This window comes from Hermetia illucens, chromosome 2 (genome assembly GCF_905115235.1).
Source record: "Hermetia illucens chromosome 2, iHerIll2.2.curated.20191125, whole genome shotgun sequence".
In the NCBI taxonomy this organism is placed as follows: domain Eukaryota; kingdom Metazoa; phylum Arthropoda; class Insecta; order Diptera; family Stratiomyidae; genus Hermetia; species Hermetia illucens.
Window position 1 is genome coordinate 172895511 of NC_051850.1, and position 223146 is coordinate 173118656.

A 223146-nucleotide genomic window follows, 5' to 3' on the forward strand; every position below is an offset into this window, starting at 1 on the left:
AGCAGAAGCCCTCCAACGCTTTGAAAGGACGATACTCAGGAAATGCACGGCCAAATACAGAAGGCCAAACCTAAAATTCTACCAAAACTCTCTTCAGTACGACCTTTCCGGGGTTTGCCCCATAATTCCGCACATGATCAAGCTGTCGCGAGTCAGACTGAAAAAGTGGCTGTCCTACCCTAACCCGCTGATAAAAAATCTCGCTAAACGCAATGCACACTACGCGAACACCAATTTAGCCCCACAATACATGCCCCGCAATCCCACAGCCCTTTTCATCCCTCCCCCCTTGGGTCACTGTCCTCGCACAGGCCCAAAACGAGTAAAAGGTAGCCCTTTCTCAGAATGCTAACACCATTGAGAAAGGGCTGCGCTTTACTCCAATTCCGTTAATCAATCCTGTCCACCGGTCCTAAAAACTCCCTTTCTCCCGTTTCCCAGTACGGAGTACTATTTTGTGTTATGAATATTTGAGCTAAATAATTTTTCGATATTTGTAGTCGTTCGGAAATTACAGCGTTAAACAGGTAAAGTGTCGTATGTTAGATTTATGTCCACCGCCGTAATGAAGTCCGAATTTATCGGTTCCAACGATATTCGAATGACTCCGCTAAAAGAGCAAAAATTAAAGCCATATAAAGCCTTGGTGTTTTTTAGAGAAACCGAATGTTTATTGACTTGGTCAGTTAAAATTTTACATTTAAAAATCCCATGACATGGAAAGAGCAACCGAATCGGGTGGTAATTTGAATATTTTATTGGAGGGTCTTTCTCTTTCCACAATGGAACCGTTGCGCTTTCTCGTCAGTTAGATTGTATTGTATAACTCACTTAGCCACATTTTTGGGTCCTAGTGCTTTGTTTTCCAGCGCTCAGTTCCGATATCGTCAGGTCCTGTTTATGATAGGTCAAAGTTGTCGCTTCAGTGCAAATATTAAAATATTAAATGTCAATAGCAATGCATTGCAATAGCTTGTCAATACTCGACAGGGGAAGGAAACGGAGAAACCTATAGATTCAGGGTAAGACAAAGTCCTAACCCTTGTCAATCGGTTAAGTTGTGGAAGCACAAACTCTTCAGACGAATCTATGGATGGACGTCTGAAACACGGCAACTAACCGGAGGAGAAATAATTCGATAGAACAGGCGACTGCATAGGCGATGAAGGAATCGTCCTTCCCGAAGACGGGAGCTGGTAACCAAACTCAAATAACTCACTCACCTCAAGAGTCCTGGTTAGAACTTGCGTAAATCAGCTGGTTAACTATTGACTACAGGGCAGGACACCGTTTGTCAACCGTTGAGATGGCGCCCTTTTGGCAGCTGGTAAAGCCAGCGAGGTAGTCCGGTCACTCAAATTTCTCGATGAATTGATGACTCAGAATGTAGGTCTCATAAGGAAGCAGTGGAATTTAGTCGATTCGAAACGCACGGGCGACGGGATAAGCCTGGTACTACGAGTCAATGACGAAGGCTTGTAGACGATGGAAAATGGGATTGGGAAGGTTATTTTGACTTGTCATAGCTAGATAAAATGCTGAAGGTAATCCAGTATTGCAACGCTGTGAGTGGAGCACGATAATGCACTAATGCTATCGGCGTACATTGTTACTAGTGCAGAGTTAAAAAGTAGCGCACGTTTGGTATCAATAAGTCTTCTTATTGCACGCTCGTGCCGTATTAAGAATAGGTCAGTCATACCTAGAAGGTTTTGCCTACGAACTTGGTTTACTGGGGTTAAATCATGATTTGGTATAGTCGATACTGTTCGGTCCGCTAACATTGTTCGTTATACTGGCCATGGTCTGGATAATCCAACATATTTCTACTAGAATTCTCTTCTAGTTATTGCTTTTTTCTCGATCGATAGGGAGCCTGAATCAGCTAGATCGAGTTCGCCAGTTTCTTCAGTCGTAAGTTTGGTCCTGCTAGAGCTGAGAGTCTCTTAAATCTCCATCTATCCTCTCAAGCCATCGATATTTCGGTTGCCTTTTAAGTAATTCCTCATCGATTTCGATGTTCAGGGCTATCTTCGGTAGTGGGTTCATCATCGAGAATTATGGTATTATGGTGACATCGAAAACGCACGCGACCTGAAAATGGAAGTTGATGGAAAACGACCCATCGGCCAATGGAAACAACCATGACTGGTTGGTAGGAACTTTAGATTTGCTCGCTCCATTCGGACCAAGCCTTTGACCGAGAACAGTAACGAACTGAAATTTACGAACGAACGGGACAAAAACTAAAGAAACTTCTTTGGAGACCAGTCAAATACTCTGAACCAAAGATTAAGTTACTTCACACGGTAGCTTCAGCCGTCCGTTTTAATAAAGGAAGGGGCTGATTAATTAATTTCCGAATTAAATTGCTGTTGGATAATGTGATGCTCGACAAGTGATGGAAAAACTGTTGGAATATGGTCATTAGTTGCACTATCTTTTAATCGACTTTAAGGCCACCTATGATAGCATAGCTAGGGCCAACCTATACGTAGCATTGAAAGAATTCGGTATCCCAAACGTAACTGGTAAGACAGACTAGGCTAACACTGACCAATGTGTGAGGTCAGATCACTCGAGACCATTCAACATCAACAACGGCTTAAGATAAGTAGTCATGCATCCTCTTTACCCTGGCGCTGGAAAAAGTCATCCGTGATGCTGAGCCTATGTTGACAATATCAACATTATAGTCTACCTTCATCTAGATCGAGCTGGCGACACGAGATATTGGCTGCGTATTAATGAAGGCAAGACAAAATATATGGTGACAACCCCGGCACCAAAAATGAACCAACCAACATCATCAAACAGCGCTGGTCAACCAAGAAGAATAAAGATAGGAGACTTCAAAATCAAGACCGCTAAAAATTTCTTCTATCTAGGGTCGAAAATTACAACCGATAACAGCTATGACGACGGCTGTTGGCAGCCAACAGAGCTTATTTCAGCTTACAAAAACTGTTCCGCTTGAAACGTCTCACCATAGGGTCAAAGTTCTTACTGTACAAGACAATGATTTTGCCAGTCCTTATGTATTTCTCGGAGACCTGGGTTCTAAGCAAGAAAAATTGAGAACTATTGGTCGCGTTCGAGAGAAGAATCCTCCGAAGAATTTTTCGCACCCTACATGAGGATGGACGATTCCGTAGCCTACACAATGACGAAATCTATGAGCGATACCACGGCTGTCTGGTTTTGGATGAAATTCGGCTCAATAGGTTACGATGGGCGGGTCACTTAATCTGTATGGATAACATAATCTAGCCCGAAATGTCTATAAGGGCAATATCTATGGTAGAAAAAGAAGGCGAGGTAGACCCTGCCTGAGATGGAACGATGTCGTAGGCCAGGACGCCAGGCAGCCCAGGGATATCGAATTGCTGGACCTCGACGCAAAACGGGGGTGTCTGGAGTTCCTTATTGAGGCTGGCCTAGACCGGATACAGGTTATTGCGCCGTTGATGATGATGATGAAGCATCTGGAAGGAAGTTTGTTTGGTGAAAAATAGAACAATTAATTCTGACTGTCCGCCATTTCTTGAAAAATGCATACTTTGTCCTTAAATCAAACATTAAATTTAACAATTATTTAACTAAATCCATTTGAAAGTTGTCCAATGAATATACAGGGTGTGGCAGCATAACTTCCTTTTTTCAAAACTCAATAAAAACTATTGTATGGATCGGAAAATATTTATTTATTTTTTATAATGTAGGTACATGTCTACAGTTTTTATTTACATTGTTTTGAAGATCAAATCTGTTAGGTGACGTCCCCCATTCTCCATACATTGCGTAAACCGATTTCTGGCGTTTGTCATGACTCTTGTTAGCATAGCAGGTGTTATGTTGTCAATTTCTTCTTGGATGTGGGTCTTCAAATCGGACGGACAAATTGGATGGTTCACATAAACACGGGATTTCAAAAAACCCCATAGAAAAAAATCACAAGGGGACAGATAGGGAGAGCGTGCCGGCCATTCCAAATCGCCTCTAATTGAGATAAGGCGCTCTGGAAAGTGTTCCCTTAAAACAGCCATCGATGCTCTTGAAGTGTGTGCTGTTGCACCGTCTTGTTGGAACCAAGTGTCCCCCAAATTCAAATTTTCTAGCCGTGGGAAAAAACAAAAATGTAGCATGTTTACATACCGGTCCGAATTCACTGTCACTGTAACCTCATTTTCCTCAAAAAACCAGGGACCAATAATTCCAGCTGTGGAAATTGCACACCACACTGTGACTTTGGGTGAATGCAAAGGCTTTTGATGCAATTCTCGAGGGTTGGTGTCAGCCCAGTAGCGCATGTTTTGTTTGATAACCGACCCACACAAATGAAAATGGGCTTCATCGCTAAAAAAACAATAGTACCCTCGGGAACGACATCAAGAAGCTCACACGCGTTCATCCGAGAATTGAAGTCACGTTCTGAAAGTTCCTGCACTATCGCCATCTTATAGGGATGAAAATGACGATCATCACGAAGAATTCTTCTCACAGAACGATCGGATAGTCCACGGGCAGATGCGTGTTTGCGCGCAGAACGCCGTGGCGATCGCAACATTGACGCTCTCACTGCTTCAATGTTCTCAGGTGATCTAACGGGCCGATGGACTCCAGTTCTTCCTTTTGTCGCACTTGCAGTTTGTCTGAATGTAGTGACCCATGTAACAATTGATTTGCGGTCTGGGACGGGAGCCAACGGGGCTAAATTAAAGCGATTCTGAAATGCACGCTGTGTTGCAATAACCGAACATCCGCTTGAAAAGTAAACCTCAACGGCAAGGGCACGCTCCTCACTATTCCGACGCATGATGGCGACTGAACCGTGTCGGGACAAAACTTTACAGTATCCCCTCTTGAACGAGACCACTAGCGCTCCGCTAGGACATCAACTAACTGAGTGGCGCGCATTTTAAAAAAGGAAGTTATGCTGCCGCACCCTGTATTTGGGAAGCAAAGGATGGCTAATATGGAAATTGTGCCGATTTCACATACTGCATCACGTTTAAGCTGCAGTTTTCCACAATTGGCAGATGGAATGGTTGAATATGTTAGGAGAGTAGTTCCATGACTGCTATTGCCAATACCCTAACTTGTGTATTCCGTCAGGTTTCCGAAGTTCTGGATTAAATGGCTGGTTGTGATAAATAAATAGTGTCAGTTGATTAAAACTAGACTTATTTTCAACTCAATAGATTTTTTCTTACTTTTAAGTAAACATAATTAGATTCTAATAAAACTAAAGTGGTTAATCTAATGGGTCATCGTCCTTTTCCCATATAGGTACAATATCTATTGCGTCAAACAATTATTTTACATCGATAACTGATGTAAAAACGTAAAGCTAAATCCGGGTTCTTCGTCTTCATCAAATCTGGAACCGTAGGAGCAGTATAATCCAGCTCTAATGTTTTTTCTTTGCTGTTATATGGGGGCAGCACATGTCATGCGGTTATCACACACAAGCTTCAATCTTTCATTGGATATTTTTTTATAATTCATAATATTTGAGGTACCAGAAAAAGTTATCTACGTTTTTATGCTTCTTAAATTTGAATAAATATTTGCAAGTCACTTTGAGGTTTTTTAATAAAGATATCTGCAGTTGCTTGAAAAAATACCTCTAATTGTTAAGATAATTTAAGGTGATTTACAGAAAAATAATTCAAGCTTGAGTTGTGAGTGCTTTAAACTTGATTCGACTCTTTGCGATAAATGCTTTTTTTGGTATTACTATTTTAATTTTAATAATAATGATACCCTGGGTGGCGAGTCCTCTCGACTCAACCTTGAGGATCGAGGAAAATGGCGCAATCGATTGAGATGAGCCGACCCCGGTACTGGGCAGGGCAAAGGTTAAAGAAAAAAAGAAGAAGAGTAGAGCTCCAAAATTCGTCCGTGTAAAAAAAGCGACATGTTGAAAAAAGGATTAGATAACCCGAACTAGATATTTAGAATCAAAGGTGCCAGTAGAGTTCCCATGGTTTTGTCATATCAGACGTCATCCTCCATATGATAACGTTTCTCAAAATTTGAGACTTCAATTTCAGTATATGCAGACAAAAGTTTAAAAATTCCACCTTAAAAATTAACAACTGGTTAATTTTATTCCTTTCCCTAGTTCCGGTCTCAACCTGTATTAGTAAGCAGCTTCACCAATTCGTTATCCCAGAAAACTGTCTGGTGCCCTGGCAGACCCAGAGATGACTTATCAGGCAAGGTCTGCCACCACTTATTTTTCAACCAGTGATGTTGTCCTTATAGGTTTGAGCAATGCTATTTGATGTTGTTGTTCATTTCGTTTTTAGTTCTGATGTTATCACCATGTATTTCGGCCCGCGATCTGGAGGAAGCCACTTTGTACTTCTCGGGTTGTTCTTCTCATCACGACAAAATTGTTAGCATACGTCAGTAGTTGGCAAGATTTGATGAGGATGGTGTTCATCCCATTTACATCAGCATCACGGATCACTTTTTCCAAAGCCAAGTTAAAAATCATCATTTTGTTTTAGACCGTTGTTAGATAATAAAAGCTTTCAATAGTGGTTCTCCTGCTGCATTGGTCAGAGTCAGTCTAGTCAATCTTATCAATTTTCAATTCATAGATGGTACTCAGTATCTTCCTCTTCTCAAAATGAGGCATTATACTGGTACTCAGTATAATGCCTCATTTTGAGCCACCAACCGCTTGGTCGTCTCCATATTTAACCAGCTGATCTGTAGTTTATCGACTCCTGATCAAAATACTCCTCTTATCGCGCTAATATGTCCCCTTTGTTTTGACAGGATGCGCATTAAGGCATTCTTCCTGTTTGGTAGCACTTCTACGCCTGGTGCGGTTGGTCTCTGTACTTCTCGTGTCCACAGACTTGCTGGTTCTCCCAGACCCCCTTTTTCTGTCTGTAAAGTATCTTCTCTGCTGAACGGTTTTTGTGGTAAGCTTCTGAGAACTCTCTTAGCTCTTTTTTTCGATTGAAGCCAAATATAACATATGTATGACCCTACCAATGATAGCGTTTTCGAGATTCTGGTGAAGGTTAGTCGTCGATGGTTCATCTCCAGGCCATCTGTTAGCTGCGCTTATTCGGACATCCATTTTCCCAAACATGGAGGACCAGTTAGTGTAGCCCTTTTCATTCTGCAGTGTTTCGTCAAAAATAAATCCCAACGATCGCCTCGTGAAGGTAAAGATAGGATTTGAAGGCAATGTTTGTGGTGTTGATTCGGGAGGTTTTGCTCTCAATCTTAAATGCCAACACACTCTTTCACCCTCGATTATGGCTAACTTTTTTCCTAATCTATTTCATTAGCTTTTTTAGGTTTTTTTTTTAACAAATAATCGATTTGATTGTAACGAGAACATAAAACTTTATTGATTTTTTCGTCAGTTATCGTAGAGGACGAATAAAGGGATAGAAATTTGTGGGCTAGCAATCTGCGATCCTATCGAAAACAGTTTATGGTTGGATCCTGCAATGCGTACAAGGTCCCCGACAACAATATTGAGAATTCCAGCAGTACAAGCTGGACATTTTTGGCCTAAGCGACATGAATGCAAGGCGGCTTCCTTAATTTCAAGATTCCAGTACAGTACACGTTAAAGACCATTCCATTTGTGTAGTGATACATATCAACGGAAACTTCCGCAGTTTAGGAGATGCTTCCTAAAGGTGACAGTGGGATAGTGATGAAGGATCTGAAAGCAACGGCGAGTCCTGACAGCACCTTACTTGGGTATGTCATGGGGAGGCATGGTCTTGATGACCCTAACAATAACAGTTTATAGACTTCTATAGACCAAATGTAGAGCAACTTACTCTCACTTTTTTGGTCCACTGATCCCTCCTTTGGGGCATGGCACCCAAGCATTTAAAGGAATATAGGGAAAAATGGTTTCGTCCAGGGCAGAGGCAACTCGTCGTTAAATGCTTGGGTGCCATGCCCAAAACGAGGGATCCGTGGACCAAAAAAAGTGAGAGTAAGTTGCTCTGCATTTGGTCCGGTCCAACATCAAGGGGATGTGGACTTAGGATCCCTCACTTACCCTAAACAATGGTTCTAGGTGTTATAGTTGGGTGGCGACAACAACTGGTCCTCCAGGTTGGGGGTTGCGTAGGGTTGACAGCCCCGTACGGAAAACAATTTGTTACGAAGCCATGGAAGGAACCTCGGACTGAACTGACAATGTAACAACGGACCCGGCAACGACAAAAGAATATCGATTTGCACATTTTCTCATGGAACGTGTGCTCCCTGTACAGAGATGGAGCTGGCAAGCAGCTTGCCGTTACCTTGTCCCAATATAGGACTTATGTAACAGCGTTATAGGAGATGCGTTGGATAAGGACCGGCTTCTTGGAGAAGAGTCGCTACACCATATATTATAGTGGCCATCCAGTAAATCATGTGGTCGGAGTAGGTTTCTTAGTCAGCGAAAAAATGAAACCAGCTATTATCAGCTTTGAAAACAGAAGCGAACAGCTATGCACTCTGGGCTTGCGAGGCAAATTTAGAAATATAAAATCCATTAACGTTCACACCACTCCAGAAGAGACTGTGGAATCGGAGAAGGGTACCTACTACGAGGCAATAGAAAGAATCCTCGAAGCCTGCCCCAGACGGGGGGGACGGAGCCTCCATTCAGGCGATACGTTTGCTCCCACAACGGACTGCGGAATATGCAATTAGTAGTGTCAGCCGAAATGGTTGTTGGAAGTACCTGATTTGTGCGGAAAGCTTTCCACAAATAAACGTAAGCCTCTCCAAACTGGACTACTTTCAACCAAATTGATCACATGTTGATCGAACGCGGCCACCTCTCAGGCTTGATGAATGCCAGAACAGATAGGGGGGGGGGGGGGGGCAATATAGACTCGGATCACTATCTCGTTGGCATGGTGCTCCGAGCTCGAATAACAACACCGCCCAGAATACCCTCTGACAATCAGGTGAGAGTTAACACTGAAGCCATCCACAGCGCAATAACTGCAGTCAATAGAGATCCTGGAGATGAGACATAAACAAATGATCTTCATAACCACCTGAAGAACGTTATCATAAATACGGCCAGAAACATACTTGGCCCCAACTGCAAAAAGAGTCGGAACGGCTGGTTCGACGATGAATGTAAACTAGCAACGAAACGGAAGAAGGTTGTATACCTAGTAATGTTACATTTTCAAAGGACACGGGCACGCGCGGAGGCTTATCATCAACTCCGTAAAACGGAGAAGCGACTTCATAGTCGGAAGAAGGAGGCAGGTCTGTGACCTCGAAAAGTAAAGGGAGCAACCGCACCAGGTGCGGAAGTTTTACCAATAAGTCAACAGGATGAAGCCTTACATACTTCGATGTTCATCCTACCGAGACAAAGAGGGAAATCTGATTTTCGACTCAATGGGCATATTGGAGCAATAGATTGAGTATTTTGATGAATTGCTCAACAACCAGAATATCGGTGAGTTGGAGGTGCCGCCAACTGAAGACGACGGACAAAAAATGCCATCACCAAGTATAAAAGAGACAGTCCACGCAATTCATCGGGTTAAAAGTCATAAGTCACCAGAAGCTGATGGAATTACAGCCGAATTGGTTAAATATGGACGCGACCAATTACACCAAGCGGTTCATGAACTTATGATCACGGTGTGGGATAGCGAACCAATGCCTGACGACTGACAATGAGCCATTATCTATCCCATACATAAAGAGGGAAATATCACGAAGTGCAGCAATTACAGAGATATCATGTTGCTGAGTACGACCTATAAGATAGCACATCATTTGTCCATACCAAAGAGGCTTCTCTCCAGGCAAATCAGCAACAGATCAGATTTTCTCTCTGCGGCAAGCGATGGCAACACTGTTGGAATATGGACATCAATTGCATCATCGTTTCATTGACTTCGTTGCACCATCGTTTCGGCGTGCCTATGATAGAATAGCTAGGATAAAACTTTACACGGCCATGAGAGAATGCGGTATCCCGACGAAATTGATAAGACTAGCCAAGCTGACCCCGATCAATGTGGGAGGCCGGATAAAAGCAGCAGGATCACTTTCGAGACTATTCGACATCAACAACGGTCTACCACAAAGGGATGCCTTATCATGCGTCCTCTTTAACCTGGCCTTGGAAAAGGTGATCCGTGATGCTGAGATAAATGCGAGCGGCACGATTTTCATTAAGTCCACCCAAATATTGGCCTATGCTGACGACATCGACATCCTGGGAAGAACCCGAGACGTACAAACTGCCGTCATTCAGGTCGAGCAGGCGGCGCGAGATGTTGGGCTGCACATCAATTAAGGCAAGACAAAGTATATGGTGGCAACGTCAGCACCGAAAACCAACCAACCAACAGCATCAAACCGCACTGGTCAAATAGGAAGAATAAGGATAGCAGAATACAACTTTGAGACCGTTGACAATTTCTCCTACCTAGGGTCGAAAATCACAACCGATAACAGCTAAGATGATGAAATCCACGCACGGTTGTTGGCAGGCAACAGAGCCTATTTCAGCTTACAAAAACTGTTCCGTTCAAAACCTCTCACCATAGGGTCAAAGCTCGTACTGTACAAGACAATGATCTTGCCAGTCCTAATGTATTCCTCGGAAACTTGGGTTCTTAGCAAGAAAAATTGCCAACACTTGGTCGTATTCGAGAGAAGAATCCTCTGAAGAATTTTTGGCCCCCTAAATGAGGATGGACGATTCCCTAGCCTACATAACGACGAAATCTCTGAGGTTGTGGATAAAATCCGGCTCAATATGTTGTGGTGGGTGGGTCACTTAATCCGTATGGAAAAGGATGATCCAACCCGGAAAGTCTACATGGGCAATATCTATAGCAGAAAAAGAAAACGAGGCAAACCCTGCCTGAGATGGAGCAATGGCCAGCCAGGTTCTAGAGATATCGAATTGGCGACAGCTGATTTTCGATGTATCTTGAAGTGTCAGCATCTGCCCATCAATCATTACATAGTCCCCTTTGAATTTTACGCAATAAGTTTATTTTTGATTACGCTGAAAATGTCGACTCTCGTTCCAAATAAGCACCATTTAAGCGAAGTTGTGACTTTCTGTACCGCAAGGAAATTAGATTGCATACGGGCTGAAACATAGATACATAGAATGACGATTTTGTAAGTCCGAAATGTTGCCTGGACGGTATAAAAGAAAGTTGTTTTTGCATCGAATCATAACCGGAAACGAAAAATGGGCTCAGTATGACGAAACGAAAAAGGTCGTGTATAAAGTCCGGCAAAACGAGGAAATCAACGCCGAAGCGGAATATTCAATTTGGTGCGATTAAAAGGGTTGTGATTAACTATGAACTTCTTAAGCCTGGTCAAACCGCCACGGGAGATTCTTACATGCAACAATTAATCTATTTAAAGATAGCTACGGCCGAGAAACATCCAGAATATGAGACCAGACACGAGTCCATAAAACTTTACCAGTACAAATGTTCGGCCTAATGTTCGGGTTAAAAACAACTCCTATTTAGAAAATAACCGATGGGAAGTTCTGGCTCACTCGCGTCACTACTTCCGATTCCTGTTTCTATTTTCGGCAGATTGAAATATTTATAAGACCGCTCGTATATATTAGGCCGGGGTCAAGCAGTGTACTGCAGGATAGACTGATGCGGAACATAGCTCCCTGAGGCCAACCTATCTTTGTCTAAGGATGAGTTGTCTCTCCTCTGGGACGGTGTGTGCCTTTTCAGGGGCCAAGCCTCTCGTCTACCAAGACCGTTAGTGAGTGGTGATAGCCACACCCTGTACGAGGTGACCCTACTATTAACAAAACGCTACGGATCTAGACTGGGGAGTCGAAAAACACCTCCCCCAATCCAGGGTGTCATGCGAACCGTGCCCATTGGATAGTTTGCAGTCGGGGGTAACTGACTGTATTCGAACGGAGCCTCACTGATACCTGGTCGCCTCAGTGAGTAAGTTAGATCTTACCGTGCTACGGGGGGCTATGGCACGGCGGACCTCTTAACCCCCATACTCGTGGGAATCAAATGAGTACTAAATTGGAAAAAAAAACAAAAACCAAAAAAGCGGGGCCCCGTACCGCACCAAAACTGGTTAATCAGGTGGAGGCACGTCTCCGAATTACTGAAAGCCAGGTGACTACACCCAAGAAGGGAGAAGTTGGGACGTCAAGCAGTGGATCCAAGGTGACCATTGGTATACTGCATGGACTACAGCCAACGAACACCACTGCTCAAAGAGCAGGGACCAGCAAAAGCACGTCTGAGATAAACATAACAGACGTCAGGAAGGAGACAGGTCTCAGTGGCGCCGGGGTTAAATGGTACCTGCGCTATCTGAAGGAAGGCCTGAAACCAGAAGAGGCCCTTAAGAAGGCTCAGGACAGACCTAAGCCATCTCTACCGGAGCCGAGAAAGCGGGGAGCAGCAGAGATCAGCCCGCATGAAGGGAATGCCCCCAAAAAACCCAGACCTGAACCCACGGGAGGAGAAAACCCGGGCAGGTCAGGAGTGAAGGCAGGACCCAGGAAGCCCGGCATTAGCTATGCTAGTGCGGTCAAGGGCATTCGGCTGGCCATACTGCCAAAAAGGTTTCCCGAGCAAATACTCACTCGGGAGGAACAGGAAACCATTGAAGAACTGGTCGTCAAGCAGATGATCAAGGGATGGACGTCGAAACTGGTGTTCACCGGGATACGCTTTCGACCAGGCCTTATACTGGTGGACTGCGCGACGGAAGGTACCGCAGAATGGGTCAGAACCATAATTCCTAGATTGCCAGGCTGGGAAGGGGTGGAACTGTCAACATGTGCTGGAGATGATATACCAGGAGCCCACATGGTGACAGTTTTTCTCCCAAAGGCCGCGGCAATAGTAACAGAAGACCTCATGAGACTCCTAATTGCTCAGAACGAAGATCTCCATACTCGACTATGGAGAGTCTTCAGAAGCAAGGTGGAGGGAAAGGGTAAACTCCTCACGATCGGGGTAGATGACCGATCCCTAGAGGCAATTAAACGTCGGAGTTGTCATATCAACTACCGATTTGGCAACATACCCGTGCATGTGCACAAGGAAAAGCCAAGGAAAGAAACCTCGGAGGAGGCATCGGGTGGAAAACTTACCGAGGTCCCTGAAGAAGTCGCGGAAGCCATAGAGGCGGAAAGAACGGGATCAACCAGGGAAATAGACCTGCTGCCCAGTGAAGAACAGAAGCTGGACGACCTAGACCTAGGACTGCTAGGGCTCGGGGTGGACAGCGACGCGCAGGAAAGCGCCATGTCGGAGGAGGAGGGTGACACTCCGACAGTGGAGAAGAGCTCCAAACAATAACGGAGCCAATGGCCAGCACTAGGATAGCCCAGATAAACCTCCACCATGCGAGAGCTGCATCTGCAGTGATTGCAAGGGCAAATTCCAAGGAGAACATTGGAATAGTGCTGGCTCAGGAGCCCTGGGTGTACCGGGGGCAGATTCGCGGTCTGCAAGGAGGAGACATGCAGGTAATTTGGGACTCGTCTTGTGAAAAACCAAGAGCTTGCATAATTCTCAAACGTAATCTAAAATACATATGTCTTTCAGAGTTCTTAACCGGGGACCTTGTGGCTATCCAAGTCTCATTGGAAGCCGGGAGGAGCACTCGAAAGGTAGTGGTAGCATCGGGATACTTCCCAGGAGACGAGAGCCGGGCTCCACCGGAACAAGTCGCAAAGCTGACGGAGTATTGCGAGGAGAGGGCGTTACCACTTCTTCTCGGCTGCGATGCCAACGCCCACCACGTAGTGTGGGGAAGCAGTGACACTAATCGTAGAGGTGAGTACCTTCTCGAATTTATTCTTAGTAATAAGTTAGAAATATACAACGTAGGGAACACTCCAACATTTGTGACCAGCACCAGACAAGAGGTACTAGATATAACTCTAGGAAATACCCTAATGAACGGGATGGTCAGGAATTGGAGGGTGTCGGATGAACCCTCAATGTCTGATCACAGGATAATCAGATTCGACATTGAGGGTAACTCCGAAATAAAAAGAATAATAAGGAATCCCAAGAGAACGGATTGGGAATCCTACACAATGCACCTGAGCAACAACATTGCCCACCTTCAAGGGAGCGGTGACATCAGGAGCGAATTAGAATTAGAAACGGTGGTGGAAGACCTCAACACAATCGTCATTGACGCATATGAGGCCAGCTGTCCGGCCAAGACAGTCAAGTCATCAAGGGATGTACCATGGTGGAACAGAAACTTAGCCAGAATGAGAACGGAGGTACGAAAACTCTTTAACCGGGCAAAACGAACCGGGGACTGGCGGAGGTATAAAAATGCACTGACTGCGTATAGCAACGCCATCAGGGAAGTGAAACGGAACAGCTTTAGGGAATTCTGTGAAGGGATTGAACAGATCACAGAAGCAACTAGGCTGTACAAGGCTGTAGCCAAAGACGGGAGAATATCCTCTGTCTGCTTGAAAAAGGAAGATGGGACATTCACCGAGAATGAGGAGGACAGGGTACACCTGCTTCTCAGAACTCATTTCCCGGGGTCCTACCCCTCGGCGGCAGGCGACAATAATCTGCCTGACACCCCAACAACGAATAAAAGGGGAAGGAAAGAGAGCTGGAAACTAGCAAAAGAGGTATGCTCGGAAGCTAGGCTAAGATGGGCAGTGGGAACCTTTCAACCAATGAAATCTCCCGGAGCAGATGGCATTTTCCCTGCACTTATCCAGAGGGGCCTAGGAATTATCCTAGAGTCTCTTCTGAGGGTGGTAAGGGGGAGCATAGCACTGGGTTACATACCAAGGGCATGGAGACGGGCAAAAGTGGTCTTTATTCCGAAGGCGGGTAAAAAGGATCCTTTTCACCCTAAATCTTTCAGACCAATCTGCCTAACATCGTTCGTACTCAAAACGGTGGAGAAGGTCATAGACAACTATATTAGAACTAACGTTCTAAAGCGTAATCCCTTACATCACTGTCAACACGCTTACCGGGCAGGAAGGTCAACTGAAACTGCTCTGTATCAGCTGACAGAGGTACTACGGGACGCCATTGAAACAAAAGAAATTGCACTGTGCGCGTTTTTGGATATCGAAGGAGCATTCGACAACACATCGCACACAGAGATACAGGATGCCCTGAGCCGCAAAGGAGTGGGAAACACCCTGGCACTCTGGATGGGCAAAATGCTAGAAAGCAGACAAATAGAGGTACAAACAGGTACAAATTCTATTATCATGAACACCACTCAAGGCTGTCCACAGGGCGGAGTACTATCGCCGCTGATGTGGAGCATGGTAGTGGATGAACTCCTGGACGTGTTAACTAATACTGGAATACAAGTCCAGGGCTACGCGGACGACATTGTTCTAATCTGTAGGGGCAAATATGAAGATACCCTATGTGATAGAATCCAAACTGGATTAAGGGTTACTAGTGCCTGGTGCAGGAAGGTGGGACTGCGGATCAACCCAACCAAAACCACCATAGTACCATTCACTAGGAGGCGTAAGCTGGATCACCTGAAAGCCATAACATTACATGATATGGAGGTGAAACGAGAAACAGAGGTCAAATACTTGGGAATCACGCTAGACCAAAAATTACTCTGGAAGACACATGTCGGAAACACTTGTCGGAAAGCCACGAGGGCTCTGATGACTTGCAGATCCATAGCAGGAAAAAAATGGGGTTGTAGCCCGAAGATACTACTTTGGATATATACTGCAATAGTAAGACCAATGATTACCTATGGAGCGGTAATCTGGGCAGAAAGAACCCAACTCAGCACACAAGCCAGGGAATTACATAAGCTCCAAAGGCTGGCTTGCGTGTGTATCAGTGGGGCAATGAGGACATGCCCAACGGCATCCCTGGAGGTCCTTCTGGGATTAACCCCTCTCCATCTGCACACACAGATGCAGGCAAGGAGATCAATATTCAGGATGGCCGGTAGCATGAGTGAGGCGGGGAGCTGCCTAAATCGAAGGAAGATTGATATCCTTTCTAGGCGGTATCCCGAATTACTGATACCGAGGGACAACATGACAACGAGGTTTCGCTTCGATAAGAAGTTTGAAACACGTTGGAGTAACAAGACAAACTGGGAAAGCGTGGCTGTGACATACGGCTTAAACCAGCAACTGATTACTTGGTACACTGACGGATCCCTCCCAGCAGAGGGAGCGGGTGCCGGTGTCATTGGTCCAAGGAAAATGTACTTTGAGCCAATGGGCAGGTACACTAGCATATTCCAGGCGGAAATTTACGCCATAGACAAATGTGCCTCCTTTAATCTGCAAAGGAACTACAGGGGGCAGAACATAGCTATTCTCACCGATAGCCAAGCAGCGATCAAGGCACTTAGGTCCAACCAGGTGAACTCTAAACTGGTATGGGAATGCCTTGAGAGACTGAATACACTCGGCTCGTCCAACAAGGTCTGGATACTTTGGGTTCCAGGCCATGCTGGGCTGGAAGGCAATGAGGCAGCGGATGAACTAGCCAAGAAGGGAGCAGGGATGCCTTTATACGGGCCAGAACCCTTCTGTGGAATCGGAAACGGTTTCATGGCTATGAATCTAAGAAACGAAGAAAAACGGTTGAGGGAACTATATTGGGCGGGCCTACCAGGGATGGAGCAGTCCAGGGTGCTTATTGGGGGATACGAACCCATGCGCACAAAGGATTGCTTAAACCTCACCAAAAAGAACCTCCGAATCATAGTGGGAATTCTCACTGGTCATTGTCGGCTGAACTACCACCTAGGGAAGCTAGGGATATCTACGGACACTGCCTGCAGGTTCTGTGAGGAGGAGGACGAAACCTCTATGCACGTCCTGGGACAGTGTCCAGCACTTGTGCAAAGCAGGTCGATACATCTGGGAGAACACTTAATACCAGATGCAAAGCTGAAACTTCTGGAAGTGGGGAACATACTAAAGTTCCTAACGGTTACTGGCCTGCTTGAGATACTATGATCAACAGGTACACTATAACCAGTAAAAGGGGCACAATAGTTCTTCAAGGACGCGGTGCGACTTTCCCTTAACAAAATAATAATAATAATATATTAGGCCTACAAATAAGTTCTGTCGGTTTTCACAATAGATGGCGTAGCTTGTTTTTTATTCCATTGATCCACATTTCCAAACATTCATCGGAAAGCTACTGTCAATAGGCACAAACGTCAGTATAAATTATTTAATTGAAGTGTAAACAACAATACTTTTTTCATCAACGAATATGGCCAATTTTGTACCAAATAATGTGTTTTTGCGGAGAGTTCTACTTCATTATTTCAATATGAAGAAAAAAGCAACCGAAAGTCATCGCATTTTGGTGGAAATTTATGGTGACCATGCTCTATCTGAACGAACGTGTCAGAGGTGGTTTGGACGGTTTAAAAGTGGCAATTTTGACTTGGAAGACCCTATCAAGAGCGCGCCGGACGGCCAACAATTTTTGAAGATGAAGAATTAGAGACATTGCTCGACCAAAATTCATCGCAAACGGAAGAAGAACTTGGAAAAACACTTGGAGTCACTCAGCAAACCATTTCCAACCGTTTAAAAGCAACGGGAATGATCCGAAAGGTCGGAAGTTGGGTTCCGTATGAACTGAAGCCAAGAGACGTCGAACGCCGTTTTTTCACGTGCGAACATCTACTCCAACGACAAGAAAGGAAGGGTTTTCTGCATCGAATAGTTACTGGCGATGAAAAGTGGATCCATTACGATAATCCCAAGCGTCGGGCAACGTGGGGATACCCCGGCCATGCCTCATCATCGACGGCCAAAGCGAATATTCATGGTGAGAAGATCATGCCGTGTATATGGTGGGACCAGCTGGGTGTGGTATACTATGAGCTGCTAAAACCGAACGAAACGGTCACGGGCAAACTCTACCGATGTCAAGCAGGCCAATTTTTGGCGCGATGGTATCTATGAATTGTCTGAAAGATGGAAGAAAGTTGTGGCTAGCGATGGGCAATACTTTGAACAATGAATGTATAACCAATTTTTCACAAGAAAGCTTCAAATTTAAAGAAAAAACCGACAGAACTTATTTGTAGGCCCTATAATATACGAAATGGCTTTTCATATTTTCAACTTTTTCTAGTTTCACACGTTTGTAGATCATGGATGAATAAAATTCGAGATAAACTTAAATGTTAATTTAAATTGCTTCGAAATCACAGGATGGACGAATACTCACCAATGATGAAAAAGAGTTTAATAATCCAGACAAAGGTTATTTGCATTGCTTTCTAAAAATATTTTTATTGTTTTTTTCTTCTATACAATCATTTATATAACTTATAACAATAATTATAAATTGAATACAATGACAATATCGCTATTTATTGGATGATGTAGAATAGAGTTGCCAAAAATAATATACATATCTGCGTTATAATTTTTGTCTAAAATTCGCTGTACGTGCACACAATAACAATTGCTGTTGTCTCCATCATGTATATTTTCCACTAATTTTCTAATTTTTGAACATCATTATACTTTTTTCGTAAAGTTTACATTTTCATACTTGTACATAAAACACTTTGATTAAGTATCATTTCTACTAAAAACGCATTATTGAAGATACAGTTAACATACATAAAAAGGACGGGGTGCTAATTTTTTTCATAGTTTCGAGTAATTTGGCTCCTGTAGCTCACTAAAGGCTCCATGTTGAATGGTAGAAAATTGATTTGATGATTGCAGTCAAGGTCGTAAGCTAGGATGAACTTATTCACGGTTTGTTGATATTTAATTACCAGTTCAGTGTGTTTATACATATCTATCATTATTGAGCCCTGTTTCGTGGTACATATGTTCTTGAATGATGATGTACTCGTATCAAGGCTAAATGATATGTCAGCGGCTGTTGCTTTAAACATTCAAAACAGAATGTTTGCGGTTTGTTGTTGGCGTAGATACCCCGATCACAGCCAGTCTGCCATCTCGTAACGGAGCAAGGATGTGAGTATTATTAGGTGTTACAACCACTGTCTGGATTGGTACATGCAAGGGAATGTCGTAGACGGGTTTCAGGCTGAATTTTAAAGGAAAGAAAATTTAAGAAAATTGTTCAATTATTTATTGCTGAAAAATCCATTTACCCATATAATCGACTCATTGTGATATCACCGGCATCATCAGCAACAACAAGGAAATCACCAGCCGTAGTTAGACCAGTTACCCGACCTGAAACATATTTGGAACCTAGATTTGTCCCATTAACGCTGTAGACGTGAACCGAGTGAGATGTATCGTCAAGCGCACTGAATGCAATATGGCCTGTGAAATGAATTTATTTGGATATATTTATTTATTTATTTAATTAACGGACAACAAACAGAGAGAATTCCAATTAATTATTGTCCTCAGGAGGAGGAGGAGAAAGCAAAAAACTTATCCTACGTTTAAAACAACTTAAAGTAGAGAAGTTAAAAGGACCAAGCTGTTCTTCGTTGTAATTTCGGCAAAGCCTAGGAATCGGGGAATGAAAGAAGACTTCGAGCTCTGCGAAGGGCACGTTGGAAGTGACTCCGCTACGTGTGTTATAAGACGCAGGACGGCAGGTGATTTCGTCAGCGGCGGAGCAGCCCATCAGACCCGAGGAAAGTTTAAAGAATGTGCATAGATTCAGATAGGATCTACGCTGTTGTAGGAAGGGAAGGTTTAGAAAGCGAAGGCGGGAGGGGTAATCCACACGAGAGAAGTTTTTCTTAAAGAAGAGGGAACGGGTGAATTTACGTTGCTCATTTTCAAGGGCAAGACAATCACAGTTACGGGAGGGTGACCAGATCACGAAGCAATACTCGAGGGTATTCCTTACGAGAGAATTGAAGAGAGCTAAGGAGGGTTGGATGGAGTCAAAATCAGAGGAGGAGCGAAGAATAAAGCCTGACAATTTTGCTGCTCGATTGATGTCAAAGCGGAGCTTATTGTCGAAAGTGACTCCGAGATCTTGAGTGAAATTTAAGCAGGATAAGGAATGTCCGTCAAGCGAGTAGGAGAAAGAAGTAGGTGAGGATTTTAGGGAGTAGCACATAGAGTGACACTTTCTGACGTTTAGCGCTAAACCATTAGGTTATTCTGAAGGGAAACACAGTCCATAGGCGACGATATAGCGGAAAGCAGCTTAAGGTCATCGGCATAGAGCAAACAGGGACAAGTAAGGAGGAGAGGAAGGTCGTTAATAAAAAATAAAAATAGCAAAGGACCCAGAATAGACCCCTGTGGGACGCCAGAAGAGGGGGAGAAGGAGCGGGAAGTACAGTCGTCAAAAGAGACGCGGCAGGATCGGTTGGAAAGGTAAGAGGCAAGCCATAAAACAAGTGGCATGGAAACGTTTAGAGACGGGAGTTTGGATAGAAGTATCTTGTGATTTACCGTGTGAAAGGGTTTAGTGAAATCAGTGTAAATGGTATGCACTTCTGGTCGTGAATTAAGACTTTGGGCGACAAAGTTGATAAAGTCAAGCAGGTTGGAGGCAGTGGACCTACGTTTAACGAAGCCGTGTTGTTCTTTCACTATGTGTTGGCCAAAGTGGGCGGACAACCAGTCGCTGACATATCTTTCCAGGATTTTGGAACAGGAGGACAGAAGGGATGGGACGGTAATTCTCGGCAAGCGAACGATCGCCACTTTTGTGAATGGGGATAATGAGAGCCTCTCTCCACAAGCTCGGAGGCTTTTGTTGAAAATAAGAGATAGGGAAAGGGAGATGGACTTACCGGTTTTGAGCAAAAAGAGGTTTGGAAGACAATCGTAGCCAGGTCCGATATTGGCATCAAGTTCGCCAATGAGGTATTCGACAAGGATAGGGGTAAGAAGGGGAATGGTAGGCGATACGGGGCGGCTACATCTACTATCGGGAGGGATTCGGATGAAGGGGGAGGAACATAGACTGACGAAAAGTAGCGGCAGAGTAAATCACAAGATAGTTATGAGGAGTTAGCTGAGAAGCCAGAGAATTTAATGGACGGAGGGGATAACTGGGCAGGGCAGCGGGAATTGCAAATGTGGGACCAGAAAGGTTTCAGATTTCCGCGCTTTAGTGAGTCTTCCACGCTGGACAAATATTCGTGTCTGGACTTACGTATTTAGGATTTGACCGAGGAACGAAGGGATTTGAAAAAAACTAAGTCAGCAACGTTTCTAGAAGACAGGAACTTCTTTCTCGCAGTCTTACGAGCGACAGGAGAGTGGAGTCGGGATATCTGAACATCGAACTCGAGAGCAGGATGATGGGCGTCAAGGGCAACGTAAGACGGAGCATGAAGGGATTGGGAAAGACAATGCACAGGAACGTTAGAGAGGACAATGTCAAGAGTGCGATCTAAGTGGTTTCTAGAAAGGTTAAACTGGAGGGCGCCACAGGTGTATATGAAAGTGGATAGAAGAAGGGAAGGGTGGGTCGAGTTATTAAGGAGGGAGGAAAGACCAGGAGTAATGGGCCAAGAGAGCATAGGACGATTAAAGTCGCCACAGAGGATGAAAGGAAGTGAGGGAAACAAAACGATTAGGACCTCTGATAATCTGTCGAAGAAATCCTCGTACAGAGAAGGTGGGCTTAGGCAGGGAAAATATACACACGATATGATAAAGAGACATACGTTTGGCGGAAGGATACCAATGATTTCGGCACGGAGATGGGACTTAACACCTATTAGGGCACCTCCGCCAGTTTAACTGACATCAAAATGGAAAATATTGGGGCTACTTATCAAAGTGTTATAGAAACAAAGATGGAGTCAAAACTTTTACACTATTTTTAAGATTGATATTCATAGCTTTATATGGAAGAAAGTACATTTTTTCCTAAATATACATAAGCTTGTGCTACCTCGCATAGGATGTGCATACATTCGGATTTAGCAAACTGATATATCAAAGTATCTCTGAATCACTGCAGTATATGCAATTTCACGACAAGTGAATCACTTTTGGTTCTCTATAGCCTTGTACCGATCTATGGGAAACCGTTCATTTAATTGTTCACAGCACTTTCCTTTTTCCTGTCACATAGCAGTTCTTATCCTTTTCATGATTTCCTTTCAAATCCCCTGTACCCCTTCCCAATTCCCGCATTTTAAAAATTAACGACCTTAACGACTCTTCAAATACTTCAATATGTTTACCCGAAACCATTTAATATTAAAAATTTTCAAATCACTGTGAACATTGAAAACAAAGCGATCATTAACCCACGCCCTCAGGGGTCGTTAGCGACCTTTGACGGGTCGCTTACGATACGGGGTGTGACGTCCCCGAGGTGTCCGAGTAAGTAGTTCTGACCCCCTAGCTGGCAGTATACCTGCGTCCTAGGTAGTAGCCTCGAGAAAGCTTCTCGGTGAGCAGTGAACCGCGAATGACCGGTACACGTCCGAACCCACTGGGAATCTCCGGAACCGTCGACAACTCTCTGTCGACGGGGTGATTTGAACGTAGCTCTGCCAAGGTGGTAGTTTTGACGTGTATTAGTAGCCAGCTCCTTCGGGACCCTGGTCGCGTATCAGATAAGCGTAGGTCAGGCCTCAGGGAACTGGGGTAGGGGATGTGTCCCCGAGGGTACATCCGTTCCTGACTATTGCGATCCGTTACTTTGCACACGATGCGCTGGTTAGTTTTTCATGGAGAATAAACATAAATTAATAAAAAATCGACGAAACATCAGAGAAGGAGGATGAGCTGAGTGCGTTTGGGCGGAGCACAAAAATGTGTCGAGCGAAAGAGGCAGCGAGGGCTGACTTACCCGATGTGACACCGGGGCGCCCAAATAAAGAGGAAGCTTTATCATGTGGCGCGACTGATCGTGCGGAGATGTTAACTTCAATACTTTGTAGTGCCCCTGTTCCGCAAGAAAGTTCAGTCAGAATCGCTAGTCCTGTGGTCGGCAACGTTCCTCCAGAGGAACGTCAGCAAAGGCGGCTGATGGAACTGGAGGAACTATTGGATCGCATCTCCTTCTATAGCCGAACATGGAAAGCAGCGGAAGATGATTGGAAAGCAGAAACAGCCGCACTCTCCGCTGAGAACGCTGGTTGCGTCAAACGGACGGCAGATAGCCCACTACAAAGTGAACTGGAGAAAAAGCGGAAAAATGATGAGGTGCCTGAAGGAGACTTTATCGAAGTAGTTTCCAGAGTTCAAAAAAAGGATGCGAAGATGGAAAAAAAAAGAAACAACTGCCGCCACGTCTGTCCAAAGACAAGGAGGCTGCCAACCAAAAGCCAGGAGCAGAAAAGACGGGGAAACGAAGAAGGACTAGACCGTCGGCTCTGCTCATTAAGTCGACGGAAGGCAAGACATTTGCGGAAGTCCTTAGTGAAATTTTCCACAGGATGAAACGAGGAGTGGCGGAGTTCTCGTCGACCTGGGCCCAAAGACGACTAACAAGAGTACGTTCTGCGAAGCGGTCAAGGGGTTATTGAGGGAGAAGGCTCTTGTTTCCAGCCTAGATCCCATGTGCTCTCTAGAAATCCGGGATCTTGACTGCCTCACAGAAAAGGTCGAAGTAGAAGAGGCGGTAAAGCGTGAATGTCCAGAGGTAACCAATGGCCGGGTAGGTATCACCTCTGTAAATGCTCGAGGCCAAAAACTCCTAAGCAGCGGGAGAATCAAAATCGAATGGGTAGTATGCAAGATGCGAATGCGGATAGTCCCCACCAAGTGCTACAGGTGTCTGAACTATGGACACACCTCAGCAGCTTGCAAGAGATCCGACAGGAGGACAGCATGCCGGAGATGCGGCCAAGTGGGTCATCAAACGAAAACCTGCAATGAAAACGAGAGTTGCGTTCTCTGCAGGGATCGTGTCGCGTCTGGTGAGAGCGCCGCACACACTGCGGGCAAGGGACGGTGTCCGATCTTCAGGGCGGAATTGAAGAGAGCTAGGGTGCGAACAGCATGATCCGCATTTTACAAATTAACATGCATCGCAGTGCAAACTATGCTAGTTTCAGAAGCAAACTTGCTTTTTGTGCCGAATACTTTCAAAAATAAATTTTTTGAAATTCTCTTGAATCCCAACACACAGGACTCACACAAGACATCTGTTTGCTCTCTCATCGACTCAGATAAGATAAGTAGTATCAGACGAACAAAACCAAGATTCTCAGTCTAACAAGTCATCGCACTCTTCCTATCTGCATAAGTGGGCAGTGGAGGAGAAGGGCAAACGTTTTGGAAAGTCCTGGGGTGAACTGAATCGCATTTCGGTAAACCTCATACACCGCATATATAATTTTACTGATAATAGTACGATTTCCATGAAACTTTCCCGGTGCCCGGAGTTTTATTGGGGGCCTGGAATATAATTATAATAAATTTCAATGAAAAAAAAGGTGTAACATTGGAGCTTGCATAACTTTCATAACTTGTATAGTCTTCACCCTGGACCCCGTTTTCCTACATTGCTTTCACCCTGGGCCCGTTTTTTTTCTACGGCTGAACATACAGTGAAGCCCATAGTGTTTTACGTAGGCACCTGTCGTGAGACTTAATCCTACGGTCCTCTTCAGACACGGATTGATTTTGTGACCACAATCAGAGCCCCGCTGAGACAAGCAACAACAGTACCAGTCTATACCAAGTGCATGGCTTAGCATTCACACTGGTGGATGCAAGAATCACCTAAATCTCTACCGAACTATGGAGTACGGCACCCGTGTTGATACGCAACACCACCTCGAGGCCCGAAGGTCTCTTCTCGCTTGAGCACAACCACAACCATCATGAAACTCCACTAGGGGGGGGCAACCGCAAATAAGCGAGCTGTCTTCACATACAACAAAAGTTCACCCGAAGTATGTGAGTCCAGGGGCTTTCCCGGTTCCCATGGTACCAGTATACCCCTGGTGAGGTTTCGTGACCAATTTGCCACTTCAGATGAGTCCCCGTGCAGACTCGGGTCTGATTAGGCCTTTGGAGCATTCGCCTACTGAATTACGGCCGGCAAACCAAAGTGATTACAGCGTCTTCCGGTGCCACCACTACGGAGGTTCTCCACGGCCACTTGGTTTTGGTTTGGGCGATAGGTTTGCCATCCCATCTTCCTCGTCGCCACCTCTGAGCACCGGCCCAACATACAATTAAACTTCAATCACTGTGAGGCTGCACAAGATCTTTAATTAAGTTAGCGAAAGGGCGGAAATTGACGATACCGTCATTACTGAGCCATGCACAGCAGTCTGGTCTACAAACTAAGCCGGTAAGCCGGACCTGAATTAGAGGGCAGTGGCTTTTCGGAACAGCACAACTAGTGAGTATAAAATAATGAAGTTGGTTGGAATTCATGAATCAAACACCAATCATTAATCCCGTGAAGTAACGAATCGCATTGGACAAATATTGCTGGATGCACTGGAGCTATTCCACATTTCGCTTTTAAACGCAGGAAATTCCCTTACCTTTCGCAAGTCCAGAACGTCTAATGGTGGACCTCACCTTTATCAGCAATAACCTTGCACGTGGATTATTTTGGCATGTGATTGAACATTTTAGGTTCAGCGATTACCAGACGATTACTTCCAAGGTTGAATGGATTAACAAGGAGGCCCAGAGTCGTCGCAATTAACAAGCTGACGACCCTTATAAGAAATATCATGGAAGGGGCAAGGTAGTGGTGCTGTCACCGCACAAGGCAGAGAGAGTACTTATTAGCAGGTGAATGGAAAACGAAGTCCACATAATCAAAGTAAAAGAATGTCTTCAATAAAATATGATTGGATAGTGACAGACGAAAGGCTTGAAGTCAAAATCCCCCTCCTAGTGGTGAACCAAAAGGCAGGAGAGATAATGTCCGCACTAAAGCAACTGAGGAAGTTACTGTTGTATAAAGTGGTAATCTCGATATTATTGTATACTGGAGCTGCCTGGAACAAACAGTATTGAAGCCTTTTCGCAGAAGACTTTTGGCATATCATCGGAGTGCTGGCGTTCAACCATCTCGACTACTGCACCTGTCAACGGGAATCGTAATAAATCATCAATCATCCAAGAAACAGGGATAATGCCAATAGTATGGCTAAAGTACATGGACCTTATCTAAATCATCATTAACGGCGCAACAACCAGTATTAGGTCCAGGCCTGTCTTAGTAAGGAACTCCAGACATACCGGTATTACCCTGGAGCTGGAAAAGGAAGAAGTTGACGAAATTTTGGCTAACATCTACAGTGTCCAAACTAACAGACAATTCACCGACGGAAGAGTAAGATTTAGCGACGATGAACGACCCATCTCTCGATTATCGGTAGTGGTGCATGTAAGCGGTTTTAGAGAGCTCAAATCCAAACAGGACAACACATGTCATAAACTCATGAGCGCTCTGAAGGCGCCACCCTGAAAACCTTGTGGCAGTTCCGAGGAAGATAAACAACCCTATAGAGAGAGGATGTGTTTTAGTCGGTAGCCATAGCTGGAGTCCGACTACGGTCTAGCGGTTAGTGCGTCACGTACCTCACTTAGAAAAAAAATCCCAGTTGACAGTGCTTTATTTTACATTATGTTGGCGCAGTACTGATCTTATCTAACACAACTTTATAGATTCATTTCTAAATAATTTAAAAAAGAACTCCCCAAACTAACCATAATCGCAAATGTTTAGTTAATTACTCATTACAAACTACAGTCCCAGGGTAACCCGGTTAATCGATTTCACTTAGACAACACATTTTCGAACTTTATAAAAGGTTAACGTAGAGTTCGAAGTCGACGGTTATCATTGTAGTCATTCAACCTAAAAATAATTTTTAAATAGATCGTGTAACTAGTCGAATATATTGTACGATGTATAATTGTATTAATTCGGTTCAGTGATTTTTATAGGCGGTCACGTTTCTTTTATTCGTCTCTTTGAAGGTGAAAGTCTCGAATCCTTATCAAAAATGGTCTTATTAAAGCCAACTGAGCATTTCTTTGCAAGCCGTCTTGGCTGGCTCTCCAGAGATGATAGATGTCGTGCTGCCGTTAAGTGATTCGAGCGCAAAAAAAAATAATTCAATTACTTAAATCCGGTCATAAATAGATAGGATGAGTTTATATAATGAATTGCTAATAATTTTTTGTAAGAAATAACTTTAATTAATTGAAAATGTGATAAGGAACGGATGATACTTTTTTACTTATAGTAAAATATTAGATTTGCAGCATTGAATTTTTTTTAGTGGAACAAATTAAAATGAATTGGTAATAAATTGGCGTCACTCCAATTGAACTTGTTCTAATCACGTAGTCGTTGTTAGTTCATTAGCTAACATTTATGCATCTTTTCTGTGGTAGACGTTAATAATCCCGATCAGGCGGAAAATTTATTTTGTTGCTGGAATTTTTAGATTATCTTTTAGACATGTTTTTCAGTGAAAGTTATAATGATAATACAGTTAAATGATATTTCATTTTTCAAAGATCCCAGCGAGCAAAATTTAACCGCGATTGAGGCTCGAAAATAATCTCTAAAATTTCTTCATTGATTCTCCTTTTCATGGAAACTCAAGATTATAATAAACAAACTGCCATCTACGAGCGTGATCCAAACGTCACCAAATATCACAACATTACTTAGCATCACCATCCAGCTGAGAAGTGATGGTGATATCACTTTTGCGATAAATAATTTTTTGTGATGTTGATGCCGATATGCTATCACATTACAACCGTACACTGTCGAGTGCCAATGCCTGCTTACGAAACCGTCAGTGTTATGATCCCCTAATCTCTTGCCTGGTCTGTATGATAATTTTTAACGATAAACGTCTTTTGCTTAGATGCATTGCTGAGCAAGGTAATAGAAAATGCATATACCTCTGAGTGATAAGTAATACTTGTTCGGGAGAATCATGATTCTTTGATCTTTTGCACGTGGAATGTCAGGTTCACTATTTGGTAATAGCGGCTGTCGAGTGTAATATGTGATGTTGGTGATATCGCATGTATTGTCAGAGTACTGAAAGTTGATTTTTGTGATACTACTTTGTAATATCATCATCATGATGTATAATAGTTTGCAATATCACTTTTTTCAAAAAGTAATATGATACATTCCCTACAATATCGCTACATACAATGAAAATGTAGCCATTGTCGCTTCGTTTCCTCATTTTCAAATTATTTTTCCTGTTTCTGTATATTTCAACGTAATGGCTCTATCACAACTCCTGGAAGTTCGCCGGAAAGAAGATAAAGTAAAAACAAGTAGTAAGCATAGTTCGCGGCTGCAAAAAGCGCGGTGGTATCAGGATGAACAGGCAACCGATAAAAGAAGACGAGGGGAACTGAAGAGTTCTGTCACCAATGTCTTACCAGTCAAATGGTCCAAGCACCGTAAAAAATATGAAAATTAAACAATAAAGGAGCATCAGCTGAATAATAAGAGTAATGATTTAACCAAAGTAAAGTTGAAGTCAACTGTAAACTAGCAAAAATACAGATGGGATAAACGATCGATGAAATATCTTCCGACCAAGTTCTTTAACCAATTCCCACCAATGCTAAGCCAAAAGACACTGCGTTGGATCTACCTTTAAAACAAAAAATCTAGACTGTTACGCGGACAATGTAAAGAGGAACTAGGCGAAGCAATTGAAAGTGACAAGCCAGATGGGTTTACTCTCATAGTAGATGTTAAGTCAACGTCCCCGACAAAATAGCGAAATAATTTCTCGATTATCGTGAAGAAAATCGCGTGTCTGTAGGAGATGAAAAAGGGCGATTCTGGCTTTCCATTTCAAAAAGATACTGCCTTGCAGGGTCGCAAGAATACTGTGCTCTTTCCGCAAAGAATAATCCCCCCTCCTGCATACAATGAACACAATGGGGCAGATTGTATAAGTGCCCCTTAGCGAAGAGCATCGAGCTAAAGGCTCACCATCGCATCATATGATTACGTTAGGCATCTGTGAAATCTGAGTTCGAGGGTGAAACGATCACGGAGGAGAATGAGTGGGACTAACATTTTTCAGCATTTACCTCACACCAAACGAGTCAATGCCTGCTTTTAGGAAAAATCCTGGGACTTTGAAGGATGGGAGAACCTAGTTAGGGGAGACTTCAACGCTGGAGCCCTGGAGTAGCATTCGGTTTGAATTAGTCTTTCGTAGAATGGTCACTAGTACGAGATTCATTGTTCTGAATATTCGTAACATTCCGGCGCTGTAGTTGAGAAAGCACCACCACCGATGTGACCTTTGCAATGAAGTCCTTAGCGCCAATTGCGGAACAGTGGAGGATATTGAAGGATTACATGCCCAGTGATCACCATTATATTTTGTTCCACGTAAGAAGAAACAGGTCGAATGTCGGAAAAATTATCATAGATAAATCTCCTTAAAGGAGCTAGGACTGAATTATAGGCAATTATAGGAAACTAAAATTTGTTCTTTACAAAGGAAGTGCCTCGGGGTTCGGCGGATGGTATAGACTATAAGGGACCAAAATGAATTCACCTTAAAATCCGCCGGATACAGAACCGCAAACGAGAAATTGACAGCGCGATGTTCGAGGCAGTAGAGCAGCAGCCTCTCAATTGTGTTACACTCGATCCCTGAACCAAACCAATGGTGAAACACGTAATCCAATCCAAGGTAGGTTCAAGTTGATTATTGCCAATTTTATCTACTATTCCTGGTTGCACAAAATCGGGACTTGATGTACTGCAAGAGGCTGGTCGACGATGTCTGCCACACGTTCTTTTGTAAAAGGAGGGAATGCCATCGTCAATTATTTACCGAAAGTGGGTATTTTTCAAACGAAAAAGATAGAGATGAACAGGTGAGACCTCAAAGTAGCTGAGGTTCCGTGAATTACGGAATCTGCGCTTTTGAACTAATGGATAGGCCTATTCGCATGTAATGTGATTCCAGGTTAGTTCCGAAGAAACAAACAGGTGTTCGCCACTGTCTGTAAATGCATTTCATGTCGGTATCTTAAAAAAAAGCTGCAGCATTTTAAGGACTCACAATAACACCATTGAGATCGAAACTGCATAGTCAGGCCTGACGATAGAGGAGAAACAAGTCGGGAAGGCGGAAATTGGAGGCTTCAAGGATGAAAGGTTTTGTGTATTTCTTTTATAAAGACATTTGGGTGTCCATTTGTCCCGTTAGTACGTAGCACGTAATATATGCCTATATTATGTAAGAATATCCACTTTCGGGTGATATTGACATTCAAAGTCTTGAATTTGCAAAGAAGTGACAAATTTGACGTATTATAACTTTGTTAGTAATAGTGCGAATTTCCACCAAACCTAGTAAGAAGTAGAAGAACTTAACTTAGTAAGAAGAAGAGTTTAAGGGGATTCCGCAACCAATTACTGAAATTTATAATAATATACTATTACTAACTTTATTTGAACAGATATCAGTGTAATACCCTATTACGGAGCTTAGGCACCATGTAGTGGCAGCCTCTTGATTTTTTCCAGAGATTGGTTGGGTAGTTTCTGAGAATGAGTTCGTGAAAGAAATGAACACTTTCGACCCCGCACTCCCCACCTTTCCAACAAATGTCAAAATTAAGACCGAATTCGAAAAGTACTAGATGGGACATGCTTCATCAGATCATTTGATATCCAACATGACTATATTTGGTGGAACAAAAATTTACTACTTTACCCCCCTCTTAAATTCGTCGCAAAAGGATGTAACCCACTGTATGCGCGAGCGCTCACAGTTCCCACCTTTCCACCAAATTTGGCGTCAATTACTACCAAGAGAAAATGCGTGTGACAGACAGACAGAAGAACAGACAGTAAACAGATTTTAGGAAGGTTTTGTGTAAAACAAAACCTTAAAAAGGGGTTATGCTGGTCCCAGATTCGATAGATCACGTCCAGTTTCAGCAACATGCTTTTTAAGGGTCCGAATCTTAACAAAAGCTTTAGAAGAAAAAGACTGTTAAGAATTAATTTTGGTTGCTCCGGAAACAGATAGTCCCCGGCTATTTTCTTGAAAATTTTTACCATTATGTCCCTTTCACTACGAGGACTTATGCAAAGATCAGGTCGCTTGTAATCAAATCGTGGTCGTGTTGAAACATTACGGAGCCTCAGATTGTCATACGAGTTTCCTGTGACATGCCTCGTTTGAGGGTGCATATTTTCAGTGTCTTCAAATAAGGACCCGTACTTGTATATTTCAAACTTATCCTTTCAGAGAATGAAATCTACTCCACGGAGCAGATGAAGTAATTTCGCCGAAGACTCGTGTTCTACGATTAGGGATATGGAGGAAACCAGGGCCTTGAGTGCAAATTATACGACCCCTTAAAATTGGCGGTGTTCAGATAGTTTCAGTGGTTAGAATACTAGACTGTCATATGGAAGGTCGCGATGCAAATTTCATTGGTACTAGTGAGATTTTCATCATAACTCGATGTCGGATTCAGCTGTGAATGAGTACCTGACTCAAATTAAGATAATAATCGCGGACGAGCGCAATGCTGATTACATTGCCTCCTACAGGGTACTGTAATCCTGTATCGTTTTGGCCTTGAGTAAAGTGCTCTGACACACTTGAAGGTCCTGATCCAATTGGGCTATCGGACCAACGATTATTATTATTATTCACCTCCGTTCTCGGTGCCCCTCTGGATAGGTCTAATCGATTTTCTTCCTCAGAACGACACTGAGGATCAATTAATGTTTTATATAAATAATAAATGTGTTATACTTATCCCAAAGTTTCTATATTTGGGTGACCTTGTTTTTTTCGTCTGCTACATAGCTCAGTTTTCTTATCCCAAGAGAGCAAGTGAACTAAAGGCTTAATACCACAATTTTCATTTGCAAAGTACTTTCTTGCAATTGTTCCCTTCTTATTTGCAGATATCAATATTTCGGGAGCCAGTTGCTCCCTTCTTCAGTGCTTACAATCTGTAAGATTGCAACTGGCTTCCGAAATATCGAAATTTGCAAATAAATACAAAAGGGTTATCCCTAATCAAAAAATAATCCTTTTGTTTCATTGAAACACTGATGACTACCAAAAGTTCAACGCTACAAACCACAATGTAAATGAGTTTTAAGTTTTCATCTTTCCCTCAATGGGAATGTAATACAATGTATTGAAGTTAAGGATGGCTCTAAATGAACACTTCATAGGTTCTGCGCATTCTATGTCTAAGACGATCAATTAACTAATAAATCGTAAGCGAAGGGGGAGTTGAAGCACATTGCCGAATCGACAGCATTGGTATGTAGGTGTGGTTGATGTGCCATGCCCTACATAGGACAGCGAAGTCATCGAAAGGTAATGATAAAGGGATACTTCCAATGACCATAAAAAATCTGCATATTTGTGTCCGCCCATAACTCGCTGCATCTATTCATCTGCAGAAGTCGAAAATATTGAGAGTGAAAGAACATAAATAAGATCTGACACCAAATTCTGGTGATTTAAAAAAAAATGTCTGACTTGGTGTAAAAATAAGCAAACTCTGTTTTTAGTGTGAGGAAGAGTCAAGACGACTGTATACAGGAGATTCAGCTTCCATCGCACTATTAGAAACACAGTGTAGGCCATTTAATGTGGGTCCATCTGGAAACCCTGTAAATTTTGGCAGGAATGTCAGATTGACTAATGACATATCGCGTCAATCCAAGACAATTTATAGCATGGAGCAGTACACTCCGAAAGAACTCGCTGAATTAATTCAGCTTTACATTCAAAATAAGTTTTCAATTGTGTTAACTCAACGTGCATTTCGTAAAAAAAATAAAGTGAGAAGTGCTCTATCTAAAAGCACTTTGCAGTGTTTATACGCGAAATTTCTTAACTACGGTAGCCTCAGCAATACCAATCACGGATCCAAACAACATACAAGACGTTCCGATGAAAATATTGAAGCCGTACTAACCAGTATTGAGGAGACTCCGAGAACATTGAGTTAGCGCTGTTGCCAGTAGTTAGGGATTGCAAGAACCAGGCGCATAATTCATATCGATTTAAAAATGTTTCCGTACAAAATTCAATTGGCACACAAATTAAAACTAGCTGATTATCCGAAACGCCTTGATTATGCCAAATGGGCCGTCGAAATTGTTCGCAAGGAACCAGGCTTTTGGCGAAAAATCATCATGTCAGACGAGGCCCATTTTCAGTTAAATGGAGATGTAAATAAGCAAAACTGTCATTTCTACGCTACCGAAAATCCTTCATTAATTGAAGAACACCCTCTCTTCGATCAAGAAGGGACTGTGTGGTGCGGTGTCTATGAGGAAAAGGTCATCGGACCGTTCTTTTTCGAAAATTACGAAGGAGCCTCTGTTACCGTCAATGGCGAGCGTTATCGGGCCATGATTCGTAATTTTGTCATGCTAATCATCGAAGAAAATGACATGGAAGGCTTCTGGTTTCAGCAGGACGTAGCAACTTGCCACACTTCTCGCGCTACAATCGATTTTTAGAACCCATTGTTCCCCGGAAGGTTGATATTTAAAAATAGTGATTTTCCATGGCCACCAAGATCCCCAGATTTGACGCCACCAGACTTTTTTCTGTGTGGCTATCTCAAATCCAAGGTATACATTAATAATCCAAGGACTCTAGCTCAACTCAAAAACAACATTCGACGCGAAATAGTCGACATATCGGCCGAAATATTGGCCAAAACGATGGAAATCCCTAAAAAAAAGCACATTACGCCATCAAGGCCGAAGGCAAACATTTGAAAGATAACATTTTCAAAAAATAGCTGGAACCAATCTTCTTGAACTAAAATAAATAAATAACAAAAAAATAAATGTTTTTTTTCCAGAGAAAAATTGGGCCCACACTAAATGGCCTACTCTGTATTATAGTAGAGAAAAATTATTGCACACGTTCGACCACGACGGTAATTGCGGAAGAAAAATTCCGCGCAAAACGTTTGGTGTTAGTGCCGTGTAGGTGATGCAATGCATTGTTGTGCGTCCACGTAGTTGCGGGCATGTAGCATTGTGCAGCTGTTCATGGCTTCTTTTATGGAGTGGGGAAACACGTGAGAAAAACCGGACCGGTCAGGATTAAATGTTGTTCTGGTTCGTGACCATGGATGACCCCATCTGGGTCACTTTGACCTAGAGACCAACCCACACTCAATGGTTTTGGGGGAGGGTTGTGGTATTAACTTTTCGGGAGCCATCACAAAGGAATTTAATTTTTAAATGGTGTCGAAATTCATAGATCGATATTTGTGAATCTGCATTTATCTTCTTCTTCTTTTTCTTCAGCCTTTATCCCGTTCACAAGCGGGGTCGGCTCGTCGTGATCGGCTTCGCCATTTGGCTCTATCGAATGCCTGATCTGGGTGCAATCTCGAGGCTTTCAAATCCCCATCCAGCGTATCAAGCCACCGTTGCTTAGGTCTGCTTTTTGGTCGTTTACCATCGACTTCGATGTTCAGACCAATCTTTGCAAGTGAATTCTCGTTTGCACGAATTGCGTGATCATACCATCGAAGACGTCTCTCCCGCAACTTTTCCACGATCGGTGCAACCCCATAACGATTGCGGATATCCTCATTTCGGATGTGATCTAAACGTGTGACGCCACTAATCCAACGTAGCATTTTCGTCTCCATTACCGCAAGACGCCGTTCATTGTCTTTTATGGTCGGCCAACACTCAGAACCATAGAGAGCGACTGGACGGACGACATTGCGGTAAATTTTAGATTTGGACGTTCGTTGATACGTCGATCACAAAGGACACCAGTTGTGGAACGCCACTTCATCCAGGTTGCGTTAATGCGTGAAGCAATTTCATAACGCAGTTCTCCATTGGCTGATAGCGTTGACCCCGAGGTATTTAAATCGCTCAGTTCTGGGCAGATCACTGCCGCTGACAGTGATTGTGCCTGTTTCATGGGGATCGGTCGTCAAAAATTCAGTTTTGTTTAAATTCAATCTGAGACCGTTTTGCAAGAGGCGATCATTCCATTTTTGAACAAGTTGCTCGAGATCATTTTTGCTATCAGATGCTAGGAAAACATCATCTGCATAAAGCAGTGTGCAGGGCGCTGGACGTTGGATATCCCGTGTGACGGTGTCCATAACAAGGACAAAGAGGAGTGGTGAGAGGGCACTTCCTTGATGAACTCCAACAGAGACACGAAGCGGTTTTGATACACGCGCCATACTTCGAACTTTACTTTTCGGGTCGTGGTAGAGCAATTGAACCCAGCGCACGAGTTCTTCTGGCACGAAGTGTTGTCGTAAAGCATACCAGATGAGTTCGTGTGGTACACGGTCAAATGCTTTCTCTAGATCCAGAAAGGCAATGTAAAGAGGGCGATGCTTCTCACGGTGTTTCTCCATGAGTAACCGCGCAGCGTGTATTGCGTCAGTAGTTCCGCAGTTCTTGACAAATCCGGCTTGATTCACGGTTATTTCAACGATTTCGCGAATACGGTTATCAAGAATGCGTTCAAAAATCTTCATGGTATGCGAAAGTAACCGGATCGGACGGTAATTTGAACATTCTGCTGGACTACCTTTCTTTTTCCATATTGGAACAGTGGTACTTTCTTGCCAGTCAGATGGCGTTCTTCCTTCCTGAATAACCCGGTTAAAGAATTCACTGAGCCACAGTGTTGGGTCCCAGCTCTTCGCTTTCCAGAGCTCAGATGCGATGTCGTCAGGTCCTGTTGCTTTCCCCGATTTCATTTGTTTTATTGCCTCCTCGACTTCAGTTGCACTGACTGGTGACCGCTTTCTTTGCTTCCCGGTTGGCATTCTTATAAATTTGCCAATTAGCAGGCGTTTTATCGTCGAGAAATTTGTGGTAGAGGCGTTTCTTTTCACGGACCTTCATTTCAACATCATCATTCCAAAGCCAAGTATCTCGGTTGATGTACCGTTTACCCGGCTTAGTGACCCCGAGGGTTGCAGAGGCCGCTTTGTGGATCGTGTCTTTCATTTGGTTCCATGATTCTTCCACATTCGTAATGGTTGGCAATCGTATGAGTGAGACCGTTTCTTCATTCTTCTCACCAAATCGCCACCATTTAATGCGCGGCGGGCCAGTGCGTTCCTCACGCCGTTTTATCGGTGGCTTAATTCGCAGGACAGCAATCAACGGCCGATGCTGAGGTGCGATGGTCTCATAGGGAACGACTTTGCAATGAGTGACAGTGGTAAAATGTTGGCGTCTTATGAGAATATGGTCGATTTGCGTTTTATTGCTCCCACTATAAAATGTGGGAAGATGAGACAATCGTTTGATGAACCATGTATTCGTAAGTACAAGGTCATGGGTGTCCGCAAAATCGATTATACGCTCGCCAGCTTCATTGCGCGCTCCGAACCCCTTTCCCCCATGGCACCGGTTACCGTCTGCCTTTTCACCCACATGACCATTAAGGTCGCCGGCAATGATTATGTAATCGTCAGCAGGCACGTGACAAGTCTTTTCATCGAGAAGTTGCCAGAAGGCATCTTTCTCGGCATCAGGTCGGCCTGTCTGTGGTGCATACGCGGTGAAGAAGTGAATAGTGCGATCAGCTGATATAATGGTGAGCTTCATCAGCCGATCATCAAATCGTTCGACTTCTTTAATGGCATCACGGAAACCCTCTGAGATGGCAATGCCAACACCATATTGAGTGTGTGGGTTACCAAAATAGAGAAGTTTGTAGCCATTTTTACCGCGTTCGCGTTCAATGTCGCAGCTTTTGGAACCAGACCATCGGGTTTCTTGCAGAGCGCAGATGTCAATGCACCTTCTCCGAAGGGCTCTTGCGAGTTCCTCGGTCTTTCCAGTTAGGGTACCAACATTTAGCGTGCAGACACGTATTTGGTTTGTTCGTTGTGTGCGGACTAATTTGCTTACGTCCTGACGCCGTCCATGCGTGAAGAACCCTTGCCCATTTCTCGACAGGACCGGGGCCCGTCCTGCCGCGTCGACTGAGGTGGACGCCCTAGCATTTCTCCGAGGCCTGTGACTTAATCCGATCATCATGTTTGTAACGACATTCTATGCATTTTCTTGGTCGACCTGTCGCGGGGCCTGTCACCAAGAGAGATCAGGTAGGATTTAGCATAGTAGAATAACTCCAACTATACTCTATTTATCTCTTTCCCTGATCTCAGCATTTTATTTTTGTTTTACTGAGGATAGTACAGAGTACGTTGCCTCAAACCCTCCTCCTTTACCTGGGCTTGGGACCAGCATACTACATTTATGTTAACTTCAAATGAAGTACTTCATCTAAAGATTCAAGGAAAACCAAATACCCAAGTTTGCTGAAGAAGTTGCTGTAAGAAGTGTGTACAGTACCGGAGGCAAAAATCCTTAGTTGCACCTTCAAAGCTTGGGAATCTGCTATCCCCAAATAAAATTCAACAAATTCAAAACAGTTCCACTGAATCCTTCAGCGAATTTACAGCTAAGATAATCTTGTTGTGTGTCTGTTCTCAGACAATATTTTCCGTGAAAAGACTTATGTTTGCTTAGAAATCAATCTTAGATACAATTCCAGGAATTTAAGATGAAGATGCATACATGTATATTTATATGTATGTTCACTTCTTTGAATAGCTTTGGTGACCTTCTATGTCCCACTGTGGCATCCGAATACCTCATTAAGCCAACTTTATTCTGAGAGTATAGCACTCCCGCTGTTATTATTAAACAATTCAGCAAGAAAATTTGAAATTGCGTACCACGAATTGTTGATTTCACCGGCGGATATCAATAGATACCGAAATTACGACCGGAATAGCAAATTAGACCGCCACGAGTATCGGTGAAACAATTACCAGCATTTGTGGGTTGATCAAAATTCGTCACATTGAATTGAAATTGGGATCAGAAATTCTTTACTTGGAATTTGTAATGCAAGAGAAACAATTCAAAGAGTTAACGCTTAGCAACTTTGGAATTAAGATTTAGACAAAGTTGTTGGAGGTGACTGACTTGCTTGGGGGGAAACTTTTTTGGCATACGGACGTTGAAGATTCTGGGTGAAAGGATGGAAAGCACTTTAAAATTCGAAAGGCTTCTTGATGACGAAAACGTTGATTCACCGCTTATATTTGCATGCATATGAGGTTCGTAGGAGACTGGAATTGACGCGCAAATGATTAATAATGTTGGCATGGTATTTGGTTATTCCACGTGTAAAAGGGCTCTTTCACGGTCGAAACGATCTCCAAACCTGTTCCTGACCTTGGTTGACAATTTTAGTAGTATTTGGAGAATTATTGCAGATTTTAATTTTGAGACTACCTTTGGAACCGGAAAAATTCATACGTGTATGGGCACTTGTTTGATCGAAGTTGAAACCATTTGGTTTCAAATTCGATCCAAAGTTTCGACAGTGCCGACCAAGTAATTCTTAAGTTAAATTCGGCCGATGTTTCCATTGAACACGTACAAACATTACCTCTTTCAGGTATTGATTTTAGAACTATGAACCTCCGTGTTCCGATGAACTTCACGGTGACGTTAAAGGGAATTCCCCATATAAGCGAAATATATCTCCAAATATACCCAAATGGGGGTATCAGTGCAAGCGAGTGCCCATTCTCAGACAGTTAAATTGAAAAATTTGAAAACAATCACGTATGACATTTAGTCTCATCTATTCTAATATACATACATGAAAAAGGCAGTAATTTTTTGTAACATCTTGAATAGGTTTTAGTCTTTTTAAGGTTTTGTGTAAACACAAAAAAATCGGTTTACTGTCTGTTTGTCTGCCCGTCTGTCTGTCCCTCACACGCATTTTCTTCGGAGACGGTTATAGCGATCGACACCAAATTTGGTAGAAAGCTGGGAACTGTGAACGCTCACGCATACAGTGAGTTACATCCTTTTACGACGAATTTAAGGGGGCCCCATACATGCAAAAGGGGGGTGTACATTTTTTTCCCAAATATAGTCATCAAATTAAGGGTCTCGGTTAGTACTTTTCGACGTCGGTCTTAGTTTTGACATTTGTTAGAAAGGTGGGGAGTACGAGGGGTTGAAAGTGATCATTCCTTTAAGGGGGCCATTCTCAGAAACTACTCAATCGAAAAATTTGAAAAAAATCAGGAGGCTGCCACTATATGGTGCCTGGGCTTCGAAATACCTTCCATACTGATATCTGTACAAATAAAGTTAATAATACTATATTACTATAATTTTTGGTAATTGGCTATAAAATCCCCCTTAAGTTCATGCTAGCACCACAATATAGGGTATAACATAGAGCATCTCACCAAGTTTGGTGGAAATCGTACTATTACTAACAAAGTTATAATACGTCAAAGTTGTCACTTCTTTGCAAATTCAAGACTATTAATGTCAATATCATCCGAAAGTGGATATTCTCACATAATATATGCATATATTACGTGCTACGTACTAAGAAATACATAAAACCTTTCCTACCTGAAGCGTCCAGCTTCCGGTTTCCTGACTTGTTTACTGCTTCACATCTCCGCGGAATAGATTCAACTAAGTACCCCCTGCTTTCTACTATAGTCTATATTGTTGTAACTCTAGGAAAAACTTAAGGTTTTATAGTCAATTTCCTCAAAAAACATAGTGATATAGTATTATTAACTTAATTGGAGTCGATATCGAAATGGAAAGTATTTTGAGGCCTGGACACATAGAAGCAGTTTCATGATTTTTTTCAGATTTTTGGGTTGGGTAGTTTCTGAGAATGGATCCCCCCGCACACCCCGTCTTTGCAACAAATGACAAAACTAAGAATGTGTCATGATACATAATAATAATAATAATAATTTACAAACCATAAATTGTTAACAAAATATGAATTCACAGTACAATTGTACAAATAAAATGTACTATAGCAATGCACAATGATCTGTGCACTTGCAACTTATGACATCGACCCAATATTTTGTAAACTAGGAATAATAATTTAGGCAGGTAAGAAATTAGTCCTGTAAGAATTTCAAATTGTATAAAAGGCGAGAATTTACAAATAAAATTCATTCCATATCTAACTGAGCTTCAGCAGTTTTCTTGCTGCTCAAAAGTATAGCTTTTCAGCTTCTCCTAGATTGGGATAAGGAGGATAGCTTCCTAGCTTCTCCATCTTCCCCACGGGTCAGGCCAGTGCTACAGCACCCACGCTGCACTGGAAGCCGAGTTAAAGCTATTTAGCTGCTCGCCCCTGATCCCGTATTTACCACCGCACCTGGCTAGAGCTATAGCGCCTCACGCTGCTCTAACCCGTAAATCGGAGTCATCTAGCTGCTAGCTGCGGCAAGGATTCCATAACAAATGGCTCCGCAAAGTACTAATTGGAACCTTTCATTTGACCCCCAACATGACTACATTTTGTGAAAAAAAAATTGTACACTCCCTTTTGCATATATGAAGACTCCCCCCCCCCCCTGAAACTCAATGTAGGAAGATGTAACAAACTGCACATCTGGGCGTTCACAGTTCTCGCCTTCTTACGAAATTTCATGTCAATAGGTATGATCGTTTCTGAGAAAAATGCTTATGACAGACAGACAGATATTGACCCGATTTTAACAAGATTTTGTTTTACAAACTAAACTTTCAAAAACACTAGCACAGAACACAACTTGTTGAGGTAAGTGCGCTTCCATATTTTAGACAAGGCATTTTTTCTGCAAGAGGAGGAACCTCACCAGACGTGAAACAGTTAAGGACAGTGGTGAAGTGTTATTTCCACCTCTTGAATTTCTTGACATCGTGGATGAGAAGTCGACCGATGACGTCCTTCACAGGACCATCGGACCTGGCGACACCATGGAAGCACTTTTGTGATTAAATTCTCTGTTGTCACGGTGAACACCAAGCTGAACTTCTTGGGATTTGGCATGGTATCGAAGTTCGAGCGCGTCACGCCCGCTATCACCCGCAGCCATCAATAGAGCCTTCAACGCCTTTCGGTCACCGATCCGCTTCTACGATTCCGCAGTCAACCAGATCTTGGGACGTCCCTTCGGGACTTGGCCGACGACCTATGTAGCACCCGTTCTTCGGTATTCTTAGGCGTTTAGTCAGACATACGATTAGCCAGATAGCTCTCCCACTGTCGAGTGATAGCTTGGGCATGCTATTGGTCGATGGTGAACTTGGGGGTCCCAGCTCCCCAAACTTGTGAGACACGCAAACAAAGGTAAGAGTTGGTAATCCCTTTCGAGGCCGATGGCAGCACTTCTTTTGTTACGCACATCCATGAGACAACTTCTAAACCTACTGCTGATCACAAAGTGGTTGATCCAATTGCTCGTACGGTGTCGGTCAGCTGAAATTCAACTGATCTTATACCAGGCTCTGTGCTCGGACAATGTGCCATCAATATCGGAGCAGTGGAAGTTCTAGAAATCCACGAACCTCTCTCCATTATCGTTACAGTCGCTTAGAGTGTGCTTGCCTATCATATGTCCGAGTTAGGCGTTGTCAGAGCCCACCTTCGCATTCAGATCACCCATTAGAATCGCAATTTAACTTTTACCAGCCCATTCCTGAACTGCATGTAATTTTTCGTAGAAAGAATCCTTCCCCACTATATCGGCAGTATCCATTGTTGCATAATACTGTACAATTGTGATGATCCTTTACCTGGACTGAAGTCTTCCAGTCAGAAGTCTGTTAGAAACCGAATCCCAAGGGAAGAGAGCGTGCCTTGTGGTGGTCATCAGAAAATGCGCGTCTGTTACCGGTTGGTTTTCCACAGTACAAAAGCACATTGCCGGAAAAGGGAGAGGAGTACTCTCCAAGGCTCCACCATCTTACTTCGCTTAAGCCCAGAATTTCCAGTTCATATAGCTGGAATTCCCGCTCGAATTGGAGGAAGTGAATATTCTGAGGTCTCTCGATAGAATTTTCGAGGAGCGTGCGCTTATTCTAGAAACCAATAATAGTTCGTTTTCGACAGTCAAAGGTCGTTGCCATGAGGTCAGCCCCTATCTGAGCTGGTGTTGACGTTTCGGTAGTAATAAAGTTTGAAAATTTCCAGGTGGCTAGCCCACAAATTTCTATCCCGTATAGTTGCCTTTTGGGACAAGCAGGGAAGATTGAATTATTCTTAAACCCTAACTTACAGCAGGTACGGTCATGTAATTCGAGCTAACAAGAACATACCAGTTAAGATTGTCTTGAGTATCGCTCTCGATAAGGAACAACGATGGCCTTATAGGGTAAACTCGACTCCACCCGGACCAAGCCTATGACTGAGAAAAGTGGCACAATTGATCCAGACAAGATGAGTCTGCTACTGAGTGGGATAAAGGCGAAAGAAGAAAAATATCAACTAAACTCCAATCGAATTAAATAAAAAATAAACACAATAAACAAAAAAACAATCTAGTAGTATTTTTCTTTCATTCAGTTCCTCCAATTAAACTAAAATAAATACGATTGTCTATTTGTTTGATTTCAATGCCAGTCCAATGCAATTCAATCACTTTAATGACCTACATTTGAATCCCAAGCCCGACCTATTCCAATTTCTCTAAAATCAATTATAACATATTAATATGTGTAGCTTTTCCTTTTCTAGCTTTGTATTCAATGAATGAATGGGTAGTCTGTATGTCCGTTTCGTTCAGACGAATGGAATGGGTGCTGCTTAAGGATTCACAGAAACTTTGAGGTTGCCTAGGTTCGATAAACTGTGCACCAAAAGAAAAGATGAATACAAGGTGCAATGCCGTTGATTTTCTTGAGGTAATAAGATAAATAAAAAATTTGGGGATTGGGGGTTGGCATTGAAAAAAAGGAGGACGAGTTATGTGGATAACGTTTTGCGGAATATGAAGGTTGAAGTAAGTATTCTAAAAAGTGTAACCAAATTATGAAAACGGAAGAACGATATCGAACTCAATGGACGTCAGGGGAACAAAGTTGGACAAGGAAGAACTGCTCAGCGAGGAAAACCGTGGACTGCGGAATATCAATAAATATCCTCATGATAAACATTTATTAACAAAGAAGGGGGAAAATCGTTTAATTACAGCGAAGTAAACTTGTCTCGGAATTTATGGGTAACAAAAAAAGCAGGGATTCATTTGGAATTGATGTTTTTTCCCTTTTACAGTGGTACATAACACTGCAGCTACTATAGGGTTTTCCATTAAGAACGCCCCCTTTTAAGGTTTTGTGTAAAACAAAACTTTATTAAATTCGATTCACTGTCTGTCTGCTACATGCACTTTTCTCCAAGACGGCTAAACCGATCCGAACGAAATTTGGTGGTTGGTCTCGGTTAGCACTTTCCGAAATTGACATTAGTTCTGTGAATTGTAAAGTACGCGAGTAAGGAATCAAAATGTATACCCTTAAAGTGAGACAGGACTCATTTTCGGAAACTACCCAACCCAAAACTTCGAAAAAAAAATCAGGGTTGTGCACTTAGATGAAATCTAGGCCTCAAAATATATGCCATTCTGATATCTGTTCAAATAAACTTACTATCAACTTTTAGAAACTGACTGAAAAACACTCTTTAAGTTTATCCTAGAAATACCAAATTGTGCAACAGCATAGAGGACAATATCTTACATACACATGCCAAATTTCATGGAAATCTGGCGCCAAAGTTATAGCAGTTCAAATTTAGCAATTTCGCGCCAATTTACTGCTTCTAAAGTCATGCAAATAAGATGCTGACGTCTTAATTAACGAGAATAATTAACATTCTCGTGAAAGCCGCCAGTCCTTTTTAAGATTTCGTGGAAAACACTTATGTGAAATCTAAGCCTCGAAAGATGTCTCATTTTGATATCTACGCAAAAAAAACTTACTAATAGGATATTACCAACTTTTAGAAATTGCCTGAAAACCCCCTCTTAAGTTCCTCTACTAAATTTTGCGTAGGCTTAGAGGACAGTATCGGGCATACGTATGCCAAGTTTCATGGAAAGCTGGCTATTAGCGTCAAAGTTATAGCAGTTCAAACTTATCAATTTCGTGCGAATTTACCGCATTCTAAGCCATACATCTTATTTGTATGGCTTAGAATGCTGACGTTATAATTAACGAGAATAATTGTCATTCGAGTCTTCTTCTTTTTCTTCAGCCTTTGTCCCGTTCACAAGCGGGGCCAGCTGAAGTATTAAAATTTCATTAATGAAGAATCTACTTTTCCCCGGTCCTTTTTAAGGGTTTGTGTACACACAAACGACGATCACTTCTTTCGCATTCTGTTTGGGGGCTTCACATTCAAATTGTAAACTAACACTCAAACTTTTCTACAATACGAACAATGGTCTTCTCATCTAGACGATTGTCGCGACAGTAAATTCCGCGCAATTCGCGTAAACATTTCGTAACCGACTCGTTGTTTTTATTATAAATTTTGATAATTTGGAGTCGTTCTTGTGGCGCGTACTTGACATGGTTAAACGGCAGACCTTGACTGTCAAAACGCGCGCTGGAATTCCAGCCATATAAACCGGAAATTCTAGGCTTAAGCGAAGTAAGATGGTGAAGCCCTGGAGAGTACTCCTCTCCCTTTTCCGGCAATGTGCTTTTATACTGTGGAAAGCCAACCGGTAACAGACGCGCACACGGTATCGGTTGTTTCTGATGGCTACCACAAGGCACGCTTACTTGACATGGTTAAACGGCAGACCTTGACTGTCAAAACGCGTTTTGGCACTTCAAGATAACTTCACGCGTTTGTTTATAATGACGTGTCAAACAAGCCGGGAGACCGGAAGCTGGACGCTTCAGGAACGAAAGGTTTGGTATATTTCTTATATAAAGACATTTGAGTGTACATTGGTCCCATTAGTACGTAGCACGTAATATATGCATTTATTATGTGAGAGTATCCACTTTCGAATGATATTGACATTGATAGTCTTGAATTTGCAAAGAAGCGACACCTTTGACCTATTATAACTTAGTTAGTAAAAGTGCGATTTCTACCAAACTTGGTAGGATCATGCCTTATGTTATAACCTATATCATCGTGCTAAGATGAACTTAAAGGGGGTTTTACAGCCAATTACTAAAAATTATAGTAATATATAATACTATTATTAACTTTATTTGAACAGATATCGGTGTGGAAGATATTTCGGAGCCCAGGCACCATATAATGGCAGCATCCTGATTTTTTCAGATTTTTGGGTTGGGTAGTTTCGAGAATGGGTCCGTTAAAGAAATCATCACTTTCGATCCCCCGTACTCCCCGCCTTTCCAACAAATGTCAAAACTAAGACCGGTTTCGGAAAGTATTAATCGAGACTTTCATTTGATACCCCACATGACTATATTTGGAGAAAAACATTTACACCACCGTTTTGCACGCATTAGGACCTCTCCTTAAATTCGACGTAACATGAACTGAATGCCTGAGCGTTCACAGTTCCCACCTATCCAGCAAATTTGATGTTAATCGCTGCAACAGTCTCCGAGAAAAATGCGTGTAACGGACAGACAGCCAGACAGACAGAGTTCTACCTTGTTGTATGCAGCACCCAGCGCACGTATTCTTTTAATGTCCCAGATTCGCGCAAGAAAGGAGGAACCTAGAGGAAACTCTAAGTGAAGTGCTATCACAGGAAAATTTTGTCCGGACAATGGTAGCTTGGTTGGGAGGAGGGTTGAGATGCGATTAATTCCATGATCGCAGTAATTCAGGATAAACTGTGGAAAGCAGAAGAAGTAAGGAAGGCGCAGTTACAAATCCCGCGCGTAGACGGAAGAAGACCTAGCTAAAGTAAGCTAACTCCCCCCACGGGGTAGATAGGGAGTCGGGGGCGGTTTTAGTGGGTAAAAATCCCCTACTCTGACGTGCCCAGCCCAGAGTCTTTTGAAGATTTCCACCTCCTTGAAAAAAAAACACAGACAGACAGACGGACAGTAAACCGATTTTAATAATCTAAATCTAAAATCATCCTTCCACATTCCCGACCCTTCTAGGATAAAGGCGGACAAGTGTCTGCCAATGAGATACTTCAGCGGAGTTGTATGTAGGGTTTGGCGGATAGAAAATTGGTGCGAAACAAGATTTAAGGCTGGTGTAAAGATATCTGAATATTTAGATTTACGACGAAATAGTGGAGCTTGCTCCAGAAGAGTCTACGGAATTTCTCCATGCCTTCCGATTAGAAGAAGGAATCGTATTGGTACCAGAATGCAATCTTATCAGAGAGTGCGTTGGACTTTAAATTCTTTCCAGATTTTACCCCGATTAAGCTGAGTTGTGATAAAAGATGCGGATCGCGAATATCGATCATGGATTCGAACTTTGATTAACTAATGAGGACATTAAAATATTTAAATTTCAATAGGCGCCTAGACTGGGAAGCCTAGATCCAATAACCCCTATACAGAGATTTTAAAATCATCAGCAGTTAAAAATCATCAATATTGCATTGCTTATTGCATCTGTGTTTAAAGTTAATGAATTCTTTTATGGCGCCATTGAGGAAGTCGTGAATGAATACTGTTACTGATAAGATACTACATTCGATGACTTAGCATAGGATCGCTACTCACGATCTGCTTCTTGATAAGAATCATTATCAAATCGTTTATTTCCTCAAGAGGCTACATAAGGAAAACCCAGCATTGACTATACCGAATAAGCTAAACACTAGCCCTACACGTTGAAAAAATAAACATTTCCGTAAATTCTTTCGGAACGAAAATTTACTTTGTAATCATGATAAGGTAAGCACACATTATATTTGATTGTATCAAATGAGACGGTTTTTAATGGAGTGATCAAACTAAAGCGTATGAATTGTACATTTAAAGTATGAATGTGAATGCAACAGATCACTCCATTACGTAATAGGATTCAAACTTCAAGAGGACTTGAAAAATTGGAGAAAACGAATATAAGTATACCGAATCTTTAAAAATAAGGAATTTTACTAATCATTTTTAGATTGGTAAATCCCGTGAATAGGCGGACTTCAGCTAGGGATAAAACTATGGTTTTGACGCTCATTGGTGACAATAAAAATTCCTAGAACAAATTCAAAAACCCCCTTAATTGGAATTTTAGCAGCGCTATATTTTCTGCCAACTATTCATTTTCAGGCGTTGTCAATGAACATTATACTCCAATGTGCCAAACACGAGACTTATAACGTAAAACCTTTAGGAAATTGCGTCATACAATCAAGTCGCAAGCCGCCTATTGTAAACAGTAAGCAAAAAGTTCATGTGAAAATCGATCTATGCACAAAAAATAGGAAATGGGGAAGTCATGACCACTATATAATTGAAGGTATCATGATGCAACAGCGATGAGCTACTGAGTGAGATTGTAGACTAATACTTAGTCATTGTGAAAGCCTACATATATATTTTATGAGTAACGGACAAGGTGTAATGCTATCTGGTGGATATTATATGTCCTAAGTGCATTCACTGAATGGATTGATTTTCCAATCAAGCTGCTTCAATCCATTCAAGATAAGAAAATGCATAGAAACGGGCTCCTAAATCAGCATTTTTAACACCCTCGAAAGTTTGCTGTTAGACCACTTTATGATACGTGATACTTTCATAAATTGACTTTTTAAGTTGAATAACCTTCTTTTATGCGATTTGTGTCTTATGTCGTGGATATGTACACATGCATACATTGTAGAACCCTTTTCTTATAATCTTGGTGATAACGCTTTATTCGATTTGAATTTCTTTCAGGATTTAGATTCAACTTCCTATGACAAGTTTCATTTCTATAGAAGTAATGGAGTTTACCCCACTTAGATTTAAAACATCCTATCAAATAGCCTCATTTGGAATATTAACTATTTTTCTATGATAAGTACGTTGTGACCTAGCCAACCATAAGCCGGGAACAAAATTAAATAGCGGCCATTGTCGAGTTACTTCGCGCCGGAAATCTTAAAGGTATATTAAGGATATTAATAACATATATTGAGCAGTTTGGATGCAAACGACAGAAATTTTTGGGAGGATGAAAACATAAATAAATTGCCTCCTCACTCATGACCCTCGGAGTCGTAAGTCACGAAGGAGATGTAATGCAGTTCCATTAGGACAGATATCTACATTCACAACATGGAGACTGTAGTGGTGCTCTAGATCTTTGAGAGGCCGTAAAAGACAGCAGGATTCAGCCTTACTTACTATGCGAGGTAAAGACAGACTTTAGCCTCACAACAACCTGCTCTTTCACTGACTTCCAGGTTTTTGCCATTGTCTAATTTAGGTTGTAGTATACTATCTAAAAGTTCCCAATTGAAGCAAGGGTGAATGCAAAACCCCATAATATCAAGGATAGCCTGAAGGACATTTCCGGACAAATGAACAATATGAGTGAGGAGCTAAAAAGCGTATGTAGGCAATTTGGGCCGAGACTTGATCGGGTATACGATATTCCAGGAAGCGTAAGATACGAAGAAGGGATCAGATGATTCCCGAAAGATTGTATCTGTATTAAAATAATTAGAGCGAAAAACTAACAAACATTACATCATATCCAATAATGAAAAAACTGCGCCTCTTCAGTGTTGTAATAGTTATTATGATTGTACTCTTTAGTTTCCTTGCCTTAAGGGGGGGAAAAGGGTTTGCTTTTAAGAAAAAATGCCTTTTCTGGTATGCATTTTTTCTTAAAAACAATTTTTACAAAGTATCAACGAACGTCACAAATCTAAAATTTACCGCAATGTTGTCCGTCCTGTCGCCCTCTATGGTTCTGATTGTTGGCCAACTATAAAAGACAATGAACGGCACCTTGCGGTAATGGAGACGAAGATGTTACGTTGGACTAGTGGCGTGACATGATTTGATCACATCCGAAAAGAGGATATCCGCGATCGTTATGGGATTGCACCGATCGTGGAAAAGTTGCGGGAGAGGCGTCTTCGATGGTATGGTCCCGCAATTCGTGCTAACGAGAATTCACCTGCCAAGATTGGTCTGAACATCGACGTCGATGGTAAACGACCAAAAGCCAGGCCTAAACAACGGTGGCTTGATACGCTTGATGGTGATTTAAAAGCCTCGGGATTGCACCCAGATCAGGCATTCGGTAGAGCCAAATGGCGAAACCGATCACGACGAGTCGACCCCGCTTGTGAACGGGACAAAGGCTGAAGAAAAAGAAGAAGATCTTATTTATTATTGTTTTTTTTTTAACTTGTCTACATTGTTAAGCATTTTTTCAGAATCTAATGCAGAAAATATTGAGAATTAAGCCAGTGGTAATGATGAGAACCATATAAAAAAAAGTTTGCATCCAGTAGTCAGGATAATTCATGATTGCTTCTTCCAAAATTCGAAAACCAAAAAGATACTTTAAGTACGTAAGCTTATCCTGGATTTAAAATAAGGAATTAACAAAATATTCATTTTTGAATTCTTGGTAAGGTTCTACTAAAAAAATCTCTCTTCAAAAAAATAAGTTGTAATTGGAAAAAAATAGATCCTCTGTTGAGAATCGGGTATTTAATATGTAAAGTAAGTGTGCAAAATTTAAGTGAAATCGGTTCAGAGATTTTCGAGTAATTTTGACTACGAACTTAAAAAAAGCTTTGAAAAGAAACGCATGGAAAAGTCAATTCTAGCTTCATAAAACAACTCGTCTGCAGCTGCTGCATGCTTCAAAGCATCCTTCTACTTCATCCTCCGACGAATTCTCTGCGTTGTGCTTTCCGTAGAGATTCAATTGTGTATAACTCGAAAAGTTTTGCTCATAATGACAATACATTTTCTGACAATATTTCTTACAAGCTGCAATATGAGAAAAAACTTTCCAAACCTTTTCCCCGCTTACGGGGTTATTCCAGTGCTAAACACGTAAAAAAGGAAAACTTCTATAAAAAATAAACATAAAAACCAACCAATCCGCTACCAACAAGTAGGGGAACAACTCAGGTCGGTGAGTTTCGCTTCGTGTTGAATTACGCCACTCTGGTGCGGGGCTCAGACGAATCTACGCTAACCGGCTCCACACTGCAGCGCCGCCACACGGTCTCGGGAAAAGGGGGTGCACGGCGCGTGACATTCGATCTGCGCCCTTTCAGTGTCCGACGCCAGTGTTCCAGCATTTCGTTGGATTGCGGGTGGTACGCAGTCGCCCAATGGCGTTTAAAGTCGAGGAATTCGCTCAACTCCGAGAACAGGGTAGACTCAAACTGCATTCCTTGGTCAGTAATGACCTCGGCCGGAACTTCAAAGCTTGGGATCCCTTCTCGACAAAAGGCCTCAGCGTACAATTATGCGGAAATGACGGCCAAAGGTATTGCTCCATTCCACCACAATACATCAAGCCATACGAATCTCGCAAGGGGCCAATAATGTCGATGTAGATTGTGTGAAAACGCTTTGTAGGCCGAGGTAATGAGCTTACTTCCTTCTGTATGCGTTTGGTGACTTTACACTTCTGGCACGCGATGCCTGGCACAGGAGTTAACATTTTTATTTATTGAACCGGAAATATTTAAAATAATAAAAACTTGTTTTTCCTATTCGCTAGTGTTGATTTATATTTTTTTTCAAATACCGATATTTCGGGAACCACTTGTTATCTTCATCAATACTAACAAATCCTAAATATTTGTTAATGACAAGCCCATTCGTTGTCCAAATGCCGGGATGCGCAAGATCATGTACTGCATGGAATATTTCCTTGCGAAAAGCGGTCGGAATATATATTTAGGTCCCTCTTCAGAGGTATCGCAGAGTATTTGGGAAGTTGAGACGAAAAGTGGAAACTCCCGAAATTTGTATTTGGAGTTGTCCCTGAGGCTTTGAAGTACCGCATCATTCTTCTGTGCTTCCGAGCTTCCGATCGCCGAAAAATCGACCGTGGCAGGGATTTTAACCTCAGAAACGCGTGACAAAGCGTTTGAAACTACATTATCCTTGCCGGACATGTGCTGGATGTCCGAAGTAAATTAGCTTATGAAGCTCAGATGCCGGAGTTTGCGAGGGGACGCTTTGTCGGGTTTTGGCCTAAAAGCGAAGGTAAGAGGTATGTGGTGCGTGAACACTGTGAACGGCTTGGCACTACTTTATTGCCATGCACGCGTGAGTTTTTGGTCTTAGGTCCAGACAAGTAGGCATTGAGGATAGCTTGATGTTGTCCGGCTTTGTGCAAGAAACGACGATAGAAGTTTTAGCTTGTCGGAAGTCTGTGATGGCCTGGCCCTGATCTGGATCTAGTTGAATTCCCTCAGGGGAATCGTATGGCTTAAAAACTTCACCTGCCATAGAAGGAATTTTCACTTTTCAACGTTAAATATAAAACCGGCCTCAAGAAGACGTTAAAAAATGTATTCGAGCTGTTCTAAATGCTCAGACTCAGAGGAGGAAGCAACTAAAACATCATCCAAGTACACAAAACAAAAGTTAAGGTTTCGCAGGACCGAGTGGATGAACCTCTGAAAAGTTTGCGCCGCATTGCACAGACCAAAAGGTATCCGTGTGAACCCGTCCGAAGGGTGTACATATCGCCGTTTTCGGAATATCTTCGGGAACTACAGGGATTTGATGGTGCGCTTTGACTAAGTCCAACGTCGTGAATACACGGTGCGAGGTTATGCGCAAAGTCGTGTATGAGCAGTATAGGGTAGCGGTCTGGAATGGTTTGAACATTCAGACGTCTGTATTCGCAGACGTCTCCATTCGCCGTTGGACTTTGGGATCGTGTGTACTGGACCAGAGGACATTTGATGGTCTGAAAATACCCTGCTTTCTTAGCAACAGTGAGCTTCTGGGGTGATAATGGTCGTACCTTAGAAAAGAGCAGATAACCAGTAGTGTGGATGTGATGCTGTACATCATGCTTAGCTGGCTGTGAGAGACAACTTTCGGTAGTTATGTTGCTGAATTTTTGAAGAAGTGGGCGAATGCAAGGATCGGTAATTTCTTCAAAAATGATTGAAGGACTGATAGTAGCGTAGGTGGCAAGTTTTTCTGAAGACCTGAGCGGAGTGGAGTTACGGGATCTATAAGGGAAGTATTCAGTAGATCCACTACCAATCCATAGTCGCCTAGAAAGTCTACGCCTAATGTGGGGCTGCTGATGTCCATAACAACAACAAACCATGAGAATGTTCGTTGAAGTCCCAGACTTACATCCAGTTGCCTGTAGCCGTAAGTGTATATGGTTGAAAAGTTTGCCGCCGCTAGTTTGAGTTGATGCGGAATCAGTTTGTGATTCCGCGATGCTGGGAGAACTGAGAGGTATATGTTGGTACGCGGCGTGTAGCTGCGTTCTGGGTAGCCGCCGCTGGAGCCTCTAACGAGTTCAGTTTTTTGCTAAATTTATTTTTCACCGAGTATAGTCATGTGGGATAGGGGGGAGGTCTTGGTTAGTAATTTCGGAAACCGACATTAGTGTTGACATTGGTTGCAAATGGGAGGAGTGCGGTGTCCGAAAAAGGTCAGTTACTTCAAGACCCCCTCTCAATCTAAATATCTGAAAAGAAATATACTGGTCCATACACATGGTCTCTGGGCTTCAAAACACAATCCATATTGATACCTGTTTAAAGAAAGTTATAATATACTATAGAGTCAAATTTGGTGCAAATCACAGCATAACTTGCACAGTTATAATAGTTCAAAGTTATCAGTTTTGTACAAATTTCTTGTATTCGAGGACTTTGATTGTCAGTATCATACTAAAGCGGATGGTCTCACAAACTAAATGCATAAACATTACAAGCTAGATATAAAAGGGGGAAATGGGGACTTAAATATTCTTACATAAGCTTATATAAGAAATACACAAAACCTTTCATACCTGAAGCGTTCGGCTTCCAATTTCCGGATATATTATTTACAAATTTAGGACAAACGATAAGTTTAACATCAGAATGTGGAGGAATAATTTCACGATCTCATTGATACACACTGAATGGATTGAAAGTGGTATTGGGAAAAAGTTAGGTAATTAAGTTTATGGTTGCCATAAACTCCATGTGGGTCAAAGAACCTCAACCCGCTAGCAGATTTGGCGTTCTTAGTGTTTAGACATCAAGTCCAGTCCTTCATTCTTTGGAAAGGCGACAGATTCCGAGGATTTACGAATAATTGGAAGTACCAGTCAAAATCTACAGGGCCCAGAAGAAAGAGTTCCGAAGGAGACAATCGATGGCCTTACGGCCACTTGCATGCTATTTCAACCAGCGGCTTCTGTTTTTCTTCACCAATGCCTTTTTCATGGTGCATTTTGTACCATGACGTACTCAACTTACGCTCCCCCGTTTGACCATTTACGTTACGACTCTCCTCTGCGTTTTAGAAGTCAGCTGGGCCTTTTGGGATGACTGCCAAACATTCATCAATATTCCTTCTCTCTTTGCGCAACAAAAAAGTTTTTCTACCGCTAAAACAGAAGATGTGATTAGATATGAATCCCGGCGCCAGAGACACGATTGGTTTGAAAATAAATGCCAGGAAGCGCTTGACAAGAAAAATGAGGCATACAGACAACCTATAGAGCGAAACACAAGGAAAAAGAGAGAAATCTGCTCGTATGAGCTAATCAATTATTAAGGCAAAAGAAACGAAACATTTTGACGAGGAATTGAAGAAAAGTCACGCCAGTACTGCGAGAGACAACACAAGACAAGCCTACAAAATAATGAAAAGCCTGAGGCGCGGATATCAATCCGAAACCACCCATCATAAAAGCAATAATTCGGGAAACTCGAAGCTGGACCCTTCAGGTATGATAGGTTTTGTGTATTTGTTTTATAAAAACATTTGAGTAGATATTTGTCCCATTAGTACCTAGCACGTAATGTATGTACATATATTAGGTGAGAATATCCACTTAATGTGTAGCTTATCCATTGTTAATTTCGCGTTTATTGATGATGACGCGGCTGGTGCCGTAAGCGATACAAAATTGTTGGCATCAACCTGACAACATGAATATCTTTTCGTTTTTGTTTTCATATGCCTACATAATTTATATCGTAACTTTTCTAACTCTAACATTAGCCAGGAGATAGATATAAAACATGTTTACTATTGATGAAATTAAAAATCAGAAATCAAAGCTAAATGTGTTACTTACCTTGATAGGAGATTGTTATGAACGAAATCTGGACGTACGGTTCCGTGCAGCCTACTGGCTTGAGAGATCTGACAAATTGTCCATCTTTTATTGTATAAACATTCACCGTTCCATCCTGAAATGACGCCAAGTTAAACCTGAATTCCAATGGTACTATGCTAGCATTACCAATGATCCTGAAACAACGAGATCGAGCTCCGTGTAAATGGCAACACATGATATTGAATCATCATGTCCATAAAGCGTCGTGATGGGTTTCGGGGTAACACTATTATTTGTGTTCAATTGTGGCACATTATTACTGCTTGGTTGATTGGCTGTTCCCGGTATTGAACCATTGGCACCACTCAAACTCCACACAATGCAAGTGCAATCTTTCGAACCCGTCACTAAATACGAACCGCAGTTGTCTAGAGCTAAGCAAGTTATCAAGCCTAAATGTCTTGTAACTGAGGCTATAGTTTTGCCCTTATGTAAACTATAGACGCGTAGTGAATTGTCCCATATTCCGGCCGCATAAAGATATTTACCATCAATGCTAACGTCGAACATGTGGGAGCTGAGGTTAAGTGAGGGATGGATCGGGCCGAATATTCGCTTCCGATTTCTGAAAGAAATTGTTTAAATAGAAAATATATTTGTTGCATTATAAGTTTGTGAATAATGTAGCGTTGGTTTGATGAAAGTTGCAACAATTCATCCCCTACTTCCTCTACTAAGGAGGTAATTTATTTATTTATTCAATTTAACGGACAACAAACAGAACTCCAATTAATTATTGTCCTCAAGAGGAGGAGAAAGCAAAAATCTTATCCTACGTTTAAAACTACTTAAAGTAGAGAAGTTAAAAGGACCAAGTGGTTCTGCGTTGTAATTTCGGCAAAGCCTAGGAATCGGGGAATGAAAGTAGACTTCGAGCTCCACGAAGGGCACGTTGGAAGTGTCTGCGCTACGTGTGTTATAAGACGCAGGACAGCAGGTGATGTCGTCAGGGGCGGAGAAGTCCATCAGACCTGAGGAAAGTTTAAAAAATGTGCATAGATCCAGATAGGACCTACGCTGTTGTAGGAAGGGAAGGTTCAGAAAGCGGAGGCGGGAGGGGTAGTCCACACGAGGGAAGCTTTTCTTAAAGAAGAGGGAACGGGTGAATTTACGTTGCTCATTTTCAAGCGCAAGACAATCATAGGTACGGGAGGCTGACCAGATCACGGAGCAATACTCGAGGGTATTCCTCACGAGGGAATTGAAGAGAGCTAAGGAGGGTTGGATGGAGTTAAAATCAGAGGAGGAGCGAAGTATAAAGCCTGACAATTTTGCTGCTCGATTGATGACATCGAGGCAATGGGTGTCAAAGCGGAGCTTATTGTCAAAAGTGACTCCGAGATCTTGAGTGGAATTTAAGCAGGATAAGGAATGTCCGTTAAGAGAGCAGGAGAAAGAAGTCGGTGAGGATTTTAGTCGAGCACCAACGAACCAGAGTGTCCAGGTTAGATTGAAGGGAAACACAGTCCATAGGCGACGATATAGCGGAAAATTGCTTAAGGTCGTTTGAATAGAGCAAACAGGGACAAGTAAGGAGGGGAGGAAGGTCGTTAATAAAAAATAACAAAGGACCCTGAATAAATCCCTGTGGGACGCCAGAAGAGGAGGAGAAGGAGCGGGAAGTACAGTCGTCGAAAGAGACGCGGCAGGATCGGTTGGAAAGGTAAGAGGCAAGCCATAAAACAAGTGGTATGGAAACGTTCAGAGACGGGATTTTGGATAAAAGTATCTTGTGATTTACAGTGTGAAAGGGTTTAGCGAAGTCAGTGTAAATGGTATGCACTTCTGGTCGTGAATTAAGATATTGGGCGACAAAGTTGGTAAAGTCAAGCAGGTTGGAGGCAGTGGACCTACATTTAACAAAACCGTGTTGCTCTTTCACTATGTGTTGGCCAAAATAGGCGGACAACCAGTCGTTGACATATCTTTCCAGGATTTTGGAACAGGAGGAGATGAGGGAAATGGGACGGTAATTCTCGATAAGCGTACGATCGCTACTTTTGAGAATGGGGATGATGAGAGCCTCTTTCCACAAGCCGGGAAATGATTCTCTTCGAGGCTTTTGTTGAAAACAAGTGGTAGGGGACAGACTTACCAGTTTTTAGCAAAAAGAGGTTTGGAAGACCATCGTAGCCAGGTCCGACCTTGGCATCAAGTTTTGGTACTCGGCAAGGATAGGGGTAAGAAGAGGAATGGTAGGTGATGCGGGGCAGGCTACATCCACTATCGGAAGGGATTCGGAGGAAGGAGGGGGGACATAGACTGACGAAAAGTAGCGCAGAGTAAATAACAAGATAGTTGGGGGAGTTAGCTGAGAAGCCAGAGAATTTAATGGACGGAGTGGATAACTGGGCAGGGCAGCGGGAGCTGCGAATGTGGGACCAGAAATGTTTCAGGTTTCCGCACTTTAGTGAGTCTTCCACACTGGACAAATATTCGTTTCTGGACTTACATATTAAGGATTTGACCGAGGAACGAAGAGATTTGAAAACAAGTCGGGAAACCGGAAGCTGGACGCTTCAGTTACGAAAGGTTTTGTGCATTTCTTAGTACGTAGCATGTAATATATGCATATACAATATTATGTGAGAATATCCACTTTCGGATGATATTGACATTTATAGCCTTGAATTTGCAAAGAAGCGACAACTTTGACGTATTATAACTTTGTTAGCAATAGTGCGATTTCCACGAAACTTGGTAACATCATGCTCTATGTTACACCCTATATTGTTGCGAAATTTCGTCGTCCTAGCATGAACTTAAGGGGGGTTTTGCAGCGAATTACTAAAAATTATAGTAATATACTATTATTAACTTTATTTGTGCAGATATCAGTGTGGAAGGTATTTCGGAGCCCAGGCACCATATAGTGGCAGCTTCTTGATTTTTTTCAGATTTTTCGGTTGGGTAGTTTCTGAGAATGGCCCCCGTAAAGGAATGGTCACTTTCAACCCCCCGCACTCCCCACCTTTCCAACAAATGTCAAAACTAACTTCGAAAAGTACTAACCGAGACCTTTAATTTGATACCCCACATAACTATATTTGATGAAAAAAAAAATTACACCCCCCTTTTGCATGTATGGGGACCCCCCCTTAAATTCAACGTAAAAGGATGTAACTCACTGTATGCGTGAGCGTTCACAGTTCCCACCTTTCTACCAAATTTGGTGTCAATCGCTGTAACCGTTTCCGAGAAAAATGCGTGTGACGGACAGACAGACAGACAGACAGACGGACAGACAGACAGACAGACAGACAGACAGACAGACAGACAGACGGTAAACCGATTTTAATAAGGTTTTGTGTTTACACAAAACCTTAAAAAGTAAGTCAGCATCGTTTCTAGAAGGCAGGAACTACTTCCTGGCAGTCTGTTTTTGACGTAGTTTTTTGTGAATTTCAGTGGTGAACTAGACAGAGTAAGATCGTAAGCGCTTAGAAGAGGAGGGAACGTAACAAGGAAGAAGATCAGATAAAATGGTATAGAAAGTGTTGAGTGCTTGGCCGCACGTAAATGGAGAGAGGAGGGGGACCCAGTTGATTGATGCCAGGGCTGAATTCAGACCTTCGAAGGTCACCTTACGAAAGTTGAACTTGGTAGGCTTGCGAGCGACAGGAGAGTGGTGTCGGGGTATCTGAACATCGAACTCGAGAGCAGGATGATGGGCGTCAGGGGCAACGTAAGACGGAGCATGAAGGGATTGGGATAGACAACGCACAGGAAGGTTAGAGAGGACAATGTTAAGAGTGTGATCTAAGTGGTTTCTAGAAAGGTTAAACTGGAGGGCGCCACAGGTGTACATGAAAGTGGATAGAGGACGGGAAGGGTGGGTCGAGTTATTAAGGAGGGAGGGAAGGCCAGGAGTAATGGGCCAGGAGAGCATAGGACGATTAAGGTCGCCACAGAGGATGAAAGGAAGTGAGGGAAACAAAATGATTAGGACCTCTGATAATCTGTCGAAGAAATCCTCGTACAGATCCTTAGGCAGGGAAAATACACACGATATGATAAAGGGAGATACGTTTGGCAGAAGGACACATATGGTGACAGAATCGTAGGAGGAGGAGGAAAAGATGATTTTGGCATGGAGAGGGGACTTAACAGCTATTAGGGCTCCTCCGCCAGTTGCCTTGCCAAGCGCAGCGCAGTCTCTGTCACAACGAAAGACAGAGTAACCTTCGAGGAGCTCAGAATCTAAAATCCTGTCATCCAGCCAGGTTTCAGAAATGCAGATGACAAGATGTTGGAATGCTAAGGCATACAGTTTCAAATCCGACAACTTGGTCCTTAAACTCCTTACATTTTAATAAAATAGCATATAGTTGTCAGAATCATTCAAGGCAGGCGGGCCGGCCGGAAATTTTCACGAAGCTGACCCCCTGTGGCCAAAAGGAAGATTGGACGATACCATCGAAGTCGTGGGGATATGTCACTTTGAAGGAAACTATCACTCGGTCAGAAGAGTCGTCCTTCGTCAGCTTCACACATCAAAGAGGTGACAAAGTTGAGTTGGTTTTGCTTCTGATAAAGGGCAGAATTTCGTCGGATGTGGTGGAGTACGCTAGCCTTGACACGAACAGCTGTTTCGACGGCGAGGCGACGTTCAATTGAGGGTCGTTTGGGCGACATGAGGTTGGAAAGGCCTGCGGTACAGCGGTGGTGGGCGTCGATGATACACAGGAGGAAGCTTGTGGTGGTGCTAATGCAGCGACTGTAGGATAATCGCCAGAAGTGCGTAGCGCGTCCGATGCTGAGTAGGGAACATGTCCCTCGGATGGGAGATATTCCAAAAAAGATGAGATTTATTTACAAATCGTTGCACTTGTAACAATTAAAGGACCGGGAAACATTAATTACAAAGTTGGATGCAAAATATTGTTGCCGGAACAAAATTGTAAGTCTGAGAAAGCACACAAGAAGCGCGTTTCACTTGCGCGAGGTATTGACACAACGCACAGCACCAGGTTACTCAGGGAAAGGCTCAAAGAACAAGGTAAAGGGAAACTGCAGAATATTCGCGATAAAAGTCCGTGTAACACGTCCGTTCGACTCGAAGTTCACTCGCAATGTGGTAAGTTGGTCGCATACCCCGAAAAACAAATATTCAAAATCTACTAAAAATCAAATAGAATTATTGTTAATTATTCGATGCTTACTTCAAGTTAGTTGTTGTGGCATCTATCTCCAGAAGAAATCCTTTATCTTTGTCAAATGAAATCCATGAATTGCATCCCAAAATTCTTGATTTTGAGATACTAACAAGAACATCCGGACTGATTTGTAGGAATGATCGAGGCGGACTCCTGGGAACACTTAGGAAGATAATCGGGTCTTTCTGTACTGAGAATTCACAATGTGTTGGAACTATTCTATCGAAGAATTGACTTATGTCTGGACGTTTAAGTTCTAAACGAAGCAGCTTCATCACTGTTTCTTCTTGAGTTAACCGTTTGGGATGAGGATCACGTAACAGTTGAGATGGTGTTTGTCCAAAGTTATTTATCATACCTTTTTCGATGGGAGTGAAATGCAATTAATATTTAGATACTTGGAAAACAATGTTTAGTATTTTTACCTTCGACTGCTTCCCTTTCAACGGGATTTTTGATTTTGTCTAAATCGACAGCTCCTTCATATGAACAATAATAGAATACATTTAGGGCTCCCACCGCTTTAGGACCTTTTTGTTTGTAGCTAAATTTTAAACAAGAATAGAGTTTCATTATTGATGAGATAAAATGATGACAATAGAGATTGATTAGTAAACATTTTGTTTTTTCACGTTAGACATGACATGGTAACCTACCCAAAAATTAGATCTATCCAATGGTGTAAGTTCTGCGAAACATATTCTGATTCTAGGGCCCTACGATGAATTTCAATAAACTCTTCAGGGGAGCTTGCCCATGGTGGTAAGATAACATCGTCAACCTTTTCTTTTGTAATTTGAAGTTGTCCCAAATTAAATCTAGAGGAATAGAATTAGTCATGTTAAGTTAATGTAATTTAATGGCAGATCACCCACTTGTTCATGTTCTTTAAAAATTCAGGAAAATAGAAAAATTCTGGAATGAGCTCCTTAACATCGTTTGGATTGTCCATTAAAAGCTTCCACGTTTGAGGTATTGAATGGAACTGCCTGTCTGCTACGTCAAATCTAGAATGATCAGTTTTAGAGATTAAGATAAAAAAGCTGGAAAAATTACTGACCTCCCACTTTGTAGGTCGACATGTAATGAGGTAAACGGTTCAACTCTAATTAAGTAATGTAGTACTCCCGCCGAATTGGAGTAATGAGTGCCATAATGAAACTTTGGAATAGTTCCCGAAGGATCCTCAAACCCTTCATATTTAGCTCGGACCTCAGCTTCGTTTTTAGGGTTGATCTTTGGACAAACAAAATGAAATGGTGTTGAAAAATAAAACTTCATCATATTTACCACTCCAATAGGTTTCGATAAATCCCTGAATGATTTCGGATCCGTTAAATCTAATACTTCACTTGTGTAATCTGCTAAAATCCAGGGAAATACTGGATATTGACTTAGATCATTGTACGATCGCCCTGGGGAAGTATTCCGAGATTATCGAAAAATCAATTAATTACGCAAATCGAAACACTATTACCTGCTATTGTGTTTAAGTACATCAAATATTCAAAATTTGAAATCTCTCTATTGACCCATTTCTGTGTTAGGCCAGATGCTCTTAAGAGTTCTGGTGGTGATCGTCCAGAGCCGTAAAGTATATTAGGTGGTTGAAGACTTAGTATTTTCGTGAAGATTTTATTACGAGTCTGAAACGAACATAACTCGTAGGCATAGCTGTTTTGATTGAATTAATTCCAGTAATTACCTTGGTGGTAAAATTCAGAAAATAACTGGTTTGGTCAATAAGAAATATTTCCAGAGCACTTCTCCGAAGATTGTATTTTCGTAAGTGGAGTTCACGAATTTTTGTGATTGGAAATCTGCGAAGATGAATCAAACAAGTTTCAAATGTTTCATATTAAATACTCCAAGAATATACCTGAAGTCCATCTTTTCTTTTCCTTCTCCAGGTGGACTCAAATCAACAAAAGTAAATAGAGTTGCATTTACTTCCAAGCGTCCCTTTACTTTTGTCATGAGAGTTATCAATTCACATTCCTGAGATATAACGGCTTTCTCTAGTGGTACATCTTGATGTTGTGGTTCAACACTTAAACGCATCTCCTCCTCTAACCATAGATTTTCATCCTCAGATAGAAAATCTCGAACAACGGCAGATTTTATGGAAGAGTTGAAGTCCGCCGATATTGGTCTAGGATTGGTAGTTATTAAATTTATGCCAGAAAAGAATTTGTGAATTGGCTGACTTACTTGGTTTCGTTTGTGTTCACCGCATTGTCACGCAGTCTTGCAGCATTTTCGTGATTATCTGGATATAATTGTGGTTCAAGCTTCAACCTCATTCGAGCCACATTTTCATGATTTGATAGTTTCCAAAATTCTTCTTTTGGTTCACTGAAATAAGAAAACAAAGGTTTGATAAATTATTTATAAAAAAATTGGGGGCAGCAGATATTTTTTAGCTATAAATGGTAGAAATCAACGGAAGAGATTTTCCGATGTCTTGGCATTTTGCAATATGGAGAAAAGTGGTGTAACCATAGACAAGAGAACTCTAGCGAAGCTTCGAAAAAGAGACTCAGTATCAGCTAAGCTATACTTCTTAACGTAAGAACTATCCCCAAGAAGGAAATCAATAAATGCATATCGATAACAAATAATAAGAGCTCATAACTATGGTGACATATCAGATCACTGGATTCACTTTTTGGGATATTTCCATCACTTTGTACGATTAAGGGAGATTCCTTCGAGCGCTGCTGGGTAGAATAGGTAGGTAAGCGTCGGGGTCCATAATTTTAATGCCATAGTTACCAAGACCGTGGCCATTGCGTGAGGCAAGGAAAGTGGAATTCGATGGGTTCTGAATTTTAGAGCTACCTTGTAGAGTTCACCAAAGATGCCAAACCCCTCACTCTACATTTCTTTGAGATCACCAAAGAACGTCTGAAGTAGTATCGATTGCCTGATTTTAGTTAGACTTGGTCAATCAGAAAGTGGGTACACGAAGACCGGCCACCTTTTTCGTAGCTTTAAAAGTGCATATCATAAGATATGAGACTGGAGGCATACTCCCTTATTGACTTGCCTTGACTAACTGACAAGTAGGTTAGGTAGATTCCGTTTCCCATCGCTGCTAGCAGGAAATGGAGCGATGGCGTAGGTCAGGACGCCATACAGCCTTTAGGGATATCAAATTGGTGGACCTCGGCGCAAAAGCGGGTTGTCTAGAGTTCCTTACTAAGGCAGGCCTAGACCGGATACCGGTTGTTGCGCCGTTGATGATGATTATTGTTTATTTACAACAAAGGCAAACCTTTGTTGGGCTATGCGGCCAACTTGAGCGAGAATCCTCCTAAGGTCAGTAAGATGGTGAAATTTTGTAGAATTTCTATTGCGGTGCTATGCTTTTGTACTCTAGAAAGCTCAGTGGTGGCATGAGTGGTGGCTACCATAAAGTACAACAGGATTTTGCCTGCTAAAACGTTCAGTGTACCGTTACGGTCTTGATTGAAGTGCTCTAACACACTTCAAGGCCCTGATCCATTATGGATTGTTGCGCCAATGATTATTATTATTATTAAAACGTTCAGGGGCGAAAAGTCCCGTTGGTTGCTCATGTTCTATGTTAGAGCCTACATTTCTGCAAAATTTCGTGATTCTAGGATGAATTTAAGGTGGATTTTGCGGTTAATTAGTAAAATTTCCAGTAATATATTTCTATTATCAACCTTATTTGAACAGATGTCGGTATGGAAGGTATTTCGGAGCCGGGATGCCATATCGTGGCAGCTTCTTGATTTTTTTCGGATTTTTGGGTTGGATAGTTTCTGAGAATGGATCCGTGTCCACCTTTCCAACAAATGTCGAAACTGAGACCTGCTTCGGAAAGTACTAATTGAGATCTTTCATTTGATACCCCCCATAACTATATTTGGTGAAACTAAATTTGCACCAGATAGAGACCTGGGCTGTGGAATTGTCGCCTCTCATTAATGAGTGATCTATTCATTGCCACTTCCGCTTTCTAATCAACTATTTCACGGGGAACTGGCCTGTGCACCGACGAAGTTCTTTTTTCGAAATAGTATCAGGCCAGCGTATCCCGATACGACTTCATAGACAAGTGTTCACGAAGGCTTGAAGCTTTTGGGTAACATTGGGCGTTACCTTTCATGTTCTACGCTACAGTTCAACTTGGTCTTGGTGTTGAGATAACTACACTTCCAGATTTTAGAAAGCGAAGGTGGAACTAGAGTTTTTAATGTGTCTGGTGACATTTAGTTCAGTGCCAACATTGGCAGAAACGACGTTGCCTAGATATATAAATCGATTGAGGCCTTCGATGCTCTGTTCATTAATGCAGATAGGGAGAGCACGATGACCCGACTGAGGACCTTGGTGAGAGACCAAAAAGATGTCATCAGCGTAGTCGAGGTGTTTAAGGAAAGATGTTATCATCCATCCAATCAACTGTTTCGAACAAGGCACCGTGAACATCACCAGAAGAAATAACATCAGTGATAAGAAGCAACCCTGATGGACTCCATTTTGGGTCTCAAAATGCTCTTAAATTTTACCATGATGGAGCAAGTGGCATATGTCGTTTTGAGACCGTTGATAACTTCTCTTATCTAGGGTCGAAAATCACAACCAATAACAACAACGAAGATGAAGTCCGTGCACGGTTGTTGGCCGCACAACCGGTTGTTGTGCCGTTGATGTTATAATGATGATATGTCGGTTTGATAATAGCTATTAGTTTCTTCGGAATGCTCCTTCCATGTAGAGCACTCCAGATACACTCCCTGTTCAGGCTTTCCTAAAACTATCTCGAAATCGATGAAGAGCAAGTGAAGCGAAAATCTAAACTCCGCGCACTGTTCCAAAATTATCCGTGGAGTGTTGATATGGTCAATGCTAGAGGATCCAGAGAGGAACTATGTGCACGCAGATATCCCTCCAGTTGCCACACTCATCCACTTTTTCGACTCACTAGGTAAAGTCTCTGGTTTCCAAAATTGTCGTAGAGAGGGAGTAGCACATTTATAGAAACTGCCGGGGCAACAATGATTAGCTCTGCGGGGGGAGCGTCTAGCCTAGCCGATTTGATCCATCTGAGTGCATTGATGGCCGATAAGATTTCTTTTCTGTTTGAAAGAGCAGTCCGTATCCGCATGTTACCATGACTAGTCATTTCATCCGCAAGAGGGGAAACTTCTACGGGTATGATATGGTTGAGGACAGTGGTGAAATCAGTTTTTGTGTCGACCTTTCGGAGCGTAGCCGATGATCTAAGTAGCACCCGAGAAGAAAGCATTTTTGATGGCGGCTCAAAGCTCGTCGATGTTCTCAGGGTATCTTCCTTCGAAATAGCTTTCCCAGTGTCGAGAAACAGCTGGATCATACAAGCGGTCTATATTGAACTTAGGGGTCGCAGTTCTCTAACCTTGGGAGAAGTGGAGGACGCAACATCTAAACGAAGGTAAGCGACCATCCGATGGTGATGCTTCCCAAGGCCGATGTCAGTGCTTCTTTTGTTATGCACATTTAGAAAATAACCCCTATATCGACTGTTGATCGTAAAGTGCTGAATCTGACTGCTCGTATGATGTCGGTTAGTTGAAACCCAACTGACCTTATGTCAAGCTTTGTGCTCGAACAATGTACCACTAATGACGAGGTGGTGGAAGCTGCAACCTCTTACCGTTATCCTTACGGTCGCTACGTTAGAACGCCTATATTGCAATAGCAGAAGGCTACAAAGGTAGTGCGTCAATTTTTTCACACCGGATTACAGAGGTTTATTTTCTTGGAAACGAAAACCGGATAACGGAAAATTAATACGAAGTGAAACGTTCTACTTGTTCGCGGTTACTTATTAATGGGATTAATTTGCGATATTTGCAGCGCATGACACATGTTTAGTTGCATCCAGTGAGGGATAAGACCTGGTCAGGTTGGACGAGGGAGGAAGGTGGGGAATTTTTCCCGGATTCGGAGTAAACAGAGATTTCAATGGAAAAAAACAATAATCCGGGACCCGCGTTATGTTTACCACGTGCCCGGATTTTCTCTCTGCGGTTGTGGACCTATTACGCCAAAAATGTGGTTTATAGTTCTTCTAGTTATCACATCTAAGTGAATTTGCGCCATATCAAGGCCTTGTTTTCTCCCGTTTAATGCGTAATATTCCTAAATTTTCCATAATTAAACCCATCATTTTTACATGTCATGTGAATGCAAACATAATGAGGCAACTTTTGTCAACTTTGCAGGTTTGCAAGTTTAAAGTACCGGTAAAATAAGACATATCGAAATTTAGATCAAAAATTGATTTTGAAATTTCTTTAAAGTTTGAGCAGCTATCTCTTAGAAGGGATGATGACCCTAGTTTCCAAAAATGGTATTAAATCTGAGATTAAATGATTTCCACTCGAAAATTGCGATTTTTTTGGGAAGGTCAAGCTTTCTGACGCTACCCACGAAAAGCGCTATAACTCTGCAATCGTAAAAGATAGAGTATCTATTCCCTGGACCAATTTTCAAGTGGTACTATCCACCATCAAAATTTCTACCATCGTGAACACCTTGTATAATAAGTTTTCACGTCTCGTTATTTTTTTCGAATGGTGGGAAAAAGATGCAATACTGCTATGAAGAAGGTCATCTAAAAGTAAACGGATTTTCGTTTATTTTCTGAACTTTATCAACTAAAGTCGATCTATGTAAAAAAATCCCATCCTAATCCCTACCTGGTTGAACCATTTTTTTAGATTTTTGTATATCCTACGTGAGATGTTTTCAACGTGAGAGAGTGAGGTAGTCCAATAAGAGGTGGGTGGATGTTTCACCCTCTGCGTTGTATATGCAGATCCCCATTGTGCGCAGATGCTTTCTTCGAGGCAATATCCGTTTATTGCACCTACCAGTGTCTCCAGTCTCAGTTTACTTAGTTTCAGTTTTTAAGCTGTTTTAATCCGCCATGCATCCTTCAGTATTTGACTTGCTTATAGCCTACCAATATCTCAAAACGATGGGATTCAGCTTCCAGTCTCGTATAGTTCTTAAAACTGTGTCCTTGCTGATTTCAAGTGCATGTTTTGGGTTCTGGTGTCGTTAACTGGTTTTTGGCAGCCAGATGACTATTATTTTGATGATTCCAATTCTCCCTGTGACGAAAAATCATTATATATCTCCAGGGCTGGATTTGTAATTGCGTTAACAATTCTGCGGTGCTCATATGCGAAAGACATCCACATTCAGTTCAACGAACGCTACGAGTTCCAAGGGTGGCAATTCTAGCAGCGTCTCTAGTGCAAGGGTGAATGTGCTCTTCATGACACCTGCCTTGCCGCGGTCGGTGTGCCTTTGAAATGGAGACAATTTCTTGGCAGCGTGCCTCTGCTGCTCATCCCCCCTCTCCCCTCTGTGGCCGCCATACTAGTGCTTCATAGATAAGCTTCATGGGATGGAAATTTGAGTTCGGCTAACATCCTCTTCTTGTTTTAGGTAAACACCAGGAGAGTGATCTTGTTAGGGTTCATTGTGAGATTCTCCCATTTATACCACCTTTTTTTTAGACTTAGAGTTTGTTGCTCCAGTAGAGGTGGTAGCACTTCCCCTTGGGCAGTCTGTGCAAATGAGGGCGAACAAATATGATTGAGTTAGCCTGCGTTCCAGCATCGATTGTATATATGAAGTGCCTTCTATACCGTGACTCCTGGCAGCTAGAACCATTAATACAAAGGGGGCGTTATTTAGGGTACCTATTATATCCATCAGGGCTATGATAGCCTTCTCTTCTTTGATAGTTGCGCACTCAACTTCCGATACCAGTTGATGTAGTGAGGCTTGTAAGCTTGACAATTGTATGAAAATAGGAAAGAAGGATGGGCTGTGGCTTTGACCACTTAACTTTATATCCGAATGTAAAAAACGATTTTTTATAATACTTGTAAGAGCATGTATTTTGTAGAGTGTGTATAAATGAAAAAAATGACGAGAAAAATTTACATTGACAATGAAGTGACAAATTTACAATGGATGTGACGCTTAAAATTGCAATACTAATTTTCGATCTAAATGAAAATGGCAGGATAAGGTCGCGATGATGAGATGAAAAATTTCAGTACTAGATTTTTCACAGTAGTTGACGAGCGCGCAGGTACACAGACTATATATCTCTTTCTATCCGTTGGACGGTTTAGACAAGGACAGATCGGGCAGCTACGACTGGGGCAGCAACAGCCTTAGCGGCTACAACTGGAGCAGCAACAGCGGCAACTGGAACATCCTTTTGGACGACTGCGTTGAAACCGTTGATTGGATCAGCATAGTAGTTGACAGTGCGTCGGCTACCGTCGGGTTCGATGAGAGAGTAGGATCCCTTGACGATGTCTCCATCACGGGTTTCTTCTTGGGTCTTTGAGTCTCCGGTGAGAGCGTCTTGTACATCGTAGGCGTATGTGTATTGTGGGTGGGCATCTACGACTTCAGCGCGAGCGGCAACGACTGGAGCAGCAGCAACAACTGGGGCAGCACGAGCAGCTACAATTGGGGCAGCACGGGCGGCAAATACAGGGGCAGCAGCGGCAACTGGAGCAGCGACCAAAGGAGCGGCACGAGCGGCAACAATTGGGGCGGGAGCGGCTAACAATGGGGCGGCGCGGGCAGCTAAGACTGGAGCACTGTATGCCAATGGAGCAGCTCGTGCTGCCACAAGAGGAGTAGAGTATGCTAGTGGTGCTGGGTGGAGTAATCCTGCGTTGACAGATAGAGCCAAGCTGGCTACAACTGCAATCTGAAATCCAGAGAGTGTACGTTGTGCGTTGTAATTATCCAAATATCGTTTGTTGAATCAGAGAGGATATCCGTATAAAGGACTATATCCCAATGACTGGTAATTAACAATCGGCGAAAACGGTATAGATGCGCTTCTCAGCAATCAGCTAAGTGAGTGGAAGTTGACTTCCATCATAACTCCACAATGTCAAGTTGAAACTACTGCAAGGTGATACCCTTTTAAGTAGATCAACTATCGACATGGCGAATGATTTAGCAAAGCCGCGGAAGCACCACTAATACACGATCTTGCCGAAACGTTATCCACAGTCATTGAGGAAGATGTCCTTAAGTACACGAATAGAGGATCACAATGGTCTCCTCGAGGATTACTTACAATAAGCGGACTCATTGTAGGCTTAGGTTGATTGTTTTCACTGTCTGATGAACGAAAATGAACTGATGTGCTTACTACCATTGCGTTTGCCTATTTATAGTTGGAGAAATTTTCAATGCATTTTGTCCATTGTCCACTTGCCTACCCATAATCCAATTCACTTTGTCCAACGCCTCGTCTTCGCATTCATTTCCAATAAAATTTGCTTCATTTACCAGGCGTCACTTTGAGCAATACTTGGGTCATTCAAAACCGAATCACGTATATCGGGTAATACTGTGGCAATTGTCGTTTTAATATTCAACGCATGTCCGTGATGATTCGAAAAAATAAAATTCTTTTTGTTGTTGCTTTGAAGCGTCAAAACTAATGCTTGTAACAGTTTTTGGGGAATGAATAATCGAATACGATTTGGTTTTTACAGTTGATCATATGTAATGAGTTCGAACAGAAGATTGTCTTAAAATTAATGGTTTTTTGAAGGATTGATTGGGATATCTAAAGTCCAACTCAAATCTTAAATGTCGTTGATATTCCTTAATTTGGTAATGATTGTATGGTTATCGCAATCCTTTTAGTTTATTGGACTTAATCAATCTTTTCTCGTGACTTCTTATTGTTATTTTATAAATTTAATGCGGCTACGTGTTAACTCCTTATGGATGCGTACATGGTGTATGAGGAGGAAAACAAGGAATTCCTTTTTTTTTATTCGGGATTATCATTTTTCCATTATAGATAGTCATTTACAGACAAGTGTTACAGCCAGTTTAAACATTTGAATGATTGACTATTACTCTGTTCTCATAAATAATCCATGCTAGTAGTATATTGGCAGAAAGTCTATTTTGAAGTCATATCGATTATCCTTGGTACTTTGTATCAAGCAGGGAAATGGTATTTGTAGGGAACGTAAAAAGTAGCTCTGGATGCGGACAAAAGAGGCCTGGATTACACTTTTCAATAATAGCTCTGATACTTCATCAAGGTATTCTGGACTAGAAAATGAAAATTAATGTTAATATCCAGGTCAGATACAGAGGATAGACTACATAATGGGAGGATAATGATGTTGGTTGCCACTTTATGCAGGGAAACAGGTTTTTATATTATCTTGGACATACTGTTGGATTGAAAAATCCGGCCAGAAGATAATTGTATATTTTCACGGGGCTACCCCATTTATTAAGTAAAAATTCATATAATTCTTTGCATAAATGGATTCTAAATGGATTAGTCTAGTCGTCCGAGCTCCACACCAAAGTATCGCAACTCACCACGACTTCAAACTCACCCGCCTCTGTGGCTCGCCTACCTGTCTGTACCAAGTTGACAGCCACGGGGAAGGCAGAGCAACCTGGCGGAAAGGGTCTGCCGTCAACAGGAAAAATAAAAAGAACGGAGAGCCGTCAACCAAAAAAAAAATAAATAAACATAATAAATTTATGAATTAAAAAATAACTTAAAATAAATATTAATGAATTAACAAAATAAAATAAAATGAATTAACCAAATCATAAATAAAAAAAAATACTCATCATCATCATCAACGGCGCAACAACCGGTATCCGGTCTAGGCCTGCCTTAATAAGGAACTCCAGACATCCCGGTTTTGCGCCGAGGTCCACCAATTCGATATCCCTAAAAGCTGTCTGGCGTCCTGACCCACGCCATCGCTCCATCTTAGGCAGGGTCTGCCTCGTCTTCTTTTTCTACCATACATATTGCCCTTAGAGACTTTCCGGGTGGGATCATCCTCATCCATACGGATTAAGTGATCCGGCCACCGTAACCTATTGAGCCGGATTTTATCCACAACCGGACGGTCATGGTATCGCTCATAGATTTCGTCATTGTGTAGGCTACGGAATCGTCATTCCTCATGTAGGGGGCCAAAAATTCTTCGGAGGATTCTTCTCTCGAACGCGGCCAAGAGTTCGCAATTTTTCGTGCTAAGAACCCAAGTTTCCGAGGAATACATGAGGACTGGCAAGATCATAGTCTTGTACAGTAAGAGCTTTGACCCTATGGTGAGACGTTTTGAGCGGAACAGTCTTTGTAAGCTGAAATAGGCTCTGTTGGCTGACAACAACCGTGCGCGGATTTCATCATCGTAGTTGTTGTCGGTTGTGATTTTCGACCCTAAATAGGAGAAATTATCAACGGTCTCAAAGTTGTATTCTCCTAATCTTATTCTTCTTCGTGTTTGACCAGTGCGGTTTTATGTTGTTGGTTGATTCGTCTTCGGTGCTGTCGTTGCTACCATATATTGTCTTGCCTTCATTGATGTGCAGCCCAAGATCTCGCGCCGCCTGCTCGATCTGGATGAAGGCAGTTTGTACGTCTCGGGTGCTTCTTCCCATGATGTCGATATCGTCAGCATAGGCCAGTAATTGGGTGGACTTGAAGAGGATCGTACCTCTTTATTTACCTCAGCATCACGGATCACTTTCTCAAGGGCCAGGTTAAAGACGCATGATAGGGCATCCCCTTATCTTACATCGTTGTTGATGTCGAATGGTCTTGAGAGTGATCCTGCTGCTTTTATCTGGCCTCGCACATTGGTCAGGGTCAGCCTAGTCAGTCTTATTAATTTTGTCGGGATACCGAATTCTCTCATGGCCGTGTACAGTTTTACCCTGGCTATGCTATCATAGGCGGCTTTAAAGTCGATGAATAGATGGTGCAACTGTTGTCCATACTCCAACAGTTTTTCCATCGCTTGCCGCAGAGAGAAAATCTGATTTGTTGCTGATTTGCGTGGTGTAGTCTCTTTGGTACGGGTCAATGATGTTCTGGGCGTATGGGGTTATCCGGCCTAGCAAGATAGTGGAGAATATCTTATAGATGGTACTCAGCAACGTGATACCTCTATAATTGCTGCACTGTGTGATATCTCCCTTTTTATGTATGAGACAGATAATGCCTCGTTGCCAATCGTCAGGCATTGATTCGCTGTCCCATACCTTGAGTGCAAGTTGATGAACCACTTGATGTAACTGGTCGCCTCCATATTTAACCAATTCGGCTGTAATTCCATCGGCTCTTGGCGACTTATGATTTTTTAGAGGGTGAATTGCACGGACTGTTTCTCCTAAACTTGGTGGTGGCAGTATTTGTCCGTCGTCTTCAGTTGGCGGGACCTCCAACTCGCCGATGTTCTGGTTGTTCAGTAGCTCATCAAAGTACTCAACCCATCGCTCTAATATGCCCATTCTGTCGGAAATCAGATTTCCCTCTTTGTCTCGGCAGGATGAGCATCGAGGTGTATAAGGCTTCATCCTGCTAACTTGTTGGTAAAACTTCCGCGCCTGGTGCGGTTGCTCCCTGTATTTTTCTAGTTCACAGACTTGTTGGTTCTGCCAGACTTCCTTTTTCCATCTGTGAAGTCGCTTCTCCGCTCGACGGAGTTCATGATAAGTCTCTGCGCGGCCCGCGTTCTTTGAGAATGCAACATTACTCGGTATGCGGCATTCTTCCGTTCCGCTGCTAGCTTACATTCACCGTCAAACCAGCCGTTCCGACTCCTTTTGCGGCTGGGGCCAAGTATACTTGTGGTCGGCCAAGTATACTTGTGATAACGTTCTTCAGATGATTGTGAAGATCATTTGTTGATGCTTCATCTCCAGGTCCTCTGTTGACTGCGGTTATTGCGGCATCCATTTCCCTCTTATAGGTGTCGCGGAGGGTTTTGTTGTGGATGGCTTCAGTGTTCACTTTCATTTGATTGTCAGAGGGGATTCTAGGTGGTATTGTTATTCGAGCTCGGAGCACCATGCCAACGAGATAGTGATCCGAGTCTATATTGGCCCCCCTATATGTTCTGATATTCATCAAGGCTGAGAGGTGGCGGCGTTCGATCAACACGTGGTCAATTTGGTTGAAAGTAGTCCCGTCTGGAGAGGCCCACGTATGTTTGTGGACCGCTTTCCGCGCAAACCAGGTACTTCCAACAACCATTTCGTGTGACCCTGCTAATTGAATAGTCCGCAGTCCGTCATTTGTTTTTTCGTGTAAGCTATGGAAGCCAATGTATCGCCTGAATACTGACTCCTTCCCTACTTGGCTGTTAAAATCCCCAAGTATGATTTTGATATCATATCTGGGACAGGCTTCGAGGGTTCGTTCTACTGCCTCGTAGAAGGTATCCTCTGTAGGGGCGTGAACGTTTATGAGGCTTATATTTCCAACCTCGCCAGCGCAGAGTGCATAGCCGTTCGCTTATATTTTCAAAGCCGATAACAGCAGGTTTCATTTTTTGGCTGACTAAGAAACCTAAAATACTACAGAACTTTAAATAGAAAAACTAATTTTTCTTCAAAATCCTTTTAATTTAATAGGTACAGTGGAGGTTGAAACCTCGAAAGAAAATCAAATCAAAAATCAAATACAAGAGAACTCTACGGCAGAGATTACGGTGAAGTAGATAAACCACGCGACATATGCGTGATCCAAGTATTGAATTTGAAGTCAATGCTGCCATGATTTTCCCTAAATCCAAAACATCCTCTATGCAGGATACCAGTCAAACTGGATTTTTTCAACATCTTCTTCTTTAAACGAACTTACTGGTTCTACATCGCAACTTAACTTTGCCAAATTTAAAACGATCACGCCGTACTTAATAGCCGGTACGGCGAATATAAAACAAGTCGGGAAACCGGAAGCTTGACGCTTCAGGTATAAAAGGTTTTGTGTTTCTCTCTGTGAGGAGCATAACGTTGGCTGATAGCATTGAACCGAGATATGTAAATCGCTCAGTTCTGGGCAGGTTTCTGCCATCGCCAGAACTGAGAGAATTAAATATCTCGAGGGGCAGGTTGCTGCCATTGCCAGAACTCAGCGATTTAAATATATCGAGTCAATGCTATCAGCCAATGGAGAACTGCTTAAAGAAATTGCTTCACGTATCAACACAATCTAGATGAGGTGGCATTCCACAACTGGTGGGTCACATAATTCACGCTAAGGAGAATTCACTTACCAATATTGGTCTGAACATCGAAGTCAATCATCAGTCATCGAATAAGCAACCAAAAAGCCGGTCGAAACGACGGTGGCTTGATACGCTGGATGGGGAGTTAAAGGCCTCACGATTACATCCTGATCAGGCATTTGATAAAAAAAAAGTGACGAAACCCATCACGACGAGCCGACCTCGCTTGTGAACGGAACAAAGGCTGAAGAAAAAGATGTGAGGAGCGACGAGTGTACGATATCTCCGTGTCACATAGCTAAAAATTTCATTGCCCTCTATTTTTTAGAAAGCGATTTAAATAAATCATTTGATGGAAAGTTATGTATTAATAATATAATAGTCAACCTCATATGCTTCACACTCTGAGTTAAATGACAAGAATGTAACCTAAATCAAATTTAAAAAAAAAGGCTGGGGAGAATTAGATTGTTCTAAAATGGAATTTTAATATTTCACTCGAATATCAATTATTCTCGTTAATTATGACGTCAGTATCTTATTTGTATGGCTTAGGATGCTGTTTATTCGCACGAAATTGATAAGTTTGAACTGCTATAACTTTGACACTAATAGTTAGATTTTCATGAAACTTAGCATGTGTATGCACTTAAGGGTAGTTTTTTAGGCAATTTCTAAACGCACCACAATGATTTTTTTTCAGATTTTTCCTTTCCTTTCGCATCTCAACCTTTGCAAATATCTTCGAACAGGAGTTATCGATGAACATCTTGATAGGAAAGACACTATCCACTAGCCAAACAGATCATTTGGTTAGTTCTGAAACACTACGATTCAATAGTATCTTTCACTCGCACCTAAATTTCTCCATGTTAATCGCTAGCTTTCTAGATGAGCGGGAATACCAACGGAAAAGTCAATAATAGCTGTTCTCTCCATATAACAGCCTGGCTGGAATCCAACAAAGCTTCGTTTTCATCGCAACCCTATTGTCGCTGTTCACAGCCAATGTTCCTAAACTCACCTGCGAACTTAATCCGGTCAAAATTTTTGCGCGGATACATAGTACGTGGTGTAACTAGCTTGAACTCATATTTAGGTAAACTCTATCAATATTTTATCAAGTGGAAATGAGCCCTAATCACACGAAAATGCTAAGCATTGGTCTTTAGAGAAAAATGAAGATAAAAGCGAAAGTCGTTTCTGAACTTAGAAACCTATCGCTGAGAACACATACCACTGCCATTTCAACAACGAAACAGATCATACCTTGAAATAATAAAACTTGTTTTTTCTATTCGCTAGTGTTGACTTTTATTTTGCAAATACTGATATTTCGGGAAGCACTTGTTCCCTTCATCAGTGTTAACAAGTCTGCTTATCAGTGGGTTTATTAGCTATATTTATACTAATCTAATCGCTGTGATCATCTTGAATAAAAAATGTAAACGGTATTTCAACGTGCGGACTTAACCACAATCCGCCAACTAGGATTATTAAAAAAATATTGAAAGCTAAATTTTTGGTGCCTTGATAAACTTTTCTTTGCAAATTTTGGTGTTTTTCTCAAAGCTGAATGTTGAAAATCTGCTTTTCACGACTTATTCAGAACATATTTCTACGGTCCGCAAACTAGGATAATTGCGATTCATTCGGTAGTTTTTTTTATTCATTAATGACGCCTCGAAAAAACACCAAAATTCACAAAAAAAGTTTAACAAGGCAACAAAAATTTTGTTTTCGATATTCAATATTTTTTAAGAATCCTAGGTTGCGAACAGTGGTTAAGTCTGCACATTACAATTCCGTTTACATTTTTGCTTTAAGATGATCACAGCACCCGCTACGCATGCTCAAGATGTTAATAAATATATGGTGAAAAATTCATATTTGTATCTTTATCCAGTTCTTCACAAAAAATTTCTAAAAAAAACGAAGGAAGTTGCAATATCCTCTTCAGAAATATCTACTTGTCTGACATTACGGCGAAAGTCCGTTTATCTTTTTCTGTAGTATCTATATTATTTTAGCATATTTCAGCTAAAGAGATAGGTATTATGTAACAATTTTAGGATCAATTCTCTGTCACGAAAAAATAATGTTTTCTATAATTATACACGAAGTATGTATATCATACGAATAGATAGTTCAAGCACTTTAATACTAAACCATAATCAGTAGAATAAGATACGCGATACAAGTTGTAAGTCATCACTATCAAAAATTGGCAATCAATCAATATTCTATCATGTTTGAGCTAGCAATCTTTCAGTCTTCTTTGCGTACATTACGTATACAACCCCACATTGTGAACTTAATACGAAAAAATCGAGAGGCATGTGACAATTGGAATCCATCTAATATCGAATTCAAATTGAACTGAAAGGAGGACACGGTCCCTACGTGATTCAAAAATTAATTATTCGCTACGCAAAACTTTTAAAACCGTTGAATCGGATTGAGACATTGTGGTTGCTGAATGCATTTTCGTATGCTCTACATTGAGGGAGTTTCTTTGCGCTTGAAATACATAATGTATGAAAATTCAAAGATCACACATAGCAGTAGTTTTATAATACATAAAACATAATATATGATAGTACCAAATATTACAGTATTAACTATATTAAGAGAATATTTATATTCGAAAAGATTTAGCAGTTCTGTTTATAGCTTAGTTTCGAGGATGTATCTAAGCTAGTGTATGATAATGTAATGTATCAGATACCAGATCCGGTAGATTTACATTTTCTTTTTTTGTTGCCATTGCCGAAAAAGCCAAGCAATTTTGAAATAGTCGAACAAATGGGAGTTAGAATGTAGACATTAGAGAATATTGAGTAGGCAAATGGCAAGTATGCAACGTGTTAATCCGATCGTTCCGAAGTTTGAATGACCATGATGATGATCCTGATGTCATTAAAAGGTAGTATTTATGATATATAAGTATTTATTGCCCCAATTTATCTCATTGAAATTATGCTATTCGAAAATTAGTAAGCGTTTTATGATGTATCGCTAAGGTGTCTTCACAAACTGCATTTCTTAGGAAATGCCTTAATTACTTCAGAAAACTGCTATAAAAGGTTTTATGGTTTTCTTATATGAGAAAATTGGTTGTAGGACTTTCAATTTGTAATGTGACTTTGATAATATATGATTGGTTAGGATACAGTAAAATTTCATAATCAATTAAATTTTGACCTACTATAACTTTGTTAATAATAATAGGATTTCCATCAAACTTTTCAATATTGTGCACCGTGTGATGGTATATATCCTGCAGAATTTTCACTTTTCAAAGCGGGTTTATCAATAAATTAACATAGTAAAATAATTTACTATCATTATCATCAACGGTGTAACAACCAGTATAACGTCTAGACCTGACATCCCGGCTTTTTCATCAAAGTTCACCAGATCTAATTCGATATTCCAAGCAAGTGTACTTCCGAGGTACGATCTGCGACGCACTTTTTTTCTACCACAGAAATTGCCTATACCGAATTTCCAGGCTGGAAGAGCCTTACCGCTACGGGCTAGGTGTCGCGGTGAGTAGGACAAAGATGGGTGGGAAAAATCTTCGCTACAGAAAAAACCCCGCTGCTATGTTACCAAACCCTATCTCCTCGAAATTGGTTGCATCACGTAACTGTTGCGAGATTCTTTGAAGAGGATTCTTGAGAGGAAGAGGCTGCTGGACGAAAGCCCTAGTTTTTATGTGGATATACTAAAAAACTCTTCAATCATAACGAATACAAAAGAAGAAAGTTGAATTTGGGGTAGGAATATACATATATTTCAAAGTTGGCACGTGCCATGACCCCGGTGGGCTTTGCACTAACTACAGTGATAGTGAGGAGTGTGTCGAACTTCAACATAAATTATCCTTTTAGGAGAGTTGCTAAGATAGTTGGATTATCGACAGCAAAGTTCGCTGATGGTCACAAATTATCCAAACTACTTCGATGAAGAAGCAAGAATTGACCCTCACCGAACTTGGAGCAAAAATCTTATGGAATGTGTTAACGCTGTTTAATTGCGTGTGTACAGATTGTGAAGAATACAATTCAGGACTAGGTCCATGTCATTAAATTTATCTAGTTGCTATTGAGGACTGCACTGGGAACTGTGAGCGCAGAAAGTGCCTACTATGTGGGAAAAACTTCCTCAAGGCCGGAGACAGGAGTTGCTCGAAATGGGTTCAATTAATTAAAAATGTAGAGATTGCTTCGATCAAAAACATAACGATTGAAGAAGCTGCTCGGGTGTCTAAAAACTACTATAGCCCTTTGCTGAGTTCGGGTAGCTATGATTGTATGTTCCCTTCTCTTCCTAGTACCTTGGTACCGAGAGTACCACTCTGGACTTAAATACGCTCAGCCAGATTTAGCAATGTCGTGCAAAGGAAAAGCCCGAACGTTAGCTAGCAGAATGCCCAAGCTTTCAAACCAACCACTCCGGTTTATGAGAACCTTCTGTATGCGGTGGTATCAAAGTACCAGAAGGAAATCACCAAAATATTGTGAATCCTGAATGAAACTGCTATATAACTTCAGAGTAAAGTTGCTGGCATAGTGAAGCACTTAATCAGACCTATTTAGAAAGTGATCGCCTAAACTCTCGCTGTAGCATAGGTGAAAATACTGCAATATAACGTTTAAAGCTTTATGGCAAATAAATTAAACATAGAATATTATGCTAATGACAACTGCTTCTATATTATTGCGCGGGTAGAAACCTACACTTTCAACTCCCTTTCTAAATTCATCTTTGGATTTAACCTTATAGCTAAGTTTAGGGAGGACAGGTATGATGGTGTCCTTTTGGGTTGCCTTAAATCCATTCGCTTCCACCGAGTCAGCTATGTTTCAGACTATGATATTGGCATAGGGGAAACGTTCAACCTCTCTTCCAGTTTTGTAACTGTTTTGGTTTATCTCCCTCCCAGTATCTCCAACAGGGATTTCAACACAGCTGTTAGGAGGTTCCTACTTTTTGTGAAAAATATAACAAACTCATCACGGGGGATCTGAATGGATGATTACCTCAGCAATGGCAATTGTAGATGTCTCAAGGTTGCGATCCTCAATTCCTCATTTATCTTTTTTAATAATGGTATGCCCACTTTTAACAACCCACGGTCAATGTCTAACCAATTCGGCTCGGTCCTTGACATTGCTTTTGCAAATTCTGTCAGTCAGTGTTGGCAGTGGAATCCGATTACGGCCAAAATATCTAATAGTCACCACACTCCCATTTGTATCTCAACGCAGGTGCTCAATGTCCCTCCTAAATTCAAGACTGATTCGAGAAGGTTAAAGGCGTGCGTCAGCAACTTAGCGCCGCAGAGGGATCTTCCCGCTCGAACGAACCTTTTGAAAAAGGAAATTGATGACACAACTAGATTTTACACTAACCACACTCGCGCCAGCCAAAAATGTGATGTAACCTACAGCTTAAGTTCTACTTTAAAAGGAAACAAATTGCTTTTAGGCGTTTTAGGGCTAGGTCGAACACTACAATTTTTTTTCTTTTTGAGGAGGCCAACCGACGGTTGTGACCGCGAAGCGGAACCGTTGGCGTAAAATTTAGTTTGATTCATCTGAGACAAAAGATGTTATATCTCTTTTGAAATCCATGAAGGAATTTCGTGGCTATCTTAGTGACAGGCCCCCAACTTGGAATATGTTGATTATCTAGCTGGGCAGTAGAGCCGTCCTTCTCCCTTTCTTCTTGATGTCCTCAGATATCCCACAATGCCTCTGCCTTTCTATCTAGAAGAGCTTACTGCCATTTTGTTTAAATTTAAGCGTGCTTCTGCCCCTGGTGCTGACAATATCACTTTTCAATATGTACGCTAATTGACGCCTGAAGCCCTCCCGGCTTTGCTACATGGGCTTAACCTCATCTGGTGCAATTTGATCCCACCTTAGGATTGGTCCATTATTCGGGTGGTACCCATCCCCAGAGCTCTTAAGGACCCTGAACTTTTGAAGAGTTATCGCCCTCATTAATGTGTTTGCCAAACTATTAAATTCGAAGATCAAGGTTTGTGTCAATAATTTAGTTGATGACTGCAAAGTCCTGCCGCCCAATTGTTACGCTTATTCTGCAGGCAAATCTACGTCTGCTTGAATTAATGATGTTCTGTAGTATATCTAGATAGTTAAGGGAAGGGGTCGGCAGGTTTTGGCGGCGGTACTGGATGTAAAGAATGTCTATGACAAGATGGATCTTGCAACTTCCGTTTTACTGCTGAAATTGTTCTATGGCTGTCAAGGATAATGCACAATCGAGGCCTTCAACAAATCCAGGACAGCATTCAAGTTGGCAATGACAACCCTCAAGGATGCGTTTTAAGTCCAATGTTGCTCACCCTTTATACAGAAATCCTGCACAATAAATGTTCTGATAGTCTTGAAATCTTCCAATATACGGACAATTTCCTTATTTCCTTATCCTATCAATCAACACAACCAAATCCCAATCTATATCCGTTAAGAGAAGCAGGGTCACACTCCTGCTCATTAAAGTTAGTAATCACGCCCTTGCTCATGTCAAGTCCATCACGTTCTTAGGAAGGGAAATAACTAGGTTTTGTTCGGCCAGAGATCATTTGAACTCTATTATCCCGAAAATCTTAAAGGTCGGCAGGCTGATTAATTTTGCAATATATATAGATCGGTGGTAAGGCTTATTATAGAGTATGCAGCTAGGTCCACCATGAATCCGCCGGGATACTTTGAAAACAATCTTAACTCTATATCTACTTGAAGTTTGAGAAGATGCCTAGGGCTGACCAGAACCACCCTCTTGCACCATATCTTTGCTTTGGCTAAGGAGCTGCCGCTCCGTTTCAGAAGGCCCCTTTTGGCGGTCAAAGAACTTTTTAAACTAAAGGAAAGGAATCTCGAAACCTATAATTTGGTGGTACGAAATCCAGATGCTGACAATGGTCTGTCCTTGATCTATAGGTCGTTCTGGAGCCTGTTTGACACTGTAGCTTTGAATGAAGTTCCCGTGATTTCAAATAAGGTTCAGGTCGTCTCGCCTTATGATTTGGGATGAAACTGTGGCAGGGTCTACGTGGCCGTTGCTTGTGGTATGTCGGCCGATAGCCTTAAATATACAGGTTTTTTGGTCCTGGCGTCAGAAGCTGTTTTCAGGCGTGATGGTTCGGCTTGCGTGGTGATTGGTGACTCTCATACTTCGGGTGAACTCCGGTTGTATGTTGCGGTTGGTCCCCCAGTGGAAGCTTCATGGGGGTTGTTGGTTATGCTGAAGCGCGAAGAGACATTCGGATCTCGGCGTGGCGTTGCGTTTCAACACGGATGTCGTACTTGGAATACACTGGCGAATCTCCGAAGACCGTATGACTCGGTCACACTATGCGTATCCGAGAAAATCCCTACACTGACTCCGCAGATCATCTCTGATCCAACACTGTCATCTCATGCCACTGGTTGGAGAATTCGTCTCAGAGCTAGGCTTGCATGTGTCGTAGTCCGCTGGGAATGCTTAGAGTTCCTGAGGAACTCAGCCTAGTATGTTATTATGGCCGTAGAACTTCGCTGCCCAATATCCGGGTTCACGCAGATCACTGATGTAGTATGCTTTATCCACAAGTCTCCAAACTATCAGTAGTGCTCAGCCCAACATCGCATGGGAAACTTCGATACACTGTTATTCGTTGTAAGCTAGTTTGACTAAAAGTCCTTGTCAGAGTTATAGTGTACTTGGTAAAGCATTTCATAGAAAGTGAATTGAAAACGGATTGGGACTAGAAATGGGTCAGGCGAAATTAGGCTGGAAACTGCAAAAACTGTAATTTCTAGAAATCAAATGAAGAAATTATGATCAGTTACCACGAATCAAAAATCAGGATTCATTCAGCTCTGGGTAAGTTGACGGCCAAGTGTGAACAAAAACGAATACAATTCGCAATAACAGTGTTCATTCCAGCATTTCTAATCAAGATATTTGTATAGATACAATATTAAAATGTGGTATTGTTTTTCGCGACCTAGACAAGGCTAACTCAACGACAAACGAATTGCGAAGATGCGCCACAAATTACAATGATTGATTTTTCGGACAATGAATCACATGTGCTGTACTTGGCACTCACTACCTTGCCACGGGTGTAATTGAATGATGCGGTTTGTGTTATATAAATTAAGAAAGCTGCTACCTGAATTGCCAGTAAGTTGGTGTACGCGTGAGCATGCGGAATTGAAGAGCCTCAAAGTGTGGGACCCAAGGCGTGACAATATCCAAGAAAGCTTCTCTTCGCATTTTAGAGGTGTGAAAGTGACCTGTCTAGATCTAAATATTTATAATCCCCAAATGAGGAAGTTAGAGGATTAGTTGAGATGAAGTGGGTATCTAACTGTGGATACGGAACTCAAGAAAAGATGCAGATGTTTAGAGCGCTCACAAAATTATTTCAATAAATTGAATCTAATATTGGTATCTTCGATATCAAGGGTAGAAATTGCGGTGACTGGCTAAGGACTAGATTTTCAAACTTGCCGAGTCTAAAACCAAAAATTTAGTATTTCGTTTCCGGTTTCATTTTAATGATAAATTGTCACCATAGTTGTGGGTTTGATTTGGGCTTGAATTGTATATCCAAATGCTCGCAGTACGCACATCTAGATACCATATTTGCATGACTAAGTTGGCAGAGATAGTATAGGCAAAATTATGTAACTGGACTAGATAAGAGCATAAGGTTGCATATGAGCTAGTAAAAGCAAGTCAGTCACTAATGTTGCACGTTGGATTTCCATATCTTGTGCCAATATTTGGCTTGTTTAACATTTAGAATTGAAAAAACTTGCAATTGTGAGTATGCGATGGACTACATGAAAGTTTCAGTATACGTGATTTTCATAGCAAAATGTTGAGAATGACCTTGCGTTGTAATACAGTCGTAGTCATGCATTTGCGAATAGTGCAGATTATCTGGTATAGGGGCATAAGTTGCGTTGTTGTTCTATTGAAAGAAATGTTTGCATAATTATTAAAAGTGTGGTTAATATCTATTAAGCAATGTGTGTCAGAAATAACATCCAGGGTTATCAGATCATATTTAATTTTCCTTTTTCAAAGTTCCTACTGTACTGTATCTCGGAGACTCAGAGCAAGATTAATTACAAAATCTTAACCGCATTTGAGAGAACAATCCTCTGAAGGATTCTTGGTTCTTTTCAGGATGATGTATGCTTCTGTATCTTTCGATTCTGTTATAAAAGTGAATTTCAATCTAATTTCAGAGAAAATTAGTTATTAGGGAACATTTTCGTTAGTTAATTCGTCTACATACTATTCCCCAATTTCCTAAAACAACATTGGGGCCCGCATAATTTTCATCCCGGGTTCAATTTTCTCGTATAATTTTCACGCCAGGCTCAGATTTCCTGCTAATAAAATAAGATTATCTAAGCGTCATTAACGTTAGGAAAATTGCCACGCACTTGCTAACTTTAAAAAATAGAAATTGAATTGAATAAAAGTGAGTGGAGCCTGCTTTCGATTTTCCCCGAACCACCTCGCTCGTAGCACACAAGAACTTGACGAAATAGGTTCATCTTCTTGATACGGTAGGCTTTGCATTCTGCAAGATGAAGTTTGATATGTAGAAGGACAGGTCCTTGTTAGAAGATATTCCAAAAAAACCTTTAAACCTGGCATGATATAGTTTGGTGCTAGTGGAATGCAATTATCTCCGCATTGGCCGTGAGTGGTTGCCGGATAGGAGCGAAAAACCTAAGAGAATAGGCAGTGGCTTTTCGGGGGAACTTAAAACTAATGCGCTTGAAACATTGGGAAGGTCGACGTAGGCAGATTTGTGGATGCTTTTCTTAAGATTCAAATGAAAAGATTGCCGCTTAAGGGGTTTTATCTGTTTATATATATTTACCACCTGGTGGGGTATAGTACGTCAACCACACTTACACGCAATCACTCACGGTTACCTAAAATGCGTTTCAGCTCTCCCACGATTTCTCGAGATGGCCGCACTCTTCTCTGCTGTTCTGCACCGAGCGTCCTTGGGACGATCTATTCGCCGACTATCTTGGTTCTACTGCATGCCGAAGCCAGCAATGCAAAAGTCACCCCTGTGAGTCACCTATCCACTGCCACTTCCGCCTTCGGATCGCATGGCGGACGAGTAAGTGACCTGTATATATTTGTGCACACGCTACCACGACAAAATTAGCATCTAGAATAATCCTAGAATACATCAAAGAAGCACTTCGTCAGCATATGGGCCAAATAACCAAAGTCGTGTTGAGCAAAAGGCAGAAGTGACAGTGGGTAGATCATACATTAAGGAAGGACGACAAATTTATTGCGGCTTACGTCATGCAATGGAATCTATTATTACAGGATAGGCGACGAATGGGCTACCCCAAAAAGACATGGCGAAGAACGATAGAGAAATAGTGCAAGTTTCTCGAAAAATCCGGGAGGGAGTCAAAACACATTTAAGGCGATCAGCGACGATGCTGCTTAGAAATGGTTAACCATGACTCATTAGATTCTCGCCATACTATATCGTTGGCTGATGTCGTCATTAAATCGCTCGGTGCGTGTCCCAAGCCATCATAGCCTCGAAACAATCGCAGTGTTGTAGCCAAGTGCGGAAAATAACTGAAGTTTACGTGTTCTGGCGAATGTAGAATTACGTATGTTTTCCAGCAGATTCATGTGCCTGCTCAAACAGGTGATTTGGAACAAAATTGGTTGTCGGACAACATTCGAAAGAATTCTAGCCTCCAAATGGTCCAGGTTTAAATCCTTTGAACTGTTATATATGGTGAGTAGTTGAAAGGGCCATATGTTATGCGCGGTGTTCCAAACAATGTGATTATAAAAAGGTAAAAACATTTTCATTTGCCTTTACCTACCACAAAATTGGAGAAAAATTAGATGAAATTGTTCCCGATCTAAGAACTAACCGTTCCCTAAAACGCTTAACTTCGATAAATACTAGCCGGGTTCGTCCAATTATAGCTTCTTTAGAAATTGTTTATGGATATAAAATATGATATAAGGCATAAGGTCACTATTAGACGCCTGAATCAAAACAAATGAACAAAGAGTGGTGGCTAAGACAAAAAGTTCCACCAATAGAGACGAAAATGGAATTGTCTGCAGGGAAAATATTTGCCAACGTGCTTTGGTAATCCAAGGGCATTATTGTGTTATTGAAGTTGATTTCCCCCACGAACGCCGAATAATAAAATCTGTTTATTACTGTGAACTCCTGGACAAAACTAAAGCAGAATTTTGGAACAAAAGGTGAAGCTTCTAATCAGAAGCGTCATTCTCCTTCATTACAATCCAAGACCTCACACGGCGTGCATAGCTGAAAGAAAATTGGAGAAAATTCAGTGCGGTCAACTAAAGTATTCACAATATAGCCCAGATTTGCCGCCGTGTGACTACAATCGGTTTGGTCCATTGAAGGAGGTCCTTGGACGTCAAAGGTTCAAATTCGATGAAGAGGTTGATCATGCTCCATGTTATAGCCTACATTGCTGCAAAATTTCGAGAGTCTAGGATTAACTTAAGGGGGTTCTGCGGTCAATTACTAAAAGATATATGATAGTAATATACTATTATTAACTTTATTTGCACAAATATCGATATGGAAGGTATTTTGGAGCCTAGTCACCATATAGCGGAAGCCTCCTGATTTTTTCAGATTTTTCGGTTGACTAGTTTCTGAGAATCTGTCCGTGAAAGAAATTATCACTTTCGACCCAATACCATTGGCAAACTATTTTAACGAGTAATATACAAAAGACTGCTCGCTATTGCGGAAAAGGAAGGAGCCCTATCCGACAAGCAATTTTGGTTCCGTAAGAGGAGATCAACCGTGGATGCAATCAACATGGTATTTGGTGTGACCCGCGCTGCAATACAAAATGAGTAATGCTACGCAGTGTTGACACTCAACATAAAAAATGCATTCAACACCGCAAAGTGGCCGAAAATCGTAGAGGCTCTAGCCAAACTACAGGCTTTAGAGTACATTGTATGAATCGTTGTTGGATATCTTCTTGGGAGAAGATTGTACTGCGACTCGGACGATTGACTCAAATTATTCTCGATAATTTGCGGGGTGTTACAGCGTTCTGTCTTAGGTCCCTTATATTGGAGTAACAGTAGTTGCAAAACGCTGAGACGATATCGAAATCTACGCAAATGAAGCGATATGACAGATCAATTCCTGGTTGAAAAATTCCGGCCTATCACTTGCCGAGCATCAAATGGAATTAGTACTAGCCAGCAAAAGAGGGGAGGACACACTCCCAACAGTCGCTTAAATACTTGGGAGTAATGATTGACAAAAGGTTCAACTTTAAAAAACACATTGAGTGCGCCGCAACTAAAGCGTCTTCCATTGCTGTAACTATGTCGAGGATACTACCGAACATTGGTGGACCAACACAAAGTCAACGTCATCCTATTTCAAGGGTAGTTAGTTCCGTGCTACTCTACGCAGCTCCAGTTTGGGCAACTGTTCTGAGAAAAAGACATCTTGGCGAATGAAGCTCGGCGTCTCTACCACAAAATGTATATAATCGCTTAACACCAGAAAATATAGTGGAGTTCATGTTGGAGTCAACGAAGGCTTGGAATTAAGTTGTAATTGAGTTGAAAACGATTCCAAGGTATGAAGAACTACGAAGAAAAAAGAATGAACAGACCAATAAACCCTGAAGAGAAAAAAGAGATCAACTCCTAAAAAAACGAACCATATGCGGAGGACGGCTGAAGCTGTCTGCGATTCTCGGAAAAGAGATGTGGAAGTCTGGAGAAAGGTGGCATCATCTCCAAGCGAGGTGAAAGGCCATACACTGACATTCTCAGTAGTCTGAAGGCGAACTTTGACCACAGCAATTTTCGAAAAAGTCAGCCGCATTAGACGGTCCTAAAACTCTGTTCTTATGTCGAAGCTGAAAAAAATCCAAGGATTTAACCACGGAAAAATTCTTGAGTCAAATTGGATTGCAAGGATATAGATAAGATCAGCATGAAGGAGGAGGCTTATGAGGCCTTGGGAAAGCATTTCGAGCTTATCAGACTACCAGAGACAGCGGTGTAAGAAAAGCTTACAGATGAATACAAACCGCCATCATCGGTACTACTCAAAACCTTGACAGCAATCAGAGTAAAAACGGGTCAAATTATATGTTGGTTTAAGGAGCAGGTGGGACGGAAGCGATGCTCTGACTTCGGCCACATTGTGAAGACATGCACCAGTTCAAATGAGAGGTCGAAGCAATGTGATTGTGAAACTGGTCGAATTTGCTTACTGTGCAAAGGGAAGGAGGGTGTGGGCCATCAACGCATTGCAGGCAGCAGCAGGTGCCTGGAATACAGGGGAGCCCTCAGCAAAAATCGCAAATGAGGTTGATACAAATCAACCCCAACCACTGCCAGGCGGCGAAGTACCTACTCTCGTAAACTATCCGTAAGGAAAACATTGATGTGGTTACCATATAATTAGAGAGTCAAAAATCAAACGGAAGAAGCAGGGCAATGGGGAGCTTCATTCCAGGAAATAATGGAACATCCGTAGGATGGAATCATCAAAGCAAAAGTGAAAATATATAGCTACTACTATCTGACCACATCAATTTACGAAAAAGTTAGCTGCATTAGGAGGTCCCAAAAGAGATTTTATGTTGGAGAAAGCCAAGGATGTAACCATGTACTATAGGATGTAAGAGGAAGTTCGCGAAAATCATAGCAGGCAATTTTAACGTAGGCTCTTGAATGGAACAACTGGATAACGAATGTGAGAGGACGTATTCTGCTCAATGCATTCGTGGAGCTAGACGTGGTACCTACGCATACCGGGCCTCATACACTATCAGAGGAAGGGGTCTGGGGCTTACGCGGACTCAGGTGGAGGGCGAAAGCTTTTGAAAAAGCAAGGTTTTCGCGGCGCTCAAGCCCGACATATCCTTGAATGATACGATAAGAGAAAAAATAACCCGAACCACCTGATGGGTGACGGAAGCATGCGATGCTACAATGCCCACAAGGCGACTGCTTCCCAATAGGCAACCCAGCTACTGGTGAAACAACGTTCCCGAGCAGGGAGGCTTTAACAGAAGCTTATGGGAAAGCCTGGTAGCGACCATCGAGAAGATACAGGCAGCCAACTGCATGACCGTTTTAAAAGAAGCCATTCGGAGGAGTAGAAAAAACTGCTTCAAACAGTTGTGCGGCCATACCGATGCTCTCGGGGTGGAACCTACAGCGTGGTAATGAAAAGGCAGCGAAGATCGGTTCAGGTGAGCGGCTTCCTGGAGAAAGTAAAAGTTGATTTTGCTTCCCGAACCCGATAAGCTACCTGAAGATCCAGCATTAGTCAATGGGGAAGACGATGAAGACAATCATCTAGAAAAGACTACTACCCAAAGTTGAAAGCGGTAATGGCTTGTCAGAGCATCAGTATGGTTTTCAGCGATGTAATGAGCATGGTGGTGAATCTGGCAAGATGCAGTGGTGCAGCTCTTGTGTCGTGTTGTCAAAAATGTGATTTTAAAGCCTGATATAAGCGTTCCCGAATATTTACCGACTTGAAACAGAAGGATACATCGTTACAACGGGGGTACAATAGGGTTCGGTAGCGGGACCCTTGGAATATCATGTATAATGGGGTGCTTGCTCTTTCCCTCCCTGAAGAGGCTCCGATTGGCAGCTTTGCTGATCACCAGGCTGTAGTTATTACAAGAAAGCGCTCAGAGAATGTGAAGATCTACGCTAAAGCCTTGGCTAGAAAGAGCTGGGCTGACTTTAGTGGATGAAAAAACGAAAGCGATCTTAATAACTAACCATAGAAAGATGACCGCTGTGAAAGGGGAAGACGGTGGACATACGTCGTGGTCGTCTGAAAGAAGGCTATCAAATACCTGGGGGTGAAAATTATGCCTGTCAGAAAGCAGCTAGTACCACTGCGACACTTGCAAAAATGTTGCCGAATCTTGGCGGGTTGAAACACTGTCGGAGGTTGCTTTTAGCTTGTTGTACCAGAAAACAGGAATGCGACAAGGTCGGAGTTGAATGATCTCTTCGAACGCAGATGGCACGAGTCTACGAAGCACTATTGAAGACAAACACTCATTTCGCACTGTTAGGATGTGACTTTAGCGGTAGCATGGTGATTGCTACAGGAAGTATCTGCATCGCTTTGGGTTGGATGAATCACCGAATTGTCCTATATGCGGTGGCATACCGGAGATTCGAGAGCATGTGATGATTCACTGCCCCACGTTCAAAATAAAGAGGTAATATCTAAATGGTGGTCGGTCGGGGCTAGGGCTGGAGAAACTGAAGGTGGTTTTTGGTGGGTGGCTCTAACTCCGACGTTCGCGCGGATGAGCTAGAGGAGACGGGTCTTTCTAAGACTTTTCACTCTGATGGCGCTTGAAGGATGAATATTAACATGTTTGGGTTTTTATGGGATACATTTTTAAGACCCAGCTCTGAAAAGCACTAGCCAAGCGTTTTGACATGAAAGGTTTTGTTTTACACTGTATCACGAAAACTGCCTGCAATGCCAAGCGGGAATTTTCCTTCAATCTTTTTTTGTAAGGATGTATCTATAAATTGTCTTACGTGAAGTGCTGAAGTTTCGGTTGCTTGCTTGTTTAACGTGTTCTGTGCTAGATTGTAACCGTTGCTAATTAGCTATTACTCATTAAATATTCTTCTGGAAACATTAACAATGTCAACGATCCCAATTAGCAATTAAGCATTTGCTTTTTTGTAAATTTTTTCAATTTTTTTCGTATCACAAATGTAGGCAAGTGTAACTTATGCGTATTTTTTCTCTTCGGAATTCATTATAGCCTGAATAGGTGTATAACGTAGAACTAGCTCAAATCGAAAACCTTAAATGAATCCGCATTTTCTTGATCACCAAGAGATTGGAAATGTATCAAACTATGTTGCATTTGCTACCAGTTACTGTCGTCGCATTAGATTAGGAAACGTTTGGAAAATAGAGAAAAAATAGATAAAACGGTTTAACTGTGATGTCGGGTTTATGTTTGGACGGTACTTTTTGCCAACATGATCTTTATTTATTTTGTTTTTTTTTGCCATTTTCTATAGAGGCGAGTTCAATATGATGAAATGTTGCCTTTCAATCCATATTTAGTATCTCGATATAAACTTAGGATGCATTATAAAAGTACACTATCGTTGCAGAGATCGTCAAACCAAAGTTGTATTCTTAGTAGTGAAGATCGATATGTTCACGCAGGTAAGCAAAAACAGGACTTACAGTGAAAAATTTTGCTCTACTTTGTTAAAGTCGATAGTGAAGTCATAATTAGTGCATTTTTTTTTGAAACAGTGTATCTTTGGGATATTTGCATATCTGTGTTGGAATCAAATAGCTTGCTGGGACCGCGTGCATTTTCACTGAATGATTATTTTCCTTTTCAGGCAATTCTATTCATCTGCCTTGCAACCCTTTCACAAGCAAAGCCAGGAGGACTATATGGAGGATATCATGCAAGTCCAGTATCATACACTTACGCTGCGGCTTCACCGGTAGTGAAATCTCTTAGTTACTCAGCCGCTCCAATCTATCATCCTCCAGCAGCCCCTGCAGTCATATCTGCTCCTGCTCCAGTTTACGCTCAGGCCGCACCAATTATACAAGCTGCTCCGGCACCAGCCGTTGTCGCTGCCCCTGCCCCGACCTATGTAGCAGCCCCTGCTCCTGCTCCAGTTGCTTATGCTGCTCCTGCTCGAATTGCGTATGCTGCTCCAGCTCCGGCGCCTGTCGCTATTGCAGCACCTGCACCTGCTCCAATAGCTATCGCTGCTCCTGCACCTGCTCCAATAGCTTACGCTGCTCCTGCACCAGTAGCTGTAGCGGCCCCGGCACCAATAGCAGTTGCAGCTCCAGCACCGATAGCCGTGGCAGCACCCAAATATTATGCCGCACCTGCTCCGGCACCCGTTGTTATCCAAACTCCAGCACCGGTCGTTCAAGCTGCACCTATTGTGAAACAAGTAGTTGCCGCAGCACCAGTCGTGAAAGCTATTGTCCCGGAACCTTATGACCCCAATCCTCAGTACAGTTTCAGTTACGGTGTCACCGACCCCCATACTGGAGACTCTAAGCATGCCACTGAATCATTGGTCAATGGAGTTGTGCACGGCAGCTATTCTGTTGCCGAACCTGACGGATCAATCAGAAAGGTTACTTACACTGCTGACAAAATTAACGGCTTCAACGCGATTGTTGAAAAGCAAGGTGGGGCAATTGCCGTCAAAGCTGTAGCTCCAGCTGCAATCGTCAAAGCAGCCCCCGTGGCAGTAGTTAAGGCAGCTCCTGTTGCGGTTGCAGCTCCTGTCCAACCCATCTATCATGCCGCACCTGTTGCCCACATAGCACCTGCCATATCATCATATGTGAAAGCTTATTCTCCATCTATAGGCTATCATCATTAGAATACACTAGTATAATGTTGCATTAATGGAAGTTCGAACGCATAACGAATTATTTATTGAATCATATCTACATAAATGTGTGCAAAAATCATTATCTTAGTTTTTACCTATTTACATGTGCAATTTACTGAATAAAATGACTTCAGTACGAATATCTTTGTTTGTTCTTGCGTTCATTTGCTGACCTTCGTGAAGAAGGCGTTCATTACTGAACAAGTCGGGATACCAGAAGAAGGTTTCTGGGTAAATTTCTACAGTAATCTGCTATTCCTAACTTTATTTGAACATTGGAATGGGATGTATTTTGAGGCCTATTACCATTGTGTTTTTTTTTTAGATTTTCCGGCAGGATAGGTTGTGAGAACGAGACTTGCCTCATTTTGAGACCTCACTCCCCTATGTCTAACCTAATATTAGAAATAAGATCAGTTTCGAAGAGTACAAATCAAGCCCTTTCATTTGATATCCCACATGACCATATTCGATGAAAAAAGTTACACCCCCCTTTCGTATGTATGGGGAGCCCCCTTTAGACTCAATAGAAAATGGCGCCACTTGCCATATGTGAAGGGGTTTACAGACCGCACATTCTTACCAAATTTCGATTTCGATTGATTCCGCCATCTCCAAGTAAATCGGGTGTGAAGGCGGGGGAAAACACCTACCCGTAAGTAAAAATGGCTTTGAGAAGGATACCCAGAACAGGAAACTAAAAGCCGTTGGTATTTGACGAGGGGTTGGCAGCCTGGGACGCCCAGGCACATGCTCACGGACCAGTTACTGACTGGTAGAGTCTTGTATGCGGACTTCCCACCTGCACGTGTCAGTGGGACGCCCATGTTCCTCATCGGAGGGGCGATACGGCGACCCGGGTAGGGCTATGACTGGTCGGTTGAGGTGAACGTTTCTTGCGGGTTTTGGGAATCCAACACGCCACTTTGCCACAACCCCGGAACCGGGGAACCGCGATTTACTGGAGGTAGCACGTCCTAAATTAGTGAAAACACCTGATTTAGTCCAGCTAACTCAGGAGGTATGCGGGGGGCACTATTACTGAAATCCTACTTTCTGCAGCTGTCTACTGTTTTGTAGGTGGGCAGTTCAAAGAGCGGAAAGGACGAGCGGTTGAATAGGACCTCCTATGGAGCACAGGGGTAGTGGGAGGCAAAAAGCTGGCGACTGCCACGGCTGTGGCCCGTGAACGTGAGCCTCTGCGAGAATTTGGGGAAAATATCTGAACAAAAATATGGAAATATGGACGAAGGAAATAAAATACCATTAATATTGAAGGACAAAGGGGATATTGACGCCATTGTTGTTGATTATAGGGTTATCGAAGTAGATACTGCAATAAGTGATAATAACCCAGTTCCTCACGGGACACGGTGGTTGCTACAGGCAGTATCTGCACCGCTTTGGGTTGGATGATTTTCCGAACTGTCCCAGATGCGATGGCATACCGGAGGATCCAGAGCATGTGATGTTTCACTGCCCACGATTTGCGATGGAGAGAAGGAGCTTAAACCAGGTGCTGGGCAGGAGCGGGACCCCGGAGAGCTTAGTTAATGAGATGCTGGAGTCCGAGGAGAAGTGGCTTGCGGTTAGCTCCGCAATCATCCAAATGCAGGAGGAGTTGCTGAAAGAACAAAGAAGGAGGAAAGCTGCAAATAGGAGAAGGATGAGTGCCTAAGAGCAAACCTACCCCGCGAAGTAATACCTCAATGGTGGTCCCGCGGGGCTGGGGCTGGAGAGACCGGGGGTGGTTTTTAGTGGGTGTGAATCCCACACGCGCCCGCTGTTGTTCCGCCGTTCGGGCGGCGGAGCTGCGGCGGACGTGTCTTTCTAAGATTTTCCACCTCCGTGTACGCACAAAAAAAAAAAAAAAAAAAAAAAAGTGATAAGGAGGAGGTAATGAACCTGGATCCCTTTAAGTGAACTGGAAAAATGCTACGCTTTTCATCCAGGTCCGTGACAAAGGCTGTACTGGGATGCATGCCAACGACTAGAGAATTGATGCAGTGCTAGCAAAAGTACCCAGGGTGAAAAACTGTCTGAAGGAGCTGGATAATACCCTGAATACGCTCTACGAATTCGTCGGGTCGAAGCATAATGTCCATCGCTATATTAAGGTGGTTCGAAAAGTCCATGGGTGAGTTAGGTTCGACAAACCAATGTACAGTGTATACAGGACTGTTACAAACCCCTACGGTGACTCCATTGCGGAAGGTACCTATTGCTACCAAAAGGATGGAACGAGCCACTCAAATACGTCCAAAGTAGAAAGTTGTAGAGGACGTAAAGAGGAGTAGAGAAAGCATGGACGAGGGTTCAAAGAACCAGTTACGGAGGGAGGGCAACCTGTGGATCTCAAATCGGCTCCACAAATGAAACCCAGTAAATAGGAGCAAATGGTTGGACAACTGTGAAGCCAAGGAAGCAGGAAAAAGAAGGAAGCCTCGTCCGGATGCAATTGTCATTGAAAGCAGAGGTGACCTCTCTTATGGTGAGATTCTGCGGAAGGCCAAGGCATATTCGACGCTAAGCGGTCTGGGAGACAATGTCACACGGATCAGAAGAACGCAGAAGGGAAAACTGCTCCTGGAGCTTCAGAAGACCCACGACAAAAGGATACTTCAGCGCAGAACTTGGTTGGTAGATCTTTAGGTGAAGAAGTTACGGCGAGGCAGTTAACGCATGATATAACTGCGGAGTGCCTTCAAATTGCAATTTCAAATTCTAGACGACAATGTTGACGCAATAAAGTATTTGCGGAAAGCATACGGTGGCACGCAAACGGTAACCATCAACTTGTCAGCTATTCGGGCAAACAAGTTGCTGGAAGCTGGCAAAGTCAAGATCGGATGGGTTATTTGTAGGATTCGGGAGAAAATATCTCCCGGTAAGTGTCTTAAATGCTTGGAGTACGGTCACGGTAGGTCTGACCGGTGTAGGCGGTGTGGTGAAAAAGGAGATCTGGCATGAAATTGGGAGAAAGACCCTGAATGCATGTTGTTTAAAGAATTTGGTGGTAAGAGCCACGACGCAGGAAGCGGAAAATGCCTGTTGTCTAGGAGGGAACCAAAAGCAAAGAACAAATGAGAAATTCAGATAAATCTGAATCATTGTGAGACCACCAAGTGCAAGAACCGTGGAATATGAACGAAGTTACATGAACTGGCGTTAGACGCAAGTGTACGATCCCCTATTGTCATCGTGAGGAACTTTAATGTGTGGTCTACCCAGTGGGGAAACAAGGTTTCTAACAACAAGGGGCTCATATTCCTGGAAGCTTTTTCTTCACTGGACATTGTTCTTGCTAATATCGGAAGTACCTATATCTTTCGGAAAGGGAGGATAGGTTCAGTGGTAGATATTACCTTCGTAAGCAGTGCGTTGATGAGGGATATTACCTGCGAGATAGTGAATACTACACACATGGCGACCATCAAGATATACCTGTTTAGTGTAATTTAGAGAAAGAGAATGGAGCACTCGAAGGACAGAAAGTCATGCCGGACGAAGCAGTGGAGTTTAAAGATATTTAAGGATAGTTCCACAGCAACAAGTACAGCGAGTGAAAAATCTGAGCAAATTGTCAGAAACATGGTCACAGCCTGTGATGCCTCTATGTCAAGGCACAGAAATAACGCTCGCAGATTACTGAAACCATGGTGGAATGACGAAATCAGACGACTGCACGTCATAGGTCTGCAAGCGAGAAGAAATTACCAACGCGCAAACGAAGAGCAGGAAATTGCACAGAGAAAGGCGAGGTACAAAACTAGGCGAAGAAAGCTACGGAAGGCGATCCGTGAAAATAAAGGGAATTCCTTTAAAGAACTCTGCGAAAAGGCCGACATCAACTTGTAGGGAGGAGCCTATAGAGCGGTAATGGGTAGCAGATTAAGTGCCCACTTTTATTGCGAAGAATAGTGACCACTCTATTCCCTCAGCAAAGCAAATGCACTATTGCAGTCGAAAGAGATCATCTCACAAAGGATATCCCAAGTATAACAGAGGATGAGCTTACCATTGCCTGGTAGTGGCTAAAAAAACACCCGGGCTGTACGGAATACCAAACGTGGCTTTGAAGGCGGCGATAAAAGCAAGACCGGAGTGGTTCATTTCCACTTTTACAACTGCTTAGAAGAGGGCATCTTCCCGACTCAGTAGAAAAGCAGATGCTGGTGTTGCTACCAAGAGGGCCAACGAGGTAACGTCCCATTTGTTTGCTAACCAGGAGGGGGGGGGGGAGTTATTGGATCGCATTATATGCAACAGGCTGCTCCCAATTGTAGAGGAAGCAGGAGACATGTCCACATAACAATATGGTTTTCGCACCGATCGGTCAACGGTGGATGCTATCAACCCAGTAGTCAATCTGGCAGAGGAAGGAATTTAAGGTGTAAGGTGGCAGGGTGGTTCCAAAAAATACTGTGCCATTATCATCCTCGACGTGAAGAATGCTTTGAACTCAGTGCAATGGCAGCATATAATAAGATCCTTAAGCCAGCTGAATGTGCCCAACTATATTCAACTAATCATCAGGAATTATTTCGTGGATACAAAGCTCCTCTATGACCGACGAAGGCCCAGTTGAATATTTGATAACCGGCCTAGTGCTCTGGAGCGTGATGTATCACCATATGTTGCGCATCTACCCCCGCGGCAAGCTACCATTATCGGCTATGCAGACGACATCGCAATTGCTATAATATACAAACACCTGGAGGATGTTATCTGGGCATGTGAGACATCAATTAGGCTGATCAAGGATTGGTTGGTATCACATGGATTAGAGTTGACGGAACACAAAACTGAGGCTGTATTGGTCAGCAACCGTAAACTGAAAAGAATTCTACGATTTCGTGTGGGATAGGATGAGATAGAGTCCAAGCCTTTCATCAAAACCTCGGCGTTATTTTTGATCATCGATTGACCTTCAAGGAACACTTAAGCTACGCGGGCGAGAAAGTAACCAAAGTTGTAGCTGCGTTAACTCACATGATGTCCAATATTGGAGGGCCAAAACCACTGAGGAGGCTGTTGTTAGCCAGAGTGTGTTCATCCATTTTACTATATGCAGCATCAGTCTAGACAAAATCCCTTAATGTTCAGGCGTATAGGAGAAAATTATCTTCAGTATATCGCCTGAGTGCATTAAGAATGTCAGATGAAGCAGCTTTCGTAGTCGCGGGAATAGGGCTGCTAGATTTTGAAGGAGATGAGAGCACTATACTAGTAGAAACAACGCGGTGATCATAATGTTGAAGATCGACGACGAGAAGGGAGAGCGTGCGTAATCAGGGTGTGGCAGGAACGTTGGGATAATTCTCACATGAGGAGGTTGACGCACAGGCTGATACCAAAAATCCAGCTTTCGATTATGCGCAGCCATGAAGATGTCCACTATTACTTGACTGAGTTTATTTAGGTATTTACATCGCTTTCGACATAACGATTCTCCCATCTGTCCTGAGTGTATAAAAGAATAAGAGGACCTGGAGCACATATTCCTCGTATGCCCGAGATTTGCACTACTACTACTTCTCTTAACAAGACCTTTCAAGTGGAGACGATCATTCCACAAATGCTCGAATCCCAAGAAGTGTGAAATACAGTTAGTGGCACCATCAGAAGAAGCTTCGAAGGTTAGAACACTTACGAAAAAGCGGCAAGGAGGGGACAATTCTCACCGTAGGAGTAAGCCGGTAGAGCTTTAGCCCGCCCCACGATGTAATGCCTCTAGATAGTTCCGTGGGGCATAGCGGGTGAGGAGACGTGGTTTTAATGGGTTAAAGTCCCTCATTGTGGCTCCAACTCTATGAAAAACAAAAAAACAGACAGACAAACATTTAATGGAATTGGAAATTTAGGTTACCATACATACAAGCTCATTTATTTCGACCCCAAAATTAAACAACTGAAATAAATGTTACTAATTATTTCAGCCGCCAATCTTTTTCCATTGCATAATGAATATTGGATTTTTAATATTTTTATTCCAAAATTACCAGAAACCTCTTTACGTCAGCAAATCTCAACTTCGCTTGCTGCACTTTGAGCTTTATTGAAACATTCCATTTCTCTTGAAGATAATCTTCATCGAATAAAATATTGCGCTTAAAAGTGAAATTGATACTCATTCATGTAATTGAAGTGAATATAAGACGTTAATAAAGTAACAATTCCAATGGAGCTCAGTAATCTATCCACCTATATTTCCGTATCAGCTTCATTTAGGTTATTGTTGATTTTGGAAGGCATTATGTAAAAGTATCCGAAAAGCATCCGAAAATAAAACTTAGACTAAGACTTAGGCGTATTCGAACCATGGTTATCTTTCATTTCGACTGTAAGAAGCTTCCGAACGTCTGAATGGAGATACATTTGGATACATCGATACATGGAATTGAAGTACTTCTAATTATACCGATAAAGTTGGGGGAATTATCTATTTCATCTGCGTTCTGCTGATTTATCGCATTCAATTTACATAAATTGAAAATATCTAAATCAGAATCGGTGGAAGGTCATTTGTTGCTCATTGGATTACTTTTGGTTTGATTAAAATGAACATTTATTTTTGCCTTCTACGGAAGGTCAACAATTTGACAATGAATTTTGTTAGAATGGAGTGGTATGAACCTCTGGAATGGCTTTGCATGCAGATCAAGCTTAAGTCACTGAACTGAATGCGTCGACCACAATAAGTTTTGACTTATGCGCATTCAGTTCACATTCAACATTCAATGACATCTTTTTTAGGACCTACATACCAATATAAGAAAAAACTGGATTGCGTTCGTAGAGAAAACCATATTTAACTTCTCCGTGCCAGGTTGATCCCCACTACACGGGGTGAAGGAATAGACGTGCACATCGGATGAATTGCAGTAACGTTGCCGTGATGAAGATGCACATAAAATGCTCGATTACTGTATAAACAGCCTGTGCGTGACGACCGTCGCAGGGCGCATCAATTAACGCACGCACCGGTTTGTCTTATCTCTTTTCCATCTGGCCGAATGGTTTTTCATTCGATCACCGGCCACCTGAACAGTCCAACTGCATTTCACCCACGTTACGCTCGTAGTTGACAGGCTGAACTGATTGTGGATGGCGACCTTAAGGATTGGGTAGGGTAGGTAGGGATCAGTTACCGCTCCAGAGCGCTGTAGTGTGCCATTTGGATGCCACAAACTCCTAACACCAAGTAAGGGGTCAGAATCTAGCCGGTTCAGATCTTCAGGAGCAGGACGTAGCATTCACGAAGGATAACACCTCTCCCACTGTAGAACTAGGGATCTTCTTGAGGTCGTCAAACAATAATTTACCTAGTGTCCGTAACCAGGCTTTAGCTGGAGCTGGGCAATCGCGGAAGAAGTCTCACCGGGTTTCTCTCTTCTACGCAGTTTCGGCAATGCGAATTATAGGGAATGTCGAGTTTCGCGGTATTTTTCCCTATAAACCAGTGCTCTGTATAGGCCGCCGTAATCTTATATGCGTTTACACGCTTCTCACGCAGAAGCTATTACGATCGGGTCTTGTTATAGAGGGGCCAAATTTTCGTTGACTTGGCACAGGTGGTGAGCCTTCCTCATTTGAAGTCAGTGGCTGTTAAGTAGTGCCAGCAGAGGCCGCTCCTGACAGTGGCCAGCCAGTCAACCCGTTTATTCACCCTCTATGTTCCTATGAAAGGGAGCTCAAATATATAATACTTATATTTGCATCATTTACAAGGTTTTCACTTCAGTTGCCCACGTGAATTGTGTAAAGCAGATTGTCCAAATTAACTCAGCATATACAAGAAAACACCGCGCTCTTTGCGATTCTTTGGCAAAATAACATAAAGTTTATAGATCTTCAAGGTATCGAAGTGAAATTTTTTGCATAACAACAATGGTGAATAATGGAATCCAAAGACGAGCAGAAATTCAAAAGTTGCATTGGCCGGCAAATTTGAAGACAAGACGAAAAATTGTCGGCCGTCAGCACTCTTCACAGAAAGCAAAAAGACCATTGGCCAAAAATAAGCCAGAAGTGGGCACGCGAACTGTGACGAATCTGCTGAACTGGTCTGCTTGGTTGGGTACACAAGCGCCGAGAAGATATACATCGTGTGAAATCTTCACATTCCGAAGAGTGTGTGCGACAGCCCTCACTAAGCCAGAAGCTCCAAAGAATTGTGTTTGCTAATGATAACGTCAATGGTCGCTATTGGCGCACAAACATCCTATTTAACGACAACTCGTGGATATAACTGCATCTAATGCCCGACTGACAGAATAGTGCTGAGTGTGTGGAGAAGCTTCTGAGCACTCAGGCCGAGTTTGCCCAATGTACTCGCCACCTCCATCTAACGGAATATTCCGGATTCGTTAACGTATCGTAGGATTTCCGTTCGTGGGTGTGATGCTACCCGTCGCAACTAGAGAACATCAGCACCGAAGATCTGATGCTTGATGCGTCCATAGGCGGAGCACTCACATAGGAAATGCTCCCTGGATTCCGCTTCTTCGTACAGGAGGGACACGCATCATGTTAAATAATTACTATTCTGAACACATGCCCAGCTAATGAATTATGGCCTGTGAGAATGCCTGCAATACTTCTGGAAGTCCTCCTGCTTTTCGTCAGGATAAACTTTGCGGTATGGATGTTCGGTTCTGGTAGGAAAAGTTTGGTATGTCTAGAAACATTTAGGCTCTGCCACCTGCCATTGTGGGAAGCTTGTTCCCAGTTTTTGCAGACAGCCTTAGCCAATGCTATTGGTCCTCTAATTGCTGGCTTCGGTCCCGGCTAAAGCATCCGCGATTTCATTTCACTCCACGCCCTTAGGATCGCATAAAAGCCAACTTCTCGTTTTTATTTGACAGGTAGACTCCGGCTCCAGAACCCTCTTCTGTTTTTGAGCTTATACCAAACATATGCGTGGTGACACGAGGATCGAAAGGCATTGTAAGAACTGGATTCAGTACTCCCCAGTAACTCTTCCAATGCTCTGTGCCCCTTGCATCCATTGTTTCCCCTTAGATCCAATCGAATTAGTCATGAGCTGCTCTCATTTAATGCTTTAAATAAATATATCCAGGGGCTTTTTTATCTAGAGTGACGGATATTTCACTTCTTCGAAGAGTTGTAGGGTAGCACCCCTCATCTCAGGGAGGCAAACTACATCCGGTTTTCTCCTTTTTGCGAATAATACGATTGTGATTTTATTTGGGTTAACTGAAAGACCATGTCTGAGGTACCAACTGTCTATCAGACCTACGGCACGTTGTATATTTCTAGACACCGCTCCAAGATCCCCATCGACATGTATTGGCAAATTTTGCAGTTCGCGTAGTAGTATGTCGATCAGTATACTCCACAGAAGTGGCGAAAGTGCACCTCCTTAGGGTCAGCATTTCGCTACTTCTGCTGTTAGATAGCGATCGACACCCACTTCAGCAATCTCTGCGTGAGCATAGCATGGATCCACTTAATTAAAGCATCATCAACACCATGCGCTCTGGCGGCATCACAAAGTTTTTGAAAAGTGGCACAGTCAAACGCCCCTCAATGTCCACGAACACCCCTATCGCTTATTCACCATTCAGAGTTGCATGGACTTTCCATGCTGGTAAGCATGTTGGTTTTCATTAAGTGAGTGGCACGAATGTGACCCTCAACAGGTCTCTTCAAACTCTCAAACTCAAGCTCTCTTCAGCAAGAATGAAGAACAGAACAGTGCTAGTATTCCTAAAATACAGTTCTGGAATTCCACGTAAAGCTTATGGTAGCTACCTCTGGCAGCTGCCGAAGTGAGCAGTCGCGGGAAAGCCTGCACGTTGCCGAGGATGAAGTTCGCACTAATGGAAAATACACTTGTTATTCCATATGATGTAACCCAATATGCACATGTACTTTATAAGGAAATGCTAAAAACTAAATTTACTCTTTCCATTATAATATCATACAAAAAAACAGAAGGTCTAGTCCCTTTTTCGCCAACTTTTAATTTTTTTTTTCTGAATTCAGTAATACGAAGAATCAAATGCAGTGATCACCGCAATCCTGTCATCAAATCTGATCATTTCACCAAAACAATCTGCAGAAGGAGAAAGGGCGACAAAAAGTCCTGCCAAACTGGTCCGCCAGGTTTGTGTAAGTTGACGGGCTAACAATTCGTCTTCAGTAAGATAGGACCTCCCCTTAAATCAGACGTAAAAGGATTTAATTCACTGTATACGTTAGCGTTTACAGTTCCCACCTTTTCGGCAAATTTGGCGTCAATCGCTGCTACAGTCTCTGAGAAAATGCGTGTGACGGACAACAGATAGTAAACCGATTTTAATGAGGTTTTGTTTTACACAAAACCTTAAAAAAGGAACAAAAAGGGATGACCGTTTGAAATATAAGTAGGGAAAGCCACTTCCCAAAAAGATCGGACAGTGAGAGATTTCCACAGATTTTTAAAAAGGCAATCACATTTAGCACCAAAGAATCTCAAGGTCAAATTTTAAGACAAAGACGTTAACCTTTTGCGATACGCTACGAAGGAAAGGGAAGGAAAACTAAACAAGATAGGATAGGAACGAGACAAAGAAACTTACGCTGCACGAAACAAAGTTGAAAGACTGGTAAGAAATCTAACTAGCAAATCAACATGAAGTTTTGGGTGTTACATCGGATACCAATGACGCGGCGGATTTCGAGATCGTAGAAATCGATATCCATCCACCTGAAAAAGCATCTTAATTGGTTGTTGGTTACAATGCTGATCTCTACCTCTGCGCAACGTCATTAGAGTTAGTTGGGTAGTCCAATAGATATGCGGAAAATACATGACTTGATCGACTTTGGCATAACGAAAAATATTAAGCAAAACGCAATCAGCGAAGTATCCTCATAAAAAGATTAGCATTGTCACAAGTTGACATCTACACCAATTGTCCAATTGCCGCCTGAGAAAATGCATGCATGGCATTCACAATCGATTTGAAAGGCGCTGTTCAGCCTAACCCCCGGGAAAACCGATTCGATTGAGATTAATACAGATGGATCGCATAGAGGTTTTTCAGGTGATATATCCTCATATGACCTCGACAACTAACTAAGAGCACATCGCACACAGTCACCTGTGAAATAATGTAAAGAACGTTCCAATATCATGTTCTATATGGTGGCCTATAATTGATAGACCAGTAGCTTACTCTGTGAAGAGGAGACCATCCAGCACATAACATCTGCGTGCAGGATGTTGAGCGGTACCGAGTACACCAATCGTCATAACTCCGTCTGCAAGATTCTCCATCAAAACCTTGCGTTGAAGTATAACTTAGTTACCATCCTTACTATAAGTATACTCCGCAGAGAATCTTGGAAAATGATCGGGTCAAACTACTGTGGGATCACACTATTGCCACCGACCACAGTGTTAATCATAACAGACCCGATCTAGTTCTGCTTCTGAAGGAAGAACGAGCGTGCTTTATAATCGATGTAGCCGTACCGTTGGACCGGAACACTGTTGAAAAACAGCACGAAAAAATCCGGAACTACGGCCCCTTGGCAGACGATATGAAGCAGACTTGGAGACTACAAAAGATCCAAGTAATCCCAGTAATAATTTCAGCGACGGGATTAGTCCCGCAGAACTTACATAAAGCGCTGAAAACGCTCGATCTTAGGGCTGAACTATACATGGAGATGCAAAAAGCAGTTATCCTTGCAACCTGTGCTATAGTCCGAAGAGTCCTGTCCGGTAATAATCTGACCTAATGGGTTTCAGTCTTGATCCGCACTGGCTTCAATATAAGATCGATGTCTCTGTAGTGTAGAACCTCCGCGTCATTGGCTGAAGTGTTTGCGACAATCGGGATGTAGTAATACATTTTCGCATGGTCGCACACACTTTGCGTTAAAACGCATCATCGCTGTGATGCGGGCCTTTGGATGTTGCCTTCAGCCCATCCTTAGGTCGGTCGCCCCTCGGTCCGGTTGGACGGGAAGAGGGTCCGTGGGCTTTTTGAACTATATAGAGAGCAACTTACTCCCTTCATCAGTACAAAGCCTATGTTATCACAAAATATATATTGTGAATCTTTCTAGTCAGTTTAAAAAGACATCGGTGTGGAGGGTATTCTGAGACTTAGGTGTCATAAAGAAACACGGTAATGATTTTTTCGGATTGGGTGACAATGGCCGCTTAAAATAAGGGAGCCCTTTGCAACCTCTATGCTTCCCCCATCTACAACTGACGTGGAAACTGGCGCTTGTTTTGGAAAGTACTAATCGAGGCCTTTCGTTTGATACGCCACACGGCACATTTTGAGCACTCACTCCCCTAGATTGCACCCATTAAAGAAAAAATAGGACATTTCAAAAAGTACTAATTGAGCCCTTTGATTTGATACCCCACATTGCCTCCTTTCGCATGTGTGGAGAGCCCCCCTTAAACTCGACAGAAAATGACGCCACTATATGTAAAGGAATTCACAGACCAGATGTTCTCATCAAATTTCTGGTTTCCGAGTAAATCAGATGTGACAGACAGACAGACATTAGACCGATTTTGATAAGATCTTGTTTCACACAAACCCTTAAAAATAACCCCGAGAAGTAAGGCTGCTCTATTACATCGTTCCAGAGTATTGGAAACTTCAGAAGCTGCCTGTCTTCTAGACGATATAGCCGACATAAACGGGACACAAATCAAACATTCACATTTGTCCAAAATTATCTTCAAACATGTCCTTAAAAGAAAGTTTTAATTAGCAGAAAATTGCAGTAATTTTCCAGTCACGTGAGACAGAAATTACCCGTTTGCATCTTCTCTAAGCCAAACTACAATTTTAGCAGAAACTAGATTAATTCGATCGTGCTCCTTCGAAGATTGGGAAATTATCTTTTTCTTCTATGTATTTAAAGATTGCCTCTAAAAACATCTAGTTTAGTCTGGTTTGCTGTGATTGCTCAATGCAATTTCATTGCGATTAAGCGACATTCCATGTTGGGGACGGGACGCGTAAGTCATTCATGTACTACTAAAGATACCTTCGAAACGCGTATTCCACCGTTTCGCGGACTTTAATGAATATACCGGAGCAGCTACACATATGGCAGCATGGAATTTCTGAATGATATTTGATTGGTTTGAAACTGTGAATTGCAGCCATAATTAAAACTGTATTTTGTAATACTGTATAGTCGCAAACATGTAATTTAAATATTTGCAACGAATGTCATTAACAACGCAATCGGATGATGGTTGCTTGTAAAGATTGATCGACGGTTAATTGATTACATGAGACGAGTCATGTGGGATTTAGAGAAAAATTCTTCTTTACAGGGTGTTGGAAAATGATCGATAAATGTGGGATGGACGGAAATCGATCTGAAAAGAAGATTGATTCAGTAAGAACTGCTATTTATGCAAAATTCAGAATGGGATTTCTAAGCAGAAATAAGGTTTTCTTAATGTGAGTCAAGGAAAATTGCTAATGGACTAAAATCAATCTTTTGGCGTGGGAATATCGATCGTATTGATCGCACTGAATCTTCGCAAAAATAGATCTCTATACATTACAACCAATACAGAGGTAGACACAAATGTTCTATAACAAATTTTAAGATAATGGCGAAATCTTTCTGAGCTTTGAGAATTTATCACTAAATTAGTACACAATCTCGAGAGTATTTTATTCCTGGCAGCAGCCGTATCCAAATCTAAGGGATTACAGAAGACTCCTCGGGATCGAGAGTCGGATCCATTTAGGAGAGGCCCAACGATTTTCGATATCCAAGGCAGTAAGAGGCTTATGTCAAAGGATCTCCTTAAACATCCCGAAATCTGCAGAAACGGGAACGGAGGTCACTGTGAAGCAAAAAGCCTGCAAAGCAGAAGTCTGACTTAAGAAAATCATTCTTCATTTTGTTTGGAGCCAAAATTGTTCAATCTAGCATATAATAAGAGCCATCAGGGTCTAGCGCAATACATCGCGGGAAGATGCAAAAGAATCGAATATTCCTTCGATGGTAACTTGGTCAAAGCAAATGACACCCAACTGTATACTCTGAGATAGGCGGAGAAAGAAGAGGAAACATGAAAAGGAGAAGGAGCACCCAGGAAATCAGTTCCTAAAAGACAACAAGGCGTGTCGCCCACTTTGAAGAAGGGGCCTAAAACCGCGGTAGGTTGAAAACAGTACCCGAAACGTGAAAGTTGGACTAAGGTTGAGCGAAAAAAGCCAAAGGGACGAAGCAGAAAATCGAGATTCGCCCCGAGGTTATCATCAAAAGGAAGATCTCATGTTGGAGCTGAGAAAGTCCGTCGAGAGCAAAGCTCAAGACATGGTTATGGGAAGGATGATGTCAGATGTGGGAGGCCTGCGATACATCACTGTTTAATCAGCGTCAGCTTGGGGATAAATGTGATTATATGAGGACCACCTGAAGGATGTGCTGTGGCTTTGCAACCGTCTCAGAAAAAGCGGCCGAGGTAGCAGAAGTTACGATACGATAGATTGATTGCCAGCTCCAAGATTTGGACCCGGTTTCCCCAGATGGTGGGGCGAATTCACTGTTGGAGAGAGGCAGAGCAAGCGAGAAAGACGCGGTTGGAATGCAATCGATTTGGATGGGAGCGGTTAGAGCCAAGTTTACCCCAGGATGAAATACTTAGCAATTGTTCCGCGGGGAATAGGGGAGGAGTTAGGGGTTTTTGGTGGGTAATACATTGGAATGTATATACTAGGTCTTTTGAAGGTTTCCACTTCCGAAAAAAAGTCTGAGGTTTAATCCAACATCACTGATTCTCCAGAGACAGAGTGAGTGAAGCGAGTAGGTTGCTAATCGGCTCCGAGACAATTTCGTCGGTTAGAAACGATAATATATCAAATTAAGGCATCGAAAACCAGGCACTGCAAGATCTCCCATTCAGAAAATCATTTCTTAAACATTTATTTCTAAAATATCCTACAATTAAGCAGAAGAAGAAGGAAAACAACGACAAGTACAACAACAAAAACTCTGTTTCAAGAGGCCGCTTAGAATCATTAAACAAGGAAATCATAATATATGACATTGTGAGCGCCCCCAGTTGTACAACGACGCTGTCTTTTCCAGACACGTGTTGGATGTCAGAAGTAAACTGGTTGATGAAGCTCAGTTGTCGAAGTTTGGCGAGGAGACGTATTGTCGGGCTTTTGTTGTGGGGCTTGTGGTCCGTGAACACGGTGAATGGTCTGCCCTCAAGAGGGAGTAGCTCACGATCGTAGGCGGCTGTAGTTACTTTGAGCTGGGTTGAGTTGTTTCGAAAAGAAGCTTAACGGTTATCAAGTTTGATTCACCGGTTGGTGAAGAGCGCCGCCTACCACTGTGTCTGAGGCATGGATGAACACAGCTAGGGCTGCATCTGACCGACGAAATACCTGTAGTGTAGCATCAATAAGATGTTCTTTGATTGTTTCTAACACCTGTACGCCCTCAGTAGACCACGCAACCTCACGGAAGTCTTTAGTTTTGGGCCCAGACAAGTAAGCGTTGAGGATCGTTTGGTGATGAGGAAGAAACGATGATAGAAGTTTAACATGCCTAAGAGCCTTTGCAGATCCATCATCGTGGTTGGCAGGGGAAAGTTTCTAATCGCTTCACCCTTATTTGGGTCTGATTGAATTCCGTCAGGGGTAATCATGTGGCCCAGAAATTTTACCTGGTTCTGTATGAATTTGCATTTTTCAACGTTTATTCCCCTTTGAAAAATGCACTCGAAATGGTCCAAATGCTTAGATTCGGAGGAAGAGGCGACTAAAACATTATCCATGTATACGAAATAGAAGTCTAAGTTTCGTAGGACAGAGTGGATGAATCTCTGGAATGTCTGCACAGCGTTGCACAAGTCAACAGTTATCCTAGTGAACTGGAAGAGTCAGAAAGGTGTGCAGATAGCCGTTTTCGGTATGTCTTTGGGGGCAACAGGGATTTGGTGATACGCTTTGACTAGATCCAAGGTCGTGAAAATACGGCAGTTTGTCGGCGAATGCACGAAGTGATGGGTGAATGGAATACGATACTGGTCGGGAATTGTCTGATCATTCAGACGCCTGTAATCTCCGCAAGGCTCCGCTGTTTGGCTTAGAAACCAAATGAAGTGAAGATGACCAACAGCTATTGGAAGGTCTGCAAATGCCCTGTTTCATAATATCATGAAACTCTTTCCTAGGAACAGCTAGCTTCTGGAGTGTTAGAGGACACCCCTTTGAGAAGATCAGGGAACCGAGTGTTGATGTGGCGCTGCAAATCGTGCACAACTGGTTGGGAGACACTACTTTCAGTAGTGATGTGGCAATATTTTCTGAGAAGTGCGCGACTGCGATACTCAGCGGCGTCCTCGAAAACAATGAAAAGATTGTCGTTTTCGCAGATGGAATCAATCAATGAGACCTGTAGAGAGAAAGGTTCTGCGTAGTTTTAGATATTAAAAGATTCGAGACGGGTAGGATAGTGCATATCGTACAAGAGAATTGAAGAATGTTAACGAGGATTTGAAAAAGTCAAAACCAGAAGAGTGACGCAATATGAATTTTGACATCAGCTTAGTGTTTCTGGAGGCGGAGTTTGTCATTTAAACTTACACCGAGGTCCTGGATGAAGTTCCGGAGGTGGCCGCTACGAAAATAGGAGAGAATTTAAGAGAACATCACATCGAGTGGCATTTACTGACGTTTAGTGCCAATTCACTGACAGACCACTAGGGAATCAGAGTACGTTAAACTGTACAGACACATTTGATGGAGAAGCTACATAGAGAAAGAACTTAAAGCTATCACCGTAAAGCAAGGGAAGGTAAGTGAAATGTAAGGTAATTGGTGGAGAGTAGTAGTGGACCTAGAGTGGATCCTTGTGGTACATTAGAGTTGGGGGAAAAAATGGGGTATGCAACCGTGAGAAGAAATACTGCAGGAACCATAAAAGAGGTAGGAGGCAAGGCATATAATGAGTGGTAGGCAAATGTATAGTGAGTGCGAATTTGGACACAAGTATCCGGCGACTAACTGAGCCAAAGATTTTAGGGAATTTCGTGTAGATAGCACAGATTTGGCAAAGTCTAGTCCATAGGTCGCTAGGTAGATTGACATTACAAAAAAAAGCCGTGTTGCTCTATGGCTATAAAGTGGCCAATGAGAGGCGATCGACCAATTCACATATCTCTTGGGACAGAAGTAATATATTTGTGGTATCTTCTATGAAGAACCTTGCTTACAGACCGGGTACTTTTGAATTTGAATAATTTGTCATTGAGTACACCACTAGAAAGTTTTGATTTATATAAAGATCTCATTCTAAGATGTTACCTATCCGAAAAATCTCAAAAAACGACGATAAACCCTGAATATGATATATGTGTAGGTCATAATATACTTCCCCCCCCCCCCTGTCTTCTTAAATAAACTATTATTTACATATTGGAAATTTACAGCAAATGCGGGTTTGTTAAGTTCATCAAAAATGCAATAATGTAGTTTATAGTATGGGGCATCATTTTGGAAAGTTTGTTGAAAATCCCATTGTCATTAGCAACGTAATAATCGCTCAAATTTGACAATGTCAGTATTATATTCGAGTGAATACTATTATGGTATGGTATGCCCAAATATTCTAAAACATTCACAAAGGTTTTCACATCTCAAGCGCTGAGTTTCCAATTTTTCACTTGTTTTCTTTGTATTTGTAGTATTTTCTAAAGCCATTCGAAAATTACGACTGAGAAATCATTAGATATCCTAGTGAGCCATAATTTTGAATGACGATTTGTGTTGACGTCCAGATTAGATACATGTATATCATTAGATTTGCCAACCGAAGGAGGATTTCACGTCTGAGCTAGTCACAACAGTTTACACCAACATTACACAGAATAAGAAGAATGCTTAGTGTGGGTTATGGATTATGCATAAAAGTAGGCATAGTAAGAGGTTTATTATAATTTAAAATAGGTGAACGCAAAGGAATTATATTTCGAAACTGCTTATCTCTCTTTACTATAATAGTTTTTTCCTATGGGCCTAGAAGGCATAAGTAATATAATCTCGGAAAAACCTCGATAGATTACCCTTGAGACAACGTCGAATATACTTTCTGCAACTGGAAAATGTCTAAACATATTTTGAAAACACAATAAAATTCGTAATCAAAACGGATGTATTAGATATATGTCAAATAAATAAGCACTTTATGTTATAAAAAAACTGGTCGTTTAAAAAAATCTTAAATAATTCTTGCAGCATGTGCAAAACCAGCTGGGAGCGGTACAACTGGCTTGACAGGGACTGCAGGTCCTCTTTGGACAACTGCATTAAATCCGTTGATCGGATCTGCAGTGTAAATGACAGTTCTTACTGTACCGTCGGGTTCAACTACGGAGTATGATCCTAAAAGAAAATATTTTTTAAAATCGCAAACCCAAGTTTAGTCTCTAGAGATCCGGACCTTTAACAACATCACCATCTCGTGACTCCTGTTGACTCTTGCTATCTCCAGTTAGAGAGTCCTGGATATCGTATGCGAAAGTGTATTGCGGGGCAGGATCATATTGAGTGTCAACCGCTAAAGGAACAGCGGGAACAGCAGCGGCATGCGGGGCGATCAAGCCTGAATGTACGAATCCAAAGAGGAGGAAGCTCAAAACGAATAAAGTTGTTGCCTGTAGGGATGGAATACTGTATACCAGGGCTCAAATCTGATAGGATTTCACTTTACCTTGAAACTATTCATTTTGTTGTTTATTGAGATTAATTAAACGACACTGTTCACTAAACTTTGTTTGACAGTTTGTTGAGGAGTTCGAGGTTACACCCGCTTTTAAACTATCTAAAAATTTAAACCCTACCATTGTGATAAATTTTCAAAATTTCCAAATGTATACTACAAGCAATTATCTATCAAAATAATGACAACGGAAGTGGAGTGTAAGTCATTATTTATGCAAATTATAAGGTAAGTCGACCAGCAATCGGACATATTGTCATTGTTCATTGGTTTTGACAGTATATGGAACAAATTTATTGATTGATGTAGAAAACATTTATAGATTGTATAACAGCAATCTGATAGGAACAAACTACACTATAACATCATATTAATAAAGTATACGCAGCATATGGAAATCTATAATTTTTACTGCCTTAAATATAATGAATAAAAATCCGAAAATCGGCCACTTTACTCTTTTGTATTATAGAAGAATACATAATATATCTTTAGTATACTTTCGATCGAAAGTGAAATTGAATTGTTATTGGAAACTAATTGAAAATTCAGAACACGCGAAAAATGTTTCTGTATTTGAATTGCGATGAATACGGCTATGTATTTCAGTAGTTTATGCAGCAAAAGATTGCGATAACGGCACCCACATTGGGAAAATACGAGCTATAAAAATAAAGTCGCCTCAGATCTGATTAGGGTATACATGGGTTAACTACTGTACGATATTATGCATAAGATGGTAGCCATATTCATTGTGTAACTATCTTTCCGAATTAAAAGTATATTTGTCTACCATACGTTGTACTTTCCAACAAAATATGACTATGACTAATGTAAAGCGGATCAAAAACGTTGCATATTGCCAACATAAACACTTACTGAGGTTTCCTACTTGCAAAATTCAACCTTAAAAAGGTTCTTAGATTCAAGTTCAGTTCAAAAAATCTGTGAAAACCAGAAAATTTGAAATAATAAAAACTTGTTCCTTTTACGTTGGTGCGAATATTTATTCTTGCAAAAACCGATATTTCGGGAACCACTTGTGGTACGAGGTGTCCTCGAAAAGTAACGACAACTGACATATTACCAGAATTTAGCTCCGAAGGTCAATATTGCTAAGCTCATTCAATGCCTGTGCCTTCGAAATGCCGTTATCATCCCGAGGGAATGGACAGTCACTAAAGAGGAGTATCATTTGCATTCATGAGGAGTGCCAGAGAGCACTGAGAAAGGCGAACTGTAAGACGATAGCCTTATCTTCTTTGACAACTTAAATGACTTGTTGGAAGGGTTGACAATTATAGAGGATGTCCCGGCGAGAATTTCAACTTTCCAGCCGAAACATGTGCCGCCGAGGGCATGCATATTAAGCTTCACTACTTGGTTGCGCTCCAACCAACCTGATGGTCTTTCTCCCGGAAGAGAATATCAACATAGCCTTCATTTAAAAGTCCTGCGTGAAGAAGGCAATCATTAAAGAGCTTCAGGACAAACATTTTAATGTATTATTAAGTCGTCCCAGCAAGAAAGAGTTCTCTGCGTCCCGATGATTTATGCACCGAACGTAGTCAAGGTAGACTCCGACCTGAGGTAACCTTGTCGTCACAGGAAAGAGCAGTACCACCCAAGGAACTCCAACACTCCTGTACTCGCAGGAGGGGCATCAACCTTTTGGTACCACCAAACAAAGCTGTACACTATGCGCTCCGAAAATAACGTTCTAGGTAAGTTTCTTTTCAATTTTATCAAAACTACTATCTCTCTAGTTTGTAACAAAGGTGGAATCCCGACATTCATCTTTTAAAGTTCCGATAGATATAATAGTTAAGAAAGGGCAACTGGACAATTTGCTTCTTGATATGAACCTTAAAATGGAGATTCCAAAACTTTTCAGTAGCTCCTGGAGCATCTACTAAGTTAGCAAGAACAACAAAATAATAGACATTCTAGTAAAACTAGATTGAAAGGAAAAGTCTTTAGAGAAGGCTATACAAACTGTTATTATTATTATTCTGTTAAGGGAAAGTCGCACCGCGTCCTTGAAGAACTATTGTGCCCCTTTTACTGGTTATAGTGTACCTATTGATCATAGTATCTCAAGCAGGCCTGTAACCGTTAGGACCTTTAGTATGTTCCCTACTTCCAGATCTTTCAGCTTTGCATCTGGTATTAAGTGTTCTCCCAGATGTCTCGACCTACTTTGTACAAGTGCCAGACACTGTCCCAGGACGTGTATAGAGGTTTCGTCCTCTTCCTCACAAAACCTGCAGGCAGTGTCCGTAGATATCCCTAGCTTCCTTAGGTGGTAGTTCAGCCGACAATGACCAGTGAGAATTCCCACTATGATTCGGAGGTTTAAGCAATCCTTTGTGCGCATGGGTTCGTATCCCCCAATAAGCACCCTGGACTGCTCCATCCCTGGTAGACCCGCCCAGTATAGTTCCCTCAATCGTTTCTCTTCATTTCTTAGATTCATAGCCAGGAAACCGTTTCCGATTCCACAGAAGGAATCTGGCCTGTGTAAAGGCGTCCCTGCTCCCTTCTTGGCTAGTTCGTCCGATGCCTCGTTGCCTTCCATACAGACTGTTTATAAGGCCCGTTCTCCAACAAAAACAGCGAGTAGACCTTACAACGTGATGGACTGAATACATCACTAATTTCCGAAAATATTCAACTATTGCTAGAAGCACAAATTCTGATAATTTTATAATGACTGCATTAAAATCTATAAGAAGCCCATTAAGATTGGTGGGACCTCTGCCAATCCATTAAAAATATTAAGAACATGATAAGAGTCTATTAAAAACATTAGGAATATGGTAAGATACTTTGTCCGGGATGAAATGGGCTGTCAAAAGCTTGAATATGGGAGGAGCCTGTAAGGAATTTCCAGATCTCCTAACACGCTCGACCCCAGGTGGTGGATAGGGGCATAGCTATTGATGTGTAAATATGTATCTCATGTACTTTCTTTTTAGACTTTGGACAAAAATGGGTTTGAACAAACACAGACCAAAATTGTTATGGAAGGATACCCAGAACATAGGCCCCACATGGAAGATAAAAGAAGGAGCAAGCTTACGGTATATTAGTTCGGAATCACAGTACTGACGATTTTGAGAGTGAGGAAGCAAGCTCGTGGCCGTGGATATTCATCGAACACAGCATCTCGGTGAGGAGGTATTCAGGATCTTACCAAGAACACCAATAGCGGAGACGAAAATGATAGGCTGAAAGAAATCCGCGGCCGATTTTCAATACCCACCACACTTCCTCAAGAGCGATGACCACAGGAAGTCAAGATCAAGAAATTTGACCTCATTAGGAGGAGCCGCCTTCCATGCAGCCAGCCGGCAGTGAAAATAGTTAAGCTGTCCGAGTTTGTCAAAGAGAAGCACAACGTACACCAAATAATCTAAAACATGAGAGCCATTAGGGTCCCTTATAATAGGTTGCAGGAGGAGGAAAGAGGTTTCAAGTAAAATTCGAAACCCGCCGTCCTAACAATGTCACAGGTGACCCAAGTGACAACTAAATGTAGGGTCATCGATTTGCTACCAAGCAGAGGAGTGGGAGAAAAAGATGGGCATACAAAATAGGAAAGAAGACAGACAAGCAATTCTGAAAAAAGAAACTAAAGGTACGGAAGGGAGAAAGTCTTTGCCTATGAAACGAAATCCAAGAAGAACGAAAATGGTGAATGAACCGAGGTCGTTAGCAAAAAAAAAAACGCAAAGAAGAAATCAAAGGTGCGAATTTGACCAAATAGAACTGTGATCTACAGCAACGGCAATCTGCTCTTGAATCTAGACGGAAAAGTTAGCAAGATCCCAAGTATCCAGGAAGACGACGTCCTGTTTGAGCTGGAAAATCTAGCTAGGACAAAGCTGACAGCTCTCGTAAGCAAGTTAAGAACTCACTTGGGAAGAATAAATAGTTTGAGCCCAAAAACATGAGTAGACAGTGGAAGGATATCAACGAAGTGATATCTAGAGGAGAAGAACAATTTAATTTGGGGGAACTGAGCCTGTGGTAGAACTCAAACGTCCATAATGAGATTACCAGTGGAGGCAGTCCAGAAATTGTTCCCGGCCGTCTGAGAGAGCAGGCATGTTACGACACTTCGCAAAGGCAGGCATCAGTGGGATGGCATGTCGCTCCGATCTATGCAGAAGCTATTGCCGAAGAGTGCAATAGAACCCCAAATGCCTATTATACGAAAGAAAGGAAGAAAGTAATACTTGGCATATTGCTGGAAGTAGTAAACGCCCGGACTTTAGGAAGGCGTTGACAGCAATGAAAAAAATACGTTTATTAATCAGAGTGAAATTATGCGGTGTTTCCAACGATTAATTAATTGAAATAATAAAACTTGTTGTGTCTTTTTCGTTGGTGTGGGTATTTATTCTTGCAAATACCGATATTTCGGGAACCACTTGTTCCCTTCATCAGTGCAAACAACTTGTTGGTGGAAGAGATGACAAATATATTCAATGTGAAGTCAATATCTTCTTTATCTCAGACGCAGTTTCTCACGCAGAGAATATTGCCAGTACCGCTGTAGGTTTAATTACCTAATTGGGTCCCGGAGGACCCAGAGCAGGGGCTCTTCCATTTTCCAAGATTCGTGGAAGAAAAAAGGAATCTAGAGGAAACTCTAGTAGAAATGCTAGTGCCGAAAAATTAGGTGCGGAGAATGGAAGCGTCTCAGGAAGATTGGAGTGCGATTAACTCCATAATCAGATCAAAAACGAACTGCGAAAAGCAGAGGAGACCAGGAATGTGGGGTTACGAATGTTGCGTATAGAAAGAAAAAGATGCCTGTGTTATAATACCTTATCGTGGTTCCACGGGGCAAGGGCAATTGGGAGTGGTTTTATTGGGTAAAAACACCACACAGTGGCGTGTCTAGGCCTATCTTTTGATGATTTTCACTTCCCCAATAAAAAAGACATAGAAGGAGATTTCAATAATTTGAATAACGACGCTAGGCTTTTCAGAAGATTTAGAAAAGAATTGTCTCACTCAAAGCATAGTATCTATATCAAGAGAGACTGTTGACTTATCAATAGAGTCAGCCGAGGAAGACTATAGAGGAAATTCTGAAAAAAAATCTGTAGAAAATCGAGGTTAGAGGTGTACCACCGTATCATACTCATAGACGTGGTATAAGTTTTAGAATTGGTCGTCTCCGCCAGAAATGAAGTCATGGAGAATAACCTGGATGAGATAAGCTCATGAATTGTAAACTATAGTCACAATGTAAACCCAAGTAAAACGAAAATTATACCTAGCTTGACTTTAAGGCTTGATGTTGACATTGTTTGTTAGTTCGAAATATTATGACGTAATGTTGGATACTAAACTGCACTGAACTAAGTACCTGCCGTGAAGGCATAATCCCACGGTCCTCTTCGGACACGGATTGATTTTGGGACCACAATCAGAGCCCTGCCATGACTAGCACAGCGGTACTGGTTTATACTGAGTGCAGGCTCATCATTCATACCAGTGGATGCGAGGCCTATCTAACACCTCTGCCGCAACTAAGGAGTACGGCACCCGAGTTGTACAGCGCAACTCCACGCTTGACCTCCGAGGAGCTCTGCCCGCCATGTAGGCATAACCACAACCCCATGAAACTCCCACTAATGGGCCAACCGCAAATAATCGGGCCGAGAACACATCATCCAGGAATTCTCCTGGAGCATATGCTCTCAGAGGGCTATCCCAGTTCCAATGGTACCAGATAACCTCCGGTGAGGCTTCGTGATAGAGCCACTTCAGATAAGTCCCTTGCAGAGTCGGGTCTGATCGCCCTCCTCGAGTACTTGGGGACGGAACTCCCCAACGGATTAACTGGTATATAGGAAACTTATTTTAACAGAAAATTAAGGCTGTAATCAATGATCTAGATGTACAGAGCCGAAATACATACAGTTTCTATTTGGGGCCCGGTTATGAAGTGGTTTGCACTGAGAACAGGCTACAATATGACAAAGCCTAAAAGATTAGAGAAAGCAGCTGGTACCAATACCATAAGTGCTTTGTGATCATGTGCTACAGAGGCTCTCTACATCTACATCCGATTCCCGTCGATAAGCATATTAAATATGTGGTACTGTCCGATGGCGCAAATACGAGTGCGATACAGTCAGGCATTTTGAACCTAGCCAATTGGCTAGAGAAGTAGGAACCACTCATATTTTAGCGTCTAAGTTAGGGCTACGGTGTCACACTGAGCGACCTATGTGTTTTGTTCAGTGTATTCATTATTTGGGTTTTCAGTCAGCTAACCACATAGGGTTGACCGGAGCAAAAGATGATTGTTGGGTATGTCAAAATCCAGTTAAGTTCCTTCTCCGTCATAAAATTTACAAAAAACAAAGAGCTTACTATACCTGTCACATAGAATTAAGTATTGAATATCGACTGTATGTCTGTACGGGGTATTGGCCCATTGGGACCAGGCTGGAAAAGTGGGGTTACCTCACAACACACATTTGCTTCAGCCAACCAACGGACCCGGACCTTTCTGGAAAATCTCAGAGACTCTTTTGAAAATAAGATCACGGAACTTTTATATTACTTTAACCATTATCAATGTGTTTTAAAAATCGAAACCCGGGGAGTGCCTTGTATAGATTTCGAGTCAAAACATTATATTACAGACTTAGGTCAAATGAAATCATGGTTTTCAAGCGGCCCAACTGGGTTAATTTAGTCTATTTCATTGTTTTCTAAATTATTATTTCTACCTAAGAAACGAAAATGGAAAGTTTACCAAGAATTAGGAGAATAGGGAATAGATATTTTTCATGTCTCATTCCCTGGGGTGCCACTCCGCAGTGAAATATATTACCTTTTAGTCTGACACCCCCACAACAGATAGAAAGAGAAACAGTGCACGCTTGAGAATGATGAAAAAGTATATTCGAGAGCGAGAGTAAGATGGGCAATAAAAAACTTGAAACTATGAAAATCACCCGAGGAGGAGGAAATATGAGGCGGGGAAGTGAGGTATCAATGGTCGCTCCGAGGAGCAGAATCCAGCCAGCTCAGATTTTCAGAGCCAATCCTGTGCGATGAAATCCAACTGGGGCTAAAATTTACCGCAGTGTCGTCTGCCTTGTCGTTCTCTGTGGTTCTGATTGTTGGCAGACTATAAAAGACAATGAACGGCGCCTCGCGATAATGGGGACAGAGATGTTGCGTTGAAATGAATAAATGAGGATATCCGTGATAGATAAGGGGCACTAACGAGTTTCGAACGGGACAAAAGCATAAGAAAAGAAGAAAGAAAATGAGTGGGGTCATTGATACCGGAAAAAAAACTTCGAAACTTTGACCTTTCCACTGTGGCATTCGTATTTGTGCTATTTTTTCCCAAACTTAACTTGCAATCTATGCTTATCACTTTTGCAGATCTCTCGTTGCTTTTGGACTTCCAAATCCATATTGTTGGGAGCTCCAAACACAACCGAAACTCACACACCTGGAATTATTGCAAATAACGTGTAAGGTTTTTCAGATTTTGGGATAGTTCTGTTCTCATTGGAGGAGTCATTCAGATTAGCGAACCTGGGACGATGTTACTTTGAAGAAGATACATATATCATGGTTGTAATAACTTATCACGTATTATCAGATTATTCACCTTCACAGTATCGTAGTTTCCACTTTATTATGTAAAGTTGCATCATAGCTAGAATGCATGGGTTATGTGGATCAAAGTGAGATTTAAAACCAGATTTGAATCGTTGCCATCGTCATGAGACTTGAACCTCAAGCCTATTATGTCACAAATGTAGTCTGAGCTGTTGGCTTGCTGCTTGTTTTGTTTTCTCAAAATGATCAGTAAAGCGAGCAACCATTTGAACGTGGCTTCAAAAGGATGTGTATAGTGGATCAAACTATCGGAACTTCGATAAGAAGGGCTTTCTGAAACCTTGATGGAGATATGAAAATGTTAGATCTCTTCACTGAATTAAGCTCATATCTACGCTCTGCAAGGATGATCTATGATTGGTGGTAAGGACTTCCACAGAATCAATTTCTTCAGTAAGGATAATGACATGGTACGGAATTACAGAGGATGGTTATTTTTTTTTGTAAATTTTGAGGTAAAAGTGTTTCACAATGCCAATCTTCGACTGAAACAATTTCGAAAAGATCGAATTGTAAAATACCAGAAACCTAACCCTTCCATTCTGCATTTGTTGGACATTTGTATCCAAGATACTTATCTGAAAAGTATAACAGCGACGGAACTTAGGTCTTATGTTAGATCTTTTCAATTGACACCAATTTTATGTTGTACACCTTCCCAAAGGCCATATATGATCAAGGCGTGGTAGAAGTGATTTAAATTCTTCCAAATGAAGCCAGAAAAACGCTTTTACTGGAGAAACTGAATTACATTTTGGTGAGGAGATTGAAAAACAAGTGCTTCGATATCTACAAGAAATAGTGGAAAATCAAAATGAGCCCATAAGAATGAAAGTTGTTCAAAGAAATATCAACGGTTTAGAGGATAAAATTGATAAGCCATTTAAGTGCGATTGGGCTGTTTAATTGCCTTTAGCAACATAGGTTAGTATTTCAGTATAAATTTCAAAAGAAGACAATAAGACAATAGAAATACCATTTTTTAACCTTTGTTTTTATGGTCTATACGCCATGAAAATATAGGCTTGTATCTCACTGAGAGAATGTTAAAAAAATTTCACTGAAATTAATTAAGCCTATAATTTATATTTACACCAAAAATTTAACACATTTGCTCAGGTAATCGCTGGAGTCGTAATTTAATTATCCGTGACCGCTAACATTTTCATTCTTCCCCAACCGCATCTCAATTAAAATTCTCACTTCACTGTTGAAGTAAATGGGGATAAGTTCCGAAAAAAAGCTTTGAGTCCATAAATATCTATTTAAAATTTGCTTATTAAACCTAATAACTATAAAATAGGTGCATCAGACATGTACAAATTAACTATGAACTCTAAACTGCATTTCTTGTTGATGCACTGATTGATAAATTCATTAAAGTTTATTAGGAGAAAGTATCTGTGTACATTTTGGTATTGTGGTGCATTCAATGGTACAACAAAAATTTGAACAAATGCAGAGATGCTGAGATGTGTTTTCATATGGTTTCATGTGCGCTGATGCATCCTGAGTTCGGCCGAAACACATCCGTCACTTATAATTAATTAAAATTCAGTTTTTATATGATTTGTGAGTGATCATCTCATTATAAAGTTTATTAATCTACCGTTACTGACTTTGACGTTGGAATACATAAATAATTATTGGGTGATTTATACCAGTTATTTATAGATTTGAATATCTTAAATTTTCAATCTTTAATTTAAAACTTAAACTTCGGAAGTTGCCTATTCTGGATATGTATGCTTTACCATTTTCGACCTCTTTTCCAGCAGAGTATAAATAACACGTTATGGCATAAGTGATAAGATGGCATTAATTAACTTATTCCATACACTCGATCGGAGGAAACATAGCTTCATAAATAGAAGATACAATATTTTGAAAATATAATATACAGAAGGCACTTATAGTTCTTAGTCGTCTCAGTGAGTAAAGTTGACCTTATCCGTTGTCCAGTGGCTATGGCACGATGGACTCCTCCTAATCACCATACTCATGGGAATCATATAAGTATGCCTACAAAAAACACTTAAAAACAATAATAAGCAAGTGAGACTCTGTACCGGCCACACACTGGCCGAACAGGCGGATGTACATTTTTGAGAAATTTAGACACCGAAAAAGGGAGAAGTTAGCAAATCAAGCAGTGAAGGTAAGGTCAACATTGGCTTACTGTTAAGATCATCATCATCATCAACGGCGCAACAACCGGTATCCGGTCTAGGTCTGCCTTAATAAGGAACTCCAGACATCCCGGTTTTGCGCCGAGGTCCACCAATTCGATATCCCTAAAAGCTGTCTGGCGTCCTGGCCCACGCCATCGCTCCATCTTAGGCAGGGTCTGCCTCGTCTTCTTTTCCTACCATAGATATTGCCCTTATAGACTTTCCGGGTGGGATCATCTTCATCCATACGGATTAAGTGACCCGCCCACCGTAACCTATTGAGCCGGATTTTATCCACAACCGTACGGTCATGGTATCGCTCATAGATTTCGTCATTGTGTAGGCTACGGAATCGTCCATCCTCATGTAGGGGGCCAAAAATTCTTCGGAGGATTCTTCTCTCGAACGCGGCCAAGAGTTCGCAATTTTTCTTGCTAAGAACCCAAGTTTCCGAGGAATACATGAGGACTGGCAAGATCATAGTCTTGTACAGTAAGAGCTTTGACCCTATGGTGAGACGTTTCGAGCGGAACAGTCTTTGTAAGCTGAAGTAGGCTCTGTTGGCTGACAACAACCGTGCGCGGATTTCCTCATCGTAGTTGTTATCGGTTGTGATTTTCGACCCTAGATAGGAGAAATTGTCAACGGTCTCAAAGTTGTATTCCCCTATCCTTATTCTTGTTCGTGCTTGTGTTTGACCAGTGCGGTTTGATGTTGTTGGTTGATTCGTCTTCGGTGCTGACGTTGCCACCATGTATTTTGTCTTGCCTTCATTGATGTGCAGCCCAAGATCTCGCGCCGCCTGCTCGATCTGGATGAAGGCAGTTTGAACGTCTCGGGTGGTTCTTCCCATGATGTCGATATCGTCAGCATAGGCCAGTAGTTGGGTGGACTTGAAGAGGATCGTACCTCTTGCATTCACCTCAGCATCACGGATCACCTTCTCGAGGGCCAGGTTAAAGAGGACGCATGATAGCGCATCCCCTTGTCGTAGACCGTTGTTGATGTCGAATGGTCTTGAGAGTGATCCTGCTGCTTTTATCTGGCCTCGCACATTGGTCAGGGTCAGCCTAGTCAGTCTTATTAATTTCGTCGGGATACCGAATTCCCTCATGGCCGTGTACAGTTTTACCCTGGCTATGCTATCATAGGCGGCTTTAAAGTCGATGAACAGATGGTGCAACTGTTGTCCATATTCCAACAGTTTTTCCATCGCTTGCCGCAGAGAGAAAATCTGATCTGTTGCTGATTTGCCTGGAGTGAAGCCTCTTTGGTATCGGCCAATGATGTTCTGGGCGTATGGGGCTATCCGGCCTAGCAAGATAGTGGAGAATATCTTATAGATGGTACTCAGCAACGTGATACCTCTATAATTGCTGCACTGTGTGATATCTCCCTTTTTATGTATGAGACAGATTATGCCTCGCTGCCAATCGTCAGGCATTGATTCGCTGTCCCATACCTTGAGCACAAGTTGATGAACCACTTGGTGTAACTGGTCGCCTCCATATTTAACCAATTCGGCTGTAATTCCATCGGCTCCTGGCGACTTATGATTTTTTAGCCGATGAATTGCACGGACTGTTTCTCCTAAACTTGGTGGTGGCAGTATTTGTCCGTCGTCTTCAGTTGGCGGGACCTCCAACTCGCCGATGTTCTGGTTGTTCAGTAGCTCATCAAAGTACTCAACCCATCGCTCTAATATGCCCATTCTGTCGGAAATCAGATTTCCCTCTTTGTCTCGGCAGGATGAGCATCGAGGTGTATAAGGCTTCATCCTGCTGACTTGTTGGTAAAACTTCCGCGCCTGGTGCGGTTGCTCCCTGTACTTTTCTAGTTCACAGACTTGTTGGTTCTCCCAGGCTTCCTTTTTCCGTCTGTGAAGTCGCTTCTCCGCTCGACGGAGTTCGTGATAAGTCTCTGCGCGTGCCCGCGTTCTTTGAGAATGCAACATTACTCGGTATGCGGCATTCTTCCGTTCCGTTGCTAGCTTACATTCATCGTCAAACCAGCCGTTCCGACTCCTTTTGCGGCTGGGGCCAAGTATATTTGTGGCCGTATCCATGATAACGTTCTTCAGGTGGTTGTGAAGATCATTAGTTGATGCTTCATCTCCAGGTCCTCTATTGACTGCGGTTATTGCGGCATCCATTTCCCTCTTATAGGTGTCGCGGAGGGTTGTGTTGTGGATGGCTTCAGTGTTCACTCTCACCTGATTGTCAGAGGGGATTCTAGGTGGTATTGTTATTCGAGCTCGGAGCACCATGCCAACGAGATAGTGATCCGAGTCTATATTGGCCCCACTATATGTTCTGACATTCATCAAGGCTGAGAGGTGGCGGCGTTCGATCAACACGTGGTCAATTTGGTTGAAAGTGGTCCCGTCTGGAGAGGCCCACGTATGTTTGTGGACCGCTTTCCGCGCAAACCAGGTACTTCCAACAACCATTTCGTGTGACCCTGCTAATTGAATAGTCCGCAGTCCGTTATCATTTGTTTTTTCGTGTAAGCTATGGGAGCCAACGTATCGCCTGAATACGGGCTCCTTCCCTACTTGGCTGTTGAAATCCCCAAGTATGATTTTGATATCATATCTGGGACAGGCTTCGAGGGCTCTTTCTACTGCCTCGTAGAAGGTATCCTTCTCCGACTCTGCAGTCTCCTCTGTAGGGGCGTGAACGTTTATGAGGCTTATATTTCTAAACTTGCCTCGCAAGCGCAGAGTGCATAGCCGTTCGCTTATACTTTCAAAGCCGATAACAGCAGGTTTCATTTTTTGGCTGACTAAGAAACCTACTCCGAGCACATGGTTTACTGGATGGCCGCTATAATATATGGTGTAGTGGCTCTTCTCCAGGAAACCGGTCCCTGTCCATCGCATCTCTTGCAACGCTGTTACATCAGCCCTATATTGGGACAGGGTATCGGCTAGCTGCTTATCAGCTTCATCTCTGTACAGGGAGCGCACGTTCCATGAGAAAATGCGCAAATCGTTGTTCCTTTGTCGTTGCCGGGTCCGTCGTTTTAATATCCGTCCTATCCGAGGCTCCTGTTGTGGCTTCGTAACGGTTGTTTTCCGTGTAGGGTTGTCAGCCCTACCCAACCCCCAACCTGGAGGACCAGTTGGTACAATTTGTCCCGTTTTTAGGCGTTTTACTGTTAAGATCGCAACCAACAAAGGTCACTACTCAAAAAGCGGGGACCAGCGAAAGTACGTTTCAGATCAGTATATCAGACGCCAGGAGGGAGGCAGACCTCAGTGCCACAGGTACTAAATGGTATCTGCGCTATCTGAAGTAAGCCTGACATCAGAAGATATCTTTAAGAAGGCTCAGGAAAGACTTACGCCTTCAACATCGAAACCAAGAAAGCGGAGAGCAGTGAAGCTCAGTCCACAAGAGGGTGATACTCCCAAAAAACCCAAGCCCGAACCCAAGAGAAAGGAAATCCCGGGTAGGTCAGGAGTGAAGGCAGAAGCTAGGAAACTCGACATTAGCTATGATAGTGCGGTCAAACGAATTCGATTGGGCACTCTGCCAATGACACTCAGACAGTGGAGAAGGGCTCCAAATGGTAATAGAGACAGTGGCCAGCACTAGGATTGCTCACCTTAACCACCCAAGTTGCAAGGGCAATCCAGGGGCAACATTGGAATGGTGTGTATACTGGGTGCAAATTCGTGAACTGCAAAGGGAAAGTATGCAAGACATTTGGAACTCCTCTTGCGAAAAACTATCATAAGAGCTTGCATCATTCTTAAACTCAACTTAGAATATATGCTTTCTAGAGTTCCTAACTGGAAGCCTTGTGGTTGTCAAAGTTTCACTGAAAAGCGGAGGAAGGAGAACTCAGGAAGCAGGCATGACATCGGGCTACTTCGCCGGAGACGAGATCCGGATTCCACTGGAACTGGTTGCCACACTGGTGAAGTTCTGCGAGAAGAAGGTGTTACCATTTCTCCTCGGCTGTGATGCCAATGCCCATCGCGAAGTCTGGAGAAGCAGCGAAATTAATCCAAGAGATGATTGTCTTCTTGAATTTATTCTTAATAATAAGTTAGTAATACACAACACAGGGAATACTCCAACATTAGTGATCAGCACTAGACAAGACGTACTAGACATAACTCTAGGGAATACTCTGATGAACGGGCTGGTCGAGAATTGGAGGTCGTTGGATGAGCCCTCTACAGTCTGTTACATAAGAGCGTGGTCACTGTTACATGTAGATAAAAAATCAGAGCATTCTGTTTCTTTTTCTATAACCTAGAGGGCACCTAAGTCCTTCATGCTTTTTGTAAAAAGTCAGCTCTCTGTCAAATTTAGTCTTCAATTGAGTGGTTTTTCGAAATGAGTGCTGCATGAAAAAGGACCCAAATTAACGCAAACTGCTGCTGCGAAATATATGGGAAAGTCGAAGCAATTCGTTAGCAAGTGGATAAGTCGCTATAAAAAGGTTCTGTAACGTTGATGATTTTCCTGATCGTCTCAAAAAAGGACGAAAAAAAGATGCTCGCATTGTTCTCGAAAGATCCAACTTTGACTTTACGTGGAGCTGTTGTGAAATTGAAAGCAAAAGGTGTTGACATATTTTACGGAACGATTCGCAGGCACTTGCTTGCCAATAAACTGAAATATCGCAGTACTTTGGAAAAACCAATGTTAAGTGCAAAACACGTTGAAAAACGAGTGGAATGGGCGAAAGAAAACTTGGACCGCGATTGGAGCAACGTAATTTTTTCTGATGAATCCTCCTTCTGGGCATTTCCGAGCATCAAACACGCCTGGACAACCTTCACCAGTAGGATGCTTCAACGCACTGTTAAACACCACGTCAAAGTCCATGTTTGGGGGTGCTTCTCAAACAAAGGTTTCGGTACTTTGTTCTTATTTACCGAGAATTTAAATGCCGAAAAAATGAATAAAATATATCGAAAGGCTTTGTTACCATCTGCTAAGCAATGGTATATCAAGAAAAATGAAAGCTGAATCCTTCAACGATCCGATCCGATCCGAAACACCGGAGTCGAGCGTGTAGCGAGTGGAAGGCGCAAAACGGAGTTGTCACTTTAGATTGGCCATCTCAATCACCGGATGCAAATCTCATGGAAAATGTGTGGGCTCTGATGAAAATGCAGCTTCGCAAACGCAAGCCATGTAATTTAGATCAACTTTGGAACTTTGGAAGAAAGGAGATTGGACATTCACCGAGAATAAGGAGCACAGAGTACAATTGCTTCAAGAAAATCATTTTCCTAGTTCCTACCCCACGGCGGTAGGCGATAGCATTCTATCTGGTACCCGACAGCGGATATCAAATGGAATTGAATCGATGTAGCCGTTCTAGATAAAAGTGCGTGTGACAGATAGACAGACAGGCAGTGGATCGATGCTAATAAGGTTTCGTTTTACTCAGACCCTAAAAAGGAGAAATGAGAACCTTTAATCTACGGAAATCATCCGGAGTAGATGGTATCTTCCTAGCACAACTCCAGAGAGGCCTAGAAATCATCTAAGGGTCACTTCTAAGAAAGGTGCAGGCAGCATAGCCTTGGGATGTACACCAAAAGCAGGATCCAGTGCCATTTTGCCTAACATGCTTTGTACTCAAAACGCTGGAGAAGATCATAGACAACTATAATAGAAAAACGTTCTAATGCGCAATCCCTTACATCAGTGTCAACACGCTTACCGGGCAGGAGGGTCAAATAAAACCGAAAAAATTAAACGGTTTCTGCTTTTTCGGTAGTGTTTTTATTTTATTTGCATATACCGTACAGTTTCCCCTTCATCAGTGCTACACGTCTAACACTGATGAAGGGAACAAGTGGTTGCCTACGAATAAAATAAGAGAGACCTCTAGGGTCTTCAACAGGAAAGAGGTGAAGCTGATTAGTCGCAAGTCCTCCGCGGAATTATCACCACGCCTGCCCACTTTCTGTATAAAAATTACGCGCGCGCATGTTCATTGCTGTGGTATGTATCCCAAATACCATTCCGGTAAATCTCGACAAACTACGGCACAACCCTGTCTTGCTGCTTCTGTAGCATGACTGACATTATGCGGAGAAGTTTTTTATAGCCCACCCGATTTCATCCTCGGTAATTACCGATTTGAAAGTCTCACACGACTGAGTTTGCATATCCTCCAGGAAGGCTTTTACTCGGTCCTCCTCACTGGCGGGAAAGTGCATCTGAACCAGCAGCTCCAGGGTTTCACGAGATCGGTCCAGAAGCCATCCGACTTTTTAAGAAAGGATGGGTTTCTATGTTCCTTGAACAGAATCTTACTGAGTTTAGTAGATTCGCTGGCACTGTCTCTTGGCAATCTTCATGGCCGACTTGTACTTCTTCAGACAACCCTTCTATAGCTGCCAATATTTATGCCCGAAGCAGATGTTGAAGATCTCCCTGGTCAACTTTCTGACAGATCTTCATTCCACCACGGTGGCAATGTCTTCTTGCTGTATTTGTTAGGGCACGAGACTTGAAAGGCGATTTTGATTGCCTTTTCGAGAGCCCCACCTTTAACTCCAGTTCCTCTGTTATGCCAATCTTACCAAATTGCGCATCGGAGAATTTGTCCTTGATAACTTGACCACCCTTTTTCCAGTCGATCTTCCTCAGGTTTTTGAAAAGGTTGAAGACCTCTGCAGCGGGATCTAGACTGAAAAGTATCCAATTGCGATCAGAGAAGGATTTTTGGTCAAGCGCTCTGCTGTTCTCCACCCTAAGAATTCCATTGTCAGTTAGAATGGTGATATCAAAGACTTCTTGGGAAAATGGAAGTTTGATGCATTGCCCCTTTTACACGCCAATATACTTGTGTCAATAATGATCTCAAAGAATGACTCGATCCCGGATTTCCGAGCTGCCCCAAAGCGTGTCTTGGATTAGCGTCGCAGCCTACCCACAGGTTGGCCTTCTTTGCCGCAATGGCGAACGTCAAATGTTTGGATCTCGAGAAGGAGGTGTTCAAGCGAAGTACGACCTTACCGAGAACACCGGTAACAAGACCAAACAAAGATGCACTGAAGGCAGATGCGTGACAGCAGGACCAAGAAAGGGACCCATTCAAAAGAAGTTCGTTAATTATGAGATCTCCACCAATGTCAAAGACGGTAAAGGAAAAGGTACAGGCAGGTCAATAAACGCCATAAGTGAGGGAGCATACAAAAGGAGTAACCCTGTCGGGGCTTATAGAGAGCAGAGTCCCGATCCGGAGAATTACCCTTCACCCTTGGGGCTTGGGGCAAAAATAGTTGAGCTGCGCCAAGCCATAAAGAATATGGTGAAGGTTAGAGAGTCCTTTATAATAGACTACAAATGGAGGAAAAGAATACTAAGGATACGCTGAACCCTGCTGTGCCAACAGTGTCACAAGCGAACCAAGTGACGCCTAACCGTACAACCAACAAATCACAGCGAAATAAACCAGTACACGAAAAAGAGCGGGATCTCTAAATAATCAGCAGTCGCCTAAGAGGAAAAAGTCGGATAGGCAATCCTGAAAATCAGCACTAATAGTTTAGCAGGAGGAAAGCATACAGCGAATGTAGGCAAGTCGGTCGGCGTTGCGAAGCCCAAGACGAACGAAAACGATAGATGGATTAAAGTTGCCAGCAAACCAGCGAAAGGAGAAGCAAAAGTGCGAACTCGTCCAGATGAGATTGTTATCTTTAGTAAGGACAATCTGTCCTACGTGGAGATATTCAGAAAGGTCAAAGCTGATCCCAACCTAAAAGATTTGTGCGGAAAAGTGAACAGAATCCGAAGAACCCAGAAAGGGGATCTCAGGGTTCGAGCTGAAAAGATCCAGTGTAGGCAAAAATAATGACTTTCGCACTCAAGTCAAAAACTCACTTGGGGAGAGTGCCGCAGTGCGCGCCCCAAAACATGAGATCTACATACAATGTAAGGATCTCGATAAAGTGACATCGAAAGAAGATCTTCGTACTGCTTTCAAGTTGAAAGAACTTGCCGAGGATTCTGTTGTGGGTCTGCGAAAAGCCTACAGCGGTACTCAAACACTACGAAAGTTCGGATTGCATGAGTTGTCTGCCGTTTAAGAGAACAAACTACACTAAAGAGATACTTTGAATGCCTCTTGGCCTCCGTCAAGAGGCCGCCAAGAGGATCCATAGTTAACGAGCTTCAGAAACTTCACTAAAGAGGTGCTTTAAATGCCTCATTGCGGGAGACGCAATTAGTTAGAAGCTTTTGTGCAGATGGACATAGTTTTGGCTAACGAAGGTGCTGTAAACACTTTTCAGAAAGGGGGGCCAAGTTCGGTTGTAGACCTGATATTTGTTAGCCCTGCGCTAGCGCGTGGTATGTCCTGGCGCATCAGCGAATGTTACACCCACGGCGATCACCCTGCAATCTTTTTTGAGACATGTGTCGAACCGCAGAGAAAAGTCCCATCATGCCCCAAATCAACCAAGATTTTAGGTCTGTTCATCTCAAGCTTTTGCAGACCAAAAGCTTTGGATAGACAGACCTTCATAGAGGTGTGGTTAGATCAGCCTGACAAAGTAGTCGCCCCTACGGAAAGAGCCATCCATGGGGCCAATGCATCGCTAAGCATGTGACGCGTAGATGCCTAGGAGGAGCTCATTCCCCAGTATGAGACCAAACTATTGGTGGAACGGTGAACTGGCCAGCCTTCGACCCGCCTGCCACCGAGCCAGAAGAGCGGCTCAGAGGGCGGTAGGTATAGTCGACCAGGGGTAAAAAGAGTGCGCCTGTAAGGCAGCCCGCCAACCCTCAAGCTGGCCATGCAGCGAAGCAAAAGGAAATGCTTAAAATAACTCTGCTCAGAAGCGGACGTAAACCCATGGGTTTATTTCATTCATTTCTGCAGATCACATGTCGTACCCTCTTGCTGAAAATCACTCAGGGGTTATTCCCCCAGCAAGAGGAAGGCACCGATATATTTCAACCTCTGGCAATTCCGCCAGTCCCCAGAGACGAGCTGCCGGAGATCTACGATAGAATAGTGTATGTCGGGTCTGGACTGAGTACCGAATAAGGTCCTTAAGCTTGGGTTGTCCGGATAACTGAGTGGTTAGAGCACAAAGCTGCCGTATGGAAGGTCGCAGTTCAAATCTCACTGATGACAGTGGAATTTGTATAGTGATTTGATGTTGGATACCAGTCGACTCAGCTATGAATGAGAACCTGAATCAAATCAGGGTAATACTCTCTCACATTGTCTCCTACAGGGTACTTTAATCCTTTAGTGTACCGTTACAGTCTTGACTGAAGCGCTCGAACACACTTCAAGGCCCTGATCCAATTGGATTGTTGCGCCAACGATTATTATTATCAAGCTTGGGTTGAAATCCAGACCGGCCATGCTCGCTGAGTTGTTCGAAGAGTCGATAATCTATAATAGATTACTCTCTGTTGTTGAACCAAGGGGGCCTTTTAGATCGGCAGTATAGGTTCCGCAATGCCAAATCAACTTTTGATACCTTCGAATTGGTTACTGGCTTGTCCGAAGATGCATTTCAGGAAAAGGGTAGTACCAGCAAATATTGCGTGGTCGTAACCCTGGACGTGAAGAATGCATGCAATTCGGCCAATTGGGATCTAATCTGGAAATCTCTAGCGAAGGTTGCTATTCCCGCCTATCTCGTTGCTGTCATCGATAGTTATTTAGTTAGTATGACACCGATGAAGGACCCTACGAGTATGTTGTTTCTGCGGGTGGACCGCAGGGAGTAGGCTCACTACTGTGGAACATTTCAACATACAACGATGTATTTAACAATGCCGATTGTTATCGAAAATTTCCTCGATGATGCTCAGTTACATTCAGGCAAGGCAATCAGTGCTGTTAAAAGTTGGATAGACAGCTCTCGTCTGACACTTCTGGAGGCAAAAACGAAAGCGGTTCTCACCACTAAGCGCCGGAAGAGAAATTACGTTTGTATTAGAATCGGGAATCATATCGCTTCCAAGCCGACCATCAAATGCTTGGGGGTGGTGATAGACAGAAAGCTCAGTTATAGGCAGCACGTGCAGTATGTTTGCGACAAATCATCCATTGCAAGTATGGCCCTAATAAGGATGATGAAGATCGTGGAAGGATCACGGTACACCTCTACGTTGCTTATAACCAGGGTGGTGAACTCAATCATGTTCTATGCGACCTCAGTTTGGAGGAAGGCGTTGCGGATTTCAGTTAACGCTAACAAACTGAATGCAGTCTACAGAATATGCTCTGCCTTTAGGACTGTCTTAAATGATGCAGTATTCATCATCTCTGGTATAATGCCGATTGACATCTTGGCAGATGAGATAGCGAACATATACAATACGAAGCCAATCTCTCCCTTATCGCACACGAAGAACGCTGAGACGGAGAGATCCATAAATAGATGGCAAGGGCGTTGGGAATGCTCGGGAAAGGGTCGGTGGACTCAGAGGCTCATTCCTGGCACTAAGGAGTGATTGGAGAGACAGCACGGTGGGATTAATTATAATCTCATCCAGTTTTCCACGGGGCACGGAGTATATCGCCAATACTTGCGCAAGTTTAAATTGGGGACCTCACCCGACTGTCCTGTGATGAAGTCCTAAAGGACCCAGAGCATGTATTCTTCCGCTAACCGAGATTTGTGGAAGAAAGGAGGGATCTAGAGGCGACTCCAGGAGAAGTGCTGGTACCAGAAATTCTGTTGCCGAAAATGGTAGCATGTTTTACACAAAACCTTAAAAAGTTAGGGCATCTTGACTGAGCTAAAGAAAAATATCCATTGTTAGGGGGGTCTAGTAGAAATTAAATCCAAGGCTCAAAAAAGGAAATCATGGCGTATTGACCTTCATCTGTTTAAAAAAAATGTTATAGGGCTCCATGAAGTAGAATATACTAAAACCCTTTGTCGGCCAGCACAGATACTTTCAATTCGATCAGAAAAAAGTCTACGAACAAAATTAATAAAAATCCCAGTCAAGGTTTAAATTGTTGTCTTTTTGCGTATAGAAATCAAATACCGCGACAACATTCGCGAAAAAGTTGAAATGCTGACATGTTGCCGCCCTGATAATTAGCCTTCGGCATAGATAATGTTCAAGTTAGGCCTAGCATGTCTAGGCCTAGAAAGCCTACATTATATCTGCACCTACGAAATCTTGGTTATCTGCTTACAATGCCGGTGTTGCTTGTAAAAGTTTGATTTTTCGTTTCTTAAAGTAATGCTCGAAAATATTTCGTTGTTCATGTGCCTAGTTTAGATATTTTGATGAAATGGAGAACGTAATTGTCCTGACTTCCCACCTGAACAACAAAGTTATGTGTATTGTCTTTCATGTTTGCTTTCAAGATGCAGATACTATTCTTAGTTGTGAAAGATCGGAAATGAATGCAATGAAGTCGGAAACATTATACTGGGAGCCAAGATAGAAGTGACGGTAAGACCCATTCTAAATTGGAAGTAGTTTTGCAAATTTTGACCAAATTGGATGAGCTCGGAAATTAAGCAAGACTGTAAGATATGTGAAGGTATCTTAAGCCCAGTAAAAGATCAGGAAAGTATGGAGTCGTGGCTTCTGCCCCTTGAACCAAAATTAATTATGGGTAAAGATTTTTGCGCGGTACTAACTATGAATACAGAGTGCGTGCATATTGGTTCATAATTTGCGATCGGCGACGCCATATAGGATGCAGTACAGTGCAACACCAACGCTAAGGCTGCGTCGAATGTAGGCCGCCTATAAACTGTGATTCAATAGAAAAGTAACGAATAAGTTAAATTCTATAATGCCCTGTTTCTCTATTACTCACTGTAAAGAGTACGAGATTGATACGATTAATTAAATCACTCGCAAAAGATTTTGTCATGTTGCTTAGCCTTTAAGTTTCAGATACATGCGTGTTTTTTACATACGTTTACATATTGCCGTAAGGGTATAGTATGTCGGGTGAACCCGCGAACTTGCAAACGCGTTTCTGAGATGCATTTGGGATGTATTGTATGTTTGTCTCGAGTGTGCAGACTAAATATATGAACCCATGCAATTTTGGATGAACGGGCGGTATTGATGTTGGAATGAAATTGTGTTTTAATATTAGATAAATTCTATATTCAATACAGTACTCGATCGGGGTATATAAGGCTCAGGCTGCGCAATTTTTAGACAATGAATACAGATCAGTCTTACAGAACAGACATGGCACTTAAGGTAAGCCTCTAGGATTATCTAAAATGCTTTGCCGTTCTGTAATATGACAAAAAGGATAATATTGTCATGTTTTGAGGAACTGATCTGTTCAAATTAAATATCTATTATCTGTTTAGACCTAATGATAACACATTTAGATAATTTAATGATTTTTTCCAATAGATTTGCATATTGGCTGCCATCGTAGCAGTTAGTCAAGCAGTGGTTGTACCAGCACCCCTAGCCTACGGACATGGACCAGTATTAGCCCCAGCGTATGGACCAGCCATTGCCAAAGTAGCAGCACCAGTTGTCGCCAAAGTTGCTGATGACTATGATCCAAACCCACAATACAGCTACAGCTACGATATTCATGTAAGTCCGAAATTGGAAGAAGATACTTCACAATTGACTTGGCAGACCCTGTATCTAAATATTGTTAATAATCACATATTACCATTCACAGGATGCTATCACTGGGGATGCCAAGAGTCAATCAGAAACTCGTTCCGGAGATGTTGTACAAGGAGCATATTCACTAGTTGAACCAGACGGCACACGACGAGTTGTGGAATATACCGCCGATCCCGTCAATGGATTCAATGCTGTCGTCCATAAGGAACCAGTCGCTACAAAAGTAGTTGCACCAATAGCTCCAATTGCCAAGATTGCTGCTCCATTCGGTATTGCCCCTGTAGCCAAGATTGCTGCACCAGCATATCCTGCCTACTATCACGGTTAGATCATTGGAACATAAAACGGTAGAAGATATTGTCAATCTTAAGGAATTGTTTAAAGATCAACCAACATCCACCTCATTATAAAAAGAATTTCATATTGACATACACTCGTAAGAATTATATTGTTGACCTGAACTCTCACGCGCTTGCCTAAATGGATTATCGAGTCCGTCTTTGCGTCATGTTGTATTATAAATGATGAGAAAATATTTTTATACTATTTTCAAATCATTGACTATATTTATAATTGTATAATTGCATATATAATTGTTAAGGCTGTTTGACCGCGATAAATGTAATACATATTATAATGTGTGCAAATTAAAATCCATGTGTTTTTCATTTAATTTATCATAGATATTGCAAAAAGATACTTTCAGGGCAATGGTCGGTCAAGGTAATTATCCAACCCTACCATGAGAATTTGTGGTTGATTGATCATTGTCTGTTCTACATTTAACTAATGACAAACAGATTATCTGTGAACTATTTCCATGTTTTTACGGAATATCTGGGCAAAGTCACACCAGGTTTCTCAACTTTTTCCTTAACAAGATACCTCCCGACAGGCACATTTTTTAGCCTTTACCTTCGTATGTGCGAGAAATGCTTTCTCAAAAATCAATTGAAATTGCGGAATTATATTTTCCTAAGAATAGTTCTAAAAGAAGCTACTTTATTTGTTGTTCTAATCTAGTTATCTTTATGTATTCCCAAGCAAATGACGGACAGAAATGCTCAATATAATTTTGTAAATGATAGTAGGACCTCCCCAAACGTTAACCAATGTTATAGACATATTTCATGATTGACTAAAAAAGAAAACAAGTCAATCAATGCAATCTCGTGACATGCAAATAATCTGGGTTTGTATATTCCTTCCGAATTCAAGGATTCATTTGATTGTGCACAACCTTTCCGTTTCTCCAACTACATATTATGTCCATTATACCAATTCTAATTTCCTATATTCCATCCCAACGTCAAAATATTAAGAAAATTAAGGGTCCTCAATTTTTCATTCAAAATCCAGTAACCTTAAAATTTTCCTACCCCTAAATCCTATTTTTTAATTATACAATTTAATACATTTAATTTTTAATTTTTTTTTCAAATTATACAATTTAATACATTTGGAATAATAATTATCGGCCTATTTATATTAGCATTGCAATGCTAAGTATATGCCTATGCTAGCGTTTAATTCAATGCTTTTTTGCTATCAGGTCGGTTCAGGCGGTTGAACATTTTTTATGTGTATACATAGTATAGCCATAAGTTCTGTCAGTCAAACAAATCTTTATTTCTCACAAAGAAATAAACTAAATCAATCGAAAAGTACTACCCGCAAAGTTCATTAGCACGCATATATTATGATATATACCTACATACACACATGTCTGGTTGATAAATAAAACTAAAGCATAATAATTCTCTGGGACCCAATTCATAAGAACTCATTTCGTTGTGGTATTGACGAATTGATATGTGATGATGACGTCATGCAGGTTGTAGAGTGCACGAAATTCACAAAAAAATGTAAAATTTCACCCCCCATAACTTTGTTAATAATAGTTATGCTCTTCATTACACGCATGCCAAATTTTGTACTTCTGGGATGAACACAAGGGGGGGGGGGGAAATGTGGAAAATGTGGAAATATACTATTATTAACTTTATTTGCGCAGATATCGGAACCGGATATATCTTGAGGCCTAGATTTCGTAGAGATGCATTACTGTGATTTTTTTCAGATTTTTCGATTGGATACGTTCTGAGAACGAGACCTGTTACACTTTTTGGGGGTCATATTTTGAGCCCTCACTCCCCTATGTTTCACCCAATATCAAATATTGGCGGCCCCGCAGAAATGAGTATCAGCTACTCCGTGATATGAGACGCCCCACCATACCATGACAGAAGTCGGATGGTGCCGAGGTTGGACTCGTGGAGCATTTTCTTTGGCTTCATAACTATTGTGAGTATATACTCGATCATTTTGTCGGTTGAATTTTTCTTCGATGGTAAAAATTTTGTCATCAGAAAATAAAATTCTGTGATATTTTTTAACCGGGAAATCGTGGCAGAACAGGAGCACACCGAGTTCGCCGTATTTCCTTCAATTTTGGCTTGAACATTTGGCTAACGCATCGCCGCTACGCATCGAAACCAAGATCTCCTCGTAAAATACGACTCATACATCGAGTTGAAACACCCATTTCCACCGACATTCGTTCCTGCATACGGAGGGGATTGCAACGAACATGCTCACGCACAGCATGCACGACATTCCCCTCCCGCGGCATGTCAACCACATCAGCTGTTTCGCGAGATGGAGTTAAGGGGGTCATCCCGTGTGTCGGGTTGGAGAAATCGATTTTTTTTTTGCATGAATTGTATCTATATATATAGTGGAGAATATATGGGCAAAGGGATTTTCCGATATTCCGAGCCCTTCAGAAATTACAGGGTTAAACAGGTAAGGAGTTTGCAGCCACGGCTAGAGTACTCGATGAGAAAGAGCATCGAATCTTTTTTTACCTGTTAGTTTTTTACCTGAGCCTTATAAATTTGAACACAGGTATAAATATAAAAAGATGGAAAACCAATCAATTGTCTAAACTTAGTTGCTGTTTGGAATAAAAAGGATAATCCAGTCTAGAGTGAGCACTGAAAGGCTTTCAAGCTATACTCAGTTATATTTTGTTGTAAGTATTGTGCTGTTTGTGTGTTCAGTGATTTTTTTAAATGGATCGTACGAAGGGAGATCGCTTTAAGGTTCAACGTCATGCTCGCACTAAAAAACGAGTATTTCATGGGAATCGATAGTTATCAGCGAAGAAAAAGGACCTCGCATCAACATCAGCGAAGAAACTTTTAGCAAGCATGAGATCGATGTTCCAATTGCGACAAGTTTTGTATATTGTATATTGGATTTTGCTGGAGTTTTCTCCGGTATTTCTGCAAATTTCTGCAAATAATAAAATATAAGTAGTTGTAAAAAAGGAATATGTAGGACATGTCGAGAAAAGAATGGGAACTCGGCTTAGAAATGCAAAGAAGAATCACAAAGGCATTGGTGGAAAGGGGGCTGGAAAACTTACTGATAAGGACCTCACTACATTTTCTGGGCTAGCTATTCGTCGACACGCAAATTCGATAGAAGGAATGAAGCAAGAAATTTGGGAAACTTTCTTCCATAAATGTTCTACAGACGAAAATCCTCAGCATCAAAATTGTCCAGCAGGCGAGGACAGTTGGTGCAAATGGCGGAAAGCGCAAGCTAAAGGAGAACTGGATAGTTTTCACCACGAGAAGGCACCTTGACTGAAGAAGTTCAAACAGTCATCAAACCAATCTACGAAGATTTGTCACGAGATAATCTCTTGAACAGATGTTTAGGAGCAGAGACCCAGAATAACAATGAGTCGTTAAGTGCATTGATCTGAACTTTCCCTCCTAAACACCTTCATTCTGGGGCCAAGGTCGTGGAAATAGCCACTTTTCTGGCTGTAATTATTTTCCATGAAGGATTCAATGGCATTCTCAAAATTCTGTCAGGTTTATGCCGACCGCCGTAATGAAGCGCGAATTTGGCGGTCCGAACGACCATCGACTGACCTCGCTAAAAGAGCCACAATTGACACCAGAGAGCAACAATCGGCCTTACAAGACTTTTCTGAAGAAACGGAGGGTGCTCTCTATGGACCAGGTATAGCAGATTAATGGTGAGCTAAAATTTTACTGTTGATAATCACATTTAAATTTTCAAATGCGTTTTTCTCGAAACTGCATCTTGAAAATCGGCTGCCACCATAGCTCAAAATCTATCCAACCAAATTCTTTGAAATTTTCACGGCTTCTTTAGTACATATCTCTACGGTCCGCAAACTAGGATAATTGCAATCGAACGGGTCGTTTTTTTTATTCATAAAAAAAACCGTAAAAAAACACCAAAATCCAAAAAATTAAGTTTAAAAGCCCACCAAAAATTTACCTTTTAATATTTTCTAATTATCCTAGTTTGCGGACCGTGGAATATTGTCCAGATTAAAATGCCGTTTAGTTTTTTTCCCTCAGATGAACACAGTGCCCTCCAGCGTGGCAGCAGAAAAACACCTTTTTTTGGAGATGTGTGCATAAATTGACACGTATTCTAAAAACTAGCTACGAAATCAAGCTGAAGAATTTATCACATATACTAGAGATATCAATAAACATATGGTGAAAAAATCACGTTTCTCTCTTCACCCAGTCCTTCAAAATAATTTTTCAAAAAAAGGCAAAAAAACGGCCTTCATACGGGATGACCCCCTTAATGTCCTAAAAACTAATCGTTCGTTTACCGGCACATCAGCTGTTTCGCGAGATCGAGTTAATGTAAAAGATGACATTTTCAATTCATTCTTCGAGAGAAGGAACCGGTTTTTACGGTTTTGTTTGTAAAACAAAACCTTATTAAAATCGGTTTACTGTCTGTCTGTCTGTCCGTCACACGCATTTTTCTCGAAGACGGTTGTAGCGATTGGCACCAAATTTGGTAGAAAGGTGGGAACTGTGAACGCTCACGCATATAGTGAGTTACATCCTTTTACGACGAATTTAAGGGGGGGGGGGGGTCCCCATACATGCAAAGGGAGGGTGTAAATTTTTTTTCATCAAATATAGTCATGTGGGGTATCAAATTAAAGGTCTCGAAGCCAGTCTTAGTTTTGACATTTGTTGAAAAGGTGGGGGGTGCGGGGGGTTCAAAGTGGTCATTTTTTTAATGAACCCATTCTCAGAAACTACCAAACCGAAAAATCTGAAAAAAATCAGGGGGCTGTCACTATATGGTGCCTAGGCTCCGAAATACCTTCCATACCGATACCTGTTTAAATAAAGTTAATAATAGTACATTACTATAATTTTTAGTAATTGACAGGAAAACCCCCCTTAAGTTCACTCAAGAATCACAAAATTTTGCAACAATATAGGCTACGGCATAGAGCATGATCCTGCCAAATTTGGTGAAAATCGCACTATTACTAACAAAGTAATGCTAGGTCAAAGCTGTCGCTTCTCTGCAAATTCGAGACTATGAATGTCAATATCACTTGAAAGTGGCTATTTTCAGATAATATATGCATATTTTACGTGCTACATGCTAATGGGACAAATGCACACCCAAATCTCTTTATAAAAGAAATACACAAAACCTTTCATACCTGAAGCGCCTAGCTTCCGGTTTCCCGACTTATTAGTTTTACCTCCGGATGGGACCGGTCGACGCCGACGGTCCGACTGATCAGAGAAGAGAGTTTTTATACTTAAATGCATTGGAAGTTAGGAAATCATCAAAGTCGATTAAATAAACCTTGAAAAATTCCGGGACGTTTTTGGAAAATTGGGCGTTAAATTGATTTTATGACAACATAGTTGTTAAATGCTCTCCTGGTCAGCTAATGTGAATTCGTGTAGGTGAATTATTTGGCATTCCAAAAGTTTCTGCCCAAATAGGGACCTTTTTCTTTTTCTTCAGCCTTTGTCCCATTCACAAGCGGAATCGGCTCGTCGTGATCGGTTTCACCATTTGGCTCTATCAAATGCCTGATCTGAATGGAATCTCGAGGCTTTTAAATCTCCATCCAGCGTATCCAGCCACCGTTGCTTTGGACTGCCTTTTGGTCGTTTACCATCTAATTCGATGTTCAGACCAATCTTGGCAAGGTTTTCCACGATCCGTGATCCGCGTTTTACTATTGGTTTTCTATACAGGATGAGGCAACTGAACCAACTTTGATGATTGAATGAAATCCTCGTCGCAGTGACAGAGAAATAGCTGCTGAACTTAACATATCCGCTCGAAGAATATTGCAAAATGAGCTTGAATTGAAACCTTTGAAGTTCCAGAAAACACACGATCTTACACAGCAACAGAAAAAAGTTAGAGTGGAACGAGCCAAGGAATTGCTTCGTCGTGGTGAATTGCCGAATTTGTTTTTTTTTTCCGAAGAAGTCCCATTTACGATTGAGCAGTTTGTGAACAAACAAAATGATCGAGTTTACTTGCCAGAAAGATATTTCGAAAATGTACACCTTCCGACGGCCACCAGAAAGCAAGCAGCACTGATGGTGATGGTGTCGGCTGCCATAACCGCCGATGGACGCTCTCCGCTTGTATTTTTGGACCGTGGCGTCATGATAAATGCAACTATCTATCGCGAAACTATCTTGGAGGCAGCATTAAAGCCCTGTTCAAACAAACATTTCAACAAGACACGGTAGCGTCTCACAAAGCACGCGTCAACCAGAAATGGTTAAAAAACAACGTTCCACACTTCATTTCCAACACAGAAGGTTGGCAAACTCTCCGGATGAAAATCCGTTGGACTTTCTGTCTGGAATATTTCGAAGGATAAGGTTGGTACTAAAAGATACACAAGCATCGATCATCCCAAGCAAGCGCTTCCTCGGGAATGGACCAAAATACCACAGAATCACTTGCGGGCAGCATTTGATGCCCTCTCAAAGCTATTATTCGCACCAAAGATGGCCATATCGAAAATTACTAATGCATTGTTAAATTCCAAGTAATTCTGAACGTTTTTTGCTTTGGCACGGTAAAATTGATTAAAAAAATAAAATAATTATAGCGTTTTTAATAGTTGCAGTTCAATTACCTTACCCGGTGGACAGGGATTTGAAAGCCTGACGATTGCATCTAGATTTTTGATAGAAAAAAATGGCGCGATTGACGACCCGATCCTGCTTGTGAAAGGGACAAAGGCTAAAGAAAAAGATGTTCCTCACATACCAGAGCAGAATGCAAGCGCGTGCCGATGGGACACTTCAATATTTGCCAGAAGACCTTTACGATCAATTTCGCCATTCTTTTAGGTTTTTAGCTAAACGGGAGGAGGGACAAAAACCAGTCAGCAAGCAGCGATACCTTAATGGACTACGACGGCGAAGTAAAAGCTTGCGGTCTAATAAAGAAAAACTTTTTTTTGTAGATTTTTTCATTTTATTTTTCGTGATCTTCATGAAAACTTATACATTTTTTCATAACGGGCTCATATGCAGTGATACCGTTTGTATAGTGCGAATCGTTAACTTTCTGAAAATACTCAAAATCTAGTGATATCAAAGCCTCGCGACAGATCAGACCTTTGACAGGACAAAATGGCGCAAGTGATCAAAAGGAGCCGACTTCTGAACGGGACAAAGGCTGAAGAAGATGAAGAACAATTCAAATTTCAACTGGTTAGTTTTAGTGATTATAACCATCGTTGTATGGACGGGTGCGTTGTCATGGAGAAACCAGAGTTTTTTCTTCACCAGATGGGGTCGGTTTCTTGCACTTCTATAATTCTTTTTGCGTCACAAAAAAAAAATAATTTTGCATCTACCGAGCAGAGGAATTCTTCAAGCAAAAATGTTCATGTATGTTAAAATATTGCGGGCATGTTCAAATGACAATTGCCTCGGCTTCACTTACTTCCAATCTGCATCCTCACCACGATTTTACTAACTATTTCAATCATTTCAACAGTTGTGACCCCAACGAGACGTCCCCCGATATGTAATCCTAAGCAAAGAAAATAACTAAAACAAATTCAATACTAAAATTGTACCGTACCCTCCAGAAAGCAAACCTGTCCTTTCTCTTTGTACAGAACCGCCAAATAAGAAAGTAAAAATTCCGGTGCTTCTAAAAATCTGCAAAAACAAGGGCCTCAAGGTGGCATGTAAAATGAATCTATTCGCTGTTATCTGCCGGAAAGTGCTGATCCAATTCTAGGGGTTCATTCCCTCAGTATCCCAGGCAGTCACAGGGAAACGAATACTAACTAACTAGAAACAGGGCTTGGCCGTTAATTTTGTAACGAACAAGGACACAAGGAAAATTTTTGTGTTCATAATAAAATCACAGTCGGAGTGGCTTGCTTTCACTTTTGAGCCCTATCAGAATATCAGTGAGGTATTCAGAGTGAAGTATATACCAGAACATTACTACTTACAGACTCAGGGTATTGATCTAGCGCAATGTTAATTCCCAGAATTTCCGGCACAGTACTCACAACTGTTCCCACCGTACACAAATGCATTAAGAACATGAAAAGCCATCCTAGTACGGAATCAAAACAAGTGTAATATCACATTACCATCACCGAGCGTGATTCAAACATCACCAAATATAACAATTTCACCCAAAATCATCGCATTACCAAAGTAATGTTGATATTATTTCTGTGATAGTTGAAATTGTAATGTGATATCACATTATCAAACAACACTTAACATCACTGCTTTTCGTAGTGCAAATGGCGACGGCAGTTCTCGAGAGTAGGGCCGATTCCGACGTGGAGAATCGCTTGCAAATCTATTGTTGATATGATGTTCTGTCCTTTGGGCTAGCTTCGGATTAGCTTTGGGCTGTTTTTGGACTAGAAAATGATTTCGAGTGCATATGCTTTTCTTTCACGATGCTAACCAGCTAAAGGAGTGGAAGAAGTACTTCTCCTTGATTCTCAATCGTATAATATTCGGTAGCTCCACTATTTGTTGATGATATAGTATTCCTATTTACATTAACAGGCAGAACACTGAAGTGGTCAAATAAATTGCATACCTAATAATCGTTGTTTTTGAGCGAGCTTGATATCACTAGACAACGAGGGGTCCATGGACCATTAAACGTGAGTGTAGGTCGCTCTCTGTTAGGTTCGGTCCAACATCATGTGAATGTAGACTTAGGATTCCCCATATCCCAAAAAAATAACCTAGTTTTAGCCTAGCTCAGGCTCAAACTATTGGCGGTTTAACTTGAATATAATTCGCAACTTTGTCGTGTTTTTGCGATTATATAAAGGGGCTTTTTTCCATCTGTTACCACTTTGGGTCACGCTGCTCCCAGGGCGTCTGAAGAATTGCCATTGCTCTGAACGAAACCGTTAGTCTTTGTTGTTTTTTTGAAAGTTAAAGAAGGTGAAACCTTATGTGATTTCATGCATTCTAAAATGTGTATGAGGTCATCATAATATATCAATTTGTCAATACTACAACAAAGTTAGCTCATATGAATGAGGGTCGCAGGGAAACATTTCGTTTTAGTTTTTTAGTCATTTGTATATCAATATCAATCACTTGAGACGCTTTGGGGTAGTGCTAATTCAAATAGATATATTTCACAAACTGCTAAGATCGTGACTGTTGTTATGGGAGCAGGGAGGCAGAGTTCAGCCGGCTCGGATCTTCAGAGTCAGCCCGTAGCATTCACGAAGGAAAACAGCTCTCCCACCCTGCGGCTAGAAATCTCTCTGAGGTACCCAAAGAATGGTTTACCCAGTGTCCGTAGCCTGACTCTAGCCAGAGCTGGGCAATCGTAGAGAAAGTGCATGAGGGTTTCCCTTCCTTCTCCGCAACTTCGGCAATGCGAGTTGTAAGATATGCCGAGCCTAGCAGCATGGTCCGCTATGGGCTAGTTCCCCGTGCAGACCGCCGTAATCTTGAACGCATTTGCACGTGTCTGGCACAGGAGCTCTCGTGACCGCGTTATGATATAAGCGTGCCAAATTCTCCTTGACTTGGCACAGCTTGTAAGCCTTCGTCATCTATGTCTGTAATATGTGTGTTTATTTTGTAATTTGAAAAAAAATATGAAGGAATATTTTAGATTTTTAGCCACATACGAATGGGAAAATGGGCGCAGAAAGTTTTTCACATAAGATGAACACAAAACCGCTATACCTGAGGCACTAGCTTCCGGTATTCCGACTTGTTTTCGTTTTTCGCAGATGTGCGTGTTGATTTTCATTTATATCACCCTTCCTCCTGATGATATTTTGAACTAGTCTCAAGCGAGTCGAACATACATTGAGAGTGATCATATCTAGTTTTGCATATAGAGCCTTTGTAACAAGGCCCACCTCTGGATGTCCTTTGAGTGTTCTGCGTTCAGTAATGCCGATGACATTATTATGGTGTGGCTCTTTGGAGGTACATCAAACCTAATGCATCTCCTTAGAAATTTATTAATCATTGATACGTCCCGTCGCTTTCTTGTACTTTACAAGGAAGGAAGGAAGGAAAATTAAACTTATTTCCAGAGCGTAACTCGTCAGCAGAACTTTAGTTTCAAAGCTTTTATAAAATATGCATGAGCATTATTCGATCTCGATCCTTTCAGTACCAAATATCTTCTTCTTTTTCTTCAGCCTTTGTCCCGTTCACAAGCGGGGTCGGCTCGTCGTGATCGGCTTCGCCATTTGGCTCTATCGAATGCCTGATCTGGGTGTAATCTCGAGGCTTTCAAATCCCCATCCAGCGTATCAAGCCACCGTTGCTTAGGTCTGCCTTTTGGTCGTTTACCATCGACTTCGATGTTCAGACCAATCTTTGCAAGTGAATTCTCGTTTGTACGAATTGCGTGACCATACCATCGAAGACGCCTCTCTCGCAACTTTTCCACGATCGGTGCAACCCCATAACGATCGCGGATATCCTCATTTCGGATGCGATCTAAACGTGTGACGCCACTAGTCCAACGTAGCATCTTCGTCTCCATTACCGCAAGACGCCGTTCATTATCTTTTATGGTCGGCCAACACTCAGAACCATAGAGAGCGACTGGACGGACGACATTGTGATAAATTTTAGATTTGAGACGTTCGTTGATACGTCGATCACCAAGAACACCAGTTGTGGAGCGCCACTTCATCCAGGTTGCGTTAATGCGTCAAGCAATTTCATGACGCAGTTCTCTATTGGCTGATAGCGTTGACCCGAAGTATTTAAATCGCTCAGTTCTGGACAGATCACTGCCGCTGTCAGTGATTGTGCCTGTTTCATGGGGATCGGTCGTCAAAAATTCAGTTTTTTTTAAATTCAATCTGAGACCGTGTTGCATGAGGCGATCATTCCATTTTTGAACAAGTTGCTCGAGATCATTTTTGCTATCAGATGTTAGGAAAACATCATCTGCATAAAGCAGTGTGTAGGGCGCTGGACGTTGGATATCCCGTGTGACGGTGTCCATAACAAGGACAAAGAGGAGTGATGAGAGGGCACTTCCTTGATGAACACCAACAGAGACACGAAGCGGCGTTGATACACCCGCCATACTTCGAACTTTACTTTTCGGATCGTGGTAGAGCAATTGAACCCAGCGCACGAGTTCTTCTGGCACGAAGTGTTGTAAAGCATACCAGATGAGTTCGTGTGGTACACGGTCAAACGCTTTCTCTAGATCCAGAAAGGCAATGTAAAGAGGGCGATGCTTCTCACGGTGTTTCTCCATGAGTAACCGCGCAGCGTGTATTGCGTCAGTAGTTCCGCAGTTCTTGACAAATCCGGCTTGATTCACGGTTATTTCAACGATTTCGCGAATACGGTTGTCAAGAATGCGTTCAAAAATCTTCATGGTATGGGAAAGTAACCGGATCGGACGGTAATTTGAACATTGTTGTGTGCGGACTAACTTGCTTACGTCCTGACGCCGTCCATGCGTCAAGAACCCTTGCCCATTTCTCGACAGGACCGGGGCCCGTCTTGACGCGTCGACTAAGGTGGACGCCCTAGCATTTCTCCGAGGCCTGTGACTTAATCCGATCATCATGTTTGTAACGACATTCTATGCATTTTCTTGGTCGACCTGTCGCGGGGCCTGTCACCAAGAGAGATCAGGTAGGATTTAGCATAGTAGAATAACTCCAACTATACTCTATTTATCTCTTTCCCTGATCTCAGCATTTTATTTTTGTTTTACTGAGGATAGTACAGAGTACGTTGCCTCAAAACCTCCTCCTTTACCTGGGCTTGCGACCAGCATACTATGTTAATAGCAAATATGAGTTTTGTGTGAAGCAAAACCTTATTAGAATCGAGTCAATGTCTGTCTGTCTGTCACACCCGATTTATTCGGAAATGGTGGGAATGATTATCACGAAATTCAGTGAAAACGTGTGATCTGTACATCCTTTAACATATAACAAGTGGCACCATTTTGTGTTGAGTTTAAGAGAGGGCTCTCCATACATGCGGAAGGAGGGTGCAACATTTTTTTCCACAGAATATGGTCGTGTGGAGTATCAAATAAAAGGGCTCGATTAGTATTTTTCAAAACTGGTCCCATATTTGACATGACGGGTGAAGCCTAGGGGCGTGGGAGCTCAAAATATGACCCCCTAAAAGTTGAACAGATCTTGTTCTCAGAACCTATCCAACCGAAAAATCTGAAAAAAATCACAGTGGTGTATCGAAAGGAAATCTAGGCCTCAAAATCCATCCGGTTCCGATATCTAATAATAGTATATTTATTCATTTTAGAAATTTACGCAACAAAACCCCCTTTAAGTTCAATTCCGGTATTCCGACTTGTTTTCATTACGAGGAATTTGAGTGTGATGATGAACTTCATTTCCTAAGGTAGATCTATATATTTTCCTCTTTTCTAGATATCACTTTTTTAACAATTCAATTCACCTCAATAATGTCTGTATCTAAAAAGCATACAACATTTCTTAGTATCTAAAATAACGTAAACCTGTTACGGTTGATGAGGAAATGCAACAGAAAATCTGCACAATTGCACGCTGAAAGCATTGATCGAATTGAAAGGCACTTTTGATAACATTGCTTTCTTGCTTTCACGAGTGCGCTATTATCCAAAAACTAATTTAATTTCTTTTAAGTCTTTTGAAATTTAGCAAAGGGGAATTAATGCATTAGTTTTTTTCATTAATTGCCTGCTTTCCGCTTTCCGCATATCAAAATTCAGTAGCAACTGGTAATAGTTGACCAGCCAAATTATTGATCTTCATGATGATTGATGGCCTCGATCGGAAGTAATTACAGATATATGTATGCCTTACGAATACAAAGAATAAAATATGTGGAAATATCAAAAACTAGCTCCACCAATATTGAAGGAATGTTTTTTTTCGATGTTTCCAATATTTCGTTGGATGACTATACGCAAAGTGATACTTATTAACTAAAATTCAGTAATAATGATGCGTTGTATAAACTTAGATTGCATAATTTTGAGTAATCGTGTTTTTAGCAAATCGTGTATTCCCTCAACAACGTAACATTTACACGAGTAAATTACTATCTGAACATGGACTTTATATCTTTTACGTTATGATAAGAGATGACTTGTGCGAAAAAAACTTTTGAAGGTGCAAAATTATATCAATTTTTTCTTTCTTTTGGTTCCGTCATGTAAACTAAATGGATAGTGGTCCCTATATCAACCAAAATATCTAAAGTTCACTAAAAGTCGATCATCATTCATTCAGGTAATCGGTAATTTTGATTTACTTATCATTGGACTCTCATAGATCGATGATGAACATATCAGTAAAAAAGAAAAATAATTAGTTGCATTAAAGAGATTGAGAGGGCACGTGCAGCTGAGATCCATACAGGTCTAAGACGATCTGACTAATTTAGCCACAGTCACTAATAAATAAAGATTCCTTCACTTTTCGATTTCACCTAAAGCATATATCTTTTTTTCCATGGATTCACGCTCTAAATTATTTGTCAGTACACGAAATATTAGGCGGTTTTTTTTCCGAGCACATTGAAGACAAATGACTTTAATTATGTGATAAATTTCACCTAAACATCACTTAAAGTTATCTAGTTACATTTTTAAAAGAAAAACGCGGAAGAAATTATACTGGGATCAGTGCTGTAACTACTAAAGGAATGTTTTGTTAATTCAAGTAGTTTACCTGTAGCTCTAAGCATTCATGATCATTTGTTTCGCATGGTTGCGGAAAGATAAACACTTCTTGTGTGATTTTAGGAAGTACGACTGAATTATATGTTACTTTCGTTGTGCCATTGTCGTAGTAGTTACATAATAAGTACTATTTATTGCGCATGATATTTACTAAATTGAAATAAGGTACTTACCCATTGTACCATGGCCCTCGAGGTCCATAAAGGAATCTCTTGGCACTCTTCCACTTCCTCTTAATTGTGCTGTCCTTAGTTCGAGCATGAACTGCAGCGGTATTAAATCGTGTCATTTCCTCTACCTGTCGGACTCGCCATGGCATGATGATTTTTTGCTGTGAAGAGAGATTAAGAAATCGATAAGAAATTCCATGTTATATGCAAAGAATGTTGATAAAATTTATGGGTTTTTTCCTCAGATTTATGTAACTTTCTTAATGTTGCTGCCGGTAATGATGTATATAATCAATTTCGAAAAACAAGTTTTATTTATAAATAGAAAGTAGAGAATTACCTCGACTAAGAACATTAATTGGTACATAGCGCGTCAACCATAATTACGGGAAATCCTTGACAGTTTTCAAAAACAAAAACCCCGACAGGACTTCCCAAGAAGGTGGCACTCCTCCTTCACTGTTCTGCGCCATATGTTACTGACGCGACCCACCTTTGACCATCTTGTAATGGATTTTATGGAGTGGAATTGTCACCCATTTTCAATAAGTGACCTATCCTCTGGCCCGTGCGCCGACGATGTTCATCGATCGCAATTGCATCAGGCCCGAATACCCCGATTAGAAGTATTGACGAAGACGTGAAGCTTTCGAGGAACAGTGGAGGTCACCTTCCATGTGTTAATCCAATATAACAGCAGAGAAAGAACATTTGCAAGCAGCAATCTCAACTTGATGTTGGAGCCTTTCCAGATTTTGAACAAGCAGCAAAGGTGGACCTAGCGCGACTAATGCATTCAAAAACATCAAGTTCCGTGCCATCGCCGGCAGATTAACCCCTTCGATGGCCCATGAGGGCAGATTTGGAGGGTGCGAGGGTGCGAGGGCCCGTCAGGCTAAGAACTTTGGCTTTGTTGGTGTCTATCTTCAGTTTGACTGTACTTGCTTGCCTTTCCAAATCCAGAATCAGCAACACTAAATGTAATTTTGGCAGACTCCGCTCTTGATTTCACTTGTTAGTGCAGAACACACATTCCATTCCCTGTTGGCGTTTTAGAAAGCACCTTGAAGTCGGTGAAGAGCAGGCAGAGATCCAACTAGTGCAGGTAGATCTAGAGAATACCATCCTGCTGAAACAAACAAGGGGTTCCAGGATTACTGCAGCTATTATCTTCGCGACGGCATGACACATGCAAACCCTCGTCCCATTGTCACACTCAAGGTCTTGAATTCCGCCTGTGCAGGTATGCCTGTCCAGGAGTAGCAATTAATAATTCTGCTGGAAGACAACTAAATCCAGTGGCTTTAATCCGTTTGAAACATTGATGCTGATTTCAATTCTATTTGGATGAAGAGCCCCTACGACGACTTACCATTTCATCTACAAGAGGCGGAATTTCACCAAATGCTGAGAACCGTAGTAAAGAGCTCCATCCATCTTTTCAGCTGCTCATCATCGTTAATGAGGCCGAATCATCGAAAAATTTGTGACCACCTGCAAAGCCTTTCGTGATACAGTACACGGTTCTAAGATCACACACATCAACACAACTTCTGTTTTCCTGGCCAGGGTAGTAATCAATTTTCTTATGTCACGGTACACACAACGCTGCACTTGTCGGGAGGTCAATCACTCAACATCATAAGTTTGCCGAACAGCTTTCATATTGTCACAATCAGCCAGATCTTATCTTATCTGTTCGAGACGTGGCCAACCACCTGAGTAGTCCCAGAAAAACAAGCCAGTTAAATGGCGGCCTAACGCTCATCAATATTCAGAGGTAAGGCAGCGTCTGATTAATTGCTACTGCCCTGAACAAAATTTTCAAAATACTTGGGTACTAAGCCCAAAAAGAGTGATCCTTGAATTAAAAACAGTGGGAGCAAGTTGCTTTCTGGTTAGTCCGATCCGATATCAAATGGATGCGAAATTAGGATCCCTCAACGCTTAACCATTACACAAATCGGAAGTTGGACGCTTCAGATATGAAAGGTTTTGAGTATTTCTTTTATAAAGATATTTGAATGTGAAGACCGAAGACGAATCAACCAACAACATCAAACCGCACTGGTCAAACACAAACACGAAGAAGAATAAGGATAGGCGAATACAACTTTGAGACCGTTGACAATTTCTCCTATCTAGGGTCGAAAATCACAATCGATAACAACTACGATGATGAAATCCGCGCACGGTTGTTGTCAGCCAACAGAGCCTATTTCAGCTTACAAAGACTGTTCCGCTCGAAACGTCTCACCATAGGGTCGAAGCTCTTACTGTACAAGACTATGATCTTGCCAGTCCTCATGTATTCCTCGGAAACTTGGGTTCTTAGCAAGAAAAATTGCGAACTCTTGGCCGCGTTCGAGAGAAGAATCCTCCGAAGAATTTTTGGCCCCCTACATGAGGATGGACGATTCCGTAGCCTACACAATGACGAAATCTATGAGCGATACCATGACCATCCGGTTGTGGATAAAATCTGGCTTAATAGGTTACGGTGGGCGGGTCACTTAATCCGTATGGATGAGGATGAGCCCACCCGGAAAGTCTATAAGGGCAATATCTATGGTAGAAAAAGAAGACGAGGCAGACCCTGCCTAAGATGGAGCGATGGCGTGGGTCAGGACGCCAGACAGCTTTTAGGGATATCGAATTGGCGGACCTCGGCGCAAAACCGGGATGTCTGGAGTTCCTTATTAAGGTAGGCCTAGACCGGATACCGGTTGTTGCGCCGTTGATGATGATGATTTGAATGTGTATTTCACCCATTGGTACGTAGCACGTAATATATGCATATATTATGTGAAAATATTCATATTCAGTATAGACTTCTCAAAGAAGCGATAACTTTGACCTATTGGAACTTTCTTAGTAATAGTCGACTTCCACCAAATTTGGTAGGATCATGCTCTATGTTATACGCTACATTGTTGCAAAATTCGTGGTGCTAGAATGAATTTAATGGGGGTTTTGCTTAAAACTTCTTTAATTCTTGGCTCCTCAAGGCTTCGTGTTAAGGTTAAGATTGTTATTCAGCAAGTCCTCACACGACCTCTACGTGGTGCCGCTGGAAACCTGCCTGAGATGAAACGATGACGTAGGCCAGGACGCCAGATAGCTTTTAGGGATATCGAATTGGAGGATCTCGGCGCAAAACCGGGATGTCTGGAGTTCTTTATTAAGGCAGGCCTAGACCAGACACCGTTTGTTGCGCCGTTGTTGATCATGATGCAATGCACAAAAAGTGTGCAAACCTTGTATGTACAATGGGGCAGTTTCATTCAACGCATTCATTTGAATGATTTTTGATTTAAAATTTTGAAGATGCAATTATCTGATCATAATCTCGTCGATTGCTCGTAGATAAAACATTATCGACTGCAAACGTTGCCGCTATTAAATCACCGCTAGTGGTGCCGCTTATTAATTATTAGGAAGACAGAGTCAATGCTGCGGAAGGCACAAAGTGAGCACCGTTTTGTTGTAATGATCCCGAGTTTTGGCTTGCAATAGTGGGAGCGGCACTGGTCGTGTAATTCGGTAAACACCACCGGGAATTGGTAAAGGTGGAAAATGACCTTGTGTCATCGGTTTCATGCCGCCTATTTATGTTCGGCAAAAATACGAAAATCCGATTCCTTATAAACACAGGTACGTATATATTGCGTTTGTCCTCGCTCCACATTTTACGGACCATGTAAAAAGCCAAGATTCGAGTTTTCGGCAGCCAATAATGCAACTATTGTCACATATGGAATCGCCAACCTCACACTCAACCCAGGTCTTTGACGAAATTTCACTTGGAGATAGTGGACTTTTTTAAACCCATGCTTGCAGTAGATTTCATAGTTCATAACGCACACCATCCAAATTTTCGAAATTCAACAACTCACCTTATCTATCAAAAATAAATGGCAGGAATCCCGTATCATATATCATATCCTACAGAAGTTTCCAGAAATGACTCGCTCAAACGGAACCGAAAAAATGGTTTGTTGCCTACCGAACTAAGCATCAAGTTGAAAGTCATGAAAAAGAAATTCAATGGGATTATCCAGCTAGCGTCCATCAAATATTGCGTGTGCCGCACCCTTGCATATGGAGAGAGAGCGAGTGGAGATCGTACGGAGATTATCACGCACTCAACAGCCGAACTCACGTCGACGTCACACCATTTCGCACAAGCACTCTATGGTGTCTTTTCTAAAATAAACCTGGTAAGAGCATATAACCAGGTCCCGGTAGCTGAAGAAGACAAACCGAAAACTGTCATCACAACAGTGTTGGGTCTTTACGAGTTTCCGTTTATGACGCAGTGTAAACGTTCCGTCGAGTTTTTGACTTGTGCTATGCCTACATTGATGACATATTGGTTAGTCCCTTCATTTGCCTTCACTTCAGAACTCTGTTCCAAAGGTTGAAACAATATGGAGTAGCGGTGAAAAATGTGTGGTCAGCAAAAAATCAGTTTCTTAGCATACCTGGTTATCTGGAGGGGGTACTTTCCTTGCTAATCAAAGTCAAACCGATGCAGTCATACCGGCAACCAACCAACCATGAAACAAAGCATTTTAGGCATGTAAAATTTTTACAGAAGATTCATAGACAGAGCAGCAATAGTACAGGCACCAAACAACGAAATTCTTCACGGCAAAATTAAAGCAAATTCACCAATCAATTGAACCTGTGAATCTACCGCAGCTTTTGAAGCCTTCAAAAAGACACTGGAACAGTCCCTTTGGCCATTTTATACATCTGACTTCGCGATTGAAGCAGTCCTTCAACAACGGAAAAACTGGAGTTAGGACGTAAATGCGCACAACCGGGAACGACTAGCTATGTTACTAACGGTAAAACACTTCCTGCATGTGATTAAGGCAAGAGAGTCATCTTTACGGATCATAAGTCGCTGACCTTCGCCTTCCATAAACAAGTCGGGAAACCAGAAGTTAGATGTTTCAGGTATAAGTTATATATTTTTTTTTTGTGCGTATATGGAGGTGGAAAATCTTAGAAAGACACGTCCGCCGCAGCTCCGCCGCCTGAACGGCGGAACTACAGCGGGCGCGTGTGGGATTCACACCCACTAAAACCATCCCCGGTCTCTCCAGTCCCAGCCCCGCGGGACCACCATTGAGGTATTACTTCGCGGGGTAGGTTTGCTCTTAGGCACTCATCCTTCTCCTATTTCCGGCTTTCCTCCTTCTTTGTTCCTTCAGCAACTCCTCCTGCATTTGGATGATTGCGGAGCCAACCGCAAGCCACTTCTCCTCGGACTCCAGCATCTCAGTAACCAAGCTATCCGGGGTCCCGCTCCTGCCCAGCACCTGGTTTAAGCTCCTTCTCTCCATCGCAAATCGTGGGCAGTGAAACATCACATGCTCTGGATCCTCTGGTATGCCATCGCATCTGGGACAGTTCGGAGAATCATCCAACCCAAAGCGGCGCAGATACTGCCTGTAGCAACCACCGTGTCCCGTGAGGAACTGGGTAATGTGGTAGTTAGTCTCCCCATGTTTTCGCTCAAGCCACACCCTAATGTTGGGAATGAGCCTGTGCGTCCACCGACCTTTCGTAGACTCGTCCCATCTGCGTTGCCAGAGATCAAGCGACTCTGACCTTGCCGCATTTCTACGCTGTGCATGCCCCTCCATATGTCTTGCATTGTACAGGACACTCATTTCTTTGGCCAGAATGTCAACCGGGATCATGCCTGCCACCACCAATACTACTAAAAGCACTGCAAACCCTCAAAGCCATCCGCCGGTAAACCGAATTCACCTGCTTCCGTGCCTGAGAGTTTGCAAGCGCCTCTGCCCACACAGGCGACGAGTAGAGCAGGATGGAGCGCACCACTCCGGCTACCACCAACCTCCGGCAATGTTTCGGTCCACCAATATTTGGCAACATTTTTGCAAGCGCCGTGGTGGCACTGGCTGCCTTTTGGCATGCATACTCTAGGTGTTCCCTAAAACTCACTTTGGTATCAATTATTACCCCCAGGTATTTGATAGCCGGCTTTGATACGACCGTATGTCCACCGACCTCCACTTTCGTTATTAAGACCGCTTCCGTTTTCGCGTCCGCCTTTTCTAGCCAGGACTTTACCGCTCTCACTGTTTCCGTGCGTAAACCTCCACATCTAATATGTACTTAATATTTATGCATTAAGTTTGTCACAGCATTTGCTTTCTATGTATGTAGTATGATACTGACATTTAAAGGCTTAGAATGCAAGAAATTTGCATAAAAGTGACAACTTTGACCTAGTAATAGTGCGATTTCCACGAAACTTGGTAGTATTGTCCTCCATAGTATATCTGTTATTACTGCAAAAGTAATTCAAGGATAAACTTAAGGGAAGTTCTCAGTCAATTTTTAAAAAATATACTTACAATGAATATGGTAACATACTAATATAAACTTTATTTAAACCGGTATCGGTATGGAGAGCATTTTGAGACCTAGATACCATGTCTTTCTCAGACAGTTGGGTTGAGTAGTTTCTGAAAATGGATCACTGAAGTAACTGACCCTTTTCGCCCCTGTTTCCTTACCTTTGTAAGCAATGACAAAGCTAATATCGGCTTCGGGAAGTACTAATCGAGATCCTTCCCCCCCCCCCCCCCCCCCCCCCTTCAACTCAACGTGCAGTCGGTTTCACAGATCCAATCTTTCTACCAAATTTCGTATCAATAGGATTAACCATTTTTAAGGTGGACAAACAGGCAGTAAACCGATTTTAATAAGGTTTTGTTTTAAACAAAACCCTTAAAAAGGACGGGGAAGAAGTAGATTCTTCATGAATGGAATTTTATTATTTCACTCGAATGTGAATTATTCTCCTTAATTATGACGCATGGCTTACGATGCAGTAAATTCGCGAAATTTGAACTACTATAACTTTGCCAGTCGGATTTCTATGAAACTTGGCAAGCGTATGCGCGATGACCTTAAGGGGATTTTTCAGTCAATTTCCAAAAGTTGGTAATATACTATTAGTAAGTTTATTTGAGCAAATATCGGAATGGGATATATTTTGAGGCCCTGATTTCATATAAGCGCACCATTCTTTTCAGATTTTTGGGTTGGATACTTTCGGAAAATGAGTCCTGTCTCTCTTTAATGTGCACATTTTGACTCCTTACTCGCGCACTTTACAATTTGAAAGTAATATCGGATCCTCTTTAAACTCCACGTAAATTTATGTCACTCATTGTATGCGTGGGATTTCATAGTTCCCATCTGTTTACTGAATTTTGTTCGGATCGGTTTAGCCGGTTTGGAGAAACATCCGTGTGGTAGACAGCAGACAGTGAATCGATTTTAATAAAAACGAGTTACTACCGAATCCAACACGTATCCGGTTGCAATAATATTGTCGTGGATGCATTATCACACGTTCAGGAGCTTCACGCGATTACGTTAAACTTCCAGGTTGTCAGTCCGCTTACGAAGAGCTCAAAATGCTGCAACAAGGAAACATAGACCTTCAAATAAAGCAATTGCAAATTCCGGGGCCATCTGCAAGTTATATGTGATGTCTCTACTGTTTCCATCTGACCTTACATAACTCATCCATTTTGAAAAACTCTTTTCAATAGTTTAGACCACCTGTCCCACCCCGAAACGAACGACACCGTTAAACTGGTAACACAGAGGTATGTTTGGCGATCGGTCAAAACCGATTAAAGGCATTGGACGCGTGTTTACAATAATTGCCAGCGCATTTAGATTCGAGCATATGCACCGACAAATGGATCTCCAGATTCAGAATACTATTTCAGATTACCTCAAATGACGGAAGGCAGTATGAATATTTCAAGAACACAGCAGCCTGACCGGTGCAAGCTACGTCAGATCTACAACAGAAGATCCTGCAGCTACTGGTAAGGGCGACAGTTTTCATCGTCAGCCCAGAGTAGCAATATGCACATGTCAGAATAGCTGCTGGACGGAGATATTACCTGGCGTACTACTAGGCATTCACACAGTTTAGTATTTGGTCAGTATTTAGGCCTCCGAGGCAAATTGCTTAACTAACACTCCAACAACGAGTATATAAGTCTAACTTCGCCAACGAGTTAAGATAGCGATTCCAAATGTTACGTGCAATAAATGAAAGTTGACCTATCAACAAAATAGTCTTCATATTCAATGACCTGGTGATAACAAGCCATTCGTAACGACGGTCCGAAGAATACACTCCAATGTCCGTACCATATAGGGTGATCAGTAGAACGCATAAACTCTTTAAAATTGAAGTTGCCTGTCGTATTGTCACAGTATTCAGGGATCGAATTAAGCCTTACTATGATTACACGAGCATCATGGAGACGCTTTTGCGAAGAGACTGATTCTCTTGAGGCAACCTCAAACCTGAAGCGGATTCTGGTTAAAGAATGTAGCCAGAAACTGGGTTATTTACTTTTACAGAACAGGAGGTACACAGAAAACGATGAAGAAACTGCAAACCAATTGCTTGAAGTGCACTTCCCAGGCAGCATCCAAAATCTAATCTCGGGGCCAACAGGTGCATGCAGCCCTCAACCGAGAGACTGGAGTTTGGCACGCAAAGTAGTATCACTGGAGCGAATAAAATGAGCATTTAACTCGTTCCATAGATACAAGTCTGCAGGTTCGGCTGGCATCATTCCAGTGCTAGTAATAGAGGGAATGGATGCCCTGGGTCTACATATTCAGAATATATATAGCGCATGCCTAGCACACGCTTATATTCCAATTAAGTGGCGTGATGTGAAGATGTTATTCATTCCCAAACCAGGGAAACCCACCTACACAGAGGCAAAAAGCTTCCGACCGATTAGTCTAACGTCCTTTCTACTAAAAGGACTAGAAAGACTAGTAGATCGGTTCATAACGGATACAGACATTCCCAAGTGGCCACTTCACCATAGGTAACACGCCTAGAAAGGCGAATCCACGGAGACAGTACGCCATGAACTTACGGGAAAAATTGAAAAGGCGATGTTCGAAAAAGAATACGCCTTAGGCGCATTCATGGACATCGAAGGTGCCTTCAATTATGCCTCATTCGCGGCAATTTGTGATGCGGCAAGACAGCATGGAATCGAACCGCTGCTAATCAGTTGGATCCTTCACATGCTAGAGTGGAGAAAAATCCACATATCGGTCGGCCAGAAGTCTATTGAAGCAGGATGTCTTAGGGGCTGCCCACAGGGAGGGGTTCTCTCCCCACTGTTGTAGCTCTTGGTAATTGATACCCTGCTGTGGCTTCTGAAGGACAAACAAGTTTTCGCGTAAGCGTTTGCGGACGACCTAGCCCTAATAATTACCGGCAAGTTTGCGGACACAGTATGAACCGCTTGAATGCAACTCTGCATGAAATCCACAGTTGGTGCCCCCGTAATGGACTTACGGTGAACGCTAGGAAGACTGGACTAGTTATTTTCCCTAGGAACGTCAGGTGGGGCAGCTATACGCTACCTATCTTAGCAAGGGCTGAAATCCAGCTGGCACAAACAGTCAAGTATTTAGGAATACATTTCGACTCGAAGTTAACGTGGAAGCACCCTATCCGGAAACAATATTAGAAATCGTGCAGATTGCTCTGGTGCTGTAGGAATGCGATAGGTAAGACCTGGGGACTTTCACCAAAACGGATATACTGGATGTATACATCCATAATAAAACCTATTTTGATGTATACATGCATCGCCTGGTGGCCGAGACTGAACTCTGCTAACAACAAGAAGCTGCTAACGCACATTCAGAGGCTTAGTTGCCTAAGTATTACTGGAGCAATGAGTACTACGCCGACTACGGCACTTGAAGCTATCCTAAATTTACCCCCATTCCCTTGGAAGTGAAACGGAAAGCAGCCAATTACGCATATAGACTCGATACCATTGGAGGGTGGAAAGGCAACGAATCACACGGTCATGCGTCTATATGGAAATTCCTTGACAAACATCCAGTTGCTCTGATGCCGACCGATCATACGGTTTCCAGATTTGTTTTTGAAAAGACATACACTGTCGAAATCACCGAAAGAGAAGAATGGTCGACAAATGGCCATGAGTCTTTTCAGATTACAGACTTAATAATCTTCACCGACGGGTTAGTCATGAAAGGTGGTTTGGGCGCAGGGATGTTCACGGGGAATCCGATTATAGAACTGGCCCGGCCCATCGTAGAAATGACGACCATATTCCAGGCGGAGATATATGCCATTTCATTGGCATCAGAAGAATGTCTGCGACAAAAATGGAAGGGTCGCACCATTTGAATCTGTTCCGACAGTCGCGCGGCATTATCAGCACTAAATGGCAACGACATATCAAGCCAGTTGGTGTGGAGTTGTCATCAGGTGCTGCTGAAACTTGGCCGACTGAACGAAACATTCCTGATGTGGGTGCCGGAGCACTCTAACATCGCCGGTAATAAGGAGGCTGACAGACTGGTTCGCCGAGGGTCTGGATCCACAATGGTGGGGCCAGAACCAGCTCTTGGAATCCGACCATCTGTCAAGTCTACTCTGAAGGGTGAAATTGCAAGGATTCACGCAACCGAGTGGAGAAATTTGGACTCTTGCCGGCAAGCGAAAATCCTTGTAAAAGAGCCTGGGGCCACTTGAGCGGCATTTTTGCTGTCTCTTAAGAAGTGGGACATGAAAACCCTAGTAGGGCTTTTGACGGGACACTGCTCCTTAAACTACCATATGGAAAAGATTGGGGTAGTTGTTTCGGCTATGTGCAGCCAATGTGAGGAGGAGGAGGAGACGGCCCTGCACTTTTTATGCAGCTGCCCGGCCTCCTCATATCTTAGACGAAGACACCTTGGCAAGGTTTTCTTCAATGAAGAATCTGCACACTCTCTGCCTCTGGAGAATGTGCTCAGATTCGCTAAAGCCTGCGGACGCCGTAGGCGGGAAGCCATTGAATAGGTGATTTACGGGGATAGTACAATGGACATAACAATGGCCTGAGTGCTCGGAGCTGCGGCTCTCTCCAGTAAACTAAACTAAACTAAGCCTTACTATGATGTATAATGATACCGAAAAAAATGGGTCAAGCTCCCGCTCGACCGCCTGCAGTGGCGAAATCAACGAAATCTGAAAGACGGGTTAGATTTTCTGATAGTTTCCAGCAATTCGTCCAAAGAGGAGCAATGAACAGGGAACGGGAGGCAACCACTTAGTTTGCTTTTAGCGAGACTCTCACCTAGTTACCCCGAATGAACGGATTTATTTTGGAACTCCAAAGTTTCCATGCGTTGATTCTGGCCATTCGCAAAGTTCAAGTGCAGAATATAATCGGTCAGGTGAAAAGGCAATGCTCTGCGTATAATAGGGCCATGTATACGTATGTTATAAAGTTTTAAGATTAATTATGCAATTACAAATAAAGTTAGCTTGAGCGGGAAGATGGAAATGCAACACGAACCCTTTTCCCATATTCTATATCAATTGCAACTTATTCCTTTATTTTTTAGGGACAAACACAGCCACATCTTATAATTATCCAAAAAAAATTTTGGCAGCGAAATTTCAATTATAAGATAACATGCACGTTCCATGTTTTGAGCAAAATATATCAAGTAATGTGAATATAAGAAAAATAATTAACCTGAAATCGGCGACGACTTTCCAATTGCAATGCGGCTCGTTTTTGCGAGGCAGTCTTACAGGCCTCATAGCATTCAGCCCAAAACATGTTTAAAGGCTCCCAAAGTGTTGTTGCAATCTCATTTTGATACGAATCATGCAATGGTTTAATCTGTGAAAGAAAGAAAAGAAAACTTATTAAAATTGTGTTCATTGTAAGATGTTTTTATCTAAACTAAAAAACCAAGAGGTAAACCAAATTCTTCTTTTCAGGAAGAAATCTCTAATAAGATAATGCTGATTACACAATAATGTTGATATCAGAAATTTTCCATGCGTTTAAAGAGTTAACTTTATTGATGGGAAAGCTATTGAAATATTAGCGTTAACAATTGATTTGAAACGCCTAAGGTGTGTGTTGGTTAGTAGAGTTACCACATCTGTATCTTAGAAAAAATCTTAAAAAATGTTGGATTATTTCGAGGTTTTACAGAGGTTTTCCAGTTAATTTAAATATACTGAAGAAAGGGGTAATCGGTTGTCTACTTTCAATAGTAACTAAGGAATAGTTACACAAATTTCTTGAGGAACTCGAAGAAGGTTTTGGTAGACATATTTTCCTTTTGATGAAACCAAACATAAATTGTTTAGTATCTAAACTTTCTCTATTCTTTGAACTGTAGTTCATTCAGCCAGTAGTGCCTAAATTTGATCTCATGGAGGCAACACTATCAAGTCATCATTAACGCAGAAGAGTGCGCACGGCCGCTGGAAGATCTGCGATCAGTAAGACCCCGGTAAGCTTCTTATTGTAATGAAGCTTATCTCTTTCCCAAGAGCTGCAATTCAGAGGCTGCCTTTACTATACTGGATAATACAAAAATTATATCGACGAAGAATCGACTGAAATAACTATTACCATGATTAGTTTTTTATTTTTGAAGCTTTTTGGAATATATCTTTAGTGAGCCTACTTAGCAGTTTTCGTTTTTATTGGGTTTAATGTAGATCTTTTTTCGGAAGTTTTTTTTTTTTCAGATACGATTATGAAATAGTATAATTTTATGCTAGGATCATATACCGCCCTTTATGTCCCCTGATCTCGAGCTGAAAGAAATGCTCTCCCCGCTCGAGGACACAGTACGGGCCTTCGTATGGACCCTGAAGCGGCTTCTGGACAGCATCCGTCCTGACCAGGATGTGCGTGCACGTGTCCAGCTCCTTGGGAGTGCAGGCAGATACGGATGTGTGTCGGGTGGTACTTTTAAGGCGGTGGAGATTGTCTTTCAGCAAGCGCAGCAATCCCGAATCTGTGAGACCCGATCTCTTGTCGAAGACCGGATCACTTGGGAGCCTTGGGTTCTCCCCGTATACTAGCTCCGTAGGGCCGGTAGCAAGTTCCTCTCGGCGGGTTGTTCGGAGGCAAAGTAAGACGAGAGGCAAGACCTGAGTCCAGGACAGATCGTCGCGGACACTAATGGCGGCTTTCAGGGTCCGATGCCAACGCTTTAGCATCCCATTGAATTGCGGGTGGTATACCGTAGTCCGCTGGCGTTTGAATCCCAGGAGTTTGCCTAACTCCGAGAAAAGGATGGACACAAATTGCATTCCTTGGTCATTGATGATCACTGCAGGGACACCAAAGCGAGGGATCCATTCTCGACAGAGGGCTTCGGCACAAGATTGCACTGTAATGTCCTTCAGAGGTATTACCTCAGGCTACCGCGTAAACCTGTTGATGATTGTGAGGTAATACCTAAAACCGTGCGAGTCTCGCAAAGGGCCCACTATGTCGAGGTGTGTGGTTGGAATCCGATTGCCTCTTTTCGCGAAGCAATTGGCTGGGAGTTCGATAGCGCAACGTCAAACCTGCCAGCAAGTGATTCAGCTTAACTGACTCACTTACCGACAGGCGCTTGATCAACTCCGTTTTCAATACGGTGTAGGCGGAGGATGGACTCCTCATCCAGGCCCACAATTGCATAATTGAATTTAGTCGCGTCCGCTGTGATTCCGGACATCTGGAATTCCGCCTCCAGATGGACGAACCACAGCTCCGGATACCTCCGCCAAAAGGGAGGGACGCGTACAGCGAGGGTGGTCACCTGCGGGTCCGATGGGACTGCCGCGTCTTTATTGTCAATCGACATAACAAAAGCTAAGTTAACGACGCGAGTTTTTTCGAAGACGCGGCTGTACTGAATTTTGAAAGGCCTTTTTTTGACTACGGCAGACCGCACTCACAAATGCCCGTATGACAGAAAAAAAGACACCATCGTCCCACCCCGGAGCAGGCGCTTGACGCGCAGACCAAAATAAAAACTCGCCAAAAGAGCGGAACTCGAACGGTGAATTTCCAAAAGAGTATCGATGCCGTCTCTTGCGGCGGTTTTATGATGATTATTAAGATTAGTTTTTTTTACAATATGTTAACAATTCTAACAAGTTCTTTTTATTTCTCCGGTGATTTTGGGGATTGACGAAGAGGAACCATTTGCCAACGTCGTCGACAGCGGCCCAACTAAATTTCCAATCAGCACCACTGATTGCTGCGGATGAGTTGAGGGCTGTTTTTGCATCTGTGACCGCGAACGATGCTGTGGTGGCTGTTCAAATGAAATCAATTGTGGCCTCATTTGATTTTGAGGCCGCGGTTGCCAGATAATCGTTCGTTGCCTAGGTTGCTGCTGCGAATGTTGAAAGGTGGTCGCGCTCGTTGGACTTTTGATGCGTCGGCTCTCCGAGTGGGTCTGGATACATGGTAAATGATGGGTTCGCTGCCGCGAGTCAGAATTGTAACAACGGTGGCGAAGTTTTCTGACAGTGCGAATAGCCGACACTTTCAATTTTCTCGTTCGCCACTTGTTGAGCGGCCTCAGTCACTGCAAACGAACTGCTCTCAGTCACAGTTCCGTCACCACGTACTCGAGGAGGGCGATCAGACCCGAGTCTGCAAGGGACTCATCTGAAGTGGCTCTGCCATGAAGCCTCACCGGAGGTTATCTGGTACCATGGAAACCGGGATGGCCTTCTGAGAGCATATGTTCCAGGAGAATTCCTAGAGGATGTGTTCTCGGCCCGGCTATTTGCAGTTGGCCCCTAGTGGGAGTTTAATGGTAGTTGTGGTTATGCCTACATCGCGGGCAGAGCTCCTCGGAGCTCAAGCATGGAGTTGCGCTGTACAACTCGGGTACCGTACCCCTTAGTTGCGACAGAGGTGTTAGATAGGCCTCACATCCACTGGTATGAATGCTGAGCCTGCACTCAGTATAAACCAGTACCGCTGTGCTAGTCATGGCAGGGCTCTGATTGTGGTCCCAAAATCAATCCGTGTCCGAAGAGGACCGTGTGATTATGCCTACACGGCAGGTACCCACGTTAAACCCCCAGGACTTTCATGCTCTCAGTCACACAAGTAATGAGATCTGAAAATTTGTTTTTTCCTTCATGGACAAATTCTTGCACAGGAACTAACGTGGAATATTTTTTCCTGGATCAATCCAGAGAATGTCAACGTGGTCCAACTAGGAGTCACAAAAGATTTCACTCCGAAGATCGAACCTTCGGCAATGTTTTTTTTTAATTTTTAGAGCCGTTACTCCAACTTTTTGTTTCGGGGTCACCACTTTAGTCTTGGTACGACTTGATTGTAAGATTCTTCTAGATATTAGATATGAATATCGCTAGTAACTGCTTTCCATTCAGAGCTTTCTAACTTCAATTATTTTTTTACATTTCAAAAATCAAGACCTACTCCGCCACGGAGAACGCCGGTGCTGGCATCCGTCAGTCGAATTAACAACATTCGAAATAAAGTTCGAATGTTGTTAACTCTGCTGCGCCACAAATTCAATTCAACTTAATAAAAAGAAAAACTGATTAAAAAGGGACTGAAGTTGTTTTTTTGGCAAATTGTTCTAAAAATTCTGAAGATTGCGATTACATTCATGAATCCTTTTGAGATAGAGCCATCGATACATCGATAAGTGTATCTCAAGTGGTCAACCTTTACCTCCATATAACCAAGCAAAAAAATTGCATAAAGTCCGATCACTTGTTACACTTTGCCTTAGTTTTTCCAAATCAAGTTCAAGATCGCACGTTGGGAAATGGATTTTCTTTCTTCTCATAAAGAGTAGGGAGAAATTTTGCGGAGAAAATTTTATTTACATTTATAATAATTCCACACCTTCATATGTGGAATAACTTTTTAATTGCCTTTTGGCAGAAGAAGTAGTAAATAATATACAGCGGGTGCATTATCTGTATGACCCCAGTTCATCGGTTAATGGAGGAAAAGTCATATGACTGGAAAAATGAAAATTACATTGGTTGCATCCGTAGAGAAAGGAAAGATACGTAGAAGCGGAAAAGAGGGGTCGTTGTTCGTTGTGAACGCACCATGAAAAATATCATCAGCATTTCTCCATGGTATCTTTGGAGAAGTCTTCAGATGGATATTAGTTGCTTGATGGCTGTTTACTTATAAATTTTATAAAAGATGTTACCTTTCATGACTAGTGATTAGTTGGGAAGTGTATACCGACGCGAGCGGGATTTATACAATATTAAATTTCTTTCAAAGTGTAGTTATTATTTTCTACTTTTATTGTTTGTGCGTCTAACTGATAACCGAAGAAATATGAAAACGATTCCGTTGTATTTTCTCGTAAGTGAATTATTTTTATGGTTCCCAAATGCTCTAGGGCATGGTTAACGAAATTCAGTTTTATATGATTATAACATTTATAGTGACGGTTGAATGTGAATGCTATTGCATGCTGTAAATATTAGACATCTGTAAACCAAATTATGTGGTGATTTGTGATGAAAACAGTGTCGTTACATAAGTGTTACTTGATGATGATACGAAATTTATTCTATTTTCGATATATACTGATCTTGCCTGTGAATGTGAAAGCCATAAGTGTATAAAAAGCACCTGACGTACACTGACGAAGTGCAAAAACTAGATAAAATTGACAAACCTATTATGAAGTGATGAAATCAAGTTAAAAATTTAGGGACTCAATGATTAAAAACATGGAAGTAACGAAAAGAAGGAGAGACAGCATTTTTGAACAGTGCTTTTGTCCTGCGCTTACTTCAGGACGTTATTATCAAATTCATTATTTGACCCCCCTTAAAAATTAATCGTTTGAAGTAAAATCAAATCCCCTTAAAAAATCCAGAAACTCTACTTAAAATAACAAATTAACAACGAAGAAAAACTTCATTTGGTTCTGGAAAATGAAAATCTTGTTCAAAAACGTGCAAGGAAGATCGAATAAATCTTAGGTTTTATAAGGCTTTCAAATTGAATATAATTAATCACCTGTGTGTGTGTGTGTATGTTTGAGGTGGGAGAGAGGCAAAGCCTCTGAGCACTCAAACCTTAGTGGTCCATTGAACCCGACTCTCCCGTCTAATGGAATATCCCGGATTAGTTTATGTATCGCAGGATTTCCGTCAATGGATATGATGCTACTCGCTGCATTAGCACAAAAAATCTGATGCTTCCATAGGCAGGGCACTCACGTAGAAAATATTCCGGGGCTTCCGCTTCCTCATTACAGGATAGACACGTATCATCTTGGATAATTCCTGTTCTGAACATATGCCCAGCTAGTGAATTATGGCCTGTCAAAATGCCTATAATACTTCTGCAAGTCTTCCTGCTTTTCTACAGGAGAAACAGTATGGTTGTTTGGTTCTGACAGGAAATGTTTGGTGTGTCTAGCAGTATTAAGGCTTCGCCTCCTGTCAAAGCTTGCTCCCAGTTTTTGATAGCAGAATCAGCCAATGCTACTGACACCCTAATTGCTGGTTCCGGTCCAGGCATGGGGAAATTAAAGCCCCTTTTGCTAAGGCACCCGAGATTTTATTTCCCTCTACACCACAATGACCCAGAGTAATTCCTCCGTATTGAATCTAGAAACAGAATTCAATCGATTTCTACATTCCATTGCAGCTCAATGCAACTTGACTATCGCTACAGATTGCGATGCGCCTGCCCTTCAACCGCTAGTCAATCATCCATGAAAGACTAGTATCAGATAGCTGCTGAGTAGCATTCGGTCTTATGGCTTCCGGCTGCCGGGTTTATGGCTTCGTAATGTCGGTTTTCCATGTAGGGTTGTCAGCCCTACCCAAACCCCAACCTGGAGAATCAGTTGGTATAATTTGTCCGTTTTTAGGTGCGAGAAATTCGCCTTCATCCTTCTCCGTTTGCAGTTTTTCATTTTAGAAAGAACTCCCAACGATCACCAGGTGGAAGTGGAGATAGGGTTTGGTAGTAGTTGTAGTAGCTGTTGGTTCAGCAGGCGTTTCCCAGGTTTTATGCTCCATCGTGGGTATCAATCTACGTTTCACCTTGAGACCTATACTCCGCTTTGGCCGTAATATCTTACGAGGATAAAATCCTTTTCTGGATATCGATGGATCATTGAATCCCACAAGTGAGAAAAAATTAATTGCTCCCAAACTATACCGTCTTTTTCATGACATCTAAATTCTAAATCGAAAATAAAAAAACTACCTCCGTAGTTGCAGCTGGAATTGATTTCAAAGCCTCCTGTAGGACCTTATCAATATCCGCTGATGATTGTCCTCTTCTTTCCCCAGAATTAAAAAACCTAAATTGTGGCGGCGTTAAGTACTTTCAGACATTTGTGCACGGCAAGAAATTCGACAACTCCCTTAACTACTTTAAATTCGTTACTTTCCTACAGAAGCGATCTTCCCTCTAAGAATTGGCGCACAGAGAGAGAGAGCGTTACTCGTTCAGAATTCTGAATTCTTTATTTGTGCTTTCTTATCTACCTACCTGATTCTCAATGCTCTATTAAAACAAATAATGAAACAAAATTGGTGGGCTGATTAGATTTTTTTCAAAAAAACCTAGCTCCATATTTTCTCAGTAGTAAAAAGTAGAAATAAAACTCCACACAAACACAACAAATTCTGAAATTGAAATGGAAAATTTTGACTTTGAAATGGAAAAGTTTGAATTTGAAATGGAAAATTCTGAATTTCAAATGAAAAATTCTGATATTGATTTGGAAAATTCTGACATTAATTTGGCTATTTCCGAAAGTAGTTCGGAAGTTTCCGAATTTGGTATGGAAGAATCTGAATTTGATTTGCACAACCAACCACTACTATTTTTTTATTGCTCCTTTGTGATCGGTTTGGATAGCTGAACACTCATCGTTGAACTTTTATGGAGCGTTGTCCGACCAAAAAAGCAAGTAAAGTAAAATTTGTCGAATGGAGATGGATTCATTGAAAATCGAACTTAAAGGCTCACCAAACAGAAAGCGGATTGCCCGTGGCGCACTCTGTATTATGAAATATTGCATCATCCTAGTCCAATAGCAAGCGGTTCACCGCAGCGGACCAGTCTTGTCCGCGGCAAACTGCGGACATGTTATGAAAAATGCAGAGTTCGCGACGGATAGGAAAAATGGATACCGAAAAAAAGTACTTCTTCTTCATCGGACATCATCTTGGAAACGAAATTTGCAGCGGCGTACATTTAACGACTTTTTGAATAACAGTCCGCGTCCTGTTTGACATGACCCGTCCGTGACAGACTACGGCACGGACAGTTCGCGCGGACAGTCCGCTTTATGTTTGGAACATGGCAATCCACCTTAGAGTGTTTTTGTAGTAAAGATGGTTTGTTGAATGCTCCGAAGTGAAATAAGTGACCATTTGATCCATTCCAAGTGTGGAAAGTATATCAAAACCAGTTCATGTCTCTGTCATTGTTCATAAGGAAACGCCCCGTCCACATCCCTTTTTGTACTTGTTACATATACAGCCACACGGAACATTCAACGTTCAGTGCCCTACACACAGCCCTATAAAGATGATGCTTTCCTAGCGTCTCAAAACAAGGCCGATCTCGAGAAACTTGCCCAGGAGTAGAATGATCACCGCGTTTTCTGGAAAAGGAAAATTTACCATAAAAGGCTGATGCTGATACCTAAAAAGGCTTTATTGTGTCGCATAAGCGCTGATGGGGTCAACTCTATACAGAGCTTTCGAAAACTGAGCAAGATCACCAAAAAATTGTTCCATCTTATTGCTCTGCTTATTCTTGTATAAAGGGTTAACAATTCAGAGAAGAACGAAAGTCCTCAAGATCTTAAATTTTTAACTGTTGATATTTATACTGCAATATTTTTATTATATATCTTCTTCTTTTTCTTTAGCCTTTGTCCCGTTCACAAGCGGAATCGGCTCGTCGTGATCGGTTTCGCCATTTGGTTCTATCAAAAGTCCCCATCCAGCGTATCAAGCAACCGTTGTTTCGGTCGCTTACCATCAGCTTAGATGTTCAGACCAATCTTAGCAAGTGAATTCTTCTTATTAGGGCGAATTACGTGGCCATGCCATCGAAGACGGCTCTCTCCACGATCGATGCATATCGATCGCGTATATCCTCATTTCGGATGTGATCTAAGCGTGTCACGCCACTAATCCAACGCAGCATCTTCGTCGCCATTACCGAAAGACGTCGTTGATTGTCTTTTATAGTCGGCCAACACTCGGAATCATAGAGAACGACAGAATGGACGACATTGCGGTAAATTTTAGATTTGAGACGTTCGTTGATACGTCGATCACAAACAACACCGCTTGTGGAACGCCACTTCATCCGGGTAGAGCAATTGGCGCTAAGTTTTGTCAAAGAGCATAGCACATGAGTTTGTCTGGCACACGATCAAATGCTTTCTCTAAATCCAAAAATGCAATATAAAGAGAGCGATGATTCTCACGGTGTTTCTCCATGAGTAACCGCGCAGGATGTATTGCGACTCGACGATCGGTTAAAAAAGTCCAATTCTTGTCATTAACGTAATAAAGATTTTGGATATCCTTTGTGCGCTCGTGTCGGCTTTTGGCAAGTCGGTACAGATCTCTCTTGCCATCCCGGGTGTCTAGTTTATCCTAAAAATCGTCGGTTGGGTGACAGTGGCTTTTGGGAGTATACAAGACTCCCGGCTGTCGATATCCCTCGACCGCAGTGTTTCGGTGGTGGACAACTTGACAACCGTGGCATCTAATACTGCAAGTGATTTAGAGTTGGAGAAGGAGGTGTTCAAGCGAAGCAAGACTTTGCCAAGAACACCAGTTACGAAGGCAAACAATGATGGACGATGAAATGATGATGGGTTGAAAGGAGATCGCTACCCAACTAAGACGGTTTCGACAACCACCGAGAACAGAGCCTTGACCCGGAGTAACTACCTTTCAAGCCGCTTGGAACTGGAGCTGTCCGAATCCATCAAGGATAATCACAACGTGCACCAAACTATTAAAAACATGGTGAGAGCCATTTGGGTCCTCTATAATAGGTCGCAGATGGAGAAATGCGCTCCCAACCAAAAGCCGAAACCTCTCATTCCAACAGTGTCACAGGCGACCTAAGTGACACCGAACCATGTGCGTTAGCGACCTGCCAGGAAAGAAAAATGTCCGGAAGAAAGACATTGACGTCTTATAGGGAATCAGCAGGCGCCTAAAAGGAAAAAAGTACACAAACAGTTTCGAAGAACGGAATTAAAAGCACGGGAAGTAAAAAGCCAGGTGTCCCAAGTGCAGGCGTCAGCAATCGCAGGAAAACATAGGGGGAACGACAATGGTGGATGGACGAAGGTCGTTAATAAAAAGGCGAAGAACAAAGCAAAAGTGCGAACTCGCTTAGATACAATCGTTATCTCCAGTAAGGGCAATTTGTCGTACGTGGAGATTCTAAAAAAGATGCATTCTGACCCCGGCTTAAGAGATCTAGGTGGAAATGTCAGCAAGATCCCAAAGACCTGGAAAGGCGATCTCAGGTTTGAGCTAAAAAAAATTCAACTTGGTTAAAACCGGCTTTCACACCTAAGTGAAGAACTCGCACAGTTTGGGCCCAAAAGCATGGAATCTACATATAGTGTAAAGATCTTGACGAAGTGACATCCAGAGAAGAAATATGCATTGCATTAAAATAACAATTCAAGTTGAAGGAGCGTAAGGAAAAATCCATAGGAAGCTTGAGAAAAGCCAATGATAATACTCAAACGGCCACAATACGACTGTCAGTGGAGGCTGCGCAGAAGTTATTGTCGGCCGGAAATTCAAATTCAAATTGGATGGGTGCCGCCTCATTAAAGAGGTGCTTGAAGTGGCTCATGTTTGCACACTTGCGGAGGCATGCATCAGCGGCATTGATCGGTCAGAAGGTGTGGAGAAATAGGACATATTGCCAAAGAGTGCAATAGGGACCCCAAATGCCTATTGTGCGAAGGAAATGATCACCGGCATATTGCCGGAAGTGGCAAATGCTCAGAATTCAAGAAGGCGTTGACTGCAATGAAATTATTAGGTTTATTCAAATAAACCTCAATCATTGCAGGGTCTTTCAGGACTTACCTGAGCAGACTACATATGAATCTCAGATGGAAATTGTCATTATAAGTGAACCCTCCAGAAACCGTGACGGTGGTGTTTGGGTCACAGACTCGACTGGTGGAGCGGCATCTCACATTATCTGAATTTGAAGAAATGTTAGAAAACCTTGCTCTCGATGCAAGGGAACGAAGTCAAAAGGTAATTGCCGGTGACTTCAACGCTTGGGCCCTTGAATGGGCAAGCATTTAGTTTTGGCCAATAACGGCCATGAAGGCACCTTTGGGAAAGGGGGGCCTTCCTCAATCGGAGATCTGACCTTTGTCAGCGCTGCACTGGTCCGTGGTATGTCCTGGTACGTTAGCGAGAACTACACCGGTAGCGATCACGAGGCAACCATTTTTGAACTGACGAGGGAGTGACAGGCCAGGGAAACAGGATACTTAAAGTCGAGAAGGGCATCATGCTGGTACCAAAAAGCATTGAACGAGGGAAACTTCTTGGAAGTATGGCTAAACTAACCTACTAAGGCAGGCGGTCCAACGGAGAGAGCTCTCCATCCATGTCTAGGAGGTATTCATTCCCCAGTAGAAGACCCAACTACTGGTGGAGTGAATTGGCCAGCCTTCGATCAGCCTGCTATCGAACAAGACGAACGGGCGGTGGGGAGAAGTGATCAGGGGCAAAAGGAACATGCTTACAATGTATCCCGCAAAAACCTCAAGCTTGCCATTCAGCGGAGCAAGAGGGAATGCTTTAAGGAGCCTATAGAATTGTAATGAGACGGTTGAGAGGACGATCATTCCAACAGATCACGTGCCCTACTCTCTTGTTGACAATCATTCAAGGGTTATTTCCTCAGCAAGAAATGGGCACTGACACATTTCAGAGATCTATGAATATAGCGGCAATTACTGCAGTGACCACGGACGAGCTGCAGCAGAATAGAGTGATAACAAAGCTCCGGGCCTGGACGGCATACCGAACAGAGGTCTTAAGCTCGCCATAAAATCCAGACCGGGCGTGTTCGCTGAATTGTCCGAAGGGATACTTCCTACAGCATGCTTAGGGGCGGCAGAACCTGATACTACTGCCTAAGGTTGGTAAACCTCGAGGTGAATACTCCTCTTATAAACCCTTACGTTTTCTAGACACTATTGGGAAAATGTTGGAGCGGGCAATTCACAACAAATTACTTCCGATCATCAACATCCAGGGAGGCCTTTCAGATCGGCAGTATGGGTTCCGTAAAGCCAGATCAACCATTGATGCCATCAAAATGGCTACTGGCTTGGCCGAAAATGCAATTCACAGAATGGGCAGTACCAACTAATATTGCGTGATGGTGACCCTGGGCGTGAAGAATGCTTTTAATTCGGCTAATTGGAACCTTATACAAAAGTGTCTGGCCACGATTGGTTTTTCCACCTATCTACCAGCTATTGTCAATAGCTACTTGCGAGAACGAACGCTCCGGTATGATGATGGATGCAATGAGTACGATGTTTCCGCGGGTCTCCCACAGGGCTCTGTACTTGGCCCGCCACTGTGGAATATCATGTACAATTATGTACTTGATATTGCAGTTCCGGAGGCCACGGTGGTGGATTATGCCGATGATATAGCATTGATTTTAGTCGCAAAGCATCTGGAAGATGCTGAGTTATACTCTTGCGAAGCAATCAGTGCTGTTAAGGGCTGGTTAGAGAGCGCTGGACTGGCATTTCGCAGGGAAAAACGGAAGTGATCCTTATTACAAAGCACCGCAAGCGAAATTACGCCCGAATTAGAATCGACAATCATATCGTCACTATCCATGATTGATACGAAGTTAAATTTTAGACAACACGTGCAATATGCTTGTGACAATTGATTCATGACGAGTATGGCCCTGGCAAGGATAATTCCGAACTTGGAAGGGTCAAGGTATACTTGCAGGCTACGCATTGCCATGGTGGTGGGCTCGATCTTGCTTTATGCCATCCCTATTTGGGGAAAGGCATTTTGCATATCATATAATGCTCATAAATTGAGTGGAGGACAGCCCTAGGAGTGTGTTCTGCCCCCAGAACGGTCTAAGATGAGGCTGCATTCGTCATCTTCGGAATGATGCCGATTGACATTTTGGCAGATGAGTTGACGAGTATATATTATACAATCTGAAGTCAGTCTCTCCTTTGTCATAGACGAAGAACGCCGGAAGGGAGAGATCTGTAAATAGATGGTAGGAGCACTGGGACCACTGGCGAAAGGGCCGGTGGAGACACAGTCTGATTCCTACCATCAAGGAGTGGCAAGGGAGACAACATGGGGTGATTAATTATACTCACACTCAGTTTCTGACGAGGCGTGGGAGATATCGCTATTACCTCTATAGGTTCAAATTGGACAATTCGGCCAACTGTTCAAACTGTGTGGGAATCATCGATGACCCAGAGTATATATTCTTCCACTGTCCGAGATTCAGGGACGGGAGGAAAAATCTAGAGGAAACTTTAGGTGGAGCACTGTTACTGGAAAACCTGGTGAGGAGGATGCTAACATCGCAGGAGGATTGGGGCCAGGGCAAACTGCAAAAAGCAGAAGAGGTGAGGAAGGCACGGTTACGAACGTCCTGCATAGAAGAGTGGAGAAATAGCTAAAGTTAACTAACTCCGTCTGTGATGTAATACCTTATGGTGGTTCCGCGGGGCATTTTTACCCGCTAAACCCACCTCCACTACCCATATTTTCCCAATGACACCAATCAGACATTTGTATTTTGTATTCGATACTACGTGGGTTTCTCTTGAAGTTATCATGTTATGTAGATTTAAAAATTAACAATTAAAACTTATGATAATAAAATAATATGAGAAACATCTCCATGACAATAAAAATTTTCCGAAGTTATATTGTCTACAAGAAGAAGAGGAGACTGGGTAACTTTCATATTCTCTGCATTTAAAGTAAACATCTCATACCTAGTGTAGGCAATTAACTTGGAAATTACTTTAATTTTACACCTTTGGCATGTTATATTCACTTCCTTCCGATTATCAAGCGTATTATGGAATTAAAGGCGTCAAGCAAATCATGTTTACTGAGTTGCGTTAAGTAATTTATATCTTTATTTAATTCTCATAGCACCAAGAGAGAAATTTAATTGTAGTTTTATTCATATCATCGATGAATAAAATGCTATTGCATTCCTTCTGAGCTGGTTTATATACACAATATAAAGTGAGTACTTAATAAGTGTTTTTCACATATTACACTGTAAACCGACATTGAAAAGTTGTAATAAAATTTCACTTTACAACAGATCAAAAGCCGGAAAGAGAATTTTTATCACTACCTTTGCATGGTTTGCATTTCAAAGAGTTATTGACCGGGACGACGAAGTCTAATTTTATTTTTCCTTTTTGTCCAGTTGAGTTGTGTCTCTTTATTCAGTTGAATATGGTGGAAAAGTTTTAATGGAAATTCGAAAGTGTGGTTAACCTGAAGCCTGTTTCGCAATGTACGTATATGAAAACCTGCCCAATATACATATTATTTGCACACTTGATTGTGGGTGGCAGACTAGCAACCAGACTTTCATGTAAAAATGAATTAGGAGAAAGAAAATTGTATTAAACAATGGTAGTACCGTTCGATAATTGATAAAAGATAGTTTTGATCGTTTCTTACGAGTTTGGATTCAATTTGGATAGGATGATAATTTTCAGTTTATTAGAGCGCGGGTGGCATCAAATATAATGAGGGATGAGTATTAAAACGGACGAATATGCAGGCGAATTTAATAACAAAACACTTCCTTATTCTATAAGAAAAATGATATAGGAGTTTGCAACAGAAAAAAAACACTTAGTAAACAAACGCTATGTAACATACTTCAAAGTACACCACAAAATTGTGATATTCAATTTGGTAACGCCTAATATTGAGAAATTCGATGAAACCTGGATAACTGCGGTCCCAAGAGGCCTAAGCTCTTTTTATCAATTAAAAAAAAATTAATTTACTCAGTTTCTCAACCAGTCACAGATATAGTACAATGGAAATTATCTTATTTACAGACGGTCCCACTAAGGATAATGAACCTCTATTATACCATATTTATTCTTTTTGCGAATTTAAACATTTGCAATTTTCAATCTTATGATTTGAAAAACTCTGTTAACTAAGTAGTCCTATTTGCTGTAAGGCATCCCTGACTTAAATAAATTGTATCATAGATGTCTGTTATCATTTTTGATGATTATATATATGTATATAGTTGCCCTTCACCCTTGGTGGGGTATAGTGCGTCAACAACACTTACGCACCATCGCACACGGTTACCTGAAATGCGCTTCAGTTCTCCCCCACGACTTCCTGAGACACTCGCACCGGTTTTCTAGTGTTTTGCACCAAATGTCCTTGGGGCAACCTACTCGTCAGCCATTTTGAGAGAGTCGACTCCACTGCATTCCGTAGCCCGCAATAAAATTGTCGTCCCTCTTTAATGTGTGACCTATCAGCTTCCACTTCGGTCTTCCTATCATATCGCATACGAATACAAAGCCTGTGCGTCGACCAAGTTTTTCATTTGAGATAGTGCCAGGCCAACGTACTACGATGATATGATGCAGACAGGTATTGATGAAAGCTTTTGAGTAACAGTGGAGTTTACTTTCCAGGCGCTACTCCCATATAGCAACACAGAAAGAGCACTAGCACTGAATAGTTTCAACTTGACCTTTATGTTGAGATAACTGCATTTCCAGATTTTAGACAGGCAGCGAAAGTGGGTCTAGCGCTGCTAATGCGTCGGGCAACATCTACTTATACTGTTCCCCAATTTTAAAAACACGTAGCACGTTTTTCGGGAGGTGCTTACTCCCTTCTTCAGAGCTTTACCTATAAAAAGCGAATAAAAATTTTGTAGAAGGAAAAGCTATGAGTTTTTCTTATGTGAGGATAGCAATATTTGATATCTCAAAATACTTATATAAAGCCTTTAATGCCTTTTCGGCGTTATGCTTTGACACTCTTTCTAAAAACTCTTCATAACTTTCATCTTTGCAACGAGAAAAGATTTCGTCGTCAAAATCGCACACAATCCTCGAAAGTTAGCTGCTGGTCATTTTCATTGTTTCTAATAATGTGGTCTTATTCTTCAGGTGTTCTCTTCCTCGTTTCGAATTCCTTCACATTTAAAGTTTCTAGAATTTCTCAACGTGGATTGGTACCCACGATCGAGAACAAAACCTGGGAAACGCCTGCTGAACCAACACCAACATCTCTACTACCAAACCCTACCTCCAACACCACGTGATAATTGCTGGGAGTTCTTTCTTAAAGAAAAACTGTACGAGGAGAAGGATGAAGGCGAGCCCCCCGCGCTTAAAATCGGGACAAATTGTACCAACTGGTCCTCCAGGTTAGGAATTGGGTAGGGCTGATAACCTTACACGGAAAACCGATGTTACGAAGTCACAGAAAGAGCCTCGGAGAGGATTGACTACAAAACGACCAGTCCCGCAACGAAAACGGAATAACGATTTGCGCATTTCTCCATAGAGCGTGCGCTCCATGTACAGACCGAATGCTGCTCTGCAGCTAGCCGATACCCTGTCTCAACATAAGGCTGGTGTAACAGCGCTGCAAGAGATGCGTTGGACAGGGACCGGTTTCCTGGAGAAGAGCAACTACACCATATATTATATTGGTCATCCGGTAAACCAGCCAAAAAATGAAACCTCTTGTTATTGGTTTTGAAAATATAAGCGAAAAGCTATGCATTCTGGGTTTGCGAAGCAAGTTTAGAAATATAAGCCCCATAAACGTTCACGCCTGTATAGAGGTGACTTCAGAGTCGGAGAAAGATACCTTCTACGAGGCTGTTGAGCGGATCCTCGAAGCCTGTCCCAAGTATGATATTAAAATCATACTTGGAGATTAGAACAGCCAAGTAGGGACGGAATACGGACGGGAAGAATAAATATAGGAGGCTACAACTTTGAGACCGTTGATAATTTCTCCTATTTAGGGTCGAAAATCACAACCGATAACAGCTACGATGATGAAATCCGCGCACGGTTGTTGGCAGCCAACAGAGCCTATTTCAGCTTACAAAAACCGAAACGTCTCAATATAGGGTCAAAGTTCCTACTGTACAAGACTATGATCTTGCCAGTCCTCATGTATTCCTCGGAGACTTGGGTTCTTAACAAGAAAAATTGCGAACTCTTGGCCGCGTTCGAGAGAAGAATCCTCCGACGAATTTTTGGCCCCCTACATGAGGATGGACGATTCCGTACCCTAAATAACGACGAAACCTATGAGCGATATCATGACGGTCAGGTTATGGATAAAATCCGGCTCAATAGGTTACGGTGGGCGAGTCACTTAATCCGTATGGATGAAGATGATCCCATACCATAGATATTGCCCTCTATAAGGGCAATATTTATGGTAGAAAAAGAAGACGAAGCAGACCCTGCCTGAGATGGAGCGGTGTTGCGCTGTTGATGATGATGAGCAGCCTCTTTGGGGCGTCCACCACGTACATCGTCCTCGGTGCTCGTTTCGCCTCGTTTAAACTTAGCAAACTACTTTTCAATAGTTGATTTTCCTGGTGAAAAGTCCGAATAATGTTTATCAAGCCAAGCCTTGGCTTCAACAGTATTTTTTTGCACCAAAAAGCAATTCTTTATTAACAGACAAAATTCCATTATATCCATTTATTTCAAACTATCGAAAGTTGCTTTACTGAAAATGCTCCATCCCACAAACAACTTCTCCGACAGCTTTCAACTGTGAACATGTGTCTTTCGAAAGTTAGGATTAACTAAAAATCACATGGCTTTAATTGTAGTAACACCATCTGTGTATTAGCCTACGAACTTTTCAGCCTTTTCAGCTCTATAAGCTGTTATCAGAGCGATATATACCGGCGCCCAAGTCACGTGCTGCATCAAGATGAAAGTTTTAAGAAATTTTGAGCTCAAAACTGAAACCTTGCACGGAGGGCTTCAATGAACGATGGCATTTTTTCTCAAATACCTCAACTACGCGGATGGCATCTGCTTGCTCTATGAAAACTCGCCAGCTCATGAAACTAACGAAATGGCTGGTTTCGAAACTAAGTATAACAGTTTGGAGTTCAAAAGCAAATACGCGGTGAAAGACAGGGAAGAGCTCATCGAACGGATCCTAGAACACCTCAAGAAAATAGCAAATGACGAAATCTTAGTATCCTTCGATGTGAAAGTTCTGTTCCCTAGCATCCCCGTAAAAGAGAGATTCTGTTACCTGGAAGAAGACCTCCTGAGAGGGAAAGTTCACGTGAGTGGACGAAAAAGGTTCGCCAATAAATAAACTGACCTCCCTATGTATGAGCGAAACCTATTTCACCTTAAGGGGTAGATTCTACCATCAACCTTAAGAATTGCAATGGGTAAGTTGGAAAAAAAAGAGAATAGTCCCTTCTTTTTGGGTAAGATAGATAGATAGAGACAAGACCAAACCTCCGTGCTGGCAAGTTTCAACATCATTCACAAAAACATTACCTTCACAATGGAGACGGAAGTGGACCACAGCCTATTTTTTTGGATGTCAAAATAATAGACGAGAGACAGGAAGATGGGGTTTGACATCCACAGAAAAATCACCCACACCCAACGAACTATCCTACAAGCAGGAAACAACAGCTAAAACAAAAACTGGGTTCCCCAAAAGACTGCCTGCAAAAAAATGAGAGGAATGGGATCTACAAAATCGATTGTTCGGAATGCGACTAGATCTACGTTGGGCACACTCAAAGGCTGACGGCGACTAGGATCAGAGAACATATAGGGAAAGGACGGGTTGCATCGAAGAAAGGACGAGCAGAGAGCGAAATAAAATCGTCAATAACTAAGCATAAAGTAAGCACAAACCATAACATCAACATAAATAACTACGATATGCTGCATACGGTAAGGGGAACACGATCATTGGACATCCTAGAAAGTCTACAAATCTCCAGAATACCGGAGGAAAATAAGGCGAAAAAGGATCTTGGGAAAATAAGATAAAAAAGTATCTTGGGAAAATAAGACGAAAAAGGATCTTGATCAAACTCAATTTCCTGTGATATCATATATCCATGCTTCTATAGGTTTTGGAACTCTAATTCAGAACCTTTCAAACCAAATTCAAAATTTTCTAAGCTAATTTCAGACCTTTCCAAACTAACTTCAGATTGTTCCAAACTAATTTCAAGATTTTTCATTTTAAATTCAGAGTTTTCCATTCCAAAATCAGAATTCTTCATTTCGAATTCAGAATTTTTTTCAATGTTTTACTATAGTTGTATATCAATTTTTTGCTACTGAATTTCGAGGCGATTCTTTGAAAAAAGGTCGTGCAGTCTATCCATTTTCTATCATTGTTTGTTGTAATGGACCGTTTTATTTGACCTGGAAAAAAATGTTATCTCCGCAATCTTTACTGTTTTTAGGGTCGAATCCGAAAGAACACATTGCAGTTTCAAAAAGTATGAAACAGCTAATAGCGCTCTAGAGGAAACCATTGGACCATTATATTCCCAGACCAGAAAAGATTTATTTTAAAAGAATCCCAGCCCCATCCAATCACAATAAAATATTGTAAACAATTTGAATTTGAAATGGAAAATTCTGATTTTGAAATGGAAAAGTTTGAACTTGAAATCGGAAATTATGAAATTGGTTTGGAAAAGTCTGGCATTAATTTGGAAAGGTCTGAAATTAGTTTGGAAAATTTTGAATTAGACTTGTAAAACCGATATGTACAAGAACAAGTTTACTTCGAACATACGAGGTTTTGAATGGCTTCAAAGAAGAAACAAAAAATATCCTACTTTACTTTTGATTAATTATTGTCTATCGGGAATTTATAAAGTTCGAAACTTTGCTGAATTATTCCTAAGTAGACTTATCAATTAAAAGGCAAGGAGAACTATTGCCAGTTCTCAGTAGTATTAAATAAAATTACAGCGAAAATCCATTAACTTATATTTGGATTTAGATGTTTTTATTTAATTGAAATTTATTAGTCTGGTCAACTGGTATTCAGTTCTCCTCTAAGAAATCTAAACCTCATAGAAAACTTCATTTAACAAAAAGTAACAGCCATATTACAAGCTTGGATACATATATTAGATAATCGCACAAAAATTTGGATTGACTTTACTATTATCGAGACTCCGCACAAGCCTCGAGTGGTGCCACGAGAAAAACTTGTTGGCTCATTCGCTATATGTATCGCCCTAAGCTAGAGGGAACGCATGCAACCTTATCAGTCTTCATTATAGATACTAACCAGTTTCCAATATCGGAAGATTGAAAATTGAAAACACACTCGTTCAGTTCGTATAGTATTATATCTATAAATGAATCAACGACAAAATGTTAACTTTCTCCAGTTAATTTACTGGTTGTTTGCAAATTTTTAAAGCAATTTGAAAGATTCGTTTTAAACTTTGTCTTTTCCACAAAGAAGGATTAAAATTTCAATTTTCTCAAATAATAAATTTAATTAGTGAACACTGAAAAGTGAATTCAAAACTATAAAAATATAATTATTATCAGGATACATAAATATCTTTCCTTCTTTCAGATTATCTATGGATTCAAATTCGTGAGAAATGAAGATACAGCGGATATCACAACTACTACGGAGCTTCCCGCATTGTCCTTAGCTAGTAATGATACAGATATTGCCGTGAACGGAACAAAAGAGGACAAACCGATTGCACTTGCATTACAAAGGCTCAGACGGGAGCCCCCGATAACTATATATAAGCATCGAGTACGAGTTTCCAGGCGTCGGCCGAAACCTCGACGTCGCAATAAAAGTCATCGACCAGTTTACGGACCACCGAAATATTCTCCCCCCGCTCCTATCAGTTATTATAAAGTACCTCATACAGCATCAGATGAATCACCAAGTGGAGGATACTCCTACAACCCACCCCATGATACGGGAAGCTCGAAAGATAGCATCTCACACAGCGTATTGGATGTATCATCTGACTTTAATATTCAGTCCATTCCAGTGTCCGACTATGGTAGCAGTAAGGAGTCCTATGAAACCAGTTATGGTGAAACACATGAAGAAGAAATAATTCCATTTGAGCCAGATACCTATAGTTATCCAAAGCCAATTGAGAAGAAAAAACCTAAGAAGCATCATCACGAAGAGCCGATACAAGGAGGACATAGTATCTCAGATAGCTCTCATTATTCTTATGATCCCCCAGCGAACCCAATTGAACACAATATACCCACATATGATGACAACGGCCCAGGTTATTCATATGAACCCAAAGGAAAACCTCACGATACTAATCCAGGTTCATCCGGCTATTCTTACGAACCTCCAGCCGGAAACCATGCAAGTTCTGGACCAGGTTATTCTTACGAGCCTCGTTCAAAAACACCGGAAATATCGGCACCAAGCTATTCTTATGATCCTCCGAAAAATTCGTTTGTAGCGTCAGCACCAAGTTACTCCTACGATCCTCCGAAGGATTCTCATGTACCATCATCACCAAGTTATTCTTATGATCCTCCAAAAAAATCACACGTACCTTCAACACCAGGTTATTCTTATGATGCTCCAGCAAAACCAGATGCAAAACCGCCACCAAGTTATTCGTACGAACCTCCTATAAAACCACATGACACTCCAGAGCAAGGATATTCCTACGACTCACCAGCAAAGTCGCATGAAATTTCAGGACCTAGCTACTCTTATGACCCTCCATCTACATCCCATGGCTCTTCAGGACCTAGTTATAGCTATGAACCACCAGCACAGAGTCACGGAAAAACAGAGCCAGGTTATTCATATGAAAGCGCTGGAAAATCTGTTGGTGGTCATCAAGAAGGTTCGAGCTACTCGTATCCACCCCCAAAAAATCATCAAGATGGACCGGGCTACTCTTATGAACCAGCCGCTCCGTCGCATCCAAAGGAAGAACCTACAGGTGGCTATTCATATCCAACTCCATCGATTCCTTTTAAACCTCACGAAATTTATGGGGTTCCTCCTCAGCCACCCTCCTCATCATATGGATACCCTATTCTGCCGAACCAGACACCCTCTATTGAAAATAAACCCAGCATTCTCAGTGGGCCTTCCCATGAATTTGGTTCATCTTCACATGATTTATCACCGCCGGGATCTTTATATGATTTACCTTCACCAAGCAGCAATGTCTACCAGACCGAGCCTTTCGGAAAGAGTCCTTCAGCCCCACTGGATTCAACTTATTCTTTTACAACGAATTCAAATTCTTACAATTCCCTACCGACAACTGGTACAAAAGCCGTGGGTGGTCATTTCGCAGAGCCACCTCCCAATCATAGACCTAACTTTCCTGATTCGAAATTAACTACATCTCATTTGCCTCTCGATCACGATCACCTGTCGTCTACGTATGGTTCATTGAAAACCAGTTATGAGGTGCCAATTTATGATGCGGTCCCATTCACTTCGTCGCCACAAGATTCTTATCCACCGAATCTTCCGACATCTTACAATCAAAATAATTTCCAGACTATTGCAAGAGGGACTAACAAAGTAGAAGTATTTGCACCACCGAATGGAATTCAAAAGCACCAAGATACAACCGCACAGCAAACACAGAGGTTCAATTCTGCCCAAGTCAATATTGTACCGAGCCTTGGCATACCATTAGAAGAGTTAACTGAACCTCCATCAAACTATTTGGATGGAGAATCTCGTAGGAAAAGCAAAAAGAAGCATAGGTCCAAACAAACTAGGGGTGTCAACCGGTACATTTCCGACCACACTGACCTTCACGGTGCTTTCAGTGCAGCGCAAGAAGTCACAGCTGCTCCTGAGGGATCTAGTCCCATATTTACTCCAGTAACGATATCTGCAGTGCTAAATAATACATCCAATTTACAGTGGAGACCTATAAGTGGAAAGGGCAGATCCCAGAGAGGATCATCGCATCAAACAGAAGGAGCTTCTTACTCAAGAGGTCATCATATTGGACCAGGTTTGCCTGAAGCAGCCTCAAGCAAGCGTTCACAGCCAACTTACTTCAATTCTAGACAAGATATAAGCGAGATAAGTATACAATCGCCGGAAATTTTTGTTTCCAACAAAAAAGCATCCTCTTCTGATGTGACGAGGAAAGGATCGGTGTTTGATGAGACTCTGAGCTATTGGGAGAAGCATTCGCTCCCGCGAAATCATAAAATCCACTGACATGTATTGAGACAATTAATTAATTTGTCAAGTATTTTATTTAGATGTAGTGATATTTATAGATATGTTTTAATTATCCTATTTATGTTTATTTTCATTGAATTGTGTTTTTGTTTGCTTGTTAATAAATATATAAGTTTTTTTTTATTTATACCTTTTTATATTTGAAACTGAATACACGAGGCACACAGGCTTGACAAGAGGGGAGTGGAAAGGGAGAGGGGTATTCCTCCCGGAGCCGAAATTTCCTCGATGCCCCGGAGTAGAAATTTCCACGAGAAAAGGGGTAAAAGGAGGTCCCGCATACTTTTCGCAACGAGCTCCGTATAGTTGTCACTCTGGGCATCATTTTTGGGGTTTAGTGTAAAACTGTAATCGGTTTACTATTTGTCTCTCCGTCTGTGTTTTTTTTGAGGAGGTGGAAATCTTCAAAAGAGACTGATCTGGACAGACCAATGTGTGGGATTTTTACCCAGTAAAACCACCCCCGACTCCCTCCCTGCCCCGCGGAATCACCATAAGATATTGCATCACGGGGCGGAGTCAGTTCACTCTAGCTCAGTCACCTTGCTTCTATAGCGACTTACATGACCGCGCTTTTTTCCTCTCCTCTGCCTTCCGCAGCTTGGTTTGGATAGATGCGATCATGGAATGGTCCGCATCCCAATTCTCGTGATGTGCTTCTTCGGCACCAGATTTTCTGATACCAGCACCTCTCCTAGAGTTTCATCTAGATTCCTCCTTTCTTCCACAAATCTCAGACAGTGGAAGAATACATGCTCTGGGTCCTCTGTGACTCCATCGCAATTTGGACAGTCGGGTGATGTCTCCAATTTAAACCTGTGCAGGTATTGGCGATATCCTTCATGCCCCGTGAGAAACTGGGTGAGATTATAATTAATTTCACCGTGTCGTCTCTACGACCACTCCTTGATGGCAGGAATGAGCCTGTGAGTCCCGGGCGTTCCCACCGCTCTTGCCATCTATTTATCGATCTCTCCGTCTCAGTGTTCTTCGTCTGTGATAAGGAAGAAATTGGCTTCGCAATGTATATGTTCGCCATCTCATCTGCCAAGATGTCAATCGGCATCATCCCGAGATGACGAATGCTGCGTCATCTGAGACAGTCCTAAAGGCAAGGCATACCATCGGGGCTATCCTCCTGTAGACTGCACTCACTTTGTTAGCGTCAATATACATCCGACTCCGCCCCCCTCCAAACTGGGGTCGCATAGAGCATTATTGAGGTCACCACCCTGGCTATAAGCAACCTAGAGGTATACCGTGAACCTCCCACGTTCGCCATCATCCTTCCCAGAACCATACTTGCAGCGGATGATTTGTCGCAAACATACTGCACATGTTGCCTATAACTGAGGTTCCTGTCTATCACCACCCTCAAGTATTTGATGGTCGGCTTGCAAGTTATGATCTGATTTTTATTTATTCTTCTCTTCACCCTCTGATGAGGACCGTTTCCGTTTTTTTCTTCGCAAGTGTCAGACTAGAGCTCTCTAGCCAACTTTGAACAGCACTGATTGCCTCGCCTGTGTATTACTCAGCATCTTCGAAATGCTTTGCACCAACAACCAACGCTATGTCAACAACGTAACCGTGGCTTCCCCCGGAAGCGGAAGATTAAGTACATCGCTGTACATGAGTTCCACAGTAGTGGGCACAATATGGACACCTGCGGAAACAACATACTCCTGGGGTCCGTCTTCGGTGTCATACCAGAGCCTCCTTTCAGTTGTGAGCTCCTTCCAACTATCGACGATAGCAGCGAGATAGGCGAGAATATCTACCTTCACTAGGGATTTGTATATTAGACTCCAGTAATTTGATGGACTGGCGGAATTACCGTCACATTCAGAGGTAGCTGGAATGTGTCGGTGCCCTCCTCTTGCCGGGAGAACAACCCCTGGATAATAAAAGGAGGGTGGGGCAAGTGATCTACGATGAACGGCCTCTGAATCGTCCCATCACGATTCTATGAGCACTTCCCCATTGGTTTACGTCCGCTTCCGAATAGAGCTCCTGAAAGCATTCCCTCTCGCTCCGTTGGATGGCGAGCCTGAAGGTTTTGCTGGCTGCCTTATAGGCGCACTCCTTTTGCCCCTGATCGACTCTACCTACCGCCCTCTGAGCCGCTTTTCTGGCTGGCCAGTTCACCAGTTTGGTCTTCCACTGGAGAATGAGCATCCCCTAGGCATGGACGCCTTTTCCATTGAGGCGCCTGCTTTATCAGGTTGATCTAACCACACATCTATGAAGGTATGCCCACCCAAAGCTTTCGCAAACCATCCTGAAATCTTTCTCGGTTTCGGGCATGATGGGTATTTACCCTGTGGCTCGACACATGTCCCAAAGAAGATTGCTTGGTGATCGCTGTGGGTGTAGCGTTCGCTGACGCACCAGGACATACCACGCGCCAGCACAGGGCTGACAAAAGTCAGGTCTACAACCGAACCTGAACCCCCGTTCTGAAAAGTGTTTACAGCACCTTCGTTATCCAAAACTATGTCCATCAGCGCAGAAGCTTCTAATAAACTGCGCCCCCTGGGATTTGATTCTCTGTAACCCCACTCAAGAGCCCAAGCGTTGAAATCACCAGCAATTACCTTTGAACTTCGCTCCCTTGCGTCGGAATTCCTCGAATTCAGACAGTCTCTGTCTGTCTGTCCGTCACACGCATTTTTCTCGGAGACGGTTGTAGCGATTGACACTAAATTTGGTGGAAAGGAAGGAACTGTGAACGGTCACGCATACGGTGAATTACATCCTTTTACGTCGAATTTAAGGGGAGTCCCCACACATGTAAAATAATAATAATAATCGTTGGCGCAACAATCCAGTAACACCGTAGGAGTCAATGTGGTCAGCATTGCGCTCGATACATGCAAAAGGGGGTGTAAATTTCTGTTCACCAAATATAGTCATGTGGGTATCAAATCAAAAGTCTCGATTAGTTTTGTTGGAGTCGGTCTTAGTTTTGACATTTGTTGAAATGGTTGGGAATGCGGAGAGTTGAAAATGATCATCTCTTTAACGGACCCATTTTCAGAAACTACCCAACCCAAAAAATCTGAAAAAAATCAGGAGTCTGTCACTGCCTAGGCTCTGAAATACCCCTCATGCCGATATCCTATTTTTAGTAATTGGCTGCAAAACCCCCCTGAAATTCATCCTAGTACCACGACATTTTGCAGTAACGTGGGCTAATACATAATAATAATCGTTGGCGCAACAATCCAATTGGATCAGGGCCTTGAAGTGTGTTAGAGCACTTCATTCAAGACCGTAACGGTGCACTACAGTACACTGTAGGAGGAAATGTGGTCAGCATTGCGCTCACCCGAGATTATTACCCTGATTTCACTCAGGTACGGATTCACAGCTGAGTCGACTGGTATCCGACGTTAAATCACGATACATATTCCACTACCACCAGTGAGATTTGAACCGAGACCTTCCGTACGACAACTTTGTGCTCTAACCACTCAGCTAAGCGGAAATGGCTAACAACAAACATATTTGGATATAATCTTGCATCTCAAGCCAATTTGGAGACTGAACATAGAACTGCGGGTTAAGAGAGCCTGGATAGCCTTCTATATCTGCAAAAGGACTTTTGCAAAGAAATGGAGTCTCCGGCCGAGGATTCTTCTCTAGATATACATACCCGTGGCACGTCCCAATCTAACATACGGTTCAGCTGTATGGTGGCAGGCGCTAAGCAAGAAGTACAATTAAACGAAGCTTAATAGGATTCAAAAACCGCGTATGCAGAATGCAGATACTACCGGTGTTCTGCAGTCCTACCAGGCAGATGCTTTCAATGTACTCCTACACTTCCTCCCCTTAGACCTCCACATCAGATACGTTGTAGCATGCAGTGTTTTCAGATTACGTGAATCCTAAACGAAGTACCTAGAACTTCACGAATAACTTTGCTGTGGACTTTCCAACAAGGGCAGAGCGGAAGACCGACACGGCGGCGCATTGCAAGGCTATCGCACATTAATTTTTACTGACGGGTCAAAGATGGTCTGCGGAATCGGTATACGAGTCGTACGGTCTGCCAGGATTCGCCAGTGTATTCCAAGCGAAAGTACTGGCAATATTGGAAGCCTGTCAAAGGCTGGAACATGATCCGAGTCCCAAGCGTAACATAACCATTCTGACTGACAGCCAAGTGGACATTAAGGCCTTGTAATCAGTGGTGACATCCTCCAGGCTGGTGGTCTAAGGGGCACGCTCAAGGGACCCTCTTCTGCATTCCCGGTCATAGAAACTTAGAGGAAAATCAGTGGGCTCACCGACTGGCCAGGCGGGGCTCTACTCTTGGCCGTCCTTCGGTGGGCAAGGCTGGAATCTGGAGGTTTGGGCCCGCCTATAACAAAATCCGATCACGAGAGGTCTTGTACCAGACGCGTGCAAATGCATAAAAGATTACGTCTGCACGAGAGCCGGCCTATAAGGGACCATTCTGCCAGACTCGGTATACCCTACAATTCGTATTGCCGGAGCTGCGGAGAAAAGGGAGCTCTAGTTAAAGCCAGGCTATGGACACTAGGTAAACCATTCTTTGAGGACCTTAGAAGGATCTCTAGTTGCAAGGTGGGAGAACTGCTTTCCTTCGTGGATGCTACGGATTGGCTCTGAAGATCTGAGCTGGTTGGACTCTTACTCCTTCTTTTTATAGGCTCTAAGCGGGCTATAAACTGCAACTAAAGATAATCCGATACTCATATCCTATCAAACCTGATCGAATAGTAGGTCGTGGCTTTGCTAACTCTGGATCCGTCAAAGCGTTGTTGCCTCTTAATATTTATAATGCCAGAAAAATAAAAGTTTTCTTTACAGGCTGGGCTAGTAAAGCCATTGTTTGCTTGAGAAAGTTGAGGTTCATAGCACCTGGCGAGAAACCTACGGGTGGGTAGCTTTCCTCTGCAGATTTGGGTGTACAATTGGAGAATGTTGTTAATAAAACGTCGGGCAAAACAAGGCTCGATTGAGGTAATGGAGAATCCAACGAAATAATAGAATCCTTTTGTCAGTTTTCGTCCACGTCACACACATTTTTTTTGTCCGTTGCCAACAAACTGCTGGTGCTTCAGTTGTTACTTTGCTTGAAGATTTAGTTACACAAGCATAACACAGCAGACCACTGACAAAACGCCATATCGCCATGTAATGTATTTGCTACACGATCTGTTCTTTGTCTTTGCTATCTCGACTAACAGTTTAAATGGAGTTCACGTCTTACGAATCTCTCACTAAGATTTTCGACGAACTATGGCACCCAAAGTTTTGAAGACCAGAAGAGCCGAGAACTTTACCTCGCCTGCTTCTCTTGCGCGAAGCGTTCCGTTAGCCACGTGTCCAAAGTTTCTCAATTCCGGAGTCACCACTATAGGATCTAAGCGCGCTATAAACTGTAACTGAAGATATTCCGTGAAACTAGCCGCCAACACAATCCTATCAAACCTGATGGAATAGTAGGTCGTGACTTGATTGACTCTGGATGTGTCCTATATCCGTCGAAGCGCTGTTGCCTTTTGATATCAATATTGCCAGAAAAATAAAAGTTTTCTTTACAAGCCAAAGCACGCCCGCTTGCGCCGGCTTTTCGATCGAAAGGGTAGTTCGCGCACTGGCCCCGTACAGTGTATTGGCGGAGGCGAATTCACCATGGCAATGCAGTCGTGGTTCATGCTTCCGATGTGCCGCCACATAACTTCGCCTCCAGCTGAAATTGCGCGGATCCAGGAACCCGTCAACGTGATCCCACCACTGGGGTTACCGGGCGAACCTGACGCTTCGCGGGAGTTTTTGAAGGGTCCCCTGATTCAGCGAAAGCTTTTCGTCTCGTCAAAGGAGACCCATTTGGGTCAGCCCGAACGTAGAGTTTGAAGGAGTGCTCCCGTCGCCCCAGGACGTTGAAGGGGCCCGCACCGAACGCCGAGCTTGAAGGAGTGCTCCGGTCACTACAGGCCTTTAAAGGGACCCTAGTATGGTGGGTCCAGCGGCCTCCGAGGAGCGTCCATCCTAATGAGGACTTGTGAGCATATCTCGAGATCCCTGTGGGTGTTGACCTGCGGCGTCATGAGTTGGGAAGGTGGCGACTGAGAAGGATGAATTTGCTTTTACTCCGCAAGTTTTCTATTGTTGGATGATTTGTGATAGCTGCTGCAATTGCTGCGGTTGCAAGTGATGCGTTGCCGGATGCAAATTCATCACGGCAATACAGTCGTTGTTCATACCTCCGATGTGCCGCCACACTCTTGTCACAGGAATCATGGTCTTGGGAGTTTGTGGCATTAAAACGGCGCACCACAGCGCTAATTGGAGTCCTCATAGCGGCCACTGATACCTTCCTGGCCTAAGGGGGTTGCACGCTCAATGAGGGATGTGATGTGTAGATCAACTGGCAACCCACAGTAGCGTATGAAGTCTGTGTCTGACATGGGAGTGCTGACATCCGCGATCGACCCCGAATCAACGAGGAATTCGATGGTCCGGAATTGAGCGATGATTCCGGGATTCGGGAAGAACCGAGACTTTAGGGCCTGTATCCATCAGGGAAGCGGATCTATGCTGTGATCCAGTACTACTTCCCGAACGTGAATCACCGACCATCTCTGCCAATTTAGAAACGGTCGCTGTTAGTGCTGCCACTGTCTGCTGCAACTGAGCCGCCTGATTTCTTGTGTCACAAGACAACCACGACTTACGAGTAGACCTCGTGGATTTTGTCGGCGTGACGGCTGAGCTGTCCTTGATCCCCGAATCCGCATATGCCAGGATGGCTTGTATGATCTCTGGAGATCTCTACAGGCACAAAGACTGTAGCAGCTCGATGCCGACTTTGTCACCACCCAATCAAGAGAAAACAGAGTGGAAGGAAAGAACAGAGGAAAAGATTCCTACGCGGTCTTCCGGCGTTTTTTTTTCAACTTTATAAAATTCACAAGATAGATTTTGCAAATGTAACTATTATATCATCATTAAGAAGAAGTTTGACTTATTGCTTCGTCCGCTGACTACACTTGAGTTGGTGTTGACACCCGTCCAAAGACTTCCCTTTCCGTGGGCACTTTGCACGTCTGAGGAACACATCACCATCAGAGATTATGTTTCATTCTTTGCATGGAGGTTCACTTGTCTACTTGCCTGATCGGATGGTCGGTTACTCACTTGGTACCACGGCAGACAGCGGTTGCCACACACACAAATTTGTACGGGATTATGACCTTTTTAAGTTCGTTTTGGACGGTGCTGCTAACCCTGCTCTACCCTTTTCTGGAGCCCCATTGGGGGGATCTTTATTGTTTTAAGTTTATTATTTCGTGGCATGGGACACAATTAATGCCATAATTGCTTATCCACGTAGTATCTCATCATAAAATGTTCACAAACTTCTTCCTCAATTTATTTACCATTCAGAAAATACTTTAGTTATATAATGCAAGTGGACATTTTCAATTTCAATTCTCTTATTTATTGGTATTAGATATAAAAGATAACAAAAACTTTGACTTACCTTTTTTTCTATAAAATTCCGCCACTTTTTACTGGTACTATACATCTGAAAATCGTTGAAGAACACAGGGCCAGAAGTTGTTGGGGGTAAGTCTGGCATATTAGCATCAAGATTGAAAATAAATCGACATTTATCCAGAAGAGCTTTCATAACTGGCATCAAGAACGAGTACTGCTCCGAATGTCCGACTAAAGAGAAAACACATTCTTGTCATTCAGTAAGTTACAAATTAAATTAAATTTTATCACCTTCAATGGCAGAGTCAAGAGCTTTATTTATACTGTAAAGTAAATAGGCCATTTCAGTAGGTTCTTCAGAGTTCCGGGTTTGTAATATGCCATGTAGCTTAGCCGTTGCCATCGCAACAATTCCAGGGTTCGGGTGATGTGAACACTTTAACAATAGGCCAAGACATAGTCGTATCATATCAGACCAGTCGTCAGAGGCAACTTGTTGAAATACCATAAGAGCATCTAGATTTAAGATTGTAGAAAAAGTCTTGTCATTATTTTGTCTTCAGGACTTTTCAGAAAGAATTGTAAATTGTCGAACAAAGTGTTCAATTATTAGCATATGATGAATCAATATATTATGCCCATCAAACGTTACCTAGTAAGGCCAACACTCCATCTAAAAGTTTGGTTGAACACTTTTTTGAGTCATCTTCATTGGGATCGAGGACCACCAAGTCGTATACCATACGAAGGATTTGCGCTGCATTCTGCTAAGAAGATAAATCAGATAAGAAGGGAAAAATGATCATGTTGCTACCTCTTGATTAATCACGGTTTGATTTCCATGCTCTGATAGATCAAGTAGCGATGCTTGAACCCCCATTTCAAGCAGTCGTAGTCTCAACGTTAAGTGTGAAGCAATCAGTTCATTGTTCAATCCCAACAAATTAATACAAGCTAATACCTGACCGCGTTCCTGTAAAAAAAAGTCAATTTTCTTTCAGTAATGTGACTGAAGCCTTTCAATGCCACACTGATTTACCTTCCATGAGTTAGAAGAATCGTTACTGACTCCTCGCCAAAGAATTGTGAACAATATATTTGTCACAAGATAGACCAACTGCTCTTCAACATCAACATCAATATCCTGCGCAAAGTCAAAAACGGACATTGTCTGCTTAGAAAAAATATAATAGTTTATTGAACTGAGATCATACGTTATGAGATCTCACCTCAGTGTCATGCCTTTGGACGGCTTTTGGGGTCGATTGAACAGAACTAGGTTCGTCCGAACTATTCGATGATGTCCTATTACGTGACGAGGCCTGAAAATTGATTCCAAGATAATTTTGCAGAAGACTTAAACTTATTTCTGCTTACAGTGTCATTATCCGTAGATACTCCCATGGCTAATGATTCGAAAGTATCTTGGATTTCTGAAGTTCGTTGTCGGATTACAGAGTAGACGTTGGCGAAATTTTCTGCAACCGCTCCAGATACTGATCCCGCCAATTCTGCACAATTATATGTTATAAAGAACAGTTCAGATTTGACATTTTCACTGGCACTTTACCTTTTATTTCATTCTCGATCACATTGGCTGCTTCTGTAACACTGGCTTGAATTTCATTTAAAATAACATTACTGTCTTTCGGGTCATTTTCCATATCCATTTCTATTGACTGCTCAACAAAACTAATCAAGTCGGACTGCGCAAGCATTTCTGGAGTATCTTCTAGGAGAACGTCATTTAAATTTACACCGAAACTTTTTTGACTTGCTTCAGGCTTCACGTCCGTGAATGGTTTTCGGATAAGAAGTCGCGATATTGACTCCTGCCAACCAACCTAAGTGGAGAGCAAACCAAGCAAAATTATTTATTGCTTCGCGTTTTCTTTTCTAAATTAAAATTAAAAAAAAAAATATTTATATTTTTAAGCGAATACACAGTTTCCTCCGCGCAGCTTCCAGAGATCCAACAAAATTCCCTTTTGTAAAATTCAGACGACTTGGATGAGAAGAAATCCGCAAACCTGGTTTTTGGAGCGCCTTTGTCACAAATTCTTTTCCTTTCAACTAATTGTAAAAAGAGCGATACTAATAAAAGTTTTCTCTGATAGAGTTCAGCAGTGTGAGGCCTGAGCGGAGTAATAACAGTTCCCAGTGAATAATCCTTTAAATATTCCACCAAATACCCAATAAGATCTTATCATGCTCTTGATGTCGATGAAACGTTTTATTTTTCTTGCAAACGGTTCTTCTGAGATTATTATTTTTGTAGAGAACCCTTTGCTTATCTCTAGTGACCAAACAGGAAAGAAAACCTTTCGAATTTTGTCTATTCAGGTGTAAACAGCAATTGTTTAGGCTGTATTCTTTCTTTCTGAGGGGTAACTCATGGGGAACCTCACCAACAATTCAAAATGCTCGCTCCCTTCAACTTGAGCTCTTTTAAGGCACTATGCAAGGCACTACACTCTGGAAAATCAAGTGGTAGTAGACACGAACTCGGTGTCGGATAAGTACTGGCGATTGTCGCATGGCGTTTTGTATTGAGCAAGCCAGTTTCTGACAGGATATTGACTGCAAGATTTTGGTCCAGGTTAAGCAGCATTACAATTGTGCCGTACTTCACGCCAACAAATATTTCAGATAGAGGAAAAAGAATGCTTTCTACGAGCTTAGGAGAAACTTCTTAAAGGTTGCATTGCGAATTCCAACGTGGGCTCTGAGAACACTTTCTTCGGGCATATGATGTGGAATTATGGTTATGGTTACCGTAACAACAACGCTGAAAGGTTTGTAGGTTCGTGGCACTTTCAACACCTCGTCATCAGCAGTGTGGCGTCACGTTCTTCGAGCACACGGCCCACCACAAGTCAACTACGAATATCTAGTCAGATCGCCTACATCGTAAGCAGTAGTTGTCTTCTGAATGTGCATAAAAAAATGTTGCGTTTGAGAAAAGTGGAAGCTGCCTCAGATAGCAACGATTTCGCCACCGTACCCCGCTTCACGAAAGGAGTTGCGTGTGGTCTAAATTCACGGCAAGAAGTACATACCATTTACACTGATTTCGCTAAAATCTTTGACACTGTAAATCACAAGTCACACGTCTCTAAGCGTTCCCATACCACTTGTTTTATGGCTTGCCTCTTACCTTTTCAACCGATCTTGCCGTGTCTTTTTTGACGGCTGTACTTCCCGTTCCTTCTTCCCCTCCTCTGGCGTCCCACAGGGATCCTTTCTGGACCCTTTGTTACTTTTATTTTTTATCAACGACCTTCTCCCCCTCCTTACTTGTCCCTGTTTGCTCTATGCAGACGACCTTAAGCTGTTTTCCGCTATATCGCCGCCTATGGACTGTGTTTCCCTTCAATCTAACCTAGACACTATGGTTCGTTTGTGATCGACTAATGGTTTAGTGCTAAACGTCAGAAAGTGTCACTTCTTTCTTCTACTCTCTTAACGGGCATTCCTTATCCTGTTTAACTTCTACCTCGCAGTCACTTTCGAAAATAAGCTCCGCTTTGACACCCATTGCCTTGAAGTCACCAATTGAGCAGCAAAATTGTCAGGCTTTATATTTCGCTCCTCCCCTGATTTTGATTCCATCCAACCCTCCTTAGCTCTCTTCAATTCCCTCGTGAGGAATACCCTCGAGTATTGCTCCGTGATCTGGTCATCCTCCCGTAACTGTGATTGTCTTGCCCTTGAAAATGTGCAACGTAAATTCACCCGTTCCCTCTTCTTTAAGAAAAGCTTCCCTGTAACGCAGACATGTTCAACGTACCCTTCGCAGAGCTCGAAGTCTACTTCCATTCCTACGCTTTGCCGAAATTGCAGACACAACAGCTTGGTTCTTTTAACTTCTCTACTTTAAGTAGTTTTAAGCATAGGATAAGATCATTGCTTTCTCCTTCTCCTGAGGACAATAAGTAATTGGAGTTTATTCTGCTTGTTGTCCGTTAAATTAAATAAATAAATTAAATGAGCACCTAGACAGGTGGAAAGAATTCTTCGCTATGATCCTTAATCGTATAAGATCTGATGAAATTCCATTTCTTGTGGATGATATGGCAAGTGGCCATAGGGACTGATCCTTCAAAGAGAGAGAAGGGAAATTATCTTTGCCAGTAAGGTACTGAAAGGGATTTAAGCCGCCGGCCTCGACGATCTACCTAAGGAAGTTTTTGTACAGTCCCTGCCTTCTCTGAGAATCTAAGACATTTATTAATACATAGAAGAAAGGGAAATTAACACCGTTTGGATCATTACTGATTTCAAGAAAGCTTTTGATAGCATGAAGGAGTATATCTGGAATGCTCTAGGCAACTAAAGCAGTTGCGTACCTGTGGATGATCGTGGGTACCTGTCTCGGGGACCTCATCCCACGGCCTTCTTAAGAGACGGATTGATTTTGTGACCACAATCAAAGCCCCGCTGTGACAAGCTACAGAGGTACCAGTCTATACCGAGTGCATGGCTCAGCATTCATACTGGTGGATGCAAGACCTACCTAAATGTCTACCGAACTATGAGTATGGCACCTGGGTTAAAACGCAACAACACGTTTAAAGCCCGAAGATTTGAATGTACATACAGAAGGAATTCCCCCGAAATATGTGGATTCAGGGGCTATCCCGGTTCCCATAGTACGAGTATACCCATGAAAAGATTCCATGACCTACTGCCACTTCAGATGAGTCTCCGTGCAGACTCGGGTCTGATCGCCCTAATTAGGCCTTTGGACCATTCGCCTACTGCATCATAGCCGGCAAACCAATGCGATACAACATCTCTCGGTGCAACAACTATGGAGGTTCTCCTCGGCCACTTGATTTTCGCGCGGCCGACAGGGTTGCCGCCCCGTCTTCGTCACCGCCACCTCTGAGCACCAGTAAGATGATAGCACAAAGGGTCACTTGCTGCATCGGAGTAAAATCCTAGAGTAATTTCAGGTCCAAAGCGGGGTAAGCCGAGGCTGCATCTTGGCACCGAACTATTTTTCTCGTTGTCGGTGATGTTCTTCATGGTTCTGGATTTGCAAAAGGAGCAGGGTCGGACTAAAAATGAATACCAACAAAACAAGATTTTGAGTCTGATTGGTCATTGCACTCTTCCTATGTACTTTAATGGAGTGAAAGTTCAAGATGTCGAATAATTTGTATATCTAGAATACATTTTTTCTGCCGACCGTAGTTTGAACAACAACTACTCGCCTTGGACTCACGTGAGATGGAAGCAATACTGGATCAGAAAAACGGTAACGACAGGCAAAAATTAACAGCACCTTCGACCCAAAGCTTCTGGCAATTTATAGCGATATCAAGCATTTAAACACATGCTTAAACCTCGTAAATTTACAGCGTTCACCAACCACAAGCTGTTAACTTTCGCCATCAAGCTTAAGCACGAGAACGCCTCGCCTCGCCAAGCTCGGTATCTGGAATGCCTAGGCCACTTCACGAAGGATATCCAACTCGTGGCTGGCAGAGGCAACATCGTTCCCGACGCACTTTGACGCGTTGGTCCCAATGGACTATGAGGCACTCGCGGAAGCACAACACACCGACTCTGAAGTGCAGCAATTCCTGTAGGATGAATTTGGCCCTCGGTGGAAGGTGGAACTCAAGAAAATTGAACCATTGCGACATTTCCCCCGGTTCTCGTTCAAGCACGAACTGTCACATACGGGAGTACGCTGCACCATCAAGAACACTATGGAACGGTTCTTCTGGCATAACACCAATGCAAATTGTAGGGCATGGGCCCAAGCGCCCAACCGACACGTACGATCAATGTCCTAAGTCCACCCACCAAAAAAAGGACTGATGAAATGCAGATGGACTGACGTTTACACTAAATAAACAAGCCGACAAAATCCATCCCTTCGGATTTCATATTTCTATTAACGACACAGTAATAACTGCAATACAGCTATCATAAGTCCACTCAGACTGACAGATTTTATTCGAAAATTTAAATTTTCATCAGTCCATTAATTATTGCCATAAAAATGCCTTAGACGCGCAGCTTGCCATAATTTCATCATTCTGACTGACGCCAGACTGATGAAGGACTGATCGTGTAAGGTCAGCTTACATATGTGGAGGCTTTTCCCATGGTTGATCATGAACTCGAAACGGTGTTTCGTGTTTTTTTACCGCTTTGGCAGCCTACTACCTATTACCACTGATCAGGGCCGCCAATTCTAATCATATCAGATTTAAGCACTTAACCGCTTGACAGGTCCGAAATACCAGCATAGGGCTCCTTACCATCCGCAGGTGAACGATTTAGCCGAGCGACCAAAACAATTCGTGGAACCGAATATTACCAACAGTGTTCCTGGGCACCCCAGCAGCCTGGCGTGAGGATCTGTCAGAAACTTCAGCCGAGCTCGTGTACGGCACACCACTCCCATTTTCCGAAGAATTTCTTGTTCAGAGCTCCAACGGCTCAATCGAGCAAGCTGCTTGGGTGTTGTGACGAGCACCGACGATACGACATAGTCAGCGCAGGACATTTGCCTTCAAAGATATGAAAACGGCCACGCGCGTTTTTGCCCCGGACAACGCGATGAAAAACACGTTGAAAATGCTCTACGACGGCCCGTATGAGGTCATCAGTAGGACCGTCAAGACGTTTCTGTTAAAAATACGAGATGGAGAGGTAACGATTTCAGTCGACAGGCTCAAGCTCGCGTCCTATTTCAGCGGAGGCCACGAAGAGTGAACAGACACCAGGAGTCAGCGAGCAGAAGCCAGTTGCACCTCTTGAAGATCTGGAATAAGAAAAGCATCGATCTAATACGACATGGATCTTTCCTATCGATCACCGCACTCGGATCTGGAGTTTTAGGACTCCACGCTTGTGTGTTTTTTCCGCTAGGTTTGTGTGGTAGTCCCACATTTGCTTGTTTTTCAGGTTCCGAAGCATACCCATGCACCGGGTTAAGGACATGTATAGGCGCATGTCGGCGGGACACTTCAATGGGGCTTCCATATTTTTGGGCAGATAATTTTGTCATATTTTTAGGTTTTTGGGAAATCTCTCCCCCTGGATCATCTCTACGCACATAGAATGGTGTTCAGACCATGCCTCAATCCAACACGGGCCTGAAACAATAACTAATTAAGAACAGTGTCGGTGTAGGAACCAGATACAAGTGAACCAGAAAACGGAACTGACAATGAATAGGTCCCACATTAAGGAAGACCAACAACGGCATTGCGGGTTATGCCCTGCAATGGAACCGGCTATCCCCGATCATAACGTCGATCTAAAACTACATTGCCGTAAAATTGTGAGAGTGAAAGCGACGTGTAAGTATGGGTGACAGCAGTATATAATATAATTTTTGGATAAATTATAATAAGTAAAAGAAGAATTATACTACTTACTTGTTTCGCAATAAGCAGAGGTGAGTGCTGCTTAGTGAACGTCGTTGTAAGCAACTTTTTGGCTACTTCCAATTTGATGGGAACTTCGCTTAAACTCACATGATGAACCAAGAATAGAAGCCCGCAATAGTCTTCGTCTACTTTAAACAAGATTTATTTGACACCAAATGAAGTCGAAATGATCAAAAATTCATAGCAAGTATGTTACCTTGTAGCAAAAAGTGATCGATCATGATTGATATGATTGTCGGGCTCAGCGTCAGAGGAACAATGTGGGAAAAAAATCCTGGGAATAATGTCTGGCATTGAATTGTCGAGTCCTGAAGCCGCAAAGTCTGTTTATATCTCGTGTTCACTCGCGAAGTTGAAAGAAGGCATTCAATTAGCTAAAAAACTCCATGGTTAATTTAAGATTCAGATCAGTGGAAAACAAGGTAGTACTTTTATGACTTCTTCCTGTAATGCAACTGAGTAGGCTTTATCTACGAAAAAATTGTAAAGCAAATCAGCTGTTTGTGGTTCGTGTAGCAACAGAAACATTTGATCTTTGCAGTTCTTTCCATTCAGATGCGATCGAAGCATCTCGACAACTTCTATGGTTACATGTTCATGTTTAACTGATGCCAAGAAGGAGATGATCACTCCAATTTCTTTAATGCTGACTTCTTTCTGGATATAATATTTTATTATGTTCAGTATTGCGGACCGAATAGTTACTGCATCATCCAAGCTAATATTATCTGGTGTTGAATAATATTGTCTTATAATATCTAGGAAGAATTGAATCCCGAATTTTTTCCGAAAGTATTTTCGGTCGTCTTTTATCATCGTACTCAAATATTGAACATGTCCGAGGGTTATTTGAAACTGCATACGAGACCAAATATTGAAATTGAATACTATTTCGCTGTACAGGACATCCAGAAGATCCATATTGGCAGAAGGCTTTTGATTTTGCATTGATTCAATGAACAAATGCGTTGCCATCAGAGCGTGCACATCGAATAGTTTCGGACTGCATTTGGCCAACATTGATCCGGTTATAGACAAGCTATCAGTGTTGATGAGATTTTCCTGATTCTTATCATGGTCATGAGCTAAATAACGTAAAAAGCAAAGGTATCCCGCTAGTGGATGTTGAATCATTTTCCATTCCGCATATGAGCTAGACGAAAGAATTTCCCAATCAGAAAATTCTTCCATTGTTGGTGTTTTGAGATTATCCTCGAGGTCAGTAACGTCTGATGTCAGTTCGAATTCACCTTTTTTCTTGGTCAGATTTTTTAAAATCGGTAAAATGGCTTGAATGCCACCTATACTATTGATTGTATCTTGAATTTTTACAGTTTTACAATGGTGGGCTAATACAGAGCCATTAAATCGTCCACTTGGCACCAAATCAATGCAGATTCCACCACTGCAAGCAGTTGCTGAGTAACAAAACACAAACTTTGAAGTCAGCTCTAAAATCTCGTTGTCTTGTGAGAATATCGACGCAAAGTTTGCCCCTGGAAGGTGTACTTGATGCTAATACCAATTTCGAAAATTCAAAGAGACCACAATCCTACCTGCGTCGAAAATAACTTTCATATTAGTCGTGGGTTCTGCCAATAGAATAGCTCCTATCTGGCCCTTTAAGCAAATTTGTTCACCAAAAATGTTATCCTGCATCCCGACTGGAAAGTTTTTAACATTCGGGTCGAACGAGCCAGTATTCCTCAGTGGTAGCGTAAAATAATTAGGGACCTACAGATAATATTATATCCTTGGTTGCATTTTCTAACAAACTTCAAACTTACATGAGATGCTATTTGCGGGAAGAATGTCCTTTCGATAAGATTCGGCAACATGCTTTTTGATGCACTATCATGGGACGTTGCATGATGATGTCTATCGGAAGAGGAGGGCCTTGGATTTTGAAATGCTGAACCAATTGCACAATAAGTGAATGGCTGCCATTAAAACAAAATTTATGAGATATTTTTTAGATATTGAAGAAGAAAAATAGAAAAATCTACCTCATTAAATGGTTGAGCTTTCAATGTTGCGCTTAATTTTTGTATAAAATCCACATAAACATTTATTTGACTATACGAGAAAGGGCGCTTTGGTGGTGTTATTGAGATAGTAACAAAATGCCATCTAAGAATACAACATATATAGTGAGACAAGTGCTTACAAGTCACCTTTCAATACGAAAACCTACCTCCCATCTAGCAATGTCTTCGATAGAACAGATGACGTCAAGTACTCGCGCTTCGTAATAGCAGCTACAACTAGGGTTCCATTTTGTTGGATGAATATTTCAAAACCTGTATCGTGATATGTCATCAGTCTGCAATGTATTGAAATATAAAGCTTGGATATCCGTTAATTAAAAAAAATCCTAAATGTGCAATTCACTCAGCTTTAAATGAAAATATCTCTTACGTGAACAGCATTCTCCTTTTGGATTTGTTGCCGCTATCAGTATGTTCGTCATCATCGACGTGTTTATCCAGTCTAAGTAAAGCATGAAATATGAAACCATACGATCCAGACATAGTCCAATTTCGAATATCTGGCACAATTATACCCTCTTCGGGGTTTTGGATATCCAGGAATTCAGTGCAGGCATTTCCTGAATTTAAGTTGTGTAAAGAAATTGTAACAATTGTCTGAAATAGGTAAGATAAAATGTTGAAAAACAAAGTTTACGAAGAAATCCTTTAAAACCCCAAACCTGAAATAACTGTTTGCTTTGCGGGAAATCTGCTTTTTCGCGAAGTAACCAAAAAATAAGCTTCAACTCGACAGGTGTTATGCTATGTTTCGCTAGTTCCTCGATTAGTTTTATCAAATTTTGTATACAAATTTGTGATAGTTTATTAAATTCAAGTAGACGTTGGCATATAACTTTTATGATACGTTCTTCACATGCAACAGATTTGCTGTAATTAAAAAGATCAAATTAATATCCATTGTATACCTGACGCAGTATTGGAAGAGCCTGCAAGCTACTCAGATCGTAGGATCATTAGAAAGTAGAATTTCACAATTATAGTGATTTAACTTAAATTAAAAACGCTGTTGTTTCGCGGAAGTTGTTTATTTATTTATTGAAAAAGAACAATGCACAGAACCCTTTGAATTGGAGGCTTAAAAACACACTCAAAGTTTTCCCTGCTTGTCGTAAGAGGCGACTAAAAGGGATAGAAATTTGTGGGCAACTGCAAATTTTGAAACTTTGCTGCTACGGAAAAGGAGAGGGACTGACGTCACGTTGACGACCTTTTACTATAGAAAACGGACTCTGACTGGTCTCTGGAATGTGGGTACGGTCCTCGACAACGATAGCAAGGGTCCTCAGAATGTTCCCTTTCCCCATCACAAGCGGGAATTTCAACATTATAAGCCGGACATTCTGGGTCTAAACGAGGCGAGATGGTGGGATTCTGGAGCGCAATCCGCTCCCTCTTATGGCAATGTGCTTTTGTACTCCGGAAAGCTAAGTGATAACAGACGCGAATCTGATGTCAAGTTGTTTGTGATTGCTATTACAAACCGTGCTCCCTTGACTTTCGTTGGTTTCTGACGTCTAATTCCGATTGAGATAAGGGGGCATAATTTCTCCATCGCCTCGCCATTGGCGGCATACATAAGGTCAGTTCGACCGACACCGTACGAACAATCAGATTGTCCCCTTTACGATCAGCAGTAGATTTAAGAGTTGTCTCCTGGATGGTTATAATGAAAGGATCACCATCTAATAGTCGCTTACGTGTTGCGTTTGTCACTTCTCGCAGAGTTCGAAAGCTGCACTGCCTTGATGAACGCCACACTTGGGACTTTAGACTACTTTTCGGATCGTGGTAGAGCAATTGAACTCAGGAGTTCTTCTGGCAGTAAGTGTTGTCGTAGAGAATGCCAGATGAGGCAACCGTATTGAAACGCAACACCACGCCGAGGACCAAAGGTCTCTGTTCGGAAGCTCCCACTAGGGGGCCAACCGCATCAACGGAGCTGAACGCACATACAACAGGAATTCTCCTGAAGTAAGTGAATTCAGGGGCTATCCCGGTTCCCATGTTACCAGTATACCCCTGGTAAGTTGTCGTGACCTATTGCCACGTCAGATGAGTCCCAGTGCAGACTCGAGTCTGATCGCCCTGGAGCATTCGCCTACTAGTCACAGCCGACAAACCAATGTGATACAGCGTCTCCCAGTGCCACCACTACGGACCGACCGGGTTACCGCTCCTCACCGAAACCTCTGAGCCCCAGTTGCGTTGACAGGTGGAACTGCTCCAAATGTTGGCAATGATTACGGAAATGGAGAATGAACAGATTCTTCAATTGAAATCTGCTCAAAATATTCTCACCATCTAACCGTCGCGGCTCGACAATCGTTAAGCAAAGTATTGTTCTTATCATTAACGCAACAGTTTATCGTAAAGATTTTTGTAATGGACGGCTCGGGTGACAGCGATCGCTTTCTTTGCTTTGGCCAGCGTTTTATCGTCTTGTGACGATGTGGTAGAGGCGTCCCTTTTCACGAAACTTCTTTCAACATCGTCATTCCAACTTACCTAGTTTGATGATACCGAGGGTTGTAGAGGCCGCTTTCTGGATCGTGTCTTTAATTTGGTTCGACGATTCTTCCACATTCGTAGTGGTTGGTAATCGTGTAAATGAGAACATTTCTTCTTTCTTTTCACGACATCGCCACTATTTAATGCGCGGCGGACCAGTGCAATTCTCACGCTGTTTTATTGTTGGCTTGATTCGAAGGACGGCAATGAACGGCCAATGTTGAGATGCAATTGTCTCATAGCATTATAATAATAATCGTTGGCGCAACAATCCATATTGGATCAATGCCTTGAAGTGTGTTCGAGCACTTCATTCATGTAGGAGGCAATGTGGTCACCATTGCGCTCGCTCGAGATTATTACCCTGACTTGATTCAGTTACTCATTCACAGCTGAGTCGATTGGTATCCGACATCCAGTCACAATAATGAATCCCTCTGCCACTAGTGAGATTTGAACCGCGACCTTCCGCTAAGACAGCCCAACGCTCTAACCACTTGACCCATCCGGACACTCAATGAGCATTCACCATCATCATCAACGCAACAACCGATATCCGGTCTAGGCCTGCCCTAATAAGGAACTCCAGACATCCCGGTTTTGTGCGGAGGTACACCAATTCGATATTCCTAAAAGCCGTCTGGATGCCATCAGGACCTGGCGCCTTTTTGTTTTTCATAGTAAGAACCACTTTTTCGAGTTCTTTCATTGTGAAAAGGGGGCAATTCTCGATGCTTTCCGCGCTATTGACATCAATCCGCACAGGATGTCTGGGGAACAATGCCCGCACAATGCGGTCCATCTGGTCGGTACTTAGTATGCAGGGCCTTCGCAGAGCCCCCATTTTTCGGGTGACAAGCTTATAGCCAAGTCCCCACGGGTCCTCATTTACCTCGCTGACAAGGTTCTGCCACCCGCGAGCTTTGCTTTTATTTATAGAGCTGCGGAGTCTCCTTTTTGCTGATCTATACTGTGCCTTTATGGCGTATGCCTCCCCGTTGGTGTGTAAACGGTGTTCCAAATAGCGGACCTTATGACACTCCCTCCGAAGGCCGGCAATTTCTGCCGTCCACCAGTGCATAGAAGGCTTGTCGCGCCTGGGGCTCCTCCGGGGCATGGGAGCCTCACACGCCGTCGTTTTCAGGTTCATCACTGAATTTACGACGGTGGCAGCTGTGACACTACCACCCCCGGACCACTCTACCTGCTCCAAGAGCTTCGACAAACCTCCCGATGTCCACCCTCGCGGCATTTCACAGGCAGTGCGGGGGGAGCGTGCACATTGGTGCTCGCTGGCAAGTAGCTTCAACCACTTCGAACGCCATCTACTGGTGATCATTTGCCGAAAATTCTTCCAGGACTCGCCACCCATCCACCGATGATGCAAAAGATTCCGACGCAAAAGTGATGTCAGGAATGCTTCGCTCACAGCCTGGGCGCCGAAACGTTGTTCAAAACTACGACCCCGATTCTCCCCGTCATTTCCAGAATCCATTTCCCTCAGGAGTCTGAGTGAGGTATGCCCCATTCAAGGGACCTGGCATTAAAATTATCGCCTACCAGGATTCGTTCCTCAGTGCTCGAAACGGTGTCCTCCAGAGCATCAAGCTGGCGCCGAAAGTCCAGTATCGTCCCGTTCCGCCTGAGGTAAACGCTAAAAAACGTTATCCCTAAACACCGGATCCAAACAAACCCGTTCCCTCGGCCTTCGGCAAGAATACGAAGTCAAACATCGTCCCGAATCCAGATGGCAGCGGTGCCCAATAAGTCGAGATGCAATGAGGACGGGTCCTTGTTTCGGTATTGCTCGCTAATTAGCAGTAGATCTGCATTTATTTCCGCAGCGAACAGTGCTAGCAACTGATGAGCGGTTGCACTCCGGTGCATGGTAATTTATACCACCGGGTCATGGACCTTGGCCAAATAGCTCTGGATTTGGAAAGAGAGACAAGTAGAATTGGACCAAAGATAAACACCAACAAAATTAAGGTTTTTAATCTTGCCGGACACATTAACAGCGCTAGATCCGCTATCGCTGCCCTGTATAAAATCTGGAAATGCAGTTATCTGACCAGTAAGATTAAGTTGAGAATGTAGTGTTCTTTCTGTTTTGCATTATTCGAGTAGCACATGGAGCTCCACTGTTAATCGAACCAAGTTTTCATCAATACCTGTGTACGTCATATCATCGGAGTACGCTGGCCTGATACTATCTCAAAAGAACGAACAACTTGGTCAGGGCACACGGGCTTGGCACTCGTACGCGATATGATGGGAAGACAGAATTGGCAGTGGATAAATCACACATTAAGGAGGGGCGACAATTGCATTGCGGGTTATGCCATGCATTGGAATCCACTCTCTCAAGATGGCCGACGGGTGGGGCGACCCCAAGGGCAGTTGGCGCAGAACAGTAGAGGACAGATGCTAGCACCTCCGGAAGTCGCGAAGGAGCTGAATCGCATTTCAGATAACCGCGAACGATGGCGCGTAGGTATGCTTGACGCGATATACCCCACCAAGGGGTGAAGGGCAACCATATACTTCCTGGCAAAGCCGCGTGCATCAAGGCAAAGAGATTTGGAAAAAAAATACTCTATGGGATATTATCATACATTTCTAAATAAAATTTCATCAATTTTAACTACTCACCAAACATAATTACAAGCACAGCCTTTCAAAAGTGTAGCACTCAAATAGTTCTGTTCTTTAGCATTCATTTCGGGAATCCATTCAACCAACTTCGTCAAAACTTCAGGTATCAAAATTCTATCAATATTATTATCAAAAGCTAAATCAAAACATATTTTCAATAATTTTTCAGTTGGCTTTCCGAATGATTTCAGTCCATCGAAAATTCGGTCCATTTTTTCGGGTGCTTTTAGAATTTGCACGACTTTCTTCGATATGCGACTAATGGCACAAAGAGTGCTGATGATACTAAAGCCAAGATTTTGATGATCAATTGACCAGTCCTAGTTGAGAAAATTAAAGGAAACAATTATCGGTTGCTTTCGTAGGGTTAAGGGTAGCAGATTCTGGTCTCCAGTCAATAAATCAATCTTACCTTTGTATTATTAGGAATTGTAATAAATATCTCAATTATATTAGTTTCGATCAGTGCATTGGAAATATGATGACGGCTTTCTGGTTCTGAAATAAAATCACGAACAGTGTCGACGGTTGCAATGAGTCCGTTCACATCAATTGGAAATTCAGCAGAATCGCTGGCAATTTCAAATGGCTCTCTCTTCGTTTCTTGACGACAAAAATGGGTCGTTTTCATTAATTCTATTATGGCATCACAGTATTGTTGGATAATTGTAACAAGTTCTATTTGGCGCTGTAGATACATGATTAGGGTTTTGGATATGCTCTTTTAAACAGTTATTTTGAATTGAATAGAACTTACTTCTTCTGGACTAGACCTTTGCAAGACTATCATCATGAGGCAGCAACATTTCAGCGCTGCGTGTCTTACATCACTGTTACATTCCCATTTTGATATAAGTTTAATAATCACGGAAACTGTAGCAGGACATATTGCACGCATTCCATTCCGCTAGATAATCATATTTATATTAGCATTAAAAAATAGTTAACATTCCTAGATTCTAAGTGCGTCGGGGATGGATTGTGCGGTTTAAATTAACACACGATGCAAGCAAATTTCAAAATATCGTTAACATCCAAACAATAATGTTTCGGCAATGAAGTTGAGTATATGCAAAGTTTGCCTTAACTTTTTAAGATATTATATAGTAAATTTGAAGTTTCATGCGAAGGAAAGGGTATCATTTCAATATGTTGAATTCATGACTAACCACCTATCTAGTAATTAAACATCGCATTGTTCACTATTGATTATCGTGCAAACTAAATATAAACTGTATAAATTTGAATATATTCTTTCTAAGCATTGGAAAAGTTACTGATATCCTAATATTTGTTACATTATTGTAGATAAATCCTTCAGAAAAACGAATTAATTCAAATCACAAACATAACTCACTGCACCCTGCATGCACCCTCAAGACGGAGTCCAAAGTAAAAATGTTTCCGATTTTGTATTGTGAATTATTTTCGATGATCTATTATGATACAGCAATACCCCAATATACGATGTAAACTAACTGAACGGGCAGCAAACGTCCCTAGTCTAATGTTCGCGAGAGATTATGAAAGATTGTAACCAAATGAAAAAGTCAGCAATCTTAACGGAAGTCCTAAATAGTAATTAAATCCTAATAACTTCAGTTGTAAATGTGCATTAATGGTAAATGTGCTTTAATGGGAACAAGGATCTTATTTAACCAACCATGTGTGCTAGATTCATAGAGTACATTTGAAAAAAAAAGTTCATAAGTCTAACCTCGTTCTCTGGCAGTTTAGAGACTATAATCGCGCGACCGCGGGTGGGTATAGTAATAGCTCTCCTCCTTACCTTCCTAAAAAGTGTCATATAAGCGGTGAATAGCGTTCTACATTTCCAATAGAAAAATTAATCCGGTTTGTAAGAGCCACCACAGTATCATCGCCATCCATAATTTGAACTGACGCGATCAAGATGGTGATTTCATTGCCAATAACCGCCTTGGAACAGCTTTGCAGACGACTAGTCCTGAAGCGAAATTCAGTAAATCACCTCGACCATTTAAGGGTACATCAACAAATACAAATGTCGATTGAAAAGGCTCTTACCCGGGGTGGCTGCACCTGCAGCACAACCTTTTATTCAAGACAAAACCAGAAGCCTATAAATTGTTCAGATCTAGCAGTTTCACTGAGGAAGGGTCGCTCCAGAAATGCGCAATAATAGTTACTCGTTTCTCTTCGAGGTGGTTTTGTTGAGCATTTTTGGATGCTACTGCTGCCGATAAGTTGTATATCTACAGGCTCCAGGCCAACAAACTCATGTGGGAAAGAAGTTCGCCTCCATATCGCAACAGAGAAAAGTCACGGGAGATACGCTCTAATAGTAACTTGTGACATCAAAAACGCTTATGGAATGTGTGGATTACAACGAAAACAACTCTCACTAATAGCTCAACATAGGCGATTATTTTTTTTTTGTAACTTAAAGCGTTATCCCTGTCTAACAGTGAAACAGTGAAAACCCCTAGCCCTGTTCAATCTATACCAGCCCTCGGTCCATTAAGTATCAAAGTTTATTTACATGAAAAGTTCCATCCTCAGCAGATGATCTACTGATCGAGCCTTTCTTCAAGGTTTTTTTTCCAGGTGGTATGTTTCCACCGCGATTCATCATTATAGATTCCTATCATAAAAAATCGTGGCCAGCTATTGGTTTGGTCTGTTTTATTTCACATCAACCTCGCTGTTTTCCAGATGTGCTAATTGTTTGAGTTCCCGGTCTTGCATGGTTTTCATACCTGCAGCTTTCCTGCTTCCAAGCGTGGATTCCAGGGGCGAAAACAGTCTTTAAGGTTCTTTTTGAAGGTTTTGTGTATACATATGATCCCACCAAATTTGGTGAAAATCGTACTATTACTAACAATATAATAGGTCAAAGTTGTCGCTTCTGTGCAAATTCAAGACTGAATGTCAATATCACTTGAAAGTGGAGATTTTCACCTAATATGGAACAAATGCACACTCAAATCCCTTCAAAAAAAGAAATACACAAAACCTTTCATACCTGAAGCGTCTAGCTTCCGATTTTCCGACTTGTTAAGAGTTTACACGCTCCTACATTGTTATCAACGCATTTGCCCCTTTGTTTTAACGTTATCTTGGCACCAAAGTGTTGAGTTTTTGCTTCCATACCAGCTATCTGGTTTGGGATCAAGCGATAGCAACGCTGCCTGACTGTTAGAGAAAATATAGTTCTTAGCACATTTGTATGTCTTTCGTAGATTTTTCCTGACACGTAAGTTTATTGCATATACTTCCGCCTGAAAAGCAGTAGTATGTTGACCTAGGAGTTGGGACATTTAGTTCGTTGGGTTCACTCAATATCCTCCAACTCCAGTCCCGTCTTCTCTCTTAGATTCATTTATGTACCCCAGTATGTGATTCCTCAGATGGTTATCACTCTAACGATTTGAATCCCCCTTAACTATCGTGGTCTCGACTTTGGAATCAAGAGACGCAAAATCACGGTTAATTTGCAGGACTGTGTTTGTCATTTCCCGGTGTTATTATGCCCGTATGCCACGAGGGTCTAAATTACATTTAGCTGAAGCCTCACCACCCGGTTTGTACAGTTTGCAAGGGTAGCAATTGCAGCAATGTCTCCAAGCAAGGATTGATTAGAGGGAGCAATACATTTTTTTTAGCGGTTTCCGTCGGATCCACCTTAAACCAACATGCTTGCTTCAGCAGGACTTGATATATCCAGTATATCATGTGCGGTTTCAATCCCATATTTTAAGACTTACACTAGATCGCCGATACGTAACTCATTTAACCACAATCACCTTCCTAGGAAAAACCATTACATAGAACACGTGAAATCACGGATCACGTGATTCCTCCACGCCGAAGCTACGGTTGCAGCTATAACTATAAATAGAATGTTTGAATACAGTCCAACATCATGTGTCCAAAAGCTCAGACGCCTAGGAAGAGTTAAGATCATTCCCAGAAACTGTCAGTAGTGCCGTATAGATGTGGTTAACGCACTATGCGAATACCTAATTCAAGCCAACCATATATATAAAACTAGCTATTCTAAAAATAAAAAAAATCCATACAACAGGCTCGAACTCACTGCGGAGCTCACAGCCATTCTTAATATTGTCCAATTGGATTGAGAGCTAGGAACTGTGATTATTATGAATTCTCTCTTTCCCTGGACACCTTTTAACGAAGCAAGGACTCTCATTAGAGCCACAATAATCCATGAAATCCTGCGAAATTCATAAATCGTGATATGTCATCTATTATACTGCCTGCCCATTCAGCTGATTTCCTCAAAAATGAGGAAGGTGACCCTATGTTGGGTGCTGTCATGTTTGCTGCAAGATGGATTGAATCACATGAACCGACTCATACATAATGATGAACTGAACTTCGAATATGTTTTACAAAATGGCGAGATTGGGGTTCTGAACTGGACACCAGCGAGTTCAGCCACTGCTAATGGAAAACCTGTCCACCTACACCCAAGACTGGAGACAAGGAAACTGCAAGTCCAACAAGAAAGACGCTATCGGCCCGGGGACAGGAACTGGAGTGGGGCACACTTGAAACGTCCTTTTAAAAGACCGTGGAGCGAAGATGTCCCGCAGGAAAAAGCTCACTGGGGATATTAATCATCACTTGCGGAGCTTATTAGAATTTTTTTTTGCTGAAGTAGTGGTTAAAACGACCAAGGTAATGACCTGAATACCGGACGCGGATGATCCAGAGAAGATATCAGCCAATTTTCAAATCCGAAACAGGAGGCTCAAGTGCAAGAAGAACGTCATTGGATCCAAGGGGGGATGTAATAAGCTTCATCCAAAAGCTCGATGATGATGGTCTGAAGGCGCTACAAACAAGGACTGGAAAGAAAACATCACAAGCGTCCAACAAAAACTAAAGGTAGCGAATAAAGCCACAACAGCTGCAACCGGCTAATCAGAGGTGAAGGGGTGGATAATGGTTGGAAGCGTAGCCAGACTTGCGAACGTAGGAGTTAAGTTCATATATGACATGTTCTTTGGTAAGGCCGTACTCACTAAATGTGAAATTCGAATAATACCATTAACTAAGTTAATCCCTAGAAACTTAGTAACTTTAACTGCAAGGACAACGGTAAAAATTGAGCGAACTACGTGGAGGTATCCACCTACTTTCCCTATGATCTACAGACTGAGACCCATAACCTCCAGAATAATAGTTGAGCCAGATGCCGATGCGCAACATAGTGCGAGAGGAAGCACTAAGCACAACAAATAAATGCATAACAAGGGTACTTACCCGACCTCTCTCTCTACAAGATCAAGGAGTGCAATCTAAGTGGAGGGCGACACAGGTGTACATGAAAGTGGATAAAGGAAGGGAAGGGTGGGTGGGGATATTAGGGAGGGAGGCGAAGGCCACGATTAATGGGCCAAGAGAGCATAGGAAGATTAAAGTCGCCACAGAGGATGACAGAAAGTGAGGGGAATAAAACGATTAAGGCTTCTGATAATCTGTCGAAGAAATCCTCGTACAGAGAAGGGAGGCTGAGGAAGAGAAATTATACACACGAAATTGTAAAGGGGCATACGTTTGGCGGAATGAATCGTATGGTGAGAGAATCGTAGGTGAAGGAGGGGGAGGAAAAGATGATTTCGGCAAGGAGAGGGGACTTGCCAAGCGCAGCACGGTCTCTATCACCACGAGAGAGTAACCTTCGAGGAGCTCGAAATCTAAAATCCTGTCATCCAACCAGGTTTCAGAAAAGCAGATAACGTGATGTTGGAATGCTAAGACAGACAGTTTGAAATCCGAAAGCTTAGTCCTCAGACCCCTTACATTTTGATAAAACAATGTAAAGTTGTCAAAATCATTTAAGTTCGGCGAGGCAGGTGGGCGGGCGGGCCAGAAATTTTCACGAAGCTTAGTGCTCTGATAAGGCTTGACGAAAACACCCTGTGGCCAAAAGAAAGATTGGACTATAGAATCGAAGTCGTCGGGATACGTGACTTTGAAGGAAGCTATCACTCGGTCAAGAGAGCCATCCCTCATTAGCTTCATACATGGGAGAGGTAATGGTTCTGATATAGGCCAGAATTTTATCGGGAGTGGTGGAGTACCCTAGCCTCGACACAAACAATTGTTTCGGTGGCGAGGCGACGTTCAGCTGGTGGTCACTCGGGCGACATGAGATCGGAAAGGTCTGCCGTTCACCGGTGGCGGGCGCCGATGCGTGTGATGGCACTATTGCAGCAACAGTAGGATAGTCGACGGAACTGCGTAGCGCAGCCGATGCTGAGAAGGAAACATGTCCCTCGGATGAACGGTGATTTTTAAGTTGGCTTAGAAAAATTAAGGCATTCTATAATATCACCATTGCGGACGACTGTGAAAATGATGTCTAAATTAAGTTCAACTATTAAGGAAAGTGTCAGGATAGCTGCTGATTAGAGCACAAGGCTGTCATACGAAAGGTCGCGGTTCGAATCTTACTGGTGGCAGTGTGATTTGCGTCGTGATTTGACGTCGAATACCAGTCGACTCAGCTGTGAATGAGTACCTGAGTCAAAATCAGGGTAATAATCTCGGGCGAGCGCAATGCTGACCACATTGCCTCCTACAGTGTACTGTAGTGTATAGTTACGGTCTTGAATGAAGTGCTCTAAGACACTTCAAGGCCCTGATCCAACGATTATTATTATTATTAGGGGAAGAGAATAAAAGCTTATATTAACAAAGCTCGTGCCTAAAGCCTAAGGAGAACCAGGGAAATTCCCTCTGGGTCGGCGTAGAAATTTCAATTAATAAAAAACATAATTCGGGAGCCAGTATAATTTTCACGGTGAGCCTCGTATTTTCGAATAATTTACACGTTGAGTCCGGTAGAAGTAGATCTTTACACTCTGTAGATGGCAAAGGATTATCCAATTTTATATTCTATCCAAATACTGCAGTTTTACTTCACTAAGAACAACTCCTCTCCTTCAACCGTTGAATAAGGGATCGCTGTTGGCTTTTGCAGCCTTATATCACCAATGGCCTTAATATGAGTTGTTTATCACTTCTGCTACCATTTCAATACCTTAAACTCTGTAAAACTGCATAACTGAATAAGATTTGTGGAGAACAGCCTGTAACAGAACAAATCGAATTCTTTCATGCAATCAGGTCTCTATCGGGATTATTTATGTATAAACAACAAAAATCTTATTCAAATAAATTATCGTTCAACCCTTCTACATCTTTTTGACGACCCTTTCATATTTGCGAATTGAATTTACTTCTTTTTGATGTGACATAAATCGTAAATCAGTGTATTGCTGTATTATTAGGAGATCACCTGGAATATGAGGATCGGTTAGTGTTTTAAATACCTGGAAAGTTAATTTATTGTGCGCATCTGATAAAAGCGTCTTATTTAATTTGCTATTTTTTATTTTTCGAGAGTTTACACTCACAATCATTTTTACTGACCTACTGCCTAATCAAAGATAATTGCGTTCTTCAATTATGATATAAAATTAGTAATGAAACGGAATAAAGATGCGGTAAACAATGTTAATATAATTAAATTGTAAGCACATTTTTAAATGTACACTTGGACCATCGCTGAAAATGGCTATTATTAAGCGCATGCAAAACGGAAGCAAATAACAAAAAAGTCGCAGAAAGATAGAAGAAATTCGACACTCACCAAATTATCACAGTTAAGGTTATTTATCCTTTCACCAGAGCTAGTTGATACACATTGCATGGATGTTAAGGATTTCTGTAAATTTTACTCTCAAATTGTTGAATGTACATTTGCATTTTCACTTAAAGCTGTTTTATATTTGGAGTGATTTTTGAAAATAATAATTTCGTATGGTTTTTGAGAGTATGTGGTAAAAAGAAAAGTGTTCAAAAAAGGAAGATAAACAAAAATAAATTGCCTAAAGAAAAATTATTCGATCCGTTAAGAGTAAAGCGTGTGTTGGAGGGAAGGCGTAGGTAGCTTTACCTGCGATCCAGCTATAATTGAACTCAAAGCATCGACTAAGCTTGTTCCAATACTTGAATATTGCAGAATGTTGTCGGATTGAAAGCAATCTGGAAGTTGAATTAGTTTAGTTCAGGCCGGGTTTGAAAATTGATCATCCATAGATATACAAGGTGTCTCAAAAGAAATTTTATATTTAGTGGATCGATTAAAAAAAGGTAAACCGTATTAGAATAAATGTTTATTAATTGAGGATTTATTTCTTAAAAATAATATCGTCTAAATGTAGACCCTCGCGTTCTCATCATCATCAACGGCGCAACAACCGGTATCCGGTCTAGGCCTGCCTTAATAAGGAACTCCAGACATCCCGGTTTTGCGCCGAGGTCCACCAATGCGATATCCCTAAAAGCTGTCTGGCGTCCTGGCCTACGCCATCGCTCCATCTTAGGCAGAGTCTGCCTCGTCTTCTTTTTCTCCCATAGATATTGCCCTTATAGACCCGCCCACCGTAACCTATTTAGCCGGATTTTATCCACAACCGGACGGTCGTGCTATCGCTCATAGATTTCGTCGTTATGTGGGCTACGGAATCGTCCATCCTCATATAGGGGCCCAAAAATTCTTCGGAGGATTCTTTTCTTGAACGCGGCCAAGAGTTCGCAATTTTTCTTGTTAAGAAACCAAGTTTCCGAGGAATACATGAGGACTGATAAAATCGTAGTCTTGTATAGTAAGAGCTTTGACCCTATGGTGAGACGTTTCGAGCGGAACAGTCTTTGTAAGCTGAAATAGGCTCTGTTGGCTGACAAAAACCGTGCGCGGATTTCATCATCGTAGCTGTTATCGGTTGTGATTTTCGACCCTAGATAGGAGAAATTGTCAACGGTCTCAAAGTTGTATTCTCCTATCCTTATTCTTCTTCGTGTTTGACCAGTGCGGTTTGATGTTGTTGGTTGATTCGTCTTCGGTGCTGACGTTGCCACCATATATTTTGTCTTGCCTTCATTGATGTGCAGCCCAAGATCTCGCACCTATCGCCGCCTACTCGATCTGGATGAAGGCAGTTTGTACGTCTCGGGTGGTTCTTCCCATGATGTCGATATCGTCAGCATAGGCCAGTAGTTGGGTGGACTTAAAAAGGATCGTACCTCTTGCATTTACCTCAGCATCACGAATCACTTTCTCAAGGGCCAGGTTAAAGACGCATGATAGCGCATCCCCTTGTCGCAGACTGTTGTTGATGTCGAATGGTCTTGAGAGTGATGCTGTTGCTTTTATCTGGCCTCGCACATTAGTCAGGGTCAGCCTAGTCAGTCTTATTAATTTCGTCGGGATACCGAATTCTCTCATGGCCGTATACAGTTTTACCCTGGCTATGCTATCATAGGCGGCTTTAAAGTCGAGGAATAGATGGTGCAACTGTTGTCCATATTCCAACAGTTTTTCCATCGCTTGCCGCAGAAAGAAAATCTGATGTGTTGCTGATTTGGCTGGAGTGAAGCCTCTTTGGTATGGACCAATGATGTTCTGGTCGTATGGGGCTATCCGGCCTAGCAATATCTTATAGATGGTACTCAGCAACGTGATACCTCTATAATTGCTGCACTGTGTGATATCTCCCTTTTTATGTATGAGACAGATAATGCCTCATTGCCAATCGTCAGACATTGATTCGCTGTCCCATACCTTGAGCACAAGTTGATGCACCACTTGGTGTAACTGGTCGCCTCCATATTTAACCAATTCGGCTGTAATTCCATCGGCTCCTGGCGACTTATGATTTTTTAGCCGATGAATTGCACGGACTGTTTCTCCTAAAGTTGGTGGTGGCAGTATTGGTCCGTCATCTTCAGTTGGCGGGACCTCCAACTCACCGATGTTCTGGTTGTTCAGTAGCTCATCAAAGTACTCAACACATCGCTCTAATATGCCCATTCTGTCGGAAATCAGATTTTCCTCTTTGTCTCGGCAGAATGAGCATCAAGGTGTATAAGACTTCATCCTGCTGACTTTTTGGTAAAACTTCCGCGCCTGGTGCGGTTGCTCCTTGTACTTTTCTAGTTCACAGACTTGTTGGTTCTCCCAGGCTTCCTTTTCCCGTCTGTGAAGTCACTTCTCCGCTCGACGGAGTTCGTGATAAGTCTCTGCGCGTGCCCGCGTTCTTTGAGAATGCAACGTTACTCGGTATTACTCCCGTTGTCGGCACTCATTTAATCGAACAGTAAAATTACTTATGACGTCTCGGCAGGTGGACTCAGGGATGGCTGCCGTTTCGTGACGGATATTTTCTTTCAAATGCGCCAGTGAAGTTGATTTATTGGCATAAATTTTAGATTTAAGATAACCCCATAGGAAAAGGTCCATAGGGGATAAATCTGGACTGCGTGGAGCCCAATTTATGTCACCTCTCCGGGAGATCAATTTGCCTCAGAAAATTTCATGAACACGTGGCAGAGACATATTGGACGTGTGTGAAGTTGTTCCGTCCTGTTGGAACCATGTTCTTTGGTTATAACCAGGAAATTTTTGCAGTTCACGTACCAAGAAGTTGTCTAACATCTCCACATAACGCTCTGAATTCACTGTAACTGCATGCCCCCTTTCGTCTTCAAAAAAGTAAGGGCCGATAATTCCTCGCGCCGATATCGCAGCCCATACGGGCACTTTAGGCGAATGTAGGGGTTTCTGATGTTTGCGTTTCGGATTCGTTGCACTCCAGTAGCGGCAGTTATGCTTATTTACGTGGCCATTAAGATGAAAATGGGCTTCATCCGAAAATAAAATGTTGGTAAGCGTTGAAAATCGTTCAATCACCTAATTTACGAAATTAAGTCTCTGACTGGCATCTTGGGGCTTTAATTCTTGCACCAATTGAATTTTGTAGGGGCGCAGCTTTAGGTCTTTGTGCATAATGCGATGTAATGATGATCTATGCACATTTAAAGTACTTGCGTGCTTCCGAATTGAAAGGTTCGGGTCGTTACGAACAGACTGATTAACATTCTCCACGTTTTCTACCGTTCTTGATGATCTAGGTCGCCCGGATTTTGTTTTATCCAGCTTTGTACCAGTCTCTTTAAACTTTTTAACCCAATGTCGAATGAGAGGAATGCTTGGCGCATCATTTAATTGGCGAAAACCTCGACTACTGCAGAATTTTCTATGCGCTACAGTTGCCGAATCGCCGTTTTTGTAAAACTCTCGCACGCACAACGCGCGGTCTGCTCCCGAGAAACGCTCCATAGCGACTGAATTCCCAAGAGCCAGGCTATCGATTGACAAAACCGTCGCGCCCCTCAGGAACGTTGCGTTCACGCAGTAAGCTAAAACTTCTTCTTTTTCTTCAGCCTTTGTCCCGTTCATAAGCGGGGTCGGCTCGTCGTGATCGGCTTCGCCATTTGGCTCTATCGAATGCCTGATCTGGGTGCAATCTCGAGGCTTTCAAATCCCCATCTAGCGTATCAAGCCACCGTTGCTTAGGTCTGCCTTTTGGTCGTTTACCATCGACTTCGGTGTTCAGACCAATCTTGGCAAGTGAATTCTCGTTTGCACGAATTGCGTGACCATACCATCGAAGACGCCTCTCTCGCAACTTTTCCACGATCGGTGCAACCCCATAACGATCGCGGATATCCTCATTTCGGATGTGATCTAAACGTATGACGCCACTAGTCCAACGTAGCATCTTCGTCTCCATTACCGCAAGACGCCGTTCATTGTCTTTTATGGTCGGCCAACACTCAGAACCATAGAGAGCGACTGGACGGACGACATTGCGGTAAATTTTAGATTTGAGACGTTCGTTGATATAAATATAAAATCTCTTTTGAGACACTTGTATAAAACAAAAATTTAACACAGCCTGGCAGAAAAATTGGTCCTGCTTGTCTGACTCACCATAAATAAATGGGACAATTTCAACATGTGTAACATTTGGCTTATACGACAATTTTCGATACTCAGCAAAATCCCCTTGCAGGAAATTTCTCCAGGTGAAATACGGATCATAAATCACTTCCAGTAAATTCGAGAATTTGGTGAATATGTTTACTTCAGCACTTGTCAACTTATTGTTTGTCTTAATCTGAAATATTCAGTGGTTTCTTAGTCGATTGTTAGCTCCCCTGCAAAGGACTTACCTTTTGATATATTTTCGTAAGGATCGCTATTAAATTGGCTATGTAATCATACTTCGCTACGGTACTAATATTGTCAAAATGTCTACAAATTATCACTAAACATTCCACTAGCATATTTGTTTCAAATAATTTTTCGTCAGTGAGAGCATCCTGAGATAAATGAAATCGATTAAATTCATATCCAATTTAGTACAAGATGTAACCTACTCTTTCGATCTCATCACGTGCGATTATGATAAATTTACCGATTGCTGGGAGCAATTCGTCAGGAAGCCGACTTAGAAGCGGACCGCTATCAGGTTTTATTTCCGACCATTTAGGCGCGTTTGTGAAATCAATTTGGAGTTGACTCTTCCAGATGGTCACAAATCCGGAAATGAATTGCCGAAAATATGATTCCTCATTCTGGAAAAATAATTAATTTTTAATTTGATAGAAGTACAATATTTTGAAAGAAAAAAAAAATTTTTATTAAGAGAAAGGACTGTAGTAGTGTATGTACCCGATGGCAGGAATACTTTTACTTTTGAATCGGTAGCTGCGTCATCATTACAATATGTGGCATAGATATGAAGCTCCATCGATTCAACTGATTAGAAAATAGGCGCAGAAGTTCGAGGAGGCAGGTTCAACAATGAATCAACCACGATGTGGCCGACGTAGAACTTCCTAAAAACATAGAGCGCGTAGGAGCATCTGTTCGTGAACAACCTGGTCTCTCTGCTCGAAAGCGATCTAGCGTCTTAATTGTGCCCAGCGCAAGAGGCATTATTGGTCCACATTTTTATGAAGATCAAAGAGGACATGTTGTTACAGTCAATACAGAGCGGTATATTTTCATGTTACAGAACTTTGTCATTCTAGCTCTGCAGAATTTTGATGGTTTTAAATAAAGATCGTGGTTTCAGCAAGATGGGGCAGCATGTCACACCTCCAACGACTCAATGAGTTCAGTTCGGGAAATTTTTGCGCAACAATGGATTTTTTTCTCTGGGGATACCTTAAAAGTAAAGTCTTTAACAGCAACCCAGTGTCTTTTGAGGAAACACACACACAAATACACAAACATTTCACAAAACACCTGCAAAGCCGTCATTGAATCGCAGATCAGCTCGGGCCAAGGCGGATTTGCGCTTAATATAATTCGTAGTCATGTTGTGTTCTGTGAATCATATAAAGGAGCACTTAACATCTACGAGCCGCTTCGGTCACGCTGTTCCCAGGGCAGAGGTGAGGCAGCGTCTGAGGATTTGCCTCTGCCCTGGTAAGAAACTGTAAAGGCGTCATCGCCTAATACGTTGCATATTTTCCCAAAGGAAAAGCCTATTTCCCCTTTTTCATTCGAGAGGTAGACTCCTGCTCTAGAGCCCTGTTCTGTTTTTAAACCATCGGTGTAGAAGACTTTCGTATATCTCGCCACGCATTCCTCTGGGGGCTGGGACTTCCCAGTTCTCCCTATGTTTTAGGGTAACTTCATATCTTCTACCAAACATATGTATGGGAAACCGAGAATCGAAAGGCATTGCAAGAACTGGATTCAGTACTCTCAAAAACTCTTCCAATACTCTGTGCCTCCCACGTCCGTTGTTTCCCCATAGATATAATCAAATGAGTCCATGAACTACTCTCATTGCAGTGCTTTGAATAAATATATCCAAAGCTGCAAATTGAGTAGTGCATTCAGAGCTGCGCCGATGACGTGTTCATGACACCGGTATTACACATCCATACAGTTCTTCACAGTGAGCTAGTTTACGGTGAAAACCCTTTTCTTTCGCCTTAACCCACTACATTACGGATGCATAAGCGAACATCGGCTTAATGATAGTAGGATACATCCACATTTCTAGCTGAGGCCTAAGTCCCCAGGTCGAGGCAAAGGTCCGCCTACACAGCCTATAAACTGTAAGAGCTCGTTTCATCTTTTCCTCTATATGTTTGTTCCAAAGAAGCTTCTTGTCTAGAATAACTCCCAGATATTTCACTTCTTCGGAGAATTGAAAGGCTGTACCCCTGATCTCTGGAAGGCGAAGATCTTTCAGTTTCCTCCTTTTTGAAAATAATACCATTGTGGATTTATTTGGATTTACTGAAGGTCTATGCCTGAGACACCAACTATCAGTCAATTCAACGGCGCGTTGTGTATTTCTACCCATCATTCCGATTGCAATTCGCATAGTAGTGAGCATATTCCACAGAAGTGGCACTAGCACACCTCCTTGAGAGCAGCCTTTATTCGCTTCCGTTGTTAGGTAGCGATCAACACCCACGTGAGCACACAGCAATCTCTTCATTTGCATAGTTTAGATCCACTCTATTAGAGTTTCGTCAACACTATGCTCTCTGGCACTATGCACAGAGCTTTTGGAACGGCGCACAGTCAAAAGCCCATTCAATGTCCACGAACACCCCCATCACATACTCACCTTTCAGAGTTCCGTCCTCTATCTTTGAAACCAAAGAATGAAGAGCAGACTCACAGCACTTTCCACGTTGATAAGCATGTTGGTATTCATTTAGTAAGTGCGCCATCTCGCGAATGTGACACTCAGTCTCTCCAGACATTTCAGCGAAAATGATGTTAAACTGATTTGCTAGGTCACCAAGCAAAGACCTGCAATGAAAGCGAAATTAGCGTTCTCCGCAGGGATCGTGGCACGTCTGGTGAGAGCGTCGAAACACTGCCGCCTCGGGATGGTGTCCAAACTTTAGGGCGGAACTAGAAACAACTAGGCCGCGAATAGCATGATCCGCACTTTACAAATTAACATGCACCGGGGTGCAACCGCTCACCAGCTGCTAGCGCAGTTCGCTGCGGAAGTAAAGGCTGATGTAGCGCTAATCGGCAAGCAATACCGGACCAGGGACATGGGTTCATGGCATCTCAGCTTATCGGGTATCACTGCCATCTGACTTCGGGACGACGTAGGACTTCGTGTTTTTGCCCCTGGATTCGGTGTTTATAGGTAACGTTTTTAACATTCCCCTGACGCCAAATAAGATGATACTGGACTTTCGGCGGCGGCTTAATGGTGATTTAATACTAGGGCCCTTGAATGGGGCGTGCCTCAGTCAGGGGGAGACGGATCTTGAACATGGCGGCGAGAACCGGGCTCGCAGATTCAAACATCGGATACAGGCAAACATTTCGACGCTCAGGCTGCGAAGGAAGTAACCCTCACATCACTTTTGCTTCGGTATCTCTAGCACCATCGGTGGACGGGTGGCGAGTCCTGGAAGATTTCTCGGCAAGTGATTACAGTACGTCGCGTTCGAAGTGGTTGACGCTACTTGCCGGCGTGCCGTCACTCCCCCTAGGTTTGGAATGTCGCGAGGGTGAACATCGGGAAGTTCGTCGCAGCTCTTGGAACAGTCAAAGTCGCGCTGGAGAGTGTTTCGGAGGGTGGTAGCGTTGCAGCTGACACCATCGTACACTCAGTGGTGAGTCTGATAACGACAGCGTGTGAGGCTTAAATGCTCCGGAGGGGTCCCAGCAGTGACAAGCCTTCTATTCACTGGTGGACGGCAGAAACCGCCGACCTACGGAAGGAGGGCCATAAACTCCACCGTTTGGCACAACGCTCACACGACAGCGAAGAGGCATGCGATATAAAAGCAGAGTATAGATCAGCAAAAAGGAGACTCCGCAGTGCGAAAAATAGAAGCAAAGTTCCCGGCTGGTATAACCTGATCAACAAAGTGAATGAGGTCCCGTGCGAACTTGGCCATAAACTTGTCACCCGGAAAATTGGGGACCGCATTTTATGTGCATTATTCTCCAGACATCCCGTACGGGTTGATGTTAATAGCGCGAGGAGCGTCGAAGATTGCCGCTTTTTCACAATATATGTTAAGGAACTCTGCTCAGAGGCGAACGTAAACCTGTTTTTGAGTGCCTACAGAATTGTGGTCGAACAACTCAGAAGGAATTCATCTCCACAGATCACGTGTCTTATTTTCATCCGTAGTGAAGATCCTGCACGTGAGAAATGTGTTTAATTCGTCGAATAGGAGCCTAATAGAAACTACGGCCAACTCTACCTTTCCGACATATAACGTCGGAGGTCAATACCCCCAGGGACTTCGAGACATGCTCGCAGATCCTCATTAGAATTGACGCACCTCGGAGGTCGCTGCATCCACCATAGGAGGGCTCCTTTAAGGTCCTGGAACGACGGGAGCACTTCTTCAAACTCGACGTTCGGAGGTGATCCCAAATGGGTCTCCTTGTCGAAGCTTAAGGCCTTCACCGAACCGGGGGACACTCCAAAAAAGCATCCGCGGAGCCTCAGGGTCGCCCGGTAATCCCATTGCTGGGATCACGTCCCGGGTTCCTCCGCTGAGCCCACGCGGTTTCAACTGCAGGCGGAATTATGTGGCGGCACATCCAGGGCAAGAGCACCACCGTCCGCGCACTGAACTGCTGCCGACACAACTGAGGGCCTGGCGCGAGGCCGGCGCGTTGCATTTTCACTTCCTTCTGGTTCCGACCGCCTATTCTTAGCCATCAAACTCTTCGCAACAAGCTAGTCGAAAAGTGCACATAATTATTGAGTTTTTTTTTCCTTTCTTACTCGCAGTAGTGGGCTTATTCCGTACTTGTTTTATTGTGATTTTAATAATAATAATAATCGTTGACGTAACAATCCATATTGGATCAGGGCCTTGAAGTGTGTTAGAGCACTTCATTCAAGACTGTAACGGTAGACTACAGTACACTGTAGGAGGAAATGTGGTCAGCATTGCGCCCGCCCGAGATTATTAGCCTGATTTGACTCAGGTACTCATTCACAGAGTCGACTGGTTTCCGACGTCAAATCACGATATCACTGCCACCGGTGAGATTTGAACCGCGATCTTCTGTACGACAGCTTCATGCTCTAATCACTCAGCTATCCGGACACGGATTGTGATTTTAATCACTAAATATAAAGAAAAAAATAAATCGGAATCCCTCTATATTTACGTTGTCAATTCAGTCACGTCAGCCATTTAGCAGCAAAACCGCTAAAGTAACATGCGGATACGGGCTGTTCCTCCGAGCAGAAGAGAAATAATTTCGGACATCAATGTACTCAAACGGAGAGGCTTGACAGTCTCCTCCCAGAGTTATTTTTCGTACCTGTGCTTATTGCAGATCTGTTGCTTCCACTCGCACGGATATCTTGGGAATCCACATATCGTTAAGATTCCAAAGAATGGCACCCATTTTGAGTGTGTCATTGGACTCCCCACGTTAGAAAATAAATAATGTTTTTTTATGCCGAAATAATAGTTTCACCTACGGATCATTTTGGAACAGTGCGCGGAACTTCTGCTTCGCTGCACCTGCTCTTCATTGATTTATAGGAAGCTTTCGGTAGCGTGAACAGGGAGTGCATCTGGAAGGAACATTCCGTCGAAACTAATAACCATTATCAGAGCAACATATGAAAGCGCAAAATGTCACGTGTTGCACCGAGGTAAAATCTCGGAGGATTTGCAGGCATAAAGCGGAGTCCGCCAGGGTTGCACCTTGTTACCGACATTATTTCTTATTGTCCTCGGAGACGTTCTTTGCCTTATCCGAAGGACATGGAAGAATTCAATGGCCTATGACATCTTACCTCAAATACCTCGACTACATGCATGACATCTGTATCTTCTCTTACGGTGTCATGGACCTTGGCCAAATGACTCTGGATTTAGAAAAAAAGGCAAATAGAGTTGGATGAAGATAAACACTAACAAAATCAAGGTTTTCAGTCTGACGGATCATCGCACTCTCCCTATCTGCATCAATGGTCCGAGCATCGAAGGCGTCGATCAATTTGTATATCTAGGAAGCGTGATTTCTGCCGACGGTGGCACCGAACTGGATGTTGCCCGATGCATTAACAGCGCTAGCTCGCTTTGGCTACCCTGTCTAAAATCTGGAAACGCAGATATCTCAACATCAAGGTCAAGTTGAGTCTATTCCGTGCTAGTGTTCTTTCTGGGTTGTATATGGGAGTACCAAATGGAAAGTGAACCCCACTGTTACTCAAAAGCTCGAGGCCTTCATGAACACCTGTCAACGTCGTATCATCGGAGTACGATGATTTGACACTATCTCAAACGAAGAGTTTGATCGGTGCACAGGCCAGACACTCTTGCGCTCCGTGATTAAAAGGTGGAAGTGGTAGTGATCGACCCATTTCTGCAACGGATTGCTTACCACAACGTCAAGAGACGGTCGTGATTGAATCGCGATGAGCTGGCACACACGGTGACCAAGCCAGGAAGGTTTTGCTATATTAGTTGAGATTGGCAGGAAAGTATTTATTATGAGCTTCTCCCTTACAACGAAATTCTTAATTTGCAACTGTACTCTCAACAATTGGACTGTCTGTATCGCCCAGAAACAGTCACCTTCAGCCAATAGGAGAGAAATTATGTTCCAAGCCATGGCCAGATCAAATACATCGATAGTAACTCAGCAGAAGCTGAGAGAGCTCGGTGTAGAGATTCTTATTCAATCGAATTATATTCCGCCCCTGGCACTAGGTAATTACAACCTGCTCGGGCTTTGTTGGTGCCTCGAGATAGGCTGCCTCAGTATTTATCAATGGCAACAAAGCAACAACAAGTTGTTGAACGAAACGGCGCATATTTGAGCCAAGTCGGACTGTTTTAAGGTACCTAAGTAGCAATTTCATGCAGAAAAGATAGATTTCTCCTAGATGGACACGTTTTCAATTGCTAAAGAAATATATCTTCAAAACGTCAGCAATCATCGGAAAAGAGTACTCTTTTGAGTTATTTTTAAAAGTCCATTTGATGAAAGGTCGCGTTATGTCATTTCTTGCCAATTGGACTTCTCCAATCAATATTTGTGTTCGATGCCGCTTTTCATTGGATGCATGTAATGCACATTTCGTGCAATTTGAAGAACAAACGATTTCATTGGGGCAACTCATTTACACACAAGCTTCCAAAATCGAAGTCATTCTTCAACCCGAGGGAGAGAAAACGAAACCTGACCTGAAAAGTCATATTAAAAACTGTAATTCGATCGCACTCTGATCATTTGTACAACAGAACATTGTTTAGACTCATTTACGAACATATCATCCCTACACCTTGCTCTTCCTTAGCATAGCTTGCTCCACAAACGAAACTTGAGTCATCATTGAATTTTCCGGTCGCATTATCTCCCTCGTATGTGATAAACAATCACATTACCGCTGAGCACACTTAATCCGAGCTACAGCTTGTTAAACCTGCGGTAAATATTTGTTGAATACAACAAACACCGCTCGAAATACAATGGTTTCGCCCGCGCCAATCTATCAGATCATGCCTTATCAGAGTGGGCGCCGATAAGGGATTCGCCTCGTTTAGGAATGCAGCCACGATGCTTCGACCTGTAGCGCTTCAATGACCACAGCCGCAATTTATCTAGCAATTGCGCGGCTCATAAATCATCGTTCATCTGATTACAAAACGCCTGAGCGGATACTTTTACTTCTCCACATTCGAGCGAAGCCTGGCCTCGCGCCTGCAAATTTCAGATGCAATTATCACCTCTGATTGCCGAATTCAGGAGGAGGGGCGGCCGCACCAAGCCGCTCATTACTTTCGGCTCGTCGCGTCGTGTACAGCACCAGATTACTCATATGTCCGGAATCCAATTATGAGTCCACCTGTAGCGCGAACCCGTTTTTTGATGTGGTTAATCCCCAGCAGGCCATCAGCTCTCGAGCGAAAGCTGAAAACCCAGACTTGGCCCCAATGCCCTCTTCCTCATTCACCGCCGAACAAGGGAGTGATTGACTGAGTGATGTGTGCTCTAGGTTCCAACCCAGTCCTCGCTTACATAACTTTATCGATTAGTCTAATCCCGGATCGTTTGACTGGGTCCCGGAAGGATTGCGTCGGAAGGCACTCCACAAAGCGCCATTGAGTCCCTGGACTTGTTCACTTTTCAGCTCAATGGCCAGCCAGGCTGGCTTTCGTTAAACAAATAGCAACACCACCCCCGGAACAAGTAAACAAACGTTTATTGTTGGTGACACATCGACGCAGAAGCCATTCACACTTTTCGCACCGTACCTTGGTCGTGTACTGCACCCACAAATTGTAAATGTCCTTTTTCGTCTCCATTTTTTCACACGGCACTTTGCTCTACGATATTTGCGATCACATTCGCGAATTTCACGGCATTTTTAGGATTGAAAGTGATGCGAAAACCACTACCGCGTTCGCCGCGCACAAGTCCTGTTCGTTGCGCGATGTTTTGATGTAAACACGACACAAATGACAGCTGACAGGTTCGTGTAAGTGACAGCTGATTCATTCAGAAGTCAAAAGCAAAATGTCAAATTGGAAAGGGAAAATTTTCGGTGATAGTCGGAACGATATGGAAAGCAGCTTTAATCGCTGCTTGCAGACTTGCCAGAAAGAATGAACGAACTGATCCGCTGGGGAAATCCCCGGTTACTATAAATGATCTTGTATACTATTTGGTGATTTTTTTCCATATAAGCTGTACAGCACCTTGTAAGGCATGTAACAGAT

The 223146-nt window shown here is 42.3% G+C and overlaps 5 protein-coding genes across 8 annotated transcripts; 2 read left to right on the forward strand and 3 right to left on the reverse strand.

Moving 5' to 3' along the window:
* Nucleotides 1–18287: 18287 nt before the first annotated feature.
* Nucleotides 18288–222916, reverse strand: LOC119649588 (neurobeachin-like protein 1). 4 transcript variants are annotated; one of them, XM_038051795.1, is made up of 42 exons: nucleotides 222682–222916; nucleotides 214816–215013; nucleotides 214609–214758; nucleotides 214367–214553; nucleotides 210488–210576; nucleotides 210182–210256; nucleotides 203273–203422; nucleotides 202928–203203; nucleotides 202513–202835; nucleotides 198012–198219; nucleotides 197720–197946; nucleotides 197496–197624; nucleotides 197308–197431; nucleotides 197089–197241; nucleotides 196858–197035; nucleotides 195731–196797; nucleotides 195498–195675; nucleotides 195290–195426; nucleotides 189457–189730; nucleotides 189264–189397; nucleotides 189116–189208; nucleotides 188926–189057; nucleotides 188701–188859; nucleotides 188539–188650; nucleotides 188178–188402; nucleotides 187930–188117; nucleotides 157771–157920; nucleotides 146162–146319; nucleotides 61386–61529; nucleotides 61054–61326; nucleotides 60880–60994; nucleotides 60652–60820; nucleotides 60465–60589; nucleotides 60235–60410; nucleotides 60050–60181; nucleotides 59831–59992; nucleotides 59600–59718; nucleotides 59181–59532; nucleotides 54145–54583; nucleotides 53977–54091; nucleotides 19144–19321; nucleotides 18288–19076 (listed from the first exon to the last, which is right to left on the reverse strand). In XM_038051795.1, the coding sequence occupies exons 1-42, from the start codon at nucleotides 222730–222732 to the stop codon at nucleotides 18914–18916; spliced, it is 8187 nt and encodes a 2728-aa protein (XP_037907723.1). In that variant the 5' UTR covers nucleotides 222733–222916; the 3' UTR covers nucleotides 18288–18913. The 4 variants fall into 4 exon arrangements, with proteins under 4 accessions (XP_037907723.1, XP_037907721.1, XP_037907725.1 ...); XM_038051793.1 differs by having other exon boundaries at nucleotides 188539–188653; nucleotides 195290–195429; XM_038051797.1 differs by lacking the exon at nucleotides 210182–210256.
* Nucleotides 67078–68458, reverse strand: LOC119649590 (larval cuticle protein A3A-like). The gene is made up of 2 exons (XM_038051799.1): nucleotides 68317–68458; nucleotides 67078–67938 (listed from the first exon to the last, which is right to left on the reverse strand). Exons 1-2 carry the CDS (start codon nucleotides 68395–68397, stop codon nucleotides 67342–67344), a joined length of 678 nt encoding a protein of 225 aa, XP_037907727.1. The 5' UTR covers nucleotides 68398–68458; the 3' UTR covers nucleotides 67078–67341.
* On the forward strand, nucleotides 89501–132580 carry LOC119647503 (calphotin-like). The gene is made up of 7 exons (XM_038048458.1): nucleotides 89501–89552; nucleotides 89738–90752; nucleotides 93495–93653; nucleotides 100778–100903; nucleotides 131503–131534; nucleotides 131697–131888; nucleotides 131980–132580. The coding sequence occupies exons 1-7, from the start codon at nucleotides 89541–89543 to the stop codon at nucleotides 132253–132255; spliced, it is 1812 nt and encodes a 603-aa protein (XP_037904386.1). The 5' UTR covers nucleotides 89501–89540; the 3' UTR covers nucleotides 132256–132580.
* Nucleotides 108922–109647, reverse strand: LOC119649591 (larval cuticle protein A3A-like). The gene is made up of 3 exons (XM_038051800.1): nucleotides 109499–109647; nucleotides 109229–109442; nucleotides 108922–109170 (listed from the first exon to the last, which is right to left on the reverse strand). The coding sequence occupies exons 1-3, from the start codon at nucleotides 109511–109513 to the stop codon at nucleotides 109007–109009; spliced, it is 393 nt and encodes a 130-aa protein (XP_037907728.1). The 5' UTR covers nucleotides 109514–109647; the 3' UTR covers nucleotides 108922–109006.
* LOC119649589 (extensin-2) lies at nucleotides 161842–180530 on the forward strand. Its single transcript, XM_038051798.1, has 2 exons — nucleotides 161842–162417; nucleotides 177759–180530. The coding sequence occupies exons 1-2, from the start codon at nucleotides 162391–162393 to the stop codon at nucleotides 180381–180383; spliced, it is 2652 nt and encodes an 883-aa protein (XP_037907726.1). The 5' UTR covers nucleotides 161842–162390; the 3' UTR covers nucleotides 180384–180530.
* Nucleotides 222917–223146: the final 230 nt, after the last annotated feature.

Excerpts from the sequence above, each read along its gene's own strand:
- LOC119649590 (XM_038051799.1), bottom strand. The coding sequence starts at position 68,397 with ATGGTAGTAAGCACATCAGTTCATTTTCGTTCATCAGACAGTGAAAAC. Across the intron at positions 67,939-68,316 it reads CTACAATGAGTCCGCTTATT|ATTGCAGTTGTAGCCAGCTT; the intron begins GTAAGTAATCCT and ends TCTGGATTTCAG.
- LOC119647503 (XM_038048458.1), top strand. Across the intron at positions 90,753-93,494 it reads ATCTATAGGCTATCATCATT|ACGACAATGTTGACGCAATA; the intron begins AGAATACACTAG and ends TTCAAATTCTAG. Across the intron at positions 131,889-131,979 it reads GCTACAGCTACGATATTCAT|GATGCTATCACTGGGGATGC; the intron begins GTAAGTCCGAAA and ends TACCATTCACAG.
- LOC119649591 (XM_038051800.1), bottom strand. Across the intron at positions 109,171-109,228 it reads AGATGGTGATGTTGTTAAAG|GATCATACTCCGTAGTTGAA; the intron begins GTCCGGATCTCT and ends ATTTTCTTTTAG.
- LOC119649589 (XM_038051798.1), top strand. The coding sequence starts at position 162,391 with ATGAAAACGATTCCGTTGTATTTTCTC. Across the intron at positions 162,418-177,758 it reads CGATTCCGTTGTATTTTCTC|ATTATCTATGGATTCAAATT; the intron begins GTAAGTGAATTA and ends TCCTTCTTTCAG.
- LOC119649588 (XM_038051793.1), bottom strand. The coding sequence starts at position 222,732 with ATGGAGACGAAAAAGGACATTTACAATTTGTGGGTGCAGTACACGACC. Across the intron at positions 214,759-214,815 it reads CACGTGATGAGATCGAAAGA|GATGCTCTCACTGACGAAAA; the intron begins GTAGGTTACATC and ends CATTTATCTCAG. Across the intron at positions 60,821-60,879 it reads TTCTGAATTTTACCACCAAG|ACTCGTAATAAAATCTTCAC; the intron begins GTAATTACTGGA and ends TGTTCGTTTCAG.